The 288,358-nt window shown below is 46.4% G+C and overlaps 1 protein-coding gene across 1 annotated transcript; it reads right to left on the bottom strand.

Moving 5' to 3' along the window:
* Positions 1 to 23,625: 23,625 nt before the first annotated feature.
* Positions 23,626 to 184,359, bottom strand: Zhx2 (zinc fingers and homeoboxes 2). The gene is made up of 4 exons (XM_059247598.1): positions 184,160 to 184,359; positions 110,748 to 110,821; positions 39,795 to 42,521; positions 23,626 to 24,877 (listed from the first exon to the last, which is right to left on the bottom strand). Exon 3 carries the CDS (start codon positions 42,316 to 42,318, stop codon positions 39,799 to 39,801), a length of 2,520 nt encoding a protein of 839 aa, XP_059103581.1. The 5' UTR covers positions 42,319 to 42,521; positions 110,748 to 110,821; positions 184,160 to 184,359; the 3' UTR covers positions 23,626 to 24,877; positions 39,795 to 39,798.
* Between the last annotated feature and the right edge of the window lie 103,999 nt (positions 184,360 to 288,358).

Below are 288,358 nucleotides of genomic sequence, written 5' to 3' on the forward strand. Positions count from 1 at the left end.
GTGACCGCTTTATTCTTTCATGGCTCTAATGGTGTAATAGATGTCTGTTGACATCTAGCTCCATACCTACTCTTTGATATATTTTCCTCTACCACAAACACTGAGAAACTATATTTCTTTCTGATTCTCCTGTCAGCTGGATTCCTATAGGCTTTTCTTTCTTTTTGTAAAGGGCATCAATGTGATATAAGATCAAAAGGCAGAAAAAAGTAGAAGTCACGTTCCCCGCCGCCCCCCCCCCCCCCCCGTAATAGTGTCACTAGGGCTTAGGTGCATGGACTCTCACTCATATTTCCACGTACATCTCTAGCTTTCCCAATATGAATGCTCCGAAGTCACCCACTTAATTTTGCTGATGTATAGGTACTGAACATACAGCCATCTCAGAACCGTGGGGTGTAGGCTTTACATAGGCGTATTTGTAAGGGCTAGGAGAATTGAGCTTCCCACTCCATACAGAAGGGAGGATCAAGCCGTTCCTGGGATCACCAGTAGAATGACTCATCTGTCACTGGAGGATTGCAGGCTAGCAATGCTAGAGGCCTGGAGCGTGTGGTGGCAGAACAAAAGGGCTATCAGAATGGCCAATTTAGAGCAGGTAGCCCTGGACTCCCATCCTTTGCCATGCTTCAAGGTATAGTCTAGGCACTCACATGTCTCCCGGCCTCAGTTTCCTCACAGCTTCATAGTTAATAGGTTAACACTGGGAGAGCCATGAGGACGTAAGTTAAGAAGCAGTTGTTTGTGAACACCCTTTGGTTTTCCATGCAGAAGGCATTTTCAGACCCCCCCAGAGAAAAGCTCTGAAACCATATCAGTGGCTCACACAAGGGAGGACACTTGTTCATTTGACTGGGCATACTCTTTTAGGCCTGGGGTTGTGTTAGGTGCTGGGCATATAGAGAAAAGACATGGTTTAGTAGGCGGTGGGGGATGTGCTGAGGTTATTATGATCCTTTATGGCAGAGGCATTTATGGGGATGTTGAGGCAGCAATCAATGGCTCCTCGAAGAAGAGAGCTTCTCCAGACCTGGAGGTGGAACACTGGAAATTTCTAGAAGCAGGATTTCTAGGCTGAGGTTTGAAAGAGGAACAAGAGTTAGCTAGATAAAAGAGCAGGGATGGAAGACTACCTAAGATGGTGTGTGTAAAGGTCAGGAAATGAGAACCATGGGGGATTTGAGGGAGCTATAGGTGAGCACAAAACAGGAGAGGGAGGGAGGGAGGGAGGAGGGGGAGAGAGAGAGAGAGAGAGAGAGAGAGAGAGAGAGAGAGAGAGAGAGAGAGAACTGGGCTGGGCTGCCGGGGAGAGATTTGTCCCTATCAGTGTGGAGGACACATTCTCTGCCCCAGGAGAGAGGTGGCTGGCCTGGAGCCCAGCTCCAGGCTGATTTACAGGCATCTAGTGCCAAGAGTGGCCATGCCACCTGCTCTTAAATCCAAGGCACGTAAGGCTCTGTGCCTTTGTCCAATGTTAACAGGAGCTGGGAAGAGAAGCCTCCCCTGGGATGAGTGCTCTCTGCCCCAGCCCTGCGTGCCATGGCACACCCAGAGACGTTGCAGGCGTGGAAGCTGTTCTTGCCAGTACCTATCCACCCTCTTCTTGCCTTCGGGTCCTGGCACCTGTCACAATCTGATGTCCTTTCTCTTCTGGGTTTGTCAGGCTAGCAGGTGCCTTCTGTAATTCCCCACCTGCCTTTAGATAGGTGCTCTTTTGAGGAGACAGAAAGATAATCTATGGGATTCTCAGGAAGCTGTTTACCCAGGAGAGAGTGAAACCCCTTCTACTGCTCAGGGAGGAGCAGGTTGAAGTCAATTAGCAGAGAAAGGCAGAGGAGAAAATGCTAGGCTCCGGTCAGCTCACTCGTGTCAGACCCTGTGCCCTCCCACCTTTTCTCCTTCATTGTTTCTGTCTCTGACCTCTGTCTGGCAGGCATCCCCTTCTTTGGGAACATACCTGTGACCACCAGTTTTATGCCTTTTCAGTTCTGTCTTGTGTCTAGCTGCGGTTGTTGATTGACGTGTCTGCCTCCCCACATCACATCAAGTCGAAGTTCAACGGCAGTGAATGGAACCAATGTGCTGGTCCCGTGCCAGGTTCTGAATGGGCAGGGAGGGACTGGACAAAGTCCTGGGGTGGCCTACAATTTACCGAGGCACAGACTGACAGAGGTCTCCCTCCCAGCTGGTGGGAGAAAGGGGCCGGCCGGCACTGGTTCAGTTTAGTTTACCCGGAAATTATAGTGCTTGTCACAAAGGAAGTCCCTCAGTAAGTAAATGTTGACCAAATAGTTTTGCACTGTGGATGTATTTCTCAAGCTTCCAAAAAAAGAAATGCGAGAGCGCTCAGAAAGTGACTCAGCAGTGAGGCTCTGCCAGCTGCACTTCTGTGTGCCCCTCCTGGGAATCTCCCATTCCCCTATGACAGGCACAGGCACTGCAGAACAGGAGAGGGAATTGAACGGTGGGAAAGGGAAAGTGTGGGATAGGAGGCTTCCTCTAGTCTAGGGAGCAGGGACGCCATTTGGAATAGCATAGCTTAGCATGGAAGACATAATGTTCCCACCTTGTGGACACTGACCAGATGACAAGTACTCTCCCTATTCTTCATCATTTGTGACAAAGCACAGTTGTGTACATGGCGCCTTATCCCAATGGCTGCCAGTTTGCAGAGCACTGGCTGCTGCTTTATTGTTTCTTAAAATACAGAGAGCATGGGCAGGAGGTGGGGTGGGTTAGAAGGGAGGTGGAGGGGAGGGCATGGGAGGAGAGGAGGGAGGGAAACTGGTCGGTATGTAAAATAAATGAAAAAAAAATACAGAGACCATGACCCAGAGAGGCTAGGAATTTGTTTAAGCCACACCCAACTACTAGGTAAAAATGGACATAGAACCGTGGCCTTGGATTCTATATTGGCTACCCCCATCCCCAACACACTATGTAGTTAGAATTGTAGCCTCTTACTTAATGTGTTATTATCATAAAGGGTAGATAGGATACCTTGAATCTACAGGAAAGGCAGATATCTTTTTAATCGTTTAGTCCTCTGTACTAGTTACTTTTCTTGTTGGCCAAACAGCCTGACAAGAAACAACTTAAGGGAGAAAGAACTTACGTTGGCTCACAGTTCGAGGGGTTACCATCCACCCATCACAGCACAGCGAGATCGGCCTGGCAAGTCAATCTGTGTACGTAGTCAGGAAGCAGAGAATAGACCGGAAGTCCTGCCCTCAGTGACTCACCTCTTCCAGCAAGGCTCTAGCTCCTAAACATTCCACAGCCTTTCAAAATAGCACCACTAGCTGGGGACCAGGTTTTCAAACACAGAAGCCCATGGAGGACATTTCACGTTAAAACCACAACACCATACCTTCATTTTTTTGATGACTCATTGCCTACTTGTCCATCAGAACATTCAACTGTCTATTTATCCATCTTCTCAACATTCACCTAAATACTCACTCAAATATCACTATCTGTTGCTCCACACAAGTATCGATGCATCATCTCATTTACCTACTGTAGTGGGTGGCTGTTGGAGCCATGCCGTAAAGCACTGCTCCTAGTGAGGTAGCAGGTAGCTGTTACACCTGCGTACGACCTTGAGGTACATGCCCCTGGGGCGTGGCCTCTGGGGGACCCTTAAGACCTGGGATGCATGTAAGCACTCTCTCTTGGCTGGAACAGACCAGGGCAGAGCTAGCCAGAGAACAGCATTGGACTGTGCTTCACCCTTTCGAGATCCTGCAACGAATTCCTTTATTCTGTCTTGTGAGTTAACCTCCAAATAAATTCCTTTGCTCATTAAATAGACTCAGTGGATTGCTAGAGATATAATCCCAATAACCTACTTGTCTATCTATTCACTAATCCACTCATATTTTCACAACTTCTTCATTCAGTCCATACATACATCCATGCATCCATGCATCCATCCATCCACCCATCCACTCATCCATCCATCCATGCATCCACCCACCATTCATTCATCCATCCACCCACCCACCCACCCATCCATCCATTCATCCATCCTTCACTTAGTTTATTAACATATATTGAATATCTATTACATGCCACACAGTGCATGAGGAACAGGGGCTACAAAGGAGACTGGGCTGTCTTTTTCCTTTGAGGAACTCTCTCTGATATAGCCAGGGCATGAATGCAATAACAGTAATCTCTATAAAGGGCCACAGGAAATCTCCCTTCCACGGCAAGATAAGGACACACATTTGACTCTACAGGTGAAAACTGTAAAAATAGCTGAGTGTGATGTGAACTCACGCCCGTGATCCCATTCTGGGACTAAAGGGTGACTTTTGTCATCAGTTGCAAGATGTATGTGTTTATTGAGGTGAACGGGAGATGTCTTGGGGTGGGGGGAGGTTAAAGAATAGCGAGATAAATGCTCAAAGACAATTTTGTATTGTCTTATTCGGCATTCACAGCGTATAAAGCAGTGCTGAATAAATGTTAAGAGACATGACTACCGTCTTCAGCAAGAGAAAAATCAAACGAGTAGGTCAGTAATGACATCAACAAGTGCCCCCTCCCTTGGCTTGTGATTTGAATGTGGAGGAAGGGCTGTTTCTCATTATTGTCATCCAGTGCCTAGTCTAAGTTCTACCACTGAGTTACACCCCCAGCCTTTCATTATTCTTGGGGTTCTGAAGACCGTTTGTCCTCTCTTCTTGCTTGAACTCATAGAAGTGATGATCCCAGTTTCTCAGAGCTGAGGTTGGGCAATCAGTGTTTTGTGGCTTAGCAACTTCAAGGGTCTTTGTATCTACCAAAGACAACTTGGATGAATAGTTGCAAGAAATATTTATTGAAAACTATCTTGTGTGGGAGTGGGTGAGTGGACTGGAGTGATGGCACTTATTGTGCATGCGGAGGACCTGGGTTCAGGTCTCAGCACCTACACGGTAGTCTACAACTCCACTTCCTGGGACACCTTTTGACTTTCTCTAGGTTTCTAAGCATGCACACAGTGCACATACATACATATAGGCCAACACTCACATACACAAAATAAATATAATATTTTTTAAAAATCTAGAGCCTAGAGGAGTGTGCTGGTTGGTTTTTGTCAACTTGACATAAACCTATACATAACTGTCAAGAGGGACTCTCAGTTGAAGAATTATCTTCATCAAACTGGCATGTGGGTGTGTCTGTGGGACATTTTCTTGACTGCTAATCAATAACAGGAGGGCCTAGTCTACTGTGGGTGGTCCCATCCCTAGAGAGATGAGCCTGAGCTGTATGAGAAAAGCAGCTAAGCAAGCCATGGGGAACAAACCAGTAAGCAGTTTTCTGTAGTGCAAATTCTAATTGGTCTTAATAATAAAACCCAGAGTCAGATATTGAGGTAAATGCCCAAAGATCAGAAAAGTAAAGGAGCCAGCCTCTAGAGAGACTTCTTACCCCTACTGAATCCTCAGACCGAAATGGGGTGAGATCCTGTCTCCTCCCACCTTAGGTTCTGTCTCCACCTCCCTAGTGCTGGGATCAAAGGTGGATGCCACCACTGCCTGCCTTCTATGGTTAACTAGTGGCTAGCTCCACACTCTGATCTCCAGGCAAGCTTCATCTGTTAGAGCGCAAACAAAATACCACCACAGTTTTCCTCCATGGTTCCTGTCTCTGCTCCCGCTTGAGTTCTTGTCCTGTTGCCCCTCAAGGCTGGACCTTGATGGGGACTCGTATGCCAAATAAACCCTTTTCTCCCCCAGATTGTTTTTGGTCAGTGTTTTATCCCGGCAGCAGGGAGCAAACTAGAACAGGGAGAGAGCTCAGTGGGGAAGAGCACGTGCTATGTAAACATGAGAATCTGAGTTCGAACCTCCAGACTCTATGTAAAAACTGGGCTAGGTCATGTATGTGTGCAACTCCAGCATTGAGGGGTGGAAACAGGCAGATCCTGGGAGCTCCCTGACCAGCCAGCCTAGCTAAACCAGCGAGCTTCCTGTTCAGTGAACGACCCTGTCTCAGGGGAAAAAGGCAGGGAGTGACAGAGCAGGACACCCAGTGTCCTCTTCTGACCTCCTCAAGCGCTCACAGGCACGAGAAGCTGCACATTTAAATGCACACACACGTGTACACTACATACCACAGCGCGCACACACGTTTTATTTTGTATTTTAAAGAAAAAGTCACAACAGTTAAAAATAAAAATCTAGTTCTGAAGAAAAAGAATTCGTTCTGGTCCCAAATTGGTAGAATGAGCCTTCAAGTTAATTGCCATGTTGGGTGGCTCTTTTCTCATGCCTCAGAGAAGGGCGGGAGTTGGGTTAGAGAAATCTCAACCCTTTGCATTGGGGTGCTGCTGATTGATAGCTGCTTCATCGGAGTTCTTGTAAAAAACATTACTATTGTATGTTTGTGCACACACATTTAAAAAACACTAATAATTATTGCATGTGTGCATGCATGTGCCACGGTGCATGTATGGAGGACACAGGGCAACTATGGAGTTATTTCTGTCCGTTTTTATGTAGGTTCCCGGGACTGAACTCAGGTCGCCAGGCTTGCAGAGCTAGATCTTTACCCACTGAGCCATCTCACCAGCCCTTACCGGGGTTTCCTGCCAATCCACTTGAGTTCATGTGAACGGTTGCCTTCCTGTGGCTGCTTCTTGGACTGGGGACTCTGTTCCCCTGTGGTCTGGCTGGACCGCCACTTTCTGCGGCATATGTGCTGTTGAGGGTGTTTAGTGTTCTTGATGCTGTGATAATCCAAATGGAAGCATGAGTCTGAGTGGGCAGGAATCATGCAGAGCCCCTGGTCACCTGGCCTCTGGTAGGACTCAAATATGGAAAGCACCAATGGAAGATGGGACGGCAGGGGAAAAAGTACCCGGCAATATATTAATTTTTCATTTATTCTTGGGCAATTTCACATTTATATAGTATATTCTGGTTATGTTCATCTCCTTATCTCCCTCCTATGCCCGCCAACCCTCCGTACTCCCAACAAGTCTTACCCACAATGTCATATCTTTGTTTTGTGACCAATGATGCAGGGCTACCTGTATGGGCCTGTGTGTGAAGCTGTGCATTGGAGTGTGGGCAACTCACTGCTGGATACCACTGATGACAGCGTATGAACTGTTGATAGCTTCCTGGGGAGAGGCTAGGCCCAATGAACCACTCCCTGATCCACAACTGAATGTTGACTGGTCCCAGTCTTGTATAGGTCCTGTGCGGGCAAACACAGAAGCTGTGAGTCCATGAGAGCAACATCCATAGCGTGCCCAGAAGACAGCATCTGATGGCCTTATGTCTTACCATTTGGCACTTAAATTCTCTCGTTCCCTCTTCTGTGACATTCCCTGGCCTCAGAGGGGATGTTATGCATGTCCCTTTGGAGAGTGAGCGCTCCACAGTGACTTTGACTGGTCATGAGTCTCTGCACTAACCACTGTTTCTGTAAGAATCTTCAGTAAGTCAGAGGGCAGCAGTGGATGTAAACATCCGTATTTAGAAAGGAATTTGACAGTAAATAGTAAAATACGCAGTAAGTTCATCCCTAGGGCTTGTGACCTTTCTAGCCGTGGATTTTACCCAGGTCCACAGTATCAGGCAGCTCAGATCCAAGCAGAGCATAGCTGTTTATCCTCAGAACAGTAATAATATTGTAGCCTGGTAAGACTTTTTTTTTTTTTTTTCTGAGACAAGGTTTCTCTGTGTAACAGCTCTGGATATCCTGGAACTCACTTTGTAGACCAGGCAGGCCTTGAACTCACAGAGATCCGCCTGCCTCTGCCTCGGAGTGCTGGAATTAAAGGCATGCGCCACCACTCGACTGAGCCTGGTAAGGCTATTGATGGCTCTTCTCCAGCTGTTTGCATAGCAGCTTCTGCCCCTATAAAAGCCACCCTGCTCAACTCCACCCCATGTCTATGTCCTGTACCCAAAGTACATGGTGTCTTCAGTAATAAGATCCTCACCTTCCAGTTTTAGTGGGCAGTGGAAGCAATGGCAATAACCCACATTGTTTGGAGGCTTCTGGTGCCTTTCTGGCCAACAACTCCTAGGGAAGCATCTTACCCTTGGCATTTAGATTTTGGCAAATAGCTCACGCCTTCTGGATTATAAAACCCACTCACAGGCTGGAGAGATGGCTCAGAGGTTAAGAGCACCGACTGCTCTTCCAGAGGTCCTGAGTTCAATTCCCAGCACCCACATGGTGGCTCACAACCATCTGTAATGAGATCTGGTGCCCTCTTCTGTACACATAATAAATAAATAAATCTTATTAAAAAAAAAACCCACTCACACAGGGTACCTCCATTTAATAAAAACAAAACTATTTTATTTTTGAAATTATAATATAATTACAACATTTCTGCCTTCCCTTTCTTCCTTCAAAATTCTCCCATATGCTCTCTGTTCTCCTTCAAATTTCTGGTCTTTTTTTTCTCACTAATTGTTATTGAATGCGTATATGTATGTATGTGTGTGTGTGTGTGTGTGTGTGTGTGGTATATGAATGTATACACATATACATTCCTAAACACAACTTTCTCAGTTCATATAATGTTACTTGTACGTGTGTTTTCAGGGCCGACCATTTAGCACTGGACAACTGATTGGTGTGCTCTTCCCCGGGGAGGACCACCTTCTTCAGTCCCAGCGTTCCTCAGTTCCCTGTAGTTCTTTGAGGGTTGAGGCCTCGTGGTCTTTTCTTCGTCCACTTCAGCATGTTTATTGGTGTTATCCTTGTTCAGCTCATGTTTAGGCAGTCATGTTGGTGAGCCTTTATGGATGTAGCCTCTGATATTACAGAGACAGTCTCACAGCAAACTCCTGGGACACCCCTCCACATCCACCCCCTTGTTTTGCAATCTTTTCACCACCTTCTTCCACAATATTTCCTGAGTCTTAGGTGCAGGGGTGTTTTGTAGATGTGTCTGTGGGGTCTGGGCTCCATAACTCTGCATTTTGATGGTTTGTAGCTTTCTGTAGGGGTCTCTATCTCTTGCAAAGAGAAGTTTTCTTGATGAGGGGCAAAGACTCCACTTGTCTTTGGGTACAAGGACGAGTGTTTAAATAGTTGTTAGGGATGATGCTGGTTTAGTAAATTAGTGGCTGTAGATTCTTCTCCAATAGCCATGGCTTCACTAGAGTGGAGTGGTTAGCTAGGTTTCCAGTACCAGGTAGAGTTTCCCCCTTGGTGAGTGGGTGTTAAGTCCAATGAGAGAGCTGTTGGTTACATCCAAGGCACACGTGCTGCTACTTCACCCTTAGGGTTATTCAAACCATTTTAAAAACATTATATTTCTAATTAGCTTGTGAAGGGGTAAGTTTCTTTATTGCTTCTTCCTATATTCTTAGTTTTGGAGGCGACACATCCCCTCCTGTATCCCATCTTCCTCGGGCAACGTGTTTTCAGTTCTTGTCTGCTTTATCACTGGCAGTAGCTACAGCTACAACTCCAGCTGTGTGACCTGGCCTTTCTCTGTGGCTCTCTCTTACTAGGCTCTGTTCCATCTATTTGTTCCTTCAGCTTTAATGGTGATAATGGCTGTCCTATGGCTAATCTCTGCGTGCCTGACATCCCTTGAGTATTCTTCCAACTCTGCCTGCATATGTCTCAGAAAGTCCCTTTGATATAGTATCTTCAGTTGAGTAACCTCTGATGACCAGGGTTCTTCTTGGGATTCTTTATTTAAGAACAGGCTCTCAAGTAGCTCAGGCTGGCTTTCAACTTGCTATGTGGCCAAGGCCTGCCTTGACCACCATATCTTCCTGCCTCCACCTTCCAGATGCTGGGATTACAGGCGTGCACTACCTACCACACATAGCTTCTTGAGAATCTTGAAAGCCCAACACAACACCAGTGTCTCATATTGACATCTAAGTCACAATTCCATGATGGAGAAATTAGCTCCCTACTCCACACTTAAGGAAACCAGGGCCTGGAGAGGCCAAGTGACCTGTCCCTGTCACAGGCTGTGAGCCACGCGGCTTCCAGCAATGTACGAAGTGCGGAACTGCAATTGCTGAGCTACATACTTGCAGCATCTCTAGGCCCATGCCCTTCCCTTTGTCTACACAGAAGTGGCTTCTAAAACTTTCCATTCTTGGACAGGATAGCAGCCTCCATAAGCTCCAATTTTATGTCCATAAAATGTCAGTGTGTACCTGGAGTCTCCAATCACCTGCCTTGGTAATAATGGATGTGTGGTTAGTAGAAACACCGCTTTCCTGCTTGCTAGGGTCAGCTCAGGCAGGCAGGAAGCAGCTGCCTCAGGAGCTTTTTTTCCCTGTTCAGGGAAAGGGTGTGAATAAGGAAGGACTAGAGGCTTCATAACCCAGTCTGTCACTCAGACAGGCCTCAGAGCCTTCTGGTTGGCTTTGATCCCCAAAGCCAAAGCTTTGTCCACATCCATCCTACGGAAATAATCAGATATGGGAGAGCTGGAGAATGAGCAAAGATTACGGCAGCAGAGAAATTGGAAAAAACTCATAGGTCTATTAGTAAGGGGTTGGTTGAGTAAATCAAGGCTTGTTGTGTAGTGGTGGCCTCCTGAAGGGAGGCAGGAGGTTCATTTACCATTTTGTGTTTTTGAAACTTTTAAGTATTTAAATTATGTGTATGTACATATAATTACATTTCATCCCTTCATTATACAGTGGTAAACAAAGAGTACATTTCCTTATGTAACTCCATTAATAAATAATGATTAATAATAGTTTCCCAATATCATCTATATTCAGATTTCTCCATTTGCCTCCAAAAGTCTCCTACAGTTAATCTGCTCAAGCCAGACAAAGACCATGCATCCCATAATAAAAACCTAAAATGTATCTCCTATTCTTGGTGGGCTAATTTTACATGAGTTGCACAGATCTTTTTTTTTTTATCTCCTCATTAATCTTTCAGTCCTTTCCCTCCCCCTCCGTCCCTCCCTCTCTCCTTCCTCTGTCCCCTCCCTCCCTCTCTTCCCTCCTCAATATTTACTAATAACCTTGTGATGTGTTAGGCTGGACATTGGGGATGTAAAGATGAGCAAAGTCAGATCCTTGCCTCAGGGATTGCACAGGCTAGTGAGTGAAAACAGTTCCTCAGATGAATAATTATAAAGCAGTGTGTGAACACGCTGCCAGAGAGGAAGGCTAGACATCCCATTACTAGGCAGCTTCTTACAAATGATAAGGAAAAGAGAGAAAAATCAGCTTGAGAACTCAGAGCCACTAGTTACATAAATCAGAGTTTTGTTGGTCATGACGTAGACTTGAAATTCTTGCAATTTCCTCATTCCTTATGAATCAACAGGAATTGACCCTTAAAATCTTCATCCTCTAGTTGTTTAAGGTCTGATTTTAGTCTTCTTCACAGTTCTTTGAAAGGCTCTGTCCCAGCCATATCCCCCCTTCCCGTCAGCTTTCCGTGGCCACAGTTGTGATTCTCAGAGCCCTCTGAAGGAGCAGCCAGCCTGGGGGTGTGTGGGGGGGAAAGGGGTTCAAAACACATCCACCACATGTCAGCCCATTCCGAATGTGCATGCGTTCATGTGCCGCCTTCAGTGTGGTAATAGGTTCCCAGCCGTGACAGTCACTCCATGAAGGACCCGGACTGCTGTGGTTAAAGGCCTGGGCTTTGGTTTCAGAGAAACCTGGCTTGAAATCTTGACTCTGACACTCATTAACTGTGTGGCTCGGGGAGAATTCCGGAATCCGATCTTGAAGAACTCTGAAGTTCAGGCTTTCGTCCTCTAATGTGGAAAATTACGCAATTTCCCAAATGTGGAGGATCAAAACTGTAATGTTCTATGGACATCCTTCCTTCCCAGAGCCCTAGCCATTCTTACACAATATGCAGCCATCCCGCCACACAAGGGGGTTGGAGGCACCATGCAAAACATCCCTCGGAGCACTTGTGGATTGAGAAAAATCCCTCAGGGAGAAAGTCATTCCGCTAAGCCCAGCTCAGCCTTTAGCTTGGTTCTGGCGATGGTACCTGGAAGGTTCATCCACCTCTTCGGGGTGGAGGTTGCATCCAGACATGGACCAGGGGCAGCTGTCTCTTTGGTACAGCTGGCTAAATGACCTCAAACAAAGGTCCTCTGTTTTATTGAACAGGCGCCACTGTGGCTGTCGCTTGGCAGAGGAGAGATGCCGAATGACATGTTCCGGGTTTAGATAAATATTCTCCATGGTCTGCTTTTCACTTTCCCAGCCCATCGTCTGCCCGTCTTTAATTATACACTGTGGACTCGAGCTTCTCCAGAGTTCTCCAGGGGACCTTGCTGACACTCTTTGCTCATAAGCCTGAGAGCTATCGCCCAGAAGTGCACTCACCTTCCAATTGTCCTGTGAAACTCCTTGCGAAGGCTTTGGTTGGGGGTAGAGATAGAGTGCTGGTGTCTGTAGCCTCTGCTCATCATGCTGGTCCTGGCTCCCGGAACCATCAAATCTCAGAGTTGGAATGGTAGTTAAAAAGTCTAAACCCCAGCTGGGCGGTGGTGGCGCACACCTTTAATCCCAGCACTCGGGAGGCAGAGGCAGGCGGAGCTCTGTGAGTTCGAGATCAGACTGGTCTACAGAGTGAGATCCAGGACAGGCACCAAAACTACATGGAGAAACCCTCTCTTGAAAAACTAAGGGGAAAAAAAAAAGTCCAAACCCCTCGTTTTCAAGAGAGGAGACAGAGGCTGAAGGGGGAAGATTGTCTGACTTTCCCAGGGTCATGACCCCACTAGTGTTAAAGCCAGGGCCAGAGTTCCGGCACCCCTGACTCCTCGAGGCAGGTGGATGAGCGTTTTCCCAGCTAGGCCGTGTGACACACTCATCCTCTTCCATGCTTTAGTCACGTGCCTACCTCTTCTAGGCCTCATAAGGGTTCCCACAAGGTGGAAGGCAAATGTGGAGACATGTAGGGTCCATGGAAATGGGTAACAAGGCCTGTGTTGGAAACAGGGGTGGGGTTCCAGGTGGTTTTCCACTTCATTTCTCATTTGCTGGAGCGTGTTCATGAGAGTCTATTGAAAACGTGACCACGTGGTCCATCCTGGAGGCATAGGCTAAGCAAGCAAAACCAGACTAGAAGAGAATTTATTTTTTCTTGTCTTCCTAAGAGACATTGACCAGGCTTCCATGTTTAGCCCATGGTGACTTGTCTTAGACACTTTGCATGTGTACTCTTTGCGGGTTTCCTCACACCCTGTTCTCTGAAGCCGTCCCCCCTTCAATGTCTATAAACTTTAACAATGGCTGGCCCAGGTTGAGTCGTTTGTGTATCTCTTGGACTGTTGACTGAGGTCAGAGATGCGCTGTTATTGACAAGGCCTGAGTCATATGACCATCCATAGACAGAAGGGTCATGTTCTGTGTCGGTACCGCTCCGACATTATATATGGTAGTTAGAACAGGACTGCAGGGGACTTTCTGAATGGGCATGCGTGTGTGTGTGTGTGTGTGTGTGTGTGTGTGTGTGTGTGTGTGTGTATGTGTGCTGTTATCAAAGGGGAGCAGCGATACTGGGGAGATGGAAGCCTGCAGGAGCCTCACAAGAGAAGAAGAAGCCAGACACTCAGATGTGATTAGAAGTAAGTGCTGGTCCAGATGATTGCCCAGGAGTTCAAAAGAACAGCGCATTCTGAGAGCCAGTTTGGATGGATGTCATCCTTAAATTCAGTTTCCCCATCATCTCAGATTTTCTTTTACTTGGTCTGGTGGAATTTAGGTTGGGTTTCTAGGAATGGGTGAAATTTAGGCAAGAAAAGGGGAAGCGTGGGCATTCCAAGAGGAGAGATTGTATCAGCCTAGGGACCATTCACCCATCAGCCCCCTGACAGAGGGACAGACTATGTAAGGAGCCAGGGCACTGATTTGGAGAGAGTGACCTAATTCTAGGACTTGTGATGTAAATTCAGCTATTCTGAAGTAATCTCAAGATAAAAGACTTCAAACATACCTTTCTGTTTGTTTCCTATATACGGATTTACTTATATCAGAAAAATCCCAAACAGTGCTTGTTTTTTAGGTTCGTTCCAAATAAATAATCACTTCTGATTTTTTTTTGGGGGGGGGGGAATAGGGTCTCCTGGAAGCCAGGCTGTCTTCAGATTTCCTATGCAGCAGAAGGTGACTTTGAATTTTTGATGATCTCGAATCTACCTCCTGAGTCCTAGGATGACAACTGTGCCCCCCCCCATGCCTGGTTGCATGTGGCCCCAGGGATCTAGCCCAGGGCTTTGCATGTTAGATGAGCACTCCACCGCTCAGCTGCATTCCCAGCCCCTCGTCTGGGCTTGAGATACGGTGACTTGATTGTCCAAACTGCTTGTTCAAAATTGTCAGTTTCTTTCTTGGTTACAGTTTCCTGCTTGTTGGAGCCTTACTCTTTAGAATCCTAAATAAACCCTTTCATTTCTGTCTTCCTTTGGTTTATTCACGTGGCAAATACCTACTAGTCCTTCAAACACAGATCAAATTTCCTTTGACTAGGAAACAAACTATGTCGAACTCATCTCCCACTTTGGAACTCCATTTTCAATTCGTGTAGGGGTAGAGGAATCGGCATAGGAATGAAGAGATTTCTACGTCGTGCGGGGATGGTATTTGGGTTTTGTGCTGGTTATGAGTTGCAAATATCAGAATGCTCCAATGCAAAGTTAATTAAACAAATAAAGCTCTTTCCTTTCTCACATATAGAGAAGTTTGTAAGCAGGCAGCTGGGGCATGGATTCAGTTAGTTGGTAGGAAGAGAGGAGGGTTAACGGCAGCAGCTATACAATGGTCTTCTGGCCACGTCTAGTAGTCACCTTAGCTGCAAGGGAAGTTGGGGAGTCAAGTAAGTTCCTCGCCTGGGGTTGAATAGAGAATATAAATTTGTTTGGTTGGCAGGGATGGGGGATGGGGTGGGAACGGATGGGTGGGGTGGGCAACGGGCATGCAGAATCAAGCAGGATCTGGCAGCCTGCTAGGCGGCAGGTCCAGCTAAAATAGTAGTGAGTTCCAGGTTCACTGAGAGACTCTGTCTTGAAAATTAAGGTGAATTAAGGCGTGCGCGCGCGCGCGCGCGCGCGCGCGCGCGAGAGAGAGAGAGAGAGAGAGAGAGAGAGAGAGAGAGAGAGAGAGGAAAATCCCTGCTGTAGACCTCTGACCCATACACACGCACACGCGCGCACACACACAGACACACACAGAGGCAAACGCACCCGCACATACGTGTACACACAAATTCAAAACAAAACAACAAAGACAGAGAGGAAGCGACCGTTAGCTAGGCAGCCAGTGGCACCCACTACGTGTCTCGTCTCACGTTCTAAAGTTGGAGCCGTGACTGGGCTCTATCTTAAGTATTGTGAAGCCTGGCAAGTGAAGGTTAGGTTGATTCATTATTGCTCGCTCTAAGTGTGGAATGTGGCACAGTGGCAAGGGTGGTGTGTATTTGCCATCTTGAGTCCATTCCATTGGCTGATCTGTTTCCTGGACCATCGGAAGGATTTGATCAACAGAGATGTTTGTGGTTGGCTTCTGTTTGGGGTTGGCTCTTTGGAGGCAGTAGCAGAGGAGCAGAGGGTGATTTCAGAGTGTTTATTACCTTGCCTCTCTTCCCGCTGGCTCACCGGGGCTTATATCTCCTTTCAGGTGGCCTACTCAGTACAACTGTCCGCTTCTGGTCCCTTGCCTTTTCTAGTCAAGCTCCCTTTCTCCCTCCGCCGTGGTTTCCCTAAACCCTACCTACACCTCTGTAAACAGTACTTTGAATAAATGACCCAGGTTACCCAGTGGCAGCTCCACCTCTTTCCTGCAAAGATCCAGACAAGAGTCTACTACTCGAGGTATTTGTTACGGGAGGAGGGTTTAGAATGATTGATGGAAAACTCATTTTCCCCGTGAGAGTCTAGGTTCTTCAAAGTCAAGAGGAACTCCAGAGTGCTTCTTCCACTTGGTGGGATATCTGACTCAAATGCTCTCTGGAATGTGCTCGAGTACATTTTTCCTCCTTTGTATTGACCCCTCCAAACCGTCACTAGAGCCAGGCTGGGGTCAGCCGTGGTTCCTAAGTATGTTCTGCTGTGAGGTGGTTTAGATGGGGAGCTTTCCAGCGTCCGCAGAGGGAGGAGCAGACAGCACTCCTGGGTTCAGTCCAGATTGTACTGTCAGGCCTCTGAGAGCTGTTATTCCCCAGGGCTGTGGTTGTGCAAGTGTGCTAGCGAGAGAGGTGTGCTAGAGAGAGAGGTGTGCTAGCGAGAGAGGTGTGCTAGAGAGAGAGGTGTGCTAGAGAGAAGTGTGCTAGAGAGAGAAGTGTGCTAGAGAGAAGTGTGCTAGAGAGAGAGGTGTGCTGGAGAGAGGTGTGCTAGAGAGAGAGGTGTGCTAGAGAGAGAGGTGTGCTAGAGAGAAGTGTGCTAGAGAGAAGTGTGCTAGAGAGAAGTGTGCTAGAGAGAAGTGTGCTAGAGAGAGAGGTGTGCTAGAGAGAGAAGTGTGCTAGAGAGAGAAGTGTGCTAGAGAGAGAAGTGTGCTAGAGAGAAGTGTGCTAGAGAGAGAAGTGTGCTAGAGAGAGAGGTGTGCTAGAGAGAGAAGTGTGCTAGAGAGAGAGGTGTGCTAGAGAGAGAGGTGTGCTAGAGAGAGAAGTGTGCTGGAGAGAGAAGTGTGCTGGAGAGAGAAGTGTGCTAGAGAGAGAGGTGTGCTAGAGAGAGAAGTGTGCTAGAGAGAGAGGTGTGCTAGAGAGAGAGGTGTGCTAGAGAGAGAGGTGTGCTAGAGAGAGAGGTGTGCTGGAGAGAGAAGTGTGCTAGAGAGAGAGGTGTGCTAGAGAGAGAGGTGTGCTAGAGAGAGGTGTGCTAGAGAGAGAAGTGTGCTAGAGAGAAGTGTGCTAGAGAGAAGTGTGCTAGAGAGAAGTGTGCTAGAGAGAAGTGTGCTAGAGAGAAGTGTGCTAGAGAGAGAGGTGTGCTAGAGAGAGAGGTGTGCTAGAGAGAGAGGTGTGCTAGAGAGAGAAGTGTGCTAGAGAGAGAGGTGTGCTAGAGAGAAGTGTGCTAGAGAGAAGTGTGCTAGAGAGAAGTGTGCTAGAGAGAAGTGTGCTAGAGAGAAGTGTGCTAGAGAGAGAGGTGTGCTAGAGAGAGAGGTGTGCTAGAGAGAGAGGTGTGCTGGAGAGAGAAGTGTGCTAGAGAGAGAGGTGTGCTAGAGAGAGAGGTGTGCTAGAGAGAGAGGTGTGCTGGAGAGAGAAGTGTGCTAGAGAGAGAGGTGTGCTAGAGAGAGAGGTGTGCTAGAGAGAGAGGTGTGCTAGAGAGAGAGGTGTGCTAGAGAGAGGTGTGCTAGAGAGAAGTGTGCTAGAGAGAAGTGTGCTAGAGAGAGAGGTGTGCTAGAGAGAGAGGTGTGCTAGAGAGAGAGGTGTGCTAGAGAGAGAAGTGTGCTAGAGAGAGAGGTGTGCTAGAGAGAAGTGTGCTAGAGAGAAGTGTGCTAGAGAGAAGTGTGCTAGAGAGAAGTGTGCTAGAGAGAGAGGTGTGCTAGAGAGAGAGGTGTGCTAGAGAGAGAGGTGTGCTAGAGAGAGAGGTGTGCTAGAGAGAGAGGTGTGCTGGAGAGAGAGGTGTGCTGGAGAGAGAAGTGTGCTGGAGAGAGAGGTGTGCTAGAGAGAGAGGTGTGCTAGAGAGAGAGGTGTGCTAGAGAGAGAGGTGTGCTAGAGAGAAGTGTGCTAGAGAGAAGTGTGCTAGAGAGAAGTGTGCTAGAGAGAAGTGTGCTAGAGAGAGAGGTGTGCTAGAGAGAGAGGTGTGCTAGAGAGAAGTGTGCTAGAGAGAAGTGTGCTAGAGAGAGGTGTGCTAGAGAGAGGTGTGCTAGAGAGAGAGGTGTGCTAGAGAGAGAAGTGTGCTAGAGAGAGAGGTGTGCTAGAGAGAAGTGTGCTAGAGAGAAGTGTGCTAGAGAGAGAAGTGTGCTAGAGAGAAGTGTGCTAGAGAGAGAGGTGTGCTAGAGAGAGAAGTGTGCTAGAGAGAGGTGTGCTAGAGAGAGGTGTGCTAGAGAGAAGTGTGCTAGAGAGAGAGGTGTGCTAGAGAGAGAAGTGTGCTAGAGAGAAGTGTGCTAGAGAGAGAAGTGTGCTAGAGAGAGAGGTGTGCTGGAGAGAGGTGTGCTAGAGAGAAGTGTGCTAGAGAGAAGTGTGCTAGAGAGAGGTGTGCTAGAGAGAAGTGTGCTAGAGAGAGAGGTGTGCTAGAGAGAGAGGTGTGCTAGAGAGAAGTGTGCTAGAGAGAGAGATGTGCTAGAGAGAGAGGTGTGCTAGAGAGAGAGGTGTGCTAGAGAGAGAGGTGTGCTAGAGAGAGAAGTGTGCTAGAGAGAGAAGTGTGCTAGAGAGAGAGGTGTGCTAGAGAGAAGTGTGCTAGAGAGAGAAGTGTGCTAGAGAGAGAAGTGTGCTAGAGAGAAGTGTGCTAGAGAGAGGTGTGCTAGAGAGAGAGGTGTGCTAGAGAGAAGTGTGCTAGAGAGAAGTGTGCTAGAGAGAAGTGTGCTAGAGAGAGGTGTGCTAGAGAGAAGTGTGCTAGAGAGAAGTGTGCTAGAGAGAGGTGTGCTAGAGAGAGGTGTGCTAGAGAGAAGTGTGCTAGAGAGAGAAGTGTGCTAGAGAGAAGTGTGCTAGAGAGAGAGGTGTGCTAGAGAGAGAAGTGTGCTAGAGAGAGAGGTGTGCTAGAGAGAGAGGTGTGCTAGAGAGAGAGGTGTGCTAGAGAGAGAGGTGTGCTGGAGAGAGAGGTGTGCTGGAGAGAGAAGTGTGCTGGAGAGAGAGGTGTGCTAGAGAGAGAGGTGTGCTAGAGAGAGAGGTGTGCTAGAGAGAGAGGTGTGCTAGAGAGAAGTGTGCTAGAGAGAAGTGTGCTAGAGAGAAGTGTGCTAGAGAGAAGTGTGCTAGAGAGAGAGGTGTGCTAGAGAGAGAGGTGTGCTAGAGAGAAGTGTGCTAGAGAGAAGTGTGCTAGAGAGAGGTGTGCTAGAGAGAGGTGTGCTAGAGAGAGAGGTGTGCTAGAGAGAGAAGTGTGCTAGAGAGAGAGGTGTGCTAGAGAGAAGTGTGCTAGAGAGAAGTGTGCTAGAGAGAGAAGTGTGCTAGAGAGAAGTGTGCTAGAGAGAGAGGTGTGCTAGAGAGAGAAGTGTGCTAGAGAGAGGTGTGCTAGAGAGAGGTGTGCTAGAGAGAAGTGTGCTAGAGAGAGAGGTGTGCTAGAGAGAGAAGTGTGCTAGAGAGAAGTGTGCTAGAGAGAGAAGTGTGCTAGAGAGAGAGGTGTGCTGGAGAGAGGTGTGCTAGAGAGAAGTGTGCTAGAGAGAAGTGTGCTAGAGAGAGGTGTGCTAGAGAGAAGTGTGCTAGAGAGAGAGGTGTGCTAGAGAGAGAGGTGTGCTAGAGAGAAGTGTGCTAGAGAGAGAGATGTGCTAGAGAGAGAGGTGTGCTAGAGAGAGAGGTGTGCTAGAGAGAGAGGTGTGCTAGAGAGAGAAGTGTGCTAGAGAGAGAAGTGTGCTAGAGAGAGAGGTGTGCTAGAGAGAAGTGTGCTAGAGAGAGAAGTGTGCTAGAGAGAGAAGTGTGCTAGAGAGAAGTGTGCTAGAGAGAGGTGTGCTAGAGAGAGGTGTGCTAGAGAGAGAAGTGTGCTAGAGAGAGAAGTGTGCTGGAGAGAGAAGTGTGCTAGAGAGAGAAGTGTGCTAGAGAGAGAGGTGTGCTAGAGAGAGAGGTGTGCTAGAGAGAAGTGTGCTAGAGAGAAGTGTGCTAGAGAGAAGTGTGCTAGAGAGAGAAGTGTGCTAGAGAGAGAAGTGTGCTGGAGAGAGAAGTGTGCTAGAGAGAGAAGTGTGCTAGAGAGAGGTGTGCTAGAGAGAGGTGTGCTAGAGAGAAGTGTGCTAGAGAGAAGTGTGCTAGAGAGAAGTGTGCTAGAGAGAGGTGTGCTAGAGAGAAGTGTGCTAGAGAGAAGTGTGCTAGAGAGAGAAGTGTGCTAGAGAGAGAAGTGTGCTAGAGAGAGAGGTGTGCTAGAGAGAAGTGTGCTAGAGAGAAGTGTGCTAGAGAGAGGTGTGCTAGAGAGAGGTGTGCTAGAGAGAAGTGTGCTAGAGAGAGAAGTGTGCTAGAGAGAAGTGTGCTAGAGAGAGGTGTGCTGGAGAGAGAAGTGTGCTAGAGAGAAGTGTGCTAGAGAGAGGTGTGCTGGAGAGAGAAGTGTGCTCATGCCTGTTGGGCCGCACTCAATGTCCTTTACTTTGGTCGGCTTCTCTTCTCTCCAGGCCGTCAGTCTACACTCTGAAGACAGGGTGATATGTGATTGGTTCAGTTGACCGCTCACCCACTTGAGTGCTGGAGGAGGTGGGGGGTAGTTTCTTCACCTTTAAGAAACATGCCAATCACCCGGGCGCCCTGTCCAATGGCTGCTGCTGCTGGAGAGCCAGGGACCACATTTGAATCTTGACGACATAGCCTTGCTTCATCCAGCTCTGCAGCTGGATGTCTATGTGTCTATGGACACTAGCTCTATGTGTCTCTTTACATGTATTTTATTTTCCTTGGCTTTTTTTTTTTATTATGTTGCGATCTGATCAACCCATTAGAACTTGGGTATTTTAACGACAGACATTCAACTCCGGAGTTTATTTGTCAAAAGGGGAAATGTGTTGGTTTTATAAAAATGGAAGGACTGGGAGATGGTCTTAGGAACCGCAGACTTCAGAGACGCAAACGATGTCACTGCCACCATCTACCATCACCTCTACCCCTTCATGATGATACTCCCTTCTTGACTCTTTGGGCCATGTGTCGTTTTTTTTACTTGTACACTGGCTTCCTCTCCTGGCAAGACCTCTGACCTCCGGAGGCTTGTGTGGCTGTCTCCTCTGGGTTGAAGTGGTCTCTCCTACAGGGAGGAACAGGGCGGGAGGGGACAAAAGAGGAGGGAGGAAAAAAGGCTTATAAGCCTCAGGAAACTTACAAGGCTAAGGAGGTGAGACTCCCCTTGAGGTAGAAAAGGGGAGGCTGGAGGGACGGGAGGAGGGAAGAGGGGGATCTGTGATTGGTATGTAAAATGAATAAACAGTTTCTTAATAAAATAAAAAAAGAAAAAAGCTGTAAGAAGCTGCCACCAGCCAGTGGCACAGAGCTCCAGTGGCTCAGCCCTTGTGAGCTGTCATCCATGCCAGGTGATGCACATGCCTGAGATACCCCCACGCCCATAAGCAACCTCTGTTAAATGTATCGGTTCCTCAAGCTAAACTTGGGAGGGGCCATGTGTATAGGTCTGTTGTTGATGACCCAGCTTGGGCACATAGATATTTGTTCATGTCTCCCAGACAAAGTCACAGAACCATTATCGCACTTACCATAGGAAAAAGCAGCCCTTTCTACCAGAACCTGACTGATGCAGATTGAAGTTTGCGTGTGGCCTTGTACCCTGTACTAGAGCGTAATGGCTCTCCCCTGCCTGGGGGGAGGTGAGTCCCCATGATGGGTAGCCCCCACTCTCGACAGAGGGTGAAGAGAAAATCCCTTGAAGGAAGCGCTAGGGGTGCAAAGAGTCCTCGGTAGATATAGATAGATAGATAGATGAAGCCACTGGCCACTCCACCCGCTGCTCTCTCCCACCGCCTCAAGAACCTTGCCTGCCCCACAGACTCTCCTTCCTAGGTCTGCCACTCTTCACTCATTCCCACTGGAGAAACACAGCTTGACACATTTTGCTGGGTGGTTAAAAGGCCACATTTTGCTGGGTGGTTAAAAGGCCACATTTTGCTGGGTGGTTAAAAGGCCACAATCTTCCGTGTTCCTCATTCCCGCCCATTATCAGGGCCCTGTCCTTTGGTTTCCACAGACATTAGGCATTTGATGGTCGCCCCCACTGACTTGCTCGAAGGATTCCTTTAAATGGCAGTGGCAAGCAAGTCTAACTGCCAGGGTGGTAAATAGCGGGAGAGAAGTGCAGCCACCTGTGGAGATGGGCTGGAGACACTCATTAACGGGAAGGACAGGACAGCATGGGGGTGATGAGGAGCCAGGTGCTGGGAACACAGGAAGAGAGGCAGTGGGGGACCAGAATGAGTCAGCTATGCCGGCCAGGCTAAATCAATCTCTCTCTCTCCCTCTCCTTCTCCCTCTCCCTCCTCTCTCCCTCTCCCTCCTCTCTCCCTCTCCCTCCTCTCTCTCTCTCTCCTTCTCCCTCTCCCTCCTTTCTCCCTCTCCCTCCTCTCTCTCTCTCTCTCTCTCTCTCTCTCTCTCTCTCTCTCTCTCTCTCTCTCTCTCCTTTCTTCCCTCTCTCTCCCTCTCTCCCTCCCTCCCTCTCTCTGCCTCTCTCTTCCTCTCCCTCCCTCCCTCTCTATCTCTCTGTCTCTGTCCTTCCCTCCCTCCCTCCCTCCCTCCCTCCCTCCCCCATCTCTTAAATGTTATCATAAGTTGCCTTGGTCATGGTGCTTTATCACACCCATAGAAAAGCACCTCAGACAGTAGCAGAACAGAGAGTTGACTTCAGGCATTTTGACCTCCAGAGTGTGCCCTTAAGCACCATAACACCCCCACCCCCTTCACCTCTTTATACCCCTGGAACTCAGGAGGAAGAAAGATGCATATAGGCCAGCCTCACTCACCTGCTCCCTTCCTTACGGCTGGACATGAGCCTGGAGCTCCTGTCCGTCCTTTTATCTGGTTGGGCAGACACTCTGAGGAACCCCTCCTCGGGTGTGACTCTCAATGCCCCTTCCTGTTTCCTTTCTCAAGAGTCTTCCCTCTTATCAGCCCCCAGAGCCTCTGGCCTCACCAAGCTTGACTTGTTACCACCATATGTCCGAGGCATTTGGCAGGCCTGACCCGGCAGCCAGCCTACCTGGCACACTGCACTTCTAAATAAGAAGCTTGGCACACCATGTCTGAAGTCAGAACCGTGGGTTCTGAAGTAGTGTGAGTGGCAGAAGCTAGCCTGAGGACAAATCTGCACTGCCCACATCTCTAAGGTGCTTCCTCCGCAGAGAGAGGTGGTATGAGCGCTCACTGTCCAATCCGAGGTAATGTGCTAACCAGCCCTAGTCGATAGACTTCCGCTATATAAATGGTTGCTCGTGTACCATAAAGCAGACGCTGTTCCCTGAAACCATCTCTGGAGTGGTTCATCTCTTGTCTGGAGGATGCCCTGGCGATGACAGCAACCACAAGTGTGTACGTGACAGAAACTGATGGGTTAGGTGATCTTCCAGACACTAGAGACATCTTACACAATGGGTCAGCGTGGGCTCTGACCTCGGAAAGTCTTGAATCAATTCTAAGTCCAGGATGGCACTGGTCATGATTCTCGGATTAACCCAGATGCAATGAAAAGTAGCTGCTGGTGGTTCATCTAGCTAGGGAGGGGGGTGGCCTTGAGGTCAGATGTAGCTAAATCTCCTTGTGGTTGATTGTCGTGACCGTGATGGCCACTCCACTTTCCTCTTGGGGTGGGACTGCTCCACTGCTGGCTCTGGGCCACTTGGCCAGCCTCCCTTACAGCCACGCGTTACCATGACTAGAATTTGGGTCACAGGGATATGAACAGAAGGGATAATTTCTGTTTCATGACTTACACACACACACACACACACACACACACACACACACTAAACCTTAAACAAATAAGGCCACAATGAATTGGCAATGGGAGGTGGCCACGTCAGGAAGGAGAGTGCGGGCTGAGGCCTCAGGAGCCGCATAGCAATGATGAGCAAGGAGCAGAGGAAAGGTTATAAAAATGTTTAGTCTTTGCTTTATTGAGTTACAACAAATGAGCAACAAGTTAGAAAAACTGCTTTTATTCAAACTCCCTAGCATTTTGTTTGTGCAGTGTATCGTGGGGACACGGGGCTGGGGAGGGGGAGGGGACAAGGACAGCAAACAGAATCCACGTCGAGACATTTATACGAGATAGATCTCTTGGCTTTCCTTCTTTCAAAGTTACAACTAACTAAAAAAAAAGTGCACTCAGGTAATCTAAAATTGGCCCAAACACACACACACACACACACACACACACACACACACACACACGAACAAAAATAAAAATCAATTGATAGTGAGGCTTCGAGCTGAAATCTTCTTGTCAAATGCCACACCAAGAAAAGGCAGTGAGGATGAGCAAAGAAACCCAGAGATGTTCACCTTTGTCCGAGCTGGGCCGAAAGAACACTCTTTTAATTTCCTAAGAGGACTGATGGCATCATCAAGTGTGGGAGCCCTTTCTGCTGGTATTTAAAAAAGATTTGTAAAGAGGGCAGACACCCGTTCCCCAATTATCCAAGCAGTTGAGAAGCCAGACCCACCTCTTGGCATCGGGCTGAGGCAAGGTCCCCAAAAGGCAGCCGGGGGAACTGGGCTTGATGCGGAAGGCCTGCTATTTGTGAACCCATCCACTGTTGAGCCAGAGGACCAACCTCAGCCAAATGCCAAACTACCTTAAAAAAGAAAGAAAGAAAGAAATTCTTCCTACCTAAAATCCAGTAGATACAGTGGCACTAATACTAATACCCCCTCCCCCTTGTTAATAAAGTGAAAAGAAAAAAAAGAGAAAAGCAATGTAATGTGGTTAGCCCTCCTTCCTGGGGGAGGAAAAAAAAAAAAAGCAAACACCTTACCACGGAAGTGCTGGAAAAGGAAGTTGCCCTCGATTAAAAAGGTAACAAAATTCCCACATTGTATAAATCGGTTCCAGTATAGCAAGAGGTGGGGTTGGGGCAGAGGCAAGAGACTATGTACAGGGACCCATTGAAAACACAGTAGTAGGACTTTGGCACTATGAACAACAATTCCCACCCGGCCTCTGGGAGGGCCACTGAGAGCTTCGATGTTCCCGTGGCCTCCAGGCACACACCACTAAAGCATTTCCACTCTGAGTCGCTGGTGAGACGGCCCACAGCCGCTGGGGCGGGCTTTCTTCCTTCTTCAAAGACAGAGAGCATCCCCGTTGCCAGTACGGAAGTTCAGACCGAGTGCCCTGGAGGGATGACATAGACCAAAGAGATGTCAGAGAGAGGACTGTCATTTCTTGGGGTGGAAGGCCTCTTCCTAGTCCTCCTGCAGTTTGGGGACTCCTTCCAAAGCCGTGGTGGGTTTGAAGGAGGGATCGATGCCCTTCAAGTTGGGGCTTTGTCTGAATCTGAAACACCCCCCACAGGCCCACCTGTGTTCGAGTCCTTGGTCCCCAGCTGTGGTGCTATTGTGAGAAGGAGGGTTCTTGGGGGTATATTATCCCTGGCTGCTTCCTGTTCTCTCTGCTTCCCATCAGTCACAGGCTCCCATTGCCATCATGTTGGGCCACACCCCAGACCCAGTAAGACAGCTCCCAGTCACCATGGCCTGAACTGGGAGCTAAAATAAACATTTCCAGCTCAGTCATTCTTGTCAGGTATTTCAACTATATTCATGTAAAGTCGGACGTACAGGGACTCAAGAAATACTGCCTTGCTTTGCCTGATTTTAGTGTAAATTTGGAGCTGTGGGTGTAGGCTGATGAGGTGTGTGTGTGTGTGTGTGTGTGTGTGTGTGTGTGTGTGTGAGAGAGAGAGAGAGAGAGAGAGAGAGAGAGAGAGAGAGAGAGAGAGAGAGAGAGAGAGGTGCACATGTGGAGGTCATAGGATAACTTATGGGAGTAGTTTCTCTTTTTTCTATCCTGTGTGTGTTCCAGGAATCAAACTCAGGCTTGACAATCACCTTTACCAACTAGAACATCTTACCAACCTTCTTTTTCTTTTTCTTTTCCAAGACAGGGTTTCTCTGTGTAGTTTTGGTGCCTGTCCTGGATCTCGCTCTGTAGACCAGGCTGGTCTCGAACTCACAGAGATCCGCCTGCCTCTGCCTCCCAAGTGCTGGGATTAAAGCCATGCGGCACCGCTGCCCGGCCTTACCAACCTTCTTAATATAGGTTTTTTTTTTTTTTTTTTTTTTCTTTTGTGGTTTTTCGAGACAGGGTTTCTCTGTGTAGCTTTGCGCCTTTCCTGGAACTCGCTTTGGAGACCAGGCTGGCCTTGAACTCACAGATATCCGCCTGGCTCTGCCTCCCGAGTGCTGGGATTAAAGGCGTGCGCCACCACCGCCCGGCTTAATATAGTTTTTAAACATGGGTATAAACATGTATGATCCTCCAACCATTTGTAATAACGATGATGATGAGTATGGATAATCAAGCAAAATGTCAGACCCAAAAGTAGACAAAGCTTATCTCTACCTCCCACCCCCTACCTCTCACCCCCTACCCCCACCCCCCACCCATTTTTCTTTTGCAGTTATCCCAAATATACTAGCGTGGCTCCAGGCTTTAGATCTCTTGGACTCTAACTCTCCTCTACCCTTCCGGGAGTATGTGGCCATGGTCAAGGTTCAGGCTGTGGGAGCTGGGCAGAACTCTCAAAATGATTCTGGAAATGGGGCCCCTGTCCAGAGGTGTCTGCTCGTGGCCCAAACCTAAAGGCCACCCGGTCAGCAAGCACCCTCATTCACTAGTCTAATTTTCTCTCCAGTGCCAGGGTCCTGCTAGGTGTCAAGTGACGGTGGGCAGTGTCTGGATGATGGCTGTGCCTTTGTTTCTCACGGTCCTACCGTGTTCAGATTGAAGGGAGGAAGGGCAGACAAAGCAAGCTCTGACCCATGTTCCCTTTCGCCACCTGCCACAGTCATTTGTCCCTTGGCATATTCTAGCGTCAGGCCCCTGATCAGAGGCCCCGGCACACTGGGCATGGCCCTGCTCCCATGTCCCAGTGTGACAGTTCTAAGCCACCGTGGTTACTCCCTTCCTTACCTTCCCTAGCTGTCCTGGGAACAAGGCCCAGTCTTCATCATGCCTCAGGCCCTGCAGGAATGCGTTCTGACTTAGCTGGGGGATATTTTCTCTGGCCTTTCTCCTCCATGGCACCTGTTCATAGTGCTTCCGGTCCCTGACCCTGTCACACATGGAGTTATCTCTCAATGACGTAGCCAAGACACCTTCTAGCACTACTAGGAGGTGTGGCCTCGTTGGGGGCGGTGTGGCTTTGAGTTTTCAGAAACTCAAGCCAGGCCCAGTGACTCACTTGCTCTTCCTATTGCCTGCCAATCCAGATGCAGAACTCCCAGTTACCTCTCCAGCACCATGTCTGCCTTCATACCTCTATGCTTCCCACCACAATGATAGTGGACTAGACCTCTGAACTGTAAGCTAAGCCCCAATTAAAATGTTTTCCCTTATAAGAGTTTCCGTGGTCATGGTGTCTCTTCACAGCAATAGAAACCCTAACTAAGACAGAAGTTGGTACCAGGAATGGGGTGTTGCTGTGATTGGCTGCCTTCACTTGTCTAGTTGACTGTTTTGTTAGTGTGAGGTAGTACCAATGGCCATGGATGGTACCCATGGTGTTCCTTGCTGGCCCTAGCCACCATCTCCCTGTAGTGTCTGGCCCACAAGGGATACTCAACAGGCGTTCGTTAGTGAGTGGAAAGGGGGAGTGGGTACAGAGCTGTTAACCATGGTGGCTGTTGGAAAGGGGAGTGATGAAGTTCACCTTTGAGTGTTGGTTGTTTTCTTTACACCCTATCACTGTGCTTTGTCACTGTGGCCCCTTGCTAACTCCCTAGGGAGTCTTATCACTCGGTCAGATAACATGCATGCCCAGTGGGTCACCTCACCCTAGAGCTTTGGAGGAAGCTGCAAGGCCACTAGGCACATTTTCTTATGGCCTTCATTGAAAAGACTTTACCTCTAGGATGTCCAACCTCAACAGAAACACCTTCTAGGGACAGGAAACCTTCCCACCCCCTACATCTGCTTTGAAGACAATTCGCCATGTTGAAAATACTAATTCTGGCAAAATCTGCTTCCCTAGTACTCTTCATGTTGGTGAAACATGGAAAAAAAAAAAACCAAAGAACCACGTGACAGCTTTCTGTTCTGTTTTTTTTATTTTCCCATTAGGATTTTCTCTTGGGCACCTGAGGACTTGGGAAAGAATAACTCTGCACTACATGAGAGAGATGGTGAATATCTTCCCATAACATATTGTCTTATTCTCTCTGACTCCCTCTCCCATATAACCCTACTTCGTTACGTCAGATAACTGGGTGCTGTGACACTGTGAGGTTGAAGATAAAGTTCCTCGCTCTCTGTCGTTTCTGCTTTGCAAATGTCCATTTATGGCCCGTCTTTTTCATCATTATCCAAGGAGGGGCCGAGGAGCTGTTGGAAGAGGGGATGAAAGCTTTCCTGCATCTGGCTCTGTTTCCTCTAAAGTCCTCTCCACCACTAGGTCCAGCTTCCTCTGAACAGTGCTGAGTTCTACATGAATGCTCTGGGAGGTCCCTGTGGCAGTCCTCATCTGTGGTGATTTGAATGAAAATGGTCTGCTTAAGCCCATAGGGAGTGGCACTACTAGGAGGTGTGGCCTTGTTGGAGTAGGTGTGGCCTCGTTGGGGGCGGTGTGGCTTTGAGTTTTCAGAAACTCAAGCCAGGCCCAGTGACTCACTTGCTCTTCCTATTGCCTGCCAATCCAGATGCAGAACTCCCAGTTACCTCTCCAGCACCATGTCTGCCTTCATACCTCTATGCTTCCCACCACAATGATAGTGGACTAGACCTCTGAACTGTAAGCTAAGCCCCAATTAAAATGTTTTCCCTTATAAGAGTTTCCGTGGTCATGGTGTCTCTTCACAGCAATAGAAACCCTAACTAAGACAGAAGTTGGTACCAGGAATGGGGTGTTGCTGTGATTGGCTGGCCATGTTTTTATTTGGAGGAATGTAGACTTTGGGACTCTGGGTTAGGAAAACAGTCGAACACTTCAAGTGCAGCTTAATGGGCCATTCTAGTAGGAACATGGAAGACAGTGGTGCTGAGGGTGATTTGAACTGTGGGGGGCCTGGCTCAAGAGGTTTCAGGGGAGAACATTAACATGTGGCCTAGAGACTGTTCTTGTGATATTTTGGCAAAGAACATGGTTGCTTTCTGCCCTTGTTCCAAAAATCTGCCCGAGGCTAAGTTGAAGAGTTATGGATTAACTCTTTTGGCAGAGGACATTTCGAAACAACCCAGCATTGACTGTGCTGCCTGGTTATTAGTGGGCAATATTCTGCAGATCTATAATGAAAAGGAGCAAGCTGAGGAAGGAAAAATACAAAATACACAGTTTGAGGAGAAAAGGACCACCAGGAAAAAGTTTAAAGAAAAGCCTGATGCTAAATGGAATAAAGGGAGTGGGGGCCTCAGGGCAAGACCCCACCCAACTAAGCTTCTAATTTGTGAAAAGGAATTAAAGAACAAGTTAGGTCCAGGCGTGGTGGTATATGCCTTTAATCCCAGCACTCAGGAGACAGAGGCAAGCAAATCTCTGAGTTCAAGGTCAGCCTGGTCTACAGAGTGAGTTCCAGCACATCCCAGCTTAGGCAGTGAAGGAAAACAGCAAGAAAGAAAGCTGGTGAAGGTGTCATTAAACAAGGGGGTCATACTCCAACTCTAGAAAGCAGCAGAATTTGGCAGCTTTGGCCACATGGTTCTGGCTTTAGAGTCAAGGATAGTAGAAAGGGGTTGTGGAACCTCCCTCTGCAGCTAAGGAAAGCTGCTGTGAGGCCAGGCACGTGGCAGAGGTATCCCTGTGTGGAGGCCTAGAGAAGCCATTGTGTGAAGCTATGACACTGAAGCCTGGATTGCCTTGGAGAACCCAAGATGTTAGAGATGCCAGAGCAGTGGGATACCTGTTGAGGAGAGCTGCTAACAGGGAGTGGAAACAGCCCAAGAGAGAGAAATGTGTTGCAGTCAACAAAGCTGAAAGGAGCTGGAGATCTGAAGAGCACTTTGACATCAGACAGGGAGGTGCAGAATTTGGAGTTTGCCCAGATGGTTTTTGGACTCGCTTTGGTCCAGTGTTTCCTCACTTTCTTCCTTTTGGAACAGTAAGGTATAGCCTGTGCCACAATATGTTGGAAGTACGTGATCTGCCTTTTCATTTTGATTTCCAGGGCATTACAGTTAAGAGATTTCTGTGAGTCTCAGAAGAGACTTTGGACCTAGGGCTTTTAAACAACGTTGAGACTGTTATAGACTATGGAGATTTTGAAGTTAGACTGAATGCATTTTTGCATTATGATATGGCTACAAGCCTATGGGGGCCAGAGAGTGGAATGTGGTGGTTTGAATGAAAATGGCCCCCTTAGGCTCATAGGGAGTGGCACTATTAGCAGGTATGGTCTTGATGGAGGAAGTGTGTCACTGGGGGCAGGCTTTGAGGTTTTAGAAGCTCAAGCCCGACCCAGTGACTCACTTGTTCTTCCTGCTGCCTGCCAATCCAGATGCAGAACTCTCAGCTCCTTCTCTAACACCATGTCTGCCTGTGTGCCTCCCTGCTTCCTACCATACTGATAACGGACTGAACCTCTGAACTGTAAGCCAGCCCCAATTAAACGTTTTCCTTTATAAGAGTTGCTATGGTCATAGTGTCTCTTTCACAGTAATAGAAACCCTAATTAAGCATCATCTAACCCAGTGGCAACCCCATCTCAATGCATTTGTTAAGGCAAGATGCTTTCACAGGAGGAGAGAGGGGACATACACTCACTGTGCTCTTATCTGAGGCTGAGAGTTACATCTCTTAGACTCCAAAGGACAAACATCTTAGGGCCATGCAGCTATGTAGGGTGGGACTCTGTTTCACAAATGAGGTAAATCCAACACACCCAAGGTTCATAAAGTGGAAAGTGTGTCAGATTTGTAGTGGGGCATGTTAAAATGCCTGTCGCACAGATGTGCCACACATCCTGATTCCAGCAGCATGGGGCCCTGGAAATTTTTCGTATCGCTAGGCTAAGCAAGTGTACTGCTTACTCACGGAGGGCTGGTTCTCTGCTAACCATTTGACCCCACTGTCATCTGGTCTCTGGGACTGTTGGGAAGAAGCCTGCTTTCAGTTTAACTGCAGTTCCTTTGTAGGTAGTGGTTAGGTTTTGGATGGAGTGTGTTCAAGAGAATGCAGAGATAGATTCCTGGGGAATAAGGGAATATTAGAAGAGTGTTTTTTTTTTTTCTTTTACACTTTGTTCTTTTTCATTTCCACTTTTTATTTTATGTACATTGGTGTGAAGGTGTCAGATTCCCTGGAACTGGAGTTACTGACAGTTGTGAGCTGCCATGTGGGTGCTGGGAATTGAACCCGGGTCCTCTGGAAGAGCAGGCGGTACTCTTAACCACTGAGCCATCTCTCCAGCTCCCTAGAAGAGTGTTTCATAGCTGTGGACAGGCAAACAGAAGGTCAACAGTCTTATTTGGAATGGAAGGCATGCTCTGACTTGAGGTAGAATTGAGAGAGAGAGAACTTGAGCCGACAGGAAAACTATCATTCCGAGTTGACTCCAGACAGACCTGGGTCCACTTTGGCTCAGTTGGCCGAAGCTCTCCATCTTTGTGATGGTTTGAGGAGCTTCTGGGGGAGGAGAACGTGCTGAGACCTACAGACTGGGTAAATCCCACACCTAGACTGATGGGGAGCTCAAGCACAGTTACTGTCTGAGGGCCATGGGGCTCCTTCTTCTCCCTACAATTGGTAGGCAGTGTCCAGTGGAGTTCAAGAGTATCTACTTACAGTGGAATCCTGTCTCAGTCCTACCAGGGGAACTTAAAAAAAAACAATTTATTTTTGTTTTATGTGCATTGGTGTTTTGCCTGCACGCATGTCTATGTGAGGGTGCCAGATCTTGGAGTTACGGTTCTGAACTGTTATGTAGGTTCTTGGAATTGAACCCAAACTACTGGAAGAGCAGCCAGTGCCCTTAACTGCTGAGCCATCTCTCCAGCCCCAATCAGGGAGACTTTTTTTTTTTTTTTTTTTTTTTTTGGTTTTTAGAGACAGGGTTTCTCTGTGTAACAGCCCTAGTTGTCCTGGAACTAATTCTGTAAACCAGGCTGGCCTTGAACTCACAGAGATCCACCTGCCTCTGCCTCCTGAGTGCTGGGATTAAAGGCGTGCACCATCACTGTCTGGCTGGGGAGACTCTTAAATTGGTGTTCCAGCTTTATTTCTGTTGCTGTGATGAAACTCCCTTAGGGGAGGAAGGGCTTATTTTAGCTAGTCTCTGATGAACCATACTAGTCCATCACTGAGGGAAGTCAAGGCAGAGGCTCAAGGCAGGAACTTGAAAGCAGGTCCCCTTGTTGTTCTATACAGCATTGCCTCTGACCAAGGAACTCACTTCACAGCCAAGGAAGTACAAGCAGGAATCATGGAGAATTGTGGCTTCTGGTTCCTAGGCTGGCTTATAGTCAGTTAGCTTTCTTGTACACTTGGGATCACTTACTGAGGGATGTACCGCCATAGTGGGCTGGGTCCTCCTATGGCAATTATCAATCAAGACATACCAATTTGATCTACACCATTACCCAATTCAGGTTCTCAGCTGGATGGCTGACAATGGGCTGTGTCAAGTGGATCATTAAAGCTAGCAAGGACAGGGGTTCCACATCTAGGTTTGGGTTTGAATCCCAGCTTCACTACTTTCTACCTGGATGACCTTGGGTAAGTCATCGTTCTTTGTGTCTTTTCTATGGGCCGTCCATGAAGAAACTGATGCTGATTACGGAGTTACTGTGAGGATGAGTGGGCACAGGTGAGGTGCTTGAGCAGTTCCTGTCATGGTACACACTCAGCAAATGTCAGCCCATGTTGCTGCCCTAGGCCTCTCTCACACACTCCTCTTGTTACACAGTGAACGAACGGCATGAGCTTGCACAAGCAGAGCCCAACGGAAAATGTCAGTTTGGAAAGGCAGGAAGTAATCAGGCAAGTTCACTACACGGAGAGGCAGAAAAAGGTTCACAGGCATCTCTAACGGAACAGGTGCCGATCTTAACGTCAGCACCTAGGGGCTCTCGTTTATTATCTCATTTAATTCCAACAACAACAGATAGCCCTTTAAGTGTTCCGCGGCGAACTGTATGTGTATATTGTAGCCCCGCGTTTGCAGACAAGATCGTTAAATAGGTAAGCAAGTGCAGAACAGTTAAGCCCTAATCTAATAGGACTAGGTAAGCAGAGAAAAAGATGCTGGGGGTGTGAACACATAGTGTAGAGTCCACGTGAGGATGGAGTGAGAAGGTGGCCTTCTGTAAACCAAGGAGTACTACTAGCAATGTTGTTTTGTAAGGCTGTGGAAGCTCTGCTAGGTAGAGCTTTGTTGGAGAGGGGAGCAGCTGGGTCTAGGTCTTGATGTTTTATGTCACGGTCCCATTCCAGTTTCTCTTGGCTTCCTGACTGCTCATGCAAGTGACCAGCTGGCGTCTTGCGTCTGCCACCATGCCTTTCCCACCATGATAAGATGCATCTCCTTGAATTGTAAGCAAGAAGGAGCCCTGTCTCCCTTAAACTGCTTCTAATTAGGTATTTGGTTACAACAAGAAAGGTAACTGTTACAGTATGCAGCAGTGTTACATCTACAGTACGGAAGTTCCTCATAAACAGCCAAGAAACAAACAAGCAACAACAACAGCAACAAAAAAATCCAATTCTCCACCCCCACTCCCCAACTAAAACCTCAAAGGAAGAAAAAAGCTAAACATAGAAGTACCATCTGATCTGGCTGTATAACCAAAGGACCCAAAGGGAGTATGTACTAGAGATGTCTGCATAGCCACGTTTACTGCAGCACGATTCACAAGAGCCAAGACATGCAATTAATCTAGATGCCGGTCAAAAGACAAACAGGGAGAATCCAGTAGGGTGTATACAACACAAAAGAGTGTTTCATCATAAAGGAGAATGGGGTCTTGTCACAGATGGGTCTGGAGCTCACTGTGTTAAGAGAAATAAGCCAGACATAGAAAGACAAACATCACATATTTTCTCTTGTATGTAGAAACAAGAGAAAACAGAACAAAACAGCACAACACTAGACTTGGAGGCGGAAGAGTGACTGTTAGGGAGTAAAGAAGGAGGCCTGGGGAAAAGGGAGAGATTGAGGATGGACATAACCAAAGTACATACAGAGATGCCATGAAGAAACCATAAACGTGTACAGATAACACATTTTAATAATTATAATGAAAACATAAGATAGTGAGAGAGATCATTTCATACACACACACACACACACACACACACACACACACACACACTCCATGCTTCCTGTCTCTGAACTGTTTTGGGATTCTACCAGCAAGAAGAACATCACCAGATGGTCATTCAACCATGGACCTCTGAAAGCGTAGCCAAAATCAACCCCTTTTCTCTCAAAGCCATCTGGCCTGTGTTACTAGCAATAGCAAATGGAGTGAGAAAACCATGACTGAGCATCTCCTCCATCTCTGCCCCGGGAACTCAGAGACTGATGAGGTGGGGTCTCTGACTTCAAAGATCTGGTGGGGAAGAGAGGCATGCAAACTAATGATTAGAGAGCATTCATTCATTCATTCATGTTCACTCATTTATTCTTCTATCTATAGACAGCTAATCTGAACAGTGTGTGAGGGGTGTACATATTCTGGACTTAAGTTGTAGTCAGCATGCAACAATTAATCAGCCTTAAATATTTTAAGCAAGCTGAGCCATGGCAATTTTTTTTTTTTGACATTTCACAAATTTCACACCTTCCCTGAGCCATCACTAATCATCAGGAGTTGGAAACTGTCAGAAATCTGGAGGCCGTGAAGATAGTGGCTGGAGATCGTGAGCCAAATTTAGACACTTAGCTGAGTGAATTCTGGTGAGTTACTTCAGGTTTCTGCGTTTCCTTTGTTTGAACGAGAAGAAGGCTCGCACATGTGGGTGGGTGGGGAGGTTGTTTTTTTTTTTTTTTTTTTTTTAAACCCAAAAAAGCCACCTTTCTCCCTCTGGGCTCCTCCAATTTCTGTGTGTATAACTCGTATAAAACAGTCCAGATGGTGGGGGCTGGAGACATGGCTGTGTGATTAAGAGTACATAATGTTCTTGCAGAGGACCCAAGTTTGGTTCCCAGAATCCAAGATGGGAAGCTCTTAATTGCCTGTAACTCCAGCTCCAATAAATCCTACGCCCTCTTCTGGCCACCTTGGGTACTGCACGCGTGTGCACAGCCCTCCCCCTCTGCATACACATAATTTAAAAAAAAGTCTTTAAAAAGAACAGTCCAGATGGACTTCTGGTTTATGTATATATCTTACCTTTTTAGGCTGACATCCAGATAGGGGCTGTGTGTTGGCTTTATAGGCAAAGTCACGCACACATGCACAGTGCTTGGCATGAAGGGGGTTCTCTGAAGCTCTTGCTGAGCAATGTGCTACGGTTTGAATTCTGAAATAGTTCCCACAGGCTTGTGGTCTGAGTGCTTAGTCCCCGTCTTAGGGCGCTATTTCAAAGGCTTTGGAGTCTTTCAGAGGCAGAAAATGGCTGGCAGTAGTAGGCCACTTAGGGGCAGGCCTCTGAAGAATATATCTGCTCTGCTTCTGAGCAGTTTTTCTCTGCTTCCTGGTCCACACTTCTGGGGATGGAGGTGGCCCTGTTCCCATGCTTTTCCTGCCACAATGAACTAAGATTTTTGAAAGCTGTGAACCAATAATGCATTTTCCATTCGTAAGTTGTTAATTGTCCTAGGCTACGGCAGTGGTACCACCATTGAAGAGGATATTGGCCTCAGTGAGTAGACACTGGGCTGGCAGATGAAAGGTGGTTCCAAGCTTACCAGCTTTTGTGCTCTATAAGGTGGAGGGAAAGCTGTGCCTGCCTCACTAGATGGTGGTGAGGTTCAAGGGATTTAATAGATATGTTTCAGAGAATGCCAAGCAGACAGTCAGTATATGACAATAAATGGAAGCTCATCATCATCATCATCACCACCACCATCATCATCATCATCATCATCACTATAATCACCACCACCATCATCATCACCATCATCATCATCACCACCACCATCATCATCATCGTGATCATCATCATCATCATCAACAGCACCTGCAGCAATAAGACAGGTCATTTGACCGCACATCCAGGCATATGCTTGACAATGTCTTGCCTAAGTAGATTGACTAAGTTTTAGAAAAGGAAAAGTTTATTTTTCAACCTCTTACTAAGCAATGGCTATCAGCGAGATCAATCAAAATTATTCTAATCAAGAGAACATCACTTCAGGGCTGGGAAAGATTGCTAATCTTTATGCCTAACGTTAAGGCTGTGGTGAACGTGGTGTGGGGCATTCACAGTCATGAGCCTTGCAGAAGTTAATGCTCAGGGCTTTACTGGTAGAGATACTCAGTCCTATAAGGGAAAATCTGATCCTCGAGCCCTTGGCGCTTCTTGCTTCAGGGATCTCTGCATTTCTACCATCTTGTGTGTCAGATAGCACCTTCATGAGGTTAAAACCATGAATTATTTTGGGATTATGATATATGTTCCCATTGCACATAGCTGCAATTTCATTCATTCATATATATGTATGTATGTATGTATATGAGGTTGACATTGGGTTTCATTAATCATTCTTCACCTTAGTTTTCGAAATAAGATCTCCTGATGAATCTGGAGCTTGCTGATTTGGCTGAACTGGTTGACCAGTAAGCTCTGAGCTCCTCCTGTCTCTGCCTCTCCAGTGTTGGGATTGCAGCTATGTATGTGCTACTACTGTGCTCAGCTTTTTACAGGGGCAGTCAACAGTCATTTTAATCAACCGAGCCGTTTCCTCAGTCCCAATACATGTGTTAGGCATACCCATGGATGCCAAGAGAGCCACAATTTAGGGAGATTTTTCTGCTCTCTAAGTTGGAAGACTTGTTTGATGGATGCTTCTGGTTAGGACTTGGGCCAGGTTTCAGATGCTGTCGCCTGTGTGGCCTGCAGGTCCATCCTCTATAACATGGCCCCCTGAACCATCAGGAGACCTTTGTAAATAGGTGGTCGCACTAGGTACTGAAAAGCTCCAGTATCTTGTTCAGGAATATCCTGTAGGCTCACACTTACCATCATCAGAAAATGGGTATACAGGTACTTCCTACATCTCTGAGTGGTCTGGTGTTAATTCAACAGTCCACTTCCAACTCCCGGGCCGTTCTCCACATCCTTAGATGGAAGGTGGAGGTCAGTGAAGAGAGAGGGGGAGGAGGGTGACCAAGAGCAATGGGACCCTTCAGATGGCGGCAGGAAGAGTAGGGGCTTTAGAATCCAGCTGAGCTGACGGATGGAGCAATGTGGGTGAGTTCCCTGCTGTCCGAGGCTCACTTTCTGGATCATAAGAATATAGAGAATTGCCTCTGCCAGAGAACTAGGTAAGACACAGGCATCCTGAGCAGCAGCTAGGCTGCTGCTCCTTGGGAAACCTTCACCCATCTTTCCTTCTCCTTCCCCCAAACTTCTTCTGGTGATCTTAGCATCCCCCATCTGTGTTTTCTTCAGGCCTCAGGGAATCAGGCAGTCACGCACCTACTCAGATGGTGTATACCTTCAGGGAAGGGATGCCAACAGGTGGCCATGTCTCTCTGGGGGACAGCTCCCCTGGGCTACCTCTCACTCAGCTGTGGGGATGAGGAAACACCATCTGAGCCCACACTGGGGTACTGTGTCCTCACGTCCAATTCAGCCAACACAGCTGGTTCAGAATAGCTTCAGCCTCTTAGAGAAAACAGTTAGGTTTGCTTTCAGCTTGCTTCTTTTAATCATTAACAGAACCCAAACCACTTTCTGTCCATGCCAATCCTCTTCTGGTCCTCACATGTACCATCTCTGGACCTTGGCCCATGCTGCTCTTTTTGCTTGAACAACTCCTTTCTTTGTCTGATTTCTTGGCCCTCCTAAAAGCTACTCCAGAGTCAATATCCCTTCTTCCCCTAACCCCCTGTGATGCCTAGTCTGGGTATGCCTCCAATGAGGACCCACATCTCACATGTCATACTGGCTAGTAATGGGAAGTGCAGTCTCTGTCCTCAGCCCAACTGAGCTCTGTTGGGAATGGGAGCTGCACCATCTGTCTGCCTCCATTGTCTTTTGGTATTGACTATGGCAACCAGTATACAGGATGCTCAACGTATTGTTGAATGGAGCTGAATCTATTGTCGGCTCTAGGGTGGGAAGAAATAGAAAACATGTAAATTCATACCATGGATCAAGATCAAGAAGAGAAGCTCAGGGCAAGCTAGAGCATTCATGAGGACAAAAAACCAAGACAAAACAAAAATACTGTTTCAACAGGGGAGGCATAGCTAAATGGCAGGGCTTCCCAAGAAGGTGGCCAGAGAGCGGGAAGACACAAGGTAGCCAGAGAGAGGTGGCCCGTTGATACTCCTGTGGATCTCAGGACTCTTGCCTATCACCAGCACCTCCTTTTTGGGCCATATCCTTTCCTGGACTCACGGGAAGTTCCTCAAGAAGATGTGTTGGTACTCTGGGGTTGACTACTCATTAAACTGTTGCCGCAACTGGCTAGAGAAAGCTTCCAGAGGGTTTTACAGATTTGCCAGGCACCTCATTTTATCATGCAATAAACGAGTTAATAATGAGCCGCATGGCTGGCCGGAGTTGTCTAAGTTCATCAGCATGGATGTGTGTAACCTGTAGGGTTTCCCTCAGGACCATACAAAGAGTCTTACCTTTGTTTCAAAGGGTATCTTGGGAGGCCCCTTCTGTGGCTTTTGCAGTGATCTCTAGAGCAGTTCACCTGGCCAAACCATGGGCCTTTCAGGCTTAGGTTTCAAGCTGCCCCCCTCCCACCTCCTCTGCTCCCCACACACAGCCAAGTCAGCTGCTGCAGTCGGGTTTTGACTTGCGCTGACCTCTTGGGAAGCGCGCACGCACCAAGGGCTTCAAGGCCTGTCCCATTATGTGGATGACATGGCCATTAGTAACCATGGTAACCTCCCTCCCTTGCTTTTGTGGCTCCACAGGTCTAAATCTGCACAGGTCTTGTCCAGATTTGAAGGGGTTACGGGGACTTAAGCAGAAAGCACCTTCCCTGAGCCACACAAGGCAAGAAAAGGAGTATTCCCAGTCTTCCAGGTGCAAAGAAACAACCTTCAATCTCCAATTCAGTAAACTTAAAACAAAACAAAACAAAAAAGAACAAAGGAGAAGATAGAATACGCTCCCTTCCTTCTTTTTCTTTTTTCTTTTTTTCCCCCAACTGTGACCATAATACACACAGAGGGTGTGTTGCTTTAACAGTTTGAAACGGCTCAAGTATGAACAGGCCTGAAGGCTGGTGTCCAAACAGGTCCAGGCAGCGGGGCATCCCCTCTGAGAACAGCCTTACATTAAGGGCACAGGACTATCAGGCCCTGTTTATTTCATCCCCTTGTCAAAGAACCTTGAAAAAGGACTTACTTGCCACACAAAAGAAACTGACAAGTGTGTGTGAGGTAGTGCATAGGCAAATGAGCTCCACTGAACCATTCCATTATGTATATGTATTTCAAACATACTGTACGTGATAAATATACATGATAAACACAGGTTGAACATTCTGAATCTGAAATTCTAAACTACTAAATGCTTCAAAATCTGAAACTTTCCAATGCCAGCATGATGGGTGGAGGAAATACCACACCATGAAATGATGTTTCAAGCATACATAAAATTATGAAAAATATTGCATTGGAGTTACCTTTGGTCTCTGTGTATAACACAAACGTGAAACATAAATATTTTCAGATTCAGATTAGGGTCCCAGCCCCCAGCACTCTACATTATGTGTGCAAATGTTCCAAATTCTGGGAAAAAAAAATCTGAAATCTGAAATGCTCTAGTTTCTGATAAGAAATATTTGAATATACCATGCCCATGACATATCTGGTTGATCTGTGTCAACATATATGGACAATTAACACATTAATGGAAAAAGGTATATTGTCAGAGTCAGCATCTTGGAACCCTCCATCTATATGAATGTGCCAATAAAAAACGGAAATCTGCATTTCCCCATCCTCTGGAGTCAACAGGCAGGATTACCTGTCTAGGCTTGGCCGGCCTCGGCAGGGGCGCCGTCCGAGTCGGAGTCTGCCCGGTCCGCTGTGCCTTCTGCTACTCTCTGACTCCAGCTCCCCCACTTCTCAGAGATGGCGTCCTCCTCTCCGACCGTCACTTCCACAAAGTCCACGATGCCTGACTCCTCGTTGTCCTCACTGCCCTGGCCATCTCGGCTGCTGCCCTCTGACCTGTCTGAGGCGGCCTCTGAGGGCTTGCCTGCCAAACAGTCCTTGGCTTGCTCGCCACCAGTTTTCACCCTGGGGACCAGCTTGTCGGAGTCCTCCTCGCAGAGCGCTCTGGGGTCCTTGGCGTACTGTTGAGCCACCTCGCTTCCATTCTTTGGGCTCTCAGCCACTTGTTTCGCCGCTTTTCTTGATATGGCGTCACGGCCGTGATCATCTGACAGGTGATGCTGTTGGTACTGCTCCAGCCAACTCAAGGTTCCAGTTTTTAGTAAGCATCTGTTCTCCTTGAACCAGCGCACAATCTCAGTTCGGACCAGCCCGGTCTTGGCCGCTAACTGGTCGTACTCCTGAGGCGTGGGCCACTGGGTTCTCGCGAAAGTGCTCCTGAGCAGGTGAATCTGTTCTTGATTTTGTATCATTGCTGATGAAGGGCTGGGCAGAGAACCAGCTAACTGTGCACCGGAGAGCTGGTCCAGTCGAGATAGAGCACCATTGGGGGCTACCACATCTGATCCTTTTTTGCTGGACCCCATGGAATCCAAGACGGCCTGCTCCATGCTGTCTCGAAGCTTGCGCCTCTCTGAGAACCAAGAGTCGATTTCCCTCCTGCTCAGCTTGGTCTCCACCCTCAGCCGCTCCACTTCTGCCTGGGTGGGAAAAGAGCTTTTCAGAAAGCTGTCTTCCAGGGTTTTCAACTGTCCCTGGCTTTTCTCTTTGAACTTCTGGGGGGCAAAGTCTGGGTATACGTGATAGGTACGACCGTGTCGGGTGCCTGCCATGGCCATCTGGTCTTTGGCAAGGGATTCGCTGGTGATATGGACAATGCCCCTCTGACACCGGTAACGATGGTCACTGAACCACTTCTTGATTTCGCTCCTGGCAAGGCCTGTCACCTCAATGAGGCGGTAGACCTCAGCATCGTCAGGGAACTGGCTCTGTAAAAAACTTGCCTTGAGGTGCGCAATCTGCAACTTGGTCTTCTTGCGGTCGCTAGCTGGGGTGAGGGGGGTGTTGGCCACCTTGGGTGGAGGAGGCTCTGGCACCTGGGCGATGTGTGGACGCTTCGGCTCAGGGGTAGCTTGAGGAGTCACCAGAGGTCTCTTCTGGCCATGGTTGGTCACTCCAGCCACCGCAAGTGTGATGGGGGAGCAAGAGACGGTCGTCGACCCACTCGTCACTTGAGTTAGCACCAGGCTGGGCTGGCCGAGGATCTGGCACGGCAGGGCTGTCTGGAGGATGGGCTGTGACATTTTTGTGGGGGCCAGCTGAGCAGGAAGCACAGTGATAGTCGGGGGTACTGACTGAATGGTACCATTAAACATCTTCTTTCGGGCCTCCTCCACCTCTTCCGGGGACCAGCTGATGCCGTGTTTTAAGCGCTGCGTGGCAAACCAGATTCTGATGTGCTCCTCTGGGTGTTTAGAGGCAGCTGTTAGCCAAGAGAGCTCAGCCTGGGTCGGGTAAGGGAACTTGTTGAAGGAGTTGATCATGGTGGCATTTGTGTCCAGGGCAGAGTTGTATTTGGTAGTATTCAGAGGGACGGGGACCTTGGGGACAAGGTTGATATTTGGTGGCAGCTGTACAGAAGGCATGACATGTCCCAGTGAATCTTGAAGGAGCTCCACACTTCCAAGTCTGGACAGGATCTCAGCTGTATCCGTCACCAGGCGGGCAGTCCCTTCCATGTGGTTTTCCGGGGCAGCCTCGTCAGGCTTCTTGGGCACTTTCTTGGCATCTGCCTTCGATTTTCCTGTCTTCATCATGGGGATTTTACCCATCGAGACCCCGGGGTCATTGTCACCACTTCCAGGACCACCGGCCGTGATGGACACAACGTGGTTGGTGGTTTCGATGGACTGTTCCAGGACAGTTTGATTATTACGCTTGATCAATTTCAGCTTGAAGTTGGTCTCCCCCGGATGGAACTTGGCGTTGTGGTCGGATAAGGAGTCATACTTTTTGGTTGTGAAGTTACATTCGGCACACACGTAGAGGGGGTTGAGAATCACGTTGGGGTGCTGCATGTCGACGTGTTCTGTGAACTCGTTCAGATTCTGTGTGGAATAAGGGCAATATTTGCACTCATAACCACCCTGGAGTTTTTTGGACTGGTTTTCCCCCATAGATTTCATCTCTACCACTTCATTTTCTTTGGACGAGTTTTCAGGTTCTGCTGCCCAGCTGTCCTTGGCCACATCGGACTGCGGCGGCATGCCCATTCCTTTGTCTTTGGCCCTGTCTGCCTCCTCCAGCACGTCCTGCTCGACTACTTGGGATGTCCGGACCATGCACGGAGTCGTAGATTTCCGCTTGCTTGCCATTGCTGCCGGGCCTGTGGGCGATGACTTCTTTTCGGAGTGGGTGGGGCCAGGACAGTGAAATTCTTGGCTTTTGGCTTTAATTCCCTCTCAAATGCCTTTGGCTTGCCTTGAACACTGAAGTCTTCTGTTGGAGTTTTCAGAACGGTTTCAGCACAGAAAATCGTAACTGTACCAATCTCCGGGCACACCAGGCAGCTTCATGTCTGTGGGACAAGCACAGAGCTGAAGTCAGTGACTCTTCACAATGCAAAAGAAACCAGCAATTTTTTTTTTCTTTTTTGGGCTTGTTCCCGTGACCCACCCCAACTGGCGCCAAATCAAACACACATGTAAGCACTGATGGCGGGTGGGTGAGGATTGGAAACATGAAAGCCGACGTGCTCTTCTTTTCTCCGGGAAGAAAGAGGAACAACACTAAGCAAACAAGGTTGGGGTCTCCGTGTTCAGAGACACCGTTACAGAAAGAGAACAAAGATACCAGGATCTTCAGAAGTGCAGAGTCGGGGGCGCGGGGCAAGCAAGGTGTTACAAGTTGCTTTTTATTTGGGGAACATCAGAAGCAAGACGCCTGACTAGGGCCTGCAAATGGGTTTCCATGGCGTTAGAAAATGGATAAGAAAGCCCGGTGTGGTGGCACGTGCTTGTAGTCCACACACTCAGGAGGCTGAGGCACTAAGATCAAGGGTTTGAGTTCAAGGCTAGCCTGGGCTATATAGTAAGATTCTGTTTCCAAAAAACACCCCCCCCAAAAAAAAACCAAAACCTAAACAAAAACAGGGACATACCACTTCGTATCATAAAAGCATAAGCGTATACAAAATGTAGGGAAAGAAGTATAAAGGAGAATAATGTAAGCCACCAATCCAAACACTGTCCTTTGCTTATTTCTCTCAAGCAGTACCCCATTTCCGTTTAAAGGGGCAGCATGACATTACATTACAGGGATGTGACACTTGTTTTGTATGTATGTTTGTGACAGGGTCTCTCATATAGTCCAGGCTGGCCTTGCCCTCCCTATGTAGCCTAGGATGGCCTTGAAGTCTTGGTTCTCTTGCCTCAGCCTCCTGAGTGCTGGGATTGCAGGCATGTGCCATCATAGTTGGCTCAATTTGGGCTGGAATGAACTGCCTTTGGACACAGGCCTAGAGATGGTTCTCTTGACTCACATGACTGCATTTTTGCCTCAGATGGCCTTTCCTCTGGCAATGCCTGAGAAAGTGTGACTCCCAACTCAGCTTACATGAAGTACCACCACTAAAAGGCTTTGACAGTTAGATAGGAAAACTGTTTCAATATGCTTCTGTGATTTAGAGCAAAGATTTATTTTATTTATATGTATGTGTTTGGGTGTGGATGTATGTATGGGTACCTGCAGAGGTCAGAAGAGGGTGTTGGATCTCCTGAAGCTGGAGTTATAAGTGATTGGAGTTATAATGTGGTTGCTGGACACCAAACCCTGGTCCTGTAGAGTAGCAGTGGGTGCTCTTAACTGGTGAGCCATCTCTTCAGCCCTTACGCTTAAACAACAACAACAACAACGACAAAACTCCCTTTCCTCCTTCTGCTGCCCCCCACCCCGTGTGTGTGTGTGTGTGTGTGTGTGTGTGTGTGTGTGTAGGTGTGCAATCACCACTGCGTTTGTGTAGCAATCAGAGGACAACCTCAGATGTCAGTTCCCGACTTCTGCTTTGCTTGAGACAGGGTCTCTGGTTGACTGGTACGTACAACAGGCAGGCTGGTTGAGAGTTTCTGGCGATTCTCCTGTTTCTGTTTTCCATCTCTCCATAGGAGTGATGAGATGGCAGACATGTACCATAAGTGGATTTGTGTGGGTTCTGGGGAATCTGAACCCAGTGAGTGGCCTTATCCACTGAACCATCTCCCTGACCTACTTCTGTGGGTTTGATTACTACTAAAGCTAAACTGTTTCCAAACGCTTCCTGGCCATTTATAGTCTCTCTTTGGTGAATTTCCTGTTTATGTCACTTTCATATTGTGGTGCTCAGTGGTTTTGTTACTAATTTGTAAAAATGCTTTATTACACCTGCTGCAATTTTTAAAAGTCTACCTTTTAGCTATTTGGAGAGTATTTTTATATGTTTAACATGTAGAAACCTTACATTTTAAATAACAAATGTATACATTTTTCCTCTTGTGGCTTTTTTCATATTTGGAAATTCTGTTTTTTTTTTTTTCCTGGTGAGATATATTAATCCATGTTTTCTCTTTTTGCATGTAGAACATTTACTTAAATCATATTGAGTCCTAATAACGGATTTATGGTGTCTTTAGAGTCTATTGGCTTAATTTTGTTTGCTTTTGCTTTTTAGGACAGGGCCTTGTTATTAGTCACAGCTGGCCTGGTACGTGCTATGGTGCCCAGGCCTGCCTCAAACTTCTAGCAGCCTTTCTTTCCTGGGTTCCTAAGTGCTGGCATTACAGGCTTTGCCCCACCATGGCCTGCCAACTTAATGATTTTGTTTTACATTTAAGTCACCTAGTATTGAATTTATCCTGAGTTAAGTATAGTACTCTCGAGTTAAGTACAGCCATTTTTTCCTTGAGTATTCCCCCATTACCTCAGCAGCGTGTGTTATATAACCCATTCTCACCAGGGCGTAAGAAACCACCCTCACCACACACTACATTTTACATTTACTACAGCTTGCTCCCAGTTGCCCAGTCTGCACATCTTGTCTAGCTACTGGGGCTTACTGTTAATTTCTTTTTAGATATTTGGAGTACATGTTAATATCCAGCTGAGTGAGTGGTTCCTCCATGTTCCTCTTTTTTCCCCCCTAGAATGCTTCCTTGGTTATTTTGATTATTTCATAAATCATAATCAATTGTAAAATACAGCCCTATTAGAGTTTTGATTGGAACCGCATTAAACAAATATTAATTTGGGCCACAGGCACAATTTGCTTATTAGGACGCAGGGCATGTCACCAGAACTCTAGGGAACTCCTGGGCTGGGTCACTGCTGACATCCCAATGCCTTTTACTCTGTGGCTACTTTCAATGTGATTTTATATTTAGAACAGAGAAGAGGGTGTTTAGGGACAAGGATATCTGACATCTAGGAGAAGTGAAGAGATGAGATAACACATTGGCCTTTGAGCCCCACTTAGGACAGGGCTCAAGGGCAGAAGGGAAGAACGCAAGTAAAGGGCAACTCTGAGATGCTGAGATTCAGGGCCCACACTGAGCAGGACTCAGGAGAGGGCCGGCGCCCCAGGACTCAGGAGAGGGCCGGCGCCCCAGGACTCAGGAGAGGGCCGGTGCCCCAAGACTCAAGAGAGGGCCAGTGCCCCAGGACTCAAGAGAGGGCCAGTGCCCCAGGACTCAGGAGACAGTCAGTGCCCCCTGGTGATCCCCAAAGGCCAATCCCTCTGACACTGGGACACTGGTGTTTTCAGGCTGGAGCACTCTATCTACAGTGGAGGCAGGTCCCTCAGGAGCGGCAGCAAGGAGAGGCCATGGGAAAAGCAGAACAGAGGGCGACCACGTCCTTCTATTGACCATCCTTGCAACAGACACCAAGAAGCTGATTTTGCTGAAAAAACACTGATTCCTTCCTCAGGCATGAGAGGTAATTGGAGCAGGAGGAACTCGGGACACCTCTGCCTTCGTTCTGTGTCCGTCTGTCTTCCTTTGACTCAGACTCCCATTTGACTCGGCCAGGCATGATCGTCATTAAGACATGCCTGCCTATCTGAGCTGTCTCAGCTTTCTTTACGATGAAGGCACAAAGAGTCATTGTCCTAAAGCTGCAGCCACCTTGGATTCCAGGAACGGCAAATCCTCTAGGATGGACCATCCTAAGGTGAGAGCCATGATGTATGATGGAGAGACTACATGCTGGATAGATTATTCTGAAAGAATTCAGACCATAACAATAATTAAGAGATGCATTTGTTATTACATCACCTTCCAGACAATGATGGGCGGGACCACACTTTGACCAAGGCTACTTAATTACACACCTTTTGCCCCAATTCTCCCTCGTTTTAAACCTAAAGCTCCTGTCAGTTCCTATCAGATGAACTTGTGGTCACTAGACTCCTTTAATTTTGCTCTTCCCAACACACTAATTAAAACTTCTCTCTGCCTTTCGCCATCACTCATCTCTTTAATTGGCATATCAGGATGGGTGGCCAGGGCCAGCTTCTTGGGGCTGCTGGAGCGGACGCTTAAGTTAAGGTCCAGTTGTATACAGACACTGGCTTTTTCCAGCCTCCGCCTCCCTTGGAGTTCCATTCTCTCAAACATGTGCTGTATACATGAGCATTCAAGTCCATCAAGGGTTCTATTATTGCTCACTGGGGCCTAGAATCTTTTGGCCTTCTCCACACAGCCGATTCACCAGCAGTCCTGTTGACTCCAGGGTTCAAAGGCGTCTTTTTTAGCTCTCAGCTCAGCTGCCATGATCTCTAACCTGGATTCCTACCGCAGCCACCCGCAAATCTTCTGCTGGAGCAACAGAGGGATGTATGGGTCAGGATCCGAGTTGGTCCTGGGTGGTTTTTGCGGCTTCTCTGGTTTCGCATCACAGTGAACTCCACTCTTCTGTAACAGCCTGCAAGCTTGGGCATGTTGTGACCCATGCCCTCTCGGCTTTGCTGACACACTCCAGCTGTTCCACCCAGGAGTGTCACTTTCACCACAGAGCCTCTGTCAGAACATTCCAAAGAGGGATTTCCTGACGCTCGCTTCTTTGCAAGTGAACCTTCTCCTCATTACTGCTTCTCCACTCTGCTTTGCTTTCTTCAAAGCCCTTTCCAACAACTAACATTGTACTGGTCTATTGTGTGGTTAAGGGCATAGCTACCCGTTTACTTACGGATTGCACATCACTCTGGATCTGTGTTGTTCGATGTGGTGGCCACCAGCCACATGTGGCTTCTTTGGATTCAAGTGAGGGGGCTCAGGAACCACATGTGGAGGGGTTGCCATGTTTACCACCACAGGGCATTTTCCATTACCGGGGACAGTCTCGTGGGCCGTGCCACAACCAACTGTCCTGGAAGGAGTGAAATCAGTCTTAAGAGACAGACGGTATCCATCTGTGGCAGGAGACTCGGGAGGAGAGAGAGGCACCAGGACTGACCTGAAAGAAAGCAGCTGGCAGAAGACTACAAACCTCTCCCCATGGGGGGGGGGGGGCTACATATAAAGGATAGAGCAGGTACGAGAAAAGCACAGGACGCAGAATGTGGGGGACAGCACAGCCACAAAGACTCACCCATCATGGGGCTGGAATCGAGGGCAACTTTGACCTCGTAACCTTCTCCAGCTCGCTGGCCCTCCTTCTAGGCTCAGAGATCTTTTCTATTTCTCAATAAACTGTCCCTGTTTCTACAGTATCCGTGTGTCTCTCTTCTTAGTCTTCACTCTGACACATAAGAGTCTAGTCCAGTTCGTGCCTATAACACCTCTCTGGCTAGAGACTAATGAGACAATGGACCCTAAGGAACTGGAATTTTCTTCTAGTACCACGCAAAGGAAGGGGAAGGCTGAGGCCTTGGTGTCAGTTAGAGGCAAGGTCTCTCTCCTAGAAAGAGCTTTCACATAGTGCTGACAACCTGAGGGATAGACCCGAAGGCAGGAATCGAACTTGCCATGGTGGGTGGGCCCATACCCTGACCAGGACTGATTAGCTGTGCGTAGTAGCTCTTGCCCTCTATTTAAACCTGGACCTCACATTAGTGCTCTGAAGGCAGACTTGGGCAGAGTAGGATGTTGACACTGGACTTCTTTATTTGCTCTTCTTCCCGGTATAGCTGCATCCAATAAATCTCCTTTCTCTCCTTTTCACTTGAATGGGCCTGTTGAGGACAGGTGGTCGATCTTAGCTTGCTAGGGTTGGCAAGGTCAGGCTTTGACCATAATGACTCCGGTAACAGAATGAGAAGAATGGCAAAAACCTTTTGTGAGGACTGTAGTTCATACAGAATGGCGAGATATGGTAAAAGCTCTCAGGAATGTTCGACAGTGTGTGCATGTGTCTGTGTACATGCAGTGTGTGGGTGCTGGGCTGTGTAAGTGGAAGAACACTGGAAGGGGAAGCCTCCAACATCTCCATGGGCACTGTTGATGCAGTAGGATGTAGCTCAGTTCTTACCCACTGGCCAAGGAGCTTGGAGCATCTGAGTTATAATTTTCCAAGGAGAGGGAGCAAAAGGAGACTTCCTTTATGTGGAACAGAGACAACAGTCAGGAGTGGGTGCAGGGAGGGGTGTGAGGGGACAAAGGACTATTTCTATGGAAAGTACCAGAATGATTCTAATCTGCTAAGTGAGCCTGAGAGATAAGGACAATTGTAATGAAATCGGCACTAAGTTTCTCTCTGTTCCAAAACTGTGGTTCAGAACACACTCTAGCTTCCAAATCTCACTCAGCAAGCAAGCATGGAAGCCAGAGTAGATTAAAAGGAAGGATAAAGAACGAAACAGGAGACGGATCCTGATGGATGGAGCCCCTGGGGAATTCTCTCTCAGGTCTCACTGGGAGGCTTGGGAGAAACACTGCCTTGGGGAGCATTATTCTTGCACAGTAAAGTCAGGGGGTCTGTAGAGCCAAGACTTTGGGGTATGTGTCTGAACATGTGAGCCATGGTCAATGCTGGGATTGTCACCATGTATCCAGTACTCACTGGCATGGAAGCTGAAGTGTTCTGAGCAGAGCCTGAGATGTTGTGGTCAAAGCTGGGCAAAAATAGAAACGAATGGGGAGGCGGGAGGGATGGATGGCTCAGAGGTTACGAGTGCTTACTGCTGTTCCAGAGGACCCAGGTTCAGTTTCTAGCACCTTCATGGTGGCTCACAAACACCTGTAAACTCCAGTTCCAGGGGATACAACATCCTTTTCTGCCCCGTGGGCTCTCGTCATGTATATGGTACACATTTACTCATATAGGCTCCCATGCTTACACAAAAATAAAAATGAATCTTAAAAAATAGAAATGAATAAATAAATGGGTAAAATACACGTTGAGCTACAGAGTCCCATCTAGAATGGGTGGCAGGTGAGCTGTGGGTTTTGACTTTCCTAAGGGCCTGAACTGGGCACAGACATACCCCCTAGCATGCTAGCACACTGATGATACTCACTTCAAATGAACAGTGAGCTACCTTGCCTCTGTGTGTGTGTGAGAGACATACAGAGAGAGACAGAGACAGAGACAGAGAGACAGAGAGATGGAGATAGCACGACAGACCCAGAAGAATTTAGGACCAGGGAGTGCGAGCGTCTTGACTAAGAACCTACAGCCACTTCTCAGCAGAGCCGGGATCTGAACAGATGCTGTCCAGCCCTAGGGCACTTGGCACTGCACCAAGAGCCTCCTCTAGTGAGTAGACCTTCAAATATGGGAGGGTACACTTCCTAGGTGCAGGAAAGGAAAGTGTCATCTGTCCCAATCTGATGACTGTAATCCTCCTAGGCTGATAAGCACAAGGAAAATAAAGTAAAGGTTCATGGAGGGGGCGGGCATGACAAGGATAAGCCTTGAGGGTGGAAGGAGGCTTGGGGCTAGCCAGTGACACTAAGGAGCTCGGGGTTGATTCTGCGGCAATGGAGGGGCACAGCCTTTCAGGCAGGGTCCAAGAGGTAGAAGGTTCTCAGAGACAGCTTTGGGGCAAGGCTGGCAGGAAGAGAGGCCTGATCAATGAGGGTAAGACCACTGAGACCCAGAAGGTGGTCAGTCATCTTAACAAAGCCAAAAGAGACAGTCAAGATCCAGGGTGCTGTGAGACACCTTCCTCCACAGCCTCTATGCTTCTTTGAATAGGCTGAGTGTGCTTCATTTTTTTTTCCATCTAAAACTTTCTCCCATTCAGTGTGGTTTTCCTACGCAGGCGTCACTAGATTCTCCCATATTCATTTCCCCAGCAAGGACAGTCGATGTTCATTACAGGATCGTGTAGGCCAAAAACTGAGTTTCACTTCTCTAAAACTTTTTGTGGGCACTAAGGCTCAGAGAGATTAGTTCATGGTCAATGTTGAAGAGCATGAAACAGTAGAACCGGGACACAAACTTTATCTACAAACTCTTGTGAGGATCTTTCTAAAGGCAGATTATGGTCAGTAAACCTGGACCAGACCTTATGAATCTGTATTTACTAAGGGTTTGCTGTAGATAGTGCTGCTGCTAAGTCAAGTCTCATCTCCAGTAGCAAGGCTGTCTACGACTCCCTGGGCTGGCACACTCCCACGGTTATCCCCACTTTCTTGTCTCGAGTCAAGGTGGTGGCATTTCCCGACTTTTCGCTATTTGTGGCCTGAAGTTTGTAAGGAAGGAAAAGTGATCTCTAAGCCCCAGATCAGCCCTGGAGACTGCTCTCTGGGGCTGACATGAAGCCTGGAGGTCAGCTTGAGAGTCACGTCTAGGTTCTTGACTCCGAAGGAAGACACTCGAGGGAGTGAGAAATCCCTGCTGGAGGCTCCTCTCTGCAGGTCTCCAGTATGGGAGACTCAAGCAGTGGCCAGAGGCTCTGAAAAAGCCCAGCCTGGGGCATCGGTGCTCAGAGGCCAGGGAGAAGGAAATCGTACCTGGGGTCTTCACGGGAGCCACCTCTCATTTCAGGGTTTCGCACTGAGGCTGTCAAAGGAAATAACAGGGCTGTCTGGGAGCTCTGGCTGGAGCATCTCCTCAAGACATCGAAGTCCGGAAGGATGCTTTTAGCTTTGCTGGGTTTTCTGACAGAGCTGTTAGTGGACTGGGCTACAGTTCATCAAGGGTAGATCATTCCAGAAGGAGCAGACGTTTCTCCTCTGTGTTCTAAAGTTGCAACATGACTACCTATCCCAAGGCTTTTGGACTGGGCGGGGTCTTGGGTGACAGAGTGCTGGCATGGGGAGGGGAGGGATTGGATGCAGACATCAGTGCTCCTGGATCTGTCTCTAAGCTCCAGCTCCCAACTTGTCCATCTGTTTCTGTCTTTATTACCGTTTCTCTCATCTGCACGGTAGGCATTGATTTTAGGAGGCCAACGGTAACCCCGAGTTCATGTCTAAGTTTTCTGACTTTTTTCCAGTCTGTCTTAAGTCTAAATTTGAAATGTACAGGTAGGTCAGGAAAATGGCTGTTGTGCCATCACACAGCACTTTGGGGTTTTTGAAACACCACCAGTTCTTGAGACCTAGCCCAAACTTATCAACCCCAAACATTTGGGAGCATGGCTTTGGAAGCTGCGTTCCTAAACACAGGTCATGTTGAAAGCCTTGGCAATAGGACATTACTTGGCATCTGCTGTTTGAATAGATGCCAACTCTGTCCTGTGAAAAAGTGATGTTCTTTGATGCAGCTGAGCCTAGAAGAAGCAGGCCAAGCTCCCTGAGATGACACTAGGGTGGAATACAGTACTACTGAGGGGAGTGATGGGCAGTTGGGAGGAGGGCACAGAAACAGGGAAAGAATGCCATAATGATCTCACAGGTGAACAGGAGGCAGAATGCTGGGTGTTGGATGACAGGATGAAACATCATGGTTGAGCTCAGCTCCTAAAGCTTGTCTTAAAGCAAGCTGGGACTGTGGAGATGGCTTGGCCGGCAATGTGCTTCCTGTGAAGCACAAGGACCTGAGAGGGGATCCCCAGCACCCACATTTTAGAGCATGCCTATAATCCCAGTTCTGGGAAGGCAGACACAGAAAGATCTCTGGGGCTCACTGACCAGCCAATCTAGTCAACTGATGAGTTCCAGATTCTCAAAAATTAAGGTGGAGATAGATCAAGAAAGATACCCAGCATTGACCCTTGACCTCTACATGCACACACACACACACACACACACACACACACACACACACACACCACACACCACACACACACACACACACACACACACACACACACACGTCCCTGGAAAAGAGCTCACAGCTCATTGCTTCCTCTCAGTCCCTTGTTCACTGTTGCATGTACAATGTCAGTGTCTGCTTCAGACATCAGGAATGAGACCCCAGGTTCCTGCCCTAAGGAGGTCTAATGCATGGAAGAGGGACAGTCATGCTTGAGATGCTCTGAAGTTGTCAGGGATACCGAAGAAACAAATGCAATCTGTTATGTCTGCTGAACGGAATAACAGAGGCAAGGTCAACCCGAGTCCCTGGGGAGAGGTCAAGGTGGCCTTTGATGCCCGTCAAAGGAAATCGTCTTGTGTGTCTGCTACTCTTCTACATGGAACCCCTTTACTCTCCCATTTTCTCTGAGCAATAATCTTATTTAAAAAACACAATTAAAGATGAAGACCTATTTTGAAAGAGTCAATTCCTGATCATCGCCCCCCACCCCCGTCCCAAGGCAAAGCTACTGTGTGGGAAGAATCCTAGCAGTTCCCATTGTGTCCAAGACCCCTCCACCTCCAGGGCTGAGGGAGGAGTGAGGTGTTTCTAAAGCAGAGGAAAAAAACATCTCTGAGACTGAAAGAAGAGGGAATCAATTCTAGTTTTATGTGTCACATCCATAAATAAATAAGGCACTATCAAATGTTTAAGACGGGCCTGCTCTGATTTACAGCCCATCAAATTCTGCTATCAAAACATTTAGAGAGGCCGAGACGCTCCTGGGATTTGTTATATTGACAATCCCTGTGTAACCTTTTCATTTCCCTCCTTGTGGGGGATCTGCGCACACTCCATCTTCCCGGAGCCCGGCGAGCCTTGTGCATTCTCTGCTCCCCAGGCACGTGTCAGGGTGAGACAGGGCTTTTCGGCAGCTGTTGGATTCTGTCTGTCAGATCTCTCCCTCCCTCCCACCCCAGCCCCCTCCAGCTGATCCTCTGCATTCCTAAACCCACAGCTTTCTCCTGAACACTTTCATCCCCCCCTTCATCTCAAAGACTCAGGATCAAGGCTGAGAGTTTACACTTATTCTTGGATTGAATTTCCTCCACAAAGCCATTCACTCAATAGTAGTGTGTGTGCGCGCGCGCACACACACACACACACAACTACGCAGATTCAAACTGCATTCACAGGCTGTGTTTTCAGATTTCTTTGCCAAGGACCCACAGGGGTAGGAGGCTGAAAAATGGACCCCAAAGATATATAGGTTCTAAGCTCTGGAAACTGGGAATCTTGCCGTGTATGGAAAAAGGGACTTGGACAATGTGACTAGGGGTCTTGATATGGACCGGCTATTCTGGACCACCTAGGTGGGTCTCGCATGTGGTCCCAAGTGTCCTTCTGAGAAGGACAGAGGGAGGTGCAATAATAATGACCGAGGAGGGCGTAGGAAGGGAGTAGAGGAAGGAGAAGTGCCCATGGGAGCTAATTATGTTCCCATGGTTTGAAACTGCTGTCACAACCTAAGGAATACAAGATGGTCACTAGTAGCCGGAAGAGGCAGGAAGAGTTTCCTCCTGGCCCTCAGAAGCCTCACCTTGGTGTGAGTCTAGGGAACCTACCTTCAACCCCTGACTCCCGGAAGGGTTTGAACTACTTCACTTACGGAGATTTTTTTTGGTGGCCACAGATGTGAATCCAAGGGTATGCTGAGCTTGGCCAACACCTGTGATGTTCTTGCAGCCTTGCCCACCTTCCCCAGCCTCTAGGAAGAGCAGAGCAGAGGCGAGGCTCCCATCAGCCACGCTGACACAGCCATTGCTTCATAGGATTGAGCAAAGAGCTGGCATTCCCAACCCTGCTTGACCAGAGCCACAGAACCAAGGACTCTCGCTTTCAGCCTCTGCGCACTGCCCCAGTAGGGACAGTGGATGCCTCTGCTCCATATTTTAGGAAGACCGTCTTCACAGAGATGTGCCCTAGCTTGTCCTGTTCCCTCAGTCTCCAAGCCAGCCTCATGACTCATTTCCATCTCTTTCCCCATGCCTGCTGCCTTCCAGGCCGCCGTCATCTCTGCTCTGGACCTTCTGCCTCAGCCATCTTGGGCTCTGACTTACACCCCATCTTCTCCCATTCATTGATTCCCAGGAGGATCTTTGGGGATTGGAAATCACATCTGAGACATACCCCTTTGCTCAGAACACTCTACATCCATCAGCAGAATCTTGGGTTCAGGATTAGACTTTCGTCTTTGAGGCTCTGCAGGAGATGTGTACGGCAGCTGGGATAGGAACCCCTGGAGACTTCCCATGGTTTAACAGGAAATCAGTGTCTGGGGTGTATAGCAGGAGCCCCTGTGTTAGATGTCTGCTCTGTGAGGTGGAGGATCTTGCTTGGAGGCCTTAGAACCAGATCTGCTTCTATGCTGACTCGACAAATATTGCTTTTTTGTCTCAGGACTTTGGAGAGGAACAAATGAGATACTGGGTACAATGGCGCTACCCGCCTCCCCCTGCCCACTCCTTCCCTCCCTCCTTCTCTCTAGTCCTTCCTCAACTCCCATTTTTACATTTAAACACCTTTACTTTCACACGTGTGTGGAGGTCAGAGGTCTCACTTAAAATTTTTTTTTTTTAATGAGGCGTGGTTGACTTGACTCAGAGGCCATTTTAAATGAGGTGACTAGAGCCTCTCAAAAAGAAGGCAGAAATAGTTGTTTACGAATGTAGACCCGACAGTTCCCCTAGACACGGAGAAGGAGCCAACACAGGGAGAAGAAGGACTTGCCTTTCATCCAGGCCTGAGGGATGTCGCCTGAGAAAGGATGTGCCCAGGCTGCACTGTACCTGAGCACCTGCATCTGACTAGGCATGTGCTAAGGAATCAGGGCTGAGAACAGCAAAGGGATGTCACAGCCCACACAACGTTACACAGGCCAAGAGGCTTTTGGCAGGTGGCCTCTGGTATCTTAGGGAAAGATTGAGTTGGGCTGACCCAACCAAAAGCAGCTATTGGGATGGCAAGCAGGAGGCTATCTATGATTACACCTTGCTTTGGGCTGGGCGGGTGAGGGTGTTAGCGGACTTTGCTGAATGGATGTCTTGGTGAATGGACCAGGCCTGGAGGTGCAGCGAGGCTTGGGGAGTGAGGGTATATGCATGCTTTCCCATTTGAATGCTCCCACATCCTCTCTATTCCCAAACCGAGGAGAGGTTCCAGTGCTTGGATTCAGCAGAAAGGAGGAAGAAAAAGCCCTTTTCATGATCACCTGCATCAGAATTCTTCCCCTGCCTGGCCATAGGGTGGAAGCATTCTAGAAAGGTATGCTTTGCATTTAAACTTGGAGAAGAACCCCCAGGCAGTCCACTCTTGCACAATTCTCTTTTTGTATCTCTGAGCAGGTCTGAGAGTCACTGCTCTCCTGTGGACAATCTCCTATTCCTTTGGGCCCGTGGCCCCCATTCCTCTGCACCACCAACAATAAGGATGCTGACAGAAGAGGCGTCCCCCAGGCCTCTGCTGTGAATGCCAGTCACGGAACATATTCACACCTATCCGTTTGCACACGGCCCAGGACCCTGCTGCCCACAGTAGGAAATGCTAGAACCTCTGTTATTCTCACAAGGCCCCGAAGGGAGGCTGAAGTGGATTTCTATCAGGATTCGTCTCAGAGCCTCGTCACACCCGCTTGGGCAAGCCGTGAACAGGAAAGCTGTTTCCATCCCTCTCCTGCACAGGAGATACAGTGCTGAGCCTGCCTGCTGAACTGGAGCAGAGACCGAAGCCAGGCCATGCTTGATGGAACAGACCAGGCAAAATGACCAAGGGCATGGGCTGAGGATGGCACACAGACGGAGAGAGAGCTTCTGTCCCTGTGTCAGTCACAGGAGAGAAGTTAGAAGAGCATCGTGACAGCTAGTTGGTTGGAGGAAAAGAGAAGTCTAGGGACAAAAGGATATCCGAGTTTTCTCATCTGCTTCATGAGGGGAACAAGAAATGAACCTCACGAGATTGCTTTGGGAGTCAATGTGGCTAATGGAGACAAAGCATGCGCCACAGCCTGGCGTGAGACAATAAAGAAGTGTCCTATCTTTAGGACAAGCCCTGTACTTGCTCTAAGTAAAATGGTCACCTGACTTCCTTTTCTTGGGGACCCCAAGCTCTATCACTTAGGATGACAACACAGAGTCACTTGGAACATTCCCTCCTGTGCTCTGTTATTTGTTCATAACCTTCTAGATGGCTCCACGTGAGGTCAAGCCATCCTCCCATCTTGCTGGATTACAGGGATTGAATGACATTGCTTCCTTTCATGGTGGATTAGTCTGGCTTTTATTACCGTGACAAAATACCCAAGACACAGTGCTTTTTAAAGAAAAGAGATTTTGGGTCACAGTTCTGGGGATCAAAGGTCAAGGGGCCACATTTGGTGTCAGCATTTTCCTTCTTCCACCTTTCCCTCCCTCTCCCTTTCTCTCACCTTTTCTTCCTTCCTCCTCCCCTCCCTTCCTCCCTGCCTCCCTTCTGTTCTCTCTGTGTGGTTTGAGAGAGGGTCTCATAAACTCAAGCTGGCTTTGAGCTATATGAGCTCACTATGTAGCTAACATTGGCCTTGAACCCCTGACCTTCCTGCCTCCACCTCCCAAGTGCTAGGATTACAAGTATGCACCACCATGCCCAGCTGCAGTGATGACCTTCTTGCTGGCTGAAGTGATGCAGAGTATCACCTGGAAAGAGACATGGAGTGCATGCATGGCGTGTGGTTTTTCGGGTCTCTCACCCTCTTATAAACCCGCCAGGATCTAATCCTAAGGATCCTGCCCTAATGATCTTTCCAATCTAATCACTCTCCATAGCCCACCTCTAAAGGCCACAGTCAGATTAAGTTTCTACTCCCCCAAATAACCCACAAGGGGGATGCAATTCCAACTTAGGACCTTGCATCTAAATCATATAACATGCTTTTCTATTCTGGCTGTCTTGTGCCTGTCACCATGCACCTCTTCTCCAAGTCTCCATCCTCCCCCCTTTTGGGTAATGACTGGTGGTGGCTCCTTATTCTGAATCCCATTCCCATCCTTCTCTTGGACCCTCGAACTCCCAAGGCACAATTCCAGGGCTCTTACCAAACCCCACACTGTCTTCCTTTGTAGCCTCTCTGCACCTTCCTCCTCATGGTCGGACACTTTTGATGACTTACAGCCAGTCTAGAGACAGCAGACAAGGCAGAGAACAAAGCAGAGCCATTTCCTCTGAGAAGTCCAGATTCTCAAAGGCAAGGCTATCTGACGTGTAGCCACCATCGCCGAGGAGTCCCCTTCGCACGTATCGGAACTGCCACTGAATGCCAGCTTTCTCCCGGTAGATGGGGGGAGGGGGAAGGAGTGGGCAGCAGCCAGATTTAGAGCTAGCTAGACTCTTGGAGTAGTGAAGGAAAAAGAGCATTATGGAGGTGCCGACCACCCAAGGAAAGGGATTAAAGGAGAGGTGAGAGAGTCAGGGCCTTTGATGGGTTTCCTTCTGAGCGTGATGGAAGCCATTGGATACGAGGGGCAGAAGTGTGTGTGTGTGTGTGTGTGTGTGTGTGTGTGTGTGTGTGGTGTTAGGAACTTGAGTCTATGCATTCTTTACAGTACGAGGCCAATCTGGCTATGGCATTGGTTATCTTATTAATGGCCAGAGTTTAGTGAGAGGGTCTGGTTGGCTTGGTAGAAGTTCCCTTCCTCCCATACCACTCCACTGTGTTCCTCCCAAAGCTGAGTGCCAGGCCCAAGGGGTCCACCTTTTTTGAGAACGGAGAGCTGACCTTCAGTCAAGGGTGTAGTGGGTAGCCATTCCAGCTTTGATCTGCAAGTTCCAACCCCCATTGAGGCTTCGGTAATGGTCACGCCTACAAGGCGGGGCCGAGAGAGGACCCTGAAGACCTGAGATCTGGATGTGCCAGCTCTCTTGGTTCCTGGACCCTGGACGCTGGAGCTAGACCAAGCAGAGTTCTCCAGAGAACACCGCCGGACTGCGCTACACCTTTTCCAGACCCTGTTACCTATCCCTTCATTTGTGAGTTACCCCACAAAATAAACCTCCCTTTTAACTATGTGGAGTTGCCTTAATAATTTCACCAATACAAGAGTGTACAGGTAGCTGCACCCCCTTGCTTGAATCCTCTAACAAGCTCTCAGAGTTAATTTCTGAACCAGCTGGGACTTGCCCCCCTCCCACCTTCAAGACTTACTCCAGCGGCTGCCTCTGTCTGGAGGGGTCTCCCCTCTGAGTCTTCCTACCAAAGGCTGATCTACCCTGTACCACCTCACTCAAACCTTTCTCCCATGACAATCTGCCTAGATTCGCTCTGCCTGGCTCTATATCCTCCCTTACTCTGGAAGAATTTGACTTAAGTTTTCAGAGGCCTATCAGAGTCACCTGTAATGGTGTTTCTTTCCCGGTGGGCACAGTCGATGCTTTTTCACCCCCATACTTTCCCCAACCCAAGCGAGCGCAGTGGCTTGCTCAGCAGGAGCCCAGGCAACACTTGATGAACATTAACCACACATCGTCAGTGCAGCCTCTCCCTAGTGTATGTCTCCTGGGTGTCTAATACAGCTTACAGAAGACGGACCCCGGTAAGAATTGGTTTGGCAATGCTCAGATTTCATAAGGGATAAAAACTGAGTGCTTCATTCCTCAACCATCTACCAGGCTCCATCCAACTCTGTCCAACTTACCCTAAAGTCACCTACGAATGAATGCCTAGAACGCCTGCCAGTGCTGAGAAGCCAGACAGACACAGCAACTGCCTTTACATGGCTAACTTGGAGGCTTTGATGGGGTCCCTTCTTCTTTCCCTAGGAGTTCTTGTGATGGCTGACGGCAGAGTCCGTCACATGGTCTCCTCTACATTGTTCTCAATAGCAGGAAGTTGTGGACTCCCTTTCAAAGGAGGGGGTGAGGACTGCTGATCCTCCTGTATCGTCAGCAGCAGAACAAACACAGACTTAACTAAGACTACAACCCAGAGACCTGCCACTATATGGCTACTTCTGCCTGGGCCATAGGTCTGAATGAAAATGGACGCCATAGACTCATAGGGAGTGGCATTATTAGAGGTGTGCTCTTGATGGAGTAGATTGGCTTTGTTGGAGGAAGTGTGTCCTTGGGGTGGGCTTTGAGGTTTCAGAACCTCAAGGCAGGCCTACTGGTTCACTGTCTCTTCCTGCTGCCTGCTGATCTGGATATAGAACTCTCAGCTACCGCTCCAGCACCATGTCTGCCTCTATGCCACCATGCTTCCCACCATGATGATAATGGACTAAACCTCTGAACTGTAAGCCAGCCTCAATGAAATGTTTTCCTTAATAAGAGTTGCCGTGACCATGATGTCTCTTCACAGCAATAGAAACCCTAAGACAGGTTATGTTGGAGCTTCTGCTCTGTCTGGTCACTGGCTGCTCATTGACAGGCTAACTGGTAGGTCCATTCACTCAAGAAATATGTAGTAACATGTAGGGCCAAACCTATTTCTGCACTGTTTCAGGCACTGGGGTACCCCTTGGGGCTTGAGAGGACCTTTGCTCTCACCCAGGCTTGGGACATGACCCTAGAGAGAGCTGTGATGGCAGGGGATCAGAATTTGTTCACCACGTTTTAGGGGTTGAACTGTGTCTTCTCAAAAAGAAAAGCAGATAGATGGCCAGAGTTAAAGTAAGTGGGTTCCCAAACAAAACTGAAAGTCACGAGTCTGGAAAAGGGACGAGTATCGATGAGGGATGGGTTTGGTAGGGATGAGGGGGAAGATGAGATAGGGTGTCAGGGACAGAGTAGCCAAAATACATTACATGCGTGTATGAAATTGTCAAGAACAAAACTAACATTAAAATGACTACATGACGAAGTCCTAACCCCCAGTCCCTCAGAATCTAGGTATATTTGAAAATAAGTTTTTCAAAATTGTTAAATGAAGTTTAGGTGTGCTCTAATCTTATATGACTGGTGTCCTTTTACAAAGGAGAATTTGGATGCGGAGAAAGGCACACAGAGAGGATAAAGCAGTGAGGAGACACGAGAAGATGGCCAGCGACAAGCCAAGGCAGGCTGAGGTCACCAGAAGCTGGGATTTTGTCATGGGACTGTCAGAGAGGCTGCAGACCTGCAAACTTCTTGCCTTCAGAATTGGGAAGCCACACACTCCTTCTAAGCCACCTACTTTGTGGCACTTTGTTTTGGTGGCCCTAGGGAAATCATCTACCTCCTCCGAGCCTCCTTGGTGAGGTCAGAAACCTGACCACCCGGTGTCCACTATGCTGCTAGAGAGCCCAAGCTACCTATGTGGAGCAATGGCCTTCTGGAGAGTAGATGAGCCATGGCACCTTGAAGTTTCTCACAGAAGAACCTCAAGACATAACAATACATTTCAATCTGCAGCATCCAACTTAAAATAGTATTATTTTTATAGTAACTATAATTATGTGTGTATGCGTATCTCTGTGTGGGCATGTGCACATGAACACAGATGCTTGTGGAGTCCTGAAGAAGGGATTGGATAACTTGGAACTGGAATTACAGGTGGTTGTGAGCAGCCTGATGTGAGCACTGGGAACAGGCCTCAGGTCCTCTGCCAGAGCAGTGTGTGTTCCTAACCACTGAGCTGTTTCTCCAGCTCCTCAACATTAAGTTTTGGTGTTAGGTTATCGAGCAGCAATAGTTAATGTGAGCAGAGGCAGAGCCAGGAGGCTGCCGGAGCATCGAGGATGTGCTACATCTGGACTTGGAGACTGTCAAGGCCCGAGAGATGCTGCATTAGCCACTGTTCCCATCACTGTGACACGATTACCTTCATGGAGGAAGGGTTTATTTGGCCCTAAAGTTTAGAGGGTCGAGTCCATCATAGCATGGGAGGCCATGGTGGCTGGGGCAGCTTTTTGTGGCTGCAGAAGCTTGTAGTGCTGATTTCTCATAACCAGAAAGCAGAGATGGGAACTGAAACAGGGCTCAAGACCCACCCCTCCTCCCCCTAGTGATGCTCCTACCGACAGCAGCCATGTCTCCTACCCCAAAGGTTCCAAACCTCTCAAAACAGTGCTCCAAACACCAGGGACCAACTGTTAAAACACATGGCTCACAGAAAGCATTTCACACGCAACCCCTAACAGATGCTGAGGAATGGCTGAGGCTGAGTCCACATCTGGTGGGGCTACCTGGCTGGCCTTATCTGTGGGGTGAAAGACAGAGTGACCGTCATAGTCACGAAGCACAGCTATGCTCTGTGCCAGCCACTGTGCTACACAGGTCACATGCCATGCCTGAACTCCACAGCCTTTGAAAGTAGGTGATGCCAACTGAAGCTTAGCAACAGCTACTAATTTTCACAGAGGACCAGAGCTGGCCAAGGCTGACTGGTATTTGAACCCGGGCTCTGAGCTGTACTTTCTAAATCAACCCATAGGTGTTGAAGTTGGGTAAATCAATATGAGAAGTAGGAAAGGGCACAGGAGGAGACAGATCTGGTTATTGGAAGGTGCCCCCAGGAGCTGGGGAAGGAGCTTTGTTGGTACAGTACTTGTCCAGCATGCGATAGTCACTGGGTTTGATCCCTAGCACTGCATAAACTGTGGGTGGAGGCATATGGTTGAAAACCCATCACTCAGGAAGTGCAGGAGAGACAGATGTTCAAATTCACCTTTGGCTACACAGTGAGTTTGAGGGTAGCCTGGGCTCCGTGAGTCCTGTCTTAAAATAAAACAACACCAAAAAAAGGAGATGAGGAGCAGGAACCTATTTCTCAAAATGGCCACTGCATGATCCATTTAGCAAACACACACCCTGAAAATCTAACAGTGTCTCAGAATTGTACGGGAGCAATGGGTACCAAAATGCTCCCTGGAGACGGTCCTGCAGGACAGAGACAAGCCCTGACACCTGCTGACTTTGGACAGAGGTGTATGTAGTGGGGGATAGCTTTTCATTTTTCTTCCACTTCAGTAACACTTAAAAAGAAATCCTGCCTATCCTATTTTTTTTCTTCCTTTCCATTTCCTTCACCTCCACACCCCCCTCTTTTTTTTTTTTTTTCACCAGCTCCCAAGTGATGTTGCCATTCTTTCCATAGCAACACACTAGGATACCGGCCCTGCTTTATTGGGAGAATTCTGAGACCAGGGAGGCGGGAGAAGACAGTGTTGGGTGGCCGCCGGGGAAGGTTTCTCCAACTTCAATGCCCTCAATTAATGCAGAAGAGGCCTTGGACAATTTTAAGAGGAACAGCTGCTGTTACCCCAATTCCCCGCCTCTATTACGTTACATACTGAGCGTAGCCTTTTATATCCATGGGAGAAAGTTCTCAAAGCCTAGCCTATCATGGAGTTGTTTTTTTCCTGAAGTTAGTTCTCCCTCCCTTCCTCCCACTGTCTTTGAACCCTCTTGAGAGGGCAGGGAGGCAGCTCAACTTGTCTCTCTCTCTCTCCCTTGCACCCTAGCTTCCTGGAGATGTACGCGACAAATAAATATTGTATGCATTTACAGTGTATACAGTGATATTTTTGACACAGACGTGATGCCACGAGGCCATTTGGCATATCCAGCCCCTCCCATGGTTACTGTTTTTTTTTTTCTTCCCTTTTTGTGGTGGAAGTACTTACAATTTGTGGATCTAGACACCAGAAGGTGGTGGTCGGGGGGTGGGGGAATAGGAGAAAGAAAAATGACCCCTGTGTCTGGCCCTGTGGTCAGCTCTCTCATCTACCTCCTGTCATCCCACAGGGGTCCGAAGGGGTGGAGGAGCAACACTCCTCCACCTCCTTAACAAGAATCTGAACCTCACCCATGAGTCCAGAAGGTGCCCCATGTCAGCCGGGGCTCCAATAACACGACGCTGGGACAGGTCGGTGTCACGCTGAGTTCGTTATTGTCCACTCGGCCTCCGTGTTGCTAATCTACCTTGGCTGGAGGCAGAAGAGCCAGGGCCTCCCACCAAAGGTGACAAGCAGTAATCAGATCAAACCCTGCCCTTGTTCTTTCCAACATGACCTCCTGCCTCTCATTTCTATTCTCTGAGAGAGACACACGGCTGTGGGGAGCTGGAGGGCATGCAGCGTGGAGAGAGGCAGGCAGTCATTAAAAAGTAATACCTTTGAAGAATATGTAATGACACGGGGACATATGCACATAATGTCAAGCGAGAACTGAAGCTACAGCACACTGTGATCCCACTTCCCGTGCCCGAGAGAAAGGCACATCGCAGAGACAAGAGTCGGTGGTTTCCGGAGGCCAAGGGTCAGGCCCGACTGCAAAGCGGAACAAGGGGACGTTGGGGATGGAAGGACAGGAGTCAGTAGCACTGCGTCTTGATTCTGGCAGTGAGTCTTCAGTAACGTGATTTGTTTAAGTTCATAGAATTGTGCATGAACAAGCATGCATTTTATTGTCTGCAACTCACATTTTAAGGGAAAAAAAGGAAAAAAACAAACAAAACCCTTGCAGCTACATGTCCTAGGTATATATACACACACACACGCACATACAAACACATAGGATTCCAACTTTTATAAAAGGAGTTATTGAAAGGCAACTGGCAAAATGGTTGGTATTTGTGGGTAATTGGTTCTAGAATCCCTGACAGATACCAACGAGTGTCAATATCTCAGTCCCTTATATAAAACTGTATTTGCATAGAACCAACAATCCCCTCTTATTACTTTAAAATCATATCTACATTACTTATTAAAACCACATGCTCTATAAAGATTATGTAAAATGTTTCATAACGTATGTTTGGGAAATGACGAGGAAAACAGATCGGCGTATGGTCAGTACAAAGGGTGTTTGTGTTTGTATGTTCTTGATCTGTGGTTAGTTGAACCCACAGACATAGGTCCCAAGGCTGTGGAGGGTTGTATGTATACATGTGAGCCACACAACCTGACATTCATCACGTTGAAAGACAAACATGTAAAACCATGCCTGCAGTGACTTCAATACTCCTTGTGAGTCTGGGGGAGGCTGTCTCAGCAGGGACCCTGAGAATCAGAAGAACCTGGTGGTGAAGGGCCCTCCCTGCCAGGACCTCTGTGGTGGGTTGGGCCTGGGTGCCACAGCCCAGGAGGCTTTTGACTCTTTCGACAAACTCTGATCCTGTCAGCTGAGCACAGGAGTGCTGGGGCGGGAGGGAGGTCCTTCAAACATACAGGCCCAGGAGGAAATGATGGCTTTTTCTTCAGCATGCTTTTCTCCTTCCCTGTTCATGCATTCCTTCAATCTTCAGTTCAACACCCCATTGTTCAGTTAGTTCCATTTTTCCACCTCTCCATGAAAACGGCCCTCAAAACAAATCCTCTCATATTGGCCTCCTCAAGCACGGTGCTCGATTCTACTTTCGTTCCCAGGTCCACAGCGGTTGTCAACAAACAGCTGGAGAAGGGCAGCTAATAAAAACGGTCCTTCCTTGACGGAGACAACAAAGGTAGATAGGATATAGTCTCTAATATAGTCTCAATTTCCTCATTTGTCACATGGGGACAATGATGGTCACATGACTTCAAAGAGTAAATGAGCTTAATAAGAAACACAGAATAGGTTCTGGGTCAAGCAAGATCAGAGCTTAAATCTTGGCTATCAGTTTATTATTACAAGCTAGATGAGCTCAGGCAGGAGTAGCCGAGTCCTGAGAGCCATGAAACAAGAAAAACAAACAAACAAACAAACAAACAAACAAAACTATCATCACCACCACCAAAAAAACTAGAGTCATTTCCAATGAGGGGATCTGGAAGGTCTCATAGTGGAGATAAAGCCTATGTTGTGTGGATTCCTTGGCTTTAGTAGGCAGAACCTGTACTGTGATTGATTATTGATGTCTGTTCTGGGCAAGGAGAGGACAGAGTGGCGTGTGTGTGTGTGTGTGTGTGTGTGTGTGTGTGTGTGTGTGTGTGCCTTCTTGGTCTATGCTGTGCTTGTTTCAGGATTCAGACACATCAGGACACCTTGGGAATTGTGGCAGGGTAGGCACAACTGTAATTTTGTGACATTGATGGCCCTGAGGGGTTGTCTGGGGGAAGTAACATATCCTTAGGGGAGACAATTATCTGATTTGAGAACACTGGATTTTTAGTCATCAGATGGAAACACAGTTCTGACAATAGCCTGTTGCCTGATCTTTATCAGATCACCCTTTGGCCCAGGTCCCAAGGTTCCACATCTGCTTCTGTGAAGAGGAGAGAAAGTAAGATAGGTAGCTGTCTCAACAGGAGTCTCATGGTAGAATGCAACATGGGGTAGAGATGGAATAAGACAGAAACCATCTCCACACTATAGCAGAGTCTCCTGAGCTGAGGTAGGCCAAGTGTCATGGGCTGTGTCAGAGCATGGTGTAGATGGTGTGTGGCTTCTGGGGCAGGGACAGGAGTCCAAGTGCCCTTATTTTGGACGGATTAGGAGGTGGTTATTTGCTGCTCTGTAGAATAAAGTATACCTGGAGAGTTCCCCAAGGACTTCCAGAAATAAGGGCTAGGAATGATTAGAGCCTGGAAGTTTCATCCAGTGAGTGGGGACAAGTTCCATGTACAGTGACCCAACTTGGAGCCTGAGGCTCGGCATTCCTAGAAGCATAGTCCCTAAATATATGTGCTCTTAGTGCAGACCCAGGGTCATTTCTGGCCAGTAGGTATAGAGGCAGAGGCTGCATAGAGGTGAGTGGTGAACCATATGAAGTGGTAGATCTTCAAAGGCTGCCTGGGCTGGGGGAGTGATGGGGCTGAAGCATAGAGTCATGAAAGCAGCCGCTGGACTGGGGTGCACAGACTGGTTGAGATGGGGCTAAGGGAACAGCGGTGGAGATGGAGCTGGGGTGTGTGTCTAAAAAGTGTCAGGAAGAGGCATGGGTGCCAAGAGCAGAGATTCTGTTTTGTCGCCGTCCTGTTCTGTTTCTGGTTGCTAGAACTGCATGCCAGCAGAGGGACGCTGCACGGGAAACTGCTAGAAGACAGGCCAGACAGGTGGAAGGAGTGAATTGGGACTTCAGAGAGGGCAGAGCTCCCGGTGTTTCATTGAGAGCAACATAGGAGGGAAACCCCGTTTGTGCTTCTTTGAAGGCAAGCAAGCTTGCAAAGCAAGAGAATGAACAAACACAGCAAAGAACTAAGGCGGTGCGCATTCACGCACTCAGAAAGCAGGAGCCCAAGAGGTACGTTGTGTTCTCAGCCCCGGCCTTAAAAGAGCCCTTCTAGGGAAGGAAGAAAAAGAGAAAGAAAAAGGCCCCAAAGGCGCTTTCCACCGGATTGAAGTGGAAGACACAAAGCAAAGGCATGATCAGAGCATTCCCAGGATGCAATGCAACTTCCTCCTGGTGCTAGGGAAAAGACCCCTCTTAACCCTGTCCTCCGCGCTTCTTCCCAGCTTGCTCTGCTCAAAAGCACATGGCTGGAAGATTCACAGGCCAGGTCGACGCGCCCAGCGGGGACTCCGCTATGAATGAACATCCCCTCCTTGTTCTTGTCTTTGGAGCCTTGCTAGGAAGGAGGAAAACCGGGCCAAAGCCAAGATGAAAGGGCCTGTAATCTCATAAAAGACTCAGGCGATGCTCTCAAAGGCTGGGAGCCGGTACCTGCCTTTACACTTCAAGGCAGGCAGTGTGAAAGTCACTGCGGCAAGAGGCCTGTCTGCCCTTCCCCAGGTGTCTGGACCTGGTCAGCAATGCTCTGGGCAGCAGTACCAGCATAACCCACTGGTTGCAAGGAGAAGGCCAACCATGAAATCCTCGGGACCTGGACCCTGCTTTAGGGAAGAGCCAGAGACTTCAGGCTCCACCTTCCCTTTTCCTGTCTGTCGTGGTAATATTTATTCTTTATCAGCATCTTTGGTCTTGGAGACGACGGTATGGTATATAGACTAGCCAGTACGGCTACTCGCCTTTCCCACCGCCCTCACAAAGTGAGACTCCTCCAGAATTGAGAACACGGGTCCATTTCCAATCGGATGGGCATAAAAGCCTCTTCAGCTTTTATTTGCCCACCTGAGACATTGTACAACGCTACAGGACCCCCCAGAGGGTGTGTGTGTGTCTTGCCTGTCACCCTGCACTAGAAGAGAAAATTTGTCCTGTGGTGTGAACCCAAGAAATCAGAGGAACAAACAATTGGACGGTTTTCTGAGTACAATGCCCAAATGATCAGAACAGGATTCTAACAGATTCCTTATGATCTACTTACTGTTCTCCCCCCGCCTCCCACCCAAATAGTCCAGGTAGAGACCCCAGGGAGCTCTCCAAGGGCCAAGAGAGCAAGCTGTGCCTTCGGGTGGTGAAACACCAAGATGGTGAGCAAATCCAGGAGACAGAAGGAAGTGGGAAGCAGCAGTCATTTATTTGCATGGCATCGCCCAACCATGCCTGCAGGATCGCAGGCTTTTGCTTTTCTGTCTTATTTCTGGAAAGGCATCCATACAGGGCGGCATGCCATCAAAAGGAACTAGAAGCCCCCAATACTGCTCCTGGTACCTACTTAGGGACCACACAGGGCAGGTCTGATCTGCTTTGGACCTGAGGTCTAATTAGATGATGTCTTAGTTGTTTCTCTGTTGTTAAAACAAAATACTCAAGGCTGGGTACTTTATAAAGAAAGGGGTTTATTCACCTCACAGGTTTAGAGTCAGAAGAGCCAAGATTAGGTTGTCATACCTGTTGGGCCTCTGGTGAGGGTCTCTCTGGCTGCATCAAAACATGGTTGAACAGAATGGGGAAAATGGCTGTGTGTAGAAGGGGCCCAGCTGGTGGGTTGACTTAGCTTTAAAAATGCTTTTGTGAGAACTAATGTGCCCTGCAAGGCCTGCGTTAATTCTTTATGAGGGTAGAGACCTACAACCTAGTTACTTTATACTAGACTTCACCCCTTAAAGATTCTACTGCCTCAAATCGCTGTATCGGGGTCTAAGCTAGGGTCCTGGGCTTCTGTGAGACACACTTAAACCATAGTGGGTGGGGTGATCACTAAGCTTCAGCATCTGCTATATAAGATTCGGAGATGCTTAAGGCCATTTAGAGCAATGGTTCTCAACTTCCCTAATGCTACAACGCTTTAATACAGTTCCTCATGGTGATACCCCCCCCCCCCCGCCATAAAGTTATGTCGTTGCAACTTCAAAACTGTAATTTTGCTACTGTTAGGAATAGTAGTGTAAATATCTGATATGCAGGATATCTGATACTTGACCCCTGTGAAAAAGTCATTTGACCCCCAGATGGGGTCTCAGCCCACAGGTTGAGAACCATCGATTTAGAGGCAGGTGAACATAATCTTCAGAGCCTCTCAGAGCCAGTGGGAAGAGCAGAGAGTTCCTGGATGCCTCCGCATGGCTGTACAGAACCAGACTGGACCGATCCAGTCAAGATTCAGATTTGGAGAAAGCAAAGAAGGAAGGCAGGATGGTCCCGGTTGAGAAAACACTGAATTACTTACTGCAGCAGTACGTCTTAGAGGGAGATGCGCCACCCCAGAGCAGTTTCTCCAGGAATGACTTAATCATAGAGATGAAAAGACCTAGGCTCGCAAAGTGATGGAGAAGGCCTCTTCTGGTGGAGACGTCAGCATTAGCTGTAAGATCTACGGCTGGGTAGAAACCCATTGTTTCAGGAAAGGAAGCGGTTGTAAGCTTTAATTAGCCGGAGTTTGGTTACATGTGAATCTTGGAGGTGGTAATGTGGGGTAAAAGGCTGGAGAGGGACGGATCCAGTAGCCCAGGGCACCTGTGTTTTGCTCCTGTAAATGGCAGCAGCTTGCCTTGAGGCTGAAAGGAGGCCAGAGCTGCACAGGGCTGAAGGCGTGGCTGAGAAATAACTGGCAAGCCCCTGTGCTTTGTGAGCTGGGGACAAATGCCATCTGCTCCAGCTGTCGCTGGCTGCCGAGTTCTCTCCCCGCTTCCCCATTTGCTACAGTGACCTCGGCTTGTGGGACGCAAGTGCTTTGAGTGCTCTTCTGTCCCCTCTGGCTTAGTGTATGCTGCCATCTCCACCCTGCCAGGCTGGCAGGGAAGTCACTGCCAGGATGAGGCAACCAGGTGAAAACAGAGGCTCCCTGTGCTGCTGGCTGCCCACCTGCTTCCCGCTACCCCCCTTCTCTGGGCACCTCAGTGGTGCCAAGGACCTTACTTGGAATGTACCAACAGGCAGGCTCTTCTCCCGAATTCAAGTAGAAGAGTGATAAGAACACAGACAAGAGGAGAGGCATCGGTCTGAGTTCTGTGAAAGCAGGCAGGAGAAAGTATTACTCAGCTACTCGAGGATGGAGCATCCCATGGGGCTGGTTCCCAGAGCCAGCTGATGCATAGAACTGAGAGCTCACTGGACTGCTGGGCTCTGGGTAGGTATCTAGTTCTCTACCAACAACTGGTGGTGGCACCACACTTTCTTTGTCCCCAGAGAAGCAGGAAAGGAGACATCTGTGTCAGGAAAGAGCCACGAGTGACCTGAAGTATAAGCCCTGTAGTCAAGTCTAAGACTGAAGATGGTCATACTTAAGTTCTTATGGCAGATGCTGCCCAGACTTTTATGTGCATCTCAGAAACCACCGGGTTTGGTCTGCTGAGGTCCAAAGACCTGGGCTTTTTCTCTCTGCATGCTCATGCATGAGGAACAGCAGAAGTGCTGGAGACCATCCCCAGCTTACTCACACTCAGGCGTAGAGACAGTTGCCAGGAAGCCTCTAGGGCAGGATACATGCCTATGAACTCTTTCCCTCACATCTTTGCCAGGCAGGCAGGCAGGCTGCCATAGGACTATCATCTGTGGCATGGGAACTGCTAAGAAGTGCCTGGAGTAGGCTTTGGAAGAAATAGGTTCAAATATAAGTCCCTGCTACACAAATCTCTGTATACAATGTTCCTGGCTGCACTCTTCTTAAAAGTCAAAAAGCGTCTGTCAATGTATAGCTAAAACAAGTATGATCTATACACACAGAGAGAGACGTCCTCTTTGGCAAAAGGAATAAAGCATCAATGCGTGTAATCAAGCATACAGATCTTCAGAACGCTGCGATAAGTGAAAAAAGCCAGTCACGAAAGGTTCCATACAACCTGGTTCCATTTCTGTGACATCCAGGATGGGCAGGCCTACACAGGCAGAGAGCTCATTGGCCTCCGGGAGCTGACTGAAGCAGTGGGTGTGGGAGGAACCAGGTTGTGATGTTGTTAATGAGGACAGAGTTTCTTTCCGGAGTGATACAATCTTCTAAAATTAGGATGGCGGTCACACAACTCTGCGCACATTAAAATGTGCTCACTAGCACATCTTCAATGGATGGACTTTTAGGGTAGGGATGTGTACTATTAATACATTTTGTAAAGGCGTCATTGTTCTGAAAATCTGAGTTTCTACCATTTCTTGGTCCTCTGGTAAGAGTCCCTTCATTTTGCTCACCATTGTGTTCTCATGGTCTTGATAGGTAGCAGGTAACACAACATTTGCTAATAACTGAAAATGTTGCTTTTCTCCACCTCTCATATATCCCAAGATCTCATATATCCCAGGATGCCTCAAACTTGATATTAGCCAAGGATGACCTTCTGATTCTTCTGTCTTCACTCCCAGAGTGCCAGAACTACAGGCTTTACCACCATACTTGGTTTAGGCAGTGCTGGGGAGTGAACCAAGGACCTTGTGCATTCTAGGCAAGCACGCCGCCAACTGAGTTGTACCCCAAGACCTCCAAACGTGGCCATTGAAAGCCTCACTTTTTGCTTCTATAAAATAGCACCCTGTGCTGAGGGCTTATGTGGTCACCTGGCTTTTTCATCTTTGGGGGCCTTGTGGATCTGTTCCTTTCTTCTGGAAGACTTGCCCTGTTCTTCCACACCACCCAAAGCAGCAGCTGAAATATCCCTTTTCATGGAAGACTTTCTCATCTGCTCAAGTTGAGGTGAAGTCCCCAATGTATGGGCTCACAGCCATCTTTCCTCATAATTATAATGGTGTACTTACGACTTCTTGACAAGTCACCAGTTTCTTCATCCTGGGATCCCCAGGACAGATCCTGGTATTTTCTATTTCCTACTGTGCCCAGGGCTTAGCATGCAGCCTGGCACTTGACTGACCTTTTTGTTTGTTTTTTATTTTGTTTTTAGTTTTTGTCTTTGTTTTCATTGTCCCAGCAGAAGTGGGTAACTTTCTTTTTTATTTTTAAATATTTATCTTGTTTTATTATTTTTCATTATGTATAGGTATGTGCACATGCCTGCAGGTGCCCGTGGAAGCCAGAGGGCTGGATCTCCTAAGAGCTGGGGTGTCAGGCAGTTGTGAGCCACCAGATGTGGTTGCTGGGAACTGAACCCAGGTCCTCTGGAAGAGCGGTGCATGCTCTTAACCACTGAGTCATCTCTCCAGTCCTCCAATTGACTTTTATTAACTATTTCTTCAGTGAGATGGTCTTCCCTTCTTCATAGTGTCCTACTCTTGCTGGATGATGGCTGCTTCCTCTTTGGTGCTGTGCCACCAAGGAACCAAAGCAGCATGTTGAGAGAGGATTTGGGAATCTCTTCATGGGCCAGACTTCCTTCTGCTGTGGGAAGTGGAGGTGGAGGATGGAAGAGGAAGAGAGGGCAGCATACTTGAGAATGAGGGGTGTGTGTGTGTGTGTGTGTGTGTGTGTGTGTGTGTGTGTGTGTGTATGCAAACCTATGTATAAAACCCAAAGTGAGCAAAATAAAGCTCATCCTCACCCTGTAGCATCTATAGCATGTTCTAATATCTTCTATTAGCTTTATACCATTTTGATTTATGACTAGGAAGCTACAACCAATCTAGTGTCCTGGGCCTGCACTCAGAACGGGTGCTGTGTGGGTTGGAAGCTCTGTGGTCACTGGGAAAAGAAGAGGCATCTTCTCTGCCTTCTCCCTTCGCTCTGGATCCTCACACCATAGAGCCGGCCTTACCTGCTAGCAGATTCCACGGCTCACTAAAGATTCTAACTGGCTTTAGAAAACACAGCATGAAGGGCTGAGGAGATGACCAGGGAAGTGTTTTCTGAGCATCATGAAATCCGGGGTTCAATCTCTGGAACTTGTGTAAGAAGAGGGGCCTGGTGGCACTGGCCAGTAATCCCAGTCCTGGGAAGTAGAGACAGGGGCCTCTCAGGCTTATTGGCCAGGAAGCCTAGCTTACCTGTCAAGTTCCAGACTGGTGAGAGATTCTGTGTCACAATACAAGAAGGCTGACTCCTGAGGGCTGAAACCTGAGTTAACCTGTGGCCTCCACATGCATTATGTTTACACTTACGAATAGCACCCGTGGCACCAGTCAGCATTCACACAAACCATGGGGAGATTGATTCTTCCATCCCAATTCTACAGTACATCCTTGTGTGTGCTGAGCCAGCTCACTGAACTCTCAACTTCTGGGTCTGCATCTATAGAACCAGGATAACACTAGGACAACTTTTGCTGGGGACTGAAGGTCACGTGGAGTGCCCAGGACAGAGCTCGGAACGGTGACCATTGCTAGAGCAGTGTGGCTTTCCCTGGGCACCGTGTCTCCCTCCTGTGGTGAGGGAGAGCTGGGCTTTGAGGAGCCCAGCAGAGGTTCTCCACTGGGACAGAAGGTATCAGACAACAAAGGGCATGAGGCTGGTGTGTTGCAGGGGAGGGAAGGCAGATGATTTTAGGGTGTGCAATCGTGGTAGGAGTGGGGTGCTCCCAGGCTAGTGAGGAGAATCGAGGCAAGACAGGACCCATGTCTTTAAAGATCCTCCTGGCCCCAGGAAGAAGATACATGGAAGGTAGAAATGAAAAGCTCCCAGCAGATATATCTGATGGCTCATATTACAGAGTGACAGTGCAGGGGTGTGGGAGGTAAGAATGCATCACACCTGGGTGCCTCCCAGCTTTTGGCCTTGGGTAAGAGAGGGAACCAGGAGGAAAATCAGGTTGGGGTGGGTGGGGCAAGAGAAAGAGGGAGAGACAGGAACAAGAGAAAGCTCCTGGTGATTAAGTACGATGAATATTAGAATTACTTTTTAGAAACTCCCAAGTATACAAACCTGTAAACGGTGACGACTATTCACAAAATTGCCCCCACCCCCTTTTCCTGTTGTTTTCAACTAAATTTAGTCCCTTTGGTTACTGAGCTCAAATTGGATAAGCTTTATTTAAGCCACCTCGTAGGTGAGGTTCTAAGCCCCCATTGGCTCCGGGCCACTGATTTCTGGAACCCAAGGGAAGAAGTTTTAAATTATAGAACAAGTTAGAACTAAGTGGGCCGTGGAAGGGAGGGAGCCGTGCAGGAAACTTAAGACTGTAATTCATCTTCCAGCTCAGCCAGGCCAGGCAAGTTCCCAGCTGCCCACAGAGTCCATGGGGGGGGGGCTGGGAAGTATACTTGGAGTAAAGCCAAATACACTTGGAACAACACCAGGAACCACCTTCAGTTTCGGAAGGTGTGAGCCAGTCTTCTGATCAGAGGATTCTTAAAAATTAATTCAGGAACCTCAATCTCTGATGCCTGGGTGCAGTGAGGGCATGGGAAACATTCCCTACAGCTTCAGGCCCTACCGAAAGGAAGTCAATGATAGCCAGGGCGTCCCCTCTGGACCACCTTCAGGATTACTTGGAAGAGCTTCCCAGGACTCTCCCATCCCCTTGTGTGTGTCCACAGCTGCCAGCTGAGGAGTCCTTTTGTGTCACTATGGTTGGGAAATGTCCCCCAAAGGCTGTGTGTTAAATTAGGCTTAGTGGCCAGTCGGTGGCGCTAACAGGAGGTGGTACAGTCTTTAGGAGGCAGGGCCTTGTTGGAGGAAGTTAGGTCACTGACCCCTTCTTCCTGTTCGCTCTGAGAGGTGACTGACAACTCTCCTCCACCACAGTCCCCAGGACACTCAGCCTCACCATGGGCTCATAAACAATGAAGCCCAGTGACCATGACCTGAAACTTCTGAATTTACAACCACAGGCCTGGGAAGGGTACAGGCAGCTCTTGTATCTCTCTTTCTTTTAAAATTCATTTTTTTAACTTTATGTACATTGATGTTTTGCCATGGGCATTCGGTCCCCTGGAACCAGAGTTACAGACAGTTGTGAGCTGCCACGTGGGTGCTGGGAATTGAACCCAGGTCCTCTGGAAGAGTAGTCAGTGCTCTTAACCACTGAGCCATCTCTCCAGCCCCAGCTCTTGCACCTCTTGCCATCTGTCCTTCAATCCTATTACGACATCCAAGGCAAACGCCTAAACCATCTGGGGATCATACAGAAATGCAGCACAGGGCATTGAAATCAGTTTGGTTGAGATAAACAAATACAAACAATTCTGCCCACGTTTACAGTACTGTCACTGGCCTGGAGCTGGGCTCTCCACTGCCTATGCGGCCACCACTAGTCCTTCTGATACAGTACTTATGAACCAGACTGTGATCAATCTGTTTTCTAGATGAGAAGGCCGACTCTGAGCAGACTCAAGAGCTCGGGGCATCCAAACAAAGTGATGGGACAGCCCTGATCTCATGCTGGTTGGGCACCTTCCCTGGAGGTTTGCCTGCCTATCTGTTTTAAGGGGTGTCTCAGTTTGAAGAGATGACATTGTATCTGCTACATCCCATTAGTCACTTAGTGGTCATCATCTGAGTAAGCAGACTGATGTCATGGTGTTACGCTGCTGGTACACATGGTTGAGAATTATCCATGATTTCAGGTGCACAAGGGATCTTGGAACTCATCCCAGCAGGTAAGGCGGCTACTGTAGCTCTCAGGTTCTACCCTCTCAATTGCTCAACCTCCAAATGCGTGGTTGTTTCTGTCTGTCCCCTCTGTTTGGGTGATGAGCTCATCTGGTGAGGGTTTTTTTTTTCTTAACTATTTGTTTTGTTTTTCAGTTCTAAAATGTCCACAGGGTTCTTTCTACGATATAATTTGATGAGATTTTTGTATTTGTTCACTTGTTGGAAGTGTGCTCATAATTTCTCACTATAGTACTTTTATAATGGCCACTTCATTGGCCACTATGTCAGTTCTTACCCCACTATTGTTCTAGGATTGCATCTATTGTCTCTCTCCAACTCCTTGTGAGAGCTTCCTAGTGAATTACATTGAAATCAAAGCCTTGTTATGAAATACGGGATCTTCTTTAAACCTTTGGTTCAGCTGGCTTTCTTTGACACTCTTCTATAAGAAGAAGGCCAACTCATTACTCCCACGTGAGGCTTGGAGTCCTCAGACAGTCTTCATGGACTCTCAGTGGGCAGCCTCCTCATTACTCGGAAGGGGTGGGTGGTCCTGTGGTTTCCACTGATTGTCCCCCGTCTGGAGCAGTTGTGCCCATCATGCTTTTCTTCTCATTCAGCCTTCATCTGTCTGCCCACTCAATGGGTCTAGCCTTCTGAGAGCTATCCAACGTCTCCCTCCCTATCTGGCTTTACATTACCTCATTCTCTCTGTTATCACACTGGTAAAGGAAAGAAGGGCAGGTGGTGATGGTGGTGGTGGTGGTGGTGGGGGGGCTTGCTACAGCTCAGCGAAGGTGAAAGACTGGCCTCCTCCTTCATCTAGCCTTTCTTGGTGGAGTGGGGTTTAGACCATGGTTTTCTCTGGGGTATCTGGAACAAAACGGTGCTGTCTGAAAGTCTTCTCTGTTGCTGGGTCCTTTGGTTGGACACAGAAGACTTCTCACCCTCCCTTTTGCTTACAAAATCTGTGTGTGTGTGTGTGTGTGTGTGTGTGTGTGTGTGTGTGTGTGTGTATGTGTGTGTGTGTGCGCGCGCATGTGTGCGCATGTGCATGCGTGCACTCCCGTGTCTGTCTGTGTGAACTGAGGTGTGAACACGCCACAGTGTGCATGTTCACAGTGTGCATGTTCACAGTGTGCATGTTCACAGTGTGCATGTTCACAGTGTGCAGACAATCAGAGGATACCTTCCAGCTGACTTGCCTATTTGTTAGCTGCTGTGGGATGGTCTGTATGTCAAATGTGTTGCTGATTGGTCAGTAAATAAATCACTGATTGGCCATTGGCTAGGCAGGAAGTATAGGCGGGACAAGGAAAAGAATTCTGGGAAGTGGAAAGTGAGTCAGGGAGACACTGCCAGCCGCCATCAGGACAAGGAAGATGTAAAGTACCGGTAAGCCACAAGCCACGTGGCAAAGTAAAGATTAATAGAAATGGGCTAAATATAAGAGTAAGAGCTAGACAATAACAGGCCTGAGCTAATGGCCAAGCAGTTTAAATAATGTAAGAGTCTGTGTGTTTATTTTATAAATGGGCTCTGAGACTGGCGGGACTTGGTGGTGGGAGCTGGAGAGAAATTCTCCAGCAACAAATGGCGCCCAACGTGGGGCAAGAGTTTCCACCTAAAAACTTAGAAAAAAGATTCTAAAACGGACCTAAAAACAGCTTCCTAATTGTCTCTCTCAAATAAGCGGCAGCTGCCGGTTTGAGCTACTGGCGGGTTCCTAGCGTGCGCTCTCGACCTGCAGTATGGTGGGAATGAGGCCTCTGCAAGTAACACATTAAACTGTGTGGTGAATTTAGCCTTTGCTAGTACAAAACAAAAAAAAAAGAGGTTTCTGGGCTACACGCTACTTTGGTAAAAGTGTAGACCCACTATTTCTGAGAGTTATGGCTCCCAGAGCTGGCAGAAAGCGGACCGCCGCCATGTTGGGAAGCTGAAGTGGGCGGAGCCAGCAGCCACTGCGCCGTTTCAGGCTTAGAAGGCTGCAGTTTAAAAGCAATAGGCTCAAGCTAATATAAAAAAATAAGCCACGAAAAGATGGCTACCACACAGAGAATCTGGATTATGTTCTCTTTGATATTCGTAACTGCAAAAAAACATTTGATTGTAAAAGCTGTTGAGTTATGCCAAAATGTATATTTTAAAGGTACCTTGACTTCAAAATTTGGATATAAGGATATGTTGCTTTGAAAAAGAGTCTCTGCTCTTGTTTCCACAGAAAGCCAGAGACTATGGATTTGTTCCAGATTAAGATACATCAGGTTTGACCAGCCAAGACCCCCTGAAAGGTCTCCAGTGACACCATGGCCCAGATGATTCAACATCCAAAATGGTTTCAAGGCAACTGGCTCAGACGATACAGCCTCATGGACTACTCCATGATCCTAAAATTTTCTTCGTGTCCCCATAAGATACAGCGCCCCCCTCCAGCAGGAAGTAGTAAGAGAAGCTACGCCCAAATTCCCAAATATACCAAGCTGGCTTTAGAGATGGAATTGGCTCACTCCCCCTCTAAACCCAGACATATTGCTCAAAAAAAAAAAAAAAAATGGTTAAGAGATTCTTATGTCCCAAATCAGAAGAGCCCTATGGTATGAGACAGAGAAAAACCAATATTTTTATTTAAAACAGGTTGATTATAAATACAATCTCTTTCTAAAGAAAAAGAAAAAAAGGGGATAGTTTAGATATGATAGGATGAAAGGGTAGATTAATGAACCTACTTTTAAAGAGTAACAACTTGTTTAAAATGTTTTACATTGCTATAGATTTTAGTTTATTGATACAAATTTAAATTTAATTTTGTTATACTGTATATATATTTCTATTCTTGTTTGAGATATTATGTTTATGTAACTCATTTAAAATTGTAATGGATAATTAAAAAATAGATTAATAGTTAGTCATCTATGATAATATTTGTAGCCATGTTAGTTAAGTCCTCTAGGTATACATAGATATATTTCAGATAGATAGGTAGTCTTCAAACACTTCAAAGACCTACAGAATATGGCATTTAAAATGTTTTAAAAGTTTAGACTTTGGACAGTGAGACATGTCTGCTCCTGACAGCACCGATTTACTTCAGAGAGGAGGATGGGCATCAAAGACACTCCATATGGAGTTTATCTTCACCTTGACAAAAATAGCCATTTGGGCAAGAAACTGTTCTTGCCTAGACTGTCTGATCAACTGGACATGCAGGACCCATACAAAGGTGACCACTGAACTTTGCTTGACAAAATGGTCCTTCAGGTTCCTGCTTTGCAGAGAAAACTGCCAGACATTCTACAGGACACAGAGAAGAGTGAATAAGAGACTCTAGGCCTGTGGGCTGAAGACAGATGCCCCAACTTTACAAGAGAACTTTGAATGACTGTCCAGGCTGCCAGCTGTCTCTGTCTACCCTACAAGACTCCTAAAAGTTGCTTATATCCTTCTCCATTTCTCAGGTAGTAATATATCCTTCTGAGGTCTTTGATATGGTTAAAGACTAGATACTTACAATTTTCCTTAGTTATAATAAAAGATAAGTTAGATATAAAACCTTAAACTTACAAATATAAGATAGATAGGATCTCTTCTTTAATATTGTAACTGTAATTCTTGCTTGATAATTGTTTTGTTATATGTAATTTTACTATGTTAAAGTTAAAACCTTCCTTTTTAAGAAAAGAAAAGGGGAAGTGCTGTGGGATGGTCTGTATGTCAAATGTGTTGCTGATTGGTCAGTAAATAAATCACTGATTGGCCATTGGCTAGGCAGGAAGTATAGGCGGGACAAGGAAAAGAATTCTGGGAAGTGGAAAGTGAGTCAGGGAGACACTGCCAGCCGCCATCAGGACAAGGAAGATGTAAAGTACCGGTAAGCCACAAGCCACGTGGCAAAGTAAAGATTAATAGAAATGGGCTAAATATAAGAGTAAGAGCTAGACAATAACAGGCCTGAGCTAATGGCCAAGCAGTTTAAATAATGTAAGAGTCTGTGTGTTTATTTTATAAATGGGCTCTGAGACTGGCGGGACTTGGTGGTGGGAGCTGGAGAGAAATTCTCCAGCAACAGTTAGCCCTGCTTTTCAGCTTGTTTGAGACAGCATCTCTCGTTGTTCTTTGCTATGTAGGCCAAGAGACCCGGCCTGAGAGCCATGAATAATTTCTAGTGTAGTATGCTTCTCACCTCTGGCCTGAGTTTCCGGTCAGTTAGCATCAGCAGACGGTGGGGGGGGGGGGATGGGCAGGAACAAATCCCTTTTCATCACCAGGCATGACAGGGAAGCCGTATCCAAGGGGGATAACGTCATCATCGGCCTATGCCAGTGGGTCCTCAGCAGTGGGTAGTTTTCTCCGTTCGGGGAACACGCCACAGTGTCTGGAGACATGTTTGTTGTCACAAGGTGGGGCTGAGAGTGTGCTATAAGCATCTAGTCAGAAAAGGCCAGGGATGCTGCCGTACCCACAATCAATGCGGCGATAATCCATGCAATAAAGTATCAGCCAGCCCACAAAGTCAGCAGTGCTGAAGGTGAGAGACCTTGGCTAGCCAGACTGCCCCCACCGGGCATGGACCAGTCTTTGTCAGAGTAAGGCCTATTATTTTAGAAGCACATTCTGCAACAGTGATTTGAGAAGGTCTAAGCCTTCTTCCCACGTGGCCAGCTGGGGAGCTGATTAAAATAAAGATGCCCAGGCCTCCCCTCAAACTCATGGAAACAGACTTTCCTGGGTGGAGTAAGTGGGAATCTTCAGGTGATTTCCACAACACTGGCATTTTTCCTCAAGTCTTCCAGAGTAAGACGGTAAGCTGGGAGATAACAGTGAGGTCCTCAGGCTATGGTATGGTAGTTTTTAAAACATACTCTGAAACTCTGCACATAGTTTATCCAACTTTGTTAACCGACACTAACCCTGACACTCTTTAAAGTTTCTCTGCCTCTCTGTCTCTGTCTGTCTGTTTCTCTGTGTGTGTTTTGTATGTGATATGTATATCTGTGTGTGAGTATGCACATCAAGTGTGTACAAGAATGGGTGCACATGGTGAGCCTGTGGCGGTCAGAGGTCAACTTTGAGTTTTGGTCCTCACCTTCCACCTTTGAGATAGGGTTTCTCTTGTTTAGCACTGTGTATGCCAGACCAGCTGGCCTGTGAGCTTTTAGGAATTCTTTTCTCTTTAACTTTGAATCTTACCATAGGAGTGCTGGGCTCACAGGCTCACTCTTTATGTGGGTCTGGGGATCCAAACTTAGTGCTTTACCCATTGAGCTATCTCTTTGTATTTAAAAGAAAACACCAAATCTGAATGTGCTGTGGGATGTTCTGTATGGCAAATGTGTTGCTAATTAGTCAATAAATAAAACACTGATTGGCCATTGGCTAGGCAGGAAGTATAGGCGGGACAAGGAGGAGAATAAAGCTGGGAAGTGGAAGGCTGAGTCAGAGAGACACTGCCAGGTGCCATGATGACAAACAGCATATGAAGATGCTGGTAAGCCACGAGCCATGTGGCAAGGTATAGATTAATGGAAATGGATTAATTTAAGCTGTAAGAACAGTTAGCAAGAAGCCTGCCATGGCCATACAGTTTGTAACCAATATAAGTGTCTGTGTTTACTTGGTCGGGTCTGAGGCTATGGGACTGGCAGGTGATAGAGATTTGTCCTGACTGTGGGCCAGGCAGGAAAACTCTAGCTACATAAATGGATGGAACTAGAAGAAAAAAAAAATCATCCTGAGTAAAGTATCCCAGACCCAGAAAGAGAAATATGGTATGTGTTCGCTTATGTGGATATTAGCTGTTAAGGAAATGATAACAAAGCTACAATCCATAAAACCACAGAAGTTAGGTATAGAGTAGGGGACTAGAGGGTACATATAGATCTCATTAGGAAAGGAAAATAGAATAGATAGTTATGGATGGATGTGGGGGCTGGGTCAGGTGGGGAGAGGAAGGAAAGAGAGGGTCTAGGGAAGGAATACGGGGAGAGACAGCTAAAATTAAGGGCCATATGAGCAGCAGTATGGAAATCTAATACAGCAGAACCTTCTTAAAATATATACATATATGAAGATGATCTAACTGAAACTGCCAAGTAATGGGGGGGGCAGAGCCCCGACTGGACATCTCTTGTCACCAAATGAAGCTTCCAGTCCTTGGACTGGGTTACCTCTAATTGAGATGTTGGCCAAACGAGTCCCATAGGAATCTCCAAACACTCAGGCTGTTGCCAAGACAATAGGTTGCTCTCCACAAATGGACTGCAAGGCCCTATTGCTGATGACAACATCTACATAACTCATTGAACATGAAGAAGTTGGGCAGGTGCCTACATTGGACCGTCACTCCTATATTCTAGTGTCTTTGGTACAGAAATGTGCTGTGTACCTTGCCAAAAGAGAAGCATAAACACCAATGCAGACACAAGCCCTCAGATTGACAATGATGTCCTGCCTGTGAGATATGCTAGTGCCATGGTGGCACAAAGCTGTTGCAGGATAATTGTTCGCACTGCCAATCTGCTGTGCCAATAAAGCCACCTTGAATCAAGGACAGAGTCAGCGATTGGCTGACTGGGATTAGCCATAGAGATGCTGGAGGACTGATAAAGTTAGATAGAGAGGGACAGGAAGGGAGAAGGAGGGACTAAGGGAGATTTCTGGGGTGTTTAGATTGGGAAAATGTGGAGAATAGGGTCAGACAATCACCCCTCCACTCTTCCTTGGATTTACCAGGTTTTTATCTCAATTTCTGACTCCTGAGTTTTTATTAAAGCTAGAATAATTTAGGCCAATATTATATCTGGCATCCGCTGTGTGGTCTTAGATCACGCCTAGGCAGCAAAGCCACCATAGCTGGGCTGGCCCTCAATCCCCACTGCCAGCCACCTCTGTCCTTTGGCCTGCCCCATGTCCTAGCATACCATTTCCCCTCAGCCCCTCTGCTGTGTGAGCAGGTGGTGTCTTTGGCTGGCCATGCACCACTCATCCTGCAGCTCAGTGATAGCCAGTAGCAGTTTCCTTGCATGCCCTGGCAGCCACTGGCCACCACCACCTGGCAGGTGGCTTGGTCCTCTCTCATCCTGTGTCCCAGCTGCATAAGTTTCTCCTACAGCTTACCCTTCCTTCCCACACTGCACTTGAGCAGCCACAGTGGCCCTTGGTGCAGACATGCAGTTAGCATGGCTCAGAGTACCCCCTCCATGCCCACCCTCCCTGCTAGAATGGTTGAACATCATCACTGAGCTTACCCCTACACAACTCCACTTACCCTGTCAGTGTCAGCAGATCTGATGACACCCCTGACAATTCTTAAGGGGGAAATTAGGTTTAAAAAAAAAAGGGAGGTGGATCTTTCCCTTGTTAAGAATCAGAAATATCACAATGGAGGGAGTTAAGACCCTGTTTAGTGCTACTATGGATGGTTTGCAAATGGAAAAAACAAATGAGGGGATAAACCACTTAGCTGGGATTGACATAGTACTGATTTTAATTACTATCAGTTTGGTAATTTGTGTTTTATCTTTAAAAATGGTTTGATAACTGTGCCAAATATGAAAAACTGACTGATAAGATAGAAACCTTGGAAAGACTTACTATTTATAAGATGCAAGCTTTAGAAAGACTTACTACTGATAAGATATAAGCCTGAGAAAGACCTACTAATGAAAAATAAGAAAAATATTCAGACACAGACAGAGGAATTTAGAGCAGAACCTACCATACCATTGCATTATGAAATTGAAGAGGAGAAGCCCAAGGTTATTAGAAAGCCAACTCTAGTTTAACCAGTTACCATATAAGAATGACCTCCAGATAATAGGTATCCTCAAGGCTGTGCAGAAGTTGACTGGAATCCTGTAGAATTTTTAGATTTGAGGAGATTTAAAGAAGCAGTCATTTCATATGGTACGCATTCACTTTTTGTGAAGCAGATGTTAAATTTATGGGCAACTAGGAACATAATTACTCCATAACAGTGGAAAGATTTAGCTATAGCAATATTGAAAGCTGGTCCTCAGTTACAATGGAAAACTTGGTGGAGAGAGGAAGCTAGAATACAGAACTATGAGGTAGGGCTAAAAGTATAGAAATTTCCTAAGAACAGCTTCTTGATGAAGGCCAGTTTGCTGATTTGCAAAGACAGTCTAGATTTGATGATCACACCTTGGTGCTTTGTCATATAGCAGCATTGAATGCTTGGGACAGGGTTGAAGAATCAGGAAAGAGGGCTGAGTCATTTACTAAAATTATACAAGGCCCCAAAGAAGCTTTTGCTGATTTGTTTTTTTTTTTTTTTTACAAAGATTGACTTCAGCTGTAAATAGAACAGTATCAGATCCAGAAGTCAGACAAATATTAATTGAATCCTTGGCTTTTGAAAATGGTAATTCAGAATGCAAAAAGGGGATTAGGCCTTTAAAGGCAAGATCAGCACCCACAGATGAATGGATTAGAAATACAGCTGATATTGGATCTCATACTTATGATGTTGCTTTGATAAGAAAGTAATTTCTAGAAACTTTAAGAAAAAACAAAATGTCAGATGTTTTAATTATGATAAAAAGGTCATTTGAAAAGAGATTGTAGAAAGGTGTTTCTAGAAACAATATTTTTACTAGAGATAATCCAAACAGAAGGCCTCAGCCTTCTGGAGTATGCAGAAAACATGGCAAAGGGCCAGCATTGGACTAATGCATGCAGGTCAACAGGGACAGGCAAGGTAATGCTTTGCCATTGGGAAATGTCCTAGGGGATTCTTGTAGGCCCCAATATTAAATTTGGCTCAATCATTCCCAGTCAGCATTGGAGAAACTCATCCATAGAGCAATTAAAAGACTTAATACCTGTTGTTAAAAACCATACTGCTCTGAATGTGACCAAAGACAGAACAACTTCTATAGATACAACAAAAAGTTCAGAAGAGACCAGAAAACAAGTATTTTGGCAAACTGTTATAAATGATCAGAGGCCAAAGCTAAAAACACATATAAATGGTATTAAAATTGAGGGTTTAATAGATATAGGTGCAGATGTAACAATAATTTCACCAAAATCTTGGCATCCAGATTGGCCTCTTCAGGAGGTAAATATTCAGCTTCTAGGGTTTGGAACTTTATCTCAGATAAAACAAAGTAAAAGGTGGATCAAGTGTGTAGAGCCATAAGGACAGATAGGAAAATTAAAGCCATATGTGGCTAATATAGCCATGAATTTATGGGGACATGATTTGTTGCAGCAATAGAAAACTCAGATTAACATTCCTCCAATTCCAGAAATAAACCATGAAATAAAGAATGCTTCTAAGAGAAATATTAAAAGGTATTATGAAGAACAGTCACTGACCATTCAGGTTGTTCATAAATAGGACACAACAATTGGTGGTCTTTCAGGGGTACCAACAGCCCTACTTTTAAAATGATTAACTCACAATCCTGTTATGGGTGGAACAATGGCCTTTGACATCAGAAAAATTACAGGAACCAGAACAGCTAGTACAGGAGCAGCCAGATCCTCAAGATATTGAAGAACCAATCAGTTCTTAGAATTATCCTAGCGCACGCCTTTAATCCCAGCACTCGGGAGGCAGAGCCAGGCGGATCTCTATGAGTTCCAGGCCAGCCTGGGCTACCAAGTGAGTCCCAGGAAAGGCGCAAAGCTACACAGAGAAACCCTGTCTCGAAAAACCAAAAAAAAAAAAAAATAAATCTGGATAATGGAGAACACTAACAGATTTAAGAGCAACAAATAAGATGATTCAGCCAATGGGCTCTTTGCAGCCTGGAACTTCCTTGCCTTCTTTATTACCTAAAGGATGGTCTATTATAGTGATTGATTTAAAAGACTCCATTTTTTTACTATACCTTTACAAGAATAGGATAGAGAAGAATTTGCCTTCACAGTGCCTACTTATAATAATCTTCAGCCCGTTAAAAGGTACCAGTGGAAAGTTCTTCCACAAGAGCTGTTAAATAGCCTCACCTTGTGTCAATATTTTGTACAACAGCCATTGGAAATAATTTATAAACTGTTAACCCAATCTATAATTTATCATTATATGGATGATATCTTACTAGCTAATTCAGACTTGGATACCTTAGAAAAAATGAAGAGGTAAAGAAAGTTTTGCCTTGCTGGGGACTACAAATTGCTCCTGAAAAACTACAAAGAGGAGATTATATTAATTATCTAGGTTATAAGATAGGTTTACAAAAAGTTCAACCACAGAAAGTATAAATCAGGAGAGATCAATTACAAGAGATTAATGATTTTCAAAAACTGCTGGAAGATATTAACTGGCTATAGCCACAATTGGATCAACAACTCAAGAACTAAGTAATTTATTTCAAACCTTATGAGGTGATAAGGCCTTAAGTAGTCTAAGAAATTTGTCAGCTGAGGCTGAGAGAGAATTGGCTTTGGTAGCAGAAAATTTACAGGGTGCATATGTAGATTGCTTGGATCCAGAACTTGGTTGTATCCTGGTCATACCACCTTCTGTGCATTCTCCTATAGGAATTCTTATGCAGAGAGAAGATACTATCTTAGAATGGATCTTTTTTTTTTTTAACCACACAGAGTAAAAAATTAAAGACCTATATAGAAAAAGTTTCTGAATTGATTCCAAAAGGGAAGCTGAGACTTGATCAATTAACAGGAATAGGCTCAGAAGAAATTGAGATAAAAAAATTGTGGTACCTTTTACTAATGCTGCAATTGACTCACTATGGGCAGAAAATGAATGTGGCAAAGAGATTTTAGTAATTTTTCTTTGAATACTAATGGACTGGACATTGTGAATGTATTTCTTCTTTTTAAAGAATTATTTATTTATTATGTATACAGAAGAGGGTGCCAGATCTCATTACAGATGGTTGTGAGCCACCATGTGGGTGCTAGGAATTGAACTCAGGACCTCTGGACGAGTAGTCAGTGCTCTTAACCTCTGAGCTATCTCTCCAGCTCATGAATGTATTTCTTATTTGACAGTTGCTCTTATCATATATTGTTTTACTATGTTAGAGTTAGAAAACCCTTCCATTTTATTTAGACAAAAAGGGAAATGTTGTGGGAGAATTGTTCACACTGCCAATCTGCTGTGCCAATAAAGCCACCTTGAATTAAGGATAGAGTCAGCAATTGGCTGACCAGGATTAGCCATAGAGATATTGGAGGACTAAAGAAGTTGGATAGAGAGGGACAGGAAGGGAGGAGGAGAGGCTTAGGGAGATTTCCAGGGTGTTTGGATTGGGAAAATGTGGAGAGTAGAGTCAGCCAATTGCCCCTCCACTCTTTCTTGGATTTACCAGGTTTTTAATCTCAATTTCTGACTCCCGAGTTTTTATTAATACTAGAACAATTTAGGTAAACATTATACAAAGCTTGTGAGAATAACTAACCAATATCTGATTTTGCTTAAGGTCCACTCCATGAGATGGAACCTACACCTGACACTGCTTGGGCGGCCGAGAACCTGAGACTAGATAGCCCAGGGATCAAGGGTAAACCCAGAGACTACTATGTTTTTTAAACAAGCATAGGAATAAAATGACTCCTGATGATACTCTGCTTTACTCATAGATCCATGCCTTGCTGAGCCATCGTCCAATAAACTTCCTCCTGCAGCCAATGGGAGCAAATACAGAAATCCACAACCAGACATTATGCAGAGAGCAACACACCTTGGAACACTCAGACCTAAATAGGATGTCTCTGTCAAATCCCTCCCCTCAGGGTTCAGAGAACCTCATGGAAGAGGAAGTGGAAAGAGTGTAAGAACTAGAGGAGATGGAGGATGCCAGGAGAATAGGATCCTCTAAATTAACATGACTAAAGCTCTTACGTATCCACAGAGACTGAAGCAGCATGCATAGGGCCTTTACCGGTCTGTATTAGGTCCTTTTTGTAGCTCTACTATGGCTTCCAGCTTAGTGTTTGTATGGGGTTCTTGAGTGTATGAACAAGCAGGTCTCTGATTCTTGTGCCTTCTCTTGGTCTCTTTCCCTTCTGTTTGTTTTGTCCCATTCCAATGTGTTAGTTTTTGTATTATTTTATGATATTTTATTATTATCCCTCAGAAGCTTGTTTGCTTTTCTAATGAGAAACAAAAAGGGGGTGGATCTGGATTGGAGGGAAGGTGGAGAGGAGCTGGGAGGAGTAGAGGGAGGAAAACTATAATCAGGATATGTGATGATATTGCATCCCCCAAAATATTGTGCACCCTAATAAACTTCCCTGGGGTCAGAGAACAGAGCAGCCACTAGATAGACATAGAGGCCAGAAAATGGTGGCGCACACACCTTTAATCCTATCACTTGGGAGGCAGAGATCTGTCTGGATCTCTATGAGTTTAAAGCCACACTGGAAACAGCCAGGCATGGTGACACATGCCTTTAATCCCAGGAAGTGATGGCAGGAAGCAGAAAGGTATATAAGGTGTGAGGACCAGGAACTAGAGGCTTTTTAAGCTTTCAGGTGTTTGAGCAGCAGTTCAGCTGAGATCCATTCAAATGAGGACACAAAGGCATCCAGTTTGAGGAAACAGGATCAGCTGAGGAATTGTCGAGGTGAGGTTAGCTGTGGCCTGTTCTGTTTCTCTGATCTTTCAGCATTCACCCCAATACCTGGCTCCAGGCTGTTTTTATTAATAAGACCTTTTAAGATTCGTGCTACAAGGATATATTATGTGAGAAAAAAAATCTATTTTCAATAAAGGGGGAAAAAGTAAACACTAAATCACTTTGGAAATTCTAGTATCTTTCTAAGCAGTACTCACGAAGTCACAGGTTTGATCAACTAGTTTTTGTTTTTCCTTCACAGTCCTAAATAATACACAGCTATGAAAACAAACAGGATGTGCCCATGCCTTAACGTCAACATGCAGCTCACATGGGAAGTGGCGTATTATGGTAAAAACAACTACGGTCTGTCAGGGAATGCTGGAAACAATAACTGTACAAGGTACCAAACAGCCAGTCAGGCCTGGCTCTTGCTTTGGAACCTCATAGCCACCATTTGGGGGTGGATGATGAACCCCTGTTTCCTGGAAGAGGAAGAAGAACCAACAAACTCACAGGTCTTTGACAGGTCCAAAGGAAACTCCACTATCCCAAATTCTGGGGCCTGTCCCCTCCACCAAAGGAGCCACTCCCCATCACTGTCCAAAGGGTCAGATGTCTATAGGTGGTACTTATTAGGGTACCAAAGTGCATGCTGTCCTCCAGGCTCTCTTAGTACCTGTGGCTCTCCTCAACCACCCCCTACCCTACACTTCTCTAGCTCATGGGCTTCCTCTCCCCAGTTGTCCATTCCCATATAGCCCTGCCATTTTGGCCATGTGCTCTCTTAGTCCCCCCTCTCTTGCCCCTCTCTCCTGGTCTCCTTTATGGGCACTCTCTTTGTTTTCCTCTCTTGTTCACACCCTCCACTCCCCACCCCATGGCCAAGTCCAATCTGCTGGCCGTGAACAATCTACTCCTTTCTTTCTCTGTTCTAGACTCTTCCAGATGCCTCTGGCTGTACTCTCCCTATTATCTACAACGAAAACCTTCCCCTCAACTATACCTTGGAGTGGCCATGTATATACACTTTATACAATCTTGAGATGCAAATCCAAGATTTCTGTGGAGTCAGAATGTAGCTGGGAAAGGTTGGATGGCTAGGGTGTCACCCTTCAGGGAAATTAGTCTAATCAGGCACTGAAGAAGGTGGTGAAGAGTCAGAAGTGATTAGAATTGGGTCTTTTCCATCTGGGGACTGATATCTATTACAAGGACTATAGGAAATACCCCAAAAAGACAACATGGCATGGCCATCCTCAGCATCTTAGTGTCAGCTTCCAGCTCCCAGCCTTTGAAAAGAATCCCACTCCTGTCCTCCTAGCACTTGGGAGGATTGCTGTGACCAGGATAAAATTAAGGACCAGTGCATTTTAAATTCAGAATTCAAGAATCCAACATCAGAATTCAGAAGCCAAGTTGGAGGAGTAAGAGGGACTCTATGTAGACACTAGTTCCCTTTTCTTCTCCCTACTCTTAGAATCCCTTCTAGGTAATGGCAGGGTGGGTGACAGAGAAGAAGGCATGTACAGTGGCATCTACAACAAGCCTACTGCTTCTTCAGAAAGCCACAGTCAACATGTTTAGTGTGTTTTTTATTTACATCCTTTCCCAGTAATGCTAAACCTGACATTCTCTCAGTTTCACTGCATCCACCCTGCTACAAACCCAGAGGTCTGGAGCCTGCACACCACCCTCTCTTCATCTTTTCTCTCTGCTTCTGCTGCCTGCATTAATTCCCACCTCAGGTGAAGCCTCTCTGTATCAGTTGACTCTATTTGACATTCATCGATTTGCCACACGAGTCAGGAAACTGGAAGGTGGGGTGGAAGGTGTGACTAAGGTAATGTTCTCAGGGCCAGATAGGACAAATGCAGAAAGACAAAACAACACAACACCCCTCAACCCCCAAACCCTGTGACAGCATTTCTCTTTGGGGCAGATTTGGGGATTAAGGGGGACAAATGTTTTGGGGGGAGGGTGTAAACGGACACACCTTTACCACAGTCTCAAGGGGCTTGCTCTTTCTGAAGTTTCTCTGTGTGCAATGATTAACCACCCCTATTTGGCTGGAATTGAAAAGACAAAATGGAATGTGAGTGTTAACCAAGTATGCATGTGCTGAGCACATAGAGGACAAACAGGTCTGTGTGTTGGGGTCAAAGTACTGAGTGTCAATTAGCAGAGATGAGGAGAAAGGCTCTGTGATGGCTAGTTTTTGTCAGCTTGATACAGGTTGGGGTCATCTGGGAAGAAGAAATCTTAATGGAGAAAATGCCTCCATTTTCTTGACTAATGATTGATATGGAAGGGCCCATCTCACAAAGGGGTGGTACCACCCCCTTGGCCGGTGGTCCTGGGTGCTATAATAAAGCAGGCTGAGCAAGCCATGAGGAGCAAACCAGTAAACAGCACTCCTAAGGCCTTGGCATTGCTTCTTGCCTTCAGGGAGTTTCTGCCCCCTTCCTGGATGACGGACTGCAAGCTGATGAAGTAACCCTTTCCTCCTGACTGGATTTTGGTCACGGTGTTCCATTACAACCATATACACCTTAACTAAGACAGAGAGTTAAATGTATGCCTGGGGAGAAAACACTCCAGGTACAAGTAAAGAAGAAGTAAAAGAGCTCAGGAGGGTGGTAGGATCTAGGCAGAACTTACAGGGGGCTGTAGCTCTGGGGAAGGGGATTTAAACCAATAAATTCAGTCTTTAAAGAAAGGAGCACTGAAGGGCGGGGAAACTTGGAATTCTATGAATATGCAAATGAGGACCCGGATCCAGGAAGGATTTAGCAACCCTGGGTTCCATCCAGAACTCTGGTGACCTTGTTAAGAACCTGAAGTGGGTGAGTAGTGGACAAGTCCATGTAAAATGACAGCTGTGACTGACTGGAAGAACGAGGATCAGATTCACGGCTCCTCTGTCTGGGCATGCAACCCAGTGTGATCACTCCCTAGCTGAGTGACCTGGCCTCAACAGGCCTTAGTTTCTTTACCTGTAAAATGGATGATAACGATCTCTACATCACAAGATGACTGCGAGGCATTAAGGAGTGAATACAGGCAGACGCTTAGAACACTGCCAGGCACAGGAGTGCTCCATGTGTGTTGGCTGCTGTTACTTCTCTGTGAGTGGGACACATTGGGACTGTATCACTTGTTCTTGTTTTGACCTAAAACCACATAATAATTGTACAATGTGGAGAACATGCTGGATGAAGATGGGCACGGAAAAACACCAGGAGTGGGTAGACTGAGCTTCGTTCTAGCCCCAGTGCTGGGAATTCACGTCTGCAAGCTTCATGCCTTTCTTCCATGTTTTAAAACAGAGTGGTATATGCATCTGTGAAAGGGTTGATGGTGGTCTTCTGGGTCTGGGCAGCTAGTAGCAACACCACTTTCAGGATGAGCAGTAGAATTCCACTGATGGGTACCATCCGCTCTACCTCCATATTCTACCACTACCCTGGCTTTCCCCAAGGTATTTATTAAATCATTATTATTTTTCTCCTAGTGGTTTACTACAATGACAAGGGCTTTGGCACAAAGAGGACTTCTTCAATCATGTCATACATCACAGCTGTGTGACTCTGGGCAACTCACGTCACTTCTACAAGACTAGGTTTCCTCATCTCAAAGATAAATTTCTGGTCAAAACATGAAGGAAACATTCAGGGAAATGTGCCTCATGAACAGAGATCTCAATGAGTGGTGGCTGGTCCACAGTGGACTCCCCAGGCAATGCTCCATCATTTAAAGAATATTCACCATGCTTTCTTCTACAAATTTGAATTTTCAGGTTGAGTGATACTGTTCAAAAGGCTGAAGACAAAATGAGGCCTTCCAGTGTTGTGGGTTACCACATCTAGCAAGAATAAAGCTGTCTGGACACGGAGCGGCACTCTGTCCCTGTGTCTAGATGGGTCATCTTCTTGGCCCACGGCTAGCCATTTGGTTACACTGAGTTGACCTGGTATGAGACAAGGGGCTTCGCCACAGACCATCTTATGGAAAAACAAACTCTCTGTTCTTTGTGTGGGGAACAAAAAATCACATCAGATGTGAGGCAACATCCTGGGATCCCAACTTTGTCTTGCCTGTTCCTTGTCCTTTGACAATGTACTTCAGCAAATGGAAATTCAATTGCTCCATTAAATTTCCAAAAGCCACATTTGCAAAACAAAAGAGACAGTCAAAACAAAAACTTCTCAAGCTGAAAGGGATAAATCCAAAAACCAAAGAGTGGATTATGATGTTTTCCAGAAACAATGAAACTTGAGTTTTCAGAACAAGAAGTGCTATCATCACAGATGTCTCAGAGATGTGCCGCTAAGCTCTTCAGAAGAGAACAAAGCTACGGTGCTTGAAGCATGGACACATGGTGGTTACTGTCACCTCCAAAGATAACTTAGATCTCTTGGCTGCATGAGAGAGGTGGGGTGATTGTTCTTTCTACTTAATGGGTAACAAACTGAGACACAGCAAGATTGGTAACATCCCTGGTAAGAGGGGAGCCAGAACTCCGTGTTTCTTAACTACCATCTCTTTTGTTTCTAAAGATCTGATTTCATCTCTGTTGCTGTCATAGCAAAATGATCAAAAGAAATTTAGGAGAAGAAATTTATTTCAGCTTACACTTCATCATGAAGGGAAGTCAAGGCAGAAACTCAATCAGGAACTTGAATTGGAAACCACGGAGGAATTCTGCTTGCTTGCTTGCTCGCAGGCCCATGCTCACCTAGTTTTCTTACATAACCCAGCACCATCTGCCCAGGGAATGGTGCTGCCCACAGTGGGCTTGCTCCTCCTATGTCAATGAACAATTAAGACAACCCCCCTAGACATGCCCACAGGCCAATCTGATCTGAGCAGTCCCTCTGTTGAGACCTCTTTCTCAGGTGACTCTAGGCTATGTCAAGTTGACAGTTAAAGAAAACTAGGATAAAGGTATTCCAGTGCCTGGTACTGGGAATAGTTCAGGATGCTCTTCAGACAAGTTCCTGTGACATCCCAGCAGTCATCACCACTGACCTATATTCTCAAGTACATTCACTTTGGTCATCTGGAAATAGATCATAACCTTGACTGTTGTATTCATACTCCATTTCACAATTATGGAAATTAAGACTCAGAGAGGTGAAATCTCCTCTCAGGTCACACACAACTAACGAACCATACAAATAGAGTCTGTATCCAATATTGCCTCGTTCTTGGGCACTGTGTCATTTGGAGGACACATAACCATGTCTAAGCACTACCAAGATGGAGTCGTGCAAGTTCTAGACTTTAGCAAAACTCTCGCCATACATCTTTGGTGTTAAGAACCAAAAAATCAGTGAGGGCAGCTGAGCAGAGACTGGCCTCAGAGCCAAAAGGGTGACCATGTGAGCCTTGACCAAGTCATGTACCATCTCTGGTGTCCTGGGTTGTCAAGCGGTGTAACAACAGTTACTAGCACACGAGTTCCTTGTCAGCAGGAAACTCGTCTGGTTTGTACATGGCTGGAGCCTCAATATATCGCACGCTATTTGGTATGCAGTAGATGATCAATAAGTGTTCTTGCTTTACTTATTTATCTATTTATTATTCTTGTGTCCATATAAATAATGCATGTGTATGAATATGAATACCTGTGTGCCATGGTATGTGAAAGTCAGAGGACCACTTTTAGGAATGGGTTCTTTCCTTCTACCACGTGGGTTCCAGGGGTTGAACTCAGGTTGTCAGGCTTGCAGGACAAGAGTTTTTACCTACTGAGTCATCTCACTGGCCCGGTTAGTACTCTACAGACAAATAGATGAACAACAGCAGGAAAATAATCACCTCACTGTGCTTCTGTAGTGATTAAATAAGCTAGTGCATGCACAATGCATAGTGTAGACTCATGCCCCAAATGCCAATTATAGATGGCCCTCAATATCTGTAGATTCTATACCCACAGAACCAACAATTTATGGACAAAAAATATTCAAAGAAATATTGTCCTTGGGGGTTGAGGAGAGGGCTCAGTCAATTAAATGCTTACCTTGGAAACATGGGGGCCCGAATTCAATCCCCAGAACTTATGTTAAAAAAATATGGTGTGGTGGCAACTTTTGTCATCCAAACATGGGAGAAGGGGAGCTGGGCAGTCTTTGCTGCTCACTGGCTGCCAACCTAGCCTACTTGGTGAGCTTCATGTCAGTGAGAGACCCTGATTCAAAAAAACAAGGTGCTCTGTGCCTGAGGAATGACACTGATTTTGTCTTCTGCCTCTTTATGCATTTTTATACACATGCACACTCACTTGCAAACACGTGTGCGCCCATACATACATGTGTAACTGCATACATACACATACAAAGATGTACTCTACCTGTACAGCATTTTTCCCTAACCAACATGCTACAACTATTTACCTAGTATTTATATTGCATTAAATACTCTGAGTACTGTGAAGATGATTGAAAAATAGGGAATGTGCATAGGTTATAAGCAAATGTTATGCTATTTACATAAAGAGTGTCAGCATCCAGGGTTACCTGATGGACCCTTGGAATCAATCCCCTGCAGATTCTGAGACAACTAGACCCTCATTATTGTGCCATAGACCTTTACATGTATTATTCAGTTGCACCTTTCCAAGAATTATGAGACAGATCTCGTAATACCCATTTTCTACAAGAGGAAACAAAAAGTAATCTAATAATTGAGGAGAGTATATACCTTTTAATGAATCAAAGCCTTAAAAAAAGAGCTCAGAAGGCTTGGGAGATGGCTCAGCAGTTAAGAATACACACTGCTCTTGTAGAGGACCCAAAATAAAACAGGCTATTGTCACTGCTCTTGGCTACTCACTTAAACTTGATGGCAAGACCTTATTGCTAAAGTCATCACACACTTTGGACATAGGACATGGAGAAATCAAGTGGGTAATGACCAAGAATCTTTGCTTTGGTAGTACTGGACAGTGCTGTGGAGGCTGCTGGGGGAAAGAGGCCATAAATGGTCTTACCCATGTGTGAACTTTGTGACTACAGCCCAAGTCTACTGGTGCAGTCGTGGCACAGATGGTCTTGGGGTAACCGGAAGCTTCTTGATTGAATTTAAAATCCATTCCACAAGAGGGAACACATACTTGGTACAACAAATCTGGAGCTCACAGGCCCCAGGGGTGAACCGACTACTATTATTTTGCTAAAAGTGGAGCTATCCAACTGTCTTCCAGATTTGTATCTCTATGCCGATAGACTAGTGCAGCCCTTCTCAGAGAAGTTTCTTTGGGCAGTGGATGGTTGTTCACGTGGAAACTCACAACCGAAGAAAGTGTGGAGGCCAAGTGTCAGTGAAATGCTCAGCCACACAAAAAAAGACATCCATGTTACTTCCCCGAACCCTGCAAGGCTCAGGGGCCATCATTGAAGAGGGGATGTAGAAAGACGGTGAGAGTCAGAGATCAGGGTGGACCGGATCAAAAAACAGGGTCTTCTGGTCATGGCTGCACCAGGAACTCACAGGAGCTAGGGTGGCTTGCACAAAATCTGCATGAGATTAAGCCAGTCAACGTTCTAGTATGGAGCGGGGGGGGGGGGGGGGGGGGGGGGGGGGGGGAGGAACTCATGAGCCCTCACTCCAGAGTGGAGAGCTAGTGACAGCTGGTGGCTTCGGGAGGAGGAAGAGCCAGTTTTCTTTAAGGGTGTGGCCCCTGGGAGGTCTAACAAGTTCCATTGGATGGTCCCACAGTATGAGGGACCTTGAGTATCTTGGCAGTACAAACTGGAATCTGTGGGCTACGTCTATAAAAAAAAGAGAGTGGATGAAGTTAGGGGCTGATAGGGAGGTCAGGGATGGATCTGGGAGGAATGTGTGTGTGGGTAGATATGATCAAAATGCATTGTATGAAATTCTCAAAGAATTAATAAAAATATTCTGTTAAAATGTTAAGGCAGAAAAAAAAACCATACCTGCTCTCTAATGAATAATAAATAAATAAATCTTAAAAAAAATCATAGCAAGGAGCCATGGCAAGGTTCTAGAGGGACCTGTGGGACTTAGGACATTGGGTCTAGCCTGTCAGGTAGTCTTGCCTTCCTTTCTGAATCTCTCATCTTTGAGGGGCCTCCCTCAAGGAGGGAGGTATACTCCCCACCTCTGACCCCGCCATGGTCTCTCCTGTCAGTAGAGAGGGTCTCCTGTAGACAGAGTGCTCAGCTGTGCTATCACTAACAATAATATTAATCCTAATAAATTGCAGGCTGATGAATCACTGATTGCAGGGGAGAAAAAAAATTATGAGTAAGTTGATTGAAAGTCTTAATAAAGCTCATTCTCAGGGAAGGGTCTGGCTTGGCTGTGGATATCAGAATTTAAACGGAGATTATTTTAAAGATGGTTCTGACAGTCAAATTGCAGAACATCCCTTTTATTCTATTCTTATCCCAGCCAGGGCATAATCACACAGTATCAGAACTGCTGGGTTCCTCCATTGTGAGTACCTTGAGGGCAGGGCCAGCAGCTCCCTGGTCTCTTTGCTGCTGTGTCTAAGGCGGCATCCACAGCCAGGGTGAACTGTCAGGTCTGTACATGTGATGAGGAGCCTAGGCATTAGTGAAAAGAACAAGGGGGGCAGAAAGAGAACAGGATGCTGAAGAGCGACAGCACACAGATTTGTTTATGAATTCCAACTGTCAAAGAGCTTATAGAAATCGATCGCTTAAACTCCAGCTATACGGAGCCAATTATATTGGAAATGATCCCAGCGGTCAACCCTCTTCCTGGGCTATGGAGTCCCAGCTCCCGCAGCCTTTCTGGACAGAAGCCAGCTCCCTGCAAGCAGGCTGGGGTCCCTTCCTCAGAGAGTCTTTGGCGGTGGAAGTGTCACCTAATTTAATTGCAAATGCCCTTGATGAGCATACACCTCCCCGGCGATAGGATTAGGCCCTTCAGTCAGCTGCCACCTGTGTGCCCCCTTCAAAGAGAGGGAGAGCTGGAGGGAAAATCCACATCAACTGTAATTGCGATTTAATACAGTTCACTGGAGAGGACCCTGGGGGACAGGGTGAGGGGAATCAATCGTGGTGATTGAAAAACAATATGAGCATTAAAAGGGGCTGTAGCTGAAAATTCTGGAATGGACAAGGAAAAAAAAATGTCAGCATCCATTTCCTGCCCCCAGGTCAAGGCTATCCCTGATTCTATGCAGTGCGGGCCAAACTCTCCTGAGAACTTGTCCTGTGTCAGGCATTGTACCAGACACAAGGGAACAGAAGCTACTGTGGCAAGAGCCATGTCCTGGCCCCGGGGCATCTCTGTGAGTTGGTAGAGGGTGGAGACAAGAAGATACTCTGATGGGTAGGAAGGTAAGGCAGGATTGGGAAAGTCCCTAAAGATGGAGGTGGGGTGGGAGTACGGTGTGGGGATGGCTGCCTCCCCTCTGCAGGCCATCCATCACTTTATGGACAGTAGGAAAGGTGGGTGAAACAGGTGGGAGGTGAGTGTGAGCTGGAAGTGGTCCACAGCGGTCTATCAGAGGCCCCTAGGAAACACCGGTTCAGGGCAGTGCATTTTAGCATCTTCTAAGGCACAAAGGGCCTTTCTGAACCCTACATGCAACTGGTTTTATGCAAACACAAAACCAGAGGCTGCGCTTCGCTCTCCACGTAAGGATGGATGGCCCTGCCTGGTTATCAGAGTGAAAGATACTCGGGAGGGTGGCTCCCCTTTTGGAGTTGGAATCCTTGAACAACCTCAAGGAGGCAAGTTATGCAGGACCGCTTAAGGGGCCAGGATGCTTCAGATGCAAAGCAGGGCCAGAGGGGAGCACTGGTCACCTCAGGCCTCCGTGAACACTGGCCCCTGATGAGCCCTGACAGGCATGCAAAGAAGATGGCAACAGCCCCAGGAAGTGACTCAGACACAGCAGGGCGGCGGGCCAGCTGGGACGTGTCCCTCAGCCCAAGGCCCGAGCTAAGACAGCTCAGTGGTGCCTGTGGCCTGCTTGTTACCTTCTAGAATCTTCCTTTTCTCTGTCTCTTTCATTTATTCTGACACACACACACACATTGTCTAAGTATACAGCTCACTTGCATATGCTTTTCAATTTTACTTCATTTTTCCTTCTGTCCACTCACACCCAGCAATCACTACTCCATTTCTCTCTGTCATACAGTCACTCATTCACACATTGACTTACTTCATATTCTCTCTCTGTGTGTCTCTCTGTCTCTCTGTGTCTCTGTCTCTCTCTCTCACATACACACACGCCAGCCTGATGCTTTTTGACTCTGGTCATGTGACTTAACCGCACTGAGTCTCCATTTCCTTGTCTTATAAAGGAGACTCTCCCCTAGAGCAGCAGTCAAGACTACCTGCATTAGGCTCCAGAATTTGTCTGCTTGGGCTTGAGTAAATGCTATTTAGATGGGGCAGTTCCTGCCTCCTTCTGGTATATTCTGCCCAGTTATAAGCACAGAGTCTAAAATGCATTATGTGTTTCCTCCTGTGGAATTATAAATGACCTCCAATCTTACGATGATCCTAACAATGATCTCAACTGTTTATCATATCACTTAAACCTGTACTTATTTATTTTTAGGCAGGATCTCCGGTAGTCTTGGCTAGCCTAGAACTCCCTATGTGGCTGAGACTGGCCTTGGGTATCCATGATCATGCTGCTTCCACCTCTCAAACACTGGGACTTCAGGTTGCACCAGCACTCCAGGCCCTGAGCAGTTTCAATAGACTGACGCTTGGAGCATTTTCGGGTTTCCAGGGGAGACAGACAGAGGCACAGAAGGAGCTAAGGGGCTCTTCCACTTCTCTCAGTGCAGCCCCTTAACTACAACCCCCGAGGAACCAGTGGTGACAGCCTGCTGCTAACTCACACCCGTAGGTAATGCCAGGGGTCCTCTTATGCTGATTCTTCTCCTGGGTTTGGGCAAACGCACAGCCACTGTATCCATTACAGCGTCATACAGAATAGTTCTACCACCCCAAAGCCCTGACCACTGCCTTCCATCTCTTCCCTCTGTTTCTCACCTTCTTCTATCTCCACAGTTTTGCTTGGACCAGAACATAGTAGGAATTATCCAGTATGAAGACTGCTGTGGGATGTATGGCAAATGTGTTGCTAATTAATCAATAAAACACTGATTGGCCGTTGGCTAGGCAGGAAGTATAGGCGGGGCAAGGAGGAGAATGAAGCTGGGAAGTGGAAGGCTGAGTCGGAGAGACACTGCCAGCTGCCACGATGAGAAACAGCATGTGAAGATGCTGGTAAGCCACGAGCCATGTGGCAAGGGATAGGTTTATGGAAATGAATTAATTTAAACTGTAAGAACAGTTAGCAAGAAGCCTGCCACGGCCATACAGTTTGAAAGCAACATAAGTCTCTGTGTTTACTTGGTTGGGTCTAAGGCTGTGGGACTGGCAGGTGAGAGAGATTTATCCTGACTGTGGGCCAGGCAGGAAAACTCCAGCTACAGAAGACTTTCTAGTTATTTTAGTAAGTGGTTTAAATGACTTCTTTTATTTTTTTGGAGATTATAATATAATTACATCATTATCCCCTTGTGCAGTCTTTTAAGATTGGCTCCTCCTCTATCAAGCACTGCGTACCAAAGGCTACTCCATGTTGTCACATGCCTTGAGAGCTGTGATGATAAATCTTCTTTGCCAATGACCGAGCTTGTAGTCACTAGGAAGCTGCACTTCTTGTGTGTCTATGAGGGATGAACCTATTCTGAATGTGGGCAGTACTATCACATGTGCTGTGGTCCCCAAGTGATGCAGTATGCTTATCATGCTTAGAGCCTTTTAAAAAACCTTGTGTGTGTGTGTGTGTGTGTGTGTGTGTGTGTGTGTGTGTGTGTGTTTTCCTGTGTCTGTGTCACTTAATTCACCCATTTAATTCAGGATTTCTTTACCTTAGCAGAATTGCCATCTAGGGTTAGAAAACTCTTCATTGATGGGGCTGTGCATGTTGGATAGGTTTGGTACAGCTTGCTAATAGCATCCTGTGACAAACCAAAATGTCTCCAGCCATTGACAGCTGGTCCCTGGGGAGGGGGCTGCTCCCTCCTCTTCTAGCTGCCAAGAATCAGTGTTTCAAATGTTTTATTATTATAGGCATCGTGAGGACTTTCAACGCCACCCCATTCCTCCTGTCTAAGTAGGATAGCCAGGAGGGGCTGGCAGGCAGTTCTCCACATCCCTACACTTCACTCTTGCTGGGTGTGTTCACTTTGATTCCAACCAAATGCTGTCACTGTGTAGTCCGGCCTCTGGCTGATTCTTTCAGAGATGATGGATTTGACATGTTGATGAGTTTAAGTTTTCAGTAGCTTGTCCAAGATCATTTTGAAAATAGGGTCAAGCCAATCCCCTGACCACAGTCCAGGGACTTTCCTTGGAGCTAGAAAGGTCTCAGCAGCAGGATCATGACAGGTTACTACCCTTCTAGCTTGCTTCCTGTCCCCTCTCCCTAATATACCCACCAGCAGCGCCTGGTGCCTTTTCTTCCATAATGACTCCTGCTCTAGGGCATTGACCAGCCCCACTGTTCTGACCCTGGCCCAGTTACCATTGCCTCTTTCTGCGTCTCCTGCTTTGACACAAGCTTACCAACAGTCCAGTTTTTCCAGAGTGATATTAAAAAAACAAAAAACAAACAAACAAAAAAACCAGGCAGGCACTGGGATGAGAGGTCAGTGGGTAAAGAATTTGCTGTGCCAATATGGGAACGTAAGTTTGCATTCCCAGAATGCATGTAAAGCCTGGCAAGGGAGTGTGTGCGTCAGTAACCTCAGTGTTATGTGGGGAGATGGGAGGCAAGCTAGAAGAATCCTCAGAAGCTCATGGACCATCCAGCCTGATGTGTGCAGTGGTGAACAACCAAACCGAGACCCCGTCTCAAACAATGTGGAAAGTAAAGACTGACACCCAAGGTTGCCCTCTGACTTTGTCATGTGTGCCATGGCATGGTTGTGCCTGCACTCACATACGTGTACATGAATGCAACCCACACGTAACAACAAAAAAATAAAATAAAAATATATAACAGATCATGTCTCTTTGGTGCCAGTGGCCTCCCATGTACGTTGTATGCAGGTGAATTTTGCATGTCCCTTCCACTTTGTTCATGGACATTGCTTCTGCCTTCTGAAGGGGCGTCTATAAGTGCCAACCTAAAGAACCAGAGGCTGGGCATGCAAAGCTCAGGAAAGGTGGGTCAGGACCCAGTGCAGATGTCACCTAGATCCATGTGACCCTCCTATACTCTTTGGTCTCGATGTCACTAGTTTTCTGCAACCCTTCTACTCCCATGAGGACCAGGCTACCGTGGCCAACACGACTCCTGTGACATGGGATTTGCTTCAGCTTTGTTTGGGTCCACTGACCAGAGCCTTGGGCCCCCTGCTTCTCTAGGACTGCCATTGCAAAGGAGAGGCGTTGCTAATAGGAGGGACTATGACCCATGTAAGATCAGAGAGGGAAGAGCTGATGTATTCCTGACTCTCTCCACTCCCGGTGACAAGTTCTGAGACACAGCACAGTCAGTTCTGCCATGATGCTTGAAAACAAAACATTGCTCCAACTCGAGATGCATTAGAGGACAGTTATGCACTATGTGAGTTTGGCTTTTGCCTATGCCAGGCTTCAGCCATGAGAAGCAGTAGGAGAATTCAGAGAAAGCTGACCCCGAGTCCTTAGAATGTCGTCTCCCTTTTTTTTTTTTTTAAAGTGCACAGGATACTATGATGTCACCACTACTTCCTGAGACTGGCCACATGGGGAAGGTGATTATCTCAGAGGCCCATTACGATAGTAACAGAATGCATGCATACCACAGAAACATGCCAGCTTCCTCGGTTTACCCGATGGGTTAACAGTCACATAGTCCATAGCTGGCACTATAACTCTGGTCTCATGTCACTCTCTTTCTGCCACCTCACAGTCATTCATAAGGTGCCACTTCTTTCACCGGTTCAAGGAAGTGGGCTTTTCTGCAAAGCAAGGTGCCACGCTCCTTGTCCTATTTGTCTATTTCTAAACCACAGGTGACCTGTAGAACCGTCCTGGGTTTCCTGTTCACAGCACTACGTCCCTAGCCACGTCTTGCCCGTAGCTCTGTGACTTTGCATGTGCAGTTTTGTGGCACGGTGCCTTGGGGGACATGTACCCTGCATTATTGTATAATCAACTATGCTCCACGTGGCCACTCCAAAGACTCCATGAGTCCCGGTAACTGAGGGAGTTCCTCATGGGGTGACGGGGTGGCTGAACACTGCATTCATGGGATTTGCATTTTTTCTGACTTCTCTTTCCCTTACTCTTGTTCTTGCCTGGGTCTAGACAGTTTTCCCTCCCATCTCCGTCTTATCCATGATACGAAGTTATGAGCTTTGTTTCAGCCTCTTTTGTTTAGGGAGAACCTAGACTGAGACAGTGGACCCACATGGGAAACGCAGTAAGTACATAATTCTGCCAAGAACCCAGGCTTGGTGCAGCCAAGGAACAGGAAGAAGCAGTGGGGTTGAAGTCTAGGAGGTGAGAAGGGATGTGGTTGGAAATGAGGTTGGAGAGGAAGGGAGGGTGAGGACTTTCCAGGCTCAGGAAGAAGTTTGGAAGTCTATCCCTGTGTAGTGCAAAGTATAGATGGTTACAGATTCTGGGAAGAACGGGATTTGACTTTATCTGTTATTTGTTTATTGGTGTTAGAGACAGGATTTTACTTTGTGGTTCTGCTGGCCTGGAACTTGTTCAGGTTGGCCTCATACTCATGGTAGTCCTCCTGCCTCACTCTCTGGAATGCTGAGATGGCAGGTACAATCCATCATAGCTGGCTTTGGTTTGTATTTTAAGAATTATCTGCTTGGTTGGGCCTCGTATGGGGAGACCCTTTCTAGTGCTCTGAATGAGAATGTCCCCCATAGGCTCAGATGTTTAACACGTGATCTCCAGTGGGTGGCGCTGTTTAGAAAGGCTTAGAAGCTGCGGCTTTGTTGAAGGAAGTAGGCCACTAGAGAGGGGTTCGGAGAGTAAAAGCTCCCATGCCACTTCCAGTTCACGTTCTCTACTTCCTGCTTGCATTTTAGGGTGTAAGTGCTCATCCACCATGTCTACAGCTTGCTGCCATGCTTTCCATAACAGACTCTAACCCTCGGGAAGTCCCAATGAACTCTTTCTTTTATACATTATCTTGGTCACGGTGTTTAATTACAGCACCAGAGAAGTAACTAATATATCCCTTATGTCCAGATGGGAGATGGAAGGTACCTTGGACAGAAGCAGTGGTTACAAAATGATGACGTAACTGTTAAGCCTGGGGAGGAAGAAGACATTCCAGGGACCTAAGGACACACTTGATGTGTTTCATTAACATCAATTTCTGAGCAGGTCATTACTCATTATAGAAACAAAGAAAAAACTTTCAAAAGGAATTGAAGATTCGTGGGAGGCAATGGATCATGGACACAAAGGTCACAGTGTTTGCAAACGTATACAGCTTTTGCTCTGTGCATGCACACGCACTTGGGCACGCACATGTAGAATGATGTCAGGAAAGGCTATTGTTTCCAACTCCCCCTTTAAGGGAACAAAGATCACAGTGCAAAGTTTGTGTCTGAAACACGGCCAGAGAAAAACAAAATTAATCACATTGGGGAAGAGGCTACCGCAGGGCCAGATAAAGACTGAGCTTTTAATGGAGTGTCTGATTCAAAACCACTAAAATCAGAACTTCCAGTTAAGAGTTAGGGACTCTACTTAAAACAGCTCTCTATTTCAAGTGGGACATGGGAGCTGGGAAGGAGATTGATTTAAGTTAATTAAATCTAGGGCTTAATGAAGTGTTTGTTCTTGGATACACACTCTTGCATGGCTAATGTAGGTCTGGGTGCATAGCATGATTACATTTACAAGCTTAAGGTTGTAAGGAGGTGGGGGTGTCCATTGGACCTGTGAGTGCAAAGACTTTTTAAACAGGGAGAATCATGGAGTGGCAGATGAATGACTTAGGGTGGGATAGAGCCCCTTCTCAGGAGAGCCAGGGTGGGGACAGCTGGTGTCTAGTCTCCATACTGCCTCTCACCAGCAGAGTGACCTTGGACAAGCGATCCATCCCAAAGGACTTTTTCTCTTGTCACATGACATACCTAGGGTGGTTCCACCCCGTGCCATGGATGACATTTGTCAAACTGTTTCTTTTCTTTTCTTTTTAACATGCAACAGAAGTGCCAGGGGGTGCTGTTTCCCAGGTTTGCCAAGGTGCTGCTGTGAGCACTTGATGTGGGTTAATTCACTGAATTCTCACAAAGCTCTCAGATGCAAGCATAGTCACCCTGCTCTACAGAGGAGCAAACGGACAGGAAGTAAGCAATGGAGTGCTAAGGCTGCATGGACAGTAACTGGTGAGACACAGAAGGACACTTGATTCTGATCAGTTAGTGTCAACCTTCACATCTGCCTCCTCGAGGGGTGGGGTGGGGGGTAGGGGTGGGTTACCAAAACCTAACTGCTCTGGCCTCAGTTTTCCTTTCTGTCCAATTTGGAAACTCCTCTCTGCCATGCTCTTCCTCTTCAAGAGAGGGAGGCTGCAACGTCAAGGCACTTAAAGGGCTTCATGGACGGGCAAGCAGTGCTAGGGGTAGAGGCTGATTACTCCAGTCTAGCCCCTTTTGGTCCTTTAACCCGGGTTCACATGGCAGAAATGACCTGTCAGCAACATCACTCCTACATAGAAGGACCTCGGTCAGGTTGGCCACCGGGTGTCAACATCAAGTATTGGGACTTGGAGGACGCCGCAGCTCTCCAAGTATATGAGTGACTTAACTTGGCGCTGTGACCCAATTCTAGGCAATAAGCAACTTAAGGAAGGGAGGGTTGATTTTTGCTCTGAGTTTGAGGGGTTGTTTGAGGAGACAATGTCCATTATGGTAGGGGAGGCATAGAGAATATGACATCGCTGGTCACAAGGAGTCTGCTTTCCAACTAAAAGCAGAGAGGCATGCATGCTGGTGCTCAGCCCACATTCTCTGTTTTCTTCAGTCTGGGACCTTAGCCCATGAAGGATGGTGCTGCCCACATTTGGGGTGGATCTTCCCTTTACAGTTGAATCTCTCCAGGAATGCCCTTACAGACATGCCCAGCACTGTGTCTCCTAGGTGATTTCATAAACTGACATTGAAGATGAACCACCACCCTGAGTCACTCAGGTTATATCTCCTGTCTCAGTAGCTTCCTGGAGGCCCACAGGACTTATCAGCTTGAATGCCCACAGTCTGAAGATCAGACTACAGATGGCATTGGGTTAGCATGACTCCAGGCCTGTGGCATGGCTTCTAGGGCATGGCTTCCACAAGTCATGGTCTCTCTTAGGGGCAGCTGGATCTCTAGTTTCAAAGCGACAACAGCAACTCTATTTTAGTCCCTTTTCTGGCCTTCTTCCTACTGAGCAGAAGTGGGAGAGTATACCAGCTTTGGAGCAGCCAGCCGGCTTGTGTCCACAACCCAGCCCTACCACAACGGGACCTCTGGAAGCCACACACTGTCCTGAGCCTTGGGCTCTTCCCTCTGAAAGTATAGGGACCACACTGAGGCTGGGTGATAGCTTAGTCATTACCCCTCCCTTTACCCATTCTCTGTGACATGACCCAGTGGAGCCCTGTCACTGTGACTCTGTTTTGTGATTGGCTTTGGGAGAGTAGATGTTGGTTAGTGACGGTAACTGAGGCACCTTCTCTTCGGACCCTTACTCTACTGTCATAGGTCATGCCCTGGTAAACCTGTGCAGGGTGAATGACTTACACAGCTTTGTCTTTTGTCATCCCAGTTGAGGTCACCCTAGGTCAAGCAGCACACAGTCAATGTTCAATGACACGGATAGCCAAGACCACACTCCCCTAAACTGACCTCAAATATGGAAGCCATCTCATCCCAGAGAGGCCATGGATTGTACACTTCAGATTTGGGAGCTGACTAAACATGTCCTCCCACGAGGCTTATGGGGTTGTTTGTTACAAAGCACTACCATGGTAATAAATAACCAAAATGGCCAGAGAAGGGATTTTAAAAACTGGAGCAGGCTATAACTTTATGACTTCAAATTTGTTGCACAATTTGAACTTTGCTCTCCCTGCTTGTCTCTTTGCTCTGGAAAGCAACTGGCAGGAGCTGTTATTTTTACACACACACACACACACACACACACACACACACACACACACACACACATACACCATACATTCTGTGGTGTTCCACTCAATGAAATCTTGAAGAGGACAGAATAGAAAACTACAAGTTTTATACCCTCCCTTCTGCCTCCCTCTTCCTCTCCCAATCCATTTATTTTAATAAAAATCCAATGAATACTCCAAATAAACAGGTCGTATTTGTTTAAGACAAGCCTCCTGCTGCTGCCAAGACTCTGCCTCTTTAACAGTCAAGCCAGGCCATGCTTCCTCTTTAAACTGCAGCCTGTATCTGCTGCCGCGGGCTCCTCTTCATATTGCTCCTCCACGCTTGAGTCCCACCCTGTCTGTGGACATGCATGGCTCCCGTGGTACCTATGGCCACTTACCTAGGCGATTCTTAAGACCTCATCTAGAGGTCCTGTGACTCCATATCACTCCAGTTTCCTCATTTGCAAAGTGAGGGCAATGACGATGATATAGTCTCACAGACTTGCCTGTGAAATTTTAATGAGATTATCATACGACTCCAGCTCAGCCTTGGGGTTGGAGTAGAGGAAGCATTTGGTACATATTAGATCCTATAATGGCATACTTGGTAACATGGAAAAGGAGGTCCTGCTCCGCATTAATTTTCTGCTTGGCATCTCCCACTGTTTTAAATACTCTTTTTTTTTTCTAGGTCTTCTCATGTGTTTATGGCCTCATGGCAACTCTCAGTGAAGACAGTGCTGCGATCCCACTTCATGGATGAGAAAACTGAGGCACAGAGAATTTAAAGAACTTACCCAAGAACATACAGCAATGAAGCCACTACATTGTTCTCTCCGTTTTAGTTATTCATCCCTCTTTCTCACTGTGAATCTAGACTGTAATAGGAGCTTAGTACAGTGCCGGGCACACAGACTAACATAGTGATGGAGGTGGCCATAGCCTGGTCTTTTCTCTCTTGACACACCCCTTGGAGGCAGGGGTCTGCATCGCCTAATCTCTGCACCTGCTGCTACTGAATCAACTGGGTCAGACAGATGGTGCTTTGACGAGGAGACCAAGGCTGATTCTCAGCCTGGCGTGCACACTCCGGGCTTTGCACACGCTGTCTTACAATTCAGTTTTGACTTGAGACATGGGAAGCAGAAAGGCTCTCAGCAGCCTCAGATGAGCTAGGGGGTGGGTCAGCAGCTTGGTGTAGAAAGCCGGATTCAATAATGCTATCATGCTACCCTTGTCCTCACGGAGCCGTTGTGACATCCTGCCTTTAAAAATAGTGACAACCTTCAATTGCCAGGCATGACCCATGTCTGGCCTCACAGTGGCTCCTGGCCCTAGAACACCCACATTTTCTGGTGACACACAGCGTACAGGGATCTGGGGACTGATGGCTTTGTGCAAAGATGTCCTTATGGACCCCTCTAAGCCCTCTGTAGTGCGGTCGTTCTTACCCGCCTGTCAGAGTGTAATTTTCATTAAATATTAAAGAGCTGTTTGTTAAAATAATGTCGTCATGGTAACAGAATTGGGTGGGGGTGCTGGAACAGCCTAGCGCTGCCCAAATTGCAGCATATTAATCAAGTGCTTTGCACTGTGCAGTGAGCGTCCCTTTGAGCTATCTGGTGACAAGGGCTCTGGAGGATCTAAGAGCTTGGAGCGTGCAGCTGTCGGAGCCAGAGATGCAGGCTCTCATGAGGTCCTGGGGCTGAGCTGTGCTTGTTGGATGGGTGGATGGATGGATGGATGGACAAAGGAATGAACGCCAGAATACACACTCTAGCTGTTTAGGTCAGAGCTGTTTCTGACAGATCTTCTGTTTTTCATTTGCCCTTTTACAGTGGAAAGGAGTTTTGCCAGAAAGTTGGCGGGAAAAGAGATAGGAAAGCAAATCAGGGGGCGAAGGCAGGACTTCTTTTGCCCACAGGGAGCTAACGGCAGCCACCATGGGGAGGCAAAGGAAAACAGATCAGAACCAGGCTGCTGGGGTCAATCTCAGCTCTGTGTACTGTGAAGAGTGACCTGCTCCCCAAAACCTGTACTCCCACATACATTGGGGGACCACAGCTGTGCTGGCTTTACGTCCGTGGATGGGTGAGGGATTCAAGACAATGCCCTTCCAATCCTAACCACCCACTTTACCACCACCGCTGGCTCGTGGCTGCTGTGGGCATCACAGCTCTGGCGGCAAAGGTCATCAAAGTCACCACTGAAGGATGATTTCAAAGGTGCATTTACAGTTGAGAGAACCCGGTGGGTCCTGACCACTGCTCAGGCTCTTTCTTGGAAGGGGCCAGATGGTGGCCATACACCATCGTCTGGTTTGTGAGGGTAGCCACCAAATGGTCATATGCTAGAAGGTTGGCCTCTAGGGTTGGGATGCTGATGGGTGGGGCTTTTAAGAGACTTGGCCTAATGGAAGGTCATTAGGTCACTGGGAGTGCCACCCTTGGAAGAGATGAATATAGTTCTCTCAGGGCCTCTATTAGTTCTAGTGAAAGTAATGTGACATAATAAGAACAAGCCTGACTTTCTCATCTCTGGCTTCCTGTCCTGCCACATGTCTTTTCCACGCATACTCCTGCCATGGTGATACTGTCTACCAAGAGCCCAAGTGGGTTAGGATGCTTGATCTTGGACTTTTAGTCTCTAAAACTGTGAACTAAACAAACCCCCTTTCTTTATACATTATCCAGACTCAGATTTTCTGTTATAGTAACTGAAAATGGACCAATATACAATTTCTATAGAATAGTAATCTTTTGTTTTGCAGTGATTTTTTTTTTATATATATAAAAACACATGAACATTTTAAGCTCACATTCCACACATTGCAGGCTGGCCCCTGCCATAGCTCCTTAGGAGGAAATACAGGAAAAAAGAAAGCAAAGTAAAAGTTGTCCCTTCTCTGCCCTAGAAGGTAAGAGGAGGGGGGATTGGACATTGAGCCATACCATGATCCCTGGGGCTTGCAGCTGGCAGCAGGCTTCGAAGCAGGGTCAGAGACATGAAGGACCATAGGAATGGGACAGCAGGAAAGGTGCACACCCAGTAGACCACTCACAGCATCTCCGTTTTTGGAGGATGAACTCAGAGCAAACATTGCATCCTGGTTCCACCCTGCAGCTACTGTGGAGCCTCTGACTAGAGCCCCTGCTTCACCTCTAGCCCACATGACACCCTCAATGAGCATAATAGTGACCAGATCCTTGCTGTGTCCTGCCCAGCACAGGGACAGGCAGCTTCATACCAATCACTGGATCTTTATGACCACAGGGTAAGGTTTGTCCCTGCCCTCATTTAGCAGATGGGGAGACTGAAGTACAGAGAGCCCAGCAACTTACCCAAGGCCACGAAGCTAGTGGAGAGCCAGGGCTTGAACCTGGCAGTCTATGCTAGGGTCTCTTCCCTTCAGCACACATCCTTAAATTCCCTCGACATCACTTTATTTGACTGCCACTCCCTGAACACTTACTATGTGCCAGGGCCTGTGCATGCAAGGGCACATTTGTCCTCACAGCTCAGCTTCTGCTTGAAGACTCTTAAGGATGTCATGGGACATGACTCGTAGTCACTGTCCAGCCCCCTTCCTCCTCTTTCCCTTTCTTTCTGCTCCCCCTTCTGCCCTCAAATAGTGTCCAGGACTCCGCTGAGTGCATACTCTGCACACAACCACTATCAAACACTGGCTCTTCATCCAGGCCAGTCATTTCCAAGACAGGAAAAAACACCATCCCCAGGCCCCCACAGTGCTTTGCCCTCCAGGTCAGTGGTTCTCAACCTGTGGGTCTTGACCCCCTTTTGGGGTCAAATGATCCTTTCACAGGGGTTGCCTAAGATGATCAGAAATATCATATACTTACATTACAACTCATAATGGTAGCAAAATTGCAGTTATGAAGTAGCAACAAAAATAATTTTGTAGTTGGAGGTCACCACAACATGAGGGACTATATAAAAGGGACACATCATTAGGAAGGTTGACAACCACTGCTCTAGGCCCGGGGAATGCTTTCTGCCACTACCTTGAGGGCACCGCAGCTGGTCGCTTATATTCTGCCCTGCATCTTGGATCTCACGCCTGCCTAATATCATGATTTGGGTCTAGAGCCCCATTTTTCTCCTGTCCAGCAGGTAGAGGTTTGGTCACCTGACTTTGTGGGAAAAGTCTTGCCCCTGCCAAAGGACCCAAGCCTCTGAGTAAAGCCATCTTCATATCTCTGGCATCTACATACTTGGTTCTTCCCACCTCTGCCTCCTGTGGGTTTTGGAAACTGGGTGGTGGGTGGTCCTTTTTGCATCTTTCTTAGGCCTTTTCTTCTACTCTGTGCAATCAGGGTCTTGGAGCAAATCCTCTGATGGTGTGACTAGCCCAAAATTCTTCAGAAACGTTGTGGGAGGAGGGATGGCTGAAACATCCCCCAGAAAACCTCCCATGATGCTTTGTGTACTGTCTGCCCATCATGCTCACTAGGCGTTCAGGATTACAGGTGTGCATCAGGGCTGCACCGCATGAGCCAGTCACATTGGGGCACAGGGGAGACCCAAGGTCATCTCACTCAGTAGCCTCTGCAATGGCCGCCTGAAGCAGAGACATTATCCTCCAGTTTTCTCCTCAGTCCTCACTGTCTTCCTACATCCTGCCCCTTGAAGGTTCTAGGTCATCGCAGAAGAGAGTGCAAAACACTGCTTTATCAAAACCTCTCAAGTCAATATTTTCTGTGGACATTTGTCCATCTTCTCCTTGAACTCTGCCACTGATGGGGACTCATTATTGACCTAAGCTTTTCATTGCATTTGTGCGTATCTCTTTGGTCAGAGAGTTTTGCTTAGGTCAAGGCATTGACAGTATCCCCCCAGCCAACCTGCTCCTTCCTACCAGGGCTAATACTTTCTCTGTGCAAGGGTGGCTTTGCCTACTGGCTGAGCCAGGCAGTACACACTCTGTTCTAAGACTATTTTTTTTTCTTCTGAACATAACTCTAAAAATATGCCCCTGGCCTGGAAGTCTGAGTTTCTGTCATCTGTGCAGAGAGGGGAGAGCCAGCCACCTGCAGGCTCATGGCTTCTAGGGAAGCCCTGGCAGGAAGCCAGCAGATTTTTGAGAGGTTCGCACCTGGAAGCTTGGCTCTGTGCTGTGTCCAGGTGCCCATGGATGGAAATACAGTTGCAGGGCCGCCTTTCCCATGCAGCTCCTACCCGTTCCTGACATCAACCTGGGCCATGGGTGACCACTGCCAAACACAGTATTACTTACCAGTGTCTGCTCCGTGTTGCTTACATCCTGGGAATCTTGCAGCCGGATTCCCAGAGCAGCCGGTGCGTGGAGACCTGCAAAGAAGAGAAACTTGGTGTGAGAATCAGGGCACAGCAACTGGGTATCCAGCTTTCTCTCCCAGCAGGATTGAGCCATGGGGAAACTGGGATGGAGGTGGGATGATAAAAATGATCCCATAGAAGGACCCAGGTGTTCATCAAAGCAACTTCCCGATCTCTAGGCTTTGTGGCAATTCAGAGCTAGAGAAAGAAGAGTTAAAAAAAGACCCCAACCCTGGATGAGTCAGCAGCCTGTGGCAAAGAAGAATTTTTAGGAGGGTGAAACCAAAGGCAGATTGCTTGGGTGTGGAAGGGGGTTTGGGCTTCTCTGGCCTCACCTAGAGTCTCCTCAAATCATCCTTGCCTGTCACCAGCAGCGGGCTGTCCAGAGCCCCTTTGTGGTACCAGCAAAGGGGGAAGCTCAGTGTTCAGGCCTCAAGCAGAAAAGATACAGCAGTTCTTACAGCAAAAGCCCCCAGAGTGTATTGAGAGATTCCTACCAAACACACCCTGTGCGCTTTGAAAATTCCTCTGGAGAGCTGTAGCTGGCAAACAGGGCGTGTGCCCGGTGCTGCTGATGTGTTCCCAAGATGGCGAGTTGAGGCCTGGGCCTGGGGGGCTCTGCAGTCGGCCAGTGGGGGTGCCTTATGAACATGAACACGTGTGGGGCTGCTTATGGCTGTGGGACTCTCACCCTTTGCTCCCCGTGTCTAGGACCCTCGAAAGCCTGCTTGTTTTTTCTTGTTTCCTTTTGAACTCTCAGGTGAACTGAAGTTTCTCTGTTCTCCTAGGGACACCTTTTGCCTGGGTAAAGGAGAATTATCAGGGTTGTAGTTAGGGTTTATTGGGTCTTGACCACACTTCCCACAGTTGCTCTTGACACACCTGAGCAGGATTCTCACTGTTCTGAAGATGTGTTCCTCTGAATAGCAAAGAGCAAAATCACACCATGTGAGACTTGCTGGGAAGACAGCCTCGGAGCTGCGGATTCAGAACCCGCATTTTAACAAGACCCACCGGCGGCTCCTGGGCACAGGCTGTAAAATGTGCTTTATTATTCTCTCAACCGTGGGAAGAAGTCTGTGACCACTCTCCAGGTGAGGAAATGGTCGAGCGAAGCAACAGTAGGCTGCTATGGCGAATGAGCTGGTGAGAGGTAGAGCAGATTCAAGCCATTTCCATTTGCTTTTGGAAACTGTGTTCCTTTCTACCACACCATCTGTGGGGCAGGTAAAGTAAAAGGGGGAGGGGCAGGTAGGCCATGCTTAGTACAAGTGGCCTAGGGAAGAGCAGTCTGCTGAAGAGTGTGTGTTGGGGATGCGTGCGATCTCAGGCCAGGGATGGTATTGCAGAAGGGGGAGGAACACGAATACAGAGGCAGGTGCCCCTCCTCAGTTATGTCAAGAGCTGGCAAAATTCCCAGGTCTTGGACCACTCCCCTCAGGGGAACACAAACTTCTGCACCAAATCACAGTGTCTAATCGATTCTGATTTTAAGGAATTCTGATCTCTTGCCCAATGTCCACAGAATTACCCTGAGAAGAGCCCCCCTCTTCCCAAGGAGACCAGGTAGCCTTAGGGTTCAGGCAGTGGCACTCAGAAAGTGCTATTGCAAGCAGGTGAGGGCTGCTATTTTCTGATTCCAAGTCCAGATATATGACCGGAGGCATCTAGCTAGTCATAATGGGGGAAGGGATGTCACACATAATTTTTCCCCCTCTTGATTACTGACATCCTACTCCATATGTTTTTCTTCCAAACTCTCATTATGAAGTGGGTTCTCATGGGACTCATGGGTAAAGGCAAAGATAGCTCACAACTCACATAGGGGTCATGACTGTTACCTTTCTCAGTCTCAAGTGACCAGTTGGCATCCTTGATTTGAAAGTTAGGCATATCACCCACAAGGGATTGGTTCAAGACCCTCTCTAGGTATTAAAGTCCTTGGATGCTCAAGTCACATAAAATGGCATAGCATTTACATTTAATCTTGCCAGATCTTTCTGTATACTTTCTATCATTCTGGCTGACTTATGATGCTCAATAGGATATAATGTTATGTCACTAATTGGTGTAATGTATTGCATAATGACAAGAAAAGGTCTACACATATTTGGCATAGGTGTGATGCTCTCCCCCTCCCCCCAGTATTTTAGATCCACGGCCCATCAAATCTGCAAGTGCAGAACCTAAAGCTATAGAGAGCTGACCACATCATTTGTTCTTCCGAAGTGGATTTGCTCCTCTAAGGCACACAAGGAGCTGTGTCAATAAAACACAGATGTTTCCTTGGTTCACACAAATATTCTGCCCCCCCCCAAGCACCAGCAGTGGGATGCAAAGTGCCCCGACAACTGAGCATAGTACTCCACACTACATGCCCACCTGCCTCTAGCTCGGTGCCTCCTTGACTCTGTTGTGGTTGCACGGAGTTTCAGAAGGTTTGCCCGAACCCCAGGCAAAAGCTGTATAAAGCTGTCCACCTGGCACAGCTGCTCTGCCACCCGGTCCTGTGACTTGTCCACATTTCTTCAACCTGCCAACCTCAGCCCTTCCCCACCGCCCTCACTCCTTCTCCAGCTACCTTCCCTCAACTTCCACCGTTGCACAGAAAATTGTTTGAGAATGCCATATATGCATATAATATATTTTGGTCAAATCCATCGCTCATTTATTTCCCTCCAATACCCACTTTCTCCATTACCACTCTCTTTTCTCAATTTCATGGGCTTTTTTTTTTTTTTTTTTTTTTTGTAAGCCACCGAATATACTTAGTACTGCCCATATGTGCATGGGCAGAACCATCGACGGAGCATGGGTCACTTCTTAGGTCCTGCATCCCTGAAGAACACTGACTTTCCACCCCCCTTCCCCAGCAGCTATTCGTTGCCAATGGTTCCATAGACATGGGTGGAACTTCATGAGCTCCTCCCCCATCCACGCTAGGATTCTAGCTGGCTTGATCTTATGTTGGTCTTGCGCATGTGGTCATGGCCGCTGCGAGTTCATGTCTGTAACTGCGGTGTCGTGTCTGGCAAATACTATCTTGCTGCAGATGTCTCCTCCTTCCTGCTCTTGGAATTGTTCTGTCCCCCTTTTCTGAGATGAACTCCGAGCTTTGAGGGGAGGGTATGACATGGCTGTCCCACTTAGGGCAGAGTGTAGTGGCTCGTGTTTGCCATCTCCACACATGGAAGGGTGAGCTGGCAAGACCACTGTGAGTTTGAGGCCAGCCTGGGCCATATAGTGAGTTCAAAGCCAGCCTGGGCTACAGGATTAGATCCAGTTTCAAAAACCAACCATATACAAATCCACAGAAGTTGGGGTCACTCCACACACACCACCCTTTTGGTTTTCAAAACATGATGATTCAGGCTCTGAAGTTACTGTTGTATTTCCTCTTTGTTTTTAATTTTAAAATGTATCACACCGCATTAACTGCTGTTGTTCTTACTGGAACTAAATTATTCTTGCCTGAACCATGCGTTGTTACAGACTGGCATGTGTTGTGAGTAGTCTGATGTCCCCCAAAGCTCTGAGTTTCTAGTTTTTGAGAATACAGAATGTCTACTAATGACCACATTATTTTCTTAATGTATAGAATTACCTGCATTGTGGATGTTACCCTGTAGGCACTAATTGAACATGGGATGTTAAATGCTATTTTACTTGGCCAGTGAACATTTTAATATCTGTCTGTGCCTGATTCTATGCTCAGCACCAGATAGACATCAATAAAACCTAGTTACTATTCCTTTTTGACCCTTTAAGAAATAATGTATGTATATGTGTGTGTTGTGTGTGTGTGTGTGTGTGTGTGTGTGTGTGTGTGTCTGTGAGTAAATGCACCTGGCATGAGTGCTGGGAACTGAACTCTTCTGTAAGAGCAGCAAGGGTTCTTAACAGTTAAGACACCTTTTCAGCTACCCCTGGGGGAGGACAAATAATCAATTGTGAGTAAGTCCCAGCCCGTTGAGGTGGTGCAAGGTGAGAGCAGCCACTAGACTCCTCCTGGATAAAGGTTACACCCCTACCTTATGACCTAAGGCCCCCCCTCTCCTATCCCCACCCTCTCTTGTCACACTGTGCTCTGGCTCATGATGTCTTCCAGCTCCAACTCCTGTGCTCTGGGCAGCACTATGGCTGGGCTGGGCTAGGTCACTCTCTCAAACATTCTGCCCTCCTTCTTACACTAACGACCACCATCTCACCCTGAAGTCTGGTGGAGGTACGACGTAGACCTGCGTAAGCAATGTGTCTGTACCTGTTATTATTTGAAGTTATTATTCGAGTAGGCAGCCACTGGAGCGCAGAGTAGCTCCGTGATTTGGCTGAGGCCCCGCTGGCAGGGACTCTCAAGGCAGGAGAGGCTCACAGAATCAGTGCTCTGGCTTATCCATGAACTCAGCCCCACACCATCCTTCTAGAGAGACAATGGTTCTGACCAGCATGGCAGACGGTACCGTGTTTGGGGACACAAGGCACTGGCCAGCCCTGCCGCTCTTGCACAGGCCCTCTGCCTTCAATGAGCACTTCTTTCTGTGCACCTTGGAGGGCCATGGACACAGTCCACCTCCTCCTCCAGTGTGGGAGGGATGTTGGGTGGTGGAGGTGATTGTGTATGAATGGCAGACTCATCAGGAGACTATGAATGGGCGAAAGACTCTATAGTGTCCTCAGATCTTCAAATATGCACACTTCCTGCCTGCCTGGCCTCAACTCCTGCCACATTGGCCTTTTGGAGGAAAACACTGCTGGGAAAAAGAAATCTGTAGACAGAATTTTCCTCACATGGCTCCCCATTTTGCCTTTGGGCCTAGTCAAGCTGCCTGGCACTTTCAAGACAAGGGGTGCTTTAAAGGTTTGCAGAAGAGAGACACCCTCTGCTGGGGTGGCTTCCTCTAATGTAGCTCATTCCACGTTTATTAGCAAATATGAACTCCGGCAGGAAGAAACCCTGCTCCGATAAACTTGCTATTACATCCTGAGCCAAAAGTGCCCTATGGAGAAGAACAGCACAGAGGAGAGAGCTCTGGTTTCTGGCTGGACCCACCATATAGGAAGTTTGGCGTCAAAGAAGGCAGAAGCTACATACTGCTTCTGTGGAGCTCAGCTTGGTTATCACTCTGCAAGCTGGAAGAGTGGCCATAACCGCCTGTTCCAGATGCTATCCCACCTCACACACAACACCAGCCTTCAATCCCAAAGAGCATCACTATGGAGAATGCTACCTGCCAAGCCAGGCCTCATGTTTTCTCTCCTCCCCAGAACTCTGATGAAGAGCTACTCACATAGCCAAGTCTGAGGGAGATTAGTAAGCTACTCAGAGTTGGAAGTTGAGTTAGAGTTCAGGCCTGACGAGTAATCCTATCCGTCTTCCCCAGTAACTGTCTCTTTGACCTTGATGATTCTGTGGCTGAAGTTTCTGGAATACTGTGCCATTCTCCCACCAACCCAAGTGTCTTCTTTAACTAACATCCTCTAGAGGAGAGCTAAGTTGAGAACCACCCTGAGGTTCAAGGATGTAGCTTGACATCTTGAACATGTTTGAGAACTGAATTATACTCTAGGATCGATTTGCATTTGTTTGAAAACATTCCCTTTGGAGCTCGAGAGATAGATCAGCTGGTAAGACGCCCGCTGTGCGAGCACGAGGACCTGAGTTCCATCTACAGCCTCTACGTAGAAAGCCAAGTGTTCAGATGACCCTGTAGTTAAAGTGCATGTCTCGAAAGCAAGAGGACCAGAGTTGAGATCCCCAGAACCCATGTACATGCTGGCTGCCCAGGGAGGCTTGTCTGTGATCTGAATCTTAGAGGGTGGAGACAGGATCCCTGGGGTAAGCAATGTTCCAGCTCTGGGTTTGACCAAGTGACCCTGCCTCAATGAATAAGGTGGAAAGATTCTAGACATCAACTTCAGGCCTCCACACACACAGGCATGCACCAGTACCTATGCATACATGTGCACCCACATACATGGAACGCATATGTGTCCACACATCGCATACATACACCCATACACCTGAGAAAAAAATGGGGGAGCCATGCATGGTGGTGCACATGCTTGTAATCCTAGCACTGGGGAGATGGAGACAGGAGGATGACTGGGACTCACTGGTCAGCCATCTTAGCTTAACCAGTGAGACCCAAGACCCATTAAAAGCACCTATCTTAAAAACGAAACAAAACAAGGTGGTCAGTGCTGGACAGTCAATAGACTTCTGGCCTCCACAGACACGTGCATGCACATATATGCACACATGCGTATGTGCACCTGTAAAAACACGAACATACACACATGGCCACAACAAAAGAGGGAGAAAATACTTTCCCTTCAGAGTCATCAAGTACAGTCAATACTTGATATGTCCCGCACCAGGGAGGGGCAAAACTGCCTTTGTTCCAGGCTGTTTCTTAGTTCTCTTTACCACCCCTTTACAGGGGCATAGACTACAGGCCAAGCTACGGATAAGGTGAACACTGGCTTTACCAGAATGAGGACAAAGACATCAAAGCTGTGATTGTGCTGATCCTAGAGGAGTGCCAAGACTTCAAGGAGAGCATATGAGGCCACCAGAGATTGAGGCGCCTTCCGAGAGACATGCAGCCGACAGGGCGTGGAGAGGGGAAAAACTGTGCAAAGGAGGGAGTGGGTGCCTAGCGTGGGAGAGACATGAATGCCCCAGAGCCTGGAGGGCAACCAGCTGTGGTGGAGAAGGCTAGGAAAGAGGGTGGGCGCTCCCTGGGACTTTAAAGTCCTTCAGTAAGTGGAATCGTTACTCAGGAGAGAAGGGAGGCCACCAACAATGGGATGATTCTGTGTTTGGGTCCAGGCTCAGGGTCTGTCAGAAGTGTCTGTTGAGTGGAAAGCGGCCTCCTCTTTGCCTAGGTGCCCCATCATTTGAGAAGCTCTGCCCGGGATTCTGAAATCTCCAGACAGAGAAACCTGTTTGATTTAGGTAGAGAAGAATTCACCTTGCTCAAGCCTCCTTTTGTCTGGCCTGGAGGTTCTGGCTCCACTGAGGCCATTGGCAGGTGTGCGGTGCGGTGGGGTGGGGTGGGGAGGGGAGGGGAGGGGTGGGGGTGAGAAAACACCTCTGATTACAGCTCCCAACACTGCTGGGAGACTGGGAAGCCATGAGAACCTTGAACTCTCACAAGAGACACAAAGGTGAGCTGGAAACCCAAGCTTCCAAGGTGGGCAGTGGTTTCTTTCTTGAAATAAACAACTCCAAGGGTGACAGCATCAACTGGGAAATTTTCCATCATCTTCAAAAAGCAAGGGTCAAATCTGGGTGATGGAGGTTAGATGTAGTGCAGGTCTCCAAGGAAGTCATGACCTGTTAGGACTTGCAGGCGTCACCTCTCAGTGGATATACCTGTCTCCTCCTGGCTGTGGACCCTAATCTCTTTGGCCCACTGAGATGGCATGTTCCTGGCTAGAGACCGACAGATGGTGTCTTTTATTCCAGAGCTTTGTGACTGGATGTCTTATTTTGTCATCTACAAAACCGAACAGGATGGAGAGTAAATTGTATTATGATTAGCTTTGTGATTATAAGTGTCCTGCCCCTCCCCCATCATAACTACCGCTTGAGCTTGGGACTTGAACCCCGGTACACGACAGCACCCAATAAACGCTGATTCTGCTTCCCTTCTTCGGTACATCCTTTATTGTTGGGCCACACTTAACAAAAATCTGGGTTTCCAGGGGTTGTAAGATAAACCCGGCAGAAATTCTATTGTCCTACGCACGGATGACGCTGGGTAGGAAGAAAGGAAAAGCAGTTATCCGTGGTTTTTCCCCAACTGCACTTGGTTTCCAGCCCTTTATTAAATATCTTAAGTATTACTTGCCTTCAGGGTCAAAATAGAATTGCCAGAAGTTTTCACTTTGCCCTCATAAATGATTCTCACTAAATTCACTTAAAAAAAAATGTGTGTGTGCGAGAGCACAAATATGCTGACTCATAGCTGGCGAAGCTCTCTCTCTCTCTCTCTCTCTCTCTCTCTCTCTCTCTCTCTCTCTCTCTCTCTCTCTCTCTCTCCTTAACACAGTCCAAATTTGTCCAGTCACATGAACTGAGTAAAGAGTGCTTAATGCAGTGGCTAGCCCCAAACTGCTGAGCAGTTAAACTGAAGACTCAAGGCTTCACACACACACACACACACACACACACACACACACACACATACACACACACACACCCCCGCCCCCGTTTCCCTGGCCTTGCTCTGGCCACCGTGTAAGCAGGGGCACACTGCCCAACGGCCAGTGCATACACATAGTAACTGTAGGGGATGCCAGGACCAGAAAAAGATTTGGCAGCAAATCGATGCCAAACTTGAACTTCAAGGCAATATCGTATAGCTTTAAACATGGCAATACAATTCTGTATCAGGGACCACCCAAGCTGAGCAGCCCCGTAGATGTTGTCGAGCTGGCCACCGAGGGAAGCACTTGGCCTGCGTGACTCATTAAAGTCCTCACAGCTGCTCAGGCAGGTGCTATGATTATCCCTCATTTACAAATGAGGACACCGAGGCACCCAAGTGTTAATAACTTGCTCAGGTCCTACAGTGTGCAAGGGGTGGAGCTAAGACTCACAGACCCCCCCACCGTTTATTCTAAAAGGCCAGAGATCTTCCGCATAGAGGAAAGACTTACTCCATAAATACCTCTCCAACGCTTCACGTACAAACACCGAGTCAGGTGTGGAAGAGGACGCTGGAGGTGGATGCGGGAAGGGCTCGAGGCGGTGGCGGTGGTGGTGGTGTGGGGGCTGGGGGGAGCTTGGTCCTTGCTTCCTGTGAGTGTAAGACTGCAGAGAGAAGCTGGAATCCGTGCACAAATACAGGAGGCTAGAGCATGGACAGTGGGGCCGTGACAGGGCATGGCAGGTAGGGCTTGCCAAGGTGACAGCGCTGGCTAGGATGACTCCACGTGCTTGGCGGTAGAGGCGCCATTTATTCCGGATTAAAGGACTCACAGGATTCCAGCAGGAGGAGTTAGAGGAGGCCTTGCTTCCTACTGGCGCTGCCTCTTGGGGTTCCCATCTTGGTTCTGAGTTAGGACCCACTCTCCCTTGGGTGGAAACGTCATTCCTGTCATGACTGAACCCCCATGGCTAACAGGAGAGAAGCGCAGGCAGAGAGGAGTGGGGAAGAAGGCACAACCTCAGGACTAGAGGTTGGGGAGAGGAGGGAGGATATTCAGAATGAAGAGACAGGCCTTGTGTGTGTCTGATTGGCTCTGAGAAAATCCCTGCAGCGAAGGCTTCACTTTCTCCCTCCTACAAGGAGGGCAATAAAGGAAAGGCATTGATGTCCCTAGTTGGGTGGAACCTTGGAGAGCTCCCAACTTCTCTCTGTAGATGAGGGAATCAAGGGCCACAGAGGCTTCCTTTGGGGAAGTCCTTGGAGTTGAAAACAGTTGTGGCATGAGGGCCCAAGCAGTTCCTTTCCCCCACTTTTCATGCGCTCTGTGGACTTCTGAGAAGTTCAGGAGACTACGGGCATGACCTGAGAAGAGAAGAGGAGGCTGGCGTGCCTCAACTGGCTCAGTGGGAGCAGCTCTCCCTACCTCAGGGTCTTAGCAAGTGATGGATCCCAAGAGGAGCAGATCAGGTCTCCATTCTGGGACCCACCCCTTCCCGCGTATCTTCCCCAAAGGGACCCCTTGCCCCGTACTCAGGAAGTTTCTGGGAACCCATGACTCGTTCTCTGTGGCCACAGCTTTCCCTGACAAGATGTACATCTGGTAGTGACTCATACACTGGATTTCTGCCCAAGGCCGTACATCTCGAGTGGAGGGAACATTCTCTTGAACTGACAACCTGCCCACCCTGCAGGGACAATAGAGGCTGCCTTTGTCAGCCAACGCTGATGTCATCCAAATGGCGCTAGGCCTCCTTGCCTGGCTTGCCCTAAGATTTCAGTGTCCCTCAGATACCGGGTTCTTCCTCCAAATTTCCCTCCCCTGGAAGGCTGGCCCCTCCTCCCCATCACCATCATTTCTGCTCAAACAGCCTCCCGAGTGCCCTCCAGTCCTTACTGGGCTGCTTGCTTTTGAAATCTCATTCAGCCATGGTTTGCGTCTCAGTCCTGCTACAGATGGAGGAGCTGGGCAGCAATCCTTCCCCTGAGGGTGGCAGACTCAGAGGAGGAGGTCATTTGTACTAACCACAGCAAACACCACAGATGCCAGCACCTGATACCAAGTGTGCCCACCACCAGCCCTCATACCGATTCTCCCCTTTACCTGGAATTCCCTGCCTGAGGCCCTGCATCGCCATTAACTTCTGGTCAAAGTCATGTCCCCAGCAAGGCCTTCCTGGCCTCTCCTTCTGACGTCCTCCCCTGGGCCCTTGCCTGACTATCAGTCTAGTTTTCCTATGTCATGTATATAGTCTTTTCTTAAACTACATCAACTCTGAACATGAAGCCATCAGAGGAGTGAAGAGACAACCTACAGGCAGAATGGGAGGAAGTCTTTGCCAGCTACACATCCAACAGGGCGTTAATATCTAGGCTCTATCCAGGGCATTACTATCTCCAGATACTAAACACCAAGGACAATCCAAATCATCCAGTCAATAAATGGGCTTCTGAATTGAATAGGCAGCTCAAAAAAAAAAAAAAAAAAAAAAAGAAGAGAAAAGAAAAGAAATACAAATGGCTAATAAACATCTGAGAAAACAAAAACAACCTCCTTAACCATCAGCAAAATGCAAACTGCTTTGAAATTCTATCTCACATCAGTCAGAGTGGTTGTATATATATCTATATCTATCTGTCTATCTATCTATCTATCTATCTATCTATCTATCTATCTATCTATCTATCTATATATCAACTTGTCTATCTATCTATCTATCTATCTATCTATCTATCTATCTATCTATCTATCAACTCGTCCTGGTGAGGCTGTGGGGAATGTGAAACCCTTATATTCTGCTAGTGGGATTGTAAACTGGTGAAGTTACTATGAAAATCAGTATGGTGTCTCTTCAAAAAAGCTAAAAACATAACTACTATATGATCCAGCTATACTACTCCTGGATATACTGCTCAAATTATAAATTATACTTACACACTGGTTTTTAAGACTACACTATTGACAACTCAAAATTTGAAACCAGTCTAGATGCTTACCGACAGGAGACTGGATAAAGAAAATGTCACACACACACACACACACACACACACACACACACACACACACGAATTTTATCCAGATACAAAGAATGCAATTATCTCATTTGCTGGGAAATCAATTGTTCTGAAGGTCATCATGCTAAGTGAAATAAGCCAGGCCAAGCAAAGTAAATATTGCACGCTTTCTCTCTCATATGGGGGAATCTAGATTCAAGTGTATATAGATGCATACGTGTGTGTGTGTGTGTGTGTGTGTGTGTGTGTGTGTGTGTGTGTGATATGAAAGTAGAGATTATGAGGGGAGAAAGAGGTGTTAAGGGAGAGATGAGCAAGAGAAGGATAATAGAATATGTATGACAAGAAATCAGAGTACAGGATAACTAGCAGGGAGAATTGAACTAACAAAGAGGTGCCAAGGATTGGGGACAGTATAGCATGGGTGGGCAAACAAGAACAATGTATAATGACGTATGTATGAAAATGCCTTAATGAAACCCATTGCTTTGTGTGCAAGCTAAAAAAAGGAGGAAGAGGAGGCGGAGGAAGGAAGAAGAGGAAGAAAAATGCTGTAGGTTATCACCACTGAATTTACAGAAGTCCCCAGGGGTCCAGGTTGGTGCATTTGGTGAAGGCTAGCTCCTTGGCTACACTAAATGGTGTTGCCTGGCATTGTGGGTGTGCACTAACCTGGCTAAACACATGGACCCTGTGTCAATGATATCATGGTCCCCATTTTAATGTGAGGCTCTAAGAACTCAGAACCTCAACAGTTCCCTCTGATCTTTTTGGGAAATAAGTGGCTGAGATGCCCATCAAAATTGAATTTATCTGACAGGATAGCCCACGATCTGAATTGTTAAGACTTTCTTCATGGACCCAGTGATGAGAAAGCCACTTTCCACCAAACCAAATTGCCAGGAAAGATCTTGTCTTCTTTTCCCCATCTAAGCACTGGCAAGGCAGAGAATCACATGAGGCCCCAAGGAGCCTCTAGGAGTCCCAAACTAGTTGCTCATGGTTCAAATTTCAGTGACAAATATGTTTTGCTGGTCTGGCACCACGTGTCAGGAAGTAAAAAGGGATGAGAAGGCTCTGGGGAAGGGCCATGTTTTCTGTCATTTTGCCGTTAGGTGCCCTCCCCCATGCTGCTGTCCCACATCTCTCAGACATATGAGATGTGTTAAGGTGCCTGTGGCACTGTTTGTCAGCCACAGAGGGTGCCCTGGGCACAGTGAGAGGCCAGAAATATAAAGGTTATGGGAGAAGTTGGGCAGAAGAAGCGATGTGGAGAGGGTGGGGTTCGCCTGGGACACGGAAGATGAGTGGACCCAAGTGTCAGCAAAGCAGAGAGAGCCAGGAATCCAAGAGAGCAGGGCCAGAGGGAGGATGTGGCTGAGCAGGCTCAGCAAGGTTGACAGAGGGTGGGGAAGGAGGGGGAGCCAGGGCATTCAGCACAGCAGAAGCAGTGGGTACACAGGGTATGAGTGCCACACCAAGGAATCTGGACATTCTCCGACGACAGTACCCAGAACTCCAGACAGCATCCCTCAGGGGCTGGTCTTGCTACTTCTTAGCTGTGTGATTTTTGTATAGGTGGGGATTTGGGGCCTCAAGTATCTGTTGCCTAAAGTGGGCATCAGGATGTTATGCATCGCAAAGGGGTGTGTATTGTGAGGGTGACAAGGAGATCAAGAGGGGGAGGAGTCTCCAGTACAGTTCCCGGCACACACCAGTGCCCAGCGAAGGACAGTCATAGTATCTTTATACCCATGGGGGTGTGGCAGTGATGGGAGGTGGGATGAGATTAGAGACTAGAAGGCTGAGATGAACGCAGTGACATAGAAAAAGGTCTTGGAGATGGATCCAGGAAGTAATCTCAGAGGTAGGGAGAGGTGTGACCTTAGAATACCTTTTCTAAACCAGGTCTCTGTTTCCTTGTCTCTGTTTCCGTACCAGTGCTAACAACCCTGGCTGTGCACACACAGTTGTTGTGAATGAGCCGAGGAAAGATGTGAGGCAGAAGTCTAGGCACATCGAGTTTCCTTCTCCTATAGAGCCGCGTTCAGAGGGGAAGCGGGTGCCGGGGCTCTTATTTCAACAAACCGTGGAGAGAAGGAAAAGTAAGGAACAGTGGTACAGTAAGACCCAAGCGAGAACTTGATCAAAGGGAGCTGCAGCTCAGACCTTTCCACCTAGCATCCTCAGCTGCGCCTGGCTTACCCCGTTCCACTTTCTTTTCATTCACACCAATGACTCAAAACTCCTACCACATTCTCAGTCTCCCGAAGCATAGGTGTTTCAGACTGGGAAGTATGAACAAGTACATCCCCCCAAATTCAGCAAGCTGAGACTCACAATTAGAGCTGGTGACAATGTGTCCTCAGGAGACAGCCAGACTTCTCCCTCCAGCTCAATCTGACTGTCGCTGTGTGGCTTGGCAAAGTTTTCGAATGTCTCTGTGCCTAGTATTAACTGGGGCTCCTAGCTGTACTTTTTCCCAGGAGTGGCTTGGGGAATTAAATCAGTTATAGGTAGAGTATGCTGGGAACATTCCAGATGGCTGATAAGATTAAGGAAATAAGAGTTACTGCCATTATTTGCAGACACAAGTTATTTTGGTGACAGAGTGGAGAGAAAGCGACTCTGTCTAGTCCAGTGCTTCTTTATGTCACGTGACGTTGAAGTATTTGATTTCAATGAACATGCCAATGCAGGCACATAGGTGGACTGATCTGTCCTGGGAATAAAAGACACATTCATGTCGCTTCCTAATCCATTTTTGGAGTAGCCTGGACCACCAAGGTCTGCTGGTGACTGCTCTAGGAACTGCTGCTTCCTGACTTTCTCACCACCTCAAGTGGCATCCTCCAGAAAGGCAACAAAAACATCATTTTCAAGGTTCTAAAATCTAAGCAGGAAGGAGACAGAGATGAGGGAGGGAGATGTGCTTGGAGCCCCGGGCACAGCTGCCCTCCACCTGGGACTTGCATGTGGTGTGTTTCTCTCTCCAAATCTTTCATGCACATGCCTTTATTTGTGCTTCCTGACAGTCCAGTCCAGAGCAGGTTCTAGAAGAATACTAGTTGGTTCGGGACCTGCTGCTGCTAACATTTACTAGCTGGGTAGTCATAGGAGACGTATTTTCTCTCTGAGCTCTTGATAGGTGAGACCCTCACAGCATCATCATCAGAGTATTAGGGAATACGAGGTAATTCATGCAAAGCCAGAGCCTGGCCCTTAATAATCCTGCGGCGATGAAATATTTACTGTGATCCCAATATGTGCCAGGGGCTCCCAAGCCATCAACACAAACTCCTTCCCCTGGTAGAGTCTTAGAGACACCAAACAAACAAACAAACAAACAAACAAACAAACAAACCAGGTAATTCAACAAGCAAATAAGCATCAAACATCACTTATGGTGGGTGCTTGGAAGGAAAGTCAAGACAAATTGAAGAGGTTCATGGGAGCTTCAGTAGCTCTGACCCTCCAGCGGTCAGGAAGGGCTGCTTTTCTATTACATACTTCATTTTTATTAGCCTATACTAATTACATGTAATAACATATAATTATAACACTTTATACATCTATATAATGTGCTTTGATTCCATCCATTCATCTTTCATTTTCCTCTTAGTCCACCCCCCCCCCCCATGATCCCCTGCCTGTTTCCAAATAGTTTCTGTTTCTATTTTCATGTTTTTGTCCCTGTGCCCCAGTGAGATTCTTTAGAGTGGCTTGTAGAGCACAGGTTGGGGTTACGTCCAGGAACACGAGCACCTCACCAGTGTCTACACCACTGAAGAAAACGTCTCTCCATCCCCAGCAACCCAGAGACTGGACAGGCCCTGTGAGGCCCTCTCCCTTAGCAACCAGTGACTGCCTATAAACTATGAAGGATATCTTTTAAGCGGAACCCAAGTTCAGGGGGCAGAAGCCCACAGAGATAGCTGGGAGAAGAAGGTTTCAGGTTGATGGAGTGCCAGGTAAAGGCAAGGGCAGGTGTGCTGCACTCCAGAACCAGTTACAGGCCAGGGGATGCTACAGAGTGGTGGTTGTAGTTGATTGTGGTAGCCTTGGGTGGGTGGGTGGGGTAACGGGACTTCAACTTTTACTCTGAACGACACACAAAACTAATGGAGGGTTTCGGACTGGTGGTGACTGAATTTGACTTATTATCTCCCCCTCCATAGGCAAACACACTATTTATCAACAGTAAAGACCTACAGACTCATTTCTTCTTGGACATGCCCACGGTATGGGCAGGTGTCTTGGTGTGCTGACCTTGGGTGTGGGGTCCTAGAAGAGGCTCGGCCTTCTGTAGGCTCTAATCGGCTTCACTCCAGGCCTTTAGCTCACTGCATTTTAGTTTTGTTTTGAAACAGCATCTTACTATGTAGCCCTAGCTAACCTGGAAATTGTTATGTAGAACAAGCTGGCCTCAAATTTGCCAGGGATCCTCCTGCCTCTGCCTCCTGAGTGCTGGGATTAGAGGTGTGTGCCAGCATGTCTGGCCCCTCTAGGTCTTCACAGAGCTTGTTGTCCGGACCATTGCTCAGAACTTGGCTGCGTTTTCTATCCTTATATCTTTCTGTCTATTCGAGAAACAGCTTGGGATCTTGTCCTGGTGTGGATGCTAAATGATGATTATGGTGCGACCTCATCCTTCGTGAGTTCTTCAGACCTCTTGGTGAGTTCGATGCTTGCTCCTCAATGCCATATAAGCATATATTCATCCCAGACTTCCCACCGCCCATCCATACTGGCTTTGAATACTTGCAAAACATTTCCTAACTTCTTACCAACTGCTAAAGGTGTGGTGGTGGCTGCAGTCGCAGCGGCTTGTAGAGTTCCTATAGAATTGCTAATCTATGAGCATGCAGGAATTGGAGAGTGGGCATGAGCAAGCAAGTGGTGAAGGCTGAGAGGGCAGGATGGCTCATGGCTGCTACCATATGACCGTGAAAGAGGGTGGGTTTGAGCAGGGATGCAACCGGAAGCGATGTCACCACCCCGGCGGCTGCTCAAGTTCCTGCTCTTTAATTCCAGAGGTACCATCCACACCTATCAGAACATAAAGGGCACCCCACTAAAGGGTCAATGGAGCAGGACTTGGAGGCTGTGGTCAAGTTGGTGGCAGTCTGAGACTGATGACGGAACAACCAGAGTCAGAACTGATACGTGCAACGGAGCGTGCAAGGTGATGAAGAGATGTGAACTTCTGCCTGAACACGTGTTAACAGAAGTCTCCTTTTTTTTTTTTTTTTTTTTTTTTCCTGATACATTGCAACCTGGGGAAATGCTTCTTTTAGATGTGTGAAGTTTGGGAAATCTCAATGAGAGTTAGCAATAATGAAGACAACTATGAATGAATGATGGCCCCGTGAGGACCAGGGAAGGAACAAATGCTGAATACTTGCTCCTTGCTGAACACCAGCCCTACTCACTTGTTTCATCTCGTAAGATACTCAGTTCATGACGGTTTTGTGACAACAGCACCAGGCAACCAATACGAGGAAATGCAGGCCGAGGTAAAATACCGCCTGACAAGGGGGCAGCATTGCTGGGAACATCTGTGTCCATTTGCTACAGATACTGTCAATCCTGTGTCGTCAGTGAGGAAGCAGGTACTCAGGCTCACAAGACTGAAGAACAAACTTGTGGGTGGTGGTCAGGCTCCCCCAAACCTTCCCACCTCTCCACCTTGAAAAACCTCAGAAAAGCCCTGTCTGTCTGGCCATCCCGATGCTCTCTGGCAGCTACCACCTTGTCTAGGGTTTTTCTGAGTTTGCCTGACTGCTGCTGTCACCACATATGTGGCCAAGGAGGAAACCCTGGTGGCCAGAGCAGCTCTGGGAAACAGATTCTAATGTGTCCCAGGACTCCTGACAGTCATTTAGGAACCATGTGGGGTCTGGATTTCAAAACTGTCCCCTCTTCACATGATACCCATTGTGAAAAATCTCTTGGCTTCCTGCCCACCCTGGCCATGAAGCCAAGAACAGAGTTGAGAAAGGGTGGGCTAGCCACAGCTAGCCCACAGCCAGACAGTTAGAGTGGTCTCTGAAGGAACACCGATTGCCCATTTCTTTCCCTCAGATGCTCACTAAAATGGTTTACTGGACTGAAGCCTCAGTATCAGGAATCCTGGGGAAAACGGGCCTTGCTTACCCTGCCTTGTCAAATCTCCAGTATTTTAATAGAGATGGGCAGTGGGCCTGCAAATAAACAATACTGAGAATGAGACCTAAATGTCTTCCCACACACAGCCATGTCCTTAGAGTCCTAATGAGGACAACGCAGTTAATTTGGGGTTGAGGGTAAGATTATGGGATGGGGGCTGTGTTCCATTTATAAAGAACAAAATAATTAAATTCGATTCAGTGGAAGGAGTCACTGAACTGGAAGAATTTTGGAAACCAACGGAGAAGGCCAGAAGCACAGGAGTAAGGGGTTGATCACGGCCACCTTTTCCAGTGACAGCTTAGGGGTGTGGCTTCCTTCTAGAGGATGTTTCATAAATGGGGATTATCTCTGTAAGGAGGGGCTAGCTCAGCAGACTGCTTCTCCCCTACAGGGACACACAAGCACACGCGCACACACACACACACATACACACACATGTATGCACACCCATAATACACATACACACATGTATACACACACATACACAATATCCACAGACACACATATGTGGTTTCACTGGTTATTCATTCATCAAAACATGAGGAGGACAAGTTTTAAGCATGCTCATAGAGAAACCTTGTCCCAAAGGGCTGTCTGGGGCAGAGTGTTCAGTTTTCCTCATTGAGGTGACCACAGAGGCTGGCCTCCAAAGTTGTCTTCAGGGAACAAAGCTAGCATTAAGAGGCAAAGAGAAAATCCAAGCGCAATGTTGAGTAATTTGTTCCATGTTTTGAACCCATCCCCCAACGCATAACTACTTCTAGTGGGGACACCCCACTTCATGTCCTTAGATGTGGCAAGTAGAATCGCCCCCAGAGGGCAGAGATTGGCTAGTACCAGAGTGAATACTGGGTTGGGAACAGAGATGTCTTGGTGCGTAAATATTCTGAACCTTTAGCACAGAAAGTGGGTCCTCCAAAGACAAGGACGTGGGCCATTTGCTGAGGTGGGTACTGGTCCTTGTCATTCTGTTTCAGACGGCAGATGTGTCTGACGTGAGGCACATAGCCATGGAGAGTGAGGAGCTATAAGACAAGGCTTCGGACACTGACAACCAACAGGGAGGCCCCATTAAGAGTAACCTGGGACCCATGACATCATGCACTTGCCTACAGGGCCCGCCCCTGAACTACAGAAAGCCACTAGAGGAAGGTAACTGTAGCTGGAAATTTTTCCAGTCCTTCTCAGCCCCATGGACCCCGCAACTGCTTACAAAATAATCACTCAGAAGCTCACATTAATTAAACTGCTCGGCCATTAGCTCAGGCCTACCACTGTCTAGCTCTTACACTTAAACTTAGCCCATTTCTATTAATCTATACCTTGCCACGCGGCTCGTGGCTTACCGGTACTTTACATCCTGCTCCTCATCGTGGCGGCTGGGTGGCGGCTGGCAGCATCTCTCTGCCTCAGCCTTCCACTTCCCAGACTTCTCCTCTCCTTTGTCCCGCCTATACTTCCTGCCTGGCTACTGGCCAATCAACATTTTATTTATCAATCAATCACCCACAGCAGGTAACAAAGGGTGGGCTCAGAGAGGAAAGCATGGAATGGGGCCTGAACCCCACCTCAAAGAACAAAGAGGCATGTAAGATGGTGGGTCCAGGGGGTGTCTGGGGCAGGAGGCAGGTAGGCTAGAGGGGACTCAGAGAGATGACAGTGGCAAGTTCATCTGCAGGACAGGCAGATACAAAAGGCGAAAAGGGTGTCCATTTTGGAGGTGGAGCAGAGCACAGAAGTACCTAGTCCTGTCCAGTTGAGCATCATTTCGGACCATAGATTCCTTTTACAAAGGGCATCTGAGAACGCTGTGGAGTGTACACAGTTTGGAAAGGACCCCGTGACTGGGTATGACTGCAGCCTTAGTGTACCTCAGCTCTTCTCTAGAACTACTCACATAGACGGTGGCATCTGAACCCACATGCTAGGTGTTGCTCATGTGCCCTATCTAGAGCAGTTCTTCTGATTTACTACGTTGTTTTTTCTAAATTACTGATTGCATGGCCTATGGCAGGCTTCTTGCTAGCTAGCTCTTATAACTTAACCCGTTTCTATTTATCTATAAGTTGCCACGTGGCCGTGGCTTACAGGTACTTTCACATTTTGCTTCTCCTGGCCCCCACTGGCGTCTTTTTAGACTCTGCCTTTCTCCTTCCTTTCTCTCTTCTTGGATTTCCCGCCTGCCTCTAAGCTGCCTTGCCATAGGTTAAAGCAGCTTATTTATTAACCAATGGGAACAACAGATATTCACATGCTTTTGTTTTGTTTGTTTATTTGTTTGTTAAAAACCACACATATCCATTTTCTTGGCTACTACAGCCTTTGCCTTTCAGATGCCACTGACTTTCCCTCACCTCTGAGATTTTCTTAAAACCAAGTGATGTCTACCAGTAGGGCCTTTGGGTGGAATGGCACTCTGAACCCTTATGCTTGGTGTTGACATTACTGTAATTTTACTAGGTTCCATCTAGTCAGAAGTCATCAGAGGGTAAAGGTTATTTGAGGTCTAAGTACAATATTAAACAAAAATGGTTTTCAAGCATCAGCAGTGGAAATATCCCTTAAGATTGGCACAAGAAACAAGTTACCCAAAGGCTGAAACATTAGAAGGTAGGACATCGGGGCTTTTGTTTGTTTTTGGTTCCAGGCCCAGCATTCTGAGAAGGGTTATTAATTACTCCCTGGCGACAGAGGAACACAGGGCTTCTCAAAGCCGATGGAAGAAATCCTCACAGACAGGGTGCGGGGGGATGGGCTTGAGCTTCTCACAGAAAGCATTGATTCCATGCCACCAGCAAGCCGGTGACCTGCATGCTTCAGAGAAGTCCAGGGGACGGGGCAGTCTTCCCTGTAGAACCGAGACAGGCCACGTGTGAGCTCAGTGCTTACGCGGCTGCATCCTACAGAACTCCCAGGAATGTCTGACTCCCCTAGAAGGCTGTTCTCCTCAAGATGCCCACCACCTACCCACTTGGCACCCAGAAGCCTCTGGGGCTCTTCTCTCTGCTAACGGTATTCAGCCAGCCCGCTGGAAGGGCTGCTCCTCACCCTCCACCCAAATTCACCCGGGGCTTGCGTCTTCAATAATGCTGTCACCTCTGGCATGCATGTCCACAGTAGCCTCCTGCAGTGTCCTCCCTGGTAACATATCTGAAGTCCTCTTTGGCTAACAGTCATCTCAAAATGGAGCTCAGGAACAACACTCTCCTGATACAACATGTGAAGGCTCTCACTGCAGTCAGAACCATTCCACAGTCCTCTATCTAGTCCCATAAGGCCCAGCACGGGCTCCTGCTGCCTTTTCCAGCTCAGAATCTGTCTCTTTTCTGGATGGGCAGAAAAACACTTCCCCTAGACTGGCTAATGAGAGCTGGAGTGGAGGGAGTAATCGGTCTTTTGTTGTTGCTGCTGTTTGTTTGGTCGGTGCTGGGGACTGAGACCTGAGAGTCAGACAAACACCCTACCATTGAATCTATCTGCTCCTGCTTAAAATTGTGCTTTTGTCTTCTACGCCTTTCAGTCACGCCAGAGTTATGGTTTTGTGTTGCAGTTTTCTCTGCTTTCTTGCTACCAGGATACTGTTGACGATCTCCATGACAGCATCCATGTTGTTCAAATGGCCGAGCTTGAGTTGCTTGGAATCAAGGCAATGTTTGTTCTTCTTGGAGTAGAAGTGAAAGCCGTTCTAGAACACAGTCCATGTAGATTACTGGAGGCCTCATGAGATCGCCTTTAAATTATCAGCCAGCTCGTTCCCTTAGGGAAATGACAAAAGGATGATCTCCAGCATTTTCAACAGCATCTGATAACTTACCAAGTCCTTGCAAGCTTTTGCTGGTCCTTGTATTAAGCACTTTCTCATAGCATAGTGAAGAGGCATTGTTACTGTGCAGACTAGAAAGCCAGAGCTCAGAGAGACGAAGTGACTCACCCAAGGTCACACTGCTAGTGAGAAACTGTATTCCAAGTCTCTTTGGTGCATTTGCTTGTTTTTGAGACAGGGTTTCACTGTATAGCCCAGGCTAGCCCTAAACTCATTATGTGACAGAGCTCCAGACTGTCCTGCCTCAGCCTCCTGAGTGCTGAGATGACAAACATGTACTGTCATGGCTGGCTGCAGGAATGACTTTTTTCTGCATCCCTTTGCATGCAGAGGCATTCAGAGAAGGTGATACAACAAAAGGCAGACCCTGGGTTGGAGTCGATGACTTTCAATGCCAAAAATTCTATCCAGCTGCCTTCAAGAGCCTTGGCACAACCCATCTAGGACCTATGCATGTCTATGTTTAAGACCAGAAAGCTAATGAACATCCAGAAGCTTTTGTGCACAGGGCTCTGGCTCCCTCAGAAGCTCAGTGCTCATGGGGCAAGTCCTCTTTCCTTCCTACCGATTCCTTGCAGACAACAGAGGATAGGTAGTGAGGGAGCGCTGCAAAAGATACGGGCACCGTGGATAACTGCCTGGCGTTCCAGCCAGATGTGAACTGAACTGAAGAAAGCTGTATGCAGGCAGAGATAGATAGACAGACAGACAGACAGACAGATAGATAGATAGATAGATAGATAGTGGTGGGTACATTATAGCAAAAACACTCACACCATCTCTATTTTTCTCCCCAATTATTTTGTACCTTTTACTTCTTTACAAACCAGTGAGGTTCCTGTCAATAACAGACGAAGTCTCACAATTCAGGGGATGAGAAACTCCCCCTTAAGAGGCACGCCACTAGATCATGACTCCAACTCTTCCACATCAACTGGGCAAGTGTTTCTAGGTGCCAAGAATTCTTTCCCAAGTCCCCCGTAGGTAAAGAGACCACCAGTTAGGCTGGATGGAACCTCACTAGGCCAGGGATGTCTCTTGTTGGTTCTCATGGCCATTTTCACTCAAGATGGAGCTTCCACCCTTCCAACATTCTCTGCTTAGACCAGGGAACCATTCCCAGTGGGTCACATAGTGAGTTCTCAAGCATGCTATCCTACCCTGTGGGTCAAAGGCTGTTGCCAGAGCATACTGATTTATGGAGAGCTAATGAAAGGCTCCTCCAACCAGAAAAACCATCTCACCCTGAGGACTCCTTTCTGGATCCAATTTACAGTTCTTATGATAGACTATTCCTGGCTGAGGCAAAGAGAGGTCTGGGTAGATTATGGAAAACAGCCCAGACTTCATTCTAGGAGCTTCTTCCTGAACTTGTGATGTGTCTAATCTTGCATGACTACTTATTCTCATTGACCTTTGATCTGTGAGTCTCCAAGGCCCAAGTGCCAATGAGAACTACTGATGGTACACCCGGCAGGGTCTTGTGATCATCTTTGCAATTATCTCAGTATTTTTATTTTGTGTGTGCATGTCTGTGTGTGCTGTGTATGTGTGTCCACATGTATGTGTGCATATGTGCTCATCCATGTGTGTGCACATGGATGCCAGCATTCAACAGTTGGTATCTTCTGCTGTTCTCCACCTTTGTCTGTGTGCATGTGTGCACGTGTGTGTGTGTGTGTGTGTGTGTGTGTGTGTGTGTGTGTGTTTGCGTGTGTGTGTTTCCACAATGTCAGAATTTTTTGAATCGTAGTAAATTCACAAAGATTAGAGGTGTCAATAAGAGCAGTTATCATTAAATCCACCCATCTTGGTACATTGACCAAGGTGATAGCAAGTTCTTTATTCTAACATTAATTAATAACATTGACTCTCATACAGCACTTCACACAGCACACAGTAAACATATCTCGGTCTATATGGGTTATGGAATGAATACAAGTTAAAGGAGCTCCAGCAGGGCTGGAAAAGGTCTTAGAAGTGGGCTGAAGAGTCTGTGTTGATAAGGAACCAGGCCAGTGCCAGGACGGGGCTGCAGCTGAAGCTGCTGGAGTCGGGATTGAAGTGAAGCTGCAGAATGTAGCTGTGAGGTGCAAGCATGAACAGTTCCAGAGCAAGGAAACCAGCACAGAACCCGGACAGGTTCTACCGAGGAGACGGCCACCACTCGCTTTGTCTAATAGAGTTTTGTTTTAAAATGGCGGGAAATAGTCACAAGATCACAAAGCGGAAAAGGCACAAGAATCTACATGTAGAAAAGACTGATTTCCATCCCTTCCATTTTGTCCCCCCTCCATAGATATTGCTTTTTAATTAAAAAGAAAAATATGAAGCCCAGGAGGGGGGTGTAGCTCAGTTGGAAGAGTGCTTGGGTCATCTGCAGAAAGAGCTGGGTCTCATTCCCAGTGCCGCGTAACTGGACTTTCTACCTTATTGTTGGAGACAAGGTCTCTCACTCAACCTAGACCTTGCCATCTCAGCTGCACTGGCTGACCAGTGAGCCCCTGGTCAGCGCCCGATCTGCCCCTAGCCCCTGCACCGTGATTATAGGCATGTGCCCTCATGCCCATATTTGATGTGGGTGCTGAGGATCTCTTGTTTGCACAACAAATACTTCGCCAACTGAGCCGTCTCTGCAGCCCTATCTCAATAATTTAAAAGGTCTGCTTGAAAGTTCACGCATTGCCGATTGCCTGTGAGTTCAAATTCCATTGCTGGCCTGCCACTCGGGTTTGCAGGGAATGAGCTGAGACACTGACTCTCAAAGAGTGACCCCACTTTATTTGAGGAGTTGGTAGAAATGTTAAGATTGGTGGACCCACCCCTGACCTCCTGAAGCAGAAATTCCGAGGGTAGGCTCTGTCCTCTGACGAGGCCTCGGGTGAGGGAGACGCTCGCTGGAACCTGAGCACCACTGGACTTTGGCTTCAATATCCAAGTCCTCTGGTCATCAGGATTCCCTTGGTGTAGGTGAGGAGAAGGCCAGGGACTGGGTCCTACCTTCCAGGGATTCAGAGTCAGTAAATTCTGGGGTAGAGCCCAGGACCGAGCTTTTTAACAAGCTCCCTAGATAACTCTACCAAGCACATGTTCAGTTTCCTGGGAAAAGAACGTTAGGTGATAGGAGAGACCAGAGGTGGGGGGTGGGGGATGGGGCTGGAGGGCAGGGCTGCAGACCTAAGACAACAGTACTGAAGCCAAGTGTTCCCAACCCCAGCTCTAAAGATTTGTGACACGCGATCTCCTCCAAAGTTTTCATTTGCCAGCCAGGGAAACGGAGTCCCTAAGAAAAATGGCTTTTCTAAGTCTGGGTGACTCTACCTGGCAGAGCTAGGACGGGAGCCAGGGATGTGGCTTTTAACCCAGTTCCCTTCCCTCTGAGTCTAGAGCCCTGTTCACTGTTTGCCCCTGGTTGGTGTCTCCAGCTTCTGGCTTTGCAACCGGGTAATCCAAGGCAAGTTTACTATGCCTTTGCTCTAAGGCTGGATGTTGACTGTCCCCCACAAAGTTCAGTATATATCCACTGTACCACATGTGTTGAGTCTGATCCTGGGGTTGAGCTGTAGAGAGGAGCTGAGAACAGTTTAGAAGGAAGAGCCTATAGGGAGGACCTGTAGGTCACTGAGAACATCCCTCCGAAGAGGATTGTGCAGCTCCAATTTCTTTCTCTTTTCCTCCACTTCCTGACAAATGCTTCCCACCATTACCACTTGGCATACTCCTCAGAGGCCCAAAGCCATAGGACCACCTAGTTCTTAGACCAGAAGCCCCCAAACTGTGAGCTACCTTTTTCTTCATAAGTTAATTATTTCTGGTGTTTTACAATAGTGACAGAGCCGACTGGTACACCCCTGATGGGCTATGTGGCTTTGGTTCTCTGTGCTTTGCTTATGTACTGGGAGAATGGGGATGGATGATTCTCTGTTCTTCACTAAAGACAAAGCCAACAGCACAGGCAGGAGATAGTCACCACTGGTCCAGCAAAGCCAAGTGCATCTAAAGCTGATACTGTATCCTGGTCATTGGCTTTCCATGAAAACCACTAGCAGCATCAAAGACGATGGGGACCATCACTGCTCACATTTATTATGCTTTCCACAGCCCTCTTCACTCATGAAGTTGATCAGTCCTCGCAAAGGCCCTTTAAGGAAAATGCTATCATTATTCCCATTTGCAACCGGGGTTAAGTGATGCTCAGGCAAGTTAATCCTGGCATCACGGACTGGTTGGTGAGTGAGTGAGGCAGGATTAGTCCATCAGGTTCGAAGCCTACCTTTTCTTATTGAACTTTGCTGAGCATACTGGTCTGTTTCTAGTTAGGGAAGATGAAAGGAAGAAAGGCAATTGAAGGCATCTATCCCTTGCCAGGCTGAAGGCAGCTGGGAAAGAAAGACCACAGCTTAAGCATGCATGAATTCAACACTTACTAGATTGTTCCCAGTACAGGAAGCACAATCCAGAAGGCAAAGGAAGTGCCCTACAGAAACTAGCCTTTAGCATTGGACAAGCTAGTTCTAGCCCAACGGCCCCATGGAACAACCTCTTCAGAGGGAGCAGGCAGCTGCTCTGGGTCCATTTTATCATCTGCTCAGGCAGGTCTAGAACATTCCTGCCTTCTTCCCAACACAAGCATGGTCCAGATAAGCATGATCCTATCAAAGGCCACCTTCTGTACAATCCACATTTTAAAAGATGGTGTCTCTCATCAATCAATTAACTTCTCCATCGACAAAGTAACCAAACACATGTATAGCAAGGGCTAGAGTTTGTGAACTGAACAAGCTAACTGTTGATATCTGATTGTAGCCCGGAACAAAACCAAAACAGCCCTTCTGTCTGCCAGGACCCAGTGACATTTTAAATAGGCAGAGCCACATAACCATGAGTGTTGGACAGTTGTCACTGATTTCTGAACAGCATCATGGGAACTTTTAGGAACATATCAGTCTAAACAGTTTCTTAGGTCTCTCTGGCACCAAGTTCTACAATTCTACAAAATCTGAGCGTGTGCATTGATCATGGGAGCAGGCCATGGTGTGACTTATTTTCCATCCCTCTGTGCAGTGAGCAGGGAGGACCCCTTGGAGGCCAAAGGAGGCCACACGAGGACACGAGCTGGGCAGGTCCCTGCCACTTTGCACTGAGTGTGGAAAACACATGGAATTCATTGGGCCCGAGAGGCCGTACCAGCTAAAAATATAAACAAGCCCAAGAAAGTTTAGATAGACTCATGGATGAGTGAGCGGTGGGTGGGGGAATTAGTGATGCCCAGGCCTCTGCAACTTGCTCAGGACCCTGTTAGCTGGGGAACTCCGGAATGAATGAAGTGCCTCTGCTCTCACTAAATGTGCCTGTGCCTGGACAAAAAGGAGAAGCAGAGAGAAAACAGAGGGTATATGATAATTTTTAGTTTCAGTATATATCTTCTATTTTAACACACACACACACACACACACACACACACACACACACACCACTCTTCATAAGAAACTTTTAGAATTAGGAATAAGGGAATCATTTTTGATGTTGTGTGCAAGGATTTAGAGTATTTCCACATTTTGCTATAATTTTGTGCATACCTATTTTTTTTTAAATTTATTCAGTATGTATTCTGGATATTTCCTTAGCATTTAACTCCCCAACTTCATACTAAACAAGCTTTCTGGATAACTTAAAGGGTTCTTCCACTTTCTTAATCACTGGTTTATGTAATTGTCAGACTGTCTTACAGTTCACCTCTTATTTGACATTGTTCTTCTTTCCCCAGTTTTCGGCTGCATACATATTGCTGGGGTAGACTTGCCTGGCGCTGCTTCCGCAGGGTTCCAAGAAGTACAGGTTGGCCTTGAGCTTGACAGGTAGCCGAAGAGGACCTTGGACTTCTGATCCTCCTGCCTCCACCTCTCTGGGGCTGAGATCACAAGCATGAACCACCAGACCTGGTTTTACAGTGCTGGGAATTGAACCTGGGTCTCCGTGCACGCCAGGAAGGCACTCTACACTGAGCCACATTGCCAGCCCACCTTGTTCCTTCTTTTTGGAGACATAATGATAAATTGCAGAATCGCACAGCGGAACATTAAAAAGTTTTCTCCCGCATGAGAGGAAGCTATGCCAGTGTGCCCTGGCTTGTTGCATTTCTTTCATAAATGTTCCCAGGAAGTCCCTGATGCCCCAGCCAGAGCTTCCTCTCTCTTCTCCCAGCTAGTTGTTGATGCAGCGAGGCTCTTTCCTGGCTCCTTCTGTCCGAGCACTTGGAGTGCTGCAGTGGTATGGTGCACTGCCAGCCAGTGGCTGAGGCTCACTCAGACACGGTCCTTGTTAGGAATGCAAATCTGTCCACTCTCCCACTGTGCCCCTAACTTGGACTGGCCTCTGTCTTCTATTACCTGCACCAGCTGAAAGATAGGGCTGTGGCTTAGTAATGTGAGAAGGACTGGCTCTGTCTGAAGCAGGACTGTCTCTCCCCTGTTTCTATTTTGTCCGATAGAAGTAAGACTGCTTTCTTCTCCCAGGGCCAACTCTACTAAAGGCCATTATGCACCAAGAGAGAGAGGCAGACATTTATCTACTGGTAAGTATGAGAGCTACATTCTGTACCTCCAGTATGGGTGGAAATTAAGCTGTTTACTCAGCGGCCGCCCCAAGGGACTGAAATGAAGTCTAATTTGCTAGCATTTCTGGAACACATTGTCTGACCCCCCCCCCCTCAGTTCTCATTTTCTACACCTGTGAAACCGACCAGGAGCCTGGAAAATTAACTTGGTTGAATTCTACCCTGATAGGCTCTGATAACCAAATATAAACGGAGTGAGCAGGGGGGGACCACAGCAAAGCTGGTTCCCGCTTTGGATATGAGTTTGAAAGGGGCTGAGATTGCAGCAGACTAGCCTGTTAAACAACTTTGCCCTCACCAGGGATTTCTGGGATGGCGCTAAAGATCAGAGGGGTTATTGTAGGCACTTAGACATGATTTCCCTCGGATGCTCTATGACACAGGACCCACACAAGCTAAAGGCCTCATGTAGTATGCTCAGATTCTCCCCATCCTGTGACAAACCCTCTTCTTTATCACCAGGTAGGTTCTTCTTCACACTATGTTCCTGTTTTCCCCTCTACCAGTGTATGGCTGTCGCTACTTCAAATGTCACCCGGAATTAAACTTTTATACCACCGCGTCCGTCAAGATGAATTCCACCCGGGGCTATTTATTTCACATCTTTCTGGTATTTCAAAGTCGGAGTGCTCCCTGAGGGTGGAGGCACACAACGGCAATCCTAGCCCTCACAGTCGGGAGAGATGGCTGAAGCGGGAGGATTTAGAGTTTGAAGTCATCCTGGGCTACACTGGGAGGCCCATTCTCCAGCAAACAAACCCCCAGAGTTCTCAGAGCCGGGCTCCTGCTTTGCATCCTGTCACGGGGATTTGCTTGTGTGTCAGGTCTCCACCCAGTCATGAGCCTTGACGCAGACCATGAACTTTCTTCCCCATCTTCCCATGAGGTGGGGGGAGTTCTGTGCGGCTCTTACTCTCCCTGGTAATTAGTACAGGTGTAGACATGTATGTATCCCTATAAAAGGAACACTAAATGTGAAAAGCAAAGAAAAAAATATGATCATTTTCTTTCCACCTAACGTTAACCATTATTGTAATTTCTTGAATGTCTTTAAATTTTACCTTTAAAGGTGACAGGTTTGTTCACGTGAACACTGGTGGACACAAGTCAACCATTTTAGATTTCTGGATGTGGAGATAAACTTACAGGGTAGAGACAAGATCCACAAACTACTTCCTGTGACAGCACAGGAACTCTCGACTTGAGGAAACTCACTTGTGGATTAGAAGAGCCATCATGAAAGGGGACCCCTCTGCAAGAGGGAACCCGGCTCAGTCACTCACTAGTGGCAGCTTCACTCCTGTGACTTTGGACATGTTTAGATGGCTTAAAGCAATGTTACGACACATACAAGTTATATATCATCTCCCTTTGGGGGGATGGGTCTTGCACTATCCTTGAACCTAGAATCCTCCTCTTCCGTCTGCATGCTGGTATTACAGGTGTGTACCACCACACCAGGCTATGTATTCCTTGTTTTGCCTAAAACCCACGAGATCATCTGTCCTTATATCCCTTATGAACATAGTTGTATAAAATTCTATTTAATCTGTGATTCAGAGTCAAGTAGATGGTTTCTTCAAACAGTATTTTTGGTGAAATATGGTGTTTTAACGACTTTTCAAAAAGATCAACACCCTCCAGTCGAATTGTAGATGATGAATTATAATCTGCCAGATTCTGGACACTTTGCATGAAGTGAATTCCGGCTCACAAGGCTCAGACACAGCCCAAGCCCATGAATCTTGCTACTGTCTCGGCAAGCACAACCCACAGCCAACCCTCACAGGCTCCATGCAGGGAGGGGAGCCCCCAGGTGAGGATGCAGCCCAGCAGCCCAGTATTAGTGTCACCTGGAGCTCACTTGGCCTGAAGTAAGTGCCTTGAGACTCCAGTCCAAGAAGGCAGACTAAACTTCCTACCATTCCTTCAGCCATGGAACCAGCCATGTGTCGCGGCTCTGGTCCCCTCCCGGTAGACTCTCTTCTCATGAAGGCCCTTCCTCCTATTCACATGACACCACATGTGTGAGGAGCTGTCACCCCACACCTCTCCTGGGCATCTGTGTCCCCCTGTACCCTCTTGTTATGGGCATCTTTCTCTGTCTAGTTTCTCAAAACAACAGACCAACCAACCAACCAACCAACCAATCAATCGCCCCAGGAATTAAGTTCGTGCCTCTCCTGAGCTCAGGTCAGTACTTCCCCCCTTTTGACAAAGCTGCTTTCCCACAGTTGTGAGTGTCCACTTTCTTAGAGGGTCTTTTGACTTTGCACTTCATGCTCGTCCACTCTCCAGGCCCCAGGCACTCGCCTGCTCATCTTCCACCTGTTTCCTTCCCTCTCTTTTGCTGACATCCTTTTTCCAGGGACCACCGGCCTGGAAAAACCACATTTCTTAGCCATCTCCCTACGATTCTGCTCCTCCTTTCTCATGGAAGATTCTGATTCTAAGGTCGGCCAGATCTAGGTAATCATGTATGAAACAGGACTATGTTAGCATAGCCTGAGTATCACTTATGATTGGGATCCAAAGCATTTTGGATTTTGAAATGTTCTCACACATATAATAAGATAACTTAATTTGGGGCCTTAAGCCTTCAGATGAAATTCATCATTGTTTTATATATACACCTCATACATGTAGCCTAAAGATAATTTATATAACATTTTAAACAGTGTTATGCATGGAACAACATTTTGTGGTATGGGATTTTTCCACTTGTGGAGTCATGTCAGGGCTCAGAAGAGTTCGGACTTCGAAGCATTTCTGGTTTTAGGCGTTCAGATGGGGATGTACAACCTGTTCCACCTTGCCGTACAGAGTTGTCAAAAGGAAATGATCTAATCCATACACTGCACTTGACACCGAGAAAGCTAACAGACATTAGCAGTCAGCGCCACTGTTCCTGGACTTGCTAATTGTATCTGTAAGAGGCCCCTGTTTTTCTCCGAAGCACAGCTTGCCAGTTTCGAAGTTTCTCCACTTCAGACTTCTGACCTCTAGTCATCCCAGGCCCCTTAATTTCTGGCTGAATGTTCTTCGGAGGCTTGTAAAATAAATCTGTATTGAGAATGGGGGGGAATCAAAATTCTGCCTTCTCAAAAGAGCAAAATGTCAACGACCCCGGATGATTTCTGGGCTCTGTTTCCTTACCTATAAAGGAAAAGCTGGACCCAGACAGCATTTCGGCAAGCTCATTCCAAAAACTTCCTTTTCAAAGATGCTAACACTCTATAACAAAGCCCCTCTGGCCAGAACAGAGCCACACTCTGTGAACAAACATAAAACCCGGCACCTGTTCCCCACACACCACCTCGTTCGGCTGAGGCAGTATTCCAACCCTATCTACACTGCCTGGCACCTCGGCAGAGTCTAGAAGGGCTGATCAGTCTCTCTCCTAAGAAGGGGCTAATTTTTCCATTTACTGTACAAAATAATGGGTTTCATGCACGACTATCAAATACTTTGATCATACTCATCCCCTCTATTACCCTCTCTGGTCTCTTCTACTATTCCTGCCGGTCCCCTTCTGCTCCCCAAATAACCCCCTAAGTAGAGACTTTGATTGGCACAAATCTCAGCTGTGTAAGGAAGGAGAGCAAACTGCAAGCTTTGCTGAAAAACTGGGGCAAGGTTCTCTTTAGTGAGCCTCCAGGTACTGTGCAGGCTACCACTGGGTATCAGGGGCCTGGAAATATGCGCCTGCCTGCTACAGGGTCCCCTGATTAAGCTGGCTGCCAGGCACAGGGCATTTCAGGCAGGAGTGGTGAATTTGAAAACCACACAATTACTAGTAGTTTGGAAAGTCCTTTTGAAACACCATGCCAATCATTGAATTCATTTTTCAAGCCCCCTTTTAAATGCAAAATATGCTAATATGTTGTTGGAGTGTCCAGCAGGGAACCTGCAAGGAACTGGGGCCTCTCTCCACTGGAGGTTAAATGCGAGGCTGGTGGGAATTGGGTATCGCGAGAATAATGGTCCATTTTCCCTCCAGGGAAGAAAAATAGGGCCGGTGCCACCAGCCTCAAGTGTTCCTTTGTCCTCTCCTCAGCTGCAGAAGGTGCGACCGCCCTTAGAAAGTTGTTGACTCAGAAATAATGGACTTCTCTCCTACCCTGGCCCCAGTTCGGCCCCTGGTAAGTGAGATATGTCCTTGAGTCAGTATTAACTCCTCCCTCCCAGCAAGGAAGAGACAATGCGAGAGGGAACAGACAGAACGGGGAAGGAGAAATTTATAGCTTAGAGGAATAAATTAATTTAGGCCGAAAGGGCTGGTGCGGCCCAGCCTTTGACAAACGGCGCAGTCCTGTTCTTTGCAAAGCTCCATTTCTCTTACCTGCGTTAAGAGGAAGATACATTACAGACCCAGGAAGGACTCTCTCGGAGGTTCTGGGATAGCAGTTATTACCAAATATTACACCTATTTGCTCCAAACCCTGGGCCCTTTATACTCACTTAGTAGCCAATTCCAAAATGTCATTGAAAATTGCATCTCAGGGTTACAGAATACGTACACATCACTGGGTACTATACTGTATATCCAGGGCCTCAGGACTAGCACTGGGAGGGTGCAGTGAGGGTAACTCAGAAATGTGACATTTAGATGTGTGGGTACAGTCATTTATAATCATTAATCAAGCAACTACTATCTTCTGAGGACTCCTGAGAGCTTAGCATTAATACATGCCTCACTGGCAGGGGGAGAGGTACAATCTGGGCCCAAGTGTAAGGTTCAACATGGCAGCACATTTGTCTCACAGAGGAGGAAAGCCCTATACGTTCTATGGGGTCTCAGGCCCTGTGAATTGTTTATTTGAGGCTGGTTTTTGCTTCAGATGTATTTTCTTTGACCCATATCATGTTTTAAATATTTTGGATATGTTTCTGAGAAATCAAGAATTTCACTTTTCCTTGAAGACTGAAAAGGGAAGAGCAGCATCTCAGCGTACATCCTTTAGCGGAATGAGCAGGATTGGCTGGAACTCAGAGGCAAGTGGACCTTTAGACTGGGATTCTCACTGCCAAAGCCACCCCCTCTTTCTCTTACTTAATCTGTCTTCCTTAGTTCAGGCACCTGCCTGGCCCTGATCTGCAAGCCTGGCCTCATGACTCTTTCTTTGTAAATTAAAGGTGTGAGGCTGAGAGTAAGACCTTCATTGAGTTCATGCTTGAATTTGGATCTCTGACGAACACCTGGGCCTGTGCTCTTGGCTATATCCCATTGTGTGTTACCAAGGCAATGCAGGGATACAGGATACCCTAAGTATAGTAGAACTATCATAGTTACCTGATTGGTGGATGAGCCAATGAAAAAAATGTACAAATGGACCAGCCCTAGCTTCAGATGTTGGAAGGCCAAAGGGGGTATGGTGAGCAAGAGATTTTAGAAGAAGCAAGGAATGGACCAAGAGCATCCTGGAAAAAGTTAGGGAAGAGATGCAGGGCTCTTAACTTAGGACCTGGTACTTGGTTCACCCAGTTTTGTTTGTGACTTTTAAAATGTATTTTTATTATAAAATAGAATGCAGAGACAGAATTTCACATTGACACATCAACATAGAGACTGTCTGCAACTATTTATTTTTATTTATTTATTTTGGTTTCTATTTTCTTTCCCAAAGCCACCAGAACTTTTTAAAGTTGGCATTCACTGTAGAGTAAGAAAACAAAATTCTTCTGTCTGGGGTGGAACGGTGGTGATATTAGGGGGCAGTTGGAAAATCTGGGGCCCAAGCTCCAACCTGACAGGCAGGAAAGGCAGTTTGCCTTCTGTGGACCTCAGAGGGAGCCATTGCTTTTGAATCTTGTGAAGGATGGGGAGGGTGGGAGGAACCTGCCAGGGTGGCTGTCACCAGAGAGACATTGATGTAATCAGGAGCTTAGGCTGGGAGTGAAACGGTTGCTCTGGCTACAGAAGAATGGTGCCTACCAGAAACCAGATGGCAGAATTGTCACAGATCTGTTTGGGGTTGATTCGTGTTCAAACAGTGAAGTCCCACTTCCCATGTGGAAGAAGGGGGGGGTGCTTTGGGACATTACTAGGTTTATACAAGGTCATGAGGGTGGGGCCATCTTGATGGGATGAGAGCCCTGAGGAAGGGAAGGGAGAACAAAGTCTGTCCCCACACATGAATGGGAGCCATCTGCAAGCCAAGAGGGGGCCCTCTCCAGGAACTGACTCTGCCAGCACCTTGATCTTGCACTTTAAGTCACCAGGAGGGTGAGAGGCAGATGTCTGGAGCATTCTGTATGGCGGTGTCAACTCAGACAAGCTGCTGGTGAAAGGGGAACTCAGGAGCCAAGGACTTGAAGCCCCTAGTAGATTGGTGGCTCATAGCTCAAGGGTGGGATGTGACCTGTCCAAGGTCTGATCTAGACGGCACATACTGCAAGAGTTTCTCTTTCTCTCCCTCTCCCTCTTTAGCGACAGGGTCTTGTTGTATTTCGGGGGAGCCTCCAGTTCATTCACTATAGAGCCAAGAATGATTTGGGACTTCCAGATTCTCCTGCCTCCACCTCCCAGGTGCCAGAATTGCTGGCAGGTGCCATCATGCCTGGGTTTCTTCTGTAGATTTCTTCGCTAGTCTTTGTTCCAAGCAGAGTCTCGCACAGGGGCCAGAGGTCTGGGGACAGGGTGGTGGTATTGAACATGACAGATCCTTTCCCCAAGCTTCCTATTCGTGAAAAGGTCTAAATTTAAACTCCTGACATAGTCTGCGCACAGCCAGCTATATGCGGCAGTTTGAAGATGGGACTATACCGCTTATGCAGTACCCTGAATAACAGATTTGAAATATCAACCTGTGATGGGCTAGCACATAGCACCAAGCTGTTGCAGAGCGTTTTAAACATAAAACTATCAGTTTGTTGGGTTTGGGGGGGATGTAGCTCAGTTGGTATAGTGCCTGTCTACTTCTACTCCCAGTACTATATAAACTGAGCGTGGTGGTGCCTGCCTGTCATCTCAGGACTCAGGAAGTGGAGGCAGGGGGATCAAGAGTTCAAGGTCACCCTCATGTTCATGATAACCTCATGAAGCCTAGAAGAAAGAGCAGTCTGCGCAGCATATAGTAAATGTGAGGCTAGCCTGGGCTACACGAGAGGCTGTCTCAAAGACCAAAATTTGATAGTTCTGTCACACCGACAGCCCTGGTTAGACTAAATGGGTTTCCCCCTCTGCTCCCCACCAAAAGGTCATGAATCTGGGGAAGGGACTGGTAGGGAGGAGAGAGAGAAGTGAGGGTGTGTGGGGGTGAGGAGTGAGTAGTCAGAATGCATTGCATAATTTTCAGATAAGAAAACTGATGAATAAAATGAAAACATCTGACCTAAATATTTTATAGATCCACAACTTTTATATTCCAATTTTTAAATATTTAATTATATCTTAACATGCCAGCAGATGGAAATATGGAAGTGGTTGGGGGACTTTCCTCCATAAGGCCCGAGTAGTGAAGGGGAGGGAGAGCCTGTCTGTCTTAGCAACATGAGCAACACAATGACCTGCAAGTCGCTGAATGCCCGAGATGTGCTCATGGATAGACCAAAGATGGCCAGCCCTGTTCAGGAGGAAACTGTGGCTTATTTAGGCTAGATGCTAAACTGGCTGTTAAGTTACCCAATAAATACCATGGCAGCAAGGTGCAACAGGTGTCGGGCTACAGAGGACCTGTGTGTTTACCCGAAGATGTACCCAATGGCAGATGGTATGGATGGGATGTAGGCCCTCCCGCCCCCAATTTTCTAGTCCTGGACCCTGCTCTCTTATGGAGCAGGAAGAACTGTGCTGATATAAGTAAGAGATCTTGAGTTGGTGGTGGGGGGAGGGGGTTGACGCTGTCTTGTCTGGCAGGCTCCATGTCATCACAGAGGTCCAAACTCATGTGAGAAAGAGGTAAGAGAGTTGGTCAGAACATCAACCTGGACGAAGACCCAGCAGCTCTTCCTGGGTTTTAAACCAGGAAGAAGTTGTAGTCACAGAAAATGAGTAGATTCTAGAAGCCGGAAATGACAAGGCATTAGGCTGTTCCTTCAAGCCTCCAGAAGGAACAGCCCTACCTACACTCTGGTTTGAGTTTATCGAGACCCATTTCAGATTTCTAAGCCCCCCAGACTATGAGATAACGAAGCTGTGTTGAGTCACATCCCCCAGTGTGTGGTGTTCTGTTGCGGCAGCCCTAGGGAACTCATACAGTGAGGCCAGGCAGATGGGAGATGTGGAGAAGTGGTCCTGCCCTGGTGCCAATCCCCTCCTCAGAGTCTGAAAAACACGAGCCTTGGGCTAGGGGGTCTCCACAGTCCCTTCTGGTTTTGATGGACAAAGGCGTGTCTGGTGGAACTGAAACTCTCTGGGCTGTGATGAAGGTTGATGAAAGAGCATTCTGTGCAGCAGGCCATGAGAGTCCACACTGACTGGGCAGACTAGGCCCCTGAGCTCATGGAGTGCCGATCTGGGAAGGGAGCCAGGGCACATTTGGAGTAGTGTGATGGTGCCCTTCAGAAGTTAAGCCCTGAATGCCTATGTTAATAGTATTTGGAAGTGGGGTCTTGGGAGGTAGTTAGCATTAGATGAAGACAAATAATGAGGCTCCATGACAGTGTTAGTGGCCTAAAAGAAGTACCAGAGCAGTGGTTGTCAACCTTTCTACCGCTGCGACCCTTTAATATAGTTCCTCCTGTTGTGGTGACCCCCAACCATAAAGTGATTTCATTGCTACTTCATAACTATAATTTTACTACTGTTATGAATCATAATGTAAATATCTGATATATGGGATATCTGATACGTGACACCCAAAGGGGTCATGACCCACAAGTTGAGAACCACTGAACTAGACAGATACAAGCTCACAGTATTAGCATGTGATATCCCCTGCCAGATTATGACCCACAAGAAGCCCCTCACCAGATGTTTAGCATGCTCTTGAATGCCCCAGCCTCCAGAACCTCTATTCTTCATGAATTACCCATTCTGAGGTATTCAGTCACAGTGTTAGAAAACGGATTGAGACAACTGGTGAACAGCCCAACTCTGCATATTAGTGCTAGAAGGGAAGTGATATCTGGTGACTGGAGAAAGGGGGTGTCCTCAGGGTGAGCAAGATTGGCATCTCAGTGTGAGAGTGTGCCTAGGACCAGGTGATGAGATGCAGGAAACAAAGAGCAAAAGAAACTGAAAAGAACCCAAAACCAAAAACTACCCTTAGCTAAACAAAGTTAGACAGAATTATAGATGGAAGAGTCCTGAGGGACTGTATCTATGAATTGATTCATGTGTTCATTTGGCACAGTGTTTTATTAAACTGGACAGTGTTCCCGGCAGCAGAGACATGGTACCGAACAAAAGAGACAAGGTCCCTAAGGCAGCATGGAATATTGGTATTGTGGGTGTGTGTGTGTGAGGGGCAATATGAAAATAAAGAACTGAACATCATCTTATGATGTAAAGACAGTGTGAAGAGCTGGTTAAGAGAACAGAAAGACAGTCCACCTCCCACAGCTGTTGACAGCTGGCAGAGACTACCATGCAGGGTCCATCAGCACCCCAATACTGCCCATTTCCTAAACCAAAGGGATCAGGGAACCCCCCTGTCACAGAGCGGACAGGACACTGCTACTGATTTCACTTAGAAAGGCTCGTGTGGAGAGAGCTGGAGAAGGAAGTTGGTGTTTTTAGGATCGCTCTGTGGCCTGTGTGCCTGGGCTGGGCTGGAGACATAGTGACTGACAAATGCCAGGGAAGATGTCTCAAGCAAGAGTCACCTCTCCAGATATACATCAGAAAAGGGGGTGTTGGGGGTTGTCTTTTGGATCAACTTTGCGATTGATAAAGCAGTGTGCACACTCTCCCTAGTGGCCCTGGATTGGCTTAGTTTCTGTGGGGTTCATGAAGCTGGAAAAGACACTGCCTGGTTAGATAAGGTGAGCCTGAGTAGATGTTAGCTTTCACATGTAGGACAGTGAGGTGTAAGGCCAGGGATCTGACTAGCACATTGTAAAGAGAGAGAGAGAGAGAGAGAGAGAGAGAGAGAGAGAGAGAGAGAGAGAGAGAGAGAGAGAGAGTGTGTGTGTGTGTGTGTGTGTGTGTGTATGTGAGACGAAGATCAAGGTCTGTATTTCTGGGGATCTCTATCCATCCAGAGCTTCCTTCAGTCTTGTGGATTATATACTGTAACCACAGACCAGGAAACAAAACCCGGAATCACAGTTGAGCACACCCCGTACTCAAGGACAGTATGGTTTAGGAAGTTGTTAGTGTTCTCCCTAAGGAATACACGGGGGGAGGGGGCAGTTGTAGAAAGCAAACCACCTGTCCCTGCCACGTCCTTTCCTGTCTAGAGAAGGCTGTCTGGATTTCCTCACAGCTCAGACTGGATGAGGCACATTACGCATTCAGGTCCTGCAGCAGGAGCCTTCCAGCTGCCCTCCTGAGGGCTCTACCCAGGCACAACAGAAACTCCCGTGCTGAGCAGCCTCGAAGATGCTGGCCTGTGTCTTGCCAGAAGACCTCTCCAGAAGCCTGCGACCTGGCCTTACCTGACAGGTGGTGAGGCCACTCAGTTGTATCATACGTCCCTTCGGTGAGAAGCTGTTGTGGAACTAGATGGGGACAGGCCGCCTCACGAGAGCTTCTGGCTTTCCTCGGCCTCTACCTCTCAGGAGCAGGAGAGAAATGAGCATCGGTTTCCTCTGCTTCAAAGCTCTCCCTCCCCCTTGCAGCATTTCATCATCCACCATCTCCTCGGCTCAGCTCATGCCTCTTCCTCTGCCGCACAGCTCCATGGGACAAATCCTGCCATTTGGAGTCCTTACGGCATCTCACTGCTCTGACTGAACACTTGCTATGGCTTCATGCCCTAGGCTGGCAATGTCTGGCTGGCAATGTCTGGTACTTGAACAAATCCCACTGCTTCTCTGACCTCACTTACTGATGGATGGGGATGGATAGGCTGTTCCTAGGATCCTTCCTGTTCCCCACCTTCCAGGATCACCCTTTACCAAACAAAAAAACCCAGGCATGGCAGCTGACTCATCAGAGGTCTTGACCTGTTCTGGGCTTTCATTGACTTAGCAGGAGCATGAGAGCACTCAGTACAATATTGGTTTGGCTATACCCCTTTAAAGCATGAAATTCACTTTTAAACATGTATAATCTAGTACTTAATATAGGTAAGAGTAAAGTTACTTGTTTGGGCATAGGAGTGAAGGCCTGGAAGACTCCTTTCTGCTGTGGCCTCTGAGCCACACCCTCTTGTAGCCCAGATCCTTGAGGGACATTGCCATTGCCACAGACGCTCATTCCACATATGGCCTTGAGTCTAGCTACACTGGCTACCTGTTCATAACTCACTGCTCCCTGCTGCTCTGTACGCACTTGCGTAATCTTCGAGACGTGTTTACAGAAGATACGATTATCTGCCTGCACCTCCCTGATTTTCTGGTGTTTATTTGTTTGACAGGTTTTCTCTATGGACTCCTGGCTGGTCAGGTGCTAGCTGTGGGGATCAGCTGGGCCTCGCACTCCCAGAGATTTACCTGCCTCTGCCTCCAGAATGCTGGGATCAAAGGTGGGCACCATAATGCCTGGCTCTCTCTAGTGTTTAAAATGTTTGGTTTGAAACACGGCTCTCAAGGATGCAGGCAGTGAACACTGCCGAAGGCAAGAATGGGGGAGAGAGCACATTAACCCAGTCCCAAAGCGTGGCCACAAAACAGACCCTCCCTGCCGAGACAAAGGACACAAGCAACTCTCTGAGCCACACTTGCTTGTACTCAGGGGAGGCACAGGCGGTACATACAACCTGGCCCTCAGCGTCTCCGGGCCAACATCTCCTTTCTCTTTCTCCTGTCCCTGGTCCTGCTCAGTCCCTTGAATTTAACCATCAACCCTCCGGTGACAGACACGGCAAGTTGGAAGGGGAGGGGCGCGGGTGCTATTTATAATTCGGCTGTGTTCACCCTCAGAACATGGCCATTTATTCCAGGCCACCTGCCAGAGGCCTACATTCCCCTAGCTCTATATATGGGCCTTTCCACAGGCCTCTGTGCCACATCCTCACCTCTGAGGCCCCCAGGAAGCCTGGCAAACCAGGAGGTAAAGCCAGATCTGTAACTCCGGAACAGTTCCACCAGGATGGCTCTGCAGAGGTCTCCAAGGCAGCAGGCTAGGGGACCCTTGGGCGTTGGTCTGGTAGGGCTCAGAGGGCAGTTGCTTTGTCTCCAGGGTTTGAATAAAAGGGGTGAGGAAAAAGAAAAAAACACATCCTGCTCTGAAACATTAGGTCACCCCCTTCTTTTTGCCAAGTGGTTTTCGATTGTTTCCATCGTGATGTGACTGAGGTCTGTGGCGGCCGTGCCAAGCCCTGAGGGCTGTGAAAGCTGGATTTATAGATGCCCTGGACAGGAGGGAGGTGCAGGCCAGCCAAGGCAGGGGTGTGGGGCTTTGGAGAAATCGATGCTTTCTGCAGGCTAACCCAGCTTGGATTAGCATGTATTTAAGGACACCAGAAGTAAAGGTAAGCTGGTCTTCTGGGAGGTTGGGATGTAGATACATCAATGACATCTGGAAGCCCAGTCTGCAAGCAAACAGGGCCCAATCTAGTGCAGTGCTCACCCTGCTCACTGCTGTGTGCTCTGGACACAGGCGTGCCCTAGCCTGCGTGCTCAGATGCCGACACTCTTTGGTGGGTCTCTGATCACATTTCCTCTTATTCCAACTCAAACTCGAGTCTTTACTTTTTTTTTTTTTTTTGACAGTTTTCAGTCCAGGCTGGTTGAACTCTATGTAGCCAAGGATGACCTTGGACCTCCTTTGTCTCCATCTCTGAGGGGTAGGTGTGTGCTACCACACCTGGTTTATGCAGTACTGGGGAATCAAACCTGGGCTTTGTGCACGCTAGACAAGCATTCTACCAATAGAGTTACATCCTCATTGTGCATGCTCGACAAGCATTCTACCAATAGAGTTACATCCTCAACGCTAGTATAAGTCCTTCCGTTAGAAAGTTTTCTTCGGTCATTTGGCTAACTCTTCCTTGGGATGGGGAGGTCCTAGTATTGTGAATACTGAGACTATGCTTGGACCAGTTCGGTGCTTACTCTGTGCCAACCATATAACAGCATCGCATGCGTGATGCTTCCTGTTTCCTTACAATATGGATATTAGCTTGTACAAGAAGAAAGGGAAATAAGAGGCAGATCCCAAGTGTGTCCAGCCCTCTCAGACCAACCTTCCTGGGGTCCACAGGTCTGGGTCTCATCATTCACACATGTGGTCTTTGTTATTTGCATGTAGTCATTGCATCTCGTCAGGTACTGGCACCTCGGCTGTCCAGAGGGCCCTTAAGGTCCTTGCACATAGAGACCATGTCTTCAGTGCCTTGCCTGTTCCTTTTCTTCACCCTCCTCCTGCAAGACCTGGAACCAACTAGACCAACAGAAGAAATCTCCCATCATGCAATGGTACTTGGGCTGTGAATACTTTCTTTGAGGGGAGCTCCATTTGCCACATGTGTTCTCCTTATGTTCACACTGAAACCTTGCAGCCACCAGCAACTAGCCACAGTCACATCCCTGGCAGACAAGGAAACAGGCAGAGAGAAAGAGGGGCCTGTCTAGCATTCACCACCAGGTCAATGGCAATGAGATAGTGTGGCAAGGCCTGATGGAGGTTGGGGTGATTTCGACACAGACACAGGTATCCAATGTGACGACAGCGACCTTACAGAGATGAGGGATGAGACTGAACTATTTCAGATAACTGGAAGCAAGACCTTCCCCTCCTTTCTTCCTTCCCTTGCTGTGCCTTTTCTATCTCCAAATGAAGGGCGGGTACCAAATGGCTGGCACCTGGGTGTCAGTTTTTCTTCTTACAACCAGCTGAGTTCTGGGTGTGAATCTGGGTGGACTAAATTGACATTAGTTAGTATAGAGTCTTGACAGGATGCTTGGAAAGCCACTGGCTCATGTAGCTGTAAGCGTGGTCCTGGATTTGTACCCCCAAGCCAGCAAATAAAAAGGGAGTGATGAAATTTTACAAGGTGAAGCAGGACCTTTAGATGGGATGGCAACAAGTTCTCTGAGCTCTGGAGAGGTGGGGACCACTGAGGGCCGAGTCATCTGTGAGGGCCCTTCCTGTTTATTTGAGGGTCTCTGAACACACAGCTTTGACATGATCTAGTGGAGTTAAGGGTCCTTAATGTAAAGCTGTTGCTAAGGTCACCGTTCCTGCCCAGCACTTACAGGGAGGAAGGAGTCCATCCATAGGGTAACTAACCTACAGTTGGATGTGGCAGCTTTATCTTTCAGAGTGCTCAGTTGAAGCATTCACTGCAGGGAAAAGCATGAGCCACCATAGTTCATGTCTGGCCAAGGGCTAGAATACCATGGCTGCAGAGCTTTTGTGATGGAGGACCATCAGTATCCCCTGCTTCCTGCTGCTGATGCCTATTGATACTGTAGGTCCAGCCAAGACGATATCTCTAGCTTGATTCTCTCAGTCATCTGAAACCCCCTGTACAGTCATGCTTTCCATACTGAAGAGGCCACCACCACCTTCTGCATCCATCTAGCAGTGCTGCTGTGGGGCCTGGGGCCAGGGGTCACACAAAACATGACACCGGCTTCTTGAGCCATCAGAGAAACTCCCCAAATGCAGTTGTCTTCCTAGTATCTCATATGGAAACTATGCCACATGGGAGAAGTTCTGGTGCTGAGAACAGTGAGTGAGTATGCAAGACTGTGGGCAGGTGAGAGCTAAGGGTGAGAACATTGGCTAAGTAAAGTGGAAAGAGCGTGGATGCTGTGTGTGAGGCCTAGCTGGGAATCCAGCATCCCACGTATCTGGCACTTGCTTGTACCACTCAGCATCTGAACTTTCCTGACTACATTTCCCAGCCTTCCTTGAAGCTAGACTGTTTTCTGGCCAGTGGAACCCAGATAGAGTGATGTGGGTCAGTTCTAGGCATGTCTCATAAAAAGTCTCCCACCTGTAGTTGTCATAGATTCCCCATCCATCAATCAAAGGATGAGAGTTTTCAGATCCAGAGAGAGACAGAGGTAGAAGGATGGCGCTTGGGTCCCTGAAGGACTGTGGAAGGCTGAATGCTAAATACACACCAGAATGGTGGTGTAAACAAGACACAAAGTCTTAATATGTTGAGTCATTTTGATTTTTGGATTGTCACAGTTATAGCCAGTGCAACATTATCTCTAAGTAGCCGAGTAGGTTTAGATAAGTTTCTTAGCCTCCCAATTCTGGTTTTTCTCATCTGGAAATCTAGAATTAGAAGACCTTCCTAAGAATGATTGAATCAGTATTTACAAAGCTCTCACAACCAAGGCTTCATGGTGACTTCAGGGAGCCCTGGTCAGTTTTTCCTTTCATGGTCCCCTCCTCCACATATAAATAATATTAAAAATATTTTTTCATTGATAAAATAAAATAAGTAATAAATATTAAATTAGGTTTTATGGCTGCATTGATATATAGATAGATACAACCCAGGTTGACTTCATTATGATGTCTATTCCTACTTACTAATTTTTATACTTGATTTTACATTCATTCTTGTATTATTTTTTTTCTTTGTGGTTCTAAAAGAAATAAAATTAAATATTCTTTGGGTGCTTAAAAGTATAATGGACCATAGGCATGGTGCTACAGTAAGTACCCAACAGAGAAGCTAGGCATCTTCTAGAATGTCCAGCCCAGAGTGCATATAATGCATGCAATGAATATGGGCATTAATAAATATAGTACTAGGAGCTATGAGGCATGAAACAGCACTGGGTGGTTGTGAAGCCTCTTTTGCATTCTGCATTTTCTCCAACCCTCATGCATGACATGAGGTAGGTGTGCCTGTATTTTATGATAAGAAAGTGGAGGATAAAAGAAGGGACTGGTCTGTGTTCCAAGAGCCAGGAGGTCTAACCCTCAGTGCCTTTCATACCCAGCACATTACCGGACACTTTCCTTACTTTGTTACACTTAATTTCTCAGGCCTATGATGAGGTAGGGGCTCTTTTTTTTAACCCTTGCTTTAATGAGTGAAAAAAATAAACTGTTGCTAAGGACAAGTGGCCAAACCAAGAACCAAAGCCACTTCTCCTGGTGCCTCAGATGCTTGATTTGCCACCTGGCTTTTCTATCTATCGGGAGCTGTGGCATAAAACTGATAGATGGTGATCTCCAAGAGAGTGCCAGACCACCTCAACACGCCCTTTCACAGAACAGAGAAGAGCCTGCTTAGGGCTGAAATCAAACACCTTGTGCCAGATTAAATGTATGCCTTCTCTCTACCCAAATGTACTCTTTAGAAGGTCTAATTATAGTGACTTTTATTTTCTTGTAAATAATCACATCTGTCATAACTGATTTAACCGATCCAAGGCTCCAAGTTGGCAGTCTTGGCGGCCTGAGCCAACGTGTCAATTACGCCAACGAGGCTGTAAGCAAAAGTTGCGTGAAATGGAAGAGGAAGAGGGAAAAAAAATCATTTACAGTCATATAGACGGTGGAGACCAATATGTGCTTTTTCACAGCCCTAGTATCAACACAAACTCCCAAACCTGGCCAACACACGTCAATCCCTTGACAATCTGACTTAGTACAACAGATGTAGCCAGCCAGTTCCCAGAAAACGAAAACAATCTTTTTAGTAGAGAGTCGGTCCTAAAGACTGGCTTCTTGGATATCTGTTTAGTCTAAGTAGATACTGCAAGGAATTTGCAATGGCTCTCCACCATTCTTTTCAGGAAGATGGAAGGGCTTTTGTGATTTATTGCCTCTCAGGCCTTTTGGGTTGTATTTGGACCATAGCTGCTCAGTCAGCAGAGACTGGTGGCTACGTCTGGTCCAGGATCCACGTTTTCTCTCTTGATGCAGCTCATCAGTATGATGTGGTGGCTAAGTGAATCAGTTAGCCTTCCTGAATTCATCTCAGCTTCTCATTATTTCTAGATGGTAGTGAGAAGCCTACCTGCCGGACTCTGTGGGACTATGTGATGCAAGACCTGGACACGGCAGCCTAGTGTAGTAAGTAAGCCTTACAGAAACGCTATAATCATCCTTAGCAGATTATCAAATGCTGAGTCTGTTGTCAATCATTGAGGATGGCTTCTTTCTACAATCAGCTTAATCTAGTTACGGTATACATTGGAGAAGGGAAAGGACATATACCGAGACCTCTTCCCAGAGGGCCCTTACGTCTTCTTGTCAGTCAAAATCTACAGGTCTTTGAACTGGATAGGCAGCAGTAAGAGGGTCATCTTCTAGGAAAGAATGCAAGAAAATGAAAGTGGCCAATCCCCAGTGCAGACCCCACAGGAAATGGACGCATGTTCTAGGTTACCCAAGCCTGGCCATTGTTTCAGTCTTCCTTGGGTCTGGCCACTCTCTGTGATCAGAGGTGTCAAGAAGGCAGATGCTTAAGCCTGCCGTCCAGCTGGCTCAACTACTGATTTGTGGTGTGCTCTTGGAGCAGTTACATCAGCGTTCTCAGCTCGGTTCCCTCCTCTCCAACATGAAGGAAATGACAGTGCTTGCTTCTTAAGGTGGTGGTCAAGAGTAAGTGACTGTCAGGTGCACACCAGGACTTCCCAGTGTTGTTGTGGTCATACTGCAAGCCAATGGTCTTCCTTCTCTCACCCTGTATTTGCTAGTGCACCATTGAACACATTAGCAGTGATCTCCTGCATCACATCCCTCACTAGGATGGAAGTTCTATTGTTGTTAATGTAGAAGTCTGACAAGCCATAAAAGCATGGCGCTAAATGTTCCATGATCTACTTCTGGAGCTTCCAGAGAGGCTAGGGCACCTTCTTCAATGGAAGTTCACATCCAGAGCACAACCAGACTTGGAAGAAGAGAGCTCTGGGCTGAGAAACAAGGGACCGATGTCCCACCCTAGTGATCCTATTTTTTTGGTCATTGACCAGTTGCTTTTCTCTGGTATTAATATTCTCAGTTGTAAAACCAAGGGAGGTTTTGGCTACCAATCTCAGTTCTTTCATATCTACGAAGGTCAAATAACCACAGCTACCATGCTATGGATGAAGGCTTCCGCTCCTGGGTCACTGTGTCCCCCGGCCCTAGTGTCCTCCAGAACTCATGGGCATTCTCCTGCATTCACTGCTGTCTTGGTTTTCATTGTCCCCTCAGGCACACACATGCCATAGGGCCTTGGTCCCAACTGCCCCTTTTCCTGGACTTCTCTTTCCCCAAATAGCCCCATGTCACACTCAACTCTCAGGTCATTATTTTCACTGCTCCTCTTAACAACCGCTACCACTTTCTAGCATAGTACATCATTTACCACTTACTACGACTATTGCTTTTTCTCTGTTTCTCCCCAGGTCAAAAATGTAAATTATTATTATTAGTTTTTGGTTTTTTTTTCAAGACAATGTTTCTCTGTGTAGCCCTGGCTGTCCTGGAACTCATTCTGTAGACCAGGCTGGCTTTTAACTCAGAGATCTGCCTGCCTCTGCTTCCTGAGCACTGGGATTAAAGGCATGTACCACCCCCACCCAGCAAAAAAAAAAAAAATGTAACTTCTAAGAGAAGAAATCTCTATTTTCTTTCCCCTCAGAACCCAAGAATAGCACCTGGCACAGAACAGGTGATGCATAAATATTTGAGGACTCATTGAATGAATTAACAATAAGTTTCATATACACAAAATACATGGTCGCTAAGTTCTTGGCTGCCTTCCTAAAAGTTAGAGGGGGATTGCCACTCTCTCTCCTCCTTTTTACACTGAAACATCAGGATCTGTCCTGTTGCCATGCACCCTACTTTTCCTCTAGAGGATGTGGCCCAGAATGAGTGAGCGGCTAACAACCCTCTCCCTCTGTTGACTTGGTGGGGCTAGTCTCCTGGAGACATTGTAGCAGAGACAATCTATCGTCTTGGTTTGTTTGTCTTCCAGCATTAGAGAACAGCAACGGCTTGTGTAAGTCCGCCTTGAAGATTCAGAGTTCCTTGCTGGGCTCTTGCACGGAGGTCATGAAGGCAGGGAGTATCATGAAGGCAGGGAGTATCATGAAGGCAGGGAGTATCATGAAGGAAAGGAGTACCATGAAGGCAGGGAGTATCATGAAGGCAGGAAGTATCAGAGTAGCCAGCGGGCGAGTGGACTCAGGTCATGTTCTCAAGTCTGCCTTGATCAGCAACACGCTGTGTATTTTGATCACCAGCTGTCTGGCTCACCCCTCTGTCTACATGGCTCTGAAGCTTCTCAGGTAGTGGAGGTGTGCCACTTGCTGACCCTCAAACTCCAACACCAAATACTCCCAGCTTTAAGAAGTAAAACTTGGAGTTGGGGATTTAGCTCAGTGGTAGAGTGTTTGCCTAGCAAGCGCAAGGCCCTGGGTTCAGTCCTCAGCTCCAAAAAAAGGTAAAACTTAATGCTAACTTGTTCCAGACTCTCTGCCATCCTGACCACTCTCTTCTGACCCATGATTTCTGTGGCTGTTCCACTTTATCCACAATAATTGAAAGTGGGCAAAAGTCTGCCTTGGGTCTGTAACCCCAGGGGAGGGGAGTAGCTTCTGCTTCACTCTGCTATCCATAGTTCATCTTCATGGTCAATGGCCTGGATTTAGATACCCCGAGGAGATAGACCTCTGGGCACATTTGTGAGGGACTAGATTGTGTCAGCTGAAGTGGGAAGACCCATATACTAAACGTGGGTAGTGCTTTCCTGTGGACGGGGCTCCAGGCTGAGTAAAGAGGAGAAAGTAAGCTGAGCACCAGCCTTCCTGTCTCTTTGCTTCCTGACTGCGAACGCGGCGTGACCAGCTGCCTCACCCGCCTGCTGTCACAGCTGCCAGCTGCCTCTGTGCTGTGCCTTCTCTAGTCCAAAGAAGCCCTTGGCCCCTTCGTCCGTGACGTTACTTCCTCTGGGTATGTTATTACAGCAACCAGTAAAGTAACAAATAGGATGTTGTTAAAGGATTTGTTTGGTTTATGGGTCTCGCCCACCGAGGCCCTTCCCGCACCTGTGTCCACAGAGCCCCTACCACCAGGGTCTGTCACGTCTACTCATGTGGGACTTGATGCTGTTCTCTGAGTCACTAGATTTGGTCCATCTCTCCTGTCTGCTGAGACCTTCCAGAGGGTGGCCGCCATCACTTTGTACTCCACTCCACTACCATCACTTCCAGCTTCAGGTCATCTCTGGCCGCAGAGGCTTATAAGGACAGACACTGGGCCAAGCATTTTCTCTGTGTTGCCACATGTAATCATCCAAACAAGCCAATGAGGCAGAGTTACTTTCCTACCGTTTTCCAATGAGGACATTGGGGGATTGTAAAGAGACTTCATCTGTCACCGTAGGTCATAGGTGGCAGCAAAAGTTCTGAGACTGACAAGCTGGACAACTTCAGGAGATACCATTAGGGACATAGAAGCTCCAAATGAAAACATGGACAGAACGAGAGGAAGTCCAGAGACCCCCCAGGTTCCTAAACAGGTGCCTCAGTCCTGCTGATTTCACTGGGAATCTATCTAGCTGTGATTTAGGTGTGACCACTTTGCCCAAGGGGGCAGATGACAAGCCTTCTCAAGCACCTTGATGCAAAGCAGGGACTTGTTGCTATCCTTCTCATGCGCAGGCTTGGAAAAGAGTTTAAAAAATGAAGTAAATCCAGCTCTGCCTGATTTTGACAAGTCAGTACTGGATTCCCACAACCCCTTCTTGGCTCGTTCAGCTCCCCAACACAGCCTTAGAAACAGGCTGGAGGGCCAGGAGGCAGGCTCCAGAGCTGCCAGTGGCAAAGGAGTCCAACTAGGTCAGAACTGTGGGGTGTGCCCAACGACCCTCTTTAGGGGGGGAACTGGGGGTGGTGAGGGGATGGCCCTGGAGCGGGTGGGAAGGAGTCAGAGGCCCAGATTGACAAGAGGGACTTGGTTCAGGCCCACGTGTCCCCTCCCCATGCTGCAGTTCTGGAGCTTTCGGGTTGCAAGCAGTTGAAACATAGAACTCTAGGTTCCTTTCCGAGCCATTCGGAAAACTGAAGGCGAGTCGCCCTGCTGCGTGGAAAGGAGTGGCCTCTGTTTACTAATCACTTACCACTTGCTAAGCACTGTGCATAGTATTAGACCCACATACTCTTTCAAAATGACTAAAAATGCCTGTTAGCAAAGAAATACAAGCCCGAGGTTTATAATGAAACCCACCACTTTATAACCTACCCCTCTCCATCACATTCTCCCAAAGGTCACCTTTCCTAACCCCTTTTGCTACTAATTTTTAGTGTACGACCTCTTTAAGAACAGAGTATCTTTACTCTTCAGCTAGAATAGATAACAACCATGCAATCATACCCTTCGCTTAGAGATGATAAAGTGGCTGCACAGAGCAGTCAAGGTCACCCGGCTGGCGAGGGATTGGGGGCAGGAATCGGACTCACATCTGCCTCTCTCCACAAACTTTGGGTCACATCTTTGCCTGCCAGAAGGTACAGGGCCTCTGGGTCATCTGTTGTCTGAAAGCCCTCAGGGTGGATGTAAATAAATAACACCCTGAGGAGACATGCAGGGGGAGCTTCCTTTTCCCTGCGAGAACTTTCTGTAGAGAGTGCAGGTTCATCCCCCTCCAAGCATGGCAAAATTGGTCTGTTTCAGTACCAATGTGGCATGACTTCAGGGACTCCAAGCATCCTGTCTCTTGTTTGAGAAGATGGAACTAACAACATCTATTACTATCTCAGTTAGGAAGACACTAAATAGCCTAGTACCTTCCAGATCCAGCCTTGATAAGACATGGCTTCCCTTTGCTCTGTGGTCACTGCGACTGCTTGAGAAGATGGGTATGCCTTGCAAGCGTGTGTCAGAAGGGTCAACCCAGGGAAGCCAGGTGCAGACCGTTTGGAGGGCGTTCTCTCACTGGCTTGGAAACTGGCACACCATTCCCTTCTCTGTGACTGAATCCTCAGCTGTCGTCTTGAGTCATGAATTAGGAATTACATGAGTAAGCAGATATTATGGGATGGCTCCTGAATGGAGGCAGCACCCTCTTAGAACCCAGCTTCTTAACCTAGAGGTCACCACCCCATGGATGTGTGTGTGTGTCACATAACTGATGAAAAAAAAAATCAGCAACAGTAAAAGGTTTCTGAACATGGGTGATGACTAAATGAGAATTCAAATCAGGTGTGTAGTAAATATGAGGTGTTTATGATTGCATTCACCCACGTATCTTCTCATAATGTCACTGCAACTTTGGTTCTAAACACACAACGTACATGCTTTGCGTCATAGGTGTGGCATACTGAACACTGCTCGAAACACCCAGCTTTATTTGTGATTGTTGTATACTATGATTCCTGTATGTTGTGAATTTTAGTGTCTTTTATCATCCATGTGAATTTTCTGCTCTCACAGAAACAAAATGTTTTATTTACAGAAAACAGATTTTATTATTTCCCTGCCAGCGTTGCTTAGTATATAAGTATCCAATCACTACACCTTTGAATTGTGTCATGTTAGGAAATTTGATTTAAAAATTTGCTATGTGAGTAGATGACTTGGGTTTCATAAAAAAATTATTAACCGAATTTTGCTTTGGGATTAAGACAGGATTCCCAACAATTTCTGAAATGGCCTAAACATCTGCCTGTCGCTTAGTCTGATGTATTTATGATATCTGAAAATTTTGAAGATGTTGTATGTATTGCAAAATCAGACTTATAGACAAAGTTTACGTCCTTGTGTTTATGTAAGAATAAACTGGCACACCTGTCTCATTAGTATGCGGTTTGTTTTTATATAATATATGAAACGTAAATGTATATATTAAAGAATTGTAGTAAGAGACATTTCTTCATGATTTATTCAGCAGCTTCAATTTGTGTATCTACTTTAAATACATGTGCATTGGGCAGTAGACAAAGAACTCTTGGTAGAAAAGCTTAAGAAACCCCACTCTAGAGTACTGTTATTACTGTAGGTCCTGTTGTCTCTCACCCTGACATTTCCTGAAGTCTTCTGACATAGCTGTGTGGCCCTCACACAGCAGAGGAGTCTGGCAGAAGACATCATTAGTGCCTTACAAGTATTTAAAGGTGGAATTATAAGCTCCATTATATGACGAGTAAATAAACTGAAAAAAGGTAAGTGACCTGTCCCAAGGGACAGTGTGGCTCATGTGAGAAGCAAGTGGGCCCTCCCATTAACATTAAGCCCTAGGCACCACTGTCATTGCTGTGATCTTGCTCCCGACTGTGGGCATCCCATGTAGTTTCCATGCATCCCTGTCTGACTGGTCTTAAGCAGGAGCCTTAAGCTGCCCCCCCCACACACACACTTAAAGTACAAAGTCACCACCAAATGCCTCACACACCAATTTGAATGCAAAACACTATTTTGCTATTTCTACCTACAACTCTGATTGTAGTGCTATTTTTTTTTTTTTTTTGCTTTTCTTTGCATGCAGTATAGAATTCTGAATGAATGTAAAAAAGGAATTCCCTGAATCAACAAACATATAACATTATCAAAACTCTCAGGAACAAACAATTTTCTCCATTAGCAGAAGCTTAGAGGGATAATACTTTCAATTGTATCATTCAGTAACGGTCACGACGCTATCTGGGGCCTGAGTGATGCCCTGATTTGTAGTTAATGGGTCAGTGGCTCGTTCATTGGAAAATATCTGAGGCTGCCTGCGAAGAGCCAGGCATTGTCCCAGCCTTGATCTAACAGCGACAGCAGCTCTGTCACCCGGCAGCTCTGGGTCAGACCCACTGCCTGCCCGCTTTCCCTTCCATACCGTTGCTGAAGCAGCCTTACCCTCCACCCCCTGGCTGAACTCTGCCACTGGGAAGAAGTGAGATGAGAGGGTCAAAGGTCCAAGACATCTGGGTGCAGATCCCTGCTCTCTGGGTACAGACCAAAAGAGAATGACCGTCCTTCCAAGCCTCAGGCTTCCAACCTGCCAAATGGGGCAAGGGTAACCCCCACCCTGAAAGGAGCTTGCATGTCTCAGTGTATCTAGCACAGTGCCTGACCTCAGTAGACATGGGTCAGTGGTGACCTATACCCACGTTCAAATGGGACAGCCACTCTCCTGAGTCCCAGGCCCACTCTTCTCTGGCCCCTTCAGGTAGAACTTCCAGCCTTGTAGCCTAGCTCTTCTTTCCTACTCTTTCTGTTAAGCAGCTCATAAACTCTCTTCATATTCTATGTACAGCATTCCTTTCTTGTTGGGTAGCTGACTCTGCTGCCTCTATATTCCACGGCATAGGTAGTGTTTATGAGTTTTCTCTACTGCATACTTATATTGAAGCTTGATTGTGTTCATTTCCAAGATGGGAAGACTGAGGCCCAAAGGCTAAAGGAAGCACCATGATTAGGTATCACTCCTGTCCCTATACTCTCTTGCGGTGCCCAGCGCTGCATTAGGACTTAGCTTCAGTAGTCCGGCAAAGTGACCTACTTGCTTACAGCACCCCACATCTGGGAGACCTCTCTTATCCGACTCACTCCATGCTCCATACCAGTGTTTCCTTCCTTTCTCAGAGAACTGTTTCAGATCAATCTTTGCCCTGGGGTCTGCTCCCAAATTTAGACAGTCTTGGTATCAGAGCACAGAAGTTACTCTTGGGGGTAACTTTCTACAGTGAATCCAAGGCTGGGGCAGGATTTATCCTTCGAGCATCCACCCTATAATTGGGGACCCGAGAGCCCCTGGTCCAGTCTCACCTCTACACGTGGCATTGAGTGCTGCAAAGAATGAATCTGGTTTGCATCCCGACTGGCTATAGATACTCAGGTGACCCTGAGGGCATTAAGTAACTCCACGGAGCCTTGTTTCCTCCCTTGGGAAATGGCAGCCACGTCTACTGTGAAGAGCTGTGAAGATTTGCAAGTGTGGAAATGTGCGTGAAACACCTCACACAGGGGTGTGGGGTGTCTAGTGGCTGCTGGGGGCCAGCTTGTTCTGCATTCTAACTGCCATCTGCATTGGGCACCTAGGCACCAGAGGCCTCTAAAGGGGTCACACTTTCCACTTCTTTGTACACTCCAGCATCTGCTACCACTCCCGGCACAGCAGCAAACACTCAGTGTCTGTGGGACGAGTAACAAAACCGAAAGAGTCCCTAAAGACTACCCACCCAGGAGTGATGATGGAGCTTTTGGAACATCCCTTCATTCACTCAGTTTTAGCCTGGAGTCCCTTCAAGGCCTCAAGTGTTATTCTAAGTGCTGACAACACAGTGGTGACCCAAACCCACCATGATGTCCTTCTCTGGAATGGCTTATCACCCTAGAGAGATCAGAGAGCCTGCCACGTGGTCTCCAGACTGACCTGGGACACTTTTCAAAGAGTTCCCACACCCTAGAGTGTCAGGTTTAATTATTAAGGCGGGGCCAGGAATGTATGAGGTTTCTAGAAACTTCTCAAGTGTGTGTAATGTGCTGCCAGGCAGAGAAGGACCAGGGTCAAGGGAAGAATAAGGACCATTCCTGAGAGTGAGAGGGGCTGGGAAGAAAACAGAACAGGGAGTGATTTGGCCTAAGGGTCTTAGTGGGACATTTTCACACTTTCAGGGTACTTTTGACATACCTGGAGACTTTTTTGGTTGTCATAACTGGGGAAAAGGTGCCTTTAACACCCAGGATTCAGGGGCTAGGACATTGCTCTTGAACACCATCCTATGCCTAGGACAGCTCAAGAACAAAGACCCACCCAAACCAAGCAGTCCTGGGCTTAGCTATGGGATATGGGCTAGAGGGACATGGGATAGGGATACTTGAGAGAGCGCCCTATTTATGGGGGAGGTGAAACCTGAATGTCACACCGAGAAAGCTCCAGCCAAAGCCTGTGAAGAAGGAAGATCCCTAAATCTTAAGTGGGAACCTTCAGAAAAAAAAAAAAGAAAGAAAAGGCAGCTGAATACACTGCCAATCCCCTGCCACGTCCCCGCCCCAGCTGCTAGCCTAGGAGAGGGGCTGGGCTTCTGCAGGAGGTAGGGCCTGTGGGACTGTTTGTTGTGGGTAGGGAAGGGAGAAGGTCGCTGAGCTGCTTCTATCCTTCCTTCCTCCCTAGTCTCACAGCAGAAAGAGGGGGCAATGGCAAGGTCAGTCCAGGGGGATCACTTATATATATCCTCAAGACCACCTACTGGCTCATCTCCCCGGCTTTTCCAAAGGCCTCTTTAGCCACTACCCCTGGATCCCCAAGAGTTCTAACGGGGGGGGGGGGGGAGAATGGAGGAGTTCTCAGGAGAGATGGCCGGCGAGTCTCCTCTAGCCCTGGAAAAAATGACTTCCTGAGAGGAACTGGGATCCACAGGGCAGTAAATACACATTGCATTCCAGAAGAGGAGGAGGAGGAGGAGGGAGGGAGGGCAGTGTGGCCAGCTCGCCGGTGCGCATGCACCCTCCCCTTACCATGACCCATTCACTTTTCCATCCAGGCCCTGGGACTGAACCTGCCAGCCCTTTCCTGCCCCACCCCCAGCCACCCCTTTCTTTTTCCCTTTCTAGCAGCTTCTCTGTAAATCAGTTGCAGACATTACTTTGGAACGCACTGGCTTGGACCAGCAGAAGCTATGCGAGGCAGCTGGCTTGCTCAGCACTATGTGGGCTTTCCAAGGAGACGTCAGGACAGCTTCGGCTCCACAGGGTTAGGTGGAAAGTCAAGTTCTCCTATAAGAATGCCAGAAAGGCTTAAGTCAACTGGCTGCTCCCAGGAACCCAGGAGCCAATGGGCTTCTGAGAGGCTAATCCCACCTGTCAGACGCCTGCCAACATGGAAAGGGCAGAGCCAGCCCAACCGGTAACTTGCTGAGAGGAACATGACTCAGAGCCTGGAGGGCAGGTGGGGAAACTGAGGCCACAGAAGGGTGGATGACTAGCTCAAAGTCAGCAGCAGGAGGATGGCTGAGTCAGGTAACTTCCGGTCTCCTAGCTCCTGCCTGTGCATGAATTTCTCTCAGACTGTATGCTCCAGAGTAGTAGAAAGTTCCATGATAGAACATCCAAACAGAGAAAGGATGGGGGATTGGCTACATCCTACTTCGAAGATGAATTTGGGGGTGAGGGGACTTAGCAAATATTTGTGTATCCTCAGGTTCTAAATTTACTTTCTGGAATGAAAACATCCATCGTGTCCCCAGACTCCCCCAAATATAATAAGCCCCATATCAAAATCCTGCTCATCAGGAAAGCTGTCAAGCCCAACCTATAAAACTCATTACATCTCACAGAAGGAATCATCCTGGGGGAGGTGCAGGAGCATGTTTACTTAAGTAATTATTCTATTAAAAATGATAATTTGCCCAATATGTCCTGAGACTTTTATTACAGATATCCAGAATGAAGTAGATAATTAGCTATAAAGAACCACAGGCTGAAAACCTAGGATTAGGGGTGTTTCAGGGGTTGCTATTGAACAAGCTGCCAAACGCCACACCAATGTACAGCATCTTCATTCACTGAAAGCTGTGACTGACAGAGTGGAGTGTCTGCAGATGGGAACTCCCGAAACAGACTATTCCATGCGTTTGCTGGAGTCAAAGTTGTGCGGAGATTCCTAAGCGGTGTCCCAGCGGTGTGTGCACCTGTTTTACACGTGCAGAGTGACTCCAGATGTGGGCTCCCCAAAGCGCATCAGAAGTGAGCAAGATAGTCTCTGCTCTTGCCTGCCTCCTCTCCTCTCCCCTTTCCTCCACTCCCTCCTCCCTCTCTGTCTTCTCTTGGGAAAAGACTTGGCTTCTAAGTGACCACTAGCTATTCTCATGATTAACTCCAGCATTGCCTTTGGGGGTTACCAACAGCGTGTGGTATAAAGATGTCTCATCGGCTGCCAGGACAAATCACCAGTGTGCCAAGTCTCCAACCGCCTATATCTCAGATAAGGGTCAGTGTGGGTCCACCAGCACCGAGAAATTCCACAAATATGCATTGAACACCCACCCTGCCAAAAGGGTGGCCGCTGCAGCCTGGGGGCTTCAGTGTGCTGTCTGGGACTTAAATACTCCTGCTAGTCTTTGAAGAGGCCAAGGGTTACAGGCAGGTCACCAGCTGCCTTAGGGATGACTAACCAAGCAGAAAAGCTAGGGGCCACCAGGATTCTGGCTATGGCTGTTATATAGACTCAGGACAGAGGAAGAGAGCAGGATGGGACAGTGGCTGAGATAAGAGGTATACAATGGAGATCAATGTCTTCGGTCCTCAAGGCCACACATGGCAGGACAGACTGTTTCTATCTGTACCACTTGGGCTAAGACAGGAAGCAAAGGCATTCTCTGTTCTCAAAAGTTGCTTCAGAGTGAAGGTATGGGGGGGGGGCAGGTGGACAGGACTCTCATAGAATCTCAGGAAAGAGGCCACTTCCCACATCTGAGGATGGAGTCAAACTGTGTAAGCTTGCCAGCCAGAGAGGCCTAGACAAGAGGTTCCTTGCCTGACTACCCAGGGGGCTGATGCTGCCCAAGGCCTTTGTTCTGCTGGGTAATTAAACCAGTCCCACTAGCTGGGGAGTGAATTATAAAACTTAAACCATATCATTGAAAAAGATGGACTTCAGGCTGGGGAGATGGCTCAGTTGGCAGAGGGTCTGCTGTGCAAGCACAAGGACCTTCATTTGGATCTCCAGAACCCATGTAAAAAGCCAAGGGTGATGGAGCGTGTCAATAACCCCTTCAGTGGGTGGGGCAGAGCATTAGCTAGCCAGCTCAGCCAAATTGATGAGCTCCAGGATACATTGAGAATTTCTTGTCTCAAAAAATAATGGGGGTGATCAAAGAAAGACTCCTGATATTGACCTTGTTTCCATAGTGTGTGCACCTGCACACACTCATACTAACAAGTACATGCCACATGCACATTTATTATGCAGTCTACATCAGCCTAGAATTCATTATGTAGCCCAGGCTGTCCCCAAATTATTCACACACACACACACACACACACACACACACACACATACACACACACTTGAGACAGGGTTTCTCTGTGTAGCCTTGGCTGTCCTGGAACTCACCCTGTAGACCAGGCTGGCCTCGAACTCACAGAGATCCACCTGCCTCTGCCTCCTGAGTGCTGGGATTAAAGGTGTGCACCATCACCACCCAGCTCCAAATAATACTTAATAACACGTTTCTTTTAGATCTTTTTCTTCCCTAGTCTCATTCCCATCCATATTTTTAAATGAATGTCTTTAGCGGAGAACATGGCCAGAAATTCTGATGCTAAAAACGAAACGTGAAAATGAATCACAAAGTTCTAGCCCAGGTTCCCCGGTAAACATTTGAGGCTGTGCACAGTTTGCTCCTCTGAGACAGATGTTACAGCTGTGCTCCTTTACTTGGTCCCTTGAGTCTTGCTACCACATGGGGAGACAGTCCTGGGTCACTCTCCATCCTGGACACTATAGGTAGTGATGAGGAGCAAATTAAAAAAAAAAAAAAGGTCTAAAGCAGCAGTTCTCAACCTGTGGGTCTCGACCCCATTGGGGTTCAACAACCTTTTCACAGGGGTTGCCTAAGACCACTGGAAAGCACAGATATTTACATTATGATTCATAGCAGTAGCAAAATGACAGTTCTGAAGTAGCAGCGAAAATAACGTTATGTTTGGGGTCACCACAGCATGAGGAACGGTATTAGAGGGTCAGTCACAGCATTCGGCAGATTGAGGACCACTGGTCTAAAGTGTCATAAAGGGCAAAGGATGATTTACTGGGCATCCTTTAGTGCCCCACAGAAGGAAGCATCACTGACAGTGCCACCTCCACAGGGTACTGCTCTGAAGGCAGCTCAAAACACTCCACACCAGCTGTGGGACCCCGGGCAATGCAGACATTACAGAGAGTCCAGATTTCCCCTCTTATAAAACCCCAGAATGGCTGGGTGGTGGTAGTGCACACCTTTAATCTCAGCACTTGGATCTTTGAGTTCTGAGTTCGAGGCTTGCCTGGTCTATGGAGTGAGTTCCAGGATAGTCAGGGCTACACAGAGAAACCCTCTCTTGAAAAATCAAAAACCAACCAACCAACCAACCAACCAACCAACCAACCAACCAACCAACCAACCAAATAAATCAATAAATAAACAAACAAACCCCCAGATGGTTGGACCAGATGAATTTGAAGGAGGTTAGCTGACACTTGAAGGTGGTCAGCTGACTGGTCACCACAGAAACGAGGGTAAAATTGGTCAAAACAAATGCCTGCTGGTTAGTCCTGGGATTGCCTGGTCGAAGAAGGCTTACTGCCCACGTGGAGCCCATCTGCCAGGCAAGGTTTCAGAGCCAAATTTGAACATACAACCATTCCTGACCAGGGTGCTGGGCTCCAGGTTCCTAAGTGGTCCTTTGAAGAAATTCCACGGAGAAATAAACAAACATGGCCGGAGAGAAGTATCTCACTTGCCATGGCCGTGGGCCTAACGTTTAGTGTGGCACCTGCCACGTAGCAAACGTGTGCTTGTTTCCTATAGGAATATGCAGAACTACGTCGAGGACCCAGGACCTCAACCACTTCTGACAGACCCCAGAATGGCTGGGTGGAGTGGACTGTGCAAACAGCTTGTGAGTACTGTGGGTTAAGTCCTGGCCTTTTCTGTACCACCTCCCAGACTCGCAAACAGCGCTGGGTTTAGCATCAGCCAGGCCTCCCCACAGTGAGGTCCGGCTGTAGCCCTTCCTAGCTATACTTTTTTATGCTGTTCTCGGTCTCAGCTTGCCCAGTTGTTCCATGGAGCTTCCCCAGGCCTCTTTCAGGAGGAGAGCGATGTAATGACCTCACAAGGGTGGGGTGTACAAGTTACAGCGGCAGCAGTGATGTGGAGGGGCTGCCCACTGAGGGCTGGGGTGAACTGGGGCCATTAGCATTGCTATTGTGACGCTCAGCTTCCTTGGTGTTTGGCAATAAATTAGGAGCACATGAAATGTTAACCTTGGTGCCACGCTGACTGCTCAGTGCCAAACTAGACTGTAACGGTATGCTCCAGAGTATATGCAAAAGGCAAATAGGTAGTACATTACAATAAAAAAAATGCTTGGTGGCTTTTCACTTTGCTAGGATGGCTACTCTACTTAACACTGCAAGGGAAACTGGGTGCTGTCCTTAGAGCTAAAGATGGCCTCAGACTAAGTGGCTGGGAGCTTCTACGTAGGCCTGGGCCTTGCTGCTAATGGTCTTTGCAGTCCTGACTCCCGATTCAAGGGTCATGTCTTAATTCTAGAGGAGCAGGACCTGTCAGAGGCGGAAGGGACCTTCTGGTATTTCACCACCGAGAGAAGAAAGCAAAGCAGATGCAGATGATGCCTGCTGGAACAGCACAGACAAGCCCTGGGCTCTGGTGGGCAGAGACCCTGTACTATGCAACAGAGAATCAGGCCCATCAAACATTGCCCAGGCTCCCTGTGTGAGCAGATGTGGCAAGTCTGAAAGCAGGTATGTGTCCCTTTTCTTTTCCTCCGCTCCAGCAGCCAGAAAGCCAGTGGCTTTCAAATGTCACAACCATAAAATCTTGGCAGCCCGAATCCCCAAGTCACAGCTTGAAATAAAGCTATCTGGAGAGCTGTGGTTCCTTGGGGGGGACTGACTTCCTGAGAGGGAGACCCTGGTTTCCTAAGCCCCTGGGATAGTGGGGTTCATCTGTCACTGGATCACATGTTTCATTCATCAGCTAGTCTAGGGGTCTGCTCGAGTTTTATTTCTGTGGGTGTGATAAGCACCCTGACTAGAATCAACTTAGGGTTTGTTTCAGCTTACAGTTCCAGGTCACAGTTCATCAGAGCAGGGAAATCAAGGTGGGAGTGACAGGAGACGGCTGGTCACACCATGTTCAGTCAAGAGCAGAGAGAAATAAATGCGTGCATGCTTCCTGATCAGCTCGATTTCTTCCACTCTGATACAGTCCTGGGCTCAGCCCATGACATAGTACTGCCCATACACAGGGTGGGGTTTCCCACCCAGTTAACCCTCACAGGCAGGATGACAGGCTAATATGACCTACCTAATCCCTCCTTGAGACTCTCTTCTGCACTGTGCCAAGCTGACCATTAAAAATGACCGTCAGAGGGTTTCATGCACCTGCCTTGAAAAATGGTCTATTAGTCACTATTACACACACACACACACACACACACACACACACACACACACGCTGTAATCCTAACAACTTTTCTTGCTGTACAGGTTGGTCCAGTAAGATTATTGGCCCTCTAGCTCTTTTGACAGGTGACAAAACCACAGAAGTATCTGGAGGACAAGGAGCTGTGTTAATGTTCCAAAGTCCTTTCTCTGGGAATGAAATGATGTTCCTGCTGTTGACTCCATTCTGACACAGGGCCGGTCCCTGAGTTCTATTGCTAAGGGTGTGACCCTGAATCTTAGCAGTCTTTATAGAGCAACAGGAAAGAACTTTGTCTCTGATGTCACTCAGAGCTGCTATTGCCAGTGTAATTCATCAACTTCATGTCCTGTAGCCTCAGCTTTCTCCTATGCAGAATGGGTGTAAATTTTCAATCAAGTTAAATGACATTAAATAAGGTTCAGTGGCTGGCATCCAGCAAGTTTATCTCCTTATTGGATCCCTTTAGAATTGATTTTGTTTTGGATTGTTTGGGGACAGGGTAGCCCTCAGATGAACTCATGGTCCTCCTGCCTCAGCCTCCTGACTGCTGGGATTATACCTTTCTGTACCCTCACCTACCAGTCTATGCTTTATCCCATGCCTAATTTAGAGTTAGACTTCAAGTTCAGGCTCTGCGAGTTTTATTTAATATTGGAAGTAGCAGAAAGGCCCTGCAGGGACAGTGGTAATGCACTCCATTTTGCCATTCAGGAGGGTAGGCCTGATGCTTCTGTGGAAAGACAGGGTAACACCAGCCAAAAGCAGGAAGCTGACCCAGGAAGTGCCTAGGCTAGATGTCCAGATGAGGCAGCATGCTGGGACCAGGCATGCATGCCTGCAGGCAGGCAGGCAGGCAGACAGGCAGAGGTTGCCAAAAGCCCCTGAATTTAGGACAAAGCTCTCCTCCCGTGGAAGCTGCCTTGACTGCCTCCTGGTAGGAAACTGTCCAGGAAGTCCTTCAAGCCTCTGGCAAAGACCTGCCACCAGGGGCAGCAGTGAGCAACAGCTCCTTCTGCACCTGTAACCAGGCCAGCTCAGTCCTCCTCGGGAGGTCTCCCTCTCTCAGGAAAGCCAGCCTTTTGCTCACTCAGACAGCCATTCATGCACTCCACAGACATTCATTCTTAACCCACAGAGTGGGCCAGCCCTGCACTGGTGGTGTTGGGAGCACGCAGACAAACAGGAAGTTCTCCCTGCTGGTGGAAAGTGACTCACTCTGTTTTGTTTTTTTTTTCTTTTCTTCCCCCCACCCCCAGGGAGACAGATACATAAACAGATCAAAATCCATAAAGTGACAATAATTCTCTTTTCAAGGCACACTGGTCTCTCAGAATCGCCATAGAAGGAAAAGGTGACATTGCGAGTTTAGGGGATCGGGGCGGGAGCCCCACGTGCAAATAATAAAAAGGGGAGGCGACCGTATACTTAGGGTTCAGGGGTTAATCTGGTGCAGCCGGAATGGGGCATACACACAAGAGGTAAAGTAGTTAGAGGAAAATATGCCTGCTAGGAAGAAACCAAGACAGCCGGTGTACCAGCGTCAGGAATTTGGACTTGACCCCATGGGTCAGAGGTTACTTTCATTTGCAGGAGGATTGGAGAGTTCAGCAGAAGAACTGGGCTTATGCTAAGGGCCAAGGCAGGAGCCTCCCTTCCCCTCCACCCCGGGTACCTCTCTGCATCACATCCCACCCGTCTATACTTTACCTCTTCAGCCTTTTCTACTACTTGCTAAGCCCCTGGGAGCATTTGGGTTTTGACTTTTGGATAACCAGTGACCAGGGAAGGTTTAAGAGAACCAGTGAAAGACAATACGTTTGGGAGTTTCAAGTCACACCTAAGTGGAGTGATTGGTGACAGACGACAAATTGGTGGTCCCTCCAGTGTGGCTTTCTCTTTTCTTCTTCTTCAATTATTTTTTTAAAAGATTCATTTACTCTTATTTTATGTGCACTGGTGTTTTGTCTGCATGTATGTCTGTGTGAAGGTGCCAGATTCCCTGGAATTGGAGTTATAGTTTCCAGCTGCCATGTAGTTGCTGGGAATTGAACCCAAGTCGTCTGGAAGAGCAGCCAGTGCTCTTAACCACTGAGCCATCTCTCCAGCCCCTCCTCTTTTCTTCTTATTTGAAAACAAAACACAGATGAAAAAAAAAAAAGCACTCTGGAAGTTTCTGTTCACCTTCATGCAGAACCAGCATTATGTCGCTCTCCCATTCCAACACACGCAGCACGCATGCAGAACTCTCATGGATTCAATTCCACTTATCAGTTTAATAACTATCTATTGAGCAACCACTCGGTCAAGGCTAGGTGCTCTGGTGGCAGGGCTGGGGGAGGGGAGAGAATCAAAGGAGAAAGACCTGGAGTTCTTCAAGCTTGAAGTCTCTCCAGGGCTCCACCATTGGTGGACAGTGCAAGGCAGAGGTGACCCTCCACATGGATAGCCCCTGCTCACCAGTGTCTAGGTGTTAGTCATGTTATGTGCTCAAGGCTAGGAGGAGTAGCAGGAGGGCTGAGCAGGATCCCTGAGCTTCTGTTATTAAGAGTGAGTCTAAGCCACACACAGGACCTATGCAGCATTGGACTAAACTGAGCAACAAGGCCCCCATCAGTCCAAATTATTTGCATAGCTATTACATCTCTCCTTTATCTAGACACTTCAAAGATTCTCCAACTCCTCTCCTATAGACTATGTATCCCCTCCATACTCCAACTGTGAAAGACCAGGAGGTGGAGAAGGAAACAAATAAGGTCACCAACAGGGCCTATTCCACAAGAAGAATCCATAGCATCCCATATCTGGCTTACCTTGACCTCAAAGACACTATCTATCAGTGTTTTCTCCATTTGGGAAGCACAAAAGCATCACTCTGGCTTTGGAGATGACAGAGCTAGACACAGAACGTATGTAGCCTAGCAGGGAAAGGTATGAGTTAAAGCAGAGCCAGAGCTGGTACTGCAGCCAGGACTTACATCTCCTGGGGTAGGCCTAACAGGTTAGAAGAGAATTCGTCCATCCAGAAAACTGCCTGATCACTGGGGGGTGGCTCATCTTTTCACGCCGTGGGCATGGGGCTTCAGGTCACAAAAGAAAGGTATCAGGATGTCCCTTAAGCTACAGTGAGTGACTAATAGGCAGCTTCACGGTACATAAGGTCAGAGGTATGTCAGCCACCACAACGATGCCAGCTTAGTACCTCTAGAGCTGTGCCTTGGTGCCAGGCACTAGGCTACATGCGGTAAAGGTAAAATCCTCCCGATTCTCACAACCACTTCTGAGCAGCCATAAGACCCCTGCAAGTGCAGTCCAGCAGGAACAAGGAATGCATGGTCATCGTTTTGCTTCCCCACTTTCCCCAGCACTGAGAACTTCAGGACCAAGATAAGGTGAATGGCAAACTAGAAACTTAGGGGGCAAAATTTAAGGTGGCAGTGCCTTTCTAATGCTAACTATATGCTTCTTGGAGTCAAGACTGAGTGCGTCCTTAAATTTTTACACCCAGGACACCTTATTTACTCTGCTACAGTTTTGGTCCTGGGTAATCACTGGATAGATTGAAAGTTGAGTCCTGCTCCTCTACATTCGGGCAGTGTGACCCTCCCTTCCTTGTTCCTTTGTTGCCTCATCTGTGAAACGGACCAAATGACAGTATCAAGGCTTGGCAAATACGTAGCATTTTCTCCTCTAAGTATTCCTGTACTTAAGTGCCCAAAAAGAAATGGAAACATCGACAGCCAAGAGGCATAGAGGTGCACGTCTATAAACCCAGCCCTAGGCAGGCAGAGGCAGGACGATCAAGGGTTTCAGACCAGTGTGAGCTACATTGTGAGTTCAATGCCAGCCTGGGCTACTCTGTCTCAAAACCAAACAAATAGAAGTGAAAACACGTGTATATGTGAAAACACGTGTGCGCAAATGTTCACAGAGACCTTCTCAAATCCCGCGGAGAGAAAACAACACCAATGCCAATCAGCTGGTGAAATGGGTAACAAAAATGTGGCATAGCCACACAGGGAGGGACTGTCTGGGGATACAAAGGGATGAAACACCAATACATACTATGTGGTGGGTGACCCTCAAATGCTCTAAGCCATGTGAAAAGAAGCCAGACATAAAAGGTTACAGAGTATACGATTGAAAAGACATAGACCGAAGAGTCTAGAATGGTTGATCAGGGTTGGGGTGAAGCCGGGGAGGTAAGATGGAGGGCAGCTGCTTATGGGTGCATGGGGTTCACTTTTGGGGGTGGTGGAAATGTCCTAAAGCTGCTTAGTGGTGATGGCTACATAAAGTAGGTAAATATACCGAAGAGCACTATTGTATGCTTCAAGTTGGTGAATTTAACATGTTACATACCTCAACAAAGCTAATTTAAAGGTTAACTTCACATTCTCTATTCCAGCAGGAACACTGTGTATTCTAGGCCAACCTGGGTTACATATTGCCACTCTATTTCAGAAAAAGAAAACAAGGAATGGTTGGAGAGAAGGAAAGAGGAAGGAGGGGAGGAAAAGAAGGAAGAGAGGCCATACTTAGCAATGCCAGACACAGGTGCTTGTATTCATCAAACTTTATGTTTTTTATGCCAAGGAGTACCTGTTACTTAGCTTCCTAAAGGTTCCTTCATTTTTAGGAGACTTTGAGGGACTAACCTGGAAGTCTCTTGTGATTCTGTACCCCTGGGTGATGTGATCCTTTCCATGCTGGCTTCTGAGCAAGAACTACCGAATGAATCCTGCTAGAAGTAGACAAAACTCTTTGGGTCCTGGATCCTAAAGGGTTGTGTTTGAGTTCTGGGTCTACCCTTTGTGTTAACCATGTAGTAAGGCCACAAGGCACACAGAGGGTGGGATACGCAGAGAGTGCCCGGGACCTTACAAGTCCCAGGGGTAGATGGTGTTAGACTGCCTGCCAGGCTTCTGAAACCCTTGGACAAACGTCTTCCTAGCTTGTGCTTGCTTGCTTGTCAAATGCACAAGACAGAATGCTAATATTTCTTAGGGGTGTCAGAAGAAAGGCGTTCGGAACTGTACTCATGATGTCAGCAGGCTGAGCCATGGACTGTAGCAGCGGCCGTGGTTCAGCACCACTGAGGGTGGACTTCCTGAGAGCAGGGACATTGATCTGTCACTCTGGCAGGTGCTCAGCCAGTGCCAGGAAAGAGGAACGGAAGTGGGGAGGAAAGGCACCGAGATGAGTCTGCTGAACAAGGAAGCAGAAAGGCCTGAAATGACTGCACCAGAGAACAAAGCAACTACCCAAGGATTGTGGGATCCGGTGCCCATTTGCATAGCTTCCTGGACCTCAGTTACTCTGAGCTATACCCTCCAGGTTCCTTCCTTTCTTTCTGCATCCTTTCCTGAGACAGGGCCTTGCCATGCCACTGTGTTGTCCTGGGGAGCCTGGAACTCACTGTTCAACCAAGGCTGGCCTTGAACTTGCAGTCATTCTCCTGTGTCTGCCTCCCAGTACTGGGACTGCAGGCGTGTGCCACTGCATAAGGTTTGGCTTCTAAAGTTTCTCTTATCTAGAACATTCCTGGGTCCTGGTAATAAACTCATTTCCTCAAATATCCTTTCAATTGGTTGTAGGGTTGTACTTGGAGACCCAGTATTTCAAAAAGTTCGAAAAGTGCCAAGGCTAGACCTTGTCCAACTGCACACTGTTAGATGCAATATCAGTGGTTGGGATGTCCATCATTCACCCTTGAAGTGATAGTGCCCATTCCCCTTTACAGCAACCTGGCTCTTCAAAATACCCAGAAACCTTCCTGCTTTCCTAGCCTACTTGTTTCTGGCAGCAGCACCCGGCCTGCTCAGAATCAATTTTGTAACACAAAGTTCTCCAGAAGATAGTACACGGCAGTTCCCGAGCATCAGGAGAAGCAGAGGTCTCAGCTGGAGAGATTAGAGGAGAGTCCGTTCTTGCCCGAAACTAACTCACTCCTTCTCTGAAATGTCTTGGCTGGAGGATAGCCTCCTTTCCAGCTTTCAGTTTTCAGTTCCTATGTTCCCACTATCACTCTAACACAAAGAGAGAGAGAGAGAGAGAGAGAGAGAGAGAGAGAGAGAGAGAGAGAGAGAGAGAGAGAGAAGAAAGGACCAAAGTTAAAAAAAAAAAAAAACACGACAAAAGCCAAGGCACACCCCAGCCCTACAAACGGTACTAATACACGCGCGCGCTCTCTCTCTCCCGACAGGCCAGCCTCTACCATCACTTGACCATCACTACACCAGGCACTGGCCTGGCAGTGTGCAGATACCCTGAAGGATCTGTTTCTAGGAAGGCAGAGGTGAAGCGCAAACGAAAATAATTTCAACGTGTCATCCTCCACAGGCCACAGAGATTCCCTCGGGGACCCTGGGTAGGCCCAGGGGCGTGGGGGGGAGCCTGAGACGGCTTTGTCGCCAGAGCGATTCAGCCTCGTCTCGTATTTTAAGACCAGCGGGGATGTAATATCAGCTGAAAGGGGTTTTCTGTGTGCTATTTAACTAAACGGCTCTGCAGCTGGAGAGAGCCATGGGCAGACGTGTTATGATTCAAAGGTTCCCAATTACAATGATCCTCTTTTATTGTATAAAAACAGCAACACAGCCATTCTCCACCCCACCCCCCTGCCCGTCCCCTCCACCCCTGCTCCTCATTGGCTAGCAAGGCTGTGCTGTATCCTCTGGGGGGGGGCAGTTCCTCTTCAGGTCCCAACTCTGCAGCTTTTGGCTCATTGGGATTCTTTGTGTCCAGGTCAAGGAGAGAGTACAGTACCCCGGGGAGCATCTGACACAGAGGGATGCCACGAGGGCGGCGGGACTCTAAAGATTATGGGTGGAGACTACAATCCCAGTTCTGACCATACTCTTCTATGTACCCATTGTATGTACACACACAGGTACACATGCTGGCCCATTCCCTAAACCCCTGGAAAGCAACCAGATAGACAGGCCCGAAGTGTGTCTAAACCAAACCTTCTCTCCACACTCCCTTACAGGCTGGCCAGGAGCGTGTCTGTCCACATGCTCGAAAACCCCGGACACAAACGGATCTGAGGAAGTGACGTGACTCTCCTACCTTCCCTGTGCGTTCTTGAGTCAGGGCTTCAGCTCTTTGAGCTGTACTTTCCTGTCTCTGCAGTGGACCATACATAGCTCTCCATTCACCCCTCCTGCTTGGATGAAGGGGCAGAATAAAGGGGAAGCATTCAGTCTGGCACACAGAAGCCACTGCTATTCTTCAGATGAACTGATTTGTGGGCTTGGGGTGTGCCTGAGTGAGCGGGGCAGCAGCTCCGCATTCGTTCAGTTTCACCAGCCAGAGCTGACAAAGCTGTGGGAGTGGAGCTGGCCCACTGAGGAGTGTTCTTCTCCTATCTTTCTCAAATACCAGTTTGAAACTGTCACCTGTGTGCAGCTGACGCATGCATGCATGCATGCATGCATGCCTACTGCCTGCTGCCTGCTCTTTAACTTAGACTTCTTAGGCCCCTTCCATGTTCTGCAGATGTTTTAGAGCCCAGCAGCTGCAGCTGCAGCTGCAGGCATTCAAGCAGACCAAAGAGAAGCCGTACCCAGGACCTTCTGCTCACAACACCCCAGCCAGGCCAGGCCAGGCTGTCAACAGCTTCTGTCATTCACGAGTGGGTCCCAAGACCCCAACAGGAAGAACTGCTCGCCAAAGAAAGAGCCGACTCTATTTGACCACACCAGTGCCCCCGGGATACAAAAATCAGTTCCCCATACCGTTTGAATGTCAAACAGTTCCCTGGGGTTTTTCCTGGTTCCCTCTATGAGATAAATGCAACGCAGGCCTGTAACGCTTCCATCCTACGCCAAGCCTGAGCACCCCAAAGGCAGACCGCAAACCTCTTTCTTCAAAGTTATCACTGGGGCCACACTCCTTACTATCGAACTTCCTGTAGATCAATATTGCACAGATTTCATTCACTGCCGATTGCGTTCTGTGTTAAATGCTATTGCTGTGTGAAACACTGTTGTGACTAGATTTAATCTCCAGGAACATTCTCGTATTAGGAAGTAGGGTGTGTGGCGGGACAAAAAGGGGTGTAAGTTGAGGCTTTTAAACTGTCCTCACTGGGGCACAGGGTGGCTGGCTCTGGCCCTTTCCTCTATTTCTTGGGGAAATTTGGGTAAATATGGATGTAATGTTGTTAGGATAGCTTTGCTCCTTGGGGGTCTCTCTCATACACACCATTGCCAATTAACCTCTCTTAAATGCACGACTACCAGCACAGAACAGGAAACAGCTTGTAGGAGGATTTTCTTAATATCACAACCTGTTCAACGTAGGGTGGGGGCTTTACAGAAGGGCTGGGGAGGGGAGGCGGGACCACATTTCCTCATCTTATTCTCTCTCTCTCTCTTTTTCCCAATTCAGAAGAAAATTGCCTTATCAATGTCACACACAACATCCATCTAAGTGTCTACCTACGGGGCATGTGAACAGCCGTGTGGCCCTCAGCACTGCCCTGCTTGGGTGTGGACCGTGATTCCACGGAGGATGTGCCCATGACTGGCACCAGACTCATCAGGATTTTCACGGCTGTGGCCACTCAGATTGGCCACAGAATAAGTGCCGGTGTTCAGGTATGAGGAGAGCACAATGAGGTGGGGACAGGCAGGGTCCCTGGTGGGATCATTAACACTGAGCGTGTTAATTACGAGGACACAAGGAAGTCATTTCCTAGAGGTGGTTGCAGTGACCAGGATGATGGTGATGATGGTTTGCTGAGTATAGTATGTGTCAGGTGCAGTGCTATTATACACATTATATAATATACATTATATATTACAGACATTATATATTATTATTATTATATACATTATATATAATATATATTCTCTTTTATAAACTTTTAAAGCTCCATAATAATTCATATGGCAGCTATGAGTAGTTCTGCTTTAAAGCAGACACCGAGGTTCAGAGACTCAAGTAACTCCCCAAAGGCATAAGGCTAACGGTGTTTGAGCAAAAGGAATCAGAGAGCTTGGTTCTTGCTGGGGGAGTCCTGCACGTGGGAGCTGATACAGCTCCGAGGCCCACTCCTGCTACCTTCTTGATTTAAAGCAATGCGGGGGAGGACCACGGCCAAGGCGATTCTGCCGGTGAGAGGCAGAGCTGCAGCTAGGACCCAGGAATCCCAGAGGCCAGGAAGAAGTAGCTGGCAAAGAGGTCCAGCTGCTTCTGCTCCGTGATCTGAACCACTGGGAAAAGAGGGCTGCTCACCTCCCGGGACAGCTGAACCACCTCAAAAGAACTTCAGATGACTGGTTTGTGCAGTATGTGTGTGTGTGTGTGTGTGTGTGTGTGTGTGTGTGTGTGTGTGTGTGTATGTGTGTGTGTGTGTGTGTGTGTAGGCCAGAGGGCAATGTTGGGCATCTACCTCAGTCGCTCTTCAATTTATTTTTTGAGACACAATCTCTCACAGAATCCAGACTCACTGATTGAGCTAGACTGCCTGGCCAGGGAGTTCCGTGAACTCTTCTGACTTTCTCTTCAGTCCAGGGGCTTAATTTTAGATTTTTATAGTCAGGATCTAAAGACTATCTCTCCTTCCCCTTTACCTCTTCACTGTATTCTGTCATCTTTTTTTCCCTGAGACAACACTGGCCCTTGTCTGAAAATGTCCTTGATCTCATGCGATGTCAAGTGAGAACCAAGCAAGGTTGTCTGTACCAGGCACACTGATAGCCTTTGTCTAACTTTCCTTAAGAACACGACAGTCCCTACTCAGAAGGCAGCCATGGCGCCTACAGAGTAAACGTCAACCACCTGTCCAGTGAGTGAAATCTGACGTCATTTCCTGTATGACTTTCCCTGTACCCCTCTCTCCGCTTCCTAGGCTGCAGACAGCATCCAGGACTACCCAAATACCTTTCTTCCACTTCCTATCTGAGAAATCACTCTACTTGCTCATTCAACAGCTATTGCCATCTACCCTCTTACAAGCAGAACTCCACCATGTTCATGGCAGTAGTGTGCCTGACTAAAAATACTTGATCATCTCTCTCTGGCACGTTTGGGTCACCACATAGCCAAGCTCTGATTGGGGCCTGGAGACGAAAGAGTCTCCTTAAACCTCAGGCCTAAGACCCACATGCTAAGGATGGCAAAATGAAAAGACACAGTTCGGGTTCCCAATGACACAGCGGAGGCACCATCCCATCCCCACAAAAATGTCCCAGCTGGATAAATCCCATGGCCTTCAGAGTTTCTGTTGCCAGCAGCTGAATCAATGCTCTCCTATGCATCCTCACCCAGGCTTTGTTTCTCCTCATTCATGGGTCACTTTAGAAGCCATCCCCTTCCAGGAGATTCCCCACGAGCCCCTCAGAGCCGCACAATCACACCCTCCCTTGTGCGTCCACAATAGTCGCTTTCCTCAATTACAGCACTTACTTAATTCTGCTTGATTGGGCCTAATGAGCACTCCTACTGTCTGTTCAAACTCCTGGAGGGTAGGGGGTCTTTATCCCACCAGCATCTCCATTAGCGTGGAGCAAAGCTTTGTGCTGAGCCCGGGGGCTCTGGCCCCCCAGCATGGGCACAGTGTCTGGTGCACTGCACCCTAGCAGTGGGAATACTCGCGGTGTGGGTGCTGACACTCTCGCCTCACGAGCTGTTTGGTCTAGGAGTTGGTCAACAAGCGAGCTGACCTCTCTAGGCCTGCACTTCTTCATCTATAGAGAATGAGAGCCTCGGTATCTCCTGGCTGTCATGAAGACAAAACAGTCTCATCCTAAGCACTTAGGAGAGTGCCTGGCATATACAAATGTTTAACGACTGTGGGCTCTTACTAGTAGCCGGGAACGTGATCGTTGTTGAACGAATAAATACATCAACACTCAGTCGCCAAATAAATGAAGAATCAAATGAAATCCAGATGAGTCCCCGAGTGGAGGGAGACCCGGGGCAGTAAGTAGTTCTTGCTCAGTCTTGCCTGCCCTTGACCCTTTGATTTGTCCTCATGATGACCTCCTGCATCAGAGATGAATGCTGATTTCACATCAGCCAGGCCTCCAATACAGACTCTGCATTGCACCCTGTGGGCTGGCTAAGCATTCTCCACCTCTGGGAGCCCTCCGTTTCCTCAACCAGTATCTGACGACAATAGTAACTGTTGGCTTGCGGGTTAATGGCGAGGATTACATGATAACGCATGACCATTCAGCAGGCCTAGATACTGTCACAGCAAGTACTTGCAACACTTACAAGAAAACACCAACATGATTTTTTTTTTCATTGTTGTTAAAGGCACAGTGTCCCAGTAACCACCAAGGCCTGACGGACTGGGATGCGGTCACCATTGGGCAAGCCAAGGTCCTCTGTTTTCAACTTGGGAATCCAGTACTGTCAGTGTATGTGATTCCCTCCCCCACCTCTGTAAATGATAAGTCACTGGTTTACCCTAAAACTTTGGCCTTCTGAATTTTCCCCTTAAGTGCCATTATCTGCAGGTGGATCCTTAGCTTACATCAAAACCCTTCCAGAAAGCAAGGTACAAATTCACAGAACAGTGATGGAGCTGAATATTTACACAGTAACAATATTTCCACACACCGCAGGCCTGATTACTGTCAGGGACACATTTTAATCTTATTCTTAGATTTCCCCCCGGCCTTAAAAGAACACGTGTAAACAAACAGCTTTATGTAACTTTCACTTTAAACTTAAACCTTTATGTTGGTCCCACGGAACCACTTGACGGCTCCATTAGTCTATTTTTACTATCAAACAGGCCATTTAACACGATATTTATTCCACTTGGCCGTCATCCAAATGCTTTTTGACATTACTGCCCTGGGCCTGAACTGCTTAGACTCGAGGCCCTTATAAACAGAAAAATCACCTTCTGACTTAAGTCTCAGGAGCGCTCAGACTCTCACCCTCTTCACTTCCGTGGCGTTAATTTCTGCTCTACTCTAGAGAAAGCCAGCACTAGAGAGAGTGTTTTAAGAGGCTTGTTGTGGGAAGTCCAAGCCGCTTAGGGGTCACATGGAAGCATTCTTGTCTCCCAAGTCCTGCTTCAACACAGGACTGGCCTCAGATCTAAGGAGCTGCTCACTTCTAGAAAGAGATCTTCAGAGAGCAGCAAATGGAGAACTCGGGGGAGGGGGGCGGCTCTAAAGGACAGCGATGCCTGGGGCCCCAGCTGAGCAGTGACTCTGAACAGGGAGGGGTGCTCCCTCCTCCTCCCCGCCCCCAACAAAAGGCCATCGCGGAACACTGGAACCCACTGGCTTTGAAGCCAATCAGTCAGGTGGAAGCCTGGGCAAATCACGACTTGGCTACCGAGACAGGTCTCCCCCACCCACCCTGTTTGATAAGCCCTCCTCATCTTCCTCCACCGCCTCCCGAGCTCAGCACAGCTAGGAGGCCAAAGGGACGTTCCTGTGATGCTCCTGCTTTCCAACTTTCCGAGCTTCTCGGTCTTCGAAGCCTCCTGCAAAGCTGCTAGGGAAAGGGCAAGTTTGCAAAGCCCTGGATCCTAAGTCCTGGGGAAGCCACAAAGACGCTCCAACGCCAGCAATGATTAACCTCTTGTGGGACGGACTGGAAAACGCCACGGCCACTCAGGCGGGAGACGCGGGCTCGGGCTGGTCCGGGCGGGCCGGGGAACAGCAGGGCCCCCCCGGTGACCGCGCGCCCCACGCATCCCCCTCCCCGCGCACCTGAGCCGGGCGTGGGCACAGCGCCGCGCTCAGGCCCTGCCCGCAGGTCGCTCGTCCGCCGCCCGCGCCGCGCCGCGCCGCGCGCCGGCCGCCTGCAGCCACCGGGAGCGACGCGAGGAGAGGCAGCCTCAACACGGCGTCATGCTTCCTGCCACCACATTACGGCGAATCGTCACCGGGAGAGGAGAGAAGAGGGGAGAGCGGGGGAGGGAGGGGAGCAGCTCCACGCAGCCCCCCCAGGCTGCCAAAAAGCGCCGAGACGGGTCCACGTCCCGGTGGAGTCCCCGCGGGACCGGCCCCGTTCGCACAATGCGCCGCAGTTTGGCCAAGAAGGCAGGGAGCCGGCCACAAAATAAATAAATAAAAAACAGAGTCGGGTCTACGTAACGCCCTGTCGAAAGCGGACGCCATATTTTTTTGTGGCTTATGTCGACATAGGGAAACGTAGACATGTTTTCCTCCTCCTCCTCCTCGGTCTGGCTTCCATTTATCCAAACTTATAATCAAAACTATTTCATTAAAAAAAAAAAAAAATCTCCGTTCTCCCCCCACCCCTCGCCCGGTCTCCGCGGATTTCCTCCCACCCGCAAAAAAAAAAAAAGCCTGCACACCCCCCTCCCGCGCACCCCCATCCCTAAGCCGGCCAAGTCCCATTAACAGCACATTTTCGGGAGCCGCGGCGGCGGTGGGAAAGTTGGGTTGGAGTAGCGGGCGCCCGGCGTGTCGGGCTCCGGGCTGGCGGTGCCCGCTGCGGGTGCTCCGCGCCGGGGCGAAGTTTCTTACCTGCGCCGGGGTTGGGAACGCGGGGACCCGGGCTGGGAAAGCGGAGACGAGGCACGGGCGTTCCAAAATGGAACTCTGCTGGCTCCCCCCACCCACTCCCCACTCCCCACCCGGCGCCCGACTCGGGCTCCGTGGGAAAGAGGTGGTGGTGGTGGGGAAAGCCAGCCTGGCAGACAGACAGACAGACAGAAAAGGCCCCCGTACGGAGAACGGTTGGCCGAAATTTTTAAAAGGGGGGGAAAAAAAAAGAAAAAGAAAAGAAAAAAAAAAAGAAAAAAGAAAAAAAAAGGGGGAAAAATGCCTCGATCAGTGGGGAATCTACGCCAAAACCCACATGATCTGTAACGTCAGCATGCGTATTTGCATACGATACCACCACCGGAGCTGCCACCCCGGCTCGGGTTCCGCAGAAAGTTACAAAGTGAAATTCAGGCCCCTCGGCAGACACCGGCAAAATGTCATTTTTCGGAGGGAGCTGCGGGTGGGGGGGAGGCTGGCCCTAAAGGCTCTGATGAGTGGCCAAACGGGAGGGGGGGGTGCAGTAAATGAACTTAAAAGTCCGAGTCCAGTAACGGACTCGATGGAATTTTTGCGGGAAGAGGTGGGGGGAGGCGCAAGCGAGATCACTGAATATTGAGCACAACCCGGCGGGCGCGCGGCCGCGGCCAAACCCTCCCGGTGCAATACCCATTTTCTTTATGAAAAGTTCAAGGTGTCACTGATGAGCTCAACAAACTGTTGATCCTCACCACGTGGAGTGGCGGATCGTGGGACCGCAGGGCGCTAGGGCTTGCCCGGCGCCAGCAACACCCGGGACTCCGCGTCCTCCTGCAGTGCGTGGGGGCAGGATGCGGGTGGGGGCCTCACGCGCCCTGGACTCTGCCTGCTCTTTCGCCCGACTTCCGGCTCCAGAAAATAATAACATACTTAAAAACTTTTTTTTTTTTTTTTTTAAAAAAAAAGCAAGATGCATTTTCCTCCCGGAATAGTAATGAGAGGGCTTGGGAGTAGGGCGGGGAAGAAGACGCCCCCACTTATATAACCACTCTAAGTCAGATCACTTTTGTTGGGGATTTCCGCTCGCGCCTGGGCTCAGTCTGGTTAAAGACCTTCAAACTTTTTCCCTCCAAACCCATAAACAAACAAGACTCCGGGGGAGCTGACTTAAACTTGTCTAGCCCAAGTTCGCAGGGATTCTCAGACTCAGAGAAATGCACACGTCTGCAGCGCACACTCTGGAGTCCTTCGGAAGTGAGACGGGTCACTTTCCGAGCTGGGACAGCCCCGTTCCCGGAGGGAGGGGTCTCCAAACGTGGCCTCCTCTTGCGCTTCAGAGCACCCGCGGGTGGCGTGTGTGTTTGTGTGTGTGTGTGTGTGTGTGTGTGTGTGTGTGTGTGTGTGTGCCCTTTCTCTGCAGCCTTGGGAACCGTGAACTTGCGACCCGGTTGCTGTGCTGCGCCGACAGTGCAGGGTTAAAACGCTTTAAGGGAGCATCTGAGGGACCTCCCGCAGCAACCTGCCTGCGCTGCGCATTCCTGCCCTCAAGGACCCTGTGTCCCTTTCGCAGGCTCGGGGGCGCTCGAGAATTTCTTGGGCGTGGGCGCTCTGGAGCCCACCGTGGGCGAGGGGGCCGAGCTCTGGGAACTCAGATTTGACACTAAGAGTTATTCGAGGAAAAAGAGGGCCTGGGGCTTGGAGCCTTGCGGAGTCGCCTCCCACCCTGCGGATTAGCAGGCGCGTCGCGTCGGGGTTTCCCAGCCAGCTCTGCTCCGGGGAATTAGAACGAACTCTAGCGGCCGCTTGCGACTCCGCTCGGGGCGCCAGGACTGCAACAGGTGGCGGCGTGCTGCGGGGTAGCCAAGGCGACGACCCAGTCTAGAGTGGAAGACTGGCTTTGGGGGCTGATGGGTGGCCACGACTCTGGGGAACCTCTTTTGGCATTTTACTTTCCTAGACTGCAAAGAAGGAAGTAGTTAAAAAAAAAAATTAAGGTCGCCCCCAGGGCTCCCATTTCTCTGGTAACCTTTGTTTCTTCGGGAGTTTGTCCTATTTAAGATTAAATTAGCTCACATGCAAACGTTTCTTGCCAGCTTTGGTTGGGTTATTGCTGACTGGGGCGGAGGGAGGGGGCGTTGCTCCCCCCCTCCCCCGGTTAAGTAAAAAGCCCCCACACCGGGATCCTGGCTGCGGACTGGCTTTCCTGCTCCCTCTACCACCAGGGAGACAAAATCCTCTTGGTTCTTAACAGGATTCCGTTCGGAGCTTTGTTGGTAACTATAATCCGGATCATGCCCTGTCTTTCCTAGACTCATCTGATACCTGTGATCTGAGTCCTGTCAATTTGCATCCAACACCAGAATTTGGGGATGTTGTCTGAGCTGGGTCGTTTTTCGTCCACTTGGTACAAACTAGGATCCCCTAAGAAGACAGAACTTCAATTGAAGAATTACCAGATTGGCCTGTGGGCACACCTATGGGGCATTATCTTGATGGGCATGGGAGGGCCCAGGCCACTGTGTAAGGGGCGACTCCTGGTCTGGTGCTCCTGGGCTCCTCAGGAAAGCAAGCTGAGCAAGCCCACAAGCAGCTTCCTTGATGGCGTCGGCTTCAGTTTCTGTTTCCAGTGTCATGCCTTGAGTTTCCGCCTTGCCTCCCCTTGATGATGGACTGTATGTAACCTATAAGCCTAACAGACCCCAGACCCTTTAATCCCTCAAATTGCTTTTGGTCATGGCACTTACCATCACCACAAGAACAGTAACTAGGACACTGGCTTTTCTCCCTAAATTAGGGTGTGCCAGAATAGTGAAAGGACAAATAAACAGACAAACACTAAAACTGTCACCAGCTCAACAGTTTTTTACATCACTTATCTTGTTATGCCCTTCCAGGTCATTTTACCAACACCCCCAGTCCTTTAAAATTAGGTATACTTTGCAGGCTGTTTCCATGGAAATTGCCTAAACCTTAAGGAAGCAATTCCTATTTTGAGGCTCCACTTCCTCTTGATGAGCAATTACTTAGGAAGCTCCTCTATAAGCCTGGCTTCCGTTGCCACCCGCTCCCGGCTGGGTAACAGGTTGTAGGAAGAGCCATGGAAGAGCCAGAGTGAGGAAGCCAGTGACCCTGGAAGGATCTGTATCTTCAGGGTACAAATCTCAAAGAGACGAGAAGATGAGGGCTCTGTGCTGCACTGTCTTTAGATGGCTCAAAATTTAACATGCAGTGGACTCCCGCTAGTAAAAAACCAAAACTAACAGCAAAAGGAGGTTGGGATGATGGGTCAGTGGTTCAGAGCACACAGAGGATGGAACTGAGTTCCTGGTATCCACACTGGGCGGTTGGCAACTGCCTGTAAGTACTGCAGGAGATGTGTTCTCCTCATTTAGCCTCCCTGATGTGTGAGCACACACACACACACACACACACACCACACACACACACACACACACACACACCAAAGAATAAAAAAAAGAAGGGTGACTTGTGGTAAATGCTACAATCCTATTTTGTTTCTATGTGCATGGGTAGACTTCAGGACTGTTGAAACCAATATTATAAGGATGGTGTTTACTAGGTGCTTTGCATGTGTATGCTAATCATGACTTAATCCTTACAATAACCCTGTGCTCAAAATGTTTTGTCTCAGGCTTCCTCTAGACTTTAAAAAAAAAAAATCACTGAGGACCCCCCCCACACACACAATTTGTATTTATGTGGGTTATACATATATACTGACAGTTAACATATTTGAAATTAACTATAAAAATGTCTTATTGCTGCACATTAATTGCACAAAATAATAGGTTTCATAGCAATGTCACACACACACACACACACACACATCATACTGTCTGCTATACACCTGTGAGAGAAAAAGAGTCGAAAGGGCAAGCCAAATTTCAGTCTGTTATGAAAATAATTTTGACTTTGAAGACCTCATGGAAGGATCCTGGGGGACCTCCAGGATCTCTGACCACATTTTATAAGCCCTGTTGATAAGTTATGTGCTCTATCTCCACTTCACAGATGAAGAAGCTCAGGGATCCGTGACAACTTGCACAGGCAAGTGGAAGAAATTAGGCTTCATGTGTCCCATAAAGTCCAGAGCCAGGGTTCTTAATCCTGCCCAACCCCACCTCAGCAGGAACAGCCTCAGTACTTTTCAGGACTATTTTCCTTAACATCAAACAGAACTTACCAGGCGCCAGGCATTGCATCTGGCTTTCGTATGCATTATCTTATCAAATCCTTAGACTCCCATTGCTTACAAGAATGATTACCCCGGTGTATACATGACAATAGTTATGGTCCTGGGAGGTTAAGAAGTGTCTCCAGAGGCCTGGAGAGGTGGCTCAGCGGTTAAGGACAGTGGCTGCTCTCCCAGAGGATCCAGGTTCGATTTCTAGCACCCACATGGTAGCTCACAACCCTCTGTGACTCCAGTTCCAGGGATTTCATGCCCTCTTCTGGCCTCGACAGGCACTGGGCACACATGGTGCACAAACACACAGGTAGAAAAAAGCACACATAACACATAAAATAAAAAGAAATCAATCTTTAGAAGGAAAGGAACTTCTCCAAAGTCACATAGCAATTCCAGCCACGATTAGACCCTGAATTCCAACCTTAGTCTGGTGGCTTCTGAGCTAAGAATGAAGGACCGCCATCCTTTTCTAGATGCCTAACTGAGAAAGAATGACTTCCACTCTCTAATTTGTTGAGAGGAATCCCATGGTGTTGCTGTGCAGGTGTAGGAGCTGGGACTGTTTTTAACTTGACAGCATGAGTCTGGCTTACTTGAACTTGCATAGAGCGCACAACCAGAAGTTTACAAAGTGGAGAAAATCAGAGACGATTATGTATTTGGCTTCCCTGGCTGGCTTGGTCCTTGTATCAACTGTACAAGGCAGGCAGAGCTGCCGTGATCATTTTCACACTACAGAGAAGCCTGGTGAAGGATTGTAAAAATAATGATAGCAGTTAGTCCAAACTCACAGACTAAATCGAGAATGGTGATTAAAATCCAATCTTTTATTTAAGAATTATTATGATTTTTATGGTCATTATTAATGTGTACTTGTGTGTGTGTGTGTGTGTGTGTGTGTGTGTGTGTGTGTGTGTGTAAGCACACACCTTCCACCCTGCTTTTGAGGCAGGGTCTCTTTGTTTCTGCTGTTGTACAATACTCCGAACTAGCTGACCTGTGAGTTTCTGGCCTGTTGTTCTGACTTTACCTCCCATTTTACAGGGGCATGCTACCACATTCAGCTTTTTCTGTGGGTTCTGGGGAGTGAGCTCAGGTCATCAGTCTTGTGCAGCAAGTGTTTTTACTCTCTGAGTCATCTGGCTGGCCCAACCCCAAGTCTCGAAGTAATTGAAAGTCAAATGCCCTTTTCTCATGTGTGTGTGTCGGGGGGGGGGGGGGCATCTCACCACATAGCTGAGGCTGGCCTTGAACTTTCCATTCTCTTGTCTCTGCTTTTTCTGAGAATTTGGATTAGTCATAGGCCACCATACCCAGCTGGTCATTTGTTTCTTTCCCTAAATACAGTTTTAATGAGACATTGTACTCTTTTTACTGTAGAAGTGTGGATACAATAGCCACCAGGAACAGTGGCTTCCTATCATATACTATTTCATGTGCACTCATTCATTCTTTTGTTCATTTGCATTCCTACTAGAATCTAAGGTTCATACAGGCGGGAACTTGGTTTAGTGCTGTGTAAGTAACCGTAGAGTTCAACTTACTTGGCATGCCATAGATGCACAAGTAACTGCTGAATGAATGAATGAATGAATGCACTAAATGAATGAATGAAGTGCATCTTTTGTCAGGTCTCAACTAGTAACAGAGAACCAGTGCTATTCAGGAGCATTCAGCTTCTGGGGCTGCAGATATAGCTCAGTGGCAGAGTTCTTGCCTCAAATGGTGAGGCTCTGGTTTTGATTCCCAGAACATAAACAAATACATCAACTATACATCTCCTGCCTTTCTGGAGTGGTCACAAGGGGCTTTGCTTCCCAGGGAAAGGCTGCTGCTTCTACACTGTGGGGGCTTCGTGTCTGGTGAGGGATGAGAACAATGGCTCTGTACTGGTCTTTTGGTGCCCATTTCTGTCTCACTAACAAGCTCATTTTCTAGGCTCAGAGACTGAGGTTCCTGGTAATGACGCCTAGTCTAGACCCCAAGCCTCCCAACTTCTGCCTGGTGTTCACACCCCTACAGATTTGCTTGCAAACAGAACCTGCAGCTTACCATACAGAAACAGAACTATATTTTCAGTAGATACGCAAAGGAGCTGAGATAGATCAGCATGGCTGAATGCTGCGGGGGGCGGGGGGGGGGGGGGAAAGGCTTATGGAAGCAAGACACCTGCTCCAAGATGCGATGGAGGCAGATGGGTTTGCGATTCTGCCTTACAGTGGGGAAGGATGCCTGCTGGCTTTTTCGGAGGATGTTCATGAGCCTTCCACATGACACCACATAGGACTGTACCTCTTTATTCTTGAAAGAGCTGAAGGATGCATCATGATATACTGATGTACCATTGTCCAGTTAGTAACACTGAGGCTGTGACATAGGGCCTCTGGGCTTGGAGTCTTAGCTCCATTGTTCACGTCTCTGAACTTTAGAATCCTTAGCTATGAATACTAAGTGGGGGCAATGATAAACACTCAGCTCCCAGGAATTGAGATAATTAATGTAAATTATTGAGTCTTCATGCTCCACCTACTGTGAGGGATCAGAAAATATAACCTATTATTCTCACTTCTCATATAAAAATTAATATATATTCATTGCTGAAATTTAGAAAAATTTCATCCAGTTTTTGTTGAAAGAATAATACATTACATAAATGCGTAATATAAAGGCAACAACTGAGTAAAATGTATTTATGGCATTTAAGTTATTAATAGCACAATATACTATCATATAGTATATCATGCATATAATATATAAGCAAAAGCAAATAAATTAGATAAATAATAGATAGAAATAAAGCAATTGTACCACCCAGCAGAAGGCACTGTAAACATTTCCCACATATGCCAGTTTAGATTAAACTTTTTAAAAAGTGATTTATTTATTTTCATTATTATTATTCTTTACATGCATTGGTGTTTTGCCTGCATGTATGTCTCTGTGAGGGTATTAAATCACCTGGAATTGGAGTTACAGACAGTTATGAGCTGCCATGTGAGTGCTGGGAATTTAACTTGGGTCCTCTGGAAGAGGTTAAATGCCATCTCTTCAGCGCCCCCCCCCTTCCAGGTTGGGGATGCAGAGTTTAAACTATTTGATCAAGATAATGTGTTAATATATAATATAGTAGCTCTCCCTTTATTCATGGGATGTAAATCTCAAGATGACCTCTGGATGCCTGGAACAAATTCAATACACAGTTCGGTTTCCCACACACACTCACCATCACCCCTCCACTCACGCACACAAGGTTGGCCAAGTTGGGTGAAAGGATAGGAAGAAATACAACCTTAAGCTGATAATTGAATGAGTGATGAAGAGAATGTGTAGAAGCTGGAAGAATATTTCAAGTGGCTGTGAGGTTACAAAATTATCCATGATGAAATTATCCCCCACATAGTGACTGGGTTTTGTCATTAAAAATTTATATTCTGTCTTTTCAGAGAAAGCATTTTGCTATGTTGGGGTAGAGGGTGGCCTCAAATTCACTATGTTACTCACTCAGGATGGTCTTGAACTCACAGTCCTCCACCACAACTGTCCAACTGCTGGGTTTGCAGCTGGCTTATATCATTTTTATATGCTGTTTTTAGGAGTGTCATAACAATAACAACAGCATTGACTCAGTCACAACAGGCTGGTTTATGCTGCAGTAACAAATAGCCCTTAGATCACAGGGACCTACTTTTTGCTCTTACAGCAGTATGCTCATGAGGGATCAGCAAGGAGACAGACCATCTTAGGCACTGAAGGACTCAGGCTGACGAAGCAATTACAGAGTTCCTAAACCTTTGCCAATTGTTGTGCAACAGGAAAGAGATCTTTTATAGACAAATGTTTGGCCAGGAAGTGACATACGCCATTTTCACTTACAACTCATTGGTCAGAACTAATAGGAAAGTTAGCCACATGGGTTCATGGAAGTGGTACCTGCATGGGAATGTGGACAAGCAGAAATATTTGCACTAATACATGGCACTATCAATGACATCAGTTCATAACTGTTGATTTTACATGCATCATTTCCTTGAATCAGCACAGAAATCCATATTTTTCTAACCTCTTCATTTTGTAGATACAGGAAACTGAGATTTCACTAGCTTAAGTATGTTGCTCAATATCATCTAGCTATTAAGTGATAGAGAAATATTTACATTTAATACTATGTGGTTCCTGGTCATAGGCTCCTGAAATACTATCCTCAACCATGTGGGGGTTAATTGGTCTTCTACCAGTGGGCATTAGGTAACGAGACTTATTTACAATGGAAAATATTGTGCTATTTAAAAAGAAATCATCACAGTTATTTTCATAGGATACATTCCTAGATAACTATTTGTTTGGTTGAAATACACATATGAATTCAAGAGTTAAAGTTCTTTACTAGCAAAAAAGGGAAAGCTGCCTGGCGAGATGGTCAGCAAGTCAAGGCAGCTATTGTCTCAGCTGCTGACCTAAGTTCGATCCCTGGGACACCGGGTGACTATTTCAACTTGTCGCCGTATCATGCCTGACCTTCACATGCACACCGTATCATGCCTGCACGTATGCATATGTACTAGTGAGCATGTGCACATAAATAAATGAGTACATACATACATATATACATAAACAAATTTAAAATATTTTAAAAGAGAAAACCTTGGTAAGTATGATAGTCTCTCAAGATGCCTTTTGTCAGCTGGGCAGTGGTGGCGCACGCCTTTAATCCCAGCACTCAAGAGTCAAAGTCAGGCAAATCTCTGTGTGTTCGAGGCCAGCCTGGTCTACAAAATGAGTTCCAGAATAGTCTCCAAAAGCTACACAGAGAAACCCTGTCTCAAACAAACAAACAAACAAACAAACAAAGATGCCTTCTGTCAATCTTTCCTTTCCTCTATGACTTCCTACCCCACCTACATGATCATGAGATGCTAGGATGGTAGCTACTTAACACTACCAAGTCTTTGGGTAGCTCATTTTGCAGCAATAGACCTGTGAAGTGGGAGGTATTATCCCTGCATCTTTGCCTACACACATGTATCTGGATATTATTAATCTCCTTGCCAAACTCCCCAGAATGTTCTGTTCAGAGATCACAGATAAATCCAGCCCAGGAGATAAAGGGCCTCCTGCTTGATGCTGCTTGGGCTGGTTACTCTCCTGAGTTAAGTCCTTCCTTGTGTCAGTTTGTTTCTTAACAAACAGATAAACTGGGGTTGAGGAGTCACATACAGGTCTGGATCCTTAGCCGAGGAATGCTCTTAGATAGTATTTATCAAGTATAGATAAGCACTGGAGTTAAGCTCCACAGAGCTGCCTGTGAGTTGGCCTGTGAATTCCAGGGACACAGAGCATCTGTGGGTCCTCACTCACCCTGGGCTTGGGCTTTTCAGTAATACAACTATTTTGGGGTCAGTTATGCTTATCTTTTTTCCCCAGTTTTTGAAATTAAAATGTAATTATATCATTTTCTTCTTTCCTTTTTTCTCCCTCCAGCCATTCCTGTGTACCCCATCTTGCTCTCTCTCAAATTCATGGCCTCTATTTCTTTAATTGTTTCAAAATTTGTTAGTCAGTACCAGTGATTAGTCCTTAAGTCATACACATGAAAGTAACACTGGCTGAGCAGGCTGTATTTACATATTTAGGAGGATGTGCGTGTATGTGTGTTTAACAATAGTTATGCGTTTTAGCTAACCCCTCACTATGCTCCTATAAGTAACTCCGATAAACTCATGGGTTCATCCAACTAGACTTGGGTGGAATGGTTTCTTTGGCTTGTCATTGGTGCCTTATCAAGGGCAAATAGGTTTCTGGTCACATTTCCCCAGAGAAAGCCACACAATACTCATGTTCCTGCTGTCTGGATGATCATGAAGACATGTGGTCAGACACCAGAGGGCCTGGTGCCATCCTTGAGTAGAGTTCTGAGGACAGGTCGTAAAGCTCCAGAGAAAAATGGCTGCTGAGCATGACAGACAGTTAGAACCCATGCCTATCCCATGGCCTATTCTGTAAAATGATCTCCCTCCTTCCTATTTCTCCTGTTCTGGACCTGGAGGAGTTTACAAGCACTTTGGCCAATGGTGTGTGGCATTTTAGAACTAATTATGTGAGTTTCAAGATAAAAAAAAAAAAAGAAAGGTCAGCTTGTCCACTGAGACAGCTGGGGTCTAGAGTCCACAGCCACTGTATAAGGAGTCTGACTCCCCGGAGGCTGCCATGCTGTGAGGTCACCTCTGCAAGCAGGGAGTGCTTCCAAACAGGTGCAAGAGTTGGCAGCCCCAGCTGTGGTCCCATCCTATAACTGTCATCAACTCTCGACTTGGAAGTGATGATGGATCCAGCCGATTCTGGAGTTCTTCAGTTGCTGAGTCATTTCTGGGTACTGGGTTTTAATATCGGATGGAGAAGGTTTGTAGAGCAGAGCCAAGTCATCCCCACTGTGTCCTATCCCTACCCGAGTTCCTGAGCCAAAGAGATAGTGAATGCGATGGTTAGTCTTGATTGCCAACCCGACTGGATGACTAGACGTCCGGGAATGGTGAGCGATGCCAGTGTACTTCTGGGGACGATTTCAGAGAGAACTGACTTGTCTCGCAGCGGCTGAGTGGAGGAACCTGCCTTGAATGTGGGTGGCACTTTCCCACGGGCAGCCTGGATGACAATGAAGCCAGCGTGTGAGTGCCTGCACGCCTCCTTTCTTTTCCTCTGTCACGGCTGCTGTTGTTAGCTAGTGTCAGACGCCAGCTACATCAGCCTCTCCACCAGGATCCAGGGCAAGCAGTTCTCCAGGGAGCTCCCAGACGTAAGCACTGATGAGGACTGCTGGGGCATCAGCTTCTTGGATCCAACTTCTTAGATTGAGCAGCTGCTTGGATTATCTATCTCCTACCCTCATAAACCAATCCAATGGACCCCCTTGTATCATGCCTGCATTCTATTCCTTCTCTAGAGAACCTAATAGGCATGACAACAAGGTAGTTTATGTTCAAATAGTAACCTGTGATGGGAAGGGGAGTGTGGGATGATCCCAAGTGCCATTCGTGGTATGGGGACAGAATAATGTCCTCCACCACAGGGAGGTCTACATCTTAATCTTTGGCACCTGTGAGCATCACCATAGAAGACAAAGGGGACTTCAGAGATGTGATTAAGGATCTTGAGATGGGAGATTATCCCGTAACATCAGGGTGAGTTAATGCCTGTATAAATTTTTTTATAAGGAGATAAAAAGGTTAGAGGTAGCAGAGCTAAGAGGTTACAGAGATGCCCACAGCCTCTAGAAATAAGAAAAGGCAAGATATCAGACTCTTCACTGGTGCTTCCATCAAAGGGAAGCCCTGCCAAAACCTTGGTGTGGGTCTGGGAGACCCATATCAGACGTCTAAACTCTGAGAAGAGCAAGCTCTGTGTTGTTTTGAGGCACTAGCTTGTGGCAATGAGTTACAGCACCCATAGGACATGGGTGCAGATGGTGTCGAGGAGGTGAGGCAAGTGTAAGGAGGCCTTGCAGGGGGAGCCCAGGCATAACTCAGGGTCTTCAGGGACAAGTGACTGAGAGAGAAAGGGGTGGTGGCTCCTCAGGAGACTTTGGTGTGGGTAGATGATAGTGAGGGGAAGAGGACACTGTCTCTTCTCTTAACACACATTGATCCAGGCTCTACATGTGTTTCCCAGAACGTGTCCTGTCTCCTTAGGGAAAGGAGTGAAGGGTGGAAGCCGAACCGCCCATGATTGTTGCTCCCACATGGGCTGAATGGGAGCACGAAATACAAAGTGCAATTGCGTTACAGAAACTGATGAAATCATAAGTCTTGCACATATGAGTTACAGACTTTGATTCCTATCTGATACACACTTAGTGGGATACACTCTTCCAAGTGCAATGCATGTTGCTTCATGGTAATTATGTTGCAGCCCAGGTACAAGAATAAAAATTTGTCTGCGATTGTTTAAGAATTGATTGAAGGTAGCCAGGCATGGTGGTACCTTCTGTAATCCTAGCATTCAAAAAGCAGATGCAGATGGAGGCCAGTCTGAGCTCCATGATACCCTATTTAAAAAGAGAGGGGGAGGGGGCAGAATTGATTAATAGGAAGAAAATAATAGTATTAAATGTTTTTTGAAAATTACAAGGGATTGCCCTGGGCTCCGAGGAAGAAGCACGTTCCTGCTCAGCACCATGACGGACTCAGCAGGGCAAAAACCCACAAGCAGACCTGGGGCTGACCTCCCTGGGCTCTGAGGAGGAAACACGGGCCCTCCTGGTGCCTTGTGATGCCGAGCAGACAGGACATTATTATGGTGAGCAAGCGTACGATGTGGTATGGGAGAGAGAGAGACAGAATGGTTCATTTCCTGTGGACAGAGGCATATCCCAAGAGGTAAAAGTGGTGAGGAGCAGGCTGAGGTGGGTGGCTTGATTACTACCCAGAGCCATGATGATATCTGGGCCTTGGCTGCTGCTGGGGCCCATGTCTGGATTCATGGCTCTGATGTAGCCACAGTCTATGTTGATGCCCGAGGCTCCTGATACCACTGAAGGCCCAGGAAGGCCAAGAGGCGAGGGCTCTACAGAGTTGGCCTCGCCCCTCACTGGCTGCAATACTAGGGAGAACTGGTCCAGCCTCTCACTGGCACAGTGGTGGGGTGAACTGGCCCCGAGGGAGTGAGAATGGGAGAGCAGGTCGCGCCCCCTCATCTGCCATGTGGTGGCATGGCTGAGGGAAAGACGCCCTCCTCTCCTGGACCCTCTGTAACAGGCTTTCTTTTAAGCCTCCAACAAGTTCCCAAATCATGACACAGAGACTTAACATGCTTAGCCCTATCTTATGCTTGTCTCACTAGCTCTTTTATCTTAAAGTATCCTGTTTCTTTTCATCTGTATTTTGCCTTGGAGCTTTTTACTTCTCTTTCTTTCTGTATTTCTATCCTGTGTCTGTCTGGCTAGTGGTTGCCTGGCTTCTGGCACCAGGCATCTCTCTCTGCCCGCTTCTCTTCTTCTTCTCTAAATTCCTCCTCCTCCTATTTATTCTCTCTGCCTGCCAGCCCCACAGATTCCTCTCCTGCCTAGCTATTGACCGGTCAGCTTTTTATTAGACCCATCAGATGCCTTTAGGCAGGCAAGGTGAAACAAATGTAACACATCTTTACATTATTAACAAAGGCAGCATAAACAAATGTAACAAATCTTCACTGAGTTAAAGTAACATTCCACAGCATAAACAAATGTAACACATCTTTGCCTAGTTAAAATAATATTCCACAATACCCCTTAACACCTGCAGGAAGTGAGGGAACTGACCTAATCCCTCAACAGCTGCAGCACTCAGGAGAATGGGCCCTGTGACTCCTCTGGGCAGCACAGTAGAGTTGACCCTGTAGACAGTGGGCCTAGGTGAGCCTGAGGGTGTGAGAGGGGGCACAGCTGGTACTGTCTCCCTCATCTGCAGTGTGGTGGGGGCGGGAGAGGGAAAGACTCCCCCCCCCCCCCGCCCCTACCGCATCTAGCTGGCAAGAGAGCTGAACCTCCTCTTTATCAGCTGCAACACTCAGGAAAGTGGCCCCTGCACCTCATCTGGGAAGCACAAAGGAGCTAACTTTGTTGGTGGGGGCGCAGGTGAGCTGGCCCCAAGAACGGGAGTATGGGAGATCTGATCCCATCTCTCATCTGCCATATAGCATCGGTGGCAGGGTGGGGGGCAGGGGAGAAAGATGCCTCCCCTTCAATGCCTGAGGCAGGTGGGAGAGCTGGTCCTGAGGCCATGAGAGCAGGAGAGCTGCTCCTGCCCCCCACCACCTGCAGTTTGCCTGGGCAGCACAGCACAGTAGAGTTGACTGTTAGTAGAGGCGAGGATGAGCTGGCCCTGAGGGTGTGAGAGTGGGATAGCTCCCCCCCCGCCCCCCCCATCTGCCATGTGGTGGTGAGGGTGAGGGAAAGATGCCCTCCCCCCTTTCCCCTGTCACCTGTGGTGGGCAAGGAAGCTGACATCCCCCTTACTACCTACAGCACTTGGGAAAGTGGACCCTACACCTCGCCTGGGCAGCACAGAAGAGCTGACCCCATTGACCAATGAACCGCCCTGAAAATGTGAGTAAGGGAGATCTGGCCCCATCCCTCATCTGCCATATGGTGTTGTAGGCAAGGGAGAGATGCCCTCTTCCCTGTCCCCCATTGTCTGTGGCAGGTGGGAGAGATGGCTCTGAGGTCATACGAGTGGGAGCACTGTCCCTGCCCCTGACTAGTTCCAGCACGCAGGAGAGTAGCCCCTACACCTTGCCTGGGCAACACAGTAGAGCTGGTCCTGAAGGTGTAGGTGCAGGAGAGCCGACCCTGAGGATGTGAAAGCCAGAGAACTGTCACCACCCTTGCTCATCTCTGCAAGGGGTGAACTAGTCAGGGCAATGCTAGAGAGTTCACCTGGTGAAGATAGGAGAGAGCCGGCGGGCTGACCACTACCCATGCCCAGTACCAGCGTTATGAGTTGGCCTACCCAACATCCACCCATTTATGATCTGCTAGAGGACCTGAAGGGGCCGGTCCTGCAGACCCAAAGCTGAGGGATCTCTATGACACAGAGCAACAACAGGATATTCAAGAGGAGTCCCAGTGAGAGCTCAGCATTGGTAAGTGTAGCAGAAACCAGAGACCTCGAACTAGACCAATGACTCTCCACAATGAACAATTGCATGTAAAAATATATGGATAAAAGGATTTACTCCGTGATTCACTATGTCACACTACAGCTTCCAAGATGAATTTTTTTCATTTTCTTTTCGTTTTCCTTTCTCCTAAATTTTATTTTGATTTTTTTGAGAGGGGGGGTGTTTGCAAGGGCAGAGGGCAGATATGAAGGGATGGGAAATGAATGGGATCGAGATACATGATGTGAAAGACACAAAATATAAATAAAAAGAAAGTTAAATAAATAAATAAAAAGAAAATGATAAGTTTTGGAACCTGGGAGATGGCTTATTAGGTAAAAGCACTTGCTATGTAAGCAAGAAGGTTTGAGTTCAAATCCCCATGCCCACATGAGATCTTGACATGGCCACCATATGTCTGTAGCTCCCTGTGTTGGGAAGCAGAGACACATGGATCTGGGAGCTTGCTGGCCAGCTAGCCTAGCTGAAATAGAAATCTTTAAGTTCAGTGAGAGACCCTGCCTCAAAAAACTAGGTGGAAAATGACAGGAAGAGGTTTGATATTCTGGCCTCCACATGCACATAGGGCATGGGCACCCAAACCCACGTGTGCATATACACCAAACACATACTCATACACATACAGACACAAAGACTACAAATTTTGATCCAGAAATAATTTGGCTCATAAGAAGTCATAAAAGTAGCAGTACCTAGAGATCTTATGCACTCTCCCCCATTGCCCCTGATGACAACCAGTTAGTAGAGTTGCAAATTAGTGTTGCTACAATACTGACGCAAGCTTTATTTGGATTTGATCAGTTTTTGCATGCACTGTTTATGTCTATGGAATCTAATGATTCCTCTTGTAGTTTCTCAAAGTTAGTCTTTGAGATAATTGTAGAGTCACAGCAGAGGGCCCCTTGGGTAGCTCCTGTATAGACTGACTTCCATCTCTTTCATCAATGTCTTCTTTCAACCGCTGAAAATTATCTGTTTATCTCATCATTTCAAGAATCATCTGTAAATGGAATCATACAATCCATGACCTTCTGGGTTTGACCTTTTCCATCTAGAGTTTCTGTGGTCTCATCCCACTTGCCCAATGGGCCAGTGATTTATTTCTTTTTATTCCTAGGTACTGTTCTTTGATATAGACTTATAATGTTGGTGGAGATCTGAGTTGGTTTTCTCTTTTGGATATTATGAATAAAAAGGTGATAAATTTTCATGTACATATTTTTTTTATATGATAAAGTGAAATGTTTGTTCCTGCAGTGGCTTGTTCACAGAGTAACTTCATGTTTGGTTTTCTAAGAAAGTGCCCAACTATTTTTCAACCTAGACAGCAATGTTTGGGTAGCCCACCTTGTCTGCATCCTAATTAGCTTTTGATGATTGTCTTGGCTAGCTTTAAATATCAACTTGACACAGCCTTGTTGTCTGAGAGGGAAGCCTGGTTTGGAGAATTATCTAGACCAGCTAGGTCTGTGGGCATGGCTTTGGCAGACTGTCTTGATTATTAATTGATGCAGGAGGGCCAGCCATGGGCAGTGCCATTCCCTGGGCAGGTGGTTGTGGGCTCTATAAGAAAGCTAGCAAAGCAATAGGCAATGAGCGATCCATCAGACAGGGTTCCCTCCCTGGTTTCTGCTTCAAGTTTCTGCTCTGAATTCAGTGGTGGACTGTGACTTCAAAGTCTAAGCTGAAATTGACATTTTCTTCCCTAAGTTGATTTTGGTCAGAGTGCTGCATCTTGGCAACAGTGAGGAACAGGGAACACCGATGAAAATACTTTTTATTTCAGCCTTTCTGATAGGTATGCTGTGACAGTTCATTGAGGCTTTAGTTCACATCAATCTAATTGCTGACGATATTAAACACTCTTGCTGTGCTTATTGGCCAAACATGAAACAGTGTATTTCCTTACTGGGTCATTAAATTTTATACCACTGAGTTTTAGGGGTGCTTCACATATTCTGAATACTATTCCTCTTGGATATGCCATCTGCTAAAGCTGCCCCATTTTGTAGTTGAGTTTTCCATATACCTGACAAGGTGTTTCCCAGAGTAAAGTTTTTAATTTTGTTGAGATACAATTTTTTATTTATTTATTTGTCTTTGTGGGTCATCTTTGGTGTTGAGTCTATGAGTTCCTTGTCTAGTCTTAGATCTCCAAAGTTTTCTCTTATGCCTTATTTTGACACTTACAATTTGTGTTTGCTTGTGATCTATTTTGAGATAATTTTCCTTTCAACTCTGAGATTTACAATGAGATTATTTCCCCATCCTGGGTGGAAATTTGTTTGAAATGCCACATGCCATCTTTTTCTTCACCGAGTTACTTTAAAAATATGGTTATAGTTGTTGGGTTAATGTGCAGGAGGAGTGTGCATGACTTGGCACAAGTGTGTAGGCCAGGGGACAACTTTCAGGAGTTGGTTCTCTCTTCTGCTGTGGGATTTAGGGATGGAACTCAGGTTATCAAACTTGTGTGGCGAGAAACAATTCTACCAACTTAGCCATAACCATAACCCTAGGTGTTTTATCTTCAGTAGGGTCTCTGCCTGGGGTTGGTATTACAGTAATGCAATCTTCATCAAATAAATAGGAGGAAGTCTTTCCTTTTTCAGAGAGACATTGTACAGAATTGTGCTAGTTTCTCTTTAAGCATTTGGTAGATTCTCCAGTGAGGACCTGTACACCTGGAAATTCAATTTTTTCTTCTCTTTTAAAAGTTTAAAATTATTAATTAAATTTTCTTAGAAGCTATACAGTTATTCAAGATATTTTATAATAAAAGAATGATGATGGCCTGTTGTAGAATAATAGTTAAAGATGGGTTACATTTGTTTATGCTGTAGAATACTTGTTTAACGATGCAAAGACCTGTTGAATTTGTTTAACTCTGTGAAGCTGTGTTACTTTGCCTGTCTAAAACACCTGCTTGGTCTAATAAAGATCTGAATGGCCAATAGCTAGGCAGGAGAAAGGATAGTTGGGGTTGCCAGGCAGAGAGAATAAATAGAAGGAGAAAAAGAGAGGGAGGAGGGAAAAAAGCAGAAGAAGAGGATGTCAGGGGTCAGCCATCCAGCCACACAACCAGACACAGATTAAGAAGGAAAGAAGAGATATACAGAAATAGGGAAAGGAAAAAAGCCCAGAGGCAAAAGGTAGACGGGATAATTTAAGTTAAGAAAAGCTGGCTAGAAAAAAGCCAAGCTAAGGCTGGGCATTCATAAGAAAGAACAAGTCTCTGCGTATTTCTTTGGGAGCTGTGTGTTGGGTCCCCAAAGAGTGAAGAGCAAAGAATAAAGAAGCCAACTACAGGGGCTTGTGTTTTGAAAGGGACTCACTCACTGAGTAGAGTTGCTACATGTATGTGTGTAGAGCTCATGTTAGTAACTTTTTGGTGTTTTCTGACTCCATAGTATCACTTTCTTTTCTTCCTGATACACTGATAATTTGTATCCTCTCTTTCTTCTTTGTTAATCTTCTTTGTTATTTTCATAATTCCAAATAATTTTTGTTCCATTTTTTTTCTGATGCTTTTTTGGTTGGAATTTTATTAATTGCTGGTTCTGCATTAAAATATAATTACTTTTTGCTTAATTTATCTTATTTTTTCTAGGTTCTTGGTATGGGAGGAGCTTAAGTTTTTTTTTTTTTATTCTCTCATACATTCCATCCCTTCTGTAGTAACTGGACAAATCCATAATGATATCTGAAGACGTCAGCAGCATCCTTTCAACAATCATATTTTCAAAGCTAACTACAGAAAAAGCAACTCAATAACATAATCTACAAACAGGATTGTATAGACTTGTGCAGACTATCTCACTGCAGTTCCCCCTTCCCCAGTCTCTCTCCCCATCTCCCATCTCCCCCAGATCCACGCCCCCTCCATCTCCACTCAGAAAAGAGCAGGCCTTCCAGGATCATCAACAGTATAGTATGTTACAATAATACCAGGCACATACCATCACATAAAGGCTGGTCGAGGCAACCCAGTAGGAGGAAAAGGGTCTCATAAGTAGGCAAAAGGGTCAGTGACTGCACCCATTCCCACTGTCAGGAATCCCACAAGAACACCAAGCTACTCAGCCATAACATAATATGCAGAGAACCCCTGTCGACTCCTCTAGGCTCCCCGATCTCTGTGAGTGCCCATGAGTCCCAGCCAGTTGATTCTGTGGGCCATGTTCTTTTGTTTTTCCTGACCCCTCTGATTCTTCAGATCCTTCCTCCTTCCCTCCACAGGGCTCCCTGAGCTCCTCCTAATGTTTGGCTGTGGGACTCCGAATCTCCTCCCATCAGTTGCTGGATGCAGTCTTTCTGTTCTCTTTGATAACAATTCTGCTAGGCTCTGGTCCCAGAACGCTCTGCAGGCAGCACAAACTGTAGGTTGAACATTTTGTGGCTGGGTTGGTGTCCCAATCCCTCTACTTGAGGCCGTGACTGATTACAGAAGATGGCCAGTCTAGGCTCCCTGTACCCCAATACTAGGAGTCTTTGCTAGGGTTACTCTTTAGATTCCATGGAATTTCCATTGTACTAGGTTGAGGTGTTTAAGTTTTTAATTTGATACTTTCTTTTTTTCTAATTTACTCATCCAATGTCATAAACTTGCCTTCAGCACTACTTTAGATATGTCTCACAGATTTGGTACTTTAAATGTTAATCTCTATTTCCTTTTAAACTTCCTCTTTGATCCATGGAATATGTAGAAAAATATGCTGTTAAGTTTTCAAGGGTTCAGCAGTTACTCAGTTATCTTACTGTGATAGTTTCAGGTTTGACTCCACTGTGGTTGGGGAATACATTGTGTATGATTTCCACTATTTTAATTTTGTTAAGGTCTGTTTTGTAGCCCATCATATGGCTCACCTTATTATATGTTTCATGAACTCTAAAAAACTTGAATCTGGTGTGTTTGAGTGAGATAGTCTACAAATGTCTATACAATCCTGTTTATAGATTATTGAGTTGCTTTTTCTATAGTTAGTTTTAAAAATATGATTGTTGAAAAGATACTGTTGAAGTCTTTAGATAATCATTGTGGATTTGTCCAGTTACCATTCCATTCTGTTGTCTTTTGCTACTCTGCTTTTTGATGCATACATAATAATCCTATCTGGATTCACTCAGCATCTCTCACATTATTGGATAGATTTGCATGTCTATCATACACAACATGTCTTGAAGTATATATAAATTATGGAACGGTTAAATGTAGCTAAATAACAAATGCAGTAACATAGCAATTATTTCTCTCTCTCTCTCTCTCTCTCTCTCTCTCTCTCTCTCTCTCTCTCTCTGTGTGTGTGTGTGTGTGTGTGTACACAATTGTAATTCTTTGCTTTTTTCTTCTGAGTCAGAGTCCTACTGTGTAAGGCCAGATTGGTCTTGAACTTACAATCCTCATGCCTCAGCCTTGAGAAGTCTGGTATTATGGATATATGATGCCACATCTGGTCTTTTCTTTGCATTTTTAAAGAGTTAACTATAGTTACTGTGCTGTGTAGTACATCTCTTGAACACTGTCCTCTTAGGCTGTGATTAGTTCTTTGACCTCCCATGCTTCCTCTTCTCAATCACTGTACCTTTTGATAACCAGTCTTTGATTCTACCTCTGTGAGATGAACCTTTAAGAGTTCACATATGAAGCCGGGCGGTGGTGGCGCACGCCTTTAATCCCAGCACTCGGGAGGCAGAGCCAGGTGGATCCCTGTGAGTTCGAGGCCAGCCTAGACTACCAAGTGAGTTCCAGGAAAGGCGCAAAACTACACAGAGAAACCCTGTCTCGAAAAAAACCAAAAAAAAAAAAAAAAAAAAAGAGTTCACATATGAGGAAAAAAACCATGTGATAGTTTTGTGCCTGGCTTATTTCACTTAGCATAATGTTTTCTTGTTTATCTGTATAGTCACAAATAATAGGATTTCACTCTTTTTTTAAATGGATGAGTCATATTTCATTGTGTACATACACATTTTCTCCTTCTGTTTGCTGATAGTCACCAGGTTGATCTATATTTTGGTTATTATAAATACTGTGACAATGAACAGAAACAACAGACACAAATATTAAAAAAATCAACCTCAATGGCTGAGGGGCCCCCAACTGGATCAGGCCCTCTGAATGGGTGAGATAGTTGATTGGCTTGATCTGTTTGGGAGGCATCCAGGCAGTGGGACCGGGTCCTGTGCTCATTGCATGAGTTGGCTGTTTGAAACCTGGGGCTTATACAGGGACACTTGGCTCAGCCTGGGAGGAGGGGACTGGATCTGCCTGGACTGAATCTACCAGGTTGAACTCAATCCTCAGGGGAGTCTTTGCCCTGGAGGAGATGTGAATGGGGAGTGGGCTGGGGGGAAGGGGAGCGAGGGGGGAGAACAAGGGAATTCGTGGCTGATATGTAAAATTAAATTAAATTACAAAATTAAAAAAAAATCAACCTCAATGTTAGTAACACTTTGAAATTTTGCCATAACAATTTGAATATTTCTATATTATGCATTCCTTTGCAAACTTTTATAGCTATTATTTTAATAGTTGTATTATCTTTTAACTTTCACATATTATTAAAATGTTTTGAATTGGACTGTGTACCAAGGTTTTTTTGTGTGTATGTTTTGCTTTTTTGAGACAGGGTCTCACTATGTAGCTCTAGCTGTCCTGGAATTCACTATGTAGACCAGGCTGGCCTTGAACCCACAGAGATCCATCTGCCTCTGCCCTCTAAGGGCTGTCACTAAAGGAGTGTACCACTATGCTTTGCCTACCTGTAGGCTTATACTTTCAGATGTTTTTGTACACTCATTAGCATTATTTTCTCTGGCTTAAAGGATTCTCTTCAGCAGTGGTGATAAGCTAAGCTACCCCAGTGGTTTTTTTTTTTTTTTTTTTTTTGTCTAGAAGTTTTTATCACTTTTTCATCTCAGAAGGGAAGATTTTCTAGGCATATGATTCTTAGTTGGGAGACTTTATTATTTTTCTTTACCTTGAGTGTATCATCCCATCAAACCAAGTCATCTGGTTTTTAAGTTTTCTGCCGAGGGTTTCACATCAAGATTCCTCTTTTTCTTGCTGTCTTTTGTCTCAGTAACTGGCCTGCCGCTCTTTCTGTAGACCATGTAGAATAGGCTCAGACCCACAAAGACCCATCTGTCTCTGCCTCCCACGTGTTGACATCAAAGGTGTGCATTGTTATGCCCACCATTGATACTCTTAGGATTTCCTCTTCATCTTGATCTCTGAGTGTTTTGTTGTAAAACATGAAGAGATAGTCTTATTTCGGTTGATGCTTTGACAGTCCGCTACCTCTCAACCCCTTCGTGGGTCAAACAACCCTTTCACAGGGTCACCTCAGACCATCAGAAAACATAGATATTTACATTAAGATTCATGACAGTAGCAAAATTACAGTTATGATGTAGAAATGAAAATAATTTTATGGTTGGGGGCCACTACAACATAAGGAACTATATTAAAGGGTCGCAGTGTTAGGAAGGTTGACAACTACTGCCCTCGATGGTTATACATTTCTCTGTAGGAAATTTTCTTTATTTTCTTAAACAATATGCTTTCTGTTCCTTTATTTCATTTCTCCACTGCCCTGTGGATGTCAATGGTTATACTTTTGCTCCTTTTGACTATTACTTCTGAAGAGGGCTGGACATACAGGGTTCCCATGTTGTTTCCACTGACACCATGATGCCTGAAGTAAAAAGATGAATGGTCCACGTTGAAACTCTTGGCTTCCTACTGGGTCTCTTGACATCACTCTGGTGGGGAGAGGAAGACTGTTGGAAAAAGTGAAAGTTCATTTTCCTCATGGACTATACTGAGATGGTGTTGATGAAAATCTTGGCTCCCTTGTAGGCCTTTTATGACTTCTCAGTAGTGGAAATCTCTATTTTCATTAGGTGTGGTCATGATGGGGCTGGACTGATGTTTTCTTTGTGGTGTTGTTTGGAGTAGGGCTGTTATTGTCTAAAAGTTCCTTGTCTTGTGGCTGAAAAGAGTCAGATGTGAATACGTTCCACTGTACTCTTTAATTTTTTTCTGCCCCCATTAGTATTTGCAGGTATCATAAAGCCTATAAAAACTTAGAGTGGGGGTCCCTGCACCCCATTGTTCTTCAGGTCCTAAGGTCCTTCACTGGTCTTTTTTTCTTCACCTTTGAAGTCTTTCAGAGTTTATTTCACAGATAATGCTCAGGATTTTTAGTTGTATGTAGCAGGCAGAATCCTTAAACAATGGCATTAGAAGGCCAGTTCCCTAGAATTATCATGAACACACCTAGGAACACACGTAGCCTGTGTGATGGTCGTGGTATGACTGCCTTCTAAAAGCTGCTTAACTGCTCTTCCATGGGGACAACTTGGGGACATCCTCACCAAGAGAACTGCCTTTGATGGACCTTGGGTCCCTAAAGGATTACAAATCAACTCTTCCAGAGAAATAAAAACCAAACCAAACCAAACCAAACCAAAACATGAGCACTGACACAGAATTTCTAAGTTTCAATTCCAACCTCCAACCCCAGTCCTTTCATGAACATTTGAAACTCTTAAGTATGAAGCAGGTGTCAGATCTCCGAATAAGGGAGTCAGAGGGTGTCCTTAGGGAACCAACTTCCTAAGCCCCTGTCTCTCTACCTCAAACTTGGAAAGGATGTGGACGGACCAAATCTGGGTTTCCGAACTTTAGCCATGACTACAGCCCCAGGCTGTGTTTTTCATGGCAATGGTGCCTACTTCTGTATTTACTGAATACTTTTCCTCCAATATGACTCATTTTCAAGAGGAAACTTTGTGTTGCTGTGGGATGTGTGCCCCCTGGCAGGAGGGTGGCTATACCAACTTGGGGCACACAAGGCCAGCTGGTAATTATGGGGTCCCTTGAGGTCTGGACCCCAGCCTGAGAGAAATAGGCACCAGTGCTTATGAATAAATATACCATCTATACTCTAACATACGTTGTGAAGAGGATCTTCTCCTGGCAGCAGTTCATTTGTGGGGAATCTCCAAACACAGATGCCATGTGGTCCACTTGGTTTGGTGGCAGGTCACCCTCTCTGGGTAGGAGACGGGAAACCTGTTGTTGGTTCATTTGAAAATTTCCAACCACGCCCTTCCTCCTTCTCATTCTGAGGTACTTAACTGAAAAAAAAAAAAGTACCTCCTTATTCGCAAACATTTTGGAGCAGACATTTAGCATCTTTATGCTGCCTTTAACACCCCTTCTGTTCCTTCACCCTGTGACGAAATGTAGCTTGCCAACAGTTTCCTCTTGGAACCTCTTGGGTGAATTGAAATTCATCTTTGTGGGAGCAGTTGGGAGGCCTCCTTTTGTGATCAGTACGGAACTCCTGGGGGTTCAGCACAGTTCCACAGCACCAAATATGCCAGTGCCCTGGAAGGTGGCAGCTCCTGGGAGGTGCTTTTGAGAAACCTGTGTTGGTGATTTCCTGTTGCTGCTAGCTGGAGGACCAGAGGGCAGTTAGCACATCCTGGTTGGGAATGAGGGCGTGGTCCCCCTTTTTTATAATAAATATTTTTAATTTATAATTAATTTAATTTTATATATCAGCCACGGATTCTCCGTCCTCCCTCCTCCCACCCGCCAGCCTTCCCGCCCCAACAACCTGCACGAGTCAGCTTCCTCTTCCCACCATGTGGGTCCTGGGAACTCAGGTTCTCAGGCTCACCAGCGAGAACATTTACCCATGGAGCCATCTCAGCATCCTCAAACACTCAGACTCACATCTGTCTCTGGGATATAGCAGATGCTTGGTAATGGTTGAATGAACCTGTTTTGTCATCCTTCTTATTGAACTCTAAACTCTGCTGGGCAAAGACTATTTCAATCATTGGATTGTCAAGTCTTAATACAATATTGTTACACATGTTTATAGTAGATAACTATCAATTAAACCGAATTGGCCCTGGGATATCCCTTATGATTCTCAGGGCAGCTTTGTGACATCCACGGCTAGGAGCAGGGGTTTGGAGAGAGACATTTATACTGACTCAACCATTTTCTTTCTGGGGAGCTTGTGGTATGTACTTCAACTCTTCAACTCTCAGTTTTCTATGCAAAAGAGGGATAATGGTACCTAATAACTTAATTTGTTCAGAACCGTTGAGAGGATTAAGTTGAAGGTGTTTAAGGTCTAATAGGTATTATTATTGCTGACGTCGTGTCTGATTTCTGTTTCTCATGCAGTTAAGTGTGCCCATAGTACTTGGTTAGGGTGTTTGTTGTTGTTGTTGGTTTTATATATATATATATATATATATATATATATATATATATATATATATATATATATATATAATCTCCACACTCAGACACTGGAGAGTGGGAGACTTTGGAGCCTTCACTTCTAAATCAGTTTTCTTCATCAAACCCCTCCCCTCGATGTTTAGGGATCGAAGCAGAAGCAGAAGAGGAGTTGGAAAGATTGTAAGAGCCCAAGGTGGATGAATGATTCCAAGGAAACAGTGTCTTCCGGACACAACAGAGACTGTGGCTGTACCTCTAGGGCCTGCCCAGGTCCAGGTCAGGCAGGCTCCCAGCACTGAGAGGGGGAAGTGGACATCATCTCCTACCCCTAACCAAGAGGCTGTCTGCAATTGATACCCGATGGCAAAGGAAAAATCAGTTTTCTCCAACGGAGTCTCACTGGGTGTGCTAATCACACGCCAGGGCAGGCCCCATGCCCCCAGGTGGCTGGCTAACACCAAATGAACTCAATGGGGTTTTTATAGACTTTCTGTCCCATTTTGCTTTCTTTGAGTATTTTTTTGTCTTATCAGCCTTTTGCTTATTTATTTTGATTTCCATTTTTGTGGTTGTTTTTGTTTTGTGTGTGTTTCTTATTTTTGTTGTTTGTTTTAAAGAGAGAAAGAGAGAAAAAGAATATAAAGTTGAGTGGGTAGAGAGGTGGGGGGGGGACTCTGGGAGGATCTGGGGGGAGGGGAAACATGATCAAAATATATTGCCTGAAAAAAATTTTAAAAAGAAAAAAAAAATATATTTTTGTTTTTGTTACTGAGTCTCACTGTGTATCTCATGCCATCAACTCCTGACCCTCCTGCTTTACCCTCCTGAGTGCTGGGATCAGAGGCATGAGCCATGGTGCCTGGCTTGGCTGGTGTGGTTTAGGTAGGAATGGCCCCTATAGACTCATGTGTTTGAATGCTTGGCCCATAGGCAGTGGCACTGCTAGGAGGTGTGGCCTGGTGGTAGTAGGTGTGGCCTCGTTGGAGAAAGTGGTCACTGTGGAGGCAGGCTTTATATATATGCTCAAGCCATGCCCAGTGTAACAGTTCACTTCCTGTTGCCTGTGGATCAAGATAATAAAATCCTTGCCTCCTTCTCTAGCCTATGTGTTTTAGTTAGGGTTTCTATTGCCATGAAGAGACACCATGACCACGACAACTCTTATAAAGGAAACATTTAATTGTGGTGACTCACTTACAGTTCAGAGTTCAGTTCATCATGGAAGGGAGCATGGTGGCATGCAGGCAGGCATGGTGCTGGAGAAGTAGCTGAGTGTCCTATGTCTTGCAGGCATCAGGATTGACATACTGGTATCCTGAGTATATGAAACCTCAAAGCTCAACCCCACAATGATGCACTTCCTCCAACAAGGCCATACCTCCTAATAATGCCACTCCCTTTGGGAGCCATTTTCTTTTAGACCCCCACACTGTGTCTACCTGCATACGGCCATGCTTTCCTCCATGATGATAATGAACTAAACCTCTGACCTGTAAGCCAGCCCCAATTAAATGTTTTCTTTTATATAAGAGTTGCTATGGTCATGGTGTCTCTTTACAGCAATAGAAGCCCTAACTAAGATAGCTGGGTTTTAAGTGGAAAAGATGAGCTGGTGCAGTAGTACTTACCATGAGTTGGAGAGGGCCTGAGCTTTCTGGGCTGGGAGTTCCATCTAGAGGCCACATAAATGTGCTCAGTGTGTACTGTGAGACCACACTGTTTGTGGATGTTGGTGTTTGTGGGGCACTCATGGTACATGCAGATGGGCCAGAATGGCAGGCTACGTATGACTGTATGAAAGCAACAAATAGATCACTGCATAATAAATGCCTTATATACAGAACCTTTCCGTGCCTAGGGCTCTCAACATTGTTGCTAAATTCCCCCAGTTTTTGCTTGTTCCCTGGGTTAGCACATACATACAGGAAAGCACAGAGGTCAAATTCAAGCACTCTCTTCCCTGATTTGGAATGAAATCACTAGTTGTACTGCCCCGGGGAAGTTACTTAACCTCTCTGCTCCTCCTTGTCCTCTATTAAGCCGAGATGATAGTCAACATTGCTAAGTAATGGTTACTATTAGGGGCCATGTGAAGGGATTCACATAAGAGCCCAAAGCAATCCCTGGTGCCCAGGGGCAGCCTGGTCCATGGTGCCGATTGCATTAATTACTTTCACATCACTGTGACCCCAATAGCTGACAGAAACAACTCCTGGTTTCAGGGGCTCATCGTGTGTGTGTGTGTGTGTGTGTGTGTGTGTGTGTGTGTGTGTGTGTGTTAGAGTTCATGGCAGTGAGGGCGTTTGGCAAAGGCTGCTCATATAATAATGGATCAGGAAACATAGCAAAGTCAGACCCGGGGTGAGAATAACCTTTAAATGCCTACCCCAGCAACTTCTTTCTGCCAGATAGGCTCCACCTCCTAAAAGCTCCACAGTCCCCCCATCACAAAGGGCACCAGCTGGGCGACAAGCATTGAAAGCATGATCTGGTGGGAGATGTTTCAGATCCAAATCACAACACCCAGTATGTCCAGACGCTCCAGGTTGGTCTTTTCCACAGACGTTCTGCACTCCATGCTCTGGCTTCCCTCTCGAGTCCTACTCCATGCTCTCCTGTCCCAGCACTTGCCTGGGCCTGCTGTGACAGTGCCAGGAAAGATGACCTCAGCTGGGGAGTGCTTCCTGAAGACGCTGACTTCTATTTATATGCACGGCACAGGGTTTGCATAGAGGGTGCCAGCATTAGAGATCTGCCATGTCATCGGCCTGACAGTCAGCAGCAGCGTCTGAAGTCATCCTCTGCTGTTACCATAAAGGGTCCCAGAATGCTAGGACGTTAGAGCTGACATCACAACCGAGAAAAACCTCTTGAATATTACAGAGATCAACGGTCACGGCTGGGTCCAATGTAGGAAACATCGTAAGGGCCCCGGCATTTGCTACCCTTGAATGTGCTTAAGACCTTCCTACCAAGTTTCTTTGCCGGCTCCTTCCCCTTTTTTATTTACAAAAACATTCATAAATCATCAAATACAGTTTTTCATTTGATCTAAAAATAACATTTGGGGCCAGTGAGATGGCTCAGCAGTGAACTTTCTGGGGAGGCTTGATCCCTGGAGCTCCCATGGTGGAAGAAGAAAATTGACTGTTTTTGTGAGTCGTCCTCTGACCTACACACACACACACACACACACACACACACACACACACACACACACACGCACGCACGCTGTGGCACACATGCGTATAACAAAATCAACAAGTAAATGTGATGAATAGATAAGATTACAGTGTTAAAACTGTTCTTGTGAATAATACAAAACAGGGAGTGGGCCAGGTTTAGTCATTCTTGATCTAGAGCAATAAATAGTTCAGAAACAGTTGGCCTTTCACGTCCATAGAGCGAACCAACAGCAGATCAGAAATATTAAAAAAAAAAAATGGTGCTGGGAGCAGTGGCCATATTTTTCTTGTTACCATAAGTCCAACGACTACACAGTGTGATGTTTTGCGAGGCCCCACACGTGACCTGAGATGATTTAACCCATGCGAGAGGATTTGCGCAGCACAAGCACATACTATGCTATTTTCTTTTAAAATTTTATTTTATTTTATTTTATTTTGCAGCTGTGTATGGTGTATGTACTGTCCATATTTGTGTGTGTGAATGTGTTCACATGTATGTGCACAGGTGTGTAGAGGCCGGAGGTTGAGGTCAGGATGTCTTTCTCAATTGCTTTCTACCTTATTTTTTTAACATACAGCATTTTCATACATGTGTACAGTATATTTTGATTATATTTAACCCCCTGCTCCTGCCCCAACTTCTCTCTACCTCAACACTCCCAACTTAGTGTCTTTTTTTTTTTTTAAAACCCACTGAGTCCAATTTGTGGTGTGCATAGACTCCTGAGTGTGGAGTCAACTATTAGAACATGGTTGAACTCCCAGGGGCCATTCTGTTATCCGAGAAGCCACCAACTGTCCGTAGCTCCTCGGCTAGGGGTGGGGACTTATGAACCCCTCCCCCTCCGTCCTGGAGTGTCGACTGGACTGATTTTGCACAGGTCTTGTGCAGACAACCACGGCTGCTGTGAGTACATCCGTGCAGCTGTCCTGTCAAGTTCAGAAGACACTGTTTCTCCCCAGTCCTTCCTGACCTCAGAGTCTCACAGTCCTCCTGTCTCCTCTTCTATAACGGTCCCTGAGCTTTGTCGAGAGGGTCTCTGCCTCACTTTTTAAGACAGACTCTGTCACTAAACCTGTAGCTCACTAATTTGTCTAGGCTGGCTATTCAGTGAGCTCCCAGGATTCACCTGGCTCCACCACGACCCCCAGCGCTGGGATAACAGATGCATGCTCACTTAGCTTTTCACGCGAGTGCTGGAAACCCCAAATCAGGGATTCATCTTGCAGAGCAAACACTTTACCAATTGAGCCATCTCTCCAGCCCCCTATGTCATTTTCAATAAGGGAGCATGGATTTTAGAATACGTGTGTCTTAAAACCAATTTCCTGTTGATACCGAGGGACCACAGTACACTCCCTTTATCACGGTGGTGTTGCGGTGAGTTCATCCTTTGAGAGGGCCTGAGCTGTGGGCTTTTCCCAGGATGCACTGAGACATCAAAGCAGCCTTTCCAGAAGCATGGTTTAATCCCCATGGGGAGACAAAGAGCTGGAGGTGCTCAGGAGGAGGAGATGGGAGAGCAGGAATCAGAACCAGGGTTGTCTAAGTCTGTTTTCCCTTCTGACCCACTACTCTGCCTTGGGAAGCGGAAGGCTCCTTGCTTCCTGCTGTGTATGAAAGGCATTCCAGGGTCCTCACCATGGGTCCTGGGGCCTTGGGATGCTCACACACCCCCTTAGACTCCCACTCTTCCTCTTCTCACTGTTCCTTAGCTATTTTGGGCGTTTTTGGTTCCTTGCCCTCTGGGTTTACTTCTGGTTCAACACTTTCACACCATAATGTATGTACCTAACCTCTTCCTTTCTTTCTTTCTTTCTTTCTTTCTTTCTTTCTTTCTTTCTTTCTTTCTTTCTTTCTTTCTTTTTTTATTTCTTTTTTTTTTCCCAAATCTGTTTGATCTGTTCGGTGTGAGCTTACATGTCACTTCTCAAGCAGGCAGCATATACTGTGTGATTGAAGATCAGTATCTGCACATAGCAGTGCACGCTTGTAATCTTAGAGTGGGGGATGCAGGAGAGACAGATGCCTGGGATTTGTTGGCTGGCAAGTCTAATCTACTTGGTGAGCTCCAGGCCAGTGAAATCATTTGTCTAAAAAAAAAAAAAAAAAAAGTGGAAGTTTTCTCATGAATAACACATCAGAGTTGACCTCTGGCCCTCACACACGTACGCATATGCACATACACATGTAAACACACACACACACACACACACACACAGATCAAGCAGTGTTCTCTGTCCCATATACAGCCACTTCTGATATAGCACTTAGGATATCACGAGGCTGCAAGGCTATAGACTGAGTCATTGAATATCCATGTTCTCCATGCTGCTGTGTGCTCACGACACATGCTGTGGGAGCAGGTCTAATGGACTCACCTTGGTAAAACATGATACTGATCCAGGCCTGGTTTACAGCAAGTACTTAACAAATATCCTAGGGCTGTGGCTGTAGCTCAGTGGTGGTGAGCTTGTCTAGCATGTGCAGTGTCCTGAGTTCCATCTCAAGCACAAAAAAAAAAAAGTTAGCAAGAACAAACAAGTACATCTTGTCTCCTAATCTTCTTGACAGCCTTGGGAAAGCATTTTCACTCCCCAACCCCACACTCCAAAACTGAAGAAATCTAGACTCATAAATGTCAAGTCGTTTCTGAAGTGTCAGAAACAACAGTCGAACTCAGGGTCTCTGATACTCTTTCTACCGTCTTTGTAAATATACCACAGGCATGCCCTTGACTATTTATGTGTGTGGGTGTAAATTCGTCTTGGTATAGGTGACCAAAGTAAGAAGGTTCATAATGGGATGCTGCAGAAGTCTATGTTAGCTTGTCTCCGAGTCACAGGTCTCTTTCTGAAAGCAAGCAGAGTACCAGTTTCTTACACATCCATCTAAAGGTCATCTACACACATTCAAGGACACACAAGTATTCTTTGTCTTCTTCTGATGGGACACAAATGGCAGCATGGTACACATCCTGTCTCTCCCTTCTGTACTTATCTATGTGTACATGCATGGTACACATCCTGTCTCTCTCTTCTGTACTTAGCTATGTGAACATATGCATGGTACACATCCTGTCTCTCTCTTCTGTACTTAGCTATGTGAACATATGCATGGTACACATCCTGTCTCTCTCTTCTGTACTTAGCTATGTGAACATATGCATGGTACACATCCTGTCTCTCTCTTCTGTACTTAGCTATGTGCTCTAGTGACCCACTTCTACATCTTTCCTTCACATTCCTAGAAGCAGAACTTCCTTATTTATTCTTAGGGCTGAAGAGTATGTTATCATACACATTTCCACAGTTTCTTAAATTATCCTCTGGTGATAGACATTTGAGGTTCTCCCATTGTATTTGCTGCCATCGATTATGAGAAACTTGGTGCTTATGCTAACTCATATGTGTTCAACTACATTTGAAGGACAGAATTCTGGATGCACGGGCTAGGGAGATGGCTCAGTCAGTAAAGTTTTTGCCTTGAAAGCACAAGAACCTGAGTTCAGTCCCCAGAACTCATACTTTAAAAATCCGGGTGTGGTGGTATGCACTTGCAATCCTAGTGCTGGGGAGATGGAACAGGTGAATTTCTGGGTCTTGATGGCCAGCTAGTCGAGCCTATTTGGTTAGTTCTAGGCCAATGAGAGACCCTGCCTCAAAACTGAAGATGGACAGCATCTAAAGAATGACACTTGAAGTTGATCTCTGGTCTCCATATGCATGCAAAGACACACTTTACACATACACACCCCACCACACACACATACATACACACACACACACACACACACCACAGACACAGACACACACATACACCACACACACACACCACAGACACACACACACATATACACCCACATACACACATGCACACAGACATACTCTAGACACACACACATATACACCACACACACATACATACCCACACACCACACACACATGCACACACATATTCTCTAGACACACACATACACACACACCACACACACATACCACAGACACACATACACACACTGCAGACATACACACATGGCACAGACACACACACCATACACACACACCACATACCACACACACATACACACCACAGACACACACATACACACACCACACACACACCATAAACACACACCACACGTATACATCATAGACACACACAGCACACACATACACACACACACACACACACACACACACACACACAATTCCAGCTGTGGGATTGCTACTCTTAAGGGTATGCTACAATATTTTAAAGTATCTTTTTAGAAGCATGCTTAAGGACTTGGAGCTGATACACTAGATTTTATGAGCTCTAGAGTGACCATGATAGGTAGACAATGCCAATGTCAGCTCAATATCTATGGAAGCCTTGTAGTAGAAAGGCCCTCTCTAGGGGAACCTGAGAATCAGCCACATCGTCTCCCAGTAGTTTGACCACTATCCTACTGTGGAGTGACTCTTCCTGGGGAGACTATTTCTATTCCCCTCAGATAGAGAGGGCAAAGGCAGAACACGGAAACAGTTCCATCCAAGTCCAGTGTCATGAACCAGAGAGTTTACTGGGGTATCCTGCAGAAACACGAGGAAAGGTTATTTACAGAATGGGTGATCCAGGAGCTGCATTGACCAAAAGTTCACTCCTTGATGGGTGAGGACTGAATCATGGAGTCCTCAGAACAACCAGAGGGCAGTTACACAAGTCCCACAGCAGTGGCTGACTACTTATGTCACTTAGGGGGAGGACCCCAAAGCCTTGTAAGTTTTATGAGCTTCCGGAATCTTTCGAGTTTCATGAGTTGAGTTTCTTGAACCTCTCTCCTTCAAGAAGGAACTTTCCTTGTAGTATCTGTCTCTTCCACACTTTTGTTCCTAGTCCTTGCAAGCAGGTAGCATGCATGGTATCATAGAAATTCTGACTTCCAATACCAGGGATCAAGTACACCTCACATCTGGGCTTTGCAAAATCTGGAGCATGAAATCCTCACCGACAATGTTGTAAAAACATGTTCAAAAAGCAGATGTCAGAAGCAAGATATGGGGAAAGGGAAGGGAAGGGGGGAAAGGGGGAAAAGGAAGGGAAGGGAAGGAGGGAAAGGGAAGGGAAGGGGGAAAGGAAAGGGAAGGGAAGGGGGCAAAGGGAAGGGAAAGGAAGGGGGAAAGGGAAGAGAAGGGAAGGGACATAAGCTTATGGTCAGGTCAGGCAGCATGTTACTGTACACATGTGTATGTCAGCACAAGTAAAAATATCACATGCATGTGATGTTTTTGGTGACACTGGGGATTGAACCCAGGGTTTTGTACATCTTAGGCAAGTGTTCTTCCACTTAGCTATGCCCTCGGTCTCACAGGATCTCTCTAGAGTCCAGTTTTGTCTATTCTTTCCTTATCCTCCCCTCCACCATGTGTTGTGGGAATCCATATCAGAGCAGTTAAGTGCAGGTCGTGAGTTCACATCCTATCTGTATTGTTGATTATTGGGGGACTTGAGGCAATTTGTTTGGTAGTTCTGAGCCTGAGTTTCCTCACCTGTAAACCAGGGATGATGATTATATTCCTCTGGGGGACTCTGTGAGATAAATCCACATATTATATTTTATAGGGCTTGCAGTATAAGTCTGAATAAAAATGTAGCATTTGGTTTCTAAGCATGTCTTATTAGGGACTGAATATTCTTTGTTGACGTCTTCTGTAACATGCCTGAGGAGTGAGGCTGGGGGACTTCTGACCCAATTAGCTTTACCTTGTCCCCTACCGATCTAACCCAAGAAATCTCACTCTGCCTGTGAAAGTCACGTGGACAGAGGGCCAACCCCTCAGCCTACTGGCTGAGCCTCATGGTGGGGATGTCAGCTGCCTTGCTAAGGCTCTCCCTGCTCTTGGCTTCAGAAGATCCAATCTAATAACTTGGCCTGGTGACCTCAAATTTTGCTGTGAGAGTGTATTTTGCAGGCTTTTCCCAGCTGAGCTCTCACAGGTCGTTCTCGGGCCAGGAAAAGTCTTTCCTTTCTTCTCTAATGCCTAGCACCTGCCACACACCTAAAGGAGGAGAAAGTGACATCACAGTTGAGTCTGTATTTAGTCATTGCTAAAAGCCTTGGCCATCCCCCGGAGGGGGCAGTTTAATGTACATCCTGGATGCTCCTGCACTTGGCAGATGGGGCTGGAGGATGGGTATGCCATCCAAGGCACTTTCTAGGAGAGGAGTTTAGCACATGAACCCTGATGTGGCAGGATTCTCCCCCTCCTTCACAAGGGAGAAATGAGACCCTAGAAGACATGGAGAGATCCCTTGCTCCCTGACACTGTTCTCTGAAGGGCAAATTTCCTGGCTCTACCCACTACCAGCAGCAACCAGGTTGTGACTGAGCTTGTCTATGGGACTCACCTAGCGTGGAAGACCCTGTTTCTTTTGCCTCCTTGCTGGTCTTATCCTATGAGAAGCAGTGTAGTCTGTTGGTGAGATCCTCCGGGTTTGGAGTCTGCATGAACCAGGCTTGAATCTAGGCCCTACCTAGTATTACTTGTGGGACTCAGGCAAAGTGACTTTACATCTCTGAGCCTCTGCGCATGTGCAAGGGGAAGATAATAACATCCACTTTGTAAGTTTGTGTGATGGATGAAGTGAGATGACGTGAGGGTGGTGTAAACAGTTGACTGTCGGTGAACGGCACTGCTTGTTAAAGCTGTCTGGTGTGATGTTTTAAACTTACTCAGACACTGAAGAGAAAATAAACTAGGTGTTTGCGAATGACAGAAGTCACAACACGGGAGAAACTGAAAGTAGGTTAGCAAACCCCGTCTTTACAGCCCTGTGTAGAGGTGGGTCTGGAGTTAACTGTTCATCACCCAGAATGCTGCGGAAATAGACACAGATGGCGCTCTGGTCTTGCTCTGCTGTTTCCAGGCTGCTTCAGGGCCTGGGATACGGTTCCTCATGTTCCAGCCATCCATCCCTGCTCATGGAGGAGGCCAAAGCTGTTACTTTGTTGCATCAGCTGAACGGGGAAAAAAAAAAAAAACCGTTACAGGGAATTCTTGGCCTCTCCATCTTGTAATTCCAAACATCAGAGGACAGAGTCTTCCTTAGTGCCGTGGCTGTAGCAACAGCGAACTCTGTGGCTGTTGGCTACGGACAGATTCCAGGGCTGGCTGCACAGATCTCAGTTCTGCCGAGTCCCTGCTCCAGGGCTCCGGGGATTTTGCTGGAGCTCTTTTGTCTGTTTTAATTGTTTTCAAAGAACATGTTAGTATTGAAATCATTACAGATGCACAGGAAGTTGCAAAGGTCACTCAGAGAGGACCACGTGACTTTCATCGGCCTCTTCAGTGATTATATTTTGCATACCTACTCTACAGCAGTGAAATCAGGAAATGGACATGGCTCTAGCCTGGTATTATAGGTTTGTGTAACCACCGCAGTCAAGATGTACACTATCCCATCATCTCCCTCTTTCTGGCCCTTTATTGCTACACCCAACCCTCTGCCCACACCATTCCTGCCCTTGGCTTTCCAACCTACCCAGGTGGGGTGAAAGGATGTCATCAGCCAGAAGTTAATACTCAGGGACAATGAGTGTGCACAGGGACATTTGAGCTCCTAATTAAATGTCTGATTTGGATGGTGGGGAGTGGTGGAATGTGTGGCTGGGGGTGGGGTAGGGAGTGAGGCTCCCAATCAAGACCTTCAGCTGTCTGAGGGGGAAAGGCCTGCCAAGGGTTGTCTGGGACATGTTCCCTTCGGTCTGTGGGAGCTTGCCTTGCTATCTAGTACGCATCCTCAGCATCCAATCACCGTATGCTCACTCCCACTCCTGGGAACACCTTCCTTCTGCCCTATGCTATCCACTGGATCGCACCATAGATTGCAGTGACTGGAGCCACCTCTGATACGTCATTTCGAGGCATTTCTTCCAGGCTTTATATGCATTTTCATCCGAGCTTTTCTCCCTTAGCTGCTCTGATGATCTTCAGCATCCTGTCTGCACTTGGCTTGCATAATGAGGTCAGTGCTCCAATGATCAACTTGTAGGTAAACCCCAAGAGTTTCGACTTGCCAGCAGGGTCAGGAAACGCTCACTGGCGCTTCAGTTTGCTTCTTGCATGCTGGATGGATGCTATATTCAGATAGGAGTGCCGTGTTGGGAGATGTTCTCTGTCACTCTGAAGTGACTGCGTTCTGTTTGTTCTTTCCTTTTGCATGTTTCATTTCAGCTCCCCTGTTGCCTCACTTTTTTATTTTTTTTTATTGTCTGGTATTTCACTGTGGTTTTCCAAGAGGAGTGTCCTAGACAGCAGGTGGCTATGATGAATGTGTCTGTGTAGGCACTGGGTGGCTAGGATCCTTGAAATTTTTAGTGACAGCTTTGGAAGCCACATTCTTTGTGGAAGTATTTCTAGTTTCCAAATCAGAAATTTTTGTCAGCTCTTCCAGAATTCTAAATTCTTCTCTTTGGCTTGTTTTCACGCTACCTTATGTGATAGGTCACCGACACTGGCATGCCTTTCCTATGACAGAACCTCATGGGAAGATTTGTAAGGATCATATTGGTGTGATCCCAGGCGAGTCACTGTCCCTTCTCTGGTCATCCTCAGTTTCTGCACTTTTGAAATGAGGGACTATACAGTGATAATCTTTTTTTCTTCTTCTTTTGCCTACTCCCCTAAGGAACGGTGGGGCCTTGTGAGCCCCTACCCATTTCCATGTGGGGATCTCACTGGGACTAATCTCATACAGGTCATTTGAAGGTAACAATCATAGCTTCTATAGTTCACAAACAGGCTAATCTTTATAATTCCTTTCAACTCAAGATTTCTTCAAAGCACACAGGAAACTCCCTTGCTGGCTCTCGCCCTTCTAGAACTGCTACTTGGAAGCAGGCCAGTTCCTCCCTAGCTTCTAGCTTGCCCTTAGAGAGTTGTGAAGCAGGCTTCTGGAATGCCGCTGGCCCTCCAGCTTGTACTGCCACAGGCATGCCCTGTCTTCCAAAAATTCAGTTATATAAAGCTTCTGGACAAACCAACCAAACCAAGCATGCACACACATCTGTATGTGCGGTACAAACACACAAGCTGTGTTCATTCACAAGGAGAGATTGTTCTACCTACGGGGGAATGATGAGTAAGGGGGTAAGAGAAGAAGCCAGCACACTAGTGAGTGTGAACGTGTGAGCGGGGCGTGTGTGAATGGGTGTTATCACGTGCTAGAGTGTTGAGTGTATCTTTTGGTGTTCCCTGATCTGTAGCCTCGACTCTTTCCGAACGTTAGTTTAACTCCATGCTTCTACTGTCCTTTGCTCTTTCTTTGTAGATTTCCCCCCTTTGGTTATTATTTATCATCATAAACATAACTGGATTGCTTCGGTGCAAGAAATTTTCTATTAAAATTTGGTACAGAAGAACCTTAGGATGATAAACTTGTTTGCATTTTACTTCCTGAAAAAAGGGGAAAAAAGAAAAGACATACTGTTCCTCCAACAACATCCCACAGTCTTTCTAAAATAAAGCTTTTTTTTTTCTTAATTATTCCTGAATGGACATCTTGATCTGTTTCATATGCATGTAAAAGTGTTGATACTAATTACAGAAAAAGAAAAACACAAGTAATTAGGAAGAATATTAAAAGTCTTTTTATGTTTGTATAAAGCCTCAATGTTTAAAAAAAATGTTTCACCATGAGTGATTTTATTTAGAGATTAAAACAACTCCTTGGGAGAATTGTATTGTATCATGGCCCACATCTTATGGAGGAGAAAACTGGGGCTCAGAGAGATTAAGTTATCCTGAGCTCACCTAGAACTTACCATTATCATTATTAAGGTTTTGGTGTGGTCCTGAGGGTACACTCCAGGGCCTTGTACACCCAACAAATTTCCTTACTACACCCCCAGCCCTAGCCCATTTTTTAAAAAAACTTTAAATGTAATGCTCTGTGCCGTGTGGAATTCTTTTGTTGTTGTTGTTATTGTTATTTTGTTTTATTTGTTTATTTTAAATTAAAAATAATTTTTTCCATACAATATATTCTGACCACCACCCCCATCTCCTCCCATCTCCTCCCCACCTTCTCATGTCTCCTGCTCCATACCTTCTTTCTCGCTATTTAGAAAACAACCAGGCAAAACAAACAAACGTAAGCACAAGAAACACACACACACACACACACAGACACACACACACACACACACACACACACACATACACACACACACACACAAACCCATAAAAACCACAAAGTTGGAAACCATAATATACAAGCAAAAGACCAATAAGATTAAAAGAAAAATACCTGAACAAAGCCATGCCAGACAGAACAATCTTCAACAATACCACTGAGTTCATTTTGTGTTGGCTGTCTAATGCCGGGCATGGGGCCTACCCTTAAGTGTGGTTTATATACTCAGTGAGACTCCGTTGGTGAAAATTAATTTTTCCTTTGTAAGTTGTGGTCGTTTGGATCTAGCTTCTGGGTTAGGGATGGAAACTCATGCCCAGTGTCCCCTCTCAGTGCTGAGACTCCACGTGGCTTCGACCTATGCAGACCATGTCTGTGCTGCCGCGGTCTCTGTGAGTTCACCTGGGAGTCAGTTTTGCATCTGGAAGACACTGTTTCCTCGGCGTTCTCCATTCAATTTTTAGTATTTATGATGTCAGGAACAATCTATGTGTTCAAGTCTGTAGCTTTCTGGTAGATAAAATAAACTTTACTTCTCCCATAGACAATCCTGGTAAAATTCATGGGTCTCAAAAGGAAGACAACACTGTGCCAGAGAGACTTGTGTGTGTGGCGGGAGGAATAAGGGTGGGAGGGAGCCTGGAGAGGAAAGGGGGTTGCAGTACCCAGAATGCACTTTATGCTTGTATTAAGTAGCCAAAGAACAAATTCAGTAAAAGTTATAAAAATCAAGCTTCATTTCGCCTGATGAAAAGCTATTGTTCCCATCTTCCTTAGGTAGCGGTTTGGTAAGTCTGTGGATTCGGCAAATCTAGGTCCTCCTGTGCCACTGGCCAGGGTGTCTGGCTATGAGTGATGTCATGCTGTGCTCGGTGCATGTGTACAGGTCAGAAGACAATCGTGGGTGTCAGTTCGAACCTTCCACTTTTTTGAGACAGGTTGTTTGCCTCTGTGTGGTTTGGCTACATACTCCAGTCTTGCTGTTCCATGAACTCCAGGGGAGTCTCTTGTCTCTGCCTCTCCTATCTCTGTAGGAGCACTAGGATTATAGCATCTGGCTTTCCCAGGGTTCTAAGGCTCTGACCTGAGGTTCTCATGCTTGCCTGGCAAGGGCTTTATTCACAGAGCCATCTCCTCAGCACAGGTATCCATTTCAGTGGCTGTTGTGGCCATTTCCCGGTACAGCCCAGTCTCCCCACCCAAACTCACCAGAGAATGGTGTTTGGAGGAATAATAATGTCTTCCTGCACGTGATCCCGTGAGCCAGCCTGACAGGTAAAGGTCACTGCTGCAGTGAGGGAGTTCCCATCTGTTGATACGCAAATTCTTCAGGCAACCACTCAAAAATTGAAATGCATATTTAATAAGCTGACTCTCTGCAACAAAGCAATTTAATTCACAGATAATTATGCAGATCCACTTCGCTCTCAGGATGCCAGCTTCAATCACAGTGTCCTCAATTTGGCATATTGAAACCCCCTACAGCTGTCTCCAGCATTGACATTCCCAGAGATACGATCATTATTTTGGAAATGTCAGGGATCTGGAATCATGTGAGAGCATCACCTTCTCACTGGGTTGGCAGTTAAGATGCAGGATGCCCAGGTAAACTTGAACTCCATAGAATTTGATGCAAAATATTTTAATGTCTGTCCCAAGCATCTCATCGAATACACTTTCGCTAATCATTTCATGAATACTAAAGCTTAATTGGTTATCTTGTATTTTTATTTAACAAATCTGGCAATAGTACTTTCCACAGAGAACTATGATTTCTAATTGGTCACAGATTTTGGCTGAATCCTTTGCTGTGGGAGAAGGAGCCTTGATGATATGTTACCACTCAGGCACGTATGGCAAGAACCACACATTTCATGAATAAAAGTCTAGTTTATACGGTCCTCTATTTTTGGTAATTATGTGTCTTAGTTAGGTTTTCTATTGCTGTGAAGAGACACCATGACTTCGGCAACTCTTATAAGGAAAACATTTAATTGGGGTAGCTCCCTCAGTTTCAGAGGTTCAGTCCATCATCATCATGGTGGGGAGCATGGTGATGTGCAAGCCGACATGTTGCTGCAGCTATAGCTGAGAGTCCTACATCTTGCAGGCAACAGAAAGTTGACTGAGACCCTGGGTGTTATCCCGAGCACAGGAAATCTCAAAGCCCACCCCCACAGTGACACACTTCCTCCAACAAGGCCATACCCACTCCAACAAAGCCACACCTCCTAATAGTGCCATTCCCTATGAGATTATGGGGTCCAATTACATTCAAACTATCACATTCCACTCCCTGGCATCCATAAGCTTATAACACTATCATAATGCAAAATGCATTAGTCCAACTTCGAAAGTCCCCAAAGTCCATCACAGTCTCAACAATGTTTTAAAGTCCAAAGTTCAAAGTCTCTTCTGAGATTCATGCAATCTCTTAACTGTAATCACCTGTAAAAATCAAAATTAAAATCAAAAAGCAGATCACATACTTCCAACATATAATAACCCAGGAGATACATTACCATTCCAAAAAACAAGGAAGGGAGCATAGTGAGGAAATGTTGGACCAAAGCAAGACTGAAAACCAGCTGGGCAAACTCCAAACTCTATCTCCATGCCTGATGTCAAAATGCTCTTCAGGTCTTCAGCTCTGTTCAGCTTTGTTGACTGCAGCACACTTCTTTCTCTTGGGCTGGTTCCACTCCCTGTTAGTAGCTCTCCTCAGCAGGTATCCCATGACTCTGGCATCTCTAACATTTTGGGTTCTCCAAGGCAATCCAAGCTTCAACTTCACAGCTTCACACAATGGCCTCTCTTCTAGGCCTCCATTCAGGAACACCCTTGACACATGCCTGGCCTCAGCAGCTTTCTTTAGGAGCAGGAGCAAATTCCACAACTTGTTTTTTCTATCCTTAACTCTAAAGCCAAAATTATGCAAAGCAGCTGTGCTTGTTCTATAGGACACAGGCTCTCTGAAAGTTTTGACTGACTGAGGTGGAACATGTGAGTTAAGTTGGGCCAAGCAAATCTGTTTCCGAGGACTGTTAATTTTTGGAAGTGTTTGAAATTGAGATTGATTGGCAAAGCACCTTCTTATCTCTTCCACAGAAGTAAGAATGAAAATAAGATGAAGAGGTGGAGGAAGAAGAGGAAAAGGGAGAGAAAAAAGGAGGAGGAGGAGGAGGAGGAGGAGGAGGAGGAGGAGGACACTGCTTATTTTCACTTACAGTTACAGTTCTGGCTTAAGGTTGAAGAACTGTATCTGGTAATGGCCTTTTTGAAGTCAAGAGTCTGAGACTGAGCCAGATGTCATCTGGCAAGTGAGTGCATGGGAGACTTAACTAAATTAAGTTCATAGCAGACCCAGCCTTGAGATAACTCCCTAGCCTATAAATCCATGACTTCTGTAGTCATGAATAGATCAATCCATTAGTAAAAGCAGAGGCTTAACCATATCATAATGGTATCACAACTTGTCAATGTGGATCGATTTCAGTGGAGTCTTGGAGGAGGCAAACCATATTGAGACTGTATGCTGTCACTTTCTCTGAGTTTACCTGAGTTAGCTTTGGTACTTGAAACTGAATGAAATATATTTGAGAAAGGGTGCTAAGTGGAGACAACATTTAACAGCAACATAAAGGAATTATTTTCTGGAATAACAGTACCCTCCTCTCGGCACACATCCACATCCTATTCCTTACTCAAGACCAGGTAACTACTATTGTCTCTGTCTCTGTCCTGGTTAGTGATTCAGGACATTTAAAAAAAAATTCTGATTTTTCATTACAAAGGGATTTTTCAACTGAAATTAGAATGCCATCAGGAGATTAGGGCTTCCTTAGAGACTGCATGGGAAACCCCTCTTCAAAATGTCAGTCTTGCTTTTCCCATAACTCCACATGGCAGCCCATTATTTTTTGACCAGAGGAGGAGGATTCTTCCAGGATGCTTCCCATAGACAGCAGGACAAAGAGCACGGCCTCTGATGCAGTCATTAGCTGTCTGGCTGACTTCCTCATCTCCGTTCTGTGCACAAGTCACTCTCGATACAGTTTTGTTACTGCTCCCCGCTTTGGCCTGAGTTGCGTCTGAGCAGACAGACTCTCAATACATTCCTGTTAGAGCTCAGATGTTACCTGTAGACTCATGGTTTTGAATGCGTGGTGGCCAGCTGGTGGCACTGTTTCAGTAGTTTGTGGCACCTTTGGGAGGACCTCACAGGAGGAAGTGTGTCTTGAGGTTATAGCCTGGCCCACTTCCGGTCTATTCTCTGCTTTCCATCTACTGAGATGGAGAGTCTCATTGCAAGCTCCTGCCACCACTGACTGAGAAACCTCAGCTAAAGTAATAATGGGGATGATGCCATTTATAGTAACAGCATCATCATTTATTGAATACTTACTGTCTACCTGGTATGAGATGGGCTCTTCATGATGAATGAACATACTTACAAAGCCAAGAAGGCATGTAGTATTTACTATTTTTCCTTAAAGATGAGGTAATCAAATCATAGGCAGCCCAATGAACTTGTCCCAGACGTGTATTAGAAAGCAGTGGAGATGGAATCTGTACCTTTGATGGGCACATTTGGGCTGAAGCTTTCGTGAGGAGAATGTGGGGCTTCAGCCAGGTGATGATGGGGGAACAGGAACAAAGGCATGCTGGGAAACAGTGGGGCTGGCAGATGAAGGGGAGTGTACATGCTGGGAAGGGTCTTTATGGAGCAGGACATGGAAAGCTGCAGTGTTTGGCTGGGACCAGGCTGGGGTGCAGTTCATTTGCCTGCCGGGAACTTTATTTGGGCTTATAGTGACTGATTACAGTACTGTTAAGCACAGTAAGCACAGACATGGCATGCTCAGACCCATGTGGCAGAAGAGGTGGGAGGGGGGTGCTTGTGATCATGGTGTGATGCCTGGCCTCCATCCTGCAGTGCTGTTCACTTCTTCAGTGGGGATGGATCTGGGCTGACTGGTAAGTGAGCAAAGCTGCTCTCAAGGGATTACGTTTCTCAGCGACTGGCTGCTCTTCCTATAGATAAGCCAAGTTTGCCAAGCAGCCCACAGACAGTCCTGATCTATAAATAAGCCGTCTGTCTCCATTTACCCCACCTCCTCTCTGCTTCAGGTGCAGCCTTTTCTAGAATGTAGACAGCCAGGGAGATGGCCCGAAGCCCCTGTGGGTGGGAGGGGCTTGGGGGGAAGCTCAGCTGCGGTAGGGATGGGTACTGATGTTTTTGGAGGGTGGTGGTGATGGGTTTCAGTGTTCAAGATGGCCAGGATCTAGGAAGAGGAAGCTTGGATGATGTGGGGAAACTGAGGTCTGGAGATGAGGTCCTGGGAATACTGACTCATTATTGCAAGGTCCTACTTTAGGCCCCTTCCTTAGCTCTTTCTTTTGCTTAAACATATTTATCCAGTGACTCACTTGGGCTCTCTGGATCCCTTTAAGAGTTTGGTTCAAATCTGTGCTTCCACATGAGCCCGATTGAGACGTAATTTATCAGTGCAAACTGCTCCTGCTTATATCTTCCTCCCTGCCCTGCTGGGTGGATCTTTGCCATAGACTCTATCAATTTCTCATATGTAATGCCATCAGCTTTCTGTTTCTGCCTCTGCCCCTTCCCCCAGTGTGTTAGCTCCTCAAGGACAGGCTGATTCTGTCTGATTATTCCAAATTTCTAGAAAGTGTGCTCCATAAGTCTCTGTTGGGTTTTTTAACCTGTGTTCATGTTCATGTGCGTGCCCATATGTAGGTGCATTTGCACATAGTATGTGTGCACACACGCATGCACGTGTGTGTGTGTGTGGGGGGGTCAATTTCAAGTGTCTTCCCCAGTTGCTCTCCAACCTTAATTTTTTGAGACACAGTCTCTCACTGATCCTAGCTTACTGATTCAGGTAGGCTGACTGGCCCGTGCACCCCTGCAATCCTCCTTTCTGCCTCCGCAGTGCTGGTATCACACTTGTGTTCTGCCATGCCGTGCGTGGCTTTTACCTGGGTGCCAGAGATCTGAGCTCAGGTTCCCATGCTTGCACACCAAGCACCTTACTGACTGAGCCATCTTCCCAGGCCCTCAATAAGTAGTTAATGCTTGTCTTTCTGTCATCATAGATGACTTTAAATGAAAAGTTCCAACTAGTTTCAGAAAAAACAGACCATTAAAAGGAATGTATATATGAAAAAAAAACTGCTGCTGCTGGTAATTTTTGTTGTTCATGTTTGTTAATTTTTCATTACATTTATTGATATATTTATTTGTGTGTGTATATATGACACAGAGAGAGAGAGAGAGAGAGAGAGAGAGAGAGAGAGAGAGAGAGAGAGCGAGAGAGCGAGAGAGCATTGTGCTTTGGTGTATGTGTGAGGTCAGAGGACAACTTGTAGAAGTCAGTTCTTTCTTTTTACCACACAGCCCCTGGGATTGAACTCAGGTCACCAGCCTTGGTGGCAAGCACCTTTACTCACTGAGCCCTCTCACTGGCCCCTTTGTTGTTCTGAGACAGGGTTTCATTCTGTAGCTCAAACTCTCAGAGACTGTCCCGCCTCAGTCTCCCAAGCCCTGAGATTCTGTGTGATCCAGGACACAGAGCTGCTGCTGCTGCCGCTAATTTTTAACAAAGAGCCACAATCAAATTATAAGGAAGAACTCAAGAGCTTGGACATCATTCTCATACACTGGAGGAGTTGTCTTTCTGAAGACATTGGTGTTGCTGGGCGATGGTGGCGCACACCTTTAATCCCAGCACTCAGGAAGCAGAGGCAGGCAGACCTCTGAGTCTGAAGCCAGCTTAGTCAACAGAGTGAGTTCCAGGACAGTTCTACACAGAGAAACCCCATCTCAGAAAAGCAAAAACAAAACCAAAAAGACACCAGTGTCTACACTAGGCAGCTCTGTTCTCTAGACACTTGTCATGAGGTCACAGTGACCTTTTTCAATTTTTAATAGCAAAAACAAAGAGGGAAACTTTTTTACTTTCTTTTTTATTTTACCTTAAAATGAACTTTACTTCATCATATTCAGACATGGTTTTAGCATGTAAACATGATTAGAGAGGTATTTCCTATATCTTTCCGCCCAATTCTTGGAACTCTATGTGTGTTGTACACTTAATTTGGTCTAGCTACATTAAAAATTTATTTTTACTTCACGTGTATGGATGTTGTGCCTGCACGTGTGTTCGGTGCCCATGGAGGCCAGTAGAGGGCATTGGATACCCCAGAACTGGAGTTATGGGCAGTAGTGAGGCATCACGTGGGTGGTAGGCATCAGACCTGGAAGAGCAGTTAGCACTTTTACAACCATCAAGCGTCTCTCCAGCTCTTGGTCTAGTCTCCTTCCAAGTACTCAGTAGTCACAGGCACTAGCAGAAGCAACACCAGCCAAGGCAGTTATAGAAGGGAAGACTTGGGCTGGGCGGTGGTGGTGCACGCCTTTAATCCCAGCGCTTGGGAGACAGAGACAGGCGCATCTTTGTGAGTTCGAGGCCAGCCTGGTCTACAGAGTGAGTTCCAGGACAGGCACCAAAAGTACACAGAGAAACCCTGTCTCGAAAACAACAACAAAAACAACAACAACAACAACAAAGGGAAGACTTGGATATTTGTTTTCTTTTTCTTTAGGAGCGTTTGTGTGACTCAGTGACTAGGACAATATAGTGAGTCCAGGAAGAGAGAGAAGATAAAGGAGGCCAGAGCATGTGTGATTAGCTGGCTTAACGGGGTGAAACCAGCAAAGGCATGAAAACGTCTCGTCAGAGAATATATATCTGGCAAGTAAATATGGGCATGTGTTTAACTTTCTCTGCTGTCAAAGAAATGAGTAAACTTAATATTGAAGTTTTATTTTATATAATTGCGTTACTGAACATGCAAGCGAGGTTAGTTCACCCTTGAACGGATAGTGGCCATGATAGGCCTGCAGCACCTTTTGGAAAGTCTTTTGAAGAAGCTCTCTCAAACGCTGTAGAAGCCTTAATGGCCTGTTTTCTGTAGTTGTACTGCTAGAAATGTATGTTTTAGAAATCAACTAAAATTAAGGGGAAAGGATACTACTACTAACACGCTCTTTTTCGGTACTTATAAAGCAAAAGCGGGAATTCACTTAAATGAACAATGAAAGAATTGTATCCATTTAGAAAAAATTTTCCAAAGGAATTGTATCAACATGAGAAATGCTGTTGTTTCAAAGATAAGGGAAAAGGAGTTGGATTCAGTGTATCTTTTTTTTTTTGCTTGCAATTCCGTAAACATCCTAAGAAAAACAGTGCCAACCCAGAACGATATTTTTCAATGTGGTGTGGCAATGTCCTGGTCTTAAAAATTTTTCCATTGTAATGTTTGTTTTGGTGCAGTGCCCACCCACAAAGATTCTGATATTTTAATTGATTCTTTGTAAACATCAGATTTCTTATGTATAAGATGAAGGTAGTCGTGTGATGCGGGTTTGTTCATTTTGCTGTGATTAAATACCTAGCAGGGTTTATTTTGGTCCGTGGTTTAGAGACAGTACAGCCCATCATGGTGAGGAAGACAAGATGGCAGGACCTACTGGTGCCTGTGGTGGTGGGTACAAAAGGCAGCTTGCTCGCAGCTCAGCAGGTCAGGAAGCAGGGAGCTGGACCTGAAGCCAGCTGCTTGTAACCCAGAAGCCCACCCAGCTCCTGTAGCTCTTTGTCTGGTGACTAGGCCCCGCCTACAAAAGGCTCCACAACCTCCCAGAACAGCGCCACCATCTGGAGACCAACTGTTCAAACACACGAGCCAGTGAGGGCATCTCATGTTCAGCCAGAACAGGTTGTGAGGATTGAATGACTTGTCACGTGTAAGAAATTCAGCATGAGGCCCGGCACAAGAAGGCCTGATAGACCTAAGTTATTAATATTATGAAAGTGCCTGACACTATAAAAATAATGTTCACAGAATGTTCATTGTCATCCAATCTCTAACCCCTTTCAGTTGTGTTTATTCTAACATCTCTTGATGTTTGGTGATAAATTCCCGAACTCACAGACATGAAAAATAACTTGGGTTGGCTACAGTTGGGCCTCTTCATGTAACACGAAAGGGTGCTGAGATAATAAGAAGGGGGTGTCCAGCCCAAGGTCACACAGCAAGTCAATATTTCTCTCCGAAAATCAGCAATAAAACCCCTGTCTTAGGAATCAGTGAGAGAGCTCGGTGGGTAAGAGCTTTTGTTAGGATTCTGGACATGTGCAGCTTGGGGTCTTGTCTGGCGCCTTATGACCTCATCAACGGGTGACTGCGTCCCAGCCTTAAAGCCAGATGTGCACCCCATGCTCTCTCTCTGCGCCTCTGTTCCTTTGTTTCCTCTCCGCCAGGCCTGGCTCTCCCCCCTTCCCTCCTTTAAAGCTCTAAAAATTAATATTGGGTTCTGCCGTGACCGTGACTCTTCCACCGACCAATCAGTGCCGTTTATCCCTTCAGCTTTCAATGCTTCCAAGCCTTGGTCTCAGGACCCACAGGGTGGACAGAGAGCACCTACTCTTGCAAGTTATTCTCTGACCTCTGTATGTATGCTATGTCGTGTGCACTCATCCACATAAATAAATAAATAAAATGTAATGTATATATTTATATATTTATATTGATAACCCTATTCTGCTCTCCTTGCAGCCTTCCTGTCAGGATCAAGTGAGATGGCATGTCTTGCCAAGCAGAAAGGCCTGCAGTAACATGACTCAGCATTACCTATACAAGTGGAATTTCTAGATGGATTCTTCCTTAGAGGTGTTGCTCTCGGGCTCCACGAAGCAGACATACCAGGGCTCCCGACAGCTTGCTTGAATTTAGTGTGGCCACTGATTATGTAGAGAGCCCATGTTAGCCCCATGTCCCTAATTCCATAAAACACCCACGCACACAATGTCCCGAATGGGAACAAGCGTCTTTGGATGCAGGCAGCTTAGGAGTTGTATGAGGCCTAAGCACCGATCCCCTGACTAATGATGTGCCAACTCAGTTTTCTCTTCTGTAACATGGAGTAATCATAAGCCTCAGGCTATTATTGTGGAGTGTCTGGGAGGCAGCTCGTGGGAGATACCAGGGAACACTTCTTATCCCGAGCTGCTTCCAGTATTTGATGTAGCTTTTCTCCATTGGCATCCTCCAGTGTGCCTGGCTCTGGGCCCAGTCTTTGTCATGTTAACTCTTGAAATCCCCTCCGTCAAGAGATGGAGACATGTAAAAGAAAATCGTGGGGCACTGGCCAGAGCTGTGGGAAAGCCTGTGTGTTCCAGATGGGCTCAGGTGTGGCTGCCCACATTTCTGTCCCCTTACTCACTTCCTTCTGTGGTCAATAGACCAGGCAGGCAGAGGCTTGCAGACCCCAGGTCTTCCATTTTTTCCATTCCAATCTCCTCATGAAACCTCTTCAGGAATTGCCCCCAAGGTAAAACAGGAGCCTAACTGCTTTCTGGGTAGTGGGGGGAATTAATATCACAGGCATCCTGGATACTCTCTTCATTTCTGTTTATGATAGAAGTGTACAAATCCAAATACTCTAGCTTAAAATAAAGACCAGCCACACCTCCTAGATTGTCAAAAATAATGCCATTATAATCCTTCATATATGGAAAAGAGAATAATGCTACTGTAGTCTACATCCTCACAAATCTTGATTTATTTCTATGCAATATATGGCAAGCAGCTTTCTTGCGCCAACTATTCATTTTCCATATCATTTAGCGCCGGAGGTGCATTCTTCTAGTGGCGATGGGCTATTGCTGGACAGGGAGAGGAATGCTGAGCTTTTATCACTGTGAAGTAGAGCTTCTGTGGACACCTCGTTAGTTCAGTCTTCATGCAAGCACTCCACACAATTGCTTCAGCTTACTTCCCTGTTTCAAGCCGACAAGAAGAGGACTGCACAATAAAAAAGTTTAAATAGGTAACTCAAGAAGAAAAGAAAGTGGATGTATGGAGATTATAGTGGCAGAGTCCTCTTATGCTTTCTGTGTGTGCACACGTGTGTGGGTGCAGGTGCACGAAGAAGACATGGCTACCTGGCCAGTGAGCCCCAGAGACCCACCTGTCTCCACTTCAGTACTGGGGTTACATGTGTGGACCACCAGCTTCTTATACTTGGCTTCTGGGGATTGAACTCATGCTTGGAAGGCAAGTACTTTACTGAATGAGTCATCCCTAGGGCTCATGTGTTCTCTTAGTCTTTTTGCCTTGCCAAGCCATGGCAATCCACAGAGAGATCCCTGGAAATGTTATTAGATGTCCTTCAAAAACAAGCATCCCATTATATAAATCCCACCCTCCAATCCCCACTCTTTCAAACATTGACAGGTGGTGTCGATTTACCTGTCATGAAGTTCCTGCCTTTTTTTTTTAACACTTGACCTGGTCCTCATGCAGAGATGCTACTGTGAAACTTTGTGCCATCTGCTGTGGGATTTCTGCTCATCCGACCTTTTAAGAACTATCTGATGTCTGGCAGAAGTTCGTACTGAGAGCTCTCTGCATTGTGTATGCCTTGGGAGCAAAACTGATTCCCAATCCTGTTTATTTGGCTTTGGACCCTGCTCCCCCACCCTCCAAGATAGATAGGTATGGAGAGATTTGGGGACACTTGTGGCTTCTTGAAGAATGGGACAAACCGTCCTCGGTCTTGGCACGGCTTCACGATTCTTTGTCACGAAGTCACGTTTGGAAGAGAAGAGAAGCAGAAGAAAGCAGATTGCATCCCACAGCTTGACACAGTGAGGACTGGACCCGGGCAGAGGCAGTGGTCAAGAGTGTTAAGATGTGCTTGTGCCACTTACCATCTGATGGGACACTCTGAGAATGGAAGGAGGCGGGCAACTAAATGTATACAGTCGTAAACCACACCTGTGGGCGGTTACCCAAGGAGGATCTGGTGCTAGTGGTCAGGCAATGTAGATATGGTGCTGCTGATGGAATGTCTAGTTGGAATCAGGAAGTCACTGGTTGGCTTGTTTTGTCATCAAGGACTAATATTCTTAACTCCTCTGGTCTGTTGTGGAGAGTAATTAGGATGTTTGGCTTTATAAAGTGTGATTACTGTCTACCAATTAGATATTGGGGACTGTATTGGCTTGTCTTCATTGTGACAAAATGCCGATGAAAACCAGTTTAGAGGAGGGAAGATTTATTTTGCTCAGCTCATGGTTTCAAAGTGTCTTCAGTCCATAGTCCCTCGACTTACTGGCTTTGGACATCATTGTGGAACCATACGGGAGAGGGAAGCTGCTCACCTTTTCACAAACAGAGACCAGTACCCCACAGTCTGACTTCTTAACTGATGCTTTCATATGGGCGACTGAGGAGCTGGCTTTGTGTGGCTTTCTTCACTTTAAAATCATACTTCAGAAAATCCAAAGGCTGGAGAACTGGCTCAGAAGTTAAGAGCATGTACTGATCTCCTAGAAGACCTGAGTTCAATTCCCAGAACGCACATCAGGTGGCACACAACTGCTTGTAACTCCAGCTCCAAGGGGATTCAATCCCTTTGGCCTCCCTGGGCATCTGCACTCTCTCTCTCTCTCTCTCTCTCTCTCTCTCTCTCTCTCTCTCTCTCTCACACACACACACACACACACACACACACACACTTTTTCTCTTTCTCTCACACACACATACACACAATTTCTCTCTCTCTCTCTCTCTCTCTCTCTCTCTCTCTCACACACACACACACACACACACACACACACACACAGAGAGAGAGAGAGAGAGAGAGAGAGAGAGAGAGAGAGAGAGAGAGAGAGAAGAGAGCAACACAGAGAGAAAATCTCTACCCAACAGGATTTTCCCCAAAGCTCCCTAGTCTTTTTACCCCACAGCCTTCAGGCTCCCATGTCCATTTTTGGGTCTCTCTCTCTCTCTCTCTCTCTCTCTCTCTCTCTCTCTCTCCAACTTTCTCTTTTCTCCTTCACTTTCTTTCCATGCTGCAGGCATTTCCTGCCCTGCTACTCTGGAACCACCACTTAAGATTAGTGATGAAACCCATCATTTTGTACAATTAACAAACTCTAATAAAAATAATGTGTTGAAATTTAATCACCATGACACTGGATTTAAGAGGTGAGGCCTTTGGAACACAACTGGTAATGGGTGCAGAGCCCCTTGATTTCTTTACAAGAAAAGCTTGGAGGGGCCTTTTGTACCCTTTCACGATGCAAGGACACAAATAAAACAAGCAGAGAACTCTCTCCCTTTCACTGGGAGTTTGGTTACTGCCTTGAACTTCTCAGCCTCCAGAGCTGTGAGCAGTTAGTTATTATTTATTCAAGATAGAGCCTCACGAAGTGGAGTTCGGCCTAGACATGGTTACATAGTGGAAAATAACCTTGAACTTCTGATCCTTTTGTGTCCACCCTTCCAGTGATGAGACTGTAGTCATGTGCGACTGTACCCCATTTGTGCAGTGCTGAGGCCAGGGCTTCATTCATCCTAGGCAGCACTTTACCAACTGAACTGCATCTCAAGCCAAGTTTCTACCATTTATGAATCACTCAGACTCATACATAGAATCATAAATAGAATAAGTAGAGCATTTGATCATAGCAACTTGTTTGGACTGAGATATTTAGAAACAGGGTCTTGCTGGTATAATTCAGGTAAGGATTGAGCAGAAGAGACATGGTGGAGTAGAGTGGGCTGTCCATTCCATGTGGGTGTCCTTACAAAGAGAAGAAAATACACGCACAGGGGTGGGGAGGAGGACCATGGGAAGGTAGAGCAGAGACCATAGCCACGACACTATAAAGTCAAGGAATGTCAGCATCCCCAGAAGCTGGAAGAAGAGGTGAATTGTCCTCTACTGGATAATTTCTGCTGGACTGAGAAAAGCTTGGTCCATAACTTGACACCGAACTTCTGGCCACACTGTGAGAGAGTAAATTTTTGTCGTTGGCCACCAGGTGTATGGCTAATTTCTTGTGGTTACCTAACCCTAGGCTATTGGCATAGTGGGTGGATGACAACTAGTCCTGGTTAGTCACTTACCCCTCAGGACAAACCAGGCATTGTGACTGACATTAAATTAGCTCACCTTATCTTTACAGCTGTATAGATGTTACTGCTGTTGACATCTACAGATTGCGGACCAGGATACTAAAACTGAGTAGCTGCAATTTGTCCAAGGTTCTGTGGTAGGTCAGAGGTGGGGGTCAGGGTGTGCATCCAGAATTTCAATCCCAAAGTCCTTATCTATCGAAAGAACATGAAACCTCCTCCCTTTTATAGGCTCAGGACACATGGCCATAGATCCAGCAGCAGGAGTAGGCTGGCCTTTGCTGTGAAGGACTCCCAGCAGAATCTCCTTTTCTTAAGGCCTCATTTTCCATGTTCAATTTCAAGCATTTCTGGACATCAAACCATGACTCCCTGAACTTGGAAGAGTGGGGCTGTAGGGGAGGAGGTCTTGAGGGTGTAAGTCAGTAGGTTTGCAGTGAGAGGGTGGGAACATGGAAGAGAGGTAGAAAATAGAAGTCTACAAAGACATCTAGTAACTTCTGTTTCGGATGGAGGTCCCGTGGAAGGGCTGTTTATAAAATCCTGTTATAACATCCAGAAGATGTGGGAATTTCACACTCGTCCTAGCGCCAACCCACTTGTGTCTGTGGGGAAAACAGCTCTACTTCTCTCTGTCTCAGTGTCTCCATCAATAGAGCAGGATCCAATTCTGTTCTGCGTGCATCACAGCACTCTGTGAGGGTCAAGGGGAATTCTACTTGTGAGGAACTATTCTGCAGAAAGACTTGACAAGAATATAAATGTGTGAAGATATTCATGACAGCCTATTCTGTTCCAGCACACAGACCACACACACACACACACACACACACACACACACACACACACACACACACACACAACCCCACAAAAGGACCAAACAGCAAATATAAACCAAAGTCATCCAATGAGCCTGGAAATGATTATGTATCATTGGCCGGATGGAAAATTATGTCATCATTAATAAGAATAGTTCTGAAATATGCATAACTCCATGGGAAAATGCTTGAACACACTGTTATGTGTGTGAATATATAGAGGAATATATATGAGAATGATCTAAAAATCCTCTCTGTTGTACAATAAACACAAGGCTATCCTAAAAGAAAACAGAATCACAAAGATCCAAAGGGTTAGAGTGAGGAAGTTTTGAATAGGTAAAGATGTTTTAGTGATATTAAATGTTTGGGAAATGCAACTTAGAGAAAATTCAGATGAAATACACATGAATGTGCACACTACAGTCTAAAAGGCTGGAGGTCTGTTTCACAGTTCCTGCTGATGGGGAAGCCATGATTTAAAAGAAGATTTGAAGAGTCTGGAGAGGAAAGCAGTATTGACTACTGACCAGGTGGTGACAGTTTGGGGTGTGAGCTCCTTAGGGGTGGGTACTGTAGTGGTCCACACTGGCTGGTGTTTAGGAGGCCTTCAGTGAGTCCTCTACCCAGCAGAGTCATTACAGTCTCTAGCAGCAGGGCTCATTTCTACTTCACGGACTGTGGAGCTGATGAGGAGTCTGTTGCCTGAGGTTCCTTACAGGGAATATCAATGGTGGCAGGCTCCAAACTCTCACCTCACAGGCCAGTGTTTTCCAGACCCCACAGGGATGCTCAGCAGTCCTCACTGATGGGAAGGGGCCAACTCAGTTCCAACAGCCTGGTCTCTCTTTCTCTGTCTCTAGCAACCAGAGGTTTCCCTAGTCCCCAAAGTCTATGGATATGTTAGGTCACATGGTGAAGGGGAATTAAATTTTCCTATGGGATTAAGCTTGCTAATCAGTCAACATGAACTAGGGTTATTATTCTGGATTATCCCCATGGTCCTAATAAAATTAAAAAAAAAATCCTGTGAGATGAGGGAGGCTGGAAAGAAGAACAAGAGAGGTCAGCTTGAGATAGACACTCATCTTGCTGGTTATGAAGGTAGAAAAAGGGAACTGAGGAAATGTCAGGGCTTCTAGAAGCCGAAGAGAGAAAAGGAAATGTGTTTTCCCCGAGTCTACAGAACATTTCAGTTCTGCCAACATCTTGATTTAGGCTAGCGAGACCCAGTATGGTCTCTGACCTCAGAGTTAGAAGATAATATGTATGTATGCATTAAGTGACTCATTTGTGACAATGCAGAATAGCATCGTTGGGATCCAGTACACTAGATATCTCCAGCTTCCTGGCCGGCCTGCTCTGAAATTCAAACACTGTGGCCTCCTTCAGGGAGGGGAGATGCGTGGGCAAAGCCCACCTCGGGCTTGAAATGAGTCATCCGGCTCAGTGTTGCTGCTTGCTAACCCAATGAGTAATGTATGCGTCGGCTGTGACTAACTCATTCTCAAGTGAAGAGTCTCTTGTGTGGGTCCCAGGTGAAGTCCCTAAATGAAGCACAAAGGACTTACATTCATGATGGACAGATACCCCTGTGAATCCTCTGTGTGGGAGTCATCATCCCTATTTCATGGCTGAGGAAAAGGAGGCTCCAGAGGAACTGAAGACAAAGCTCTACAGTGAAGAGCAGAGTGAAGCTGGAATCCAGTGAGAGTGGATGCCTGGCCGGGCTGTTCAGTGCTGTGCGCTCAGGTCTGACGGGTTTTCCTCTTGAAGGCGATGGAGGAATGTCAGCTTCCCTCTGTAGAGACTTGGTCTCTATGGCCCACCACAGTTCTCACGTTAAAATACCATACATGTTGGGTGTTGCTGGCTACTATCTTTATTACTCATTAAATTATACACACTGAGAAGGAAACCCCTCTTCTAAGTTTGCCTAGCAGTGAGCCTGCTTGGGGGCTCGGCAGACTGTCAAGAATCCCTCCCTTTGTTTTGAATCCTTGGAGATGTATCCCCTTTTCCAAGAAATCCAAAACCCACTTTGTGAATGGATCAACACTGGAACTTATTAAAGATATGTGTGTTAGTCTAAATGTTCTTTGATTTGAACTTAATAATAATAAAAAAAAAACAGTACTTCAACTGCAAAGGTGAGAAACGCATGGCTGTTTTTGATGTACATAAGAGAAGTCAGCTAGACTTTTGGCAAAGGGATGTCACACACACACACACACACACACACACACACACACACACACAGGAAACACACACCACGAAGCTCCCCTTCCCTTCCTTTTTCTTACTGATGGCACAGGTTTCTATTCCTGGGAGCCTCTCTACTGCTGCCCTAAATGGGCTGAGAATATTTCTTTTTGAATTTTGGTCAATAAAGTCCTCCAGCTATGATTACCACCACCCTTTATTGCAAATAGCACCACACAAAGGGTCTGCAGTGTTAAAGCAACCACGTGATGTAGAAGAAAAGGCCCAATCTTGAAGCCAAAAGACAAGGACTTCCCCAAGGTCACACACCCAACTTCACCCCTTGTTTTGATAAGCCACATACATGAGTCCTCAAAACCTACTTAATGGACAAATTGATGGGCACCCTGGGATGCCCATTGTTTGTACAATCAACGGCACGCAAATCTGAGAGCATTGAGGGCGTCAGAAGGGCGAGCGTCTGGGATATTTTAATATTTAGTATTTCCAGACTCAGCAGGCAGTGGGCTAAATCTGGCTACTGATGGGCAGGCTTGAATTATGAAACCACTCACGTAGGGGGAGAGGTTGCCCTGAGCCGGGAAATTGTTGCTAAGGGTGTCTGCTCAAGGTGGCTGGGGGAGGGGTTGCTCTGCTGGAGGCGGGGCAGGTGGCATGTGAACAGGTGAGGAGTCACAGTGGAGATATGGGCCTGGGTCAGCGGGGCTGGAAGCTTTCCAAATTCTGTGCTCACCGAGAAGGTGGGAGCAGAGCCATAAAGGTAAAGAGGCCCCACAGGACAGGAGAAGCCCAATTTTCAGCAGGGATAAGAGGTGAGACTGCCCCATTGTGGCTGAAGTTTATGAAGGGACTGTAGTGGGAAGAGTTTCCGGGCCTACCTCCTGCCAGAGGTTCTGAAGCCTTCCTCCACCACTGCTGTTCAGGGTGACAGTGTTCTGGTGAGGCTGAAGGTTTGGAGCCAAGTGTGATCCTCAAGGCGAGAAAACTCTGCAGGCTGGAGGTAGGACTTCAGATGGAATGGATTTATGCTAGGGCCAGGGAAGAGAAGGCGACTAAACTTCCATAGTAAGATTTGACATAGCACATGAGTAATGAGCATTTGTTGATGCTCTGCCTGTACCTGACGTACTAAATACATCACACATATTTTCTCAACTCCTTGTAACAACGCTGCTTGTTCAACATCATTATTCTTAAGTTTGCAGATGAGATTCAAAGTAAAGAATTTAAAGTAATATATTGGCATTTTAATATTTGTGGTAGTTTACAATTGTGCACTGCTTTATGCCACACAGGCCCTTGGCACTTGTTTTAAGAGGTACTATTTTTTTTTTAAAGATGTATTTATTTTTATGTGCATTGGTTTTTGCCTGCATGTATGTCTGTGAGGGTATCTGATCCCCTAGAACTGGAGTTCCAGACAATTCTGAGCTGCCATGTGGGTGCTGGGAACTGAACCTGGGTCCTCTGGAAGAGCAGCCAGTGCTCTTAACCACTGAGCTGTCTCTCCAGCCCCTTGTTCGTTTGTTTTTAATTTCTATTTTCATCATTTCCACTGGGGAAGCTGAGGCTTACAGAACATTGTTATCAATTAACTTTTACAATGGAGAAAACCACCCCCAGGAATAGTAACTGAAAACAATCCTCCTTTTTATTTTCTTGTTTTGTTTGGTTTTTCAAGACAGGGTTTCTCTGTGTAACAGCTCCAGTTGTCCTGGAACACACTCTGTAAACCAGGCTGGTCTTAAACTCACAGAGATCCACCTGCCTCTGCCTTCTGAGTGCTGGGATTAAAGGTAAGCGCCACCATGCCCGGCTCCATCATTTACTTCTTAACGCATGATTGGAGATGTGGCTTGCTTCAGATGTAGGGTTCTTCTGGTTAAACGAGTCCACTGTGCCTCGGTGGTCGCGTTTGGTCAGCTGGGTGGTTCTGCTTCAGAGAGTTAGGGAGTTATGGGGTGGATATACTTGGCGATGGATCCAGGTATCTCTCACCCGTCAGGCCACCTGGGGTCCGGCCAGGGGAAGAGGGGCAGGTGCACAGTCAAGGCCACTGGGGACTCAGTATGAAGCCATTCCCCCTGCCTGTTGGTGAGATTCATTCCAAGAAATACTACCTATACCTGCCCAGACAGTTCCAAGGAGTAGCTCTTCCCATGCAAAGGAGTGAACCTCCTCTCTTACGGATCCTTAAGTGCCAACGGCAGATCAAATTCACATTGGCATCATGGGTATAGATAAAAAGAATATTTCAACAGGAAATAGACTGCATTTGTTTATCACATGCATTATTAGGGCCCAGATAATAGTTTTCATTAGCCTTGCAAAGGAGAGTAGGGTTAAGCCCGAACAATTTGGCCATGAGAAAAATTATATAAATAAGACAGTGTTATTCAGCCCTGACTTCCTAAATGCTCAAGGTATAAAATATTTAGCAGCGGCTCCAAAGCATCTTCCTTTGAATTCAAGATCTTCTCTAGGTTAGGCATCAGGGCGACAGCTGTATTTGTGATTCCACAGCATGATGTTTTCTGGATGGCAAAGATGTGCTTTGTTTGTGTAAGGATGAAAAATGTTCCTGTGGAATTTGTCCCTGAACGGAAAAGGCTCCTTCATAAATGAAACGAAATCCATTATTTTCAAGAATAAACCAAGCTACTTAAATTTCTAAAAGGAGGTGAATTCATGTAATCTATTAGGAAAGCATTCCAGTTAGACATTTAAGACTCAAGTTTTCAGAAGGCCTATGGGTGCCACCAATCAATTCATGACATGATCTTGGACAAAGGTTCAGGCAGTTCTAAACTTTTATTCCAACATATCAAAAGGGGGTCGGTAACTGTCAGTTAGTTGGGAGCGTGTTGAGCTGCAAACAGTGTGAAATCCAATAGAAGTTTATTTTTGTTGGGAGGTAGAAAATGTAGAGAGATCAATAACTAGAGAATGCTACCTGAGATAGAGAGCTGGCCTCTGTTCTGATGTCCTTGTCCTTTCAGCAATAAAGATGGCAGTTATACCTGTAGACAAGGAGAAGAGGTGTAGGCAGAATGCAGGGATCAAAGGAAAACACTAACTGAGATAGTTCTCCATAATTTTAGGGAAGCAACACATTTCTTGGAATCCTTCCACCCCCGCCCCATAGTCTTTTCCTTATATATTATTTTCCAGAACTGAACTATGGTCACCAAGCTGCAAAGGAGCCTGGGAAGGTGACCTTTTAAATCTGGGGATAATCACCCCTGAATGAAATGAAAAGCCTATAGGTCAAGAAGGACAATAAATAGAATATACTCAACAGTCCTGTTGTTATGTCCCGGAAGGAGTGGGGCTGTCCTTTGTTGGTCTCCCAGCACTCAGCAAGCAGTGTAAACTCACTTGGCTGGTCATTCAGTTTAATTCCCACAATATGTATACAAAGTAGGTGTGGGTTATATTTGTATACACAGAGAAACCGAGGCACAGAGAAAATTAGGCAGATTGCTCACACTGATATAGTGGGTTGAGTTAAACTTAGCACCTGTATCTGCTTGGTCTCAGAGGGTGAAGGAGGTCTTAACCCATTGTTTTCTTCTTTTTGCTAGTCTCCATTAAAGTGCTTAGTGGTCTTGTCTCCCTTTTCCTCAGTCTGCAGTCCTGAGGAAGGAGGAGTGAGCTCCCATGGTGATATTTGAGGGGTTCTAGAGCTCTTGTGGTGATCTCTGTTCCCCAGCGAGGCTCTTAATGTTTCCTGATTTCCCAGAGCTGGGCTGTTTGGTTGGCCTTTCCCGGAAGGGTCCACCCATCCCTGCAACTAGATCCCTTTCTCACTGGTAGTCTATTGCTAACTTCATGTGTGCCAGTTACACCCATCTGAAGGAAACAGAACTGGACTCAACTGCCCTTGATTCTCAGGAGCAAAAGCCATCTAATACTTGACCCCTGAACAAGGGATGATGTCAATAGTCAAGTGTTGGGAGGCTGTGCTCTATTGTACCTTGCCACTTATTGGCTGTGTGACTGGCTCATTCTTCATCCCTTAGTTCCCCAGGTGCAATGGGAAAGAAAACAGTGTACTCATGTCACTAAGATGTAAGGACTGAGACAGAGAGGCACTTAGAACAAGGCCTCCCATGCAGCTGATGTTATTGGTCAGCATTTGAGGAACACCCTTTCCCAGACCCCTTTCTGGCCAGCATGCTTCTCCAGATTCAGTCTTTTGAATTCTGAAAGCTAGGTCTTAGGATTATTCTTGTTAGTAAATATTACAGTTATCAATGGATGCCTTGGGTTTTGCTGTTCAAGGGGAACTAGAAGAAGAATATTTGTTAATCTCTCACTTTTTCTTTTTTTGCCTTTCTGAAAACAGCATGAGCTGAGCCTGTGGAGTTGTGTGATATGATGGGCCTTCTATCAGTCAACTAAGAAAGGCAGGCTGGTAAGTTGTAAAGACCACTTTCCTTCAGAGTTGGAGCTGAGCCTACAGCTTTCACATCCACCGTTTTCCTCAGCACTGACTCTATCCTAGGCACAAGAGGGCCCACCTTCAGTAGCAGGCAAGCATAAGGAACAATTCAGTATACCTGGGACTCTCTTGGATTTTGGATTATGCACACCATCCTTGTAATTATGCACTTTGCAGCCTAGCTCCTGTACCGGCAGGTAAGATGTACACATCCCTCTCCCAACAGTGCATCTAATAACCCCTGACTTCCACCTGCATAGGGCTACAGGTGCACCCTCTCTGAACAACAGGATACATTTCCCCTCTCCTAACAATAGCCAGGTTTAGTTTCTGTTCCAATATTTTCGCAGTGTATCCAGTTATGAAGAATAGAATGTTCAGTTCAGGCTGAATCAGTATTAGATGCATGTGCAGCAAGGTAAAACTGTGACCCCAAGTAAACTTTTAGGGAGAATCACCTATTTACCATCAAATGCCTATACACAATCTTATGTGTATATGATTAAAATCAGATGCATTATTGGAAAGGGCATTAAAAAATAGAAAAATGATTATATTACCAAATCTTTCAATCACAGCAGAGAACCATCTTATGCCCCATAGCAACCAAATCCATCCTCTTGAGCCCCTTAAAAGAAGCCCCAAACAATAATTGGTACCCTTGAATACCTTCACTATAGCTCACTGTTGATCTTGACAGTGTATCCCTCTCGAATCTGTACATCACTTACCTCTGGATAAAGTTTCCTTGCCATGTTAGCAAGTCTGGGTGAGCCCTTACTTTAAGTTATTTGGATAAGAGACCAAGAACCTAAAAACACCCACCTTAGACCCTGAGTGCTGGTCACACTGCCATGCTCCTTCGCTGTCTTTCCTTGAAGTGAGCTCCATGACCTAAGGATGTGAGGTTAAAGGCTTCTGTGGCATTATATGGACCAATCCTCTCCACTATATGCAGCTTCAGTTTCCCCCTCCCCTCTGAGGAGTGTCTCTGGGGTCCCTTCCAACTCTACAGCTTTCTAACACTCACTGGAAGACGTGTCTGGGCTTGGGAAGCAGGGTGCCTGGGAGACTTGGGTCTTGACTTATTCTGTTTGAAGACTGCTTTAATTTATTGGTCATGGTGAGGCTGCTGAAAACATAACCGGAAAAGCAGAGACTGAAATTCCATTCCCCACTCCAAATGTGGTGCTTAAATAAAATTCAGCCTCATGGAGCAAACACAGGGGGCTTAGAAATGGATAGGGTTTCTCCTGTCTTTGCGTCCCAGAGGAGGCTGTAAACAGCAGGGTCTCCCTTCAACCAGATGGGCTTCTAGCTCAGAGAGCCAAATAGGCTCAGAATAGAGAAACTGGTTGCCTAAATCAGGAAAGCCTGTTTGCAGTGATGTCAGCTTATTCTCCCGGCTGATGATAGCTGGGAGACCAGGAAAAGATTGGGAAGATTAACCACACTGAGAGGCTCTCACATGTGAGCTGACTGAAGTGATGCTTCAAGTCACCACTGAGGGTGTGCCAGGAATACATCGCTGGCTGACTGTGGGTGAGGCATTGGACAGGGCAGAGCATGCTGGCACAGGGGTCGATGACACATCTGTCAGTTTTTCTAGGTGCCATAAACAGTCTTGAATCTTCTCTGCAGCCATGCTTCCTTATGTGGGACAGCCTTGGCTCTTCTAGTGACATCCTGTCCTAGGGTTCTTCTTGCTCCCCCTTTTTGAGAATCAGTCTTATGGAAGGACAGAGAAGTGGGGTTAAGTGTAGCTGAACGTTTTACTGTGTCCTGCCTGGTCCGCAGCCACTCAGACCCAAGTAAACCTACAGAGGCTTATATTAATTAAAACTGCTCGGCCATTAGTTCAGGCTTACTACTTACTAGCGCCTACACTTAAACTCAGCCCATTTCTGTTCATCTATATGTCGCCACATTTTCCATGGCTTTACCTGTATGCTATTACATGCTGCTCCCTGGATGGCAGGCTGGTGTCTCTTGACTCAGTCTTCCTCTTCCCAGAGTTCTCCTTGTCTGCTTATCCCACCTATACTTCCTGCCTTGCTACTGGCCAATCAGCATTTTATTAAACCAGTGTATAAAAGCATTATCCTACAACAGTTAAGGGGTCCTGGCCTTTGGACTCAGCCTTGGTTCTATTGCTCATGACAGTGGGAACTTTCATGCATTTCTTGACCATTTTAAGCTTTTGTTTTTCACCTCTGAGATGGGTACAGTCATACCTAACACAGCATTACCAAGAGACTTAGATGAGGTACAAAGGTTTTACTTAATGAGTCGGCAACAAAACATGTACTCACAAAATAATGTTATTCCTTCTTTCTCTTCTGCCCTATTGGTCCTATTTTATATTTCTTGTGCCTTAGAATCGGAAGAAACATACACACACACACACACACACACACACACACACACACACTCAATCATGCTTGCATGTGCTCACATGAGTAAATGTCTAGAACCTAGGAAATGTCTAGTATCTGGACTGAGTCTCTGTGCAGCCTGGGGGAACAGGATGCCCTCAGACATTACTGAACAAGACTTTTCTATCCTGTGCCCAAAGCTGTTGCTGTTGCCACCTCCTTGGACCTGATGCTCAAAGGCAGCCTATTGTTTGCACTTGAGTCTGTCATACAGTAGATGGTTAATCAAAAATTTTGCACTGGATCCCTCCTACGTGCTTAGATATCTGTTTTCATTGGCATCTTGACAGGAGGAGAGGCCTCTTCTGGGTTCGAGGAGAAGGAGATGGATGAAGTTTTTTTCCTTCCCAAATATGTTGATAGAGAACATTGGCAAAGAAAGGCATATCCTTGGGCACCCAAGCTGGGAACCAGAAGGGTCAGGTCAGAGTTGAGAGACTGCTGGGTTTCTCATCTCCCTTTAGCAGTGCTGAGGCAGGAAGACGGGTAGCCAGGCTGTAAATGTCAAGAGACTGGGTGATTCTAAGGTGATGCTGCCAACTCGAGTGTGCTCATCTGTGGGGTGGGGTGGGGCTGGTGCTTGTGGCTGAGAAAATGGCTGTTGGGAGTCTATTGCTTCTCTATCCCAGTTGTATCTCACAAAGACCCCCAAATTGTGTCTTCTTGGGTTACCCCAGAGGGCACCTGCAGACAACCCCTATAGCCACAGGCTTCTAGAGTGTCTTTGCCACAAGGTTGTTCTTTGACCATGGAGGCTTAATCTCACACAGAGCAGGCAATGTCAGGAAGTCAGTGACATTATTTCCATCCTCAGCGTGGAAGGGCAGCAGCAGTCAGTAGCTCTGGTGAGCATGAATGGGTCAGTTCTGAGGTCATCCCACACTGTTCTCCACAGTTACCACACACTGGTTTTCCCCACCCCTCCCCCATGCTTACTGGAGTCACCCTAAAAACAAATCAGCTGGCCCCAAACTCGTGTGTGAGAGTCCAGTTCTGTGGGAGGTGCGTGTACCTCTGCAGGATCACCTGGCTCAAGGGAGTTTTATGTACATCTCTTTGTGAACATATGTTATGTGATGTGCAGCAGCTAGTGTTCTCTGGGGATACATTGAGGAGTTCCCCACTTTATAATTTCATTGTGGGGGCCATCTATTTCTTTCTGGAAACTTCACATATAGAGAGAAAGAAGGTATAATTGAGGACAGTACTTCCCATGCTTGAGTTTTTAGTGAAAAGCGTTAAAAACCCATTTTTTTTTTTTAAAAGGAAAGGGATATGACAGGTCCACGTATCCTGTGTTTTAAGGGTTTCTTCTGTCACTTGAAGCATTCACTTCAGGTGTGTGTGTGTGTGTGTGTGTGTGTGTGTGTGTGTGTGTTCACATGGTGGTGAGATGCAGTTCTCAACAGGGATATGGGGAAGGTATTGGAAGCGACAGCTATCAGTAGACCATTGTGTTCTGTGCGTATGCTGGCTTCATTCTTTCCTTCCTTCTAGTAACAGGCCAACATTCCTTTTAAACAAGGAATGGAGCTGATGTTCCTCACGGTACCCAGTCTTGTTTGTCATGATGGGTCAGTGAAGTGGTTTCTCCCGGGAATTTCAGTTGTAGGTGGAGAAATGCAAGGCCTGAAAATGGCTGAAAATGCTTCATTCCAAAGATACTTTGCTTGAATTTCTTGATTTTCTTCCATTCTAAGACCTGGTTGTTTAGTTTTTGGGTTGGATCTGTGAAATACCTGTGTCCAGTCCCTCCCTCCCTCCCTCCCCCTCCCTCTCTTCCATTTTCTGTTGTTAGAAACCAAGAACTCCATTTTAAAGGGTTTGGAATTACCCAACCCCAATACTAATAATTCTTGGCTACATGACTGTAGAAAATCCCCTAACTCCTAAGTTTCAGATTTCTGTCTTACAAGATGAAACTTGTAATGTCAGAATGAAGGTCATAGATGATATTTATATGGTCGCTGTTTCATTCTTCTTGATCTAGGAAGGGCTATTGTGGGTCAGATTTTATTTATCTCTGGTTTAACTAGTGGTGTCTTTCTAAACTATCAAAATTTATGATGTAAGTGACGAACAGTGCACATTTTCACACCTGAAACCTATAGCTCAATTTCTCTAGATAGCTCCAACATAGTTTTGGGTGGTCCTATTAAACATGACTCATTGTTCAGAAACTTAATATAAAAAAGGTCTGTAGCTAGAGTTTTCCTGCCTGGCCCACAGTCAGGACAAATCTCTCTCACCCGCCAGTCCCACAGCCGCTCAGACCTGACCAAGTAAACACAGAGACTTATATTGCTTACAAACTGTATGGCTGTGGCAGGCTTCTTGTTATCTTCTTCTTCTATCTTGAATTTACCCATTTCTATTAATCTATAAGTTGCCACGTGGCTCGTGGCTTACCGGCATCTTCACATGCTGTTTGTCATCGCAGCGGCTGGCAGTGTCTCTGACTCAGCCTTCCACTTCCCAGCTTTATTCTCCTCCTTGTCTCGCCTATACTTCCTGCCTGGCCACTGGCCAATCAGTGATTTATTTATTGACCAATCAGCAACACACTTGACATACAGACCATCCCATAGCAAAGGTCCATGTCCTGGTATTAGGAAAAGAAGAATATATAATAATGAAATTACAGCACATACAAGAAAAAAAAATCTATCAATTGGGTATCACCAAAATTAAAAACATGCTCTGTGAAAGACAATGTTAATGAAAAAGATCATGTTACAGAACAGGAGACAATAGTGTAACTCACATATCCAACAAAAGATTTACATCTAGAATATATACAGTTTTCTTTCTTTCTTTTTTTAGGGGGGTGTTCAACACATAGTTTCTCTCTGGGTAGCCCTGGCTGTCCTGGACCTCCATCTGTAGATCAGGCTGGCCTTTAACTCAGAGATCTGCCTGCCTCTGCCTCCCAAGTGCTGGGATTAAATGCATGTGCCACCACCACCAGGCTGGAATATATAAAGATTCCATAGCTCAGGAAATATGCACTCTAGTTTAAAGATGGATGAATGACTTAGACATATTTTCCAAGAGGATATCTGGAGGACAAAGTAACATATAAAAAGATGTTCAATATGATTAGTCATTAACAAAAAACACATCAAATCCACTTGCCTATCAGGATGATTAAAATAAACAATGTGCAATACCTAGTGTTGACAGAAATGCAGAACAGGTAGAACTCTTGTATGTTCCTGATAGGAACAGAGAATGCTTCAAGGGCATTGGAAGAGATTCTTGATAATTTCTTAATAAGTTAAGAAATTATCCATTTACTCCATAACTCAACAATTCCACAACTTGATATCCTGTGGATATCACTGTATGCTGTGAATGTGTTGCTCTGATTGGTTAATAAATAAAGTGCTGATTGGCCAATAGCCAGGTAGGAAGTATAGGTGGTACAAAGAGAGAGGAGAATTCTGAGAATAGGAAGACTGAGTCAGGAGTCACCAGCCAGCCATAGAGGAAGCAAGATGTAAAGATATCAGTAAGCCATGAGCCATGTGGCAAGGTATAGATTTACAGAAATGGGTTAATTTAAGATGTAAGATCTAGCTAACAAGAAGCCTGAGCCATTAGGCCATACAGTTTTAGCTAATATAAGCCTCTGTGTGTTTATTTGGGTCTGAGTGGCTGTGGGCCTGGGCAGGGCTGGAGAAAACTCCAGCTACATTGATATTTGCTCTGGAAATGTAAATTGTGTTCACACAAAGCCTGCACCTGAAACTGTATTTATAACAGCCCTAGTTACAATCATCCTACACAGGAAATAACTAAAATGTCTTCAGCAGGTGATAGCTTGATGAACTGGGCCACATCTACCCAGTGGAATGCTACACACTCAGAAAAAGGATTGTAGTTTCATGGTGCACAGAATGAACTTGGGTAAACCTCAAAGGCCTTATGACTAGTTCAAGAAGCCTGTCTGGCATGGAGGATCCATTAGTCTTGCTGGCCAGTCAGTCTAGCTAAATCAGTAAGCTCTAGGTTCAGTGAAATACCTTGTCTCAAAAAATGAAATGGGGTGAGACTTGATGAAGACATCTACCATCAACTTCTGACCTCTACGTTCACACACCCACATGTGCAATCACACACACAAACACACTCCTGTGCATGTACACACACATACACACACACATACACAAAAACTGTGCCAAATATTTACATACTGTATGATTCTATTCATACAGAAAAAAATAAATACTGATAATTAAGGCATGGTGGAGAGTTTGACTGTAGAGAGACAGTTTTTTGGAGGTGACAAGACAGCTCTGAATTCTGATTACGATAGTAGCTGTATCAATCTATATATGTGTCAACATTCATAGAACATTGCATCAGATCATTAATTTCCCTCACGATAATTTAAAAGCTGCTCTCATTATGTAGAGTGAGGCTGTAGTTGCCCATATTTTGACATCCTGTAGACCTGCCCTGTCTAATATAGTAGATGTGAGACACTTATGCCAGGCTTGTGCTAGCTGAGACACAGCTTAAGTGCAGTGTGCATACCAGATTTTTGAAGGCTTAGTGTGAAAATTTGAATGTAAAATATCTCAGCAATAATTTGTGTGTTGGTTGCTCAAAGAAATACTACTATTTTGAATATTCTGGGTTAAATAAGACACGATTAAAGTTAATTTCACTTTATTCTTCCTTCTTAACATGTGGTTACAAGAAAATTGTAATTGCAATTAGATGGTGTTGCTTAAGTTACCTCCATCAGGGAGGAATGGGGACTTCTGGAATGTTCTTTCTGCAGGACACTATCAAGTATATATATCATTGACACCATTCAGAACTCAACAAGGGCCATGCAGATCTGTCTGGAGGCTGCTCACTTCCTCCCAGTCTATCTAGGGAGGCGAATGCCACTCTACATCTGCTTTATCTGCTGTTTGGTTGGCTTTCTGTAACCTTCAGGGCAGACAGGAGAAGCAGGTACAGTAGTGGGTCCCTGTGAGATGGGCTAGGATGTGTTAGGTGTGTAAGTTAGGTGTGTAAGAGCACCCAGCTGCACTGAGATGTGGGTTAGAGTTGCATTTTACTGAGATTTGAATTTGAGGGCTGCTTCACTATGCAGTGCTGGGTCTGTCTCAACCCTAGGTTTTTATGAGCAAAGCAAAATGAGTGTTTTCCCTCCCTCCCTCCCTCCCCCGTCTGTCTGTTCATCCCCCTCTCTCTCCCTCCCTCCCTTCTTCCTTCCTTCCTTCCTTCCTTCCTTCCTTCCTTCCTTCCTTCCTTCCTTCCTTTCTTCCCCCCTCTTCTTCTGTCCTTCTGTCCTTCCTTCCAGTATTAGTTATTTATTTTCCCTTATTGAGTGGTTTGTCCCCAGAACAAGCAGGAAAGAAGTATTGGAAGCACCTGGTAAACCTTTAGGAAATACTTTTGCTATTTCTATTGCTTAGGTTGTTCTGTATGGTATTTGTTCCCTCATCCAGAGCTCAGTTCTCCTCCCCTTCCCTCCCCTCTCCTTCCCTCCCCTCCCTCCTCCCCTCCCCTCCCCTCTCCTCCTCTCCTCCCTCCTCCCCTCCCTTCCCCCTCTTCCCTTCCTCCTCTCCTCCCCTCCCCTCCCCTTCCCTCTCCTCTTCTTTTCTCCCCCTTCCTCTCTCCCTCACTCCATAGGCATCCTGCCCAACTTTTTCCACGATTCAGCACTGAGAAATGCCAGGGCAAGCATTCATACAAAGCATGAAGCTGTCAGCAAACACCCACTCCTGGGTCACTCTCCCTCGTGTATCAGAGACCTGCCTGGACTTTCCATGTGTCTGAGATGGGCCTGGACTCCACATAAGCCCTGAACCCTGTTTTGCTCTCTAGCGTGACTCATATACTGCTGTTTGGAAACTTCAGGACTGTACTCCCTATTGGCAGCATTCAGAGATTGGAGGCTTCCCCAAAAGGCAACCCACAGCCCTCCAACCATCAACAGGGGTTGTGGCAATTTTCCTGGATTCAGCTTCAAAGATACAAAAGCCTGAGCTTCCAGCATTGAGTCCATGCAAAGGCTGCCCTTTTCACTCGCTCTCCTCTGCCTTTAGCTCCGACGTGCTTTTATTAAATTATTCTTGTTGCTTGCTTCCTGCAGCTCAGTGTCGGCATCAAATGTTAGGTAGGCGCAGAGAAAATGAATACTTTTCCAGACTTAACAGCTCCATAAGTTTTTATCAAAGGGACCTATTAAGAGCTAGTCTGGGCACGGCGCTCTGTGAGGCTCTGCAGAAAGGCAGTTAGACAGACATGAGTGGCCTCTCGGGGCTTGTTCATAATGGTGGCCACAGTGGCTATCTGGTAGGGTTATCTTGATCACCAGTAGGACTTTGAAAGGAGCAGGTCCTGTCATATCCCAGGTTCAGAGGGCCATGGTTTAAAGATCTCTGAAGCAAGCTGAGGGCGTGATCTCCAGCCATTAGAACAGGCTTCTTCAGAGGAGTGGCATTGTGGCCTGGTGGTCAAGCATGTGCAGTCTAGCTCTGCACCTGCGCCATTCCATGTAGGGTCCTCTTGGCGTGCATAACTTTTTGAGGCCTCAGTTTCTCACATGACAATTCAGATCGCAAGATCTGCTTCACAGGTGGTACTGTACCCGCCATTTATTGATCTCTCCACGGGAGCCAGGTGGTGGGAGTTTTGAACTGAATTAGCAACACCTTACAGCAAAATTGCTCTTACCTTCACTTTTCCTGGCTAAGAAACTGAGGCTTAGAAAGGATGACAGAGATGTCCATGTTGATGCAGCAAATATAGAAACTATTCAGTTGGTCTGCTATACCCAGACTCTCCCCAAGTCTGGTCTCAGAGCCAGGGGAAGGGGAACAGAGTTCTGGAGGTGGGGTGCAGGCAGCAGGGAGTTCTCCTCTAGGAAGCCAGAAATGATCTCAGGTGAGACTGTGTGAGCCCAAACCTGTAACCCACAGAGTCGGTTCCATTGTTCTACCAGGATCCAGGTACAAGACTCCAGGCACAAGATTAGTTGTTTTTCTTTTGTGGAGATTTAATCTATAGCCCCCCCCCCCACACCTAATCTTGTTTGCTTTTTGTTTTTATCTGAAAAAGTATTTTACTTTATTTTATGCGTGCGTGTGTGTGTGTGTGTGTGTGTGTGTGTGTGTGTGTGTGTGTGTGTAATATGTGCATGTGAATATAGATTCCTGCAGAGGCCAGAAGAGGCATCAACACCCGTGGTCTGACTTATGGGCAGTTGTTAGCACTTGTCATGGGCAGTAGGAACTAAATTCAGGTGCTCTGTGAGAGCTTTAGTGCTCTTAACCACTGAGCCATCTCTCCAGACCTTCTTTTGTCTACTTGAAACGAGGTCTTCCTATCTAACCCAGGCTGATCTAGACATCTCAATCCTCCTGCCTCAGTTCCCCTATTGTTTGAATTTCAGATATGCCCAGTTTTTCCTAACTGAGAAATAATTGCCCACTTTTGTGTGTGTGTTTTCGTGTGTACAGTCATATGTCACTTAACCACAGAGGGAAGTCACAAGAAGTCCCTTGCCAGGCAGGCAATTTTGTTGTTGTCTGACTACTCTGGAATGGGCTTACAAAATGTTGATGTTATAGCCTAGCACATGCCTTGTTCATAACTGATATTCTATTGTTTCTAGGCTTCAGGCTGGAGGGCAGGTACTGAATATTCCAAGCAATTGTATGTAGCATATGGTACTTGTGTAGTAAAACATATGTAAACATAGAGAAGATATATTGACAATACAGGGGACTTTTCAGCCTTTTTATAGCCTCATGGGACTACAGCCTTATGTGTGTCTTGGATGGCCATTTCACTTGGTGTCACAAGACTGTGTTTCTTACATTAGGAATGACCTCTGCATGTGGGCATTGAAAACCCCAGGGTGCCTGCTTAGGCCTAGTGAGTCAGGGAAGTGAGTGTCCAGACAGCCTGCTTTATAGTCTTTGTTATTTCTTCCATGACTGAACTAAGGTCACCTGAGCTTACAGGGCTCCTCCAAGGCCTGTACTGTAAAGAGCATTTAACCTCACCTGTCTTTAGGAGGCTGAGTTGTGCTGGGACTAAGGGCTTCCTTCCATCAAGGATCCCAAACACTTGGGTTTCTTGACTAAAGTTCCTATGACTTTCTAGCCATTTGACACTGAAAATATTATTTAACAACTTTGAACTGGTTTGGCTGTCTTCAAAGTACATACTTAATGTATATAGCTTATGATTAAGGATTTTAATCGATAATAGGGAACCACTCAGCCCAGAGTCTGGTATGTACAGTTCCTTGCTAGATATTGGCTATTGTTATAGTATGTCTTGTCTGAATATGAGAAAGAATAGCCAATATTGATGTTTGCCATGTACTCTCGTAAGGTCTATGTATGTTTTAATTTATTTGATCACCTTTATAGTTTCACACTGCAGGTGCTATTACCTCCATTGTACAGATGACAAAATTGAGACCTGGAGGGTCTTCTCATCTGGGCACTGTGAGTCCAGGGTCTGAGCTCCACCTAACAATCAAAGCTTTACCCTATTACAACGTGCATGGTGTCCTGCAGGTGGGGCCACGTCTGTCATCTTTGCGGATACATAGTATTCTCTTGAGATTGCAAATGTTAGATTGATATGGGTTGCCTTGGAGTGTCATAATGGGATGGTTTCCAAGACAAAGCTTGGACTCAGGTAGCAAAGAGTGATGTGATTAATTAGTGGTACTTGCCTTGGGCAAGAGAGTTGGCATTGTCAGCACATATCTGTTTGATAACCCTGTTCTAGAAAATGCCTAGAGCACAGTGGGTTTAGTCAATTTATTAACAAAGAAAGAAAATCACAACCGAACAGCTAAGCCATTGCCTGCTTCCCTCCCCCATCTTTCAGTACGTCTCCTAGTTTAAAGCCATATCCTGGTCACGGCGGCAGCACAGCCCCCCCCCCCCCCCCCCGCCTTGTTCAGTTAGCTTTCTTGCCTGGAGATTAATGTTGACTATATATCATAAGTCCCTCTGGCAGAGATACATTTAATTGTTAAACAATAAAATCTCAGCTGTGGCAAATGTTCAGTTTGCCCCACCCACATTGCCGTCATCGGCTGTTGATGGAGAGAGAAGTTGGGGGACGGCACAGCCATGATGCTAAGAAGGGGTCTCTGACTCCAGAGTCCAATTACTGTACAAGGAAGAGCCCATCAGCTGACCCGGGGGAGTCAGCCAGCAGATGATTCAATGGTAGCACCCACGATTGATGGAATTTCCTGTAGGGAAAGCACTGGGTTTTGTTTTTGTTTTCCCACTCTTGGGCTCCTGTCTGGATTTTTTGTCTTCTGTGTCCACTTCTCCCTAGCTCCCACACTCCTCTTCCTTCTCCTCCTTCTTTTCTCCTCCTCCTCCTCCCTCTCCTCCTCCTCTTCCTCCTTTTTTTTTTTTTTTTTTCCCAGATTCTTTCTCAGACTTTACTGGCAGTGATTTTGAATTAATTCTATGCATGAAAGTAGAAATGCCAGCTAAGAGGCTTAGAACCTGGATGATAAGTCAGTTTCCTGGTCTAGGATAGCTGTGGCCAATGGCTTGGGGCTACTGAAATGCTGAGCTGAGGACTGTGATGAACTTACCTTTAAATGTGTTGGGATTGATTAGTGATGTCTGCTCTGGGTGTGGAGAAGGAACAGGCTTCTGCTGACTCTTGTCTAGGTGGAAAGATAATGCTGTGTTCATGCCTTTGGTTTGGGTGAATGTGCTCAGGAGACACTAGTTTCAATCCTATGCTCTTTTTATGTGAATCTTGGATGTGTCACAGCCTGTGTGTCTCAGGGCTGTTTTCTCAGTCTGAATGAAATGTAAATTGAAATAATCCTTATGAAGTGGTTGTAAATATGGCAGGCATGATGCCCATTCATTCAATTACTCATCCTACAAGTATTTGCTGAATTCTGTCTATGTGCTGGGCATAGTGTGAGGTGCTGCTCGGGGTATAGTGGGGATAATATAGACGTGGTCTAGTCACTCAGAGCTCAGAGTCTGGTAGGGGATATGCATTAGTTTTCTGTTGTTGCCTAAGAAGTTGTGAGAAATTTAGAGGCTTTAAAGAGCAGCTTTCATTCATTTTCTGCCTGGCTTCGTTGATGTATTAGTTACTCTTCTCAATGCTGTGGCCAGACGCTTGACTTGAATGAACTTAAGGGGGAGGCGCATTTACTCCAGCTAGATGTTCAGACAGCATGGCGGTAGGAATGGGAGACACCCCAGCACATTATGTCTTCACCGGAGAAGCAGAGAGAGATGAGGGCTGGGCCCAACTCACTTCCTCCCCTTTTCCTCACTCTTCAGTCAGCTCACGGGATGCTGTTGTTCATACTTAAGGTGGCTCCTCCCTCTTCAGTCAAGCCTCCCTGGAAATATCCTATAGACAAGCCCAGGGGTGTGCTTTTATGGTGATTTCAAATCCAGTCAGGATGACAATGGAGATTAACCATCACAACTGGCTTCCTAAGAGTCTGAAGGTCGCAGGCAAGATGGCCTACTGCTCTGTGCTCTTATTCGGAAGCTTGCCTTGAGGAAACATGGCTTTGAACCTTGTTTAGCTTGCTGACAGAATTCTCTTTCTCCCAATGGTATGACTGTGGCCCTGAATTTTGTCTGCCTATTGGGTAGATTCCACTCAGGAGGATTTCTGGAACACCCCTTCCCCACCTCTGTGCCATGTGAACGTCTCTGGAACACCCATTTGCTTTGTCTAGCTGGCATCAGGGCTCTATTTCCCTTGTCTGCTCAAATATTACTACATCACAGAGCATTAGTATTGAGGGTGACATTCCCTCATCTTGTTGATCAGAAGCAGGTCTCAGGTTTTGCTCATTCTCAAGTGGAAAGGACTGGACAACACCTGAATAACACGAGGTTAAGAATCATTGGAGGTCACTTTAGAGTCTCCCCCACAGGATGAAGTGGCAAGCAAGTATAACAATACTGTAAAGTGCTGTGGTAGGAAAGATTCAGAGACAAGGAAATGTGCATTGGTTGGATTGCATGAGCCGTCTTGAGGATGCCAGGGAGGATGCCCTAGAGGAAATAACTTTTTAGTGGAAACGCTAAGGATGGGCATAATTAGCTACTATCCAGATGTTAGTTTTTGTTCTTTTTATTACCATATGGCACTCATAATGAGAAAAAAATAATTCTTTAGATAAAGACTTTCTGTTCCTGAACACAACAGTAGTGCTATACCTGCTATGGAGACTTCCCCTCAAAGTCAGCTTCTAGTCTCAGGTTTGGAAGTAGAGGCAGAGACCAAGGCTGTGAGGGTGATGGTGGGTTGGGGGTGGGGTTTTAGGGCTGTCTCTGTGAAGTCAGTGTTGGTTCATATTATGTCCTCATTGAGGGAGAGAAGCTGGTGGTGGCTGTTTGGACAGTGTGGGAAATCCTCCATCTGCTCCAGATGGTGCCTATGGTTGAATATATAGATTTCCTTCCCCACATGGATATTTCAGAGCAATAATAATTATTACTCAAGGTCATGTTACAATTTGTTGAGCTTTTAATAGGAGCTGTTTGCTGTTACTAGGAATCCTCTGCCATGTTTTTGAACATCTGTTATGTGATGGGCATGTGTTCAGCCCTAAGTGCTTGGGTTTCTCCTTGTCATCGAACAGCATGAGATGAGAGGGCAGAGAAAGGTAGGTTGTTTTCCTCTTTCCTCACTGCCTAGTCCGTTCTCATTGTCTCACATGCTCTACCTTATCCCTTGTAACAGTGGTTCCCGACCTGTGGGTCTTGCCCCTTTTGGGGTCACATATCAGATATCCTGCGTATCAGATGTTTACATTATGATCCATCACAGTAGCAAAGTTATAGCTGTAAGTAGCAATGAAAATAATTGTATGGTTGGAGGGGTCACCACAACATGAGGAACTGTATTAAAGGGTCTCAGCATTGGGAAGATTGAGAACCACTGCCTTATAAGAAATCTGCTATGACTATGGCGGTGTATAGCATCAGTACCACTTTGGTAGTTAACATCAATTGACAGCACGTAGAATTACCCAGGAGACAAATCTCCTGGCATGTCTGTGGGGGGTTTTCTGATAGGGTTCCTCAGGTGGGAAGATCCATCATGACCGTGGAGAGCACCGTTCCATGGCTGGGATCCTGGACTGAATGGAGAAAGGGTGCTCTTGGTTTCTCTGTTTCCCAACTGCAGATGAAATGTGACCAGTGATCTCATGCTTCTGTCTTTCCTACCATAATGGACTACACCTTCAAACTGTGAGTCAAAATATCCCTTCCTTCCCCGAGTAGCTTTCCTGAGATGTTTTGTCACAGTGGTGAGAAAAGTAGCGAACACAACCACCCACATTATCATTACATGTTCTGCCGTCTTCTCTCACTTACTCATGAGAACCACAGCATTTTGGTGACACTCCTGTCTGTCCTCATTTGCACTTTACCATACGATCTTTCTTCCGGCCAACCTGACAACATTCAGTCCCATCTCCTCCTGAAGTCATTTTCTCTTACTCTCTGCCTCATATACATGGTGCCTACCATACTGGATGGTCCAGCCCAGCCCATACACTGTTCTCTTCATAACTCCAGTCTTAAGTGTCTACCCCACCTCTCATAATTGAATTTAAAAATTTAAACTTTATTATAGAAATTTGCAAAGAAAAAAAATCACATACTCAAATTAATCAAACCCAAAGACTATACAAACTTTTATATAAAAAGATCCTCTTCTACATTTCCAGTTTAATTTTTCCAGTGCCCTGACCTCAATACTTGTTGACTTCAGTGACCTATGGTCTAGTAACCTTATTGCTTTTCACAGAGCCTCATTCTGTTTGAGTCCTCACACACTGTTTGTCTATCTAATTTCATGACCCTTTAATACAATCACTCTCTTGGGTGCGATCTCAACAGATTTCCCCTTTCACTTCCTGGGAGGTAGTGGCAGAAACCTCAGCTATTGTTACACCCAGATCTCAGCTGTCTCCTCATGTCCAGCCCTGAGCTGCCTGTGGCCGGGGAAAGCAGATGGATGCTGCTCTGGGACACACACAGGCCACTATCACACTTGTCTGGTGTGTTCTGTCTTCTGTATGGTCATTTCTAGCCCAGTCTTATCTTCCCATGCTGCTAATACTCTCTATTAACTGACGAACCTGACTTCTAGCTTAGGACACAGAAAAGACACTGAGGCACTCTCATGACTTCCAGCTCCCCCACCTTTGATTACACACACTACCTTCTCTTGCTGTTACTCCGTATTACTCTCCTCTAAATTTCCACACACCTCTTTAGGATGGAACTCCTATTCTTTGTGCTAAAGCTCATCCTCTCCTTTCCAGCAGTCCCACCATTGGTGAGTCTATCCTGTTTGGTTTGTTTATCCTGTAAACAGTCACTAGTGGCTCCTTCTCATCAGTAGAAGACAGAGCTTCATTTGTCCTCCTGGTGACTTTGTGTTTCTGGTTCCCTTTACTTGCCATGATGTCCTAGCAAATACCCACATAGCTTACCCCTTAAAGGAATTTGATTCTTGTACAAATATAGTGTGACTAAACTATTGCTAATTGCAAAATTTCCTCCTACCTAGTTTCATTTTATTTTTTATTTTAGATTTACTTGGCTTTACTTAATGTATATGAGTATATGCCTGCTTGAATGTATGTGTGCCATGCGTATGCCTGGTGCTGGAAGACACCAGAAGATCCCTTGGAACTGGAGTTACTGATAGGTGTGAGCTGCCATGTGGGTTCTGGGAACCAAACTCAGATCCTCTGCAAGAGCAATAAGTGTTTTTAATCTCTGAGCCATCGCTTCAGCCCCCAAATCCATTGTATTTTACTTCACAGCACTGACCATCACTGGACAACCTACATACCTATTTTGTTTTTCATTTGATGCTTTGGTGTTATGATATTTCATTTTTTCATTGCTGTATTCTTAGCATATAGTGTGCCAGACATATAATAAGCCTGCAACGAATGTTTGTTTAAAAAATACACCATGCCTTCTCTTTCTCAACATTCCTCCTGGTTTGTTGTAGTGGTATATTTTTTCCTTACCAAAAGAGTCAGCCATTCAGAGCATTACCACCTACAGCTCTTTCAGGAATCTTTAGAGCAATGCCTCTTCAAATTTAATGTGCACTGGGAGCACTAGAGGATCTTGTTAAGGCACAGGTGACAGTTCAGCAGGTTTCTTGTGGCTCTACATTTCTCAGTGGCCCCTAAATGATATATATGCAATGGATGCAGCCCACACCTGGAGAAGGAAGTCTAGTTCGCTCATATTAGATCTCACTCTTCTTTTAAATGGAACATAAATATTTACACAGTACATTTACATATTTACAGTGTAAACATGGTCCCAAGTTCAAGCAATCTTGTGGTAAGTGCCTCTTTAGCCACAGGTTCCAACATTTGCATAGACAGTTCCATCCATCTTGACACATACATGTTCCAAGAGGGAATGTTTCTATTAGGCTGTTTCATGGTCATTGTCCATGCCTGAGCACATATTCAGGAATATTGTTATTGATGGTAGTATCTCAGCAGTTTGCCATTTGATGACATGAATCACTGAAAAGACAAGTCCTGCCTTTTGCCCCAATTATTGTCCTGTTTCTGTCTATAGAACAGTATATTTGCTGTGATAGGCATGCCAACAATTGGTTTTAAAAGTCACAGCAGGGTCCTTCCTACATAGTTTGTGTGGCTTACGTGTGTTGGAAAGGGGGGTCTATCCAGCTTATCTTTGCCAAAGGCTTGGACTTGCACTGATGATTTCTCCTGGAAAGGGTGCCCTTTTGCAAACCGAGCTAAGGTGCCTAATGTTTGATAGCCTTGACCACGAAGCTAGAAAGACCTGCAGGGGAAAATAGCATCAAACACACTGTTTTCACCTAAGGGATGGATAAAGGCCAGGGCCAGAGGACTTGATCCATGGTGCATCAGCATCATCAACATGATTGGCATCTAACATTTACTGAGAGAGAAAGAGGCAGGAGACCCAGGGCTAACGGCTTGTCTCGTTTGTTCTCTACAAAAGCAGGCCCCAAAGTTATTGTTTTTATTATTGTCATCTGAATTTCCAGGTATGAAAGTGGAAACCTGGAGAGATGAAGCAACATACTTAGGGTCACAGAGCCATTGTGCTCAAGTGTGATTTTCAAAGGTGGGAATCATTGCTCTTCTGTAAGTAGAAAATGATCCATATCAGAGATTTTATTTAACTTGTTAAATGATGACAGAATTAGCAAGAAGATAAAATTGATCCAATGATCATTTATTTATTTATTTTTCCACTTAGAATTAGTTATCCCATCTCACCATTTTAAAGAATATATATATATATATATATATATATATATATATATATATATATATATATAGTGTGTGTGTGTGTGTGGTGTGTGGTGTGTGGTGTGTGTGTGTTATGTTATACTATAGCACATATAGACTTGTGTAATTGCTGTCATAGTCAAGACCCCAAATCTCTCTCTCTCTCTCTCTCTCTCTCTCTCTCTCTCTCTCTCTCTCTCTCTCTCAGTTTGTTTTTTTCGAGACAGGATTTCTCTGTGTAGTTTTGGTGGCTGTCTTGGATCTCACTCTGTAGACCAGGCTGGCCTCGAACTCATAGAGATCTGCCTGGCTCTGCCTCCCAAGTGCTGGGATTAAAGGTGTGCGCTACCACTGCCCAGCCCACAACTCTCTTATAAGCATACAAAGACTCCACATTCCATCTCTGTTGTCCTACCCTCCCTGTGTTCCCTTCCTTGCTCTCTTGCTGGGCTTTGAGGCCATAGTTTCCTCCAAAGGCTCATGTGTCAACGGCACATGTCACAGCTGGGATGGCGGCACCTTTATCAGGTGGGGCATTGTTGGAAGAAGGAGGTCATTGGAAGCATGTCCTTAAATGAAGCATTGGGACCTTAGCCCCACTCCCCGTTTTTCTCCATCCCTCCCTTCCTCCCTCCCTTCTTTTTCCTCCTGGCACCCTGAGGTAAGCATCTTTACTATACAAAACACTCCATACCATGATGAGATCTTCCTCGTCATGGACCCAGCATGACCAGGACAGGTGGCAACAGTCTAAAAACCTCTGAAAACAGAAGCCGCAATACAATGTTTCTCATATTAAGTTGTTAATTTCAGAGATTCTGTCACAGTGATGGAAAGCTGGCTTATGTAGCTCCGTTTTTATAGTTTTGCCATTTGGCAGTATTAGTGTGCTGTGATTTGGGTATCATTTAAGTGTTCCTGTATTGAAAGATGGTCATGTACTGTGATGCTGTGAGAGGTTATGGGACCTTTAAGAGATGGGACATGGTGGGGGGCATTGGACTGGCCCCTCATTGCTCTCTGGCTTCCTGTCCTGAGGTGTTCTTGCCATTATGACACTGTCCACCATGAAGCTTCTATCGGAGCTGAGTAGAAGCCTGGGGGTGTACTCCTGGACCTCTGTCACTGTGATCCAAGTGAACTTCTTGTGTTTATAAGGCACCAACCCTTAAGTATTTCACTATAGCAATGGAAAATGGACTTGTACAAAGTAGAATTATGTTCTAAGAGGTATGCATCTCTTTGCAACTTTGGATACATAAACTTAGTGCTTTTGAGATTCACCCCAATGATTCCATATATGGGTAGTTACTACTATTCTTCAGCTTTGTAGTATTAGGTTGACTGTCTGTACCAGAGTTTGTTCTGCCTTTCACTCATCAATTAATACCCTCCAAATATTTTGTTATTACGAACAAAGTAGCTATGCATATTTGTATGTAGGTTTTTACTTGAATATACATTTACATTTCTCTGGGATAAATATACAATGACCGGGCTATATAGTACGTGATTATTTAGTTTCATAAGAAATGGTGAAACTATTTATATTGGTGTCTGTAGCATTTTATAAGACCCAGTTTATCTGTATCTTTACTAGCATTTACTATTAGTTCATTTTTTTTTTAATTTTAAATTTTCTAAGAGATGTGTAGGTGCATGCTTTTGTGGCTTTTATTTGTGTTTTCTTGTTAGCCAATGATGTGACTTTTCATGTGTTTGCTAGCCATCTGTCTCTTCAGTGAAGGATCTGTTCATGTCTTCTGGTCATTTTTAAATTGGGTTGTTTGTTTTTCTGTTGACTTCTGAGAATTCCTTGTATGCTTGTATGTTTTAGATATATGGTGTTTGTCAGATATATGGCTTCCAAATACTTCTCTACCTGCAGTCTCTCTCTCTCTCTCTTACCTTTCTTTTTTTTTTTTTGGTTTTTCAAGACAGGGTTTCTCTGTGTAGCTTTGCGCCTTTCCTGGAACTCACTTGGTAGCCCAGACTGGCCTCGAACTCACAGAGATCCGCCTGCCTCTGCCTCCCGAGTGCTGGGATTAAAGGCGTGCGCCACCACCGCCCGGCTTCTCTTACCTTTCAAACAGTCTTTCACAGTCAGCCATAGACTTCTCACTTTGGAAAAGCCCAGCCTTGCTGTGAGTGTCCTGTCCATAACCACTCCATTGTCTACTGCTCCCAAGGGCGGGCTGGTGAAATCCCACATGAGTGACCCTACTCAGGTTTGTCATGGATCACTCCCCATGGCCTTGACTCTATAGAGATCACTAATGAATATGTTTCAGGACGTCACGAAAATGGTCCCCAAAGCCATAAAGAGTCTCTGCTGCTGACAGAGCAATTTCAGGGCAAGTCCTTGCTGACCCAGACAATGAGTCCATGGTATCCTTCCCTTCTTAGAACATTCCCAAATGCCCCTTCTTTGGTGTAAAGCCAGATCCACCATTTACAATGTTAGGAAGCTCTCAGGCCATTTCACCCCAGTACATAGTAATTTCCAATCCAGACAGCCGCATCACATATATAGGATTTGAACTCTGAGCAGCCACAAATGTGACTGGTTCAGTGTTGCTAGATGAAAGGTGGATCCTTTCAGGGACTGCTCAGCCTGTGTGGGCCTGGGTGGTGTTGCCATGGAGATCATAAACATGGGAACCTTATGACATAGTGCAAAAAAGGGCTGAATTACAATTTCCTACCTTATGTAAATTTCCACCACACTGAATAAGATTTAAAGGAAAATAACTATGTATTAGTTATTTTCATTCAGGGTAACACGAGCCTTTGAGTCCTTTAGTGGAAAACAGGCAATGCTGCCCTGTCTCAAACACTCGCTTCTACATTTTGCAGGCATCCCAGCTCTGTCTGTTATTCTGTCCTAACACATACACTGAGTTATATTTTCAAGAGAATAATTTTCCTTACATGTACAACATAAAGCTAACTGGCCGGACATGAAGAGTTAAGTAAATTTGCTAAACCCAGTTTCCGGAAAGGACAGCGGCTCTCATCCTTGCTGCTTTTCACATCCAGATGGTACCCTGTGTCCTGAGCACACTTGCCTGCAGGTTCAGAGAGAGTTGGAAGCCACATGCATAGATCAAGTCTCTAGAAGGGTGGGAGAGAGCCAAGAGGGCAGCCATCAGAGGGCATTTGATACCCTTGGGAGCAGGGCTGTGGCCAGTGCTCTTGATTGCTGTCACTCACCCCTGGACCGGTGCCTGGCGAGGTAATGGCTTAAAATTGTGTTGAGTGAATATGTGAGTGGATGCAGCAGGTCCTCTTCTTCAGATGTCATGGAGTTGAAGGACATCAAGAAAACAGATCCAGACCGTCTTCAGGAATGTTCAGCTGGTATACATCCTGACTTGGATGTTTCTAGTAGTAATATTTACTTGTAGTTTAATATTTTTTAAAGGTAGCTTTCTTTTCTTTCCTTATCTTCAGAACGCTTACCCCAGTCCTTTATAGACTAGAACAGCTTACCTCAATCCCATTCTTTCTCTGTGTTTCTTTCTCTATATCCTCTCTAATTCTGATTTCCCTCTCATTTATTCTCTTTGGTTATGTACAGCTTTATTTCTGCCTTCTCTTTTCCTATGCATGCTTTAACAACTGCCAACTACTGGACCTGCTACAAGTCCTCACAATTCAAACAAAGTGACACCATCAACGCCCAAGGTGTTACAAAGTCAGAATATGGCAGTGTTCTATTTTAGTGAGATGCACCTCAGTTGCATTTTGAAGTCACCCATGCTTTGTTCCATGTTTCCTTCCCTCCTGTCTGGGATGCCGTTTGATTCTTTTTTGTTCCTAACTCTGATCGCTCTTTTCCCACCCTTTCCCATGGTCCTTGGAGTTCCATCTTCTAATCACCATGTGTCCTTTCCACAATTCTCCTTACATGAGCTCTGCACTTTAGAACATGAACCACTGTAGGGTCCAGCCAGGCCATCAGATATTCCTTCTGACTTCTGTTAGCAGTGTCAGGAAGAAAGTTGTCTTTTCTTGAAGACAATTGGTTTTAAAATATTTATTATTTATGATTATTATTATTACTATTATTATTATTTGCATAGGTGTTTTGACTGGCTGTAACCATGCATGTGTCTGGTTATTGTGGAGGCCAGAAGAGGACTTTGGATCCCCTGGAACTGGAGTTACAGATAGTTGTGAATCTCTGTGTGGGTGGTGGGAATTGAACCCAGGTCCTCTGGAAGAGCAGCTCAACAAGAGTGTACTTAAACACTGAGTCATCTTTCCAGCCCAGACAATTGACTTTTAAGCTAAGGTTGTCGGAGATCCTGTTCTCTGAGCAGAAAGCTTGTTTGCAAATTAAATCAAGATGGGAACGCAGAATAGAAAGATGGTTATGGTTTGAATATGGAGTGTCCCCAACAGACTCATGCATTGGGCTTGGCTGCCAGTTAATGGGGCTTGGCTTAGTGTTCAGCCAGATAGAAAGTACGTTTCCCCCTAGCCAGTCACAGTCAGACTGCAAGCACTGTGTGTCAGCCGAGCAGAGCACATCTGCACTTGGATTTAGGCTCCTGCCTCCTTTGTTATCTCTGGTCTAAGCTGCGGGCTCAGGCTTCTGGACACAGCCTCACAGGGTTTTGGAAAGAGGCCTCTGATGCATTTGGAGACTTCCTGTAGTCGGATACTCCTGTCAGCCTGAATTGGTGCCCATGACTTCTTCCTTCACTCCCAGGCTTTTGCTCATGTTGATCCTTTATGTAGAACCACAGTTCATAAGCTTCTTCTGACATCATTGTCACCTTTGGAGTCCTTTTGTTCTTCAGTTTTTATTTAAGGTGTGCCTCCTCCGGCTTGCATGGACTGCTGTATCTTCGCATCTGTCATACATGCCGGGTCTTGTTGACTGCTCGCTTGCAGCCAGGCCTCTGCCAATCAAGCCTGGAAACACTCATCCTCCTTTCCCAGTTTGCCTGGTCACTAAGGTCTAGGGACATGATCTAATTCTGCCCCAAGGAATAATATGGGGAACATGCAGTAGGATTCTTAAGAAAGCTTTTTGTCTTTGACAACAAGGGAGCGGTCCTTTTCATTTCTGCCTTGGAATGTAGCTCCGAGAGGTTGTGATGTTTGATGCTGCAGCAGTCCGCACCCTCGGGGGGGGGGGGAATGCCATGAGGAGAACAGAGAGTGAGCTACGTTGCTGTTGTTCCCAAGTACAGAAACAACCTGGGAGCCTTCCCTCCAGATGTCTGGGCATGTGTGAGATAAAGGAAAACCCCCTTGATGTCTACGTGGCATTTGGACAGGGTGTTCTGTCTTGTGCAAGTGAAATACTGTAAATAATTCAGCATGTGATGTTCACATTGCTTATATGTTTTTCCCTTTTATTATTTCATAAGTTATTTGTGGGAGAGATGACCTTCTTATCCCTGGTGTTCGCAGCAGAGTCAGAATTCAGTACCCTTTCCTAGTAATTTTCTCATTAAGAGCTCCAGTCAAGGGTATGCTTCAAACATCTGTCCCATTTTGGAGATAGCCTTGAAGTGTTATGGAGTGGGGGGCCGTGTCAGTGGATCTTAGGTCAGAAGCCTCCTGCGGGAGGGTGCAAGTGTTCTATCATATTAGCATAAATAATCAGTGCTTTTGAAAACTGTTTACTCAGACTTTATAGGAAATCTCACTACAAAGCCCGGTGTAGATGTCAGATGAAATTATGGTACATTGGTCAAGGGAGGAGAGGGGTGATGGATACTTGTAGGCCCCTTATCCTATCCATGCAGGGAACCGCTCTTGTCCTGCTGGAGGCTTTGGGAACCTTTTCAAGGGCCCTCAGCTGGGTTGTTGGGTGCTGAGCATAAGAGCTGCTTCCTTGACATCTGGCTCATCGAATGCCCTGGCTTTCCTTGGTCCTTTCCTCTGCTGAACCTCTTTTGAGATTCCATGTTTATTCATGTGCTTAGAGGTCTGCAGCAGCAGCACTGGCTGAAAATGGTGTGGTGGACTGAAGAGGCAGGCTGTTTTGGAGAATCCACTGGGCAGCCCTGGTGATGTAATCACATGCACTTAATCATACGGTTTGTTGCACAAACCAGCTGAATCTCTGCTGCACGGGTGAGAGCCCTTGTCATCTAGAAAGGCCCTCTAAACCAGCACTAGACTGTAGCTGGAATGTTTCTCAGTTCCGCCCAGGCCCACGGTCCCGCAGACGCTTATAAAATAATCACTCCGAGGCTTACATTAATTATGAACTGTATGGCCTATGGCTTCAGCTTCTGGCTACCTAACTCTTCCATCTTAAATTAACCCATCCCTATAAATCTATATATTGTCACGTGGCCGCGGCATTACTGGTCTCCTGGCATCTTGTTGCTCATTTGGTGGTAGGCTGGTGTTTTCTCCACTCACCTTTCTTCTCCCATCTCTTCAGTTTGAATGTCCCACCTAACCTTATTCTGTCTTGCTATTGGCCAAACAGCTTTATTTATCGACCAATTAGAGCAACACATATTCACGATGTACAGAAAGATATCCCACAGCACTAGACGGTTTACACAGCTTTGGGCTCTTTTGTTCTTACTATTTGGGAGGGAAATCACTTTAGATTCCTACAGACACTTAAAGAGAAGCCACCTTCTTCCCAGGTTTCCACATCCTAGTTACTGAAAGCCTTCACTGTCTTTAATCTTTTCAACATCATGGGGGTTTAGGTAGTGGGGGCAAGTCTCAGCGTGTTACAGTGTCAAGCCAGGGAGGGAGTCACACACATTAATTCTGCTCGTGGAGTATCTTTGTGAGGTGGCTGGAAGATGCTATGAGGGTATCTCCATTGCTTATCATATTGATATGGCTAATGTCCACTCACAAAAGGTCCAGCATGTGAGTGTTTTAAAGAGGAAGGTGTATTGATTAATTTTCCTTGTCCACTTGACTACATTTAAGATCAGCTAGGACACACCCCTCTGGGCATGTCTGAGGGCATTTCCAGCACCCTTTAAACAAGATGGGAAGCTCCACCCTGAATGTGGGTGGCACCACCCTGTGGACTGGCGTCCTTGACTGAACAAAAAGGAAGAAGTCGGTTGAGAGCCACAGCTGTCCTTGTGGTTCATGACTGCAATGGGGTCATATGCAGTGACCATCTGCCTCGCGCTCCTTACCTTTCCAGCCATGATGAACCACACCCCCAAACCATGATCCAGAGCAAACACCTCCTTTTTTAAATTGTTTCCTCCGGTGGTGTTTTGACACAGCTAGGCTACAAGTCATTGAGACGGGTGAGGATATTGTTTACTTTGCATAGCTGTCTGCTTTCTGTTTTAGTTTCAGAGAAGCGAACTGAAGTCTCTCAGACTAGATGGATTCTAACTTAAGACCGAGAGACTACCCTTTATCCTGACCTCTCAGCTGAGTACTCTTACCTTTGTGGATTCTTTGAATCTCCTCTTTTCACCCAAGATAACAGCATCCTTGAAGCTTTCTCAACTATGGTCTTTTCTTTCTCCATGTAACTAGGCTGGAAAGATGCCTTTGGTCTGCTCTTTAGCTATCAACATTATTTCAAGACCTTACAACTTTACATTGCTAATCTTTCCCAGGCTGTTATATCCATCCGCCCACCTACCATCCATTGTCCATCCATCCATCCATCCATCAATCTATCCACCCACCCACCACCCATTGTCCATCCACCCACCCACCCATCCACCCACCCATCCATCCACCCATCCATCCATCCATCCACTCACCCATCCATCCATCCATCCATCCATCCATCCATCCCCCACAGTCCTCTCTTTCCTGCTCTCTTCTTTCTCCATCTCCCTACCCCACCCTTACTAACTTTCTTTTTTTTTCCTGACAGTGTTGGGATTGAACCTGGGACCTCACACATGCAAGACAAGCACTCCACCACTAAATCACATGCCGAACCTTTTCTGTAATTTTTGTTTTGAGGTGAGGTCTCACTAAGTTGCACAAGCTAGCCTCAAACTTGCTTTGTAGCTCAGTCATGCCTTGAACTTGTGACCCTCCCGCCTTGCTTTCTTGGGGACTGGCATTATAGGCCTATACCATCAGTCCTGGGTTTGCGTTATTCTTAGAAGTGTATCTTGGTGCATGACTCATCATCTTGCCCTCCCCCTTTTGTTGTCCCTCCCTCCCTCCCTCCCTCCCTCCCTCCCTCATTCTTTTACTGTCCCATCTCTTCATTATTTAGGACTGTTCTCCATTGCAGTTTGACAGCTCTCTTACCTCATTTTGATGCACTCTCTCCCCCTCCCCTCTCCCTCCCTCTTCATATGTTTTCTCTAATAAATGTTTCCACATCTGTTTTTGAGATGGAATTGCACTGTGTAACCTGGGCTGGCCTTGAACTCCAGATCCTTCTACGTCAGCCTCTTGAGGGCTGATGTCACAGGCATGTGCTATCACGCTCAGAACGTTTTGTATTTCTTATTCCACCTTTGTGTCTGTTTCTCAGAAGACCTGGACTCCTGCAAACTAATGCAGCCCAGAGGAAGGGAGGGTGACTGACAGTATGGGTGACTTTAGATGAATGGCCAGGAAGGACCTCGGGGTGATCACATGTAGCAGGAATCTTAGAGAGTCTTATTAATAGAACAAACCCAGAGCCAAGTATTGGGGTGAAGCTGGAAGATCAGAGAGACAGAACAAGCCACAGCTAACCTCACCTGGCCAACTTCTCGGCTGGTCTTGTTTCCTCAGACTGGAAGCCTCTGTGTCCTCATATCCGAATGGCTCTCAGCTGAGCTGCTGCTAGAAGCCTGAAAGCTTAACCAGCCAAATGCTTCTAGTTTCTGGTCCTCATGCCTTATATACCTTTCTGCTTTCTACCACCACTCCCTGGGATTAAAGGCATGTGTCACCATGCCTGACCGTTTCCAATGTGGCCTTGAACTCACAGAGATCCAGAGGGATTTCTACCTCTGGAGTGCTAGGATTAAAGGTGTGAGTGCCCCCATTTTCTAGCCTTTGTATCTAGTGGCTGTTCTGTCTCTGACTCCAGATAAGTTTATTAGGGTGCACAATATTTTGGGGAACACAATACCATCACACTTCCCCTTTTTTGTCTAAAATTAAAAAAAAGCTTATAACTAATATAAGAAAAATTATGTCCAATAAGTATATACAATATACACAGTCGAGATTACATTAACAATGTCTAGTCCATTAACATTTGACAGATTGAGACCAAAAAGTCAGTATTCACTCACTTACCTGAGGTGAGGGAATACCTATGCAAAGACCAGCATGAACATTGAGGGCAAAAGAAGAAAGAAAACATGCAGGAACTATAGGGGTCATATCTCTGTTTTCTGTCAACCCTAGCTCACACCACTTCCCTCCCATGGGAGTCACTATAATGTTATCTCATTTGCACATATAGCTTCATGGAAGTTCATGAGAACAAATAGTGCTAGGTTGAAAATCAAAATGTCCTTCGGGTTCTCTTCTTCCATCTATCTGAAGTCCTATTGGATGTTTGTGTCAGGACTTGGCTAAGGGGACAATGGGCAGGGACAGAAACAGACTCTGCTGGAAGCCTAATTATTCCGCAGTGACACCGGATTAGTGTGCGGCAGGTGTAGGTAGGAGACCTGGAGCTGGTGTGTAAGGGGTTTGATGGATTGAGTCTGGGAGTGAAGGGGACAGTCTGCTGTTTGCTTTGTAAGCCCAGCTGGACATGAGCCAGAGGAAGAGCAGTGTATACCACACAGATGGGAAGGGACTCAAGGGCAACTATGGGCACTAAGGTTAGGTAAGTGGGTTCAAGGGTTGTTTGGAGTTTTGAACCAGTGGAGGGTTAACAGCTGTACTCAAAGACTTTGGCTTCTGAGTGTGAAATATTAATATTGCCCCGAAGGAAGGTGATAGAGTCCACTTATTACTAGTAGAGGTTGGCAACTGAACGTAGGAAAGTTTCCTGGAACTTTCTTTGGTGGTAAAATAACAGAAAGTTTTTCTAAGTTTTTGGTAGAATCAGAGGCTCGCGATAGCAATGCAGATTTGCTGGACTAAGCTGGACAATGAAGGCATCTCCCCACCCCCACAGTCTTTTAAGGCTGTGGTGGGAGCGTTTGAACTTCTGGAAGAATATGAATGTATAATGCACAGAGATGAAGATGTGTCTACCCAGTGAAGTCAGGGAATCTGTGGAGGCTTGCTTTAGGATTCGGTCTCCTTATCAGCAAGAGGCTCAAACACAGTGGTGTAAAGCATCCAGTGTCTATAGTCTTTAAGAAAACGACCCTTGAGACAGATACTATGGGACCATGAGGGCAATTTCATGAACTAGCAAAGATTCAGGAATTTTCCATCTTTCTCTTCTTCTGTGTGTACCTTCCATCTTCACAGGCTGAACTGGCTGTTAAAATTCCTGCCATAAAATCAAATTACACAGAGCAAGAAGAAATGGAAGACATGTGCTGTCCCTCCAGTGAAGTCCTGTACCATGCTTATCCGTCAGGAAGCCTGAGGAATAGATGATAACACCCCCAGTTTGAGAACTGAGTTTTGTTTCATAAAAAGAGAAGAATGATCATTGGGAGGCAGCCAGCTGCCCGAGTAGACCGAGGAGAAGTACACACGTCTGAAATGAGACACACCATTCATTTATTCATCCCCTCACAGAGTCATTCACTAATCCCACAACTGGCTCTACCGTCATTCCCACAATTCATTCTCTGGTTGAAGAATGAACATGGCCCCGTGTTGTCCAGAATGCTCCCTCCAAGTGCAGAGACCAAGACGATGGTGTGAGGGAAGTTGTCTAGAGGGCGATTTTCTGCACAGTGGCGCTCACGCTCAAAATTTAGGGCTGACTGAGTCAGTGGACTTTGAAGAAAAGGGAACAAGTGGAGTGGAGCTCGGAGGCAGCATAGAATTTCTTCGAGTCCAGCCAGGGAAGGGCCATTGCCAGCACAAGGGTTGACAGCATCTGCTGTTTGTGTCTCATCGTGTGACAGACCTGTCTGAGAACCCTCAGTGCAGCTGGAGCAATGCTCAGGAGTGCTGGAGGGGAGCCATTCCCTTATGAATTCTGCTGAAGACCCATGGAAGCAAAGCTTACTTATAGCAAGCCTGTTTCTATGAAAGGAGATGGACAGATGGCATTAAGATTTTCTCATGTCGATAACTTGAGGTTCTTGACTAATGGAGTATGGGCTTTGACGTGATAGTGCTCTAGTTTTGATTCTCAGGAGGGAGCTATGGTTTCTGTTCACCTCTGTGGAACTTCCCTACAACAAGAACCCATGTTTAGGAGCCCTCCTGTCTTGGCTCCAAAGTGAGATACATGAAGCAATGCTGATTATGTCCAAGAACCCAGAGTAGAACTATCCTAGGTGCCTCTCAAAGTAGTGAGCAACAAATAAATGTGGAATTAGCTTGCCCCTGGGATTTGTGGCGGTTACACAACATCACTGTGGTCAACACCTGCTAATACACATGGGCACCGGATCCTTCTGAAGTTCAGACTGTGCGTGCTGGTCAAGGGTGCATCTAAAACTACTTGTTCCATACATTGAATTAATTCAGATGGTGGGAGGGAAATGCCATACATAATGCAGCTGTGTTATGGCTTATCTAGATGGGATAGTTGGTATCTAGGTAAATGCCAGAACTGGAATAACTCAGGGCCCCCCAGTCTGAGAGCTACTGGTGTTTTGTTGTAAGGGTCTGTCTAGTGCATAGGAGTTTAGAAGCATCATTGATCCTTATCCGAGAGGCCCAGTGGCACCACCTTCCTTCTGCATGTGACAGGTAAAGATGTCCCCAGATGTGGCCAAATTAATGCTCTCAAGTAAACAAGAACCACTGATTTGGTGAATATGGCTTCAGTTCTTCTGTCAAACATCTTTTGTGGTGAGTATCCTGTTCTAGGAATTATGGTAAGCATTTTCAGAGTCTCTCTGACTTGGAAGGTTTGTGGATGAGGAGACTTAGGATGGACAGAAGTGACCCGTTTGGTAACACACTGCGGGATGGAGTAAAGGCCAAGTGTGTGACACCAACATTCTGTTTGCACCACATCATCCCCGGAAATGAGTCCCTGATGTATGGGCCCAAGCATTGTGCAATGAATTCTCAGAGTGTGAGTATGCTTTAATAGTAGAAGACACAAACATGGACTGGCTTTGACGGGACCCTTGCCTCCCTTACAACTCTGTGTTTGAAAAGAGCCTCCTTAGCAGTCATGGTTGAGGTGCCCCTGTCACCCGACAAGGCTGCGCGGCTTTCACCTCCGCAGACCTTTCCTGGTGATTTAGCCTGACTCAGCCAAAATGTGTTTCCAGACCTCCTGTCTCTTTGATGATAGAGACAGAATGGCTTAAAAAGACTTCTATCTGTTCATTTAGCAATCCCACTTCTTGGAATTTATCCTTAGGAAAGAATCAAATATGTATACAAAGATTCATGCATAGGATATTTGATTTCAGCCTGATTTGCAAGAGCAAACATTGGATAAGATATTGAGCAAATAAATTACAGCGTTTCCAGATGGTGGCATGCTCAACTTGCACATGAATATTTTCTTCCAAGAGAAAAGCTTGATGATGTATTATTCTTTGAGGGAAAGATTTGAATACCATGGAACATATGATCCCAATTTGGAAATTGTGTTTTGCCATCATATTGAACAAGCAGGGAGCTGTAGGATGCAAAAGAAATGAACTGTGGTTTGTTGCTCTCCGGTGCTCCTGCCACGGTTGTTCGTTCTTTCTTTTTTTAATCTTGTTTCTAGATAAATGTGACATGAATCTTTGACTCCTCTTTTTCACTTTTAGCTGAGAAAAAGCCATCTTGTCTCTTGGTACACAAAATCCACCGACCTTATTGAGTTATGGTGGTGTTCGCTTAGGGGACAAGCCCACCCCCTTCCAGTTTTGATTAAAGGGAACTTCCATCCTACCCAGCTTGGCTGCACCCACCTGGCCCCTGCTGTGTCTGGGGTCAGTGGGCTGCTGAGTCTCAGCTTTCCTCACCTGGGTTTCGGCTTCCTCCTCTGCTTCTCGGACTTCCTCTGATGGCACCAGGATTTAGGAGGGGAGAGCAGAGGTCAGGGTTGGAGGACTGACTCCACAGACCATAGTCTACCATCTGGATTTGACAGCTGCCCCTCTCTCTCTCACATGGGGACTTTGGTTGATAAGTCACAGCACCTCCCTTTTCCACGCCACTGGGGCACATGCAATTTTCTTGAGCTGGGGTGTACGTCTCTCCTGTCACCCCTCCACCTGGTCTCCCTCAAGCCCCTGGCATGTGGCAGCACATGTCTTAGGCTAGCTCTGGTTTATGAAAACTGTTAGGCATCCTTCATTCCTGCAAGCTTGAGAATCAAGGGACCTTCAACACTATACCTTTTGTCTGTCAGTGCTAACAGGCAGCCATCACCTCCTGCCCCTTAAGTTATTCATACTAAGTCAGACACTGAACTCTGGAGTCTCTGTGCTCCAGGGGGTCATGCGAGGGTCTCACCAGAGCCCCTGTGCCTAGATATGAGTCGGGGAAAAGGAGCCTCTCCTTCACAGTAGAACTGGGTCAAGACACTGGCCACTCTCTCCCTAGATCTTGTCTAGCCCCTATCTCCACCTCTCCAACTTCTTTAAGGGTCCGTAGGTGAATATATTGGGATCCTAGAATATATTCTCTACTATGTCCTCTGGAGTCATGGTGGCCTCGCAGCTGGGTCAGACGTAGGGAACAGATGGCGTTTGCCATGTTGGAGCCTCAGTTGACCTCCAAACAGAAAATGACCTGAACACTGGTTTTAATGTCCTGGTTTTCAGCAATGCCAACTAAAGGGCCGGTGCATGCTCATTGCTACGGCAGAGGCCTCTGGGTTACAGCAGAGGTGAATGAACACCATGATCTTCAGGGGTCTTTCCAATTTAAAGACTTCCTGACGGCTTGTCAGTGGATAAGAGAAAAGTCCTCAACACGTTCCCTGGCTGCGGTGGGGAAGAGGCCCATGAAATGGCATAGTAGCTGCCTGTTGCTCTCTTTCTTGATGGTCACAAACACAATAGCAGTGTAGAGAGATAACCAGGCATGGAGTTATTTATGTCTCAAGAGTATAGACGCACCAGGAAGGGGCCAAGAAGACATAGGCATCTGGAGCAGCACTTGGTGTTCCAAAGAGGCTTGGCTCCCTTGAAGCACCTCCTCTTGGACACTTGGCACTTACTTGTTCTTCCAAGTTTGACAGGAAGTCACCCCAGTTCTTGTGGCCGGTGGGAAACTTGGTCAACACTTCTTTTTGGTTCCTTATCTTAGAATTGAGTGTAGGCTTCGGGAGAATGAGATCTTTGTTCAGTCAGTGAAGTTTCCTGATGCCTACACACACACACACACACACACACACACACACACACTCTCCGCACCCCACACTCCCTCCTCCTCACCCCTCCACCACACACATACACATGCACATACACTATACTCACACACCACACACACACCACACCACACACATACACACACACACACACACACACTCACACACACGCACACCATGCACATGCACTCCACCCCACACACATCTTGTCCAGGTGGCTGTCCAGGATTAGAGCTGGGCTTCTAGGTTTGAACGACAGAGCCCTCTCTGCTTGTTCCCTTGGTTTCACCCAGTCTCTTGGAAAGTGGTATGCTGGATGTTCCAGGTCTGTTGGCATTTATGATGAGGGATGTGGGCCCACGTCCATCTTGTGCATTATCACCTTGGAGCCTACTGGAAGAGAAGAGTGAGTGCTCTCTGAGGCAGGGAAATGCAACCTGGGGAGGTGGCACTGGTCCTGCCAAGCAAAGCCCTGTCTGCAGCCTTTTCCTGTGTAGCTTTAATAAACATTTGCCCTACAGTCCAGATGTCTTACACTAAGGTACTAGGTATGGGAATGAACCCCTGAGTTAGTTCTCCAGGAGAAAAGGGAAGCCTTGGCCACAGACCTGATTGCAACCCACATTCTTGCTAGTGTGGTGCAGGGGGAAAGGCAGCCATGCTGCCATTGCATTCTTAAACAGAGACTATCCAAACCCTTTGAGTTTACAGATGGAAACCAAGGCTCAGAGAGGGGACTGATATCAAAGCATCTGGATTAGCAGTGGATTTCCTCTGCCAGGCTTTCCAGAGCCACCACACATGCCTGCTGGGGAGAAGCCTGAAGTCCTTGCAGGCTTGAGTCCATGTTCCCTTGCCTTTGGAGTGTCTCTTCTCTTTTGCATGAGTTAGATGCTTCTGCACACCACTGTTCTCTGGAGTTACATATCCCTGGAGGGCCAGGACCATGTCTCTATCATCCCTGGATCACAAGAGGACTTAATGTGGGTCTGTAGGAAACCTATGACTGCTAGGACCCTGGCATCAGGGATGGGAGTCAGAAGTGCCCCTCCCACCCATCTTTCTCTTCTCTCTTCCTTTCCATGCCCGCAAGCCTCTGAACATCGAGCAGTTTCTGCTCAGGATGCTGTTATGGTTATTCTCTCCACTTGACACAATCTACAGTCACCTAGGAAGAGAGTCTCAATGAGGGAGTTCCTAGATAAAGTTAGTCTGTGTGACTTGCTTGTGAGGCATTTAAAAAAAAATCAGGTTAATACCAATGCTGAGGAATAGAGAAGCAGTTCTCAACCTGTGGGTCACGATCCCCTTGAGGGTCCCATATCAGATATCCTGCATATCAGATATTTACATTATGATTTGTTGGGGAATATTATTTTAAGGTATGTTACTTTTGTTTATGTTGCATTTGTTTAAATCTGTGAAGCTGTGTTACTGTGTCTGTCTAACTCACCTGATGATCTAATAAAGAGCTGAATGGTCAATAGCAAGTTAGGAGAAAGGGTAGTCAGGGCTGGCAGGCAGAGAGAATAAGTAGAAGGAGAAATCTGGGAGAGGGAGGTAGAAAGAATGAGAGAGAAGGAGGAGGATGCAAGGGGGGCCAGCCACCCAGCTACACAGTCAGCCACGGAGTGAGAAATAATGAAAGATACATAGAAATAGAGAAAGACAAAAACCCAAAGGCAAAAGATAGATGGGATAATTTAAGTGAAGCTGGCTAGCAACAGCCAAGCTAAGGCTGTACATTTTAATGAAGAATAAACCTCCATGTGTGGTTTATTTGGAGCTGGGTGGTGGGCCCCCAAAAGAGCAAAAACAAACAACAACAATGATTCATAACAGTAACAAAATTACAGTTGTGAAGTAGAAATGAAAATAATTTTATGGTTGAGGGTCACCACCACATGAGGAACTGTATTAAAGGGTTACAGCACTAGGAGCAAGTAGGTGTGTGTGCACTTATTTTCTGTGTGCTCTTTGATGTGATATGACCAGCTACCTGGAGTCCCTGCCTTGATTTCCCCACAATGGTGGCTGTCACTTGGAATTGTAAGCCAAATAAATCCTTTCTCCCCCAGGTTGCTTTTTCTCAGGGTGCGTGTCACATCAACAGAAATGACACTAAGGCAGACAGTCCCTTGTGGATCCCAGGAGCACCTCCCTGCCAAGGGTGTCCAGTTTCCAAATGCAAAAAAGAATTGGAGAAGTACCTGGGAAGACTGGATCTAAGAGATCCTCCAGAAGCAATGGAATTCACGGGGTGGTTTGTTTCCAATCTGCAGTCTCCCTGGTACAGTCATGGTTTGGAATGTTTGCCAGTCAGCCGTGGTGGCCCTGTTTGGGGAGGCTGTAGAAACGTCAGAAGGTGGGACTTGGCTGAGGGAAGTGGGTTACTGAGAAAATGACTTCAAGTATTATATATGTCTGTTCTCTGCTTCCTGTCCTGTGATAGTGTGAGGAGTCTCCAGCAAGCTATGTGCTCCCTATCGTGACCTACGATGGCTTGAAACGCTGAGCCAAAATAATTCTTTCCCGAGCTGTTTCTGTTATGAGGTATTTTGGTCACAGGGACACAGAAGTAATGAACACACCCAGCTCTATGTGATTCTACAATTCCTAGTTGCTACACTATAAAAAGGAAACAGAAACAGCTGAAATCAATTTTGATAACATGTTTAGTGCAACCAAGATATCCAAGATAAGATCATTTGTACATATTACCAGTAGAAATATTATGAATGAGATATTTTGCGTGTTTAGGTGAAATGTCAAGAATGTGAAATGAATTTCACTCACATTTCAATTGGGCCAGACATTTTTCACAGAAAATATTTGATCTGTATTTCAGGTTTAACAACCTTAGGGCTGAAAAATACAAATTCACCACAGCCCCCATTTTGTTTTAAACAGACTTCAAGTTCTCTAATAATTGAACCTTAGATTTTAAAATTTTTACATTAGAGTTAATTAAGATAAAAGTTCAATTTCTCAGTGACACTAGCCACTTTTGCAAGCACCACATGGGCAAGTTCTAGAAGGTTGGTGGGAATGTAAGGAGGAAGCAACAAAACCAGGGAGCAAGGACCATGCCTGGTGTGTGTGTGTGTGTGTGTGTGTGTGTGTGTGCATATTCTTCTCTATGAATGAGGGCAGCATCCTTCATTCACTATTTCCATGTCCAATACACAGTGTTCACTTAATTTCCTGCAAGGCTTTAGATGCTGAAGACAGGTGACATTCCTGGTCCAGAGTCCTCAGAGAATGTCACTTTAAAACTACCGAGGGGAGCCACCCTGGAGCCCGGGGTGCTGCCGATCTGAGTGGCCTCCACTGCCACCAGGGGATGGTGACATCCATCTGAGTCCATGGCCCTACTGCAGCCAGGGTCTGTGTGGAGGTCCATGGCTCCTGTTACCACTGAAGGCCGTTGGACTTTCCAGGGTCTGGAACCATGTTGGAGTCCAAGGACCACACTGCTGCTGGGCCCATGAGGATCTGAGAGGCCTGTGCTGCTACCCAGGGCCATGGTGACATTTGGGCCAAGCTGCTGCTGCTGGCCGTGTCTAGGCCCGTGGTCCTGCCATAGCTGGGGTCTGTGTTGATGTCCATTGCCCAAGTCACCACAGGGGCCCATGCAAACCACCTCTTGAACCATGTGTTGAGCTGGCTCCTTCCCTCACTGGCCTAGGGAGAGCCCCTTCCTCACTGGAAAGCTGATCCTGACCCTTTTAGGCCCTGGGATAACAGACCCCGATGACTGTGGCATGGGAAAGCTTGTTCTGCTCCTAATAGGAGACCTCCCTCCATACTTGGGAAAGCTCACCCTACCCCTTATCATGGGCATGGAGGGAGAGCTGGCTCTGCCTCTCACCTGAGGGGAGTGGCCCCTGAGGCTGGGTCAGACCAACTCAGCTACCACCCAGGCACACATCCAGGGCTTTGAGTTGGCACTCCCCAACATCTACCCCATCTATGACCTGCTGGAGTGTTTGAAGGGACTGGTCCTGCAGAACCATAGCCACAGGATCTCCATGGTTGGGGCAAGTGCAGAATATCAGAGAGGAGCTTCAGAGATGGTCCAGTATCGAAGGTGTGCCAGAAGTCAGAGGCCTTGAACCTAACCAACAGCACATTACACAATGAACATTTGCAAGTCAAGTTGTTTGGACAAAAGGGTATATTTCATTATACACAGCAGCTCCCAATACCACTAAGATGAATTAAAGAGACAATGGAGAGGTAGGGAAGATGGAGGAGCAAAGTGGTTTTTATTTTTATTTTTTTTCTAAATTAATATTCTTACTTTTATTTATTTATTTATTTATTTATTTATTTATTTATTTATTTATTTATTTTTGGTTTTTCGAGACAGGGTTTCTCTGTGTAGCTTTGCGCCTTTCCTGGAACTCACTTGGTAGCCCAGGCTGGCCTCGAACTCACAGAGATCCGCCTGGCTCTGCCTCCCGAGTGCTGGGATTAAAGGCGTGCGCCACCACCGCCCGGCACTTTTATTTATTTTTATCTTATTTTATTATTTCTTTTTTAGTTTTCCTTTGGGCGGGACATTACAAGGGTGAAGAGAGGATATAGAGGGACTGGGAAATGAATGGGATTGGGGTGCATGAGGTGAAATTCCCAAAGAATCAATAACATTTAAAAAACAAAACAGAACAAAAAACTGCCAGTGGGAGCAGCGGCTCCCCCTACTGTTAGCTGGAGGAACGTCAGTGCCGTCTGGTGGCGTGGTGGTCGCACCTGCTCTGGGCTGAGGGGTAAAGGTCGGGGAAGGATTGCAGGACAGAGCTCTGGACTCTGATGTGTAAAAGTGTGAGTGCGGAAAAGAATCTTAGTGAGAGGAAGATTATTTAATAATGTTTGTGGTTTCCAAACTCAAGCAAAAATTATTTATTTTTCCCTAGACTTCGTTAGCCAACATACACGCAGTAAGAATCTGCAATCACCATATTCAGACAGCCCTCCCACGTGAAATTTTATATATATAATTTTTAATATGCTTCAAGTATATATAAATATTAAAATTACATGCAACCTTCACTGCTCTCTTCTAAATTGTTTACAAATGAAAAGCAATAATATGCACAGTTTAAAAAAAATCCATACTACACCGAAAGTACAAGTCCCCATTCCCCCCTTGGGTGTATTTTTCAAGTGTTTAAAGCACTTGGCACGCACTAACTGCTCAGTAAAGATTTGTTCCTGCATGTGGGTGTTTAAGCTCAGGCAGAAACTAACAGCAACAGAAACACAATTAAAGGGGAAGCCATGTGAGGGATGGGGGCCACAGGATCATAGGAGTGGGTTGAGGAATTTTGTTCTGTAATGTGATTGCTTTAGCAGTTATTTAATTTGCTCTACTTAATCATTAGAGAGCTTCTTTGACTGTGTTATTCTGAAATCTTCTAGAATCAAATACTGGAGGTAGCAGGGAAGAGAGGAGTTGGATTTTCTAGAGGCATAGTGTAAGGGTTTGTTATGGGTTATGACAGACATGTTCCAGGAGGAGGAGGGTAGCTATGAGCTTTGTTTTGTCCTGGGCAGTCAGGCTGAATGAACTTGGGAGAGCTCAGTTCAACCAATAATCAGGCTGGTGGGTTGAAATGCAGAAATGCAACCTTTCTTTTCAAGGAATTTGCCTCTGGGGATGACCACAAAACCAAGCGGAGAGGCGACCGTAGAACCAGCAGAGGACATGAGGTTCCCTTCCTGTCTGGAATGTAGATGTGGTCCCTCCTGGGAATATGATGAGATCCTCCTAATAAAGTCAGAGGAGGCACTGGTCTTTGATGTCTTCGGAGCCAGTGGAGCAGCTCTTGCTCCTGGCTTTGAGCACATTCAAGAAAAGCCAATATCCCTTTAAATAAGGCCTGGAACTGGGTTCTTGCTCCACAGTTCTGAACAGATCTAGCTCTAATTCAGGGCAACTGATTCTTGGGTTTGAGCTGGGCAAGCCTTTGGGTTTTTTTTCTCCTCTCTGTCTCTTTCTTTTCCAGTTTATTATCCCAGAATCCTCCAGGAGTCAAAAGACAAGGTTCTGTGCCTGTCTGAAACCAGCTCTGGAGTTCACTCTAACTCATCCAGTCTAGAGAAGGAGACAGCTGTCTTCATTCCTAATTGAGGGTGTGGGGTCCAGGGAAGAAATCTGATTGACTTGTCTGGAAAGGTACTCTATGAACAACCTTTTCTCCCACCTTGGACAAAAAAACGGGCAATCTGATTGGCTAGAGCAGTGTCCTGTCAAGTCCTACCTGAACAGGAAATGAAGGGCATATTTCTAAAGGGCAGAGGGAAAGTAAGGCAGAAAAGGCAGTGTCAGACACGTGGAGAGGAGGACCACAAGGGGATTGCTATCTCCTCCAAGAAGCCTTTTCCAGCAGCCATATTTGACTCCTAACTCCCGTGTTTATCTTCTCTATAGCGCATGCATGTATATTACCATCTGTCTTCCTTCCTTCCAGTCACTGGCCTGGAGTCACAGGGAATCTTGACTGTGTAGTGAAAACCCAACCACCCCCAGAAATGGTAGAGCTCGGTGATGGTAGGACCTTGAATTTTAGGCTGAGCTTTTGTGGCAGGAAACAGGGAGCCATGGGAAGTTTTGTTTTATTTTTATTTTATTTAACTAATTATTTATTTTACATCCTAACCGCAGCTTCCCCTTCCTCCTCTCCTCTCCTCTCATTTTATCCTCCCCTTTCCCGCTCAATCCACCCCTCCTCCATATTCACTCATAAAGGGTCGGGTCAACAAAGCTCGGCGTATCAAGCTGCCACAAGACCATGTGCCACCCCCTGTATTCAGGCTGGGCAAGGCAATCCAGCATGAGGGATAGGTTCCAAGAGCCAGCCAAAGCACCTGGGACACAGCCCTGCTCCCATTGCCAGGAGTCCCACACATAGACTAAGCTACACAACTATCACACACATGCAGTGGGCGTAGGTCAGCCAAGGCAAAGCTTTTCATTGGAGCTGTCGGGCTCCTGAACCGGTTCCTCCAACCTTTGGCTACTTCGTCATTATTTTCCATTCTGTTTTCTCCATGGTTCTTGGTCAGACACTTCATCTGACCTTGAATTCCTTTGGCCCAGATTCCTCACTCCTGCATCTTTTGCCAACTTTCAGATCTTTGCAAGCCGATTCTGGGCTCCTCAGTGCACAGGGTGAGGGTAGATTGACCCTTGTGGTGCCAACTGGGCGTAGGTCTGAAAGAGTTCACTGGAGCAGCTCTTGTCTGCCCTCTTCTGGGCTTCGGTGGTACAGCACCCGCTCTTATGACGTGAAGTCTATATTCTTACATTTCCACTCAGATTTTCCAGTTACTTATAATCAGATTTTTATTTGGGGTACTTGTCATACTTTTTATTTTATCAGGTGATATTTTTGCATAGATGGTCTGGCATCCCACTGACATGGTTTTCATTAGAAAAATCTAAGCACTAAATAAATGTGAAGATGCTTTTTTTGTTAACTTGCTTATCTGTCTCCTTTCCTTTCCTTTCCTTTCCTTTCCTTTCCTTTCCTTTCCTTTCCTTTCCTTTCCTTTCCTTTCCTTTCCTTTTCCTTTCCTTTCCTTTCCTTCCTTTCCTTCCTTTCCTTTTCCTTTCCTTTCCTTTCCTTTCCTTTCCTTTCCTTTCTTTCCTTTCCTTCTTTCCTCTCCCTTTCCCTTCTCTTTCCCTTCCCTTTCCATTCCATTTCTTCTGTTCCTTCTCTCTCTCTCTCTCTCTCTCTCTCTCTCTCTCTCTCTCTCTCTCTCTCTCCCTCCCTCCCTCCCTCCCTCCCTCCCTCCCTCCCTCCCTCCCTTCATTTCTTCTTTCTCTCATTCATTTGAATGAATCTTTATCTTTAATTTTAATCTTACTTGGAAGGCTGTTGGAGAAGTAACGTTTTTTGGACTTTCTAACTATTTAACATATATTTACATTTCCTTGATGGACATCTTCCCCAATAAGTCACAGCCTGGTGCCTTCATCAAAGTTCAGAACTTGGCAAGTGTGTATTTATTATTTATGTCAGAATCTATGTAGTGCCCAAATAATTGTTTTGCCAATAAGCAATTGCCATTTCCAGGGAATTTGGGGCTGTTATATAGATTAGAAACTTCCCTGAGACTTGCTGACATCATCAATGATGGACACACACCTTAGCAGGACGTTTGATTGGAGTCTTGGCTTCACTGTAGGTGACAGAATTTCTTGCTTATGACTAAGTTGTCATCTGTGGGCCAGCAGCTACTGCCTTTGTATTTTGCCCTTGGATGTCTGGTAGATCCTACAGTCTTGTCATGGTGCCAAGACTGCCTCTTGCTTTCCTGGGTCCACATGTTGAAATCTCCCTGACCCATCTCATCATTCAAATCCAGCCCACCTTTCTAGACTTTCCAGACCTCCTTTGCTGAGGTCCCTGTGCCATCCGCCATCTTTCTTCTAAACAGTATTCCTGTACTTTTACAAAAGTTACAGGCATCATTTTGTAACATCTTTTAACTTTTTAGTAAGACGGTATTTATAAATTTGGACTGCCATCTAACTTTATGGATGTTTATGTCCCATATGTTTCCTGGAATAATAAGATTTTAGTGCCAGGAAATATATCGTACACTTGTTTTTTTTTTTCCCCCAGTTCTCAGAGTGTTGAATGTCTATTGCTGTATTCAATAGATGAGCAGCAAGTGCTGTTGATTGATGGGCTGTTATGTCATTTGTTACTCCTATCTCTAATTAGGATACTTGACTGATAAATTATTTACAAAAGACAGATTGTCACAGGCCATCATTAACACTTCCTCGAAATATTTTCATGCCTTTAGATGCTTTGCAGAACATATCACCCAAATGGCTCTCTGTGTGTATGTGTGCCCACGACAAAAGGGAAGTCACATTAAAATCAATCTTTTAATTTGTTGCAGAGGAGGTAGGATCATTTCAAAACTTCATTACATTTTTAAAATCAAAGTTATACATTTTATAATTTTCAGGATTAAACGATTTCAAAAGGCCAGCTGAAAACCAGCACATCTCATGCCCACAATTCCCTGCTTCCCTAGAACCAGCATATTCAACACTTTTAATTGGCTATTTTGACACGACCTTGGTGTCGCTGCCAAGTTTGTGCCTGTCCTTTATTCCGTTTGCTGCTAACTTTAAGCATTATGTTTCAGCTCTGACTATGGCCTGCTATTGCACAATTACTGGTCACCCCCACATCAACACAGACATTATCCCACTTACACTATTTCATAATTCTCTCAGGCTAACAACCAGTGATTAAAATAGTCCATCTACATGAACACTACTCCCAGCTGCTGTTGTTTTGTACGACAATCAGGATTTCTTGGAGCTGGTAGCTGCTTTACTTTTCCATCTTCTGTTTTGATTTTTGCTATTCATTCATCCCAAACTGATCAATAGTTTAAATCTCTCCCCAGTATATTAACCCACATCAGGTCTTCCACCACGACCTCTTCTTTGGCCACCTTCCCTGTGCCTCTCTGAGCTGTTTTCACCTGGATTGGTTTTTGATTCCTTTTAACTCTAGTCCGACTTCACAATTACACTGAAACCTTCCTTCGCCTACATCCGTAGGACTCCCCTTTGTCACTATCAGATTGATACTCTTATTGCAAGGCCTCCTCTCTTTCTTTCTTTCTTTCTTTCTTTCTTTCTTTCTTTCTTTCTTTCTTTCTTTCTTTCTTTTTCACCTTTTAATTTTAGAAAGGTAATTTTTTTTGGTAGCTTCTGGATTCATGTCAGATAAATATTTTGAGACTGTATTGGTTCATTCATGTTGGTTGTTACAACAAAACACCCATGATTGCATATTTTATTTTATTTTTTTTTAAAAAGGAAGAGATCTATTTAACCCAATTCTAGAGGTTTCAGAGCATCGGCACTAGCAGCTGCTTGGCCTTCTTGGCTATGGCACAGCAGATGATATTCTAAAGGCAGCATATGTGAGCAGGAGAGACCATATGGCCATATAGGAGGCTAGACTGGAATTGGGTCTGTTTTGCTTTTGCTTATTTATTTATTTATTTATTTATTTATTTATTTATTTATTTATTTATTTATTTATAACAACTCACCTTTACCAGAACCATGAGATCAGTATTAATAGTTTCTCAGCGATTTCATTAGTTCCCATCAGATCTAGTCTGTTAGAGGTCTACCACCTCTTACACAAAGTGGCCTTCAGCTCTTAGGGGACAAAAGAGATCTAAATCATAGAAAGACCCTTCATGTCTGAAATATTTTTATTCCACCCTAATATTTAATTAATTTAATTATTGCAAGGCCTCCTATCTTTCTTTCTTTCTTTCTTTCTTTCTTTCTTTCTTTCTTTCTTTCTTTCTTTCTTTCTTTCTTTTTCACCTTTTAATTTTAGAAAGGTAATTTTTTTTTTTGGCCATAGACTCTTAGGTTGGAGATGGCTTCCTACAGATCTTCAGAGTAATTTTTATCTTTTAGTTTTGCTTCTAGAATAGTTACAGAGAGACCCACACTCATCTTCAATTCCAATAGTTCTTTGTGAAAGGTTTAAGATTGTATCTTTGACTTAATTGTCCTGGAAATTAAAGATGACGAGTCTTAACATGCATCTGCTTTGTTGTCCTGTGCACTTAACATTCCATTCTAGATTAGAAACTCATGCCCATCAACACTGGGAAGAAATTTCTGGATTGTTTCTTACCGCTTTCTTTAATCTTAAAAGCTCTCCTTTCTGAAACTTTAATTCTTTAGTCATATTGGACACCTGGGCTGATTTTCTAAGTTCAGGACTTAAGGACTCCAATATGCTGTATTGTATCTTTCTAAGAAACAAGCTTGCCCTTACCTGGGTTGGGTACGACAGGATGGGAGACTTTTGTCTTGAATACTGTTTCAACTGATTGTTGATGAATAGTTTTAACATCACATTGATGTCCAGTGGTACCCAGGACCCTGCAGAGCAAATTGGTCAGCTTCTTGAGTTGTTCTATTGTTGGCTTTGAAGTCAACTTTCTCAGATCTGTTAAATGAGTTCTCACTGGTTTATCTGTTTCCCAGATCTCTAGATTTTAACCCATCAAGCTCTTCTCTATCATCTCTGTCATTGGTTCTTGCTGTCTTTGGATATCTCCTTTCACTCTGTTTTTGTTAAGACCCTTGAAGGAGCAGGACAAATACATCCATTCTATCTACCACTGTCACCCAAAACTCTGACATTCTCCCCTAGCGCTGCATGATTTTGTGGCGAGCATGGGGAGATGCTGTGGTATTTATCTCTAAGGAAATATGAACAACATTTGCTAAAGTGGTGACAGATGTTAGGAGCTGGCACAGCTGCCTACAAGTCTCTTAGATTAAGACAGAGATCCCTGGAGAGAAGAGTAAGAGAGACATCTTATGTCTGCCAATCAAAGCTTGGCTTCCACTTTATATGCAGAGAAAGAGTGAGGAACGCATGCATCCAGTTAGTAGTAAACTGGCAATGTTTGTGGAAGTGCTGTGTCAGGAACCCAGCTAGCATATGTAAGAGAGCATATGGACAACTGGTCATTAATCCTCAGGCAGGGGGCAATGCCAGAGCTCCTAGGCACTTAATGACATCAGGCTTTGACTTTGAAACTGTAACCCATACTCACTCACAGATCTTTTATTTCTCTGGGGAAATCTGGGTAGGGAATTGCGGCTGTAGGAGTTGTCAGATCTCTGGGCTAATGCTTATGGGTGCTGAGAATTGTAATTTGCTGAAATAGTTAGGAAAGACTTTTAGATGAAAGCCTCCTGCTCAGCTCCTAATACCGGGAGAACAAGTTAAACAATATGTAGTCATCACAGGACTGTTTTTTTTTCTTTAAATGCGTAGAATTTAAAACTGCTCTGAACTACTACTACCACTCCTATGGCCATCAGAATGACTGCTATTTATTAAGCACCTATTAGATTCCAAGCACCACTCTCAGTAAGTAACATGCATCCTCTTTTTTGATTCATACATAAAAGTGTTTAAGATAGACATTAACATCATTTACACAGGTACTCCAAAAAATGCTTAAATGAATAACAATAGCACAGCAATCGAAGGATTAAGATGACCTGTAAGGTCT

Source organism: Peromyscus eremicus, chromosome 20, assembly GCF_949786415.1.
Source record: "Peromyscus eremicus chromosome 20, PerEre_H2_v1, whole genome shotgun sequence".
Lineage (NCBI taxonomy): Eukaryota > Metazoa > Chordata > Mammalia > Rodentia > Cricetidae > Peromyscus > Peromyscus eremicus.

What these genes read in the sequence shown, in the direction of transcription:
- Zhx2 (XM_059247598.1), bottom strand. Translation starts at nt 42,318, where the DNA reads ATGGCAAGCAAGCGGAAATCTACGACTCCGTGCATGGTCCGGACATCC.